This window comes from Pogona vitticeps, chromosome 5, assembly GCF_051106095.1.
Source record: "Pogona vitticeps strain Pit_001003342236 chromosome 5, PviZW2.1, whole genome shotgun sequence".
Classification (NCBI taxonomy): domain Eukaryota; kingdom Metazoa; phylum Chordata; class Lepidosauria; order Squamata; family Agamidae; genus Pogona; species Pogona vitticeps.
In genome coordinates this window covers 102,612,852-102,901,209 of record NC_135787.1, presented here as the reverse complement: position 1 = coordinate 102,901,209, position 288,358 = coordinate 102,612,852, and the positions used below count along the sequence as shown (strand labels likewise).

Sequence of the window (288,358 nt, the reverse complement as noted above, 5' to 3'; positions counted from 1 at the left end):
GAAGAGCCAGCCTTTGGCAAGCTGCATAGTCCCAGGGCGCGCCCAGTAGAAGGGAATGGTAAAATCGCTTCTGAGAATTCTCTACCTGGAAAACCCTGAAAATGGTTGCCATATCAGAATTGACTTGACTGCACGTGATTATGATTATTTCATGAGATGCATCATCAGGCACAAGCAGGCTTTAGCCCACAAAAGCTTACACTGTCAAAAAAAATTAAACCCTGTTAGTCTCTAAGGTGCTGCAAAACATGTGGCTATTTTCCCCACAGCAGACTAATATGGCTATCTTTTTTTGCAATTCAAGCTGGTTATCCTTGATCCTTGCACCTTTTGTATTTTGCTGTGTGAACGTTAGTTTAAATAAAAATAAAGACGGGGAAGTCCTTGACTGAGACCTGGCCACTCAATGAGCAGTTTATCAGAAATGTCACATGTGCTAAATCAAAAGCTGAATGCAGCGCCCTGTTGTTTTCATGAAACAACACAAAGCACAAAATAAAGCAAGTTCAGTTGTTGCAAAAATGTCACTGACGATAGAGGGAAGGCAAGCACGGAAAAACTGGGTGTCAGATTTATCACCCCATTCACTCCTATAGGCCATATTCCCCCCCCCCAAATAGCTGTTTTCAGCCTTTTTCTTTTCTTTCTTTTCTTTTTTTGCGGGGGGGGGGGGGAGAAACAGGAACTGCCCAGCCTGACACTTTCAATTTGATTTGGTCTGAGGATCCACCCTAGGGAAGGGGGCCTTGGTGAACTCCCAGGTTTCCACTGCAAACTCCTCCAGAAATAGAGCTTTTAAAAGGCATTTTAAATCTTCTTTTAATGGATGGATCTCCAGTGACTTGGTAGGGTACAGAACTGCCCCTTGATTGGGGCACATGTTGCCCCACCTTGGCATTGAACAAAAAACAAGCATGCTATTTCAAGCTTGGAGGGATGTGCTCCGTATTTAATTACTGCTATCTAATATTTCTTGGTTTTATTTTGTTGTAGTAAGTATATTTATTTTACTACACTACATTACATTTCGCTGCTAAAGATTTTAGTTAAGATTTTAGAGATAGAGGAGTTAGTGCCTGAAAGATAGGGGTTACGGGAAAGCTACTGAGGCAGGCAGAAAGGCATGGATAGCAAGTTCTAGGGGCATTGATCCATTCCATTCCTGCCTCTGGAATGGAGCATAATCCAAACGTATACAATTTAACTTTCAAGAGGACAGTGTCTAGAAAGCCAGCAGCCATGCTGAATGAGGGCTTGTGGAAGTTATAGTCCAAAAAAATAACTTTTCCAGGGTCTGAGCCTGACAAACATGGAGTGCACTTAAAAAGAGTTTGGGGAATACTCTTTTAATATAGTCCCATGAAATTTGCTTTGGTTTTAGCGATGGGACTTTACCCTGTCTTCTGGAGATTCTCCAAAAGAGGCTGACTTTTGGAGGTTTCTGTTCAGACCAGGAAATCTGGCAGCCCTAGGGAGAGCCCTTGGAGTCAGCCAGAAGCATATTTTTAATTTTATCAATTATTTGGTACATTTATATCCCATCTTTCATTGAAAGAACTCAAGGCTACACATTCCTCCTACTTTTACTCTGTGAGGTGGGTCTGGCTTACAGTGTAATTGACCTAAGACACTACAGGTTTTGCTTGGTTTATAAAGCAGGAGAATTCGAAATACAGTGGTGCCTCACTTAACGAGTGCACCGTTTAACGATGAATCCGCATAGCAACGCGATGTTTTAATAGGCAAAACATTGCATTGCGATGATCGGTAAGCGTTTCGCTTACCAATCTTCGCATTGCGATGTTTTGGGAACAGCTGATCGGCGGTTCCAAAATGGCCATCGGGTGCAGAAAATGGCCGCCTGCAGCGTTTTCGCGCCCTGCCCTCGCTTACCGGTCGGCGAAAATAGCGGCCGGTTGGAGGATTCCCTGCATAGCGGTGAGTTTTTCCCCAAGAGGAATGCATTAAATGTGTTCCTGTGGGTTCCCCCCCCACATAGCGACGAATCCAGATAGCGACGTTAATCCTGGAACGGATTAACGTCACTATGCAGAGCACCACTGTACACTGTATATTTTTACTGACCACATGATGCAAAGGTGGAGTCAAATTGGTCTAGCTCAGGGGTCTCAAACTTGCGGCCTGCGGGCTGATTGCGGCCCTCAGGATTATAGTTTATTGTTTATAGTTTATATTAGTGCAGCCCGCGAGTTTGATATGTATGGCACTTTACAGTGTTGTGTGCGGAGCTGAATGAACCTACCAATCATGGTGAGGTATATGGCTCTAGGGGGTGGGACATCAGCCAGGCTTGATGCAAGCAGGGATACATTCCTCAATGAGTGGAAGTTATAGCAGCATTGTCATGGAGTGTTTTCTTCCTTGCCTGGTTGGCTGCCTCGTTTCTTTTGGGCACACGCAGACATTCGTCCCAGTGTGCTGCGTTCACAAAACTTCAAAAAAAAGTTTTTAAAGTTCTGCCCAGCGGGACATTATACGTATTGCGCTGTTTGCATTGCCTCACACAATAACCATTACATATATTTCTATATGATGTAAAAGTCATCAAAACAAATGACATCAACAATAGCACGGTGTCATTTCCGCTTCTTTTTCCTGTAACAGCATGGTGGATAACAGTCCATGAGCAGTTTCCTTTTTTGCGCTCGCTATCCTGATACTTTCTACCATCCACAAATGCCATGGTGTTCATGAAAGACATGAAAGACATGAACATTGAGCGTGAAAACAAAGGAGACTGCTACTGGACTTTTATCCACTGACCGTCGTGCTGCAGTTACAAGAAAAAGAAGCGGAAATGACGTTCTCCATGTGTTGAGATGTTTGCCATGCGTTGGCTAAACGCTTGATTGAAACTTCGATGCGACAGTGACACCAAGTGGAATTATATACATTACACAGCCCCAAACATGTCTTTTTCAAAGCCTGCAGTGAAGAGAAAGGTTGGTGATGAGCACAGATAATTTCAGGAAAAGTGGGAAATGCAATATTTCTTTGTTGAGCACAGGGGCACCCCGACGTGTCTTATTTGCACAGAGAAAGTTGCGGTGTACAAGGAATACAATTTGAAATGTCTTTACACAACTAGACCTGCTGAAGAGTATGCAAAATACCAGGGAGATGAGAGAGCCAATCAGGTTGCCAATCTTAAAACATGTCTACTGAGGCAACAAGATTTCTTCAAGAAAGCAACCAAAGAGAATAATGCAGCAGTCAAAGCTAGCTACGTGGTTAGTGAGATGATTGCTAAAGCAGGAAAGCCATTCACAGAAGGTGAATTTGTCAAAAAGTACATATTACACGCTGCAAGTATGCTTGGTCCAGAAAAGAAAGGTCAGTTTAGCAACATCAGCCTTTCTGCCAACACCATGGCAGAGCGCATTTCTGACCTGTCAAGTGACATTTATGACCAACTGTGTGAGAAAGCCAAATGTTTCAGTGTATACTCAGTCACACTTGATGAGACCACAGACATCACCGACACTGCCCAGCTTGAACTATATGTCCGTGGTGTTGATGACAATTTTGAAGTGATGGAGGAGTTACTCACAGTAATTCCAATGCATGGCCAGACCACCTCTCAAGAGATATTTCACCAGCTGTGTGATACCATTGAGAATGCTGGTTTACCATGGAAGAGGTTTGTTGGAATAACAATCAATGGAGCACCATCAATGACAGGGAGGAAAAATGGACTGGTGGCACTTGTTCAAAAAAAAAAAAAACTGGAAGACGAGGGTGTGGAGGAAGCCATTGCTCTGCACTGCATTATCCATCAGCAGGCCCTTTGCAGCAAATGCCTGAAGTTTGACAATGTGATGTCTGTCGTTGTGAAATGCCTCAACCAAATCAGATCCAGGGGGTTAAAGCACCAAAGGTTCCGTGCTTTTTAAGAGGAAATGGAGCCAGAATTAAGACTGCCGGAAGAAATATCAACAACCTCCGATATGCAGATGATACCACTCTGATGGCAGAAAGTGAGGAGGAATTAAAGAACCTTGTAATGAGGGTGAAAGAGGAGAGTGCAAAAAATGGTCTGAAACTCAACATCAAAAAACTAAGATCATGGCCACTGGTCCCATCACGTCCTGGCAAATAGAAGGGGAAGATATGGAGGCAGTGACAGATTTTACTTTCTTGGGCTCCATGATCACTTCAGACGGAGATAGCAGCCACGAAATTAAAAGATGCCTGCTTCTTGGGTGGAAAGCAATGACAAACCTAGACAGCATCTTAAAAAGCAGAGACATCAATTTCCCAACAAAAGTCCGAATAGTCAAAGCTATGGTTTTTTCTGTCGTGATGTATGGAAGTGAGAGCTGGACCATAAAGAAAGCTGACCACCAAAGAATTAATGCCTTTGAATTGTGGTGCTGGTGGAGGCTCTTGAGAGTCCCCTGGACTGCAAGGAGAACAAACCTATCTGTTCTGAAGGAAATCAATCCTGAGTGCTCACTGGAAGGACAGATCCTGAAGCTGAGGCTCCAGTACTTTGGCCATCTCATGAGAAGAGAAGACTCCCTGGAAAAGAGCCTGATGTTTGGAAAGTGTGAAGGCAAGAGGAGAAGGGGACGACAGAGGATGAGATGGTTGGACAGTGTCATTGAAGCAACCAACATGAATTTGACCCAGCTCTGGAAGGCAGTGGAAGATAGGAGGGTCTGGCGTTCTCTGGTCCATGGGGTCACAAAGAGTCGGACACGACTAAACGACTAAATGACAACGGAATCAGACTATGGCGATGTGCTCTACTTCAACAAGGTATGTTGGCTCAGCAGGGGAAACGTACTGAAGAGATTTTTTTTGAGTTGAGAGAAGTGAAAGCCTTCACGAAGGATGGAGTGGCTGTTCCTGTACTAAGTGATCTCAAATGGCTCATGGACTTAGCTTTTCTTGTTGATATCACACATGAGCTTAATGTACTGAACAAGAAGTTACAAGGCCAGGGGCAACTTGTCAGTACTGCCTATGACAACGTGAGAGCATTCTCCACAAAACTTGTGTTATGGAAAGCCCAGCTCTCTCAGACAAACCTTTGCCATTTCCAAGCATGCAAGGCACTAATGGATGTAGGCACACCATTCAATGGTGAGAAGTATGTTGGTGTCATTTTGAAGCTACAGGAGGAATTTGATGCACAGAGCCACATTTCAAATTTTTGCGGACCACTTCTGCTTTGATGTGCAAGTAGTGGGGTGTCTGTATGTGGTGTTTCAGGGATATAGGCAGTTGGAGCATGATGTTCAGGACTGGGGGAACACATCCTCACATTCTTTCCTCTCCCACAATCGCTCTCTAAATTTTATTTTATTTTTGTAGTAAGACACCCCATTCACCCCATATTTACAAGAGTGTAACCATAAGGAGAAAAGACAGTTTGAATCCTTCCTCCCTGAAAAAGTAGAAGCCCCCTCCCAGTGGCAGAAGGAAAAAAGCCACTTTGCGAGCAAAAAGAGCTAGACCAGGGGTCTCAAACTCAATTTACCTGGGTGAGCTAAGCGCTGGATATGAGTTAAGCACTGGATCACCTTATCACTGGGTCACTGATATTATTATTTCCCATATTTACACCCTATAAAAGGATCAGCAGAGGTGAGACCAGAGGAAGGAAGGAAGGAAGGAAGGAAGGAAGGAAGGAAGGAAGGAAGGAAGGAAGGAAGTGCCATGGGCTGCAATGTGCACCACATCACATCCAGTATGAAGGGTGAACTCCCAAATCAATCTATCCAATGTAGTCACACTTTAAGTGAGTTTTGTAGCTCAGAGGGGATGTGACGTTGGTTTCACAAAACACAATCCAACACTGGCTTTTCTGAGGTTCTCCTGAGAAAATCATTCAGGTGATATGAAATGCATTTTATAGAGGTGCAACCTAGATTTTCCAAATAATACTCTGGAGAAGGTGGTATCAGACAGGTGGCAGTTTATCTAAGAATGAGGAGAACTGCCTTTATTCTCTTCTCTTGGAAAGATGAAATATCCTTGCCTTCTGATCCTGTTGAATTCAACAGCAACGTAATAGCAAATTCTGTTGATGAGTAAGGGGCTCTTAAATAAAAAATGCACCCTGCTAGGCAAGAATGAGATATACTCTAGCTTCGGAGGAAGACTGTATTATGCAAGCTACAAGGCATGATCCAGGAGGAAAATCAGAAACAAACAAAAAAAAAAAACCCTATATAAATGCTGGAAACAAAAGTAAAATTATTCTTGGGAACTTGCAAATAATTCAAAGCTGTGGCTTTAAATCAAAACACCCTCACTACCATGCTTGCTCTAAACTCCGTTTTAAAAGAAAGTTGAGTAGTTTCTTCTCTGCGATCTCTTTTGTATGGGGAAAAAAATATTCCGACGTTAGATTCTTTAATACCGGTGTACCTTCCATACATTCCTCTTCACAATCTAAAATACATCTGCGTTATGCCCCCCCCCTATTTTCATGCCCAACGCGTTCTCTTTCTTCGCCCCGCCCCCTGCAGCTCGCTGGTAAATATAGTCCACGCACAAACGGTCTCGGAACAAAAGGCAGACGTCTCTTTGAGGTTTCGTCGCGTACGACCCCTTCGAGAATCGGAGGTCTACGCCATTTCTGTGCCCAAGCAAACTTTAAAATAGGATCTTTTTAATTTGGAGGGGGAAAAAAGAGGCAAGAATAATAAAGCGATTTTCTGGCAACTGTGCTACTGATGATAATAAAGCATCGTTTCTAGTCGTTTGGCCCAGGTTTCTTGGGGGAAGGACTGCTAGAAAGGCATCACTCTCCTAAAATGACACACATCCAGAATAGTAGCAACTTAATGTCAGTATACGCTGGTGAACCGGTTTTTTTACACCAATTACTCGGCAAAATATCGTGTATGGGGGGGGGTGAGGGGTAAAGGCATTTGAAAAAAGGGAAATGGTTCTTTGCCATAGTAACTCCAAGCCGCTGCTAAAGTTGCCTTTCCTCGCAACGGATGAATTCAAGAGGATGATTATTATTAGCAGCCTTGGTGATCAATTTGCTATTTTGCCTTTCCTTGGTGGTATCATAAAACGGGGGACACATCCCCTCCTCCTCTCCCCCCCCCTTCCTTTTTCTTTTCCCTCCCCCGCTTTGCTGGCGATCCTGGGCGTTTCTAGAACGCGGACTCCTCCTTGCTTCGAAACCTCCAGGCGATCCACTGTGCGGGCATTAAAAAAAATGCAAATTTCTGAAGCCCTTCTGGGGATTGTAAACCATCCGCTGACGGACGCAGGCAGAGCCGTTTTGAAAGGGGGACGGGGTCGATTGTAAGGACTTTTATTCAGGCTTTTTCATTGAAGAACAGCCACATCGATGGGAAGGAAGCAAGTTTTCTTTCTTTCTGGCAAGATCTCCAGAGTTTCCAGTCAATAATCATCCAGGCTCTCTAACTGTCTTCTCTCTCTGTGTGTGTGCGTTTACAGTACATGATTTTCGTTTCTCCATGCTGCCCACCCACTCCCCTTCCGCCCCGCGCGTTAACCTTGAATCCCTACTTTCTGCAGCCGCCTCTGCTCTTTCGCTTTGGCATCAGCCGCTCGCTACTTTCCCTTGCTCGCAAGGGCTGTGGTGATGAAACTCTTGAACTCTCGTTCCCTGCCCAAGCTGGTTTCTCCCCCCCTCCTCCGCTGCGGCTACCATAACAACCACCACATTCATAATCTGGGGCGTCGTAAAAATAATTCGGGGGGAGGGGGGGCAACCGGACAAGCTTGTGCTCCTGCATGAGGTACTCCACTCCCCGCCCCTTCCCCCTCGGATTTCAGATGCCTTAGGGCTGGCCGATCGCTGGAAAGGCAAGGAAGAAGACCCCCAAAGTCTGTGCTTCCCCATCTTAGTCGCTAAAAACGGGGGGGGGGGGCGAAGGGTTCTTCTTAAAAGCAGAGCGTTGGTCGTAATACCGACAAGTGTACGCTGGAACTTAATCGCCCTTTTTAAACACACGATCGTCGTAGCTAAACGCACAGCGGGTCAATCGAGAGTCAATTGTAATCCAAGGAGTAAATTCAGAGAGGGGTCTTCTTGCGCCGCCCCCACCGGCCCCTGGAAGCGACCCCCCCCCCACCTCACCCCCTTTAACTCAGGTCCTGCTTTTCTCAGCCGGATTTGATTGGCTTTCTGGGCGGCACGGTCAATCCGAGAGAGAGAGAGACAGAGCGAGCGAGCGATCTCTTGAATTTTACAGGAGGGGAAGCAAATACTGTATAACTCGAGATTGTTCCTTTTGTTGTCGATGCTGGAAAAAAAGGAGTGTAAAATCGGAGTAAAGGCAGAATGGGAAAAAATAACCCAGGGTTACAGAGAGGCAGGGACGGTGGGCACGAAAGGCTTTCGTGCAGAGGGTGGTTGAAGAAGGGTGGGTGCGGGGACATCAAAACCCAGGAAGAAGTATGGAGGACGAGGGCTTTTCTTTAAACAGGAGGCAACGTAAAGGTGGAGGGTAGAGTTTAGCTGCTCAACGAGAGGTGCCTTAAAAAGGGATAGTAGGACTTCCCCGCTTTACATAGCAAAGGCCAGCCTGAATGCTGAATCTTCACACACAAAAACAAACAAACCAAAAAAACCCTCAAGGCCTTTTGAGATCAGAGACAGGAAAAGTTGTTTTGTCAGACTCCCCTGGCCAAAATGGCTCAAGGATTCTTGGTTTCGTCTAACTTTTCCCACCTCAAGTGTCTGGGTCAGGAGGTCTCTTCCAGAAATCTCCACTAGAAGGTCCCATCCATGCAGGCAGTCAAGCTTTCCGTAGCTCTGTGCCAGCTCTTTTGTTGCAAATGGTGGAGCTGGGCGCTGCTCTTCAAAGGATAGAGTTTGGCCTGCAGGGCCACCAATTCCCGATGAACCCTACTCTGCACCAGCAGGTCCCCTAAAAAGGCCATTGAACTGGCTCTGATCCCCACCTTCTTTGGAACTTCTGCTCTTCCCCTCTTTCCGCATGGTGCTCATGATAAATGGAGAAAGGACAAGAGAAAAGGTAATGTATAACAAAAAATAAACCAGAAATAAATACAGGAACAAGTGTTGTGACAACATAAAGGCTAAGGGTGTAACTACACAGGCTCTTTTGGAGAGGGCTGGTGCAGGCTAAATAGGGTCACTTGGGATTGGGTGGTATGGTCCTTGCATCCTATTGGCATATCAAGCTCAGTCAACCCTATTTGGTCTGGCTACTTCAATTTCCACTATCCTGAAGTGGCCTAATAAACAAGGTACTGCAGGGTATCAGCAAACTGAACACTTCCTCTGCTTGGCAAAAGGACAGGTGAGGGAGGGGAGGAATTAAGAGTGTAATAGACCATCACTAATGCGCTGCATCAGTAATAAAATTCAAAATTAGAAAAATATTTTCTTTGGCTCATCTTAAAGGGCCAGTCAAGAAACTGCAGACAGCTCAATCCACAGTAGTAGATTAAACTGTGGACAATTTCTCACATTTACAAAGTGACAGCAACCAAGGGAAAATCCCAGAAGCAGATTCCTTTTTTCATCACTTAACCACTTCTCACATAAACAAAGCAATTGTCAAGGCTGTTTTTCTACAAGTATGAATGGTTCTGAGCACAAGAATGTATTCTGTAGACCAGTGGTCCCCAACCTTGGGCCTCCAGATGTTCTTGGACTTCAACTCCCAGAATTCTTGGCCAGCAGAGGTGGTGGTGAAGGCTTCTGGGAGCTGTAGTCCAAGAACATCTGGAGACCCAAGGTTAGGAACCACTGCCATAGACCATCTTGACTGCTGCCATTGATGTTGTCAGTATTCATACTGCCCCAGTGCTACGTAAAATGTACTACTTTTTTTTTTGCTGGCAATGCAGGCACAATATTGTACAGTGATATTGGGCCATTCCCTACAATCTGAACTGTGGATACAGATGCACAATGTCCCACATTCGTAAACTGGAGGGTTTTTTTAAGAACTTAATTTCCTGCCTTTTTAAAATAAAAATTTAAGTATGCATACATTGCACACAAATTCCAAGAAAAACATCCCCACTGAAATTTTAAAAAGAGACAAGACACAGTGTTAGCAAAGATTGTCACTAGAAGTCAAGGTCAAAATCAGCCATGCTATATAAAAGGAAGACAGGGAAGAAAGACTGGCAAAAAAAAATCAACTAATTTAAAATGTGGTATTGAACGAATGACTCCACAGATGAGAAAGGCAGAAAAGAAGGGCCCTCAATTAAGTTAAACCTGAATCCTCACAAGAGCAAAAATGAGCAAATTGAAGATATTTTACCATGCATGTATAATGAAAATACAGAATTGACCAGAAAAAAAATGTTGCTGAGAAAAGTGGGGAGGGGGTGCAGGCAGAAGGAAGGAAGACCTAACATGAGACAGGCTGTTTCAATAAAGGAAGCCACTGCTGCTAGTTTGCAAGACTTGAGCAGAACTTAGTGGAAAAGACAATATTGCTAGGAAGGGAGCGGGATCAGTAGAAAGAGAGAGAACCTAATATGGGATGTCATTGGTTTGCAAGATCTGAGCAGAATTGTTAATGATATGACATTTTGGAGGTCATTAACTCATAGTCATCACACATCAGAGATGACCTTGTGGCACATAACATATTTCAATTTTCCCCTTAATTACCAAACAATTGTATAGTGACAAGGTAGGAGGAATGGTTGAAACTGTCACAGAATATAGGCACCAAAGTTCTGCTTACACTAAGACCACTGCCGGCCACAAAGCAAAAAACAGTAACTTCGCAGTTTAAATGAGTGAGATTCTGAATATGCGTTCTATATTCTTTTAAAAATATCTTTTAAAATATTTTTGACAATCAGACACAGATTCCCTTTGTAAGCACCGTTTCCTGTTTGGCCAGGGAATGAGCTAAAAGGGAGTGAGCAAACTCTCATATTGAAAAGTAAGCTAGTTGGACATTTTAAAAAAAATTGCCTACTCTCTTGAATATTCCCCTGTCCCCACTCTGTATACACAGGCACACAAGCACACATACCAATTTTCATAAATATAGTGTTTTGTTATTTTTTTAAAAAAAAAATGAAATGAAATAATATGTGGTTAAAGCATTTGGTTGGGATGGGAAGACTCAGGCAAATTGAAGTCATCCCTGAAACACTCTTCAGTATGAAAGTGAGAGCTGGACCATAAAGAAGGCTGATTGCCAAAGAACTGATGCTTTTGAATTATGGTGCTGGAGGGATTATAGACTGCAAGGATAACAAACCTATCTGTTCTGAAGGAAATTAATCCTGAGTGCTCACTGGAAGGACAGATTCTGAAGCTGAGGCTCCAATACTTTGGCCATCTCATGAGAAGGGAAGACTCCCTGGAAAAGACACTGATGTTGGAAAAGTGTGACAGCAAGAGGAGAAGGGGACGACAGAGGATGAGATGGTTGGACAGTGTCATTGAAGCGACCAACATGAATGTGACCCAACTCTGGGAGGCAGTGGAAAACAGAAGGGCCTGACATGCTCTGGTCCATGGGGCCACGAAGAGTCAGATACAACATTTTTAAATAATTTGTTTATTTTTATAACTCTAACATAAACATAAAATACAGAAAAAAAAACATACAATTTAACTGTGCTCTCCACCACCATAGAGAGGACGTCTTATCTATCTATCTATCTATCTATCTATCTATCTATCTATCTATCTATCTATCTATCTATCTATCTATCTATCTATCTATCTATCTATCTATCTATCTATCTATCTATCTATCTATCTATCTATCTATCTATCTATCTATCTGTCTATCTATCTATCTATCTTCTGAACTGCATTGATTCTTGATTTGGAGCTTTCCCTTTTCCTCTTTTTGACAAAAAGTCCAAAAATCTGCCCCATATTTCATAAATATTATTCTTTTTCAACTCTCCTTTCTTAACCTTAAATTACGTTAGTTCATCATTTATAGCTATAGTCCATATTTCATTATACCATTCATCAATTTGAAATTCAGATTTTGATTTCCATTGCCTGACTATTATCAGTCTAGCTAGCTGCTGTTAATAAATTGGTTATTAATTCTTTAGTCATCTTATAATATTCCAGATTCTCAAATATTGATAACAAAGCAATCTCTTTAAAAATTTGTTTCCAAAATCTTTGTACTTTTTTGCATTCCCACCACATATGAAAGTATGTACCAATTTCTTTCTCACATTTCCAACAGACATTCGGATAACTAGCATTAATTTTATTTAATTTTATTGGTGTTAAATACCATCTTAGACTCAGTTTTAAAAAGTTTTCTTTTATTCTCACTGACATAAATCTTAAAATCCTCATTTCCATGTCTTCCTCCATTCTTCCTCATTTATTATTTTTCTAATATCTTGGTCCCACACTGTCTTCAATCCTTCTTTCTCACTTTTTTCTTCCTCTAAATCAAGAAGTCCATAAATTTTACTCACTGTACCCTTTACTGAATCAGTCTTCTGAATGTCTTCATATGATAATAAAAACTGATCATACTTTGTGCATTCTCTGTTATATTTCTTTACCCATTCATTAGTCCATCTTTCTAACTGTATATAATTCAACCATGAAATATTCTTTCTGAAGGATTTGTTTCATTTGATCTATCAATCTCATTTTATACAACCAATCTTTCAATCTAATCACTTTTTTAAAATAATTCCACATACACTTTCATATTAACAGGAAAATTCTCTATTTTTGTCACTGATCCAAGTGGAGAGTTAAATGGACATAAATTCTTCTATATTTATACCATATGTTTAATATTGTCTTTAAAATGGGTTATTAATTTCACTTATTTTATATTTCTTAACCATAGCAAATAAATATTTTTCAATATCTACCTGTAATTCTGATGATTACATTTTCCACCAAATCAACCTTTCTGGATTGTATATAATTTCTCCAATAAACCTCAACTGATTAGCCAAATAAAGATTTTTTTTATATTTGGTAAACCTATACCACCTTTTTTGCTGTTTTATACCAATACTTTTTATTTATTCTAGGTCTCTTCCCTTCATTACAATACTTGTTAATAATTCCTTGCCAAAATTTCAAATCCTTCTCTGTTAACTGTGTATTGGTAACATTCTAAATAAAAAATTAATTTTTGGTAAAAAAATTATTTTTATCAATGCAATCCTTCCAAACCAAGAAAGTTTACCATTACTATATTCCTATAATTTCTTTTTAATTACTTCCTTTAATTTATTATAATTATATTCCTTCATTTTTAACATTTTACTATACCTAAATATTTAACTGATTTACATATCTTAAAATCATGTTTCTCAACAAACCTTTCTTGTTCTGATTTATTATGATTAAACAACATTATTTCAGATTTTTGCCAGTTTACACGTAGTCGTTATTTTTCCAAATTTTTCCAAATTAATTTTAATTCTATCTGTACTTTCTAATGGGTTTTTCACTGTCAATAAGGAATCATCAGCAAATAAATTAATCTCTATTTTATTATTTTCCCCATACCTTCAATTAAATCATCATTCCTTATTACATTTGGTAACATTTAAATAATCAAACGTCACATCTGCCGGGAGGGGATGCACAGCTAAGTTTTTGTCTCTTCATCCTGGGATGTAGATAGGATGATAAATGCCTTTTTCCCTCTCTGAAATGTGAGTAAAACTTGCTTAAACTCTTTATGAAAACTTCAAGCATTAAAAGTTTCATTGTTTATCTGTGGATGTGCTTTCACTTTTGCCCAGAAAGACTGTCAGAGAAGCTGCCAATTAATGAACTGTTAAAGATGGCTTGGCTTTTTGGCTTATAAATCTTTGCTTTGCATATGAGGAAAAGTAGAGATAAGACAGTTAAGAGCTGGGCACGTGAACAATCACACAAACTATCAGATTGTAGTCTTGAACGTATTGTCCGTTTAAAAAGAGTGGAGGAGGGACAGCCGCTCCCTAATGAAGCTCCTAGAGAGAGGACTCGGGAAGCTGCTGGAATAGAAGAGGGAGGGACTACCTCCCTGAGCAGCTCTATCGAAGTTAACATGGAAATAAATTCTCTGAATTAGCTGCTTCTGTAAAAGGACTGGAGGGTCAAATGGACAAAAAACTGGAACAGGTTCTCTCTAAAATGGACATTTTAATAAAGGGGAACCAACAGATGGGAAAGGACATACAAAAACTCCAAGAAGAAATGGTAGATGTATTCGCGAAGGCTTTCACGGTTGGGATCTAATAGTTGTGGGCTTTTCGGGCTCTTTGGCCATATTTATGGCCATGAGATAGGACAAAAGCCTATCTCACAGCCATAAATACTCAACTCCCAAGCAAACTACACCAGAGCACAGAATGCTGTCCTCTGAAGATGTCCTCTGGCGAAACGTTAGGAAAAACAACCTTCAGAACATGGCCAAAGAGCCCGAAAAGCCCACAACAACCATTAGAAATTCTAGACATTAAGGCAAGCCTAGGGAAAACAGAGGACAGGATACAGCAACTGGAAGACTTCCAAGGTGAAGGAAAAAAGCAACGTCGGAAGGTAGATGAGTTGCAAAAAAAATCATCTATCTGGAAGATAATTCAAGACACAATAATATCAAAATTATGAATTTTGAACACAACAAAGAAATTGATCTGAAATGGGAAGTGGTGGACTGCATTAACTCTATTATGAATTCCCAACATTTGGCTGAGGAAGATATTGAGAGAACACATTTTGTTGGGAACCCCAGAAGCAAGAGATCAAGACCCATAATATTAAAAATTTTCGACTATGTCAAGAAAGATCAGTTTCTTAAGGTCATTAAAGAAAAGCCAGAACTGCTACTCTATAGACAGGATCCAGTTCAGACCTACCAGGATTTAAGCAATGAATCCATACAGTGGTGGAGAACGATGAAACCCATCACTTCAATCTTAAGTAAGAATGGCAGGAGATACAACTGGGGTCAATTTGTCTTTTTAAAAATATGGAAGGATGGAGTCCTTCATAAAATCGACTCCTTTGAAGAAGGCAAAGACTCCTTTGAAGAAGGCCTGCAAAGACTGGTAGTTTGAAAGAGAAGATACCATGACTGGAAGAGACTATTGGACGTTATCAGATGTTTGAAGACTCCCTCCTCTCCCTACCCCCTTTTTGTTGTTTCTGGTTTTTTCCCCTTAGTGTGTTCTATTTTTTTTAAAAAAAGTTTTTTCCCTTTTAAAAATTCTTTTTGTTTTGTTTTTTTTTCTTCCCCCTTTTTTCAACATGGGGGTTTCTTTTATCTCCTTTTTAATTGCTTCTTGTTTTTTGTTTTTCGTTTTGTTTGGTTTTTTTGTGTTATTGTTTCATATTGTTTGTCTGGGCTGGGGTTGTAGAAAGGAGAAGAGAAGTTAATAGTTAAGGGTATAAATATAAAAAATGTTAAATGAAAGAAGGGAAGGCATTTATACACACACACACACACAGAGAGAGAGAGAGAGAGAGAGAGAGAGAGTGGTGCCCCGCATGACGATGCTAATCCATTCCGTTAAAATCGCTGTGCATCGAAATCGTCATCATGTGAAAACAGTTTCCCCATTGGAATGTATTGAAAATCGGTTAATGTGTTCCAGTGGGGAAATTACCTCGTCGTCCAGCGAAGATCCTCCATAGGGCAGCCATTTTGCGAGCGCCAATCAGCTGTTTTTAATCACTGTCTTCTGAAGCAGGGGTCCGGAAAACAGCGGGAGACCATTTTGTGAAGCCGACAATCAGCTGTAAAGATCATTGTTTTGCAGTTAAACGGCCCGTGAAGCACAGACCAAGTTGTCGTCAAGCGGAATTCCCCCATTGAAATGCCTGTTTTGTGAATCGCTATAGCGATCACAAAAAGACATCGTCGTGCGGTTTCATCATTCTGCGGGGTCGTCGTCATGCGGGGCACCACTGTATAGATAAATATATGAGGTGGGGTGAAACAGGGATGAAGATTTGGCTGGGGAAATTAGCTTAAGCAGGCAAAAACTACATAAGACAATTGCAAAATATAGGACCTTAGCAAATGAGAAGAAGTAACTAACAAGTGCCAATGTAGGGTTGTTCCCAAATATGGCAGGGACTGTAGCACAGTGGTACAGCACCTGCTTTCCATGCAAAATAAGCAGGTGATTCAGACCCTGGAATCACACAGTCATAAGGTCCCATCTGAAGGGTGTCTATCAATAATAGAGATTTCCATGAGAAAATTTGTCAGCATAGCATCACAGGTGCCACACATAAACTTTTCTCTCACACACAGAGGCCAGTTGGCCACCAGGGTTCTTTTTCTCCAATTCATACAGGAGCCTGGACTGCCTCTCCCCGCCACCTCCAGCAGCCAACCACTCTGATGAGGAGGCAGGACAGGGATTCTCCAGTGCAGCCAATAAGTGGTTGGCTGCCAGGGGAGGTGGGGACAGGTATCTCGAGCTCCAGTCTGGATTGGAGCACTGCCAGATATGAAGGACCCTGGCAACACATGATGAAAGGTAAGTGGCACAGCTGCCCAGGAGGTGAGAAAAAGGTATGTGTGGTACATGTGATGTTTTTGTTTCTTTGGATTTTACATGATATGCTTGCAAACTAACACAGCTACCTCTTCTAAAACTACTGATATAGAGCCAGAATGGCTTCCTTGGATTTGAATGGGAAGGAGAGTTGGGTATCATTAGTATACAGGGGCAACATGCAAGGTTCATTAGCGATGTAGCCATGGAGAATGCACACTCACCAAAGAAAATTAGGAAAATAACAATTTGGCCCCTGATGAAATTTCCTCCACATATCAAACACTGATGTTGGTCATGGATTGGGTGGGAGTGAACAAACTGAAACTTAATTCAAGTTAGAGAGGATTCTGGCAAGGTAAATGGTAGATTGGGGAATCCAACACATTACTTTTAGATGGGGGTACAGTGGAACTCTTGCATTCTATTCAAAGACAACTTTGGTGTACTTCTAGATTAACTCTGAACATGGATGCCTAGGAATTTTGTGCTGACTAGAAGTGCATTTCAACAGTTAAAGTTGTATGCCTGTGATCTTATTCCAGTCAGATCCATCCATGGGAACATGCGAATTATCAAATAGCTGCAACCTTTTTAGGTGTATTCTACGTGAAGCAAACTTTGGAATCTTTGGAAGCTGAGCAAACAGGTGAAGTTGAGAAATGGATGAAGCATTGCAGTGTTCTGATTCTTGGGAGACATCCAGTGGCTAGTTGCAAGAAAGTAGCAGGGCTGTGCTATTTTTTTCTATAAAACTCAGCCTTCAGTCTGTAACTCAGTTCTCAAAGGGCACTGTTTCTTCTTGAGTTAGAATAATTAGCCATGTGGAATGTTTGCTTCTGAAGAAACCATTTGTAGAATTTGCCAAGTAGGAGAGAGTGAGTCTGTGAGTAGATGTTTGAGTAATTGTCCTCCCCCCATGTATTTATCACTTTTCTATAGGTACATCGCTTGAAACCAATAGCCAAAGCATGTGTGTATGTGTTTCCTGGAATGTGTACACAATAAGAAACTGTTAGTGTTAAGACTAAGCAGAGTGGAATGCTAAAAGGATCAAAAAGTAGCAGCATAATGAAGTTCAGTAAATAACAGCTAGTCAATACTTGGGAGGGCTACTGATACAAAATATAGTCATTAGTCAATGTAATTATTAGATCTTCCTGGGCAAGGAATTCTAGAGAGCAGGGACCACCACATAGATTACCCATCTTTATGATCTTTTTGAATTTACCATGGCAAATTCAGCAACATGAATTCAGCCTATATTTGCTTTCCTAAGAATGGAAGAGCTACATAGGGCCCAGTGGCTCACACTTTTTTAGGGCTTGAAAGATAATAAGTCATGGACCAGGACACGAGGAATGAAGGAATGGCTTTCTTTAAAGTGGATTTCCTCATGAAATAAAAGTTCTTGAATTTTCTCATTGTTCTCCAGATTTTCAAGTGTGAAGTGGTAGGTTAAGGTGAAGGCTGCAGCTCTAATCACTTGCATTGTGTAGAGTGGGGCCAAGATATTCACAGTACAATAACCATATACGAAACAGTCATCTAGTTTTGTAAGAGCTATTTGTAGGATGCATATTGTAAGCATCGCCATATTAAATTCTGTAATATATTTAAAAATGGGAGGTTACAAGTTCACTGCACGCTTATACCATATTTTAGCACAATGGTGTGTGTGTGTGACTCAGGAATGAAAGAAGGCTCAGGGAGGGAGGGAGGGAGGGAGGGAGAAGAAGGCAGAACAAATACTCCCAAATATGCTACAAATGCAGGAGGTGATACCTTTATTAGAGCGCCAAAAATCGATCAATTTGCAAGATTTTGTGGTTCCTATCCACTTCAAGCCACACACTGATATTTCAGAAAAAATATTATAGATGTTTTTGTTATATGCCATCATGTCACTTTCAACTAATGGCAACCTTGTGGATGAGCAATCTCCAAAATATCCTGTCCTCAACAGCTCTGCTTATTGATTGAATCTTGCAAACTCCTTTAGGGAGTCAGCCTATCTCGTATTCAGTCTTCCTCTTTTCCTCCTGCCTTCCACCTTTCCCAGAATTATTGTCTTCCCCAGAGAATCCTGCCTTCCCATGATGTGCTCAAAAGACAGCCATCATCATTTTTGCCTTCAGAGGTAGTTCAGGTTTGATTTGATCTAGGACCCACTTGTTCATCTTTCTGGCAGTCCAGGGTATCTGCAAAGCTCTCCTCTAGCACCACATTTCAAACTAATCTATTATTTTCATGTCCGTTTTCTTAAGTATCCAGCTTCCACGTCCATATATGGTGACTGGAAATACACAAGTGCGGTCTCCGGTGATACATCCTTACACATGATGATCTTATAGATAAGAGACCCCAAAATTCATGGCAAAAATCTGCCAGGTATACATACTTCTTAAGATGAGTTCAACTGCTGGCTGCAAACCATCTATGGGGGTGAGGGTGTTTGAAGCGGAATATATAAGTGCAATCCATCATGTGTGTATACGTATGTTCATATAAGAATGACTGAGTTGTGTAATTTAGATATTCTAACTTCTGTAACCAATCAAATTCTGTCTGGTGTTAACCAATGGCTGTTATGAGAGTTAACTGTCAGATTAAAAAAAGAGAGCTATATTATTCAATTAGCTGACTGTTAGAGAGGCAGTCTGGTAATTGTATGTTACAGCTATCTGTTACAAGTAGTCTGTGTAGTCTGTTATGAATCTGCTTATCTGTTACTATGTCTGATTAAGAAGATAATATTAAACTATAATAAGTGTGTCAAGAACAAATCTGTACCAAGCCAAATGTTTCAAGTAGATTTAATTTATTCTACATATATATTATACGGTAAATGCTCTTAAAGTTTTTACCATGACCAAGTGAATATTATTTAAATTTAAATAAGGGAGAGTATCATTCATGATCTATTGTGTTTTTTAAAAAAATACTACGCTTGAACTGCTGTGTGTACAAGCTCTCATACATTTCACTCCTGGTAATAATGGGCTGGAATTTTCCACTCAGGGTCTTCAGACAAAGAGCCACTAAAACAATTTGCATCTATCCTCCCCACAGCCCACCCTGTTGCTTCCCATGTGAAATGTGATGTTCCTGCTTGGCTGGGGGGAGGTAGGGAAAAGACAATGCAGAAATGTGGCAGTGTCCATAGGAGCACAGAGGCTGGAATTTGTGTACCCACCAGCCAAAGGAAGCCAACTGAAGCCAAATTAATAATGTTGCCTAGTGGGAAGAAGCAGATGTCTTCAGTTTATAGTCCTGCTTGGCCGATGTCAAGAGTCTATGCTGTCCTTGGGGCAGCTTTTTCTGGCATTGTCCAAAGTTCCTTAAAAAAAAACCTCAGAAAGCTGTGTGGCCCTTCCACAATACAAATGCAGGAGAGGTGATACCTTTATTAGACCATTAAAAAAACCCAAGCAGTTTGCAAGCTTTCATAGTATTTCCCTCCCTAAATATTCTGTTCAGCGATTTAATAAAAGCATTTAAGAATGGGCCTTTAAAGCTTTAATGATATTATATATGTTCTGTAATTTTAATAAAGGCATTCAAGAATGGGCCTTTAAACAATTTTTCTAAAATTACTGTCCTTGCTCACAGCAGAGTTTGGAAAACCTACCTTTCTGCCTTACATCTCCTAAAAATCCAGATTCTGGAGTTTTAATTCCATTAAGTAACTTTTGAAACTTTAGTTTAATGAACCTGGCTCACAGGTCTTACACTGTTTCTCATGTCTTGTGGAGATAGAGTTAGCTACAAATGGAGGCTTTGCCATAGCAGCAGGAGAGAAATTCTTCACTCTTCTACATGGATACAGATGTAGTGAAGAGATTTGGGGTGATTTCCCACTGCCCTCAAAGGTGGGAGTGCTATGATAGTTAAAAGATGTTACAAGTCAGGGGAGAGAAATGAGGAAGTGGGGATGTGTTTGTCCCCATTATGGAAACAAGCATTGGCTGAAATTCAGTGGTGAGTCATAACCAGAGTTGGCCCATTGAATCAGCAGAGATCTGGTAAGTCTACTCGCTATAATGCAGTGAGGTTACTTCTTGCAGCAACTTTTACTGGATTTTAGTCACTGAATTCTCTTTGAGTATTTATACAAATACTGTATCACAGAACATTCAGTTCCTAGCTTCTCTTTTGGTAGGTTTCCACTCTTTTTCAGTCATAAGAGCCTTTTTACATTGTGCTCTTTTTTCTAAGTTCCTTTGTTATCTCACTGCAGTTCCCTCAGACAAATATTATGGTCATCAATATTGTACAATTGAGTTACAGTCATTCTTTTGCTTCTCTTTTCCATGTCAGCCAACGTTTAATTCTTCTCATGCCAAAAATAAAAAGTCTTGTTTTGTTCAAAATAATGAGCCCTTCAAAAGAAAGCTAAACCAAATTACAAATTAATTAACAATGCCTGATTGTCATATGATATTTATATTGGGTTCCATGATTGGTAGCTGGGAAAAGAGTCCAGATTGTTTTCTATGTGGTGAGGTGCTCCTCCCGCTCAACATGTGGGGAAAATATCACCTGCTGGTACGTGACCTCTTTTTCTGCAGACAAATCCTCTGTAGAAACAGAGACAAAATTCTTGGCATAGCAGATTTCCTCATAACAAGAAATGGGTAAGAAGTGTGCCTCAAAAGCTAATTTTTTTCCCAGAGGGTCTGGGACAGCAGTAGTACAGTGAGCCAACTGCAAAGGTCTGTCCATTTTGAGGGATGGGAGCAAAAGTTGTGATTTTTTTAAAAAGTATTTGTTATATTTGTTTGATATCAGTTTCGTCCTTTGCAGTAATTATCACTGGAAGCATCTCTGGAACGAGTAGTTCAAAAGTTGGTCTTAGTTTTTAGATTTTGGTGGGTCCTGAAAAAAGTGTGTCGGAGTTACATTGTAACTAATGTAGGGGAGACTCCCATGCATTTTTTTTTTTTTTTGGCTCTCTTAAAATGGTGGCTGCTGCTCTTAGGTGTTTCCACACTTAGCTCTGTCTGGGTATTTGCATGTTTTCCCATATATTATTTCTCTATTTGATATGAACAGGTATTACAAAAGGGCTCTAGCAACTAAATATCAGTATGTACACCTGTAGTCTAACTATAGCTTGGAGATGTCCATCTGTCCATCCGTCTGTCTGTCTGTGTTTGTTTTGGCTGTAATTTCCAGAATTCTTTTCCAGCATCACTGGTGGGCTCTGGGCATTGTGGTCCAAAATGTTCCTTCACACAGCCCTGCCTCTTACTAAACAAGACACCAGTAAGCACCACAGTGAATGTGGAGGGGGCTGTAATTTTGGAAACTTTAGACCTCCTTTATATCTGCTCTGTAGTGTCAGTGACTGTTGTCATCCCTATAAGCCTGATATTTGACCTTAAATAAACTAATAATATGAAGCCTTATGTCATTAACTTCATAGCTAGGTCTGCGACATAAGATGCTGCATTCAATAGAATTTATGTTCAAGTACATTTGGAAAAGATTTCATGGTATGTCTGTACCAATTGATCCTGTGAAAAAGCATTTCAGATAATCCATCATTAGAAGACGGAATTCCTTACCTGCAGAAAACCACAGCAGGACCCTTTCTTGCAAATCATCCTGCTTTGTTTTGTGATCCATATGCAGGAGATAAGCTGAGTCTGATTTCTCAGATTTCCAACTAATATTCTGAGACCCTTTCAATGTAATTGTGAGCACTTTGTTTTGAATATAATTAATGATAAGGATCAGCAGTAATTTTTGATTTTTCCTTGGTTTGCTCTGGGATCTGCACATCCCTATTTATTTGGTTCTAATGTGCCATTTTTAGGTGGATGTACAGTATGTATTAGGGTTTATTTTAAAAACTAGGTTCCTCCCCTTTTTGTATTTTTTCCCCACACATGCAAATTAATTGTAATTAATGAGGATCTGCTGATTTGGGATGATGAAAAATCAGAAGGTGGTTGGTTTCACCTTTGGTAAGCTTTAAGTGAGTCTAGTAATTGTTTCTGAAATTGCATATACTGATTTGAATTAACTTATATAACTTTTAAGTAAAATTTTGCTTTATGGGTGTTGGCCCCAAATACTTTTCACTGCCAAAAAAAATCTCCTCTCCAAATCAAATGGGAGACACATTATCAAGGGTGAGTTGACATCACAGTTCTTTATTAAGGCAATAGATATAAGTCTAATAATACTTGATTTCAAAGTAGCGATTGCATAAAAGAAGAATTTCAAAGGGAGATGGAGGCATCTGAAGCAGGATATATCACTAAATACTCATGTGCAGTTAAAGGCTTAGACAGACTCAGAGGGTTCTTCGCACAATACACATATTTATTTTATTTGTGGGTTTTTATTAATGGTGTAACAGTTTTATTAATGGCTATTTTGTTAACAGTAAAATGTTATTAATGGTTTTCACTATTTTTGGTATTATAGCCAAGAGGCTGTGGGGTTTTATTGGGTAAAAGTCTGGACTTGGCACATAACATTTTCCTGTGAACACATTCCATTGCATAAACATTTCTGTGACAAAAGCCTAAATATTGAGCAAAATCCTGTTATGTAGTCGTCCCTGCAGGAAGAAAACTGTAACATCCAGCAGCTTCTTCCAGGCACTTAATGAATGTCCACTTGGATTTTCAAGTGTGCAGTTGCCCACTGGCTTGTAAGGTACTCCACAATCCAAGTGTAGACTTATTTGCCAACCAGAAGCACTGCAAGTTCCACATGTGTTACTAAGCAAAACAATTTTGACTATTGTGTATTGACCTACAGATGCTCTGCATTAGCTATTACTCTACCTATTCCCAGGGTGTATATGTAATTAGTATGTTGACAGTATCTGTATCACATTTAATTTGGTTCCTGTCCCCACAACCTTGCTTATTGTGGCCTACCACTATATTCTGTGGCTGAAACCTAATTGAAAATTTGTGCTGGTGTAACTCAGTCCATGTAAATTTCAGCTTCAAATTGCCACACATTAAGAACTGAGTGTAAGCATTTGTTATTGCTTTCCAGGTTGAGCGACTGGAGTATTAAAGCAATTGCCTACCTTAACTTTTTAACTTGTGGCAATTCACAGCTGAGATTTATGCTGATGAAGTTATGCCATGAGGCATAACTAATAGGATTCCAGACCATGTGTCTGAAGATGTAGATTTTCATCCACAAATGCTCACACTGAAATAAATCTGTTAATCTTAAAGGTGCCATAAGACGTTGTTTGTTATACCGACAAACCCAGAGCCCTTCAGGGCAGGGAAGATTATATGTTAGGAAATCCTAAATAATGCTTTCCTCTAATTATTAATTACAGCTTATTCATGTAGGAAACTTTTTTTAAGGTATACTTTTTCTAACAGTCATTAGGAGTGTATCAAAGAAAGGAGAGCACAGTGAGGCCCTGAGAATTGATTCAAGGACAAAAAATAGCAGAAATAGCTAGGTAAGAGCTGAAAACATTGCCGATTTTACAGAACTACAAAACTAATACACAATGCACGTTTCCTGTAAGATATGACATTTATGTTATCTCACTTCTCTTTGCCCACAGAGATAGCCTTGAATCTGCCTAAGCAGTGAAGAGATGCGTGGCATGCTGCCAAGTAAAAGGGAGCACACATCTGATTTATCTGCGGTGTTGCTTCCTAAAAAGAAAACCCAGCATCTTTATATTTATTTGCAAATAAAATCTATGCGCACACACCAAATCCACCATTTTAGGCTATATTCCTATTCATATTTAACTGAGAGCATACCCCACTAAATTCAGGGCAAGATACTTCAGACTAGACACGCATAGGGCTGTATTGTCAAACAAGACCAAGGCAAACCAAGAATGATCAAATTATTATACAAAGATGGGTTGAAGGAAATGTAACATACATTTTGAAGGATCCACACACCTGTGGCAAAGTGTAATAGCTCACTGCTACAATGGGTGGCTTATTTGAAAATGTGAGTGTAATGGAACCATCATTCACAACAGCTTAGAAAAGGCTTTGGACAAAGTCCAGCTCGCTGGGTACCATTTGCACAGTAATCTACTGTGTGAACAGCTGGGCTTTTGGAGCTCTGCTGCAAGGCGGCATTGAGTTTTGGAAATGGGTGGGCACAACGTAGCTTACACTCAAGAAGATACTTGATAAAGAGTGCCGAAAGGACCTCCTCAGGTTTCCTAGGCCAGTGGTTCTCAAACTGGGGTCCCCAGGTATCCTTGAACTAAAACTCCCAGGAATCTTCACCACTTGCTGTGCTGGCCGGGATTTCTGGGAGCTGCAGTCCAAGGACGTCCAGGGAATCAGTCCTAGACTGCCCTTTGCATGCTCTGACCAACGCTGAGCTTCCTTCAAACTTAGATTGAACCTGCCCTTCAATTGCTGGCGTCACGTCTTTCCCTCTAACACCCATCTTTCGTCTCTCCAAGGAGATAGCTTGTTTTTATTCTCTAGAACAGGGTTCCCCAACCTTGGGCTGCCAGATGTTCTCAGACCTCAGCTCCCAGAAATCATGGCCAGCAGAGGTGGTGGTGAATAATTCTGGGAATTGTAGTTCAAGAACACCTGGAGGCCCAAGGTTGGAGACCACTGCTCTAGAAAGTCTTCTTCATTTGCGTCAGAAGCAATCCAGTGATGCTTCTTGAGTGTAAAGATCATCTGACGAGGTGTTGTTGTTGCCCAGGGGACACCTGAATATATTTACAGTCCTCACAGAGGATTGGTCAGAGCAACATGGGTGGAATGGAATGCGCAATCCATGCTGCTATGAGATAGTTCCAGTATACAAAAGAATTCACATGAAATAGAGAAATAAGTAAAATATCAAACATATAAAACATATAGGAAAAGTCACACTTAGGTCTGTTATATTGCTATGTCCCATCAAATCATTTATTACTTACATTGACCCTAGTAAGATTTTTGAAGCATGTGAGATGTTCAAGGTGCTTTTTGAAGTATATGAGATGTTTTATTATGGTTTACCGTTGCTATTTCCCCCAGTGAATGTTCAGGTTTCAACTCAAGTCTCCTAAGTCCTAGCAAGACATTCTATCCACTGCATCACACTGACCCTTATAGGTCTAGCAGATTAAGAACTAGCAGATTAATAAGGACAAAGATCGTATATTAAGTCCTTTAGGAGAAAAAGCTTTACAGATTTCACAGATTTCCTGAACAATAGAAGCTTGCCACACCCTCCTTTAATGGGCTAAAACCAGCCTAGGCTAGAGCTCAGTTCATCATGGGAATGAGATATTAATCCACAATGTTTTATACGTCACAGCAGTTTAAAGTTTAGATGTGGGGGGAGACTAAAATTGGCCCATCTGAAATGCTGCTTTAGTTTCTCTATGTATTATTTCTCTAGGTTTACAAATAAAATAAGTTCATCAAAAATAGATGTTCGGGAGCAGAATGGAAACAATGTAGCTTCTTTTGGAAGACTCTGACTAGTTCACTAGACATTGGCAATGTAATGGGAATAATCTATGACATGGTTGTGCCTTGTGCTGGCTTTCATTTTGCCAGAAGTTATGATTTATAATAATTTTGTTTTTTAAAAAATCTTTGGCACTCACAGTTGTTCATGCACTGTTAAATTACATTCCTTTTATGTGGAGTCTAACTGAAGGACAATATAAATGGACTCCACTGGGCAGTGGAGTTGTAAAAATACTTTTTCCTCAGGTCTGCAAAGACATACTCATCATAAATCACACAATAGTTTGAAGATTTTTCTTTTATTTCTGTATTTGAAAATGTATGTTATAGTTGTCATTTCCAGTTTCATTTCTTTCTCCTTTATTCATATGTGGGCCTACATAAATATTCATAGATGCTTTAATCGACTATTGTGCGAACCTCATTAATAGTACTCCAACCTGGTCTTCGTTTTGGTTTATTTTACTCCTTGTTTGTTTGTTTTTTACTCCGCCTCCCCTTTTCCCACCTTTGTGGAAAATAATAAAAACTCAGGTTAAAAGGAATCTACAAAAACATTCTTTGCCAAATTTGTCATTCTTTATAAAGAATTTCCCGTTCTCTGCCAATATTTATACCTGAGTGCGAATAAAGGCAGATCATAGATTGATATTCCAACTCTCCAATGACTTAAGAATCATTAGAACAAGAGCCCACAAACACTAGTTTACAGACAGAAAAATGGTGCCTACACACACACCACACACAGACAGACACAAAATGTCAGTGTTCTTCTGTTTTCTCATTCAGCTCAGTGCTTCTTCCCACTTGCTTACTCTCAGGAATGTGTTCTGTGGAATTTAAGAGATAATCAAAAAGTCTGGTATCAAAGTGATATGTGATCTCTCAAGATAATAAATTGAAAAGATGAAATGGAAAATAAAATAGATTTTTGATTCCTCTTTTTATCCCGCTCTGAGATACTGCAGCATTTCCTGGCATTCATTGGCTACAGATCTGATTACTTTGATGGAACTAGGGATGCGATTACTCCACCAGTGTAAATAAGATCAGAGTTTGTCCTGTTATATATTAATCCAATAAAACCTACTAAAATACACAAAAATTAACTTCATGTTCAGCACCCACTAGATTCACAGGCTGTGGAAAATACAGATGAAGCCCTGCCTGACAAAAACTAGTACTAAAGGAATTTTTAAATAACTCCTTCTATCTTTCCAATTTATTTTTCCAGTTCAGTCGCATATCATACTGATAAAAAGGTCCTTTCACTATCTATTCCTTATACAGAGCCTTGATTTTAAACATTCTCACTCTCTCTATTGTTACATGCCTTACCCCTTCCCTCAACCTTTCCACAAACATCAAAGAAAGAAAATGCTTTCATAGTAAACCCTCAGCTCCAAACACAACTTTGTTTAAAGGCATAACCTGGTATTTTTCTTTAGATGTGCAGAAGGCCCTTGATAGCAGTGTGAGGCTAAATTAATTCTCTTGTGGACAAAATGTGTCCTGAGTTACTAGTTCTTCCTCCCCTTGAAAGAATCCCATTTTTTAATCAGAACTGAGCTGAGTTTGCCTTCTACAGACATCAGACCCTGTAGAAGTTTCATTCTCAGGCTACAGCTTTCAGAATCTGCCAGACAATATTAGTTGTAGCCAAACTGGCTGAGGCATTCTGGGTTTTGTAGTATAATTTTTTAAAAAACCTTTTCTGACTTGGGTAGAATTTTATTACTCTAGATGTTTAAAGAGCTGCCTTAACATATTAAATCTCCCCTTAACATTTCCTCTTTCTGGGCAAATTAGTGCCGTTTCCTGCTTGACATTCAAAAGCTGACTAGATTGATAGATGGAGCTTAAGCAGTACTAATGGGAGAATGCCTTTTATTGCACAGGATCAGCTGCTCCCAACATACACACAACACAAAGGTACACCAACAGTTACCACCAGAAGCAACCACCTTGGTCCATCTAGTAGTAGGATTGACCTCTTATAGCGCGGGATATAGCAGCTTCCCTCAGGCAGCTTCACGAAGAATCTGGGAGGTGGGGGGGTCAGTGAAGCCAGAATGGACATTTCAGAGGTACAACAAGACTTCTTAAAGTGCTGGCTTTTGCGGTTGTTGGTACTTTGCCATTTGGACTCTGCACCAGGTAGACATCATTAAAGGTTTTGTATGCCATAGCTCAATCATCAATCCAAAAGGAAATATCACTCAAGAAATCAGAAGAAGATTGAGCCTCGGAAGACTTGAAAGGACAACAATGAAAGAATGAGAAAAGATCATCAAGTGTAAGGATGTGTCATTGAAGACCAAGACCAAGATCATCCACACTCTTGTATTCCCAATCACCATGCACGGGAGTGAAAGCTGGACAGTGAGCAAAGCTGACAGGAAAAAATATTGATTTCTTTGAAATAGGGCCCTGGAGGAGATAATCAATGATGTATACCCTGGGCCACCAGAAAAATGAACAAGTGGAAAAGGAACCCACCTCACCATTACAGAAGAGAGACTAGATCAAATCAAGGCTGAACCATCTCTGGATGCAAAAATGATGAAACTGTGACTGTTGCACTTTGGGAACATAATGAGAAGAGAAGACTTGCCTGAAAAGCCAACAATGCCAGATTAGTTGAAGGCAGTGGGAAAAGAGGAAAACCACACACTATATATATGTCATATGTACATGACTTCCTTTATTGCGTCAATCCATCTTGTGCATTGTTTTCCTCCTTTCCCACTGCCTTCAACTATATATATGGTGTTAAATGCTGTCAAGTTGCTTCTGACCTATGATGACCCTATGAATGTGTGATCTCCAAAATGTCCTTAACAGCCCAGTTCAGCTCTTGTAAATGCAAGGTCATGTGTTCCTTTCTTTTGACTTTGTTGAACTAGACAGACTTCTGATGTACAACCTGCCAGACTTATTTTAAACACAGTGGCCAGAATGCTGTTGTTTAGTTACATTGGTCTAAAGACAAGTAAACTGCAAGATGCTATTAGTTAGCCATTTTTTTCTGAACTATGTAAACAATTGTAACATACTTCTGAACTCCAAATTATATATGAGAAGAGAAGCTTTGTTTGTTTTGAATGAATAACCGATATTCTTTAAGTTATTTAGATCCAGCACTTTACCTTCTTATGCCTCTGGCTACCTAATTTTCACCTAATGTAAGATTTGACAGAATAGCATTGTTGTTGTTGTTTAGTCATTAAGCTGTGTCTGAATCTTCGTGACCCCATGGACCAGAGCACGCCAAGCCCTCCTGTCTTCCACTGCCTCCCAGAATTTGCTCAAATTCATGTTGGTAGCTTTGATGACACTGTCCAACAATCTCGTCCTCTGTCGTCCCCTTCTCCTCTTGCCTTCACACTTTCCCAACATCAGGGTCTTTTCCAAGGAGTCTTCTCTTCTCATGAGATGGCCAAAGTATTGGAGCCTCAGCTTCAGGATCTGTCCTTCCAGTGAGCACTCAGGGTTGATTTCCTTCAAAATGGATAGGTTTGTTCTCCTTGCAGTCCAGGGCATCTCAAGAGTCTCCTCCAGCACCACAATTCAAAAGCATCAATTCTTTGGTGGTCAGCCTTCTTTATGGTCTAGCTCTCACTTCCATACATTGCTACTGGAAAAACCATAGCTTTGACTATGTGAACCTTTGTCGGCAAGGTGATGTCTCTGCTTTTTAAAATGCTGTCTAGGTTTGTCATCACTTTCCTCCCAAGGAGCAGGCGTCTTTTAATTTCGTGGCTGCTGTCACCATCTGCAGTGATCATGGAGCCCAAGAAAGTAAAATCTGTCACTGCCTCCATATCTTCCCCTTCTATTTGCCAGGAAGTGATGGGATCAGTGGCCATGATCTTAGTTTTTTGGATGTTGAGCTTCAGACCATTTTTTGCACTCTCCTCTTTCACCCTCATTAACAGCTTCTTTAATTCCTCCTCACTTTCTGCCATCAGAGTGGTATCATCTGCATATCTGAGGCTGGTGATATTTCTTCTGGCAATCTTAATTCCAGTTTGGGATTCATCCGGTCCAGCCTTTCGCATGATGTATTCTGCATAGAATAATCAGGGGGACAGTATACAGCCTTGTCGTACTCCTTTCCCAATTTTGAACCAATCAGTTGTTCCATATCCAGTTCTAACTGTTGCTTCCTGTCCCACATATAGATTTCCCAGGAGACAGATGAGGTGGTCAGGCACTCCCATTTCTTTAAGAACTTGCCATAGTTTGCTGTGATCCACACAGTTAAAGGCTTTTGCATAGTCAATGAAGGAGAAGTAGATGTTTTTCTGCAACTCTCTGGCTTTCTCCATAATCCAGCACATGTTAGCAATTTGGTCTCTAGTTCCTCTGCCCCTTTGAAATCCAGCTTGCACTTCTGGGAATTCTTGGTCCACATACTGCTGAAGCCTGCTTGGAGGATTTTGTGCATAACCTTCCTAGCATGTGAAATGAGTGCAATTGTATGGGAGTTGGAGCATTCTATGGGATTGGGATGTAGACTGATCTTTTCCAATCCTCTGGCCACTGCTGAGTTTTCCAAACTTGCTGGCACATTAAGTTTAGCACTTTATCAGTGTCATCTTTTAAGATTTTAAATAGTTCAACTGGAATACTATCACCTCCACTGGTCTTGTTGTTAGCCATGCTTTCTAAGGCCCATTTGACTTCACTCTCCAAGATGTCTGGCTCAAGGTCAGCAACCACACTATCTAGTTGTTGACCTTCCAGATCTTTCTGGTATAATTCTTCTGTGTATTCTCCCCACCTCTTCTTGATGTCTTCTGCTTCTGTGAGGTCCCTACCATTTTTGTCTTTTATCATGTCCATCTTTTCGCAAAATGTTCCTTTAACATCTCCAATTTTCTTGAACAGATCTCTGGTTTTTCTCTTTCTATTATTTTCCTCTATTTCTTTGCACTGTTTATTTAAGAAGGACCTCTTGTCTCTCCTTGCTATTCTTTGGAAGTCTGTGTTACATACAGCACTGATGTTACCTGTCTGTCATGGGTTTGGAGGGAAAGTTCCATCCTATGGGGAGTGGAAGGCGGGACATCAGGAGGAGGGGCTGTACTGTATATATATGTGGAGCGTGTGTGGAGAGTTTAGAAGACGCTGGGATGTGACGAAGCAGCAGCTGGGAAGAAGAAGCTGGTGTGGGAGTCTGTGTGTCAGACAGGGTACTACTGTGTGTCAGAGTACCAACCTGATAGGTTCAGGTGTCTGTTGGTTAGCCAGAACTGATAGGTTCAGGGTCTGTGCTTCAAGTTAAGGGTTCTGTGTGAACCAAACTGTGTGTATGTATGAGTGAAACTAAGCCACGTTACTTTATCTTATTCACCTGATCATTTTATTTTCCCTGTGTGTTGTATTTAAATAAACCTTATTCTTTTATTTGTTAAAAATCCATTCCTGGTCTGTGTGACTTCTTATAGGGAATGGTTGGTGGCAGCTTAGTTAACGTGTGGCAGATCCCAGTAGGTCTGGGTTTGTCACATTGATTGGTGGCAGCGTGTGGGATACGACTGGTCCAGTTGTCCAGCGGTCCAGCAAAGCCTTGGCAAGTGTGCCCAGAGCAAGGGGGGTCTAGTCAGGGACAATCTGAGGCGCGTAGGTAATCTTCTAGGTGTACCTCACGGGGAGGTGCGCTAGTGGAAGAACGTGCCAACTGGGGAGACTAGATTAGGGTGCTCTGAGGCAGCCTGTTTTGGCGGGAAAAAGCTGAGGCAAAACTGTAAAGTAGAAGTGATTTAGCCGGCCTGCTGAGAGGCCCAGCAGAGGGGGGTAGGCTCTAACTCGCTACAGTTGCAAGTAGTGCTGAAGGACAGCAGCAATCTATAGGGAGAGCTGGTTCTGAGGCAAAAGAGAGAAAAAAAAGTGGTCGTTTTATTTTGAGGCTTGACTTTTTAAAGCAGCTTGTTCTGGGGGGGGGATTATGCCCTTGACTCGAAGCCAAGTGGCAGAAATGGGTGAAGTGAAAGACCCCCAGGTTGACCAAGGTTCTGAGGATGAATTTGGCTCAGTGCAGGGTGACAGCACGGGAGAGCAGAACCCAGAACTCAGGAAAATGCTCATAGCCCAACAGCATGAAGTTCAAATGAGGCAGTTAGAAATAGAAATGGAGAACTCAAAGGGGGAGGACTCTATTGAGTTTAGCAAATGGGATCAACAACTAGATCCAACCTTGCAGCAGTGCTTTAAGATGGTTAGCAATTGTCCAGTAACCCCTGAGAACCGTGAGAGATATTATTGTGAAGAAGAAGGCCTTTTATGTAGGGAGATCTTAATAAACTCCAAGAAGGAAAAATTGCTTGTAGTTCCTTCTAAATATAGAAAGAAAGTAATGGAAAAATGTCACACAGACACCCTATCGGGACATTTAGGGATGGCAAAGACTAAGCAGAAAATATCCCAGAAGTACTACTGGCCAAAAATGGGAAAAGAAATAAAAGAATTTTGTCAAAGCTGCACCACTTGCCAAATGAAAATAAATAGTGAGGAAAAATCCAAGAGGGATGATGACTGGGATAGGTATATGGAAGAGATGAAAAATATTGAAAATATATTTAAGCAAATGGAAAATAGATATATTGAACAACTGAAAGAGAAACAGAGGTCTGGGTTTACTCTATTAAGGCAAGTTTTTAAGGATGCATACGGCATAGATGAGTGTTCTGAGGGAAAAGATTTACAATCCAAAGTGGCAGTGGATATGGTTTATGAGTGTGAAAGAAAGATAAAGCCACAAACTATTCTGAAACCAAAAGAAGGCACACAGGTTAAGGCACAACTACAAAACCTGAATTATTCTGAGGAGAAATCTGTGGGGAAACCTAAAGAAACCTACAGCAAGTACTCTCAGGGACCAGGGAAAAGCCAGCAAGGGGGAGGGGCCCATGGTGAAGGGAAGCCCTCAGACATGAAACCAAGACCTCAGATTTTGGAGGGAAAATCAAAACAAGATGAGAGAGAATCAAAATACACCAGAAAATGTTATTTCTGTCAGGGAAAGGGCCATCTGATCTCAGAGTGTGAGAAATTAAGGCAGCTAAAAGGAATGGTGCCTCAGGATTCAAGTGGAACCAAGCCAAAAGCTGTGTTCTGTGTCCAGAAAGAGCAAGGCTCATTGTCACTGAGGGAGCCTGTTGCCATGACTACTCAATCTGGAACAGCTACATCTGCTGATCAGGCTGAGGAAAATGGTCCTCTTGTGGAGGTCAAGCGATGCTTGCTCGTGAGAACAGATTCTCAGTTATTTGAGACAGCAGGGGTGGACGTAGGAATACTTGACCGTCAGTATCGGGGGCTGCGGGACACTTGTTCTCAGGTGACCCTGTGCCATCCAGATATTATTCCTAGGGAATATGTGATCCCAAATGAGAGCATGAAGGTGGCAGGGATTGAGGGGCAGGTGATTTCACTGCCAGTCGCGGAGGTACCTGTGAACTTTCAAGGCTGGAGGGGAGTTTGGCGGCTAGCGATTTCATCGACTCTGCCAGCAGCCGTGCTCGTGGGAAATGACCTGGCTGAACATGTGAAAAGGGTGCTAGTGATTACACGTTCACAAGCCACCACGGGGACAGTTCAGGGGGGTAATGATGAGCCAGAGACGGAAGCAGAGGGGAGTTCAGAAGCTGTGGTGGAAACCTTAACCACAGACAGCCGATTTGGACAAGAGCAAAAGGCAGACGCCACTCTCCAAAAGTGTTTTGAACAGGTGACTGACGCCCAGCTAACACCTGAAACCCCAGTGAGATTTCTGGAGAAAAAGGGGATTTTATATAGAGAGACCCTGAGGAATATCTCAAAAGGGGGAGATGGGATCAGAAGTCAGCTGGTGGTACCTGAAAAGTATCGCCCCATGATCTTACAAAGGGGGCACTCTGACATGTTTGCTGCGCACTTAGGGGTGAACAAAACACAGCAGAGAATCACACAGAATTTCTACTGGCCTGACATAGGGAAGCAGATCAGGGAGTTCTGTAAACAATGTGATGTGTGTCAAAGGCAGGGGAATAGCCGCGACAGGACCAAAGCAAAGTTGTGCCCTTTGCCTGTGATTGACACTCCGTTCAAATGCATAGGGGTGGATATTGTGGGACCTTTGCCCAAGGCCACAAAGAGGGGGAACAGGTTCATTCTCACCATTGTGGACCATGCCACAAGGTACCCTGAAGCCATACCCTTGACTAACATTGAAACTAACACAGTGGCAGATGCCTTGGTGGGGTATATGTCCAGGATGGGATTTGCCTCAGAAATAATCACAGATTTGGGCGCATCGTTCACATCAAAGCTCATGAAACGCTTATGGCAAATCTGTGGAATTAAGCACAAGGAAACTACTGCCTATCATCCTGAAAGTAATGGGTTAACTGAGAAGTTCAATGGGACTCTAATGCGCATGATTAGGGCTTACTTGGCAGAGAATCCAAACAATTGGGACCAGAAGCTGCAATCCCCTTTGTTTGCTTATCGATCAGTGCCACAAGCCAGTACCGGGTTCAGTCCATTTGAACTTTTATTTGGGAGAAGGGTGAAAGGGCCCCTTGATTTGATCAAACAAAATTGGGAGCAGATCACCCAGGATGACCCACAAGACGTTGTAACATATATAGACTCTTTAAGGAAAAACCTAAAGAGAAACCTAGAGCTAGCAGCAGAGACCCTGCAAGCTCAAAAGGTCAGAAAGAAAGCTTGGGATGACCAGAGAGCCAGTGAGAGGCACTTTGACCCAGGGGAGGAAGTGCTTTGGTCTAGGCCTTGCAGAGGGAACAAACTGCAGCTGGGTAGCCCAGAAGTAAAGTGCTTGGGTCACATGGTAGGGGGAGGAGTGATAAAACCCCTGGAGGCCAAAATAAAAGCTGTTCGTGATTGGCCCAGACCCAACACCAAGAAAAAAGTCAAATCATTTCTTGGGTTGGTGGGCTACTACAGAAAGTTCATCCCGAGGTTTAGCGAGATTGCGGCTCCGCTGACCGATCTGACGAGGAAGAAGGCTGATGACCGCATCCCGTGGGCAAGCGACTGTGAGGAGGCGTTCCAGAGGTTGAAGCAGGCGCTCATCAACTATCCAGTGCTGCGGGCTCCAGACTTCGACCGGGAGTTCATCATCTACACCGATGCGTCTAACAGCGGGGTAGGAGCAGTTCTTTGTCAGGAGGACGAGAATGGTGACCAGCATCCAGTGTCCTACCTGAGTAGGAAACTCCAGAAAGGTGAGAGACATTTGGCAACTGTGGAGAAGGAGTGTCTGGCCATAGTCTACGCGATCCAGAAGGCCAAGCCTTACATCTGGGGGAGACATTTTGTTCTGTGCACTGACCATTCACCACTGCAATGGTTAAAGACGATGAAAACCCACAATAGCAAACTTATGAGGTGGGCTTTAAACCTGCAAGACTATGACTTTGAAGTGAAGGTGGTCAGAGGGTCAGTGAACTGTGTTGCTGACGCCTTGTCAAGAAGACCTGAAGAATGAAGACGGCGAAAGAAACATGGACTATGTATATATATTGATGACAAAAAGTTAAATGTACCTGTTTTTTGAATTTGGTTTGTATGAATAAAGGTAAATTGATGTAATGTATATGGTAAATGTTTAAATGCCTAATTGCTATGGTTAACTTAGAATGTAAGTATAAGTAAGTATGATATGGTATGTATAACTGTTGTTGTGTGTTTTATCCAGGTTGTTTTTTGGGAAAAAGCACCTTAGCTTTCCCCCTACAAAACAACTTATAAAGAGGGGAGGTGTTACATACAGCACTGATGTTACCTGTCTGTCATGGGTTTGGAGGGAAAGTTCCATCCTATGGGGAGTGGAAGGCGGGACATCAGGAGGAGGGGCTGTACTGTATATATATGTGGAGCGTGTGTGGAGAGTTTAGAAGACGCTGGGATGTGACGAAGCAGCAGCTGGGAAGAAGAAGCTGGTGTGGGAGTCTGTGTGTCAGACAGGGTACTACTGTGTGTCAGAGTACCAACCTGATAGGTTCAGGTGTCTGTTGGTTAGCCAGAACTGATAGGTTCAGGGTCTGTGCTTCAAGTTAAGGGTTCTGTGTGAACCAAACTGTGTGTATGTATGAGTGAAACTAAGCCACGTTACTTTATCTTATTCACCTGATCATTTTATTTTCCCTGTGTGTTGTATTTAAATAAACCTTATTCTTTTATTTGTTAAAAATCCATTCCTGGTCTGTGTGACTTCTTATAGGGAATGGTTGGTGGCAGCTTAGTTAACGTGTGGCAGATCCCAGTAGGTCTGGGTTTGTCACAGTCTGCATTCAATTTTCTGTAACTTTCCCTATCTGCCTTGCATTTTGTTTCCCTTCTCTTCTCTACTATTTGTAAGGCCTCGTTGGACAGCCACTTTGCTTTCTTGCATTTCCTTTTCTTTGGGATAGTTTTTGTTGCTGCCTCCTGTACAATGTTACGAGCCTCCATCCATAGTTCTTCAGGCACTCCGTCCACCAAATCTAGTTCCTTAAATCTGTTCTTCACCTTCACTGTGTATTCATAAGGGATTTGGTTTAGATTATACCTGACTAACCCAGTGGTTTTTCCTACTCTCTTCAGTTTAAGCTTGAGTTTTGCTATAAGAAGCTGATGATCAGCAGAATAGCATATATGCATATTAATGATATGACAAGACATGGGGCGGGGACACCACCCGACCTTGTGTACCCACATTGTGTGCCAGTCTTGTCGGTTTGTGCACGATGAGGGATACGAGCATCAGCTTCTTAACTGGTAGCATTTCATCACTCCAAGTGATGCTATTGCACTTAATGCTGGTATAACTAGCCAATAGGATTCTGTCCAAAAGTGAGATATCAGTCGGGCTCATGGGCAGTATTAACTGAAGTATAGTGGTTAGATTTCACTTGGGGTCCTCTATCCAGTTCTCAACAGTACTGTTTAAGAAGGATATTGACCAAGTGGAACATCTCCAAAGCAGAATGACTAAAAAGTTGAAATATCTGGAAACCAACCAGAGACCTTCGGGTAGTGTGGGCGGCATGTAAGTTGAATAAATAAATAAATAAACCAACCTCTGTGAGGAAGATATTGAGTATGTTTAGAAGAAAAGACCTGAGAATGATGTCATAGCCCTCTTCAAAAATCTAATTGACTATGACATGGGAGATGGAGGAAGCTCCACAGTATAGGACACTGATAGGTGGCGATGACTACAGTTCCAGGGAGGGGCTGTGAACCCACTCTGGGTTTTAATCTACAGTTTCTATGAACTGTTTTCAAAATAGGTTAGCATGTTCTGTAATTCTTATAAACTGTGGACTAAAACCTCATTTGGATTCATAGAAGTCCTGGAACTGGAATCATCAGCTGCCACTGAAGTAATTAGCAGAAGAGAGATTTCAGTTAAATATATGAAGAATGTCCTGTCAGTTAGATACACTGCTTGGCATTGAAAAAGGATGACCTTAGAAGGTGGTGGTCCCACCTTCACTGGATGCTTTGGAACAGAGGCCGGATGGCCCCTAGTCATCCAACCTTAGGCTGTGGACTTCTTACATTGACAGGGCCTTGGATATTAGGCCTCTTCCAGTTCTACAAGTCTATGATAGAATTGCTGAATAATAAGAAATAGCAAAGCAAGGTTTTGGAAGCTCTCTAGGGAGCTTATAGATTGGGGAGAGTAGGCAGGAGAGAATACATTCAAGCTTGTAAGGATTCCCAACATACTGGAGTGCAATATGGCCTCTTTCTCTTGGGTGTCCAAGAAATGAAGGAAGGTGTCTTTACTCTGAACATGGGTCAGACTTGACTTTGAAGTACTGTAGCTTTATCCAGATTCCAGTGGACCTGACATACTGGAATCCAAATATGGGGGAAAGTTTGACTACAGTAAACAAAAACAGTTTTCTCAAGCTGAAAGAGGTTGACTAGGTATGCCTCTACTCCGGGAGGCAGTAGAAGACAGGAGGGCCTGGCGTGCTCTGGTCCATGGGGTCACGAAGAGTCGGACACGACTAAACGACTAAACACACACACAGGTATGTGCACTATTTTTGGACAAATGTGCAAAATCCAATCAAATGAGGGGTATTTGTGTGGTAATTAAAGACACCCAGCAATTTAAACAGAAAACTCTACGTTGCCAGGGCTAAGGGACAAAGTGAGTGACAGCTGAACACTTCAGTAAAATCCAAGATCTCTCCTGGACACTCCAAACACTGAGGTACTAGGGAAGGGTCAGACTGAGGTCACTGGGCACTGTACATCCCTTTGCAGCTTCTCTACCAGTCTTTTTGCTTGGGTATGGGTTAAAGTAAAGGGCTTGTGTTGGTATTGCCATGTAAGATTTGTATTTGCATTCTAGAATTATCTTTTTTCTTTCTTAGCCACTTATTTTACTAAACATTTTCCTGCTAGGAGTAGTGTTTGTGTGATTCTGGATGAATACTGTACCTGTATTCCTTTTGTGTGGACATTGATTGGCTAGGTTACAATTAGTGTACTAATGTCAGTTTGTCCTTCCACACAGCTTTTCTTTTTTCTTCTTAAGGAAGATACTAATTCCACTGCCTGCTGGCCTTCATGCACCCATTCTGGCAATTATATAATATGGAGAAATGGAATATGTCCCTACTAGAGATATATAGTATGTCCCCCCGGTTCAGTCCATCCATGAATAAAGGTAGCCAGGCAGATGCCCAACTCACCCTTGGTGACACTCTGAAACAGTCATTGTCCAGTTCTCTGACAGTATTTATATGTTTCTGGATGTCTGTGGAAAAAAACCATTTCTACCCCTGGGGAAAACACAGATGGCTGTGATCCTCCTGTCTACTATTGCCCCTGAAACTGATGAATCAGTTTAAATGTAAAATGTTTCTGATTTCACTTCTAGAATGTAGATTAGAATGTCTCTCCCCATCTGGTTAAGCAAGATGACAGCAGAAATCTAATGGTAAGTCACAACTAGAACAGGCCAACTGAATCAATGGAACTTACTGAGATGTTACCTCAACCGAATCTCCACTGATCCAGTGCGACTATTCTAGTTGCAACTTACTGCTGGGTTTCGGTTGAGATGTCCAACAAGATGCAACAGAAAGATGGAATAACAGCCCTACAACAGATGTATTAGTGAGAATGAAAGGGAAAGTGATGTCCAGAGAGAGGCTGGGAGTTCTTTCTCCGGGGGGGAGACTTCTTCCCTTAACTTCAGTTCCCTTGATCATATCACCAGTGGAATAGTGAGAAATGTTCCCAGCAGGTAGATTAGTTGCTGTCTCTGGAGAACAATGTGACTTCTAGGAATATGGAAGTTAGCCACTCTTGCTGTAAACACAGAAATGACAGCTGGGTTGGACTGAAATAAATACTTTAAGTACTTTATTTTATGTATTTATTTAAAATATTTTACCCTGCTTTTCTCCTTTAAAAGGATCCAAGGCGGCTTACATTATTAAAATACAATACTTAAAGCTAAAAACAGGAAGTACACAAATACTAAAAAGGATCAAGCAAATACCATACTTAAAAACGGCAAACAAAAACAAAAACGGCAAACACCCAAACCACTTTCAAAGCAGTAGGGCACAGCAATCCATTTAAAAACTTGACTCAGGCAGCCAATCACTGAGGGAAAACATGCTCGAAGAAAAGGGTTTTTGCCTGCTTGTGGAAGGACAGCAAAGATGGTGACAGCCTGGCCTCCTGTGGGAGGGAGTTCCAAAGTCTAAGAGCAGCAGCAGAGAAGGCCCTCTCCTGTGGCCCCTCCAAACTCATCTGTGAAGATGGAGAGACCAAGAGAATGACCTCCCTTGATGATCTGGACATATGAGCTGGCTCATAAAGGGAGACAAAGTCTTTGAGATAGCTTCTGATTTTGATTTTGATGAGGGTATAGGACAATGTTTGTACGGTCCAACTCACTTTCCAGGAAAACAAATCACATGAAATAGTAAAGGCATTTCTTTTGAAGTTCTATTATTCCTTACCATTCCTCCAAATAATAAGAAGGAGTAGAGAGTAACTTTGAACCCACACACTCCTATCTTCACCTGACACTTTATATTTGAAGGGCCTACGCTGTGGGCAGTTACTCTGGAGTTCTCTTGATGGTTTCCATAGTTCCTCTCCCTCAGTCAAACTTCCAGGTTAAAATGTACAAAGAGCCCATCCCTAATTAAATCCTTCATCACATATGTGCTCAGAATCAAACTTGAAAGGAAAGCCTTTGTTACCAGAATGATAAAATCTTCCTTCCTGGCCTTTCTAATATTCTCACAAATGGCTCTCTTTAGATGTGATTGACAGGTCAAACCATTGCTGTTTTGACTATGAATTAGGCTAAAGTGTCTTGATAGAAAATGGACATTTTGCTGAAAACCTCTTGGTGAGCACTCCTGGACGCTGCTCCAACACGCATGGGAAATCAGCTATAAAAGCAGCAAAGAACCAAGCATCTCAAGGAGCAAATATGGAGCCAGAAGTAGAGGAATTCATAATTGATCCACAAGTACTTGTTATACTGGAAATGCTGCTGTCTTTCTTGATAACATTTGCTCCCTGAGCAGATGAGTTTTAATTTGCACAAAGCTGAACTAGGCAATTCTGATTTAATAACTCTGAAACAAACTAGTGATATTTGACCTTCACGGCAAACTTGAATTTCTTTGGAATTCCATTAGCACAATTAAATAACATCACAAAAATGGTATTCCCCCTCCCACCAAAGGACTCTGATAGTACCAGAAGGGTTGCTAAGACAGGGACTAAGAGATTTTAAAGCCAGACTTTCCCCTATCTGATACCCTCCAGATGTGCTGAACCACAATCCAGTAAACCCACTTCAAGTTAATGGCCATGTGTGACGGGTGTAGTGGGAGTTGTAGTTCAGCAAATATGGGGAGTGCTAGATTGGGGAAGGTTATTCTAAACTATAGTACATCTTAAACTCCCTGAACAGATCAGCCACAAAACCAGGTAAGCTTAATCTAGTTTCTCTCTCTCTGTCTCGGCCTCATTGCTTCCTCTGTATAATATGGATATAATACTAATATACGGTGGTGCCTTGACTTACAGGAGTCCCTACTTACGAAAATTTCAAGTTACGGAAAGCTCCGGCCGCAAAATTTTAGTTCGACTTGCGGCTGGAGCTTCCATTTAAGAAAGGAAAAAAGCAGGGGGGAAGGGCAGAAAATTTAAATTTACTACTGTAACTGTTGCTGGTGAAGAGGCTGCTTCTTTGTAGCTCTTTCGTCCCAGCAGTTAGGGAAAGGGATGCGGTGGGGGTGACCCAGAGCCAGGAGGCTTGAGCTGGCCGGGGTGCTTCCGCTGATTGCTTCTCGGCTTGCCTCCCACTCGCTCCTCGCCGCCCTCCGCCATCTGAATTTCCCGCCATGGGCCTATGGAGGGTGGCATGGAGCAAACGGGAGGCAAGCCAGGAGGCAAGCGGCTGAAGCACCCCAGCAGCTCAAGCCTCCCGGCGCTGGGTGACCACTGCCTCCGCCACGGCCGGGGGTGAGCAGCCAAAGCACCCCGGCCAGGCTCAAACCTCCAGGCGGTGGCGGTCGCAGTGGCGGTGGATCCAGGGCCAGGAAGAAGCAGTAGAGGCAAGGTGCTGGTTTTAACTTTTTACTGTTTTGGGTGGCTTTTGCAGGGTGGGATTGGGCTGGTGGGGTTATGCATAGGTTTATTTTTAGATTTGTTTTTTTATTATTATTGCAGGCCCAGGGGCCTGCAGTGTTTGTTTGTTTTTTAATTTTCAGGGAGGGGTATTTTTTTTTCTCTGGCTGGAATGGATTAATCCGGTTTCAATGCATTCCTATGGGAAATGGTGCTTCGACCTACAGAAATTTTGACCTATGGCTGCCATTCCAATACGGATTAATTCCGTAAATCAAGGCACCACTGTATATCTGATTCTTCTTCCTCTTTTTTGTTCATGTCATAAGCAATCAAGTGTTGCTTCTGGGATGGAAAGATCAGACAACATGGTGCATAGATATATACACACAAAGTAAAAAAAGGAAAACAATTAATGAATAACACAAACAGGGATGCCTCTATCATACTTCATTTAATGCCCTGAAACATCATTGTCTGAATCCGTAAGAAAATATGTACTAAGTTGCATACAGGAACATTCAGGATTAAAACCTTGATCATGAAAAGGTTTATTCTACTTCTGTTGACAAAAGAATGCCATTCTTTTCTGCTGAATATTTCAGGGAAATGATTCATAAAGAAAGCAATCTCTCAAAACTATGGATTTGAATTGCTCCTCCAAGGGTTTTCCCCACACCAAGTATTTGCACTTATTTGTCAAGTCTAAGCTCCACATGAACAAAAGTTCCACTAATCCATGTGTTGGATCAAAATTAACACTATTCAGATACCTCTGCAGGGAAAACAGAAGAACTGAATAAGTGATGGATTGCAGAGCTTTTCATTGACCAAATCAGTGTGCTTAATGAGCTATAATTTGAAAGCTGGTCTCACCCAAATTGTATGGAAAAAGAAGCCCAAAGCAGCTCACATCTCAAAGAGGCATAGACTATTCAGAACCAAAATATATATGACATGTAATATGAACTTCAGTTTATTATTAGGGTGATCATGTGCGCTACTTTACAAGAACTATTCCCTATTTGAAGGGTTGCATCCTCTTTTTGTGTGATGGAAACCTCTTTTTGAAGGGCTATGAGTCTGGTCTCAAGATAAAGATCCCTAAGACACCAGAGCCCTATTCAGTCATTACCTATCCAATTGTAATCAACATGTGTAGAGAGAAGTGACTAGCTCCATGTGTAGAGTGTTTTGTCAGAAACAGAGAAATTCCTATTTGCATGCTTGCTCTACATGTGAACAAGAATCCTGGTTTTCCTGGGTTCTTGCTCATGTAAGGAGCAATTTTGCTGTCCTTATGCAGAAATTGGTGATGGAGAGTGGAGACGGTAGTTACGCATCTCTGAGCATGTTGATCACATCTGGAAGGTTATGGCTGAATCAGGTTCAGGAGAGTAAGGGACCTTGAAGTTGCTCATTAAGAGTCAGCACCAAACTGAATAGTCATCCGAACAGGCACATAACCCACATGGTCAGAGCCTTCCTTCCCATGGTAAAACTGTCCTGTGTTTCTTTATTAAGTTACAGTAATTATTTTGCAAATTGTATCTAATTTGTGGGGGGGGGGTTGTCTTCTCCTTCAGTGATGCATTTCCATATTATTGGCAAAGTGTAAGTGATCTCTTTACTTGCACAATTTTTAAACATATAAAAGATAAATAAAGGGAGGCATCAGGATTTGGACTACAATGAAGCCAAGTATTTAGCCCAATTCATTTTAAAACTAAGCATTATGTTTTCATATGTGTATTTTAACTAATTTTTTTCCTGGATTGCCTCAGTGAGTTTCAGAACCACTCAGAAATATTTTAAAGCTACAATCTTGTTATCCCAGGACCTCATCCCTGTGGCCAGAAGATGAATCACCAATCATTTCAATAGGTTTATCCTATAATTGTGATCCAAAACTCAGTGTTAGCCATGTTTTCTCCTTCTCTCATTCCTGACCCCTTATTTTTCACTTTAACAAAAGCTTACAAGAAAGAATAAAGAAAATGGCAATTCTCCTCCTCACCCCACCCCTCATCATGGAGATTCTGGGTTAGGATGCAGTGCTTAAAGTCCAACAACATGGATCCGAAGCAAGTCAGTTTCTAAATCTAATTTAAGTCCATGAAGTAACTGGTTGCAACTAAACTGTTGATTCAGTGAACGAAAATGCAGCTCACTTTTTCTACCTTAGGCATTAGTTTTGCACAGCAGGAGGGGAGGGGAGAGGTACTTTTCCTTTCACATGATATTGGGTTGGTATATTTGCTCCAACATGTTTACATTTTACCCCTGCTATGGTGCAGCCCTATGCATATCTACAGAATTAGGTCCTGCAGAATTCCATTGGGCTTACTGTATCTGTCCACGAGACTGTAACCTAATATTGTTATTTGTTTAATTTTTGTTTTAAATAATGCAAAGAGATCCATGCAGTCCTAATTCTTGATGGCTTTGATTAGAAATGGGTGACTCTCCTTTTTTAAAAAAAGCATATTCATCCTGCAAGAAAAAGAATTTTAATTAAAACACGAAGCAGGGTTTGTTTTGTTTTTTAAATTATCTATACGCCTTTATAAGTCTGTCGATAAAAATAACTGCAGCCACATCAAATAAACATCAAATATGGCTGGCTTGGAAAGCTCATTAATATATATTAGAACAGTTCTATAAAAAATTAACCTCTTTAGATTTGCTGAATCCAAAATTAACCTCTTTAGATTTGCTGAATTTTAAAAGATTGTTCTGTGCCTTGTTTTTAAATGGGCTATTGTCCACTGTCTAAACTGCTGACCTATAATCAGGTCTTTATAGAAGCAAGATCATTTAGGCCAAGCCCTCTTTAAAGCATCCTTTACTGCATAATCCCATTAGTTAAAGACTTGACATCTCATTACTTTAAGTGTCTTCCTGGTTTAACTCCTTTTACGCATTAAGCAAAATCCCTCTGCTTGTTAAAGCAAGAACTGAAAAGGAGAGGTTCAACTTAAAAGGAGAAGAAATGTGGATTGCTGACTTTGGTTTACATGGGAATATCGCTTCAGTCCAGGCACATTGCATTCTGCTTAACCAGGGAAAGATATTTCACCCCAAGTGAACTCTCAGAAGTAACTCCAGTAAAGGAATATGGAAAGTATGGTGTTTCTCTTTTTTAAACAAGACAACTTTACACTCTCTGCCCTATTAATTTTTCATAGCTTCATGGGCTTTTGACCACGAGCCTCAGGATCACACAGCAGACAAGAATTTAGTGGGCTTGGGTGTTGTTTTTTTTGCACAGAATTAGTCTTTGCAATATTTAGTAAACCAGGGATAAGTCATTTCTATGGTGGATCTCTCTCCTGAGTCAGTCTCAGTTGGCTGTGTCCATTTACAGTAGAGTTTGCTGGAGGAGGAAGAACCCTCCCTCCAAACACTGAGGGGAAAGTAGTCTGAGAACCTTTCTCCCAGCATTTGGCAAATAAGTGAGGTAAGGATGGTATGGGGTTCTTTTGTTTTGGAATTTGAGGGAATGTTTAAAGAGTTTTACTGCTCTACTATGGAATTGCTTTTTAATAACTTTAGCTTCCTTGACTCTAAGGGCATAGATGTTTAGCATGTAAATAAATAATGGGCATTTTGGGAAAACAAGATTCCCCTTCCAAAGCCCTTTTGCACCACCTTCAGGTGGCAATAAGCCCCATCAAACACGTCTCACATACCAAAACGCCTGCTGTCTTTTCCCTTCTTTTAAGAAAGGAAGTTCACAGTTTTGAATCCCTGATTATGTTAAGACCCAGACAGGCTCATAAAGAAAGTCATGATCCTTCAGAAAGCTTGGGCCCAAGCTATTTTTAGGGCTTTATAGGTTAAAACCAGCACTTTGAATTGTGCCAGTAACAGGGAGGTGATGTGATTCCTATAACCAGCCCCAGCTAAAACTCTTATTTTGGACTCACTGAAGTTGTTGAACACTTTCCAGATAAATGCTAATTATGACATTATCTTTGCTCTGCATAGTATTGCTACAGTTAAATATTGGGCTTCTCCGATGGCATAAACCTCATGTAGGAATCGCGGAAGGGAATCCTTTTTCATTAAGATTGCCACATGCTAACAATCAAATCAACAGCTAACCATGTGATCAACAGCTGTGATCAACAATAAGCCTTGGGTATGGTGTGAAATACATGAAAGATTCTGAAGTGGATTTCTATATGAAACCATGGACTTTTGGTAGCGTATCAGGTTCAAGCAATCCACTTATTAGATGGTATGCAATTTATGGAGCAAGTCTTCGTTTCTCTCTGCATATCTGTTTTGTGACTAAATTTTGTTTGTTTGTACTTTGTTGTAAGGTTGGAATGCCTTACTGCAGAGTTGGGAGTTTGGCTGAGAGAGCCTTGTGGCGCAGTGGTTAAACTGCAGTAATGAGGTCAAAAACTCTGTTCATGACCTGCATTTGATCCCATCATATTCAGGTACGTGGCTCAAAGCTGACTACGCCTTCCATCCTTCAGAGTTTGATAAACTGAGTATCTAGCTTGCTGGGGTGGGGGGCAATGTATACCCTGCAAAATTAAATTGTAAACTGCCCAGAGAATGCTTTATGTGCTGTGGGGTGGTATCTAAGCAGCATACTTTGCTTTGCTTTTGCTTTTGCTTTTCCACTGTGCCTCTGAGGAAAGCAGCCTGCTGTTCCACATGTGTAACCTTTGGCAAGCTACATGGCTCCATAGCACTACCAGAAAGAGGCATGGTAAGCTACTTTTGAAGACTTCAGACTTAGAAAACCCTGAGAGATGTGCGGTAAGATGAAATTGATTTGATGACACAGAATTAATCCATTTTTGGTATACAGTTATGAGGACATCAAGCTGACCACTGAGATCAATATAACTCTACACTAAAATTCAGCTGTCCTTATGCAAAATCCAAACAGTTTAGTGAAGCCTGCTCATAGCTAACATGTAGATGGGCACAAATAAAGAAACAATCACGAAATTCATTCAAAAATTGCTATTTCATTGGTTTGTACTCATATGAATCCATGCCTCAACAACTATGAATGAATGTTTAGTAATTTTTGACGTATCGATTTGTTTGGCTATAAAAAGGCTCCTCAGGCACCTAGAGAAACCAAAATTCCAGGAAAGCTTCCTTTGACTCCCCTCTACAATCCCTCCATACTTGATGAAGACTGGGTTTTTAAAAATCTGAGTTACACACAAAGAGCCCCCCCACCGGAAAATTTCCCCTAGGCACCCAGAGACACCATCATCACTGAAAAACTTCCCATTACTCTCTTCTACATTCCCTCCAAGTTTGGTGAAGACTGAGTTTCCCCAAGCCAGCTGCTAAAGGGCACATTCGGGGGGGGGACCCATTCTCTGGGTGTATAACTTGGATGTCTGGAAACCAAACTTCATCAAACATGTAGGGCTTGAGTCAGGGGAAGCTTCCCTCTGAATTCGCTGTCTCTGAATTTGCTTGGGGGCCATTTTATTGCATTTTAAAATCACAAACAGATTGACAATTTGATCCATCAATTCATCAGGAAAAAATACATAATTTTATATTTCGTCAACCTTGAAGAATCATAAATCAAATGAATCACCATTTTTCTGATTTATGCCTGTGACCAGACGAATCCAGCTAATCACCTTTAAACTGCCCTTTTTACTTGGGCTAGCCTTTAACCTGAATCACGAACTGTTTGAATTTTGAAACAAATAATGAAGTAGTTTGTATTCGCGAAGGCTTTCACGGCTTGGATCTAATGGTTGTAGTAGGTTTTTCGGGCTCTTTGGCCATGTTCTGAAGGTTGTTCTTCCTAACCTTTCATCAGTCTCTGTGGCCAGCATCTTCAGAGGACAGCACTCTGTGCTCTAGTGTAGTTTGCTTGGGAGTGGAGTATTTATGGCTGTGAGATAGGCTTTTGTCCTATTCAGGGGATGGGTGATTAGTGTGTCTTGTTGTGGGTGTATTGTTGTGCTAAGCAGGAGAGATTATCTGTCACTGTGATTGATAGGTGTCATTAGCTGGTCTTTTGTGTGTAGTGATCCCCAGTCCTTTTGGCTGGGTAGGGCTTGTTGACCTTTTGCACGCTGTATTTTTCAGAGCTGGAAGCCAAGTTTTGTTGAGTTTCAAACTTTCCACAAGCACCAGTAGAACTTCAACGAAAAAGAGGAAAGCTCTATATTCTATTAATGCAATAAGATATTTTGTAGCTTCAGCTCAATGCAAACACTTCATGTCTGCTTCTGGAAACAAAGTTGTTCTTCCACTTTTTTGCAGTAATTTTGAGTTATTTTGAGTAAGGATACTTTCTAAGATGGTGAAAGAAGTCAAATAAACAAATTTTCTCTTCTCACAAACAACTTTATATTGTGCTTTGACTTCATTAATGATGACACTAAAAGTGACATTCCAATGGCCAGTCAACATATGTATTTCCTATACTGTATAAGTTGACCAATCTCAGTCAAACAGATTGAATTGGCTCAAAAAAACTTCACAGGTTTCGTTTCCAAGTGAAAATTTTAATAAAATAATAAAAGATCAAGCTTTTGACAGAAGAACATGTCCTGTCATCTTCAGGATTACAAACGGCATACTAACTATATTGCACACGGCAATATACACTCGATGTGATTACAACACAAACATTTCAGGTGTACTAATTGCTTAATCAACATTCTGCTGTCCTGATGAGATCAATTATAGGAAGCCACCAGTCACTAAGACTTTGCCCTTCCTCCTGGTTTACCATATTACTTCTCATGCATATCTCTAGAGACTCTCTTATCAGTCTCATATTCCAAGAGTGTGACTGAAACCGCTTTTTTGTTACATTAGAGCAGATACTATGCCCAGTTTCCCATCCGTGTTTTGTTAACTTTGCTAATATTTCCTGTAGCATACCAGTTGTGTGACTTAGTGGACAACAATAAATGCAAACAGTGGTTTCCAAACTAGAAGCAATTTGTTGCTAAAATTTATGTTGAGGTGCACACTGATATAATTGTTCAGTTGGATTCTGGCTATTACGTTGATTATAAAGCATCTGATGAAGGATGTTGATTGTTTTCTTTCATAACTGGACATTTCTTGTGGTTGTTTTGAAGAATAAAAATAAAAGATGCTGCATCATACCATCAGGCGGCTAGTCGATCTAGCCCGGGGTGCTTCCAGATGACCTTTGAGAAGGCTTTTATTATTGCCAATCACTGTAGTGCATTCACAGAATTCTAGACCATGAAATCTTCCATTTGTAACCCTCCCGTGTTGCACTTTTTCCATCTTTTTCCCTACCACAGAACATCAATTAAGGGGAGAAGGACAGGAATGGCTGCACAGGGTCTTTGGACTGATAATACTAGCAGCCCTTATTTTGGAATGCCTTTAATATTATGTACTTTGAACAGCAACAGTCCTCTTGGGGCAAATTATACATAACTTCTCTATAGAGGTGAAGACACGTTACTGCTCCAGACATTTAATTCAGGCACACTTTTGTGTTTTAGAAAACAGACATATAAACAAAGCTGTGCTTTGATCCCAAAGACCACCCATAAAGCAAATCAAGCTAATTTGAAAAGCAAGGAAGGTGAGAAAAGCTCCTGCTGTGACAATCATTGGCTTTCTGAAGATAAGGAATTCTCCTTTTATAATAGTAGGTTATCCAGAAAGTATAGTTTGGCCTTCAAACCAGCCTTGATATCTGTGACACATTTAACTTCTATGGGTTGCAGATAGGACCTTATTCAGAGAAGTGTGCACACTGTTGTCAAGCTCTGACCATCCCTTTACCTCATCTGTGGTTTACAAATATGGTGCACCAGTGCCCTGACCTACAGATCCTGGCTTGTTGTGATGACAGTGGTACAGGGCTGATCATGCCATGCATTCTCCCAAAGAGCTGGTCATCCCCCTTCCCCCAAAGAAGACCACAAAGGTGCTCTGCTCCCTCAAGTAACTCTGATCTTTTTCCTGTGCTGCCTCTCCCCCATGTCTGGATCAGCCCCTTGGGACTCTTCCATGATGCCAACTCTCTTGTTCCTTAAAACTTAGCTTCAGAAGTCACCTATTCTATGACATGTTTGGCACAACTCATGAGTCATCATCCTCTGCTGTAATGAAGATGAACAATGGATGAAAACTATGTGCTAAATTAATGCATGGGAAGCTGATCTCGACTGACATTCCCCAGGTGTTATGCTGGATCCACACTGTATGGAGTCCTAATTCATGTTAAGAGTGTTTTGTATTTGTTTTAGAATAGGGTTGATTTGTGGGTCAGGACAGGGTGGGCACCTCACCTCCATTTTTTGGTGGAGGGCAGTCTCTATGTCAAATTGTAGGATAAAAGCTCCTGCAAGTCAGGAGCCATCCTATATATGTAGGTGTTCTATAACAACCACGACAGATGCAATCTATTTTGCTTTGTTCGGACCTTACTTGGAGTACTAGGTCCTGTTCTGGGCACCACAGTTTGAGAAGGAGAAGCTGGACCACGTTGAGACATGGACGACCAAGATGGTAAAGGGCCTAGAAATCCCAAGTTCAGTACAGTTGGCCTGGACAAGAGAAAGTTGAGAGGTGATGTGACAGGATGGCTATCCTCAACTCTTTGAAGGCCTGTCATGTTTAATACGGAGCAAGCTTATTTTCTGCTGCCACAGCAGCAAAAGACAGAAAGCAAACCAATGGACTCAAATTATAAGGTGGGATACTTTGACAAAACCTCATGATGACAAGAGTTGTTCAACAGTGGGACAGACTACCTCAGAAAGTGATGGGCTCTCTTTCAATTGTGTCTTTTTCTACGAGTATGATGGCCATCTCTCAAAGATGCTTTAGCTATGGATTTCCTGTATTGACAGGGAGTTGGAATATATTATCTGGTTGGAGTTTTTACAACCTCACATCCTGCTTGCAGTTTGTTTGACAAGGAGAGACCTTTCTAGGCTGATCAATCTATCTGGCACCAACCAATCATTCCTTTCCTACCTCTGAATTCAAAGAGCCCCCCACCTCTCTGCTCTTTCTCTCTTCCCCCTCTTGAATCTGCTGAAGTCTGTTACTGAAAGGGGTCATTTGTCAGTTTGCTGTTTGATCTGTTGAACTGCAAGCAATGAAACTTTTTATTCTTTTTCCTACTAATGCCTCAGTTATTGAGACTGTAAGTGCCAGTTAATGAGAAAAGAGGTGGACTACTCTGGGGAACTTGAAAATATTCTATTCTGTGAATCCCTGCACTTCTGCTATGCACCTAGATGAATTTAACCAAAAATTCAAAACCCTGTGGCAGATCCTTGGGGTCCTTTCAGTTTTGTAGGCCTATACAACTTAAGTGTCTGAAATCACAAGCTTATGTTTTCTTGGGCTGTCTTTGAAGACTACCTGCAAACATCAGAGACAAAAAATTAGGCAATCTAATAAGATTGCAGCTGAGCAGAAACATCTCACATCTTGAAGCCTTGTGGCACAGTGGTTAAACTGTTGTACTACAGCCAAAACTATGCTCATGACCTGGGGTTCAATCCCAGGTAGCCGGCTCAGGGTTGACTTCCATCCTTCCAAGGTCAGTAAAATGAGTACCCAGCTCACGGGGGGAGGGGGCAATGTGTAGCCTGCATAATTAACTTGTACATCGCCGAGAAAGTGCTTTAGGCACTTTGGAGCAGTATATAAGCAGTACACTTTGCTCTTTTTTTTGGCTCGGAATCCATTCACTAGAAATGCTATTAAAAATGAAATCAATGGGGTATCACAAAGAGGGGTTTAGGTAATGGGCTATCTAGTTATGAAATTCCTTCCCTAGACAGATTTGCTTAGGATTTTTTTTCTTTTGAAATATTTTTTTCCTTCTTTCTTTTTTGTGCATACGTCTTTTGGAATTTTCAGTTTTTAACAAAAAGAAAACTTTTTGTTTAAAAAATGCATTTTTGGTACTACTTCTATTAATTTTACCACTGCTGCTCCTTTTGTTTGTTACTACTGTTATTTTGTTGTTGTTACTGGTTAGAGCGTTGAAAAGTAGTCTAACACTCTCAAGACCTCTGGACAAGAGAGATGTCTTGAGGGTGGGCGCCTCTCCTATCAGTGGTTTGGGAAGCTCCCCTTTTTGGGGGGGGGAGTGACTATCACCACAAAGAGTGTGGTCCTCAGCTTGGGGGTCCATCTTGACCCAGCACTTACCATGGAGTACAAGGTAGCAGCTGTGGTCTGTACTGCCCATCTACATCTTCGGCGGATTGCCCAGTTGTGCTCCTATCTTGATGTTGGGGCACTCACCACTCTGGTCCATGCGCTTGTAGTCTCGAGATTAGACTACTGTCATGCACTCTACGTGGGGCTACCCTTGAGATTGATGCGGAAACTACAAATGGTCCAAAATACGGCTGTCAGACTATTAACTGAGCTGAAAAAATATAATCACATTTTCCTCACTCTGGTGGCCTTACACTGGTTGCCCATTCATTTCTGCATTGACTTCAAGGTATTAATGCTTACAGATAAAGCCCTAAACAGTTTAGGACCTTGATACCTGGCAGAGCACCTACTCCCACCTAGCTCTACTTGTGTCATTCAATCTAGCCAGGCTGGGCGGCTAAGGGGCTTGACCCCAAGAGAGGCCTGGATGGAGAAAACTAGAAACCACGCTTTCTCAGTGGTGGCCCCTCGCCTCAGGAATGTATTGCCCCCTGAGATTCGCCTGGCACCCTCACTGGGAGTTTTTAAGCTAAGACTTGGTTCTCCAGGCAGGCCTTCCCCGCTACCATCACTTAGTTCCCTGTGTTTTCCCATCTTCGACTTTGCTTACTGCTCTTTTTTGTTTGGATATTGTCTTTTTTAATTCTTGTTTTATATTGTTCAGACTGTAAGCTGCCTAGAGTAGATTCGTTTGAATCTAGATGGGGGGAGGGGAAGGCAAATGAATGAATGAATGAATGAATGAATGAATGAATGAATGAATGAATGAATGAATGAATGAAATTACCCTACTTTTTATCCTGCTCTATTTTATTTCCTAGGCTCAACATCAAAAAAACTAAGATCATGGCCACTGGTCCCATCACCTCCTGGCAAATAGAAGGGGAAGATATGGAGGCAGTGGCAGATTTTACTTTCTTGGGCTCCATGATCACTGCAGATGGTGACAGCAGCCATGAAATTAAAAGACACCTGCTTCTTGGGAGGAAAGTGATGACAAAACTAGACAGCACCTTAAAAAGCAGAGACATCACCTTGCCGACAAAGATCCGCATAGTCAAAACAATGGTTTTTCTAGTAGCAATGTATGGAAGTGAGAGCTGGACCATAAAGAAGGCTGACCGCTGAAGAATTGATGGTTTTGAATTGTGGTGCTGGAGGAGACTCTTGAGAGTCCGCTGAGGCTCCAATACTTTGGGCATCTCATGAGAAGAGAAGACTCCCTGGAAAAGACCCTGATGTTCAGAAAGTGTGATGGCAAGGGGAGAAGGGGTTGACAGAGGATGAGATGATTGGACAATGTCATTGAAGCTACCAACATGAATTTGACCATGGTGTGCTCTGGTCCATGATGTCATGAAGAGTCGGACATGACTTAAAAACTAAACAACAAAAAAATTATTTTCTATACCACCTTTTTAACTTAAAAATATATTTGACTGATGTTATTGACTATGCCCTTTGGGACTTCTTTTTAAATTGAAAATTGGGGTATACACTTATGCCCGCACGCACACACAGAGAAACAAATAATGTTTTGGTTGTTGTGTGTTTTCGGGCTCTTTGGCCGTGTTCTGAAGGTTGTTCTTCCTAACGTTTCGCCAGTCTCTGTGGCCTGCATCTTCAGAGGACAGCACTGTGCTGTCCTCTGAAGATGCCGGCCACAGAGACTGGTGAAACATTAGGAAGAACAACCTTCAGAACACGGCCAAAGAGCCCAAAAAACACACAACAACCATTAGATCCTGGCTGAGAAAGCCTTTGTGAAAAAAATAATGTTTTAATTGCTACTAAATTGAACCTCTTTTTAAGAAAAAAAAAGGGGTGGGATGAGTCTAGCATGTTGCCAAAGCTAACTAATTCCATTTGGTAGGAAAATCAAACAATTCAGTTAAATTGCTGAAATGAAAAATAAAATTGGCATAGTCACTATATCCTTCTTCTTAATCAGTGCTAAAATGAATAATATTGAAGGAATAAGAGCTTTTCAGCTGTCTGAAAAGACCATTTCCATAACTTCTTTTCATTACTTTTGTTGCTCCTCACTGTAACTGCTCCAAAGACCTCAAATATAATCATCTATATAAAAGAGTAGCTTTTCTTTACCCTGAACAACTGAAGGCAGCTTCCGGTGAAAGACAGAAATAGCTCTGAAGTACTCCTCAGGTACCTGATGTGTAGGTTGCAGAGGGGGAAGGAGAAAAAGCAAACAAGCTCTAAGTCGGCAACAAGGTTAACCTTTCTGAGCTGTGACAAGCAAATCAAGATGTGTCTATTTTGACTTGCATTCTGCAATGACAATCACACGGAATATGGAAGTGTAGATATACAAAGAAGTCTCTGAATAGTAGATTTTTCTCTTTTTTTCCCAGTAGAATGTTTGAATATATGGAAAAGAGAGCCATTAAGCCTCACTGGATATTTAAAGAGTGGCACTTTTAGCTCTCTTCTGCGTGCATCAGTGTAACTGCAACTGAATCTCTTTCAAAAAAGCTATTAAATTCTGATCTGTCAACTAGGAAAGGAGTTCAAAATCCAGATCTCTTTTGTCTCCAACGGTTTAACTTAATTCCACTGATGCATGCAGTTTATCTGCACCTGGATGAGTGATCAGAGTCAGAGACTTCTTGCTTGTGCAATGAGCAGACACAAAAATCAACTCCAAGCTGCTTTCAAATGCAGCCTCCAAACAGTTCACAGATCTAAGAAGGCCTTAGGCAACACTAGGTTATGCTGGTTCAAACTTTCAGTTCAAATTTAGTCAGCTTTGGGTCCCCCCCCCCCCCGGGTATTTGTTTCCTTTAACACTTTCCCAAATTATGAGAGTGGCATTGGTTTTGTCTTTGCTATCATACACTTTGGCGAGTTTCTAGATCTGAACACACAACCCAGAGAGAGCAAGACAAGTTCATTTGCATAATGGAGACAGCTACACGTGCCCTCTTAAACATGCACAAATCAATGTGGCTGCTTTTTCTAACTGCTTTCTGAATATATAGAAGGAGTGTACTGTATATGTGAGGTAGTATTTTTTGCATAAATCCAGATAAACAGATCATTGTAGGCCTGCAAACTAATATGCTGGAGGGCTAAGCCATTCCTGAAATCTACATTTAAGGAAGGCAAAACTGTAACTGGTTGATTTTGTGATCAAGGCATATCTAGACACTTGTGCCCCCCTATATTTTCAGATCAGGGTGTGGTGCTTTTGCTTTAGAATCTGGCTAGCAGGTGCATATGTTGTATACTTTTAAATGTGCCTCTTAGCTTTGTTTCCCCAAAGGCAGACGCCACACATGCTTCATCTTTATCATGGCTCTGAGGAAAAGTCCTGCACATTTTCACATACTGAAATACAGTTCCAAACTTCCAATGCTCACTTCAGTTTTTGGGGACATTGGACAGGGATTTGATGCCAGTAAAAGTTCAAACCAAACCACAACTTTCCTCACCCAGTTTCACTTGTGCAATCACCTTGTACTAAACAAATATATTGTAAATACAGACGGATCTGTCAAATAATTACAATTACAGTAGTAATTGTACAGCAACTAAGGCTCAGCATCAATCATATGGTATGTCATTACTGAACTCTCTTAAGAGATTTTTTTTTAAAAAAAACAGTTTATTCTAACACAAGCTTGCCTCAACCAAACACTGGGCATTGCTATATTTTTGTTTTGTGATTTGCCACATAGGTGTCATGCAAATAGGATTGCTCGGGCATGGAGCTCTGGAGGACTTGTGTGCCTGTAGTGTTATAACAGCAGAAAATACACATTTTCCTTAATATAATATGTGTTCTGAATCTTATGTTTGAGACATTTTTTTAAAAAAAAAAGAGGAATAAACAATCATCCTGTGTGAATATAACAGAAGACTAAAGGAACATAAGTATCAGATTGGGGGCAGGGCCAACTGTGACCCGCAGATATTATTCAGCTCCCATCAACCTAAGCTGGCAATAGCCAATGGTGAGGAGTTTTGGGAGTTATAGTCCCCAAATGTCTCAAGAAAACAATTCCCTACCTAGATTGGGGGGGGGGGGGATTTTGATAGTCACTATTAGTCACTCAGAATGTCAGGGCAATGCATGTGTTTCCACTGCCTGAAACAGGGAGGAAGGTCTGCTTCCCTATTGTACAGGGGTTGTCTGCCCCTGGCAAATTGTCCCATTGAACACCCACCCAGAGAGGAAAAGGAGAAAAGTGGGTGGAAAGAAGTAGGACTGACACCTGCCTTAGGAGGGTCCTTGTCCGTCTATGACTTTTCACCTTTTGGCCAACTATTTCAAAAAATGCCTGGCTCCAAGGGCATCCATGGGACTAAGAAATGGGGTAGGTGTGTGATAAAGAGGACTTTTGGAACACATCTCCAACAATGCCTTGGTCCCAGGCCCTGGCAGTTTTAAAATGTCCAGCTGAAACTGGCTAAGTATCACAAACACACAATGGCTTTTCTGAGACACCTGTTTTGTCTCCCCTTTATGGGCACGTAGCAAGTGGTTCTGCACTTTTAAAGCCACTGTCCACATTCTCTTCCTTCTCTTGGCTAAAAGGTGGCCTTCAACGTCTGGTGGTGGGTGGCTGTGGTGGTAGCTCTGCCCCTGCCCCTGATGCACCACTGCCTGAAGCGATCACCTCACTGTGGCTTATGGCAGAGCCAGCCCTGAAGAATGTTCCCAATACAAGTGCTTTTGGAGTGAATGGACATCTTGCTCTAATACTAGGCTTGAACATCATGTCCTCTTCAGTGAATCCCTCCAAATAAGTGATGGTTGCATTGAAGAAAGGAAGATCCATCAAACCAACGGTCCTTTTTGATGTTGAAATTGTCAGATTCTCATGATCAAGACAGAAGGGAAACTATAAAATGACAGGGTGAGATGCCCCCCAATCCTGTGCTAATTGAAACCTTGAACGCTGCTCCAAAAGTGAAAAAGAGCATTTTCCAACACAAGTGCGCCAAGATGGGGTATTTTCAGAATTTTGAAAATAATTCATTGTTATTGATGTTAGTGTGTGAAAAGCAAAGGAACCTGTTATTGTTACTGGTTAGGTGTTGAAAAATAATCTTATCCTACTATTTATGCTGCTCATTACTTTTCTGGGTCTTTCTGTTACTTTGTAAAGAAACGTTACAATTGATTAGAGAATTCAGAAAATGTCCAATCAAAATAACTAACCCCCCCCACCTTAAAATGCGCTTTAGAAGTAACTTCTAAAAAGTAATTCAAAAACACGTGACAGGATCTACTGACATCCTGCTCATTATGTTGCCCTTGGAACATGACTTTATTACCTCCTTCTTGCCCCCCCCAAAAATCAACTGCTTGCAGGACACTATGTAACATATTATTTACATGTTGTGGAGAGAAAGTAGGGATGCATGAGGTGGAGGGGCAGGAATAGTCCTCCCATGTGGGAGATTTATGTGCATTTCAAATCTGCCTCAGTTTGCCCTTGGAGCTGCCTTTTGGGTGGACTTTCATTTGGAACAAAGACACTACTTTTCTGTGCCTCTCTTGCCCAGTCCTTCCTTTTCTGACATGTTCACATGTTCCCCCACTCTAATCGCCATAGAGATCTGCTGTTTTGTTCAACCTTATTTTAAGATGCATACTTTTGGAGGTCGTTTGACTCATTTGTACATCCACAGGGAAGGTCTGATTTGTTCAGCTCGGCAACTTAACAGCGAAGCCTCTGCGTAATGGGCTTTGATGAGCTCTTGGAAAGAGACAAAACAAGAATGTACAGAGCATCCTAGTTATACATATACATAGCAAGAGAAACAGCAAGAACTTTCCACTGGAATGAATCAGAAATAAATTATGGCTGTCTGCTGTTTCTGCACCAGAATCATTATGATTTAATGTCCTAAAGACATCTTATTTTGATCATTTCTGCTCACGGGCACTGCCACCTTATGGCCACAGGAAGGTTTTTCATTAAAAGAACATGTGTTGCCTTTAGTGCTTTAATGATCTGTCTGTGTTCAAGTGAGAAATCCTATTTTCTGGAGGAGCAATCCTCAACCTTTCTAGATCCACCCTTGCTTCTGAGTCGTACTCCTAGACTCACAGGGGGATCTTTAAAAGCCAGCTCTCTGAATATGGACTGGAGCTGAGAAAATGGAGCAGATAATCAGGACTGGAATCTCCTTCCTCTTCAGCCAGTGATAAGTAAAGTGACTTTTTGGAGTGACAAGTTCTAAATAAATAAATACAAAAGCCATGCTGATAGGAAGTAGACTGATCCACCCATTCTTCATCTAATATTCTTGAGACATCAGCATTAGTAATTCAAATTGTAACCCTAGATATACAGTAATTGCAAGTGAAAATCCCATTATCAGAGCTAAATCAGCTTCTGAAGATTCCAGGAACAAGGAATACCCAAGAGCGCTGATTTAACTAGGTTTATATTAGAATTGAAATCACGTAGCCCCACAGGCTGTTTTTTGCATCCACAGACCCATCTTCCCCTCTATTCTTCCACCAAATAAGGGGGAATCACTGCTCAGGAAACAACTAGGGTAGTAATCTGTCTCCACTCCAAGGCATGTACAGCACGTTTCTGACACCTGTTTCAAAACCAGTAGTGATGTTCTAGTTATTTCAACATTTAATAGATAGTATTATTTAAATAACAGAATTTCAAAGGGCATGCAGCCCACAGAGAGTTTGGGCTGGACAAAACTGGCATTCAGACCCCTGGGCATTGCCTATGCTTGGTTTACACAATGTACGTATGTGGGATGGCGTACCAATTGTGGTAGTGTTACTGTATTGCATTGTATTGATACCCTGCCTTTCTCCCAGCTATAGAGAATCAAAGCAGCTTACAAACTGCTAATAAACAAAGAAGCAAAAACCACAGTATATTATAATACTGAAACTCAGTTAAGCATATTATCATATTAAAACAACCACTGAATTAAAACATTTTATAACAACTTAAAAGCACATCAGGAGAAAAAGTAATTTCTCCCTTTAAAGTCCCCTTCTTAACTGGCCTGTTCAGTTGTCATTTTAATTGAGTTAATTTATGAACTTGATATCCCATTCTCCATGTTATTTTGTAAGCCGCCCCGAGTAGACATGGTCTAGAGGGGCGGGGTAAAAATCAAATAAATAAATAAATAAATAAATGTTATCGTCACAAGGACTCTGGGAGGTCGGTCAAGATGAGAGCTTATGATTGGCTCAAAGTCACCCAACAGGTTTCATGTGAAAAGGGAGACTCTAAACTAGATTTCCCAAGTCCTGGTCCCTTGTTTAACCACATTGGCTCTTTATGATGGGTCCAGTCACCCAAGTTCTCCTCTCAGGCCCTTTGCATGTGTAGGCTTTTCTGTGGCTCAGAAGAATTCTTTAGGAAGCAGCTTCGGTTACTGAACTGTCCCTTTTGGCCGGTGGTGTCTCCTGGCATACTTTCCCATGCATTTTATGCTAACGTTACTACTATGGATGAAACATTTAAAGCATCTCTAATGCTTCCACATCATGCCAGAGAACCCATTTAGTGGCAACGCTGAAGCTTTGATGTTGAACTGTGCCATAAAAGTAATCTTCTGGGTGGGAATAGCATATCAGAGTTGTTCCAAAATTGTTCCACTGTGTCATGTCAAATGTTTTCACGGTGCTAATTTGACAGTGAGTCATTATCAAGACAATAAATGGAGACAGATATTGGAGTGCTCCCCTGTTCCCCTCCCCCTTGTTCCCTTCCTCTCTTTCTTTGCTCAAATAATCATAGTATGGAAGGAAAATAAAACTGAATGAGTGGGAACAAAAGTGCAAAGTACAGGACTGAAATAGCTAGCCTATCATTAACACATCTAAAAGGAGTCACAGGCACACAGACAGAAGTATTGACTGCCATCAGAAGCAAAAACATTTCAAGCACAGACTTATTTGTCTCTTATGGTTTTGCAGCACTCTGCGGGGTAATTGTCTCCCCCTTTTTTTCTTTTTTGACACAGGGTAAATGAAATGAATTTAAAACTCGTTGAACACTGTAAGTCTCTTCCTGGTATCTCAGTCTTTGAAGGATAACGTCATCTCAGTGGATATTCGAGATTCGGATGGGGTGTGTGTGCAAATCCTATATCCTCCAAAACAGTTTCAACACCTTGGCTCTAAGTCCTTTACACTTTGAATTAAATCCCAGGATGGATTCATCATCTCCATGACACTAGAGCTGCTAGTCTCCAGTACTTTGGTTGCTCAAAAAGCTAGATAAATACCCCTTCAATTCTATCTCTATATGCAGAAAGACAGAGAGTGTAAAAGTCACTTCTTTGGATTACAGCTCCCAAAATCCTCCAGTAAGACAACAGAGCATACTGGTTGGGGGATACTGGGGGTTGTACATGTATTACAGTGGTGCCTCGCTTAACGGGTGCCCCGTTTAATGATGAATCTGCATAGCGATGAGGATTTTGTGATCGCATTGCGATATTCCCTATGGGGAAAAATCACTTTGCGATGATCGCGGGAAGCGATCATCGCAAACGTCCCATTTTCGTCCAGCTGGTCAGCGGGGCTTCGGGATGATCGGGGGGAAGCACTTCCCCCCATCATCCCGAAGCCCCGCCGATCAGCTGGGCAAAAATGCCAGCTTTGGGATGATGGGGGGGAAGGGCTTCCCCCCCATCATCCCGAAGCCCTGCCGACCAGCTAGGCGAAAATGCCATCTTCGGGATGATGGGGGGAAGCCATCCCCCGTGCTCCTCCCAAAGGCCCCATTTTTCCCCAGCTGATCGGCAGGGACTTTGGGAGGACCACGGGGGAGCGCTCTCCCGTGGTCCTCCCAAAGGCCCCATTTTCGCACAGCTGATCGGCGGTTCCAAAATGGCCACCCGCTGTGTTGCCTCACTTTAGAGGCACCGAAAATGGCCACCCCTATGGAGGATTTTCACATGAGGTGAGTTTTTAAGCCCATAGGAATGCATTAAACGTGTTTTAATGTGTTTCTATGGGCTTTTTAAACTCGCTTAGTGATGAAATCATTTAGCGACCTTTTTTCCTGCATGGATTAGCGTCGCTAAGCGAGGCACCACTGTATTCATTTTTGGGATAGCTGAAAATCCCAAAATTCTGCAAGAAATCTCTAGGCAGAATGCTGGGACTTCAAGTCGACAAACATACAGTATGCCCGCAGACACCTTCATTTCACTCACCTGAAGACAGGCCAATGCCTCTTCTAAGCCTTACGTCCTGCCCCAATGCTTCCTGAGATGAAGCTGCTGCTATACAGTGGACCCTAGACTTACAGATGGCTCGACTTACAGACTTTTCGAGTTACAGACTTCTCTGGCTGCAAAATTTAGGTTCGACTTGCAGCCAGAGAATTGACCTACAGACCAGAAAAAAACAAAAATGGAACAAAAATGGAACAAAAACGGCCGGTTACTGGATTAATTGGTTTCAATGCATTGTAGGTCAATGGAGACTCGACCTACAGACTTTTCGACCTGCAGCCACAGTTCCAATATGGATTAATTCCGTAAGTAGAGGGGCCACTGTACTTCCAGGGGAGAGGGGTGATCTTGTTGCTCTTGAAGGTCTTTCACCTCATGAAGAACCACCATCCCCAGGAGGCATTGCAGCAGCTTCCTCCCAAGAAGCATTGGGGCAGGAAATAAGGCCTATAAAGGAGCTCTCAGCTCCCCCCCCCCCCGATGAGTGAAATGAAGATGCTGGTGTGTGCTTGTGAGCTAGAATTCCCAAAATTCTGCCAGGGAATTCTTAGAGAATTCTAGGGTTTGTGGTCCAAAAACCCCCACGAATGGCACATTCCCTAGTTTTGTTCCAAACAGTATCTTATCTATGCTCTGGTGCCTTATCCTACAAAAATGTAGAACGCAAATGTTTCCCCACAGGTTTGCAAAAGGATGTGACTCTTTCACATACATTCATTGTCCCTCAGTAGGAAGGACAGCAACAACAGAATGGAAAGACCCTTTTCATAGTTCTCAACTGTTTCCATGTCTAGGGCTGAGACTTTAAGCTTTCTAAAACTCCCACAATTTGCCTAGAATCCCCCAGGAAGAATTCTGGAATACTGTAGGACAGCAAAGGCTAAAAGAAGAAAGTATTCCTTCTCTGCTTCATTCCGCAAGACACAGGAGATGCCTGCATGCTTGCTGGCGTCCCAGAGCTTCCTAGGAGTCACCCCAGTGCTGTAAGGGAAGTGTATAGTGGGAGCCTCTTATGAAACTACACTTCCCATGGAAGCATTGGGACTCCAGGAAACACAGAGGCTTTCTTTTCTACTTAAATGCAGAAACACATGGAGTAGAGCAGAAAATGGAGGTTGGGATTCACCTTTTTTCCCTTCTGTTTTTTGTTCTCCCATCCTTATAATTCTGTCTGGGACATTCTGACCAAATGGTGGGATTCCTAGAAATCTAAAAGTCCCTTCCCTACCATGGTCTATGTTTTATTTTATCCTCCAGCATAATTTCTCAATTACCCCTCATGAAACAATGGGCTAAGCAGTGTACAAGGGTAGAACAGAAATAGAATTAAAACATATACAACCTATCCCCAAAGGAAGAACAATAAGGAAAAACGCAAACAAGCATGAACTAGTTTGAAGGCTCTGAACACACATCGTTTCTGCTTTCTCCTGTTAAACCACTTCCTTAAGTACAGGTGCTGAGATAAATAGGTCACCATTAGATAACAGGCAAGTCAAGTGGCTGCTGGTGCATCACAAGCAAGATCTCCCCAGATACCTGGAACACAAATTTTCTACAGTAGTCATTCACAGTCAGATTACCAAAGCAAATGCACATTTCTTCCTCTTACTATTACCCCTCAGAGGAACACAAATCTTTCAGAGCTACGAGCCTGAGAATCCAGACTTGGGGGAAAAAAGCCAAGTTCATCTCCCACTGATAAATCACAGAACAAAAGCAAAAAGCTAATTTACAAATGCAGATCAAGGCAGGGCAAGGTGATGTTAGAATGAACCAATAGACTTTCCATCTTAAGGCAGCTCAGTTTCTAATGATGTGATAACTGTGTTGCCTAGTTCAGCGCCGAGTTCAAGGAAGGAAAACTAGAAAACACTGAACTGTTATTGAGACAGTGAACCAAAAGCAGCTCATGACTGGAGCAGGGTGGCACCTCCCCCTGTAGTTTTGAGTATGACCTTTTCTCCTAGTCCACAGCGTGTTTCTGTATTGAACTCACAAACTTTTACTGACCCCTGTTAACTCTTTTCAATTAACTTTCCCAACTTGACTCTGTCTGTAAAACTACTGAGCTGGTCAGAGAGATAGGTGCTTCTCTGAAACAGCAAGTGTTCTATAACCTTCCTAAGCACTTCACCCTAGTGATACAACTAATGAAAACATACTTGTAAAGGCATAATGGATAAATAGTTCTACCTTTCTGATTAAAACTGGGTAAAAGAGTTAGAATATTTCACTTGACAAAATGCTTCAGCTATCAACCTGCATATAACAGAGGTCAGTCCTAGAAAGTGAGCTGTCTGGAGATGATGTTCTTTTCTGTGTAATCAAATCTCATTTTTGCCTTCCATTCTGCGCAAGATATCTTTGCACCCTTGGATAGAAGCATGGCCCTTTTGTCGACTAACAGTTTTGGCTCCAGATGTGTTCGCCGAGCTTATAATATATGCAACATTACATGTTAGCTGAGTAGTTATTATTGTTGCTGCAGCTCAAAGTGGTTCATTTGAAATTCCTTTTAACCCACAGGTTCAGAACTTTAAAGGAATGACTAAATACAATTTCCATCTAAATACATGCTACAAAATTTCTACATAACTTAGGCCAGCATAAGAACATTTTTTAAAACTATTGTTGGGAGCAAAGGATCAAACAGTTTCCAGTGGGCCAAGGCTGAACAATGCAGGGATATGCCTCCTCTGATTTGCCTCTTAAAGGTAGCTGCCCTTGTCTTTAAAATCTCTCCTAGCATCATTTTTGCAATTATACTATTCAATAATAGAAATCACATGGAAGATCTGGACCTGGCCAAAAGGCAGCATATAAATTACTGGTTGAAGATTAACTATTTCCCTACATTTTCCTATGAATTTATTTCTATCAGAAGACATCTGGCCCCAGGACGAACATGACTGAGATAGAACCCTCTATCTAAGTTAATATCATTGTAACTGTAGCTGTCTTTTTGTGTGCTGGAATCCATATATAATCTGGATTTAAGATGTAAATCTTTTCTTGAAAGCACTCTCCCCCCCCTTATCACTTGCAGATGGCAAGTTATTTGCAGTTGTTTTTAACTGAAGGTTTTGCAACTATTTTTAACTAAATAGCATAAACTGCACACAATTATAATAGCTACTGTTTTGTCGCTTGGGCTTTTAAAATACTAGATGTTTTGGATGAATTGCATCTATTTTCACAAATAGCCTGTCCTTCTGTACTTGCTCTGTGTGCATATGTCCTAAGCTTCTCAAAGGGACAAGACATTAGTCTTATGCAGATAATTTTTCCGAACATTGCAGAAATCTTGAGAAAGTAAGTGACAATTCAGGCTTTATTTTATAGAACCTGCTATTTTCAAAAGTGAAGTAAAAGCCACTCCCAAAGCACTTTGAAGAAATAAATCTGCAGGAGTCAACGGGACACCTATAGAACTACTCCAAGCTACAGATACTTGAAACAACTGCTGATGAAGGTAAAAGAAGAAGATCATGTCAGCAAGAGAATTGCATAACTTTAATGTTGACAGTGAAGAAATGTAGATAGTTGAATATTTTGTATACTTCAGTTCAATCATCAATCAAAATGGGGACCACTGCCAATGAATGAAAGAAGACTGATATTCATAAGGAGCTACAAGGGAACTAGGAAAGATAGCAAAGTGCAAGAATGCATCAGCAGAGACCAGAGCGAAGGTCATCTGTACAGTGACATTCCTACTATATATGAATATGAAAGTGAAGTGAAAAAATTTGCACAGAAAAAAACTGATTTACATAAAATGTGCTGGAGGGTAGCTTTATGGACCACCAATATGACAAATACAGTATGGGAATGCTAAATCAAATAAATATTGAACTCTCACGAAAAGCAAAAATGACCAAACTGAGGCCCATTTACTTTCAATATATCATGGGAAGACAAGACTCGCAGGAAAAGACTATAATGCTAAGAAAAGGTGAAAACAATAGGGAAAAAAGGGAGACTACTTATGGACATGACTAGACCTCAAAATACTCTTGTTTTGTATTGGGTTTCACATGACTGAAATTGGATTAAAAATCTTCAACTACACAACACTTTTTTTTTAAACTGGGGAAGCAGATTTTTTTAAAATGCCTATTTGAGGGTTGTTCGTTTTGAATCAATTCTGGTTGGTCTTTATTTTACTCTATGGGATTTGTGGGGTTTGCTGAGAACAATCAGTTTAGGATTGCAGGATACCTTCAGTCTGATCTTCTCATTCTTCCTCATATCTTTTTTTATATTAGCACTGCATCTAGTACTATAGAAGTCCATAATTTAATATTAAAAAAGAGAAAGAAACACAGAGTTTATCATACATGACAATTCTTAAAGGACACGGAAATGGCTGTTAGAGCTGTTGTGAGTTGGGTTTAGGCTGCTGATGCTAGCTTTGCTGAATAAAAGCTGCTGATCTTTGCAGGCTTGAGACAGTTGATGCCAAAATTCATCTCAAGAGCAGTGTGAAGAATAAAGTTCCCAATATTGAAGAAAAACCAAGAAAAAGGGGACTTGGAACACAAAGTGCCAATGTACTACATAGTTTAACACCAAACTAAAAGTCTGTGGACACACACTTCAACATAAAAATCACATGACATTAAATCGATTTCTAAAAGCCCAAACCAACTTCTGATTTAATTCAATTCAACAATGTAGTCACAGATGGATTGACTCAATAATGGAAGCCTTTAGTTTGCAAGAGCTGACAAAGGTCTGTTAATGGCAAGGCATTTATGTAGTCACTGATTCAAGCTGAAAGGGACCCTATGGATCATTGAGACCAGCCTCTGTCAAAGAGGCACTGTAGGGAATAGAGCTATGTTTGCCATGTGTTGGAAGCATCTTCACTGTACAACAAAAGTTCTCCCAGCTCTGGTCTGAGTTGGTCTAGATCAGGGGTCTCAAACATGCGGCCCAGGGGCAATTTGTGGCCCTCCGGATGATAGTTTGTGGCCCCCGCCTTGCCTGCCCCTCGAAGCACCCATGCGTCTTCTGCTGTCAAGAGTCAAAAAAAGCCTCACCTCCTCTCGCTTGCTGGCTCTCTCCCAAGACAGTGCCTCTTGCACCCCCCATCCGGAACTGCAGCCTGCCAGCCAGCCCACCTGTCTGCCAGCTGGCAGGCTGCAGTTCTGGATGGAGGGTGCAAGAGGTGCTGTCTTAGGGGAGAGCTGGCGAGTGAGGCGCATTGCTGGCCTTTTTCCCGAGCGCCCGAGCCACCGCCAAGTGATGCCTGAGAGCGGAGCTCGCTCCCATCCTCGAAGAAGAGCGCTTCCAAACCACCAACGGCAGCTGCCACCGCTGCCACCTCTTCCAGGGAAGCGGATCTCTGGCTCTCTTTCTCTCCCGGCACCCCCAGCACCAGCCCAGCCAATGGCTGCCTCAGTGCCCGGCAGTGCTTCCTCCTCCTCCTCCTCCTCCTCCTCCTCCTCCTGCCACCTCAGCTCTTGTGGCTGCCTGGGCTCGCCTCACAAAGTCTGCTCCTCAGTCATGGTGGGGTAGCTGCTGCTGCTGAGTATGCCTTTTTTTGAGGGGGCCCCTCAGAGTAAGGTTGCCGGACCTGTGTGTGTGTGTGTGTGTGTGTGTGTGTGTGCGTGCGTGCGTGCGTGTGTGCGTGCGTGCGTGCGTGCGCGTGTGCGTGCGCGCACCTGTGGGGAGGCCCACCCTGTTCTGTTTAATTTCGCGAGTACCGGTGGGGGCTTTTCTCCTTTGGCAAGGCGATTCTGTGATGGTTTTTAAAAACATTTTATGTTGTGTCCTCCTCCCCCCCCCTCAGCTAGGCGGTCACTGGCACTCTCTCCCTTCTCCCCTTCTTCGTCCTGCTGCTGGTGGTGGTGGTGGTAGTGAAGGAGGAGCCAGAGGGGATCATGGCTGGCGACGACGGCTCGTGCGCCCCTCCTCCTCCTCCTCGGAGCCCCAGCTGGGCTAAAGAAACTCCTGGGTGGCTTCCTTGGGCTCCTGCTCCCCTTGGCAGAAAATCTGATGGGGCCCAGCCTCACCCAGACTCTACCTACAGCGGCCCCCAGGTAAATTGAGTTTGAGACCCCTGGTATAGCGTGACCCAAAAGCCTGCTTCCAGGAGAGAAGCAAAGACACAGATCCCAAACCCTGGGGATCACTCGTTACCTGATGTGTGACATACTAAATCACAGGACATATTTTCCCTATCAATAGCTTAATTGAAAATCAGGAATTAATATTTTCAGGAGCATCTTTAAACAAAATCAGTAGTTATCTATTAGTACAAAGGGGTCTTGAAGCTTTTCAGAACAAAGTTATTTTTAAGGTCCTCCACACTCCTCTAGGTTCCTCTCTCAGGGCCTCCTGAATTCCTGCCTGACGCTCTATCCACTAAGACAGCATAGCTGTAAACAGGTCATAAAGCCCACCTTCAACCCTCAACTTGACGTAACAGGAAGATCCATCCTGACCTGATGAAGGCTCAGCCTGACTGTTAACTGCCTATGCAGAGATACAGACCAGATTGTGACCTCATTCTGACATTGGAGGATTCTAACCTATGGCTAGGCTGGTTAGGAAAATGTGGGAACTACAGTCAAAGAAAGCAACTTTATCAAGCCCTGATTGGCATGTGATGAGCTTGTCCAAAGGGACACAAGCCAGCTTTTTCTCCCTAAAGGTACAGTGGGAAATCCAACTCCCAACCTTTGGCTACACAACCACTCTTCGCAACAATACCCAAATAAACCTATAGCACAGGGGTTTCAAACATGTGGCCTGGGGGCCATTTGCGTCCTGCTGGATGATAGTTTGTGGCCCCTGCCTTGCCTGCCCCCCCAAAGCGTCCATGCATCCTCTGCTGTCAAGAGTTAAAAAAAAAGCCTCGTCTTGCTCGCTGGCTCTCCCCCAAGACATCGCCTCTTGCACTCTCCATCCAGGCTGCAGTTCCAGATGGAGGGTGCAAGAGGTGCTGTCTTGGGGGTGAGCCAGCGAGCGAGGCATGCTGCCGGCCCTTTTCCCCGAGCGCCCGAGTTGCTGCCGCACAATACCAGTGGGGGCTTTTCTCCTTTGGCAAGGTGAATTCTGTGAGGGTTTTTAAAAAATTTATGTCGTTCCCTCCTCCCCGCCCCGCTAGGTGGCCGCCTGGACTCACTCACTTCTCCACTTCTTCATCCTGCTGGCTGTGGTAGTGAAGGAGGACCAGGAGGGGGTCGTGGCTGGCAAAGAGGGTTCGCATGCCCCTCCTCCTCCTCAGAGCCCCAGCCGGGCTAAGGAAACACCTGGGCAGCTTCCTTGGGCTCTTGCTCCATTTGGCAGAAAATCTGATGTGGCCCAGCCTCACCCAGACTCTGCCTCCAGCGGCCCCCAAGTAAATTGAGTTTGCGACCCCTGGTCTAGATGTTATATTTACAAAAATCAATAATTCCATATGAATGTATATCCCACTTCAGTTATATTGCATGGGTTAGTGCTCTTATACAGTATGTCTCTCTGTGCCACTTATATCAATGATGGCTGCTTATCAGGAAGTGTATGAAAACTCATCCTGAGATGTTCCCAGTGTAGTTTAAGCATCTTGGGACTAGTTCAAGAATAGAGATATAATTTTAAAGTTGAATTTGTTTTGACTTTTTCATTACGGCACTGGTCGCACTGTTGGATGACCTGTTGAGGGAGGCTGACAGGGGCAAAATGTCCTTGTTGGTCCTCCTCGATATCTCAGCCACCTTCGATACCGTCCACCACAGTATCCTCCTGAAGAGGCTCTCCGAGTTGGGAATTGGTGGCCTGGTGCTTGCCTGGCTCCGATCCTACTTGGAGGACCATCCTCAGAGAGTTCAGCTTGGGGACAGTGTTTCGGCCCCGTGCAGTCTCAATTGAGGGGTTCCGCAGGGCTCAGTCATATCCCCAATGCTGTTTAATATCTATATGAGGCCGCTGGGTGGGGTCATCAGGGGTGTCGGGCTTCATGCCATTGGTATGCTGATGACACACTGCACTACATCTCCTTTTCACCTACTTCAGTGGATGCTGTTCTGTCCCTTCAGTGTTGCCTGGAGGCCGTACTGCAATGGATACAGGGGAATGGGCTGAGGTGAACCTGGACAAGATGGAGGTCCTGAGGGTGTGTGGCCCCTCCATTGGCGGCTTGGGAAACTCCCTCACTTTTGGGGGGGTGACTCTCACAGCGAAGAGAGAGGTTCACAACTTGGGAGTACATCTGGACCTGGCGCTCACCATGGAAACCCAGGTGGCGTCAGTGGTCCGCTCCGCCAATTACCATCTGTGGCAGATTGCCCAGCTGCGTCCGTATCTTGATGGTGGGGCCCTCAACACTCTGGTCCACATACTTGAAATCTCGAGATTTGTGTAATGCACTCTACGTGGGGCTACCTTTGAGATTAATGCGGAAGCTTCAAATGGTGCAGAATGCGGCAGCCACATTACTTAGTGGAGCGAGAAAATTCCAGCATATCTCTCCCATTCTGGCTGCTTTGCATTGGTTGCCCATTCGTTTCCACATTGACTTCATAGTGTTAATGATGACTTATAATCAATCAATCGATTGCTAAAGGTCTGATTGATTGATTGACTTATAAAGCTCTAAATGGTTTAGGACCTTGATACCTGACAGAACGCCTTCTCCCTCCTAGATCTACTCGAGTCACTCACCAGAGACAGGAAAGCCGGCTGAAGGGCCTGACGGTGAGAGAGGCCCAAAAGGAAAGAACAAGAAACCGGGCCTTCTCGGGGTGGCCCCTCGACTTTGGAACAGCTTGCCATCAGAGATCTGCCTGGCACCCTCACTGGGTGTTTTTAAGAGTCAATTAAAAAATTGGCTCTTTAGGCAGGCCTTCCCTCCCGCCAATTCTTGATTGTACTTTCTTGGCTTTTGTTGTTTATTCTCCCATCTTGATCATATTATTATTGTAAATTTAAATTGTTGTTTTGTTTGTGCACAATATGCTGTGAGCCACCTTGCGTAGACTCCTGTCTAGAAGGTTGGGATATAAATCCAATAATAAAATAAAATACAAAATGTGGAGAAATGGCAAAATTAAAAACAACATTTTGCAAAAATCCAAATATGGTTTATCTAGAAAAAAATCCAAGTTCACAAGCTTTTTTTCATTTTTATTAATATAAGAAACTATAACAAAAACATAGTTGATAAATAAAATAATAACTCAAATATACAGTGTAACCCACCACTGTCGGAAATATATATTTATATATAATCTTAATTTATATCATGTGCCCTGTCTCTTTCCAAAAATATAATGATTCTTGTGTTGGGGTATAACCTTTATGATTTGTAAATACATATTCTATATAAGGGTTCCAAATCCCATTAAAACAATTTTCCTTCAATTGTCATTTTCTAACTTTCAATTCACTAGTTAATTTATTGTTAATAGCTAGAGTCCACATTTCACCATATCATTCTTCCAACATCAATTGATTATTATTTTTCCAATTCCTTGCAAATATCAGTTTGGGCTGTTAATATAGTAACAATTAGTCCCATTTTCCCCTTATCCAATTGACAGTTTCCAAATATATTTAACAATGCTAACATTGGCCATCTTTGTATATCTGTGCCTAGAATTTCTTTAATCTCATTAAATATAATCATCCATGCCTTATTTCTTTTTTTACATGCCCACCACATATGATAGTATGTTCCCCTTTCTTTTTTACACGTCCAACACATAGATGATATTTTTTTATTCAATGTATTCAATTTCATTGGGGTTAAATATCTCCATATTACTTTATAACAGTTTTCCTTTACCCTAACTGATATATATTTTATTTTTATTTTTCTATCTCTTTTATTCTCTCTATATGATACATCTTTTTATTCCAATCTTTAATTTTTATAACTTTCTGTTCTAACAAAGCCTTTCATCATTCCATCTTTAGGTTATCTGGAAATCTGCGTAATTCCACCATGTATGTCAATGGGGAACTCTTTGGACTCAATCTTATACATCTTCCAACATTGCAACATATTATTTTAAAATGGGTTATCTATGTTTTTAATAATATCCTTTAAATTTTTCTTTTAAAAACAAATTCTCCATATTTTCCTTAATTATGCAAAACTCAAGATCACTCCATATTATTCCCTTACTTTTTAGTATGATTTCTGGTATATATCTCAATTGATGAGCTAATATAATTTAATATCAGGTATACCCAAACTTCTATTCTTTTGAAGAAAATACCATAATTCTTTACTTATCCTCGTACTTATATTTTTCATTACAATATGAATAAATGAATTGTTTATTTACGGTCAAAGATCAGCAACATATTACAATTAAAATATAATTTCCATAACCTTGAAAAACAGGTGAACAATTCTAAAACATTTACTTCCCTGTTAACATCTTCTTTTAAGACATCTAATAACATAGTAAACAAGCACAGATTAAACATCGGCCAAAAGCCATTATTGCATCATTGATGGTTCTTTGTCATAATGTTAGGCCAGGGCAACCATAGCCTCACAAGGCTAGGAGGCTACGGTATGATATTACAGCAGCACAATATTTAGCCACTTTGAGAATAATGTCAGGGACTTTGTCTGAAAGCAGCAAAGTTATATAGAAATTTCTATTTTTCCCAGGAATTTTCTGTAGAATGGACAATAGAAAAGACCTTCACAGATCTTGACGTATTAATCATATTCTGCTATTATTTTAATTCCTTATCAGCTATTTTTATAGGTAACATCCAAAATACAAAATTTAATTTAGGGATTATTTTCATTTTTACTACTGCAGTTCTTCCAAATCAGGATAACTTCAACTTTTGATATTCTTTAATTTGTTCTTTGATTTGTTTTTTTAGTTTTTTTAGCCGCCCAGAGTGGTCGACCAGACCAGATGGGCGGGATATAAATCAAATAAATAAAATAAATAAATAAATAAATATAAAATATAGTTTTTCCAAATTCATTTTAACAATACTGTATCTTGCAAGTTCTAAGTAATACTTATCCCTAAATATCTAATACTATTTTTAGCTTACCCTCAAATTTCTCTTCCAATTTACTCCTTTCTTCATTATCATAATTTGCTAACATAAATTCTGATTTACTCCAGTTTGCCCTTAGTCCTGCTACTTCTTCAAAGACTTTTAAATGCCATTTAATCTTTTCAATAGAATTCATTGGATCGTCAACTGTTAATAATGTGTAATCTGCAAATACGTTTTTCTTGATTATATCTTTATTACCTAATATATTTAATTTTTTATCTTCTAACTGTATTTGCTAATAATTCTATTATCAAGGTAAATAATACTGGAGATAAGGGGCATCCTTGTCCCCCAGGCTAATGTAATTGTTTCTGTCATACCATCATTTACTAAAATTGTGGCAGTATTCTCTGATCATAACTGCTGAATAATATTTCTAAAACAGGCGCCAAAACCGAGTTCTTTTATTAATAGTTCATAGGCATTTTGTGCCAATGGGTAGGGCGATAAAGAAAATGTCTCAAGAGTGCAACTCTATGTGTGTCTAAGGGTGAGCTTACACATAGGGAAAAAATTGGTATTTTCTTCCAACGAACCAGAGAGATTATTGTCTTTCAGTAAAATTTTAAAGTGACAACAGCCTCCTCGCCTGAAAACGTCTGAGTGAGGATATCCATGGAGACACACACAGACAAACACACAGGGGAGCAAGGGAACCAGCAGTCAGTGCTTGCAAGAGGAACAGCAAGAGAAACTGACCAGAGACATTGACAAAGCCCAGCAGCTTCTAGGTATTTTCTCTCTGCCACTGGCTACCAGAGTATGAGATTTATACGATCTGAAGAGAAACCAGAGTATAGCCACTGGCTACCTTTTTAAATATTATTCCATCTGTATTATGACATAGCGATATGCCAGTTTGAAAGAAATAATTTAAAAAATATATTTAAAAAACAACAACACAGCAACCATGGCAAGTGGCCATCACAAGAGCAGGCAAATGGGTACAAGACAAAGCCTTAACTGAAATGATTTTAAGAGCCTGTGTAGCCCTCTCAACCAATATACAAACAGCTTAAACATGGATTAAACGTTTTCCCAAGAAAAAACAAACTCAAACCCCCTCTGACTACCACATGGCTTTAATCTGATTTCAAAACCCTTGATCCACCTATCAATTCATTTTCATCCTGTGACCATGCCCTAACCCAAACTAATGCCCACTGAATTCAGTGAGGCTCACACACAAGTAAATGTGCTGCAAAATAAGCAAAATATATCAGTAAAACGAAGAGTTTCAAGATTGTGATCCATTTCAAGGAAACTGTTCCTTCTCAAATTACTGGAGAAGTTTTACACATTTTTGACTAAGCAACTGCTTCTGAGCAGCTTCAGTGCTCATTTATCTGTTTGAGAGTGAAAGCAAAAATTTTCCTTAACAATGCTGATCCCTGTGGTGAATGTAACATCTAAACCATCTTTCTGAGCTGCTTCCACATGACGTGCCTGTCTCGTAGCTGAGAGCTGTAGCAAGCTTTACATAAACAAGTCCTCAATACAAGAGGATTCATGTATGAATAATTGGTTTGGCTGTTACAGTAACATGAGAACAAGTGGACCAAAGAAAAGTGGTGACTTACCCTCTTTCCTACCCCATGGGTTCAGCCATAAGGTAGCTTAGATGTACAACATGAAGGAGATGTCCTCACCACATGTGCTGCTTCCCTTCTGAAATTAAACACCCAGAGCTTGTCAGGCTGCTCCTTTTCATGATAATTAGATGCACATACAAAAAAAAAATTATCAACAGCAGAGAAGCCAGCTTGTCTCAGTTGGAGAGAACTTATTTCCATATTTAAAAAATCAAGAGACCCACATAAAATGAAAGCAGGGCTGCGCTTATGAATGCTGATAGATTTTTATGCATTTTTTTTCTGGGCAACACCAGGTCTTGTCTTCCCTGTTTTGGTAATTTAGCAAAGCTGTTCATACTTTCATTTCTTCATACTACCATTTATGGGGTGGATGATGGGTGGGGCTTCTACATCCACACTTTCGACCCACAATCCCATGCACTATTTCCTGAGCTCAACGGGACGGTTCCTCGTGGACTGCACTGTATGGGTATAATGGGTAGCCTATGGTCCTTTGCACTACTTTCTATCTCTCCCCCCCCCCAAACATACACATATATTTGCCTTGGTGGTGGGCAACTGTGGCCTTCCCGATGTTTCTGGACATCAGTTCTCATATTGTTGCTGCTATGTGCCATCAAGTCACCTCCAGCTTATGGTGACTCTATGAATCAGCAGTCTGCAAAATGTCCTATCCTCAACAGCCTTGATCAGCTCTTGTAAACTCAAACCTGTGGTTCCTTTAGGAAGTCAATCCATCTCATATTTGGTCTTCCTCTTTTCCTGTTGCCTTCAACCTTTCTCGGCATTATTGTCTTTTCCAAAGAATCCTGCCTTCTCATGATGTGCCCAAAGTAGGACACCCTCAGTTTCATCATTTTTGCCTCCAGAGATAGTCCAGGCTTTATTTGCTCTAGGATCCACTTATTTGTCTTTCTAACTGTCCATGGTATTCAGAGAGCTCCCCTTGAGCATCACATTTCAAAACTCTATTTCAGTTGTGTACAAGAATCTATAGAACACATTAAAGTTGTGTACTTCTTCTCTAGTCATGATTTCTGTCTTCCTAATATTGAACTGCAGTCCTACTTTGGTACTTTCTTCTTTTACTTTCACCAGATGTTGTTTCAGATCATTCCTGCTTTATGCAAGTAAGGGGGTGTCATCTATATCTCAAATTATTGATATTTTCCCCTAATTTTCATTTCTCCTTCATCTGAATGTAGTGCAGCTTTTGTATGATATGACCTACATGGAGACTGAACAGATAAAGGGATAAAATTCACCTTTGTTTGACACCTTTGCCTATAAGAAACCATTCTGTCTCTTCATATTGTGTCCCAACTGTAGATTCTTGTACACAATACAAGTTATGTATCAAGACAATAAACTGCTGAGGCACACTGTGCACTCCACCAGGTCCCTTTCACATGGCGCTGGCAGGGAAATATCTCCTAACAGTAACTCCATGGGCTCCAGCTCAACATCTTGGCTCAGAATGACTTTTATTAGTGGCACAGCTTCACTTCCCCCTGCCCTTCCCCCCACAGTCTTGTAGGGCTGAGTTATAGTCTCTAGTCCCTTCGGTCCCGCTTGCCAACTTGGGGGCCCAGTTAACTTCACTGGAGTTCACCAAAGTCCAGGTTCTGAAAAGCAGGAGGGAGAGAGAAGCTGTGCTCCTGGCCACACCCCTTTTTGGGAAGGTTTGTAGATACAAGTGAAGGAAGTCAGGCTCTGTGACTCATCTCTTCCTGTCTCCCCCAACACACTTGTGTTTACTTGCCTCTACAGGTCCAGGGTGGTGTCCCAGCAAGCACTGCTGCATCCCAACAGGTGGCTGAAGTCTCCAGCAACTGACTCCTGTCCTGAGCAAACAAACAGGGTAAGATACTGCTTGCATTCTTTTCTCTGGCCTCTGGCATCTTCCCACACATCTTCTTCTTCTTCATAAGCAAACAACTACTCTGTGCCTTCCCACTCTTGCCCTTTTATTCTCCTTGACCCCTCCCCATCCAGCTGTTCCTCATCAGGGAACTGTCTCTCCTTCAGCTACATGGACTCTTTCCTGCTGGTCTGATATTGGGGGAACATACCCTCCTCCTGGCTGCCTGATACTTACATCCTGGGGCCAGATGGTTTGTTAGGGGTGTACAGCTGCACCCCCTCACACACAACCATTTTTATGAGGAGACCACCAGTTCTCATAACTCTTGGCTGTGCCAGCTGCGTCTGATGGAGCTGTAACTCAAAAATATTTCAAGAATCATTGTTGAATACTCCAAGTTATTTGGGCCATCTTTATGGCTGTGTGCATAGATGGCAATAAGGGATCAATCAGTTCTTGAGCCCCAGACTAATCACCAGCTCTGAACTTCAGAGATCCCTTGGGTTGTGTGCAATAACTGCTGAAATATCAAAATGCATAATGGGCTAGAAGAAAGTTAACAGAGAATCAAGGAAGGAACTTATGTTGGGATAATAACAATCTTGCATGCGGTTAACTCTGAGTATTAGTGGAAGGGAGCTTTCACAAGCTAAGATGACTGCCTCTTTTTGACACTAGCTACTTAGCAGAGCTCTTTTTCTGACCTCTGGCATTTGAAACAAGACCCACGGTTCCTCTCCTCATCTTCCTGATTGTCCTACCTGCTTTGTTTGCTCTCTCTTTGCTTCTGACCTCTCAACTGTGTGGTCATGGAGGCAGTTTCTCCCATGTTTGGAGACTACAACTTTCCTTTTATTCTTCTTTTTTGTAACAACTGATTACAACAATAAAATATTTTCTTTTTCTACTTAAAAGGTTTCCAGGGTGCTTTTCAACATATAAAGTGCTAGTTACTGTAAAGGGGAGTGGCTTTGAGAGTTAAGCTATTCTCTTATTCTTTCTCTCTACAGTTGTTGGTACTTTAAACTTTGCTAACCAAAAGGGATGTGATGGTGTTGTGGGTTAAACTGCAGAAGCCTCTGTGCTGCAAGGTCAGACAACCAGCATCCACGCAATGGAGTGAGCTCCCATCGCTTGTCCCAGCTCCTGCCAACCTAGCTGTTTGAAAGTATGTAAAAATGCAAGTAGATAAATAGGTACCACCTTGGTGGGAAAGTAACGGTGTTCCATGTCTAGTCGCGTTGGCCACGTGATCACGGAAACTGTCTATGGACAAACGCTGCCTCTACGGCTTGGAGACAGGGATGAGCACCACCCCCTAGAGTTGGACACAACTGGACTAAATGTCAAGAGGAACCTTTACCTTTACTAACCAAAAGGGAATTACCAGTTTTCCACAACAGCTTCATGAACCTACCCAAGTTCCCCATTTTGTTTCAAGCTTATTTGCTAGTCTTTGTTGACCACTGACTTTCAGTCTTCTTTTATAGGTCAAGGTTCCCTGGTCTTTAGAGACACAGAACTTGCTATCAGTGGGTGGGATCCAGGAACTCAAGGATGGCAAGTTATACAGCAGAGGAGAAATCCAGAACTAGGTAATATTTAAATGAGATCTCGGGCCTTTCCAGACATATGCAGCATTAGGCGCACAGGATTTTTTCCTTCACTTCTGCCATATGTGTTTCAGCATATTTCTCATAGCAGCTCCGTATTGGTTTCAGGCAGTGATACTTTAAATGCAGTGAAACGGAAGTCCTTATCTAAATACACACTTGCCCATGATGGTCCCTCCAGCCATCAGCGTGGGCTCCCTGCCTTGGCAGGACCACTGTTTCCAGTGGACTGGGCCAGCAAAGAGGTGGAGGTGGGAGATGCCCTCGAAACCACAGGTGTAGCTATGTCAGAGCTCCAATTTAAGGAAGAGAGGGAATGGGTGGAGGAGGAACCCTGAGCTGACACCATTGACCAGGAAGTGTGTGAGGCTCAAGAGGTGTTACCAGCTGAACCCTGCTCAGAGGAGGGCTGGGAAGTGATTTGTCAGTGTAACCCAAAGACAGGTAATTGGATAGACCTCTTGGTACCACACGAGGAGGCTTCATGAGTACACTGGGATGAAGCCCACTGTCGAGAAGAACCAATGCTTCACCCATCAGTTGACAGAAGAAGCACCAGGCGCAGCCTGCTCAGGTGGAGTCTCCTCATGGCATTCCCCATCCTGCTCCAAGAGAAGGCTCTTGCACCATGCTGTCCCACCCTCCACCTCGCCAGTCCAACAAAGGTAGTCAGGGTTGAGTGGACTCCACAGAGAGCTACCTAACCTATGGGTCAGCTGAAACTCAGGAAGGACAAGGAGGTCTGGCTGGGGAGGGTGCCTTCCCCACCTGTCTATAGAGACAACTGATGGCATGCATTCAGCATCCCTCCTGTGGGACCCCTTGCCTGGCCCACCTGTGTGGAGTTCTGGATTTGGTGAAGGAGAAGGGGCTCCTCCATAAGGGACTGGAGAAAGAGGACTGGAATAGACTGAACAATATAAATAATTTTTAGCCACCTGTGGGTGTTAGATATTATTGGGCACTGTTGACCCTTTATGAGTCTGTTGTTTTCTTAATATTATGCTGGGTTCAATAAAGAGACAGGTTCTGCAGCAACTTAAGGTGTTGTTATGGAGGGGGCCATGGAGCCACTCACACCTAGTTACAAAGTCAGCATCAAACTAAACACTAAGAAGAATAGATGTTCCATAGGATTAATCAGTTTGTCCTGCAAAAAGTGGGTTTCTGCCTCAGCAGTCAGTCCTACAAATTAAGCCCACATTTAAAATTCCAGTGACCAGCCACAGAACAAAGCAATCCAAATGCAAGATTTGTAGGTGAAAAAAATCATGTTGTCAGATGTTTTTCATCTCTCAAAGATGCACCCTTGCCAAATAAATAAATAAATAAATAAATAAATAAATAAATAAATAAATAAATAAATAAATAAATAAAATGACCTTCAGTAAACTAGTTTGACCTTCAGTGAAACATATTTAATTTGAAAGCAGAATAAACTTCATGAGGCAGAGATATAAAATGACTAATTTGTAAATCTGCATATCTGAATCATTTGCAAATTTGATTGGTTAATGAATTCTGACTGAAAAAGATGGGTTTGCTAAGTTTAAATATATTTACATGTGCATTTGTATGTCTTGTATGTCCACGAACACTGTCAAGATGAGATGGTGAGTATAATTTCACTGGAAACCTGACAGAATTCATTTTAAAGAAATTAATTAGAAGATACAATCAAGGAGACTGGATCCTGAACCATATTTTTAGCATGGACTGTAGAGGTTCAGATTTTCAGTTTGTGATATCAGTTAACAATCAGTTGGCATAACTACAAAAGCTTATCATACTCCAGGCTTCAATGAACTGGGTCACAATGATTCAGCAAAATTGGTTGTCAACAGACAGTTCTGTGTTTTTTGGAGAGGGAACTTTTCAGTTAACAGTGGGTCATGATGGAACAGTGCCAAAAATCAGTTAATCACGAGCTTCAAAAACAACTCTTTGTGGTATGGACTTCCTGAATGAGTAACAGACACCATTTTCCTAAGCAGAAGGCACATTTATCTGTTTAAACAGAAAGGTTGCCTAGAAAGCAATACCTCTTTCTGACATGCACAACTTGGATCAAAGTTGCTGTAATATCGACTGAGTAATGACTCTGCAAGATATAAATATGGATGGTTTGGAACTGCCTCTTATATCTCAGCTCACAAGAATGTTCAACTGCAGTCCTGAACTCTGATCCTGCTTACTAGAGAGCACTACATCTTTTTTAGGAAGAAATTGGCCATTTCAGCTAAATGTTGGCAATATAATGTAGAAAACACATCCTTGGCTCATATGATGGCTCCTTTTTTGCCTGGATGTGACTTCTGGTTTGTCAATCAACCAAAGAAGATCTGCTTTTGGTACCCAAAAGTAGTCTGGCTCATAGGGTAACCACATGCCAAGACTTTCTCAATGGTGGCACCATGGTCGTAGGACTTATTTCCATCAGAGATCCACCTATTTCCTCACATTTTTATCTTTCAGATACCAGTTAATACCATCTATTGTACAAGCTGTCAGGGAATAAACATGTGTTTGCATTTGACTGCTCTCTGCTCCTATTGCTCTGGTTGTATTTCAGCAGACATTTATAATGTGCAGTTTTAATATTTGTAATGTGTTTTTAGATATTTTCAATTCGGGAGTTTAACTATTTTATGTGAATTGATAGCTTCCTGGAGCTCTCACAAGGAACGGAAAGATAATGATGATAATAAAAAAATATTTTGTATTTCTGGATGTTTATGACTAGGAACTTAAGTGATAGTCAATTTGGCTGGATCCAGTATGTCCTCACTGCAGCTTAAGAGTCATAACCCAAGACTGGGCAAAGAGTCATCATCTGTCCAGTGGGTACGAGGTCTTATAGCTGTGCATAAATATTTATTCGACAGATGCCAACTCTAAGTAGATTTTAAAAAAAACACTTTTGGTCTGTTTATCTGAATGTATATGCCTAACTTATTGTTTCTCTTCATGTCCATTTTCATGAAGGTTGAACCTTCAGAGGCATGGATCATGAGCTGGCCCCAAAGGAAATCCAGCCACCAAAATATCTGGAATACTATGGGACATTTGTCAAATCCGATCATTGAAACCAGCCTCTAAATTCAAAGACAGCCTCACATCTCTGCTCAGCGCTTTTTCACTATCTAGAGCCTGTTGAAGTCTGTTGTTGAAAGCAGTCATGTTTATCAGTTTGCTGTTGATCTGTAAGTAAAAGAAATGTTTTAATTTTTTCTCTTACTAAAATCTCAGAGTGAGTTATTGAGACTGTAAGTACCAGCTGATAAGAAAAAATGGGTGGATTCATCTGGGGAGCTTGAAGTTATTCTGCTATGTGAATCGCTGTAGTTCTGCTATGCAGCTAGAGGAATTTAATTAAAAATTCAGAAATTCTGCAACAAAAAATCTTCTAATTCAGGGGTAGCATCATGTGGCCTATGGGCTACATGCAGCTTCTGCAACAATCTGGCCCACAAACCTCCACACTTTCAATACTTTTCTGAAAGAAAGTATTTCTTTGGTGAAAAGGCCCGTGTGGGGGCGATGAGCAGGCAATTTTGACATGTTTTGAAAGTCCCCAGCACCACAGCAGCCTCACATTCCAAAAAAAGTGGTTTTCAATTAAAAAACAAAGCAAAAAACAAATCCCAAGCTCTGGCCACTGGAGGGCGCAAGGTGGCTTTTCCAGTTTGTCTCTAAAAGTTACACCATTTGTGTTAACACCAGAATAACCAGGCAAGAGAATTGAGCCAATGAATAAATCTACTTTAATTTCAGCCCACTTCAGCTGATATCTTCAGATGAAGCTTGGTTTTCCCAGTTATTATACCACCAATCTTCTTTATTTTAAATTAACAGTAATTAGAGATGAGCATAGAGACCAAATTGCTAACATGCGCTAGAAGCCTAATAAAATGTAACCTCTCAATGGCTCTCCCTCCTCGCAGGGAGCCTGGATCTATTTCTATGGTTCGCCGTTGAAGGCTACTGGATCCTGTAGGATTCCAGGATGCCATGAGAGGTGTTTCGGCTGATCTGGCTGGTGCTCCTGTCGAGGCTCCGGTTGATGGCTGGTTTACCGCTGCCACTGGAGCTGTAGACACGATTGCTCCTAAATGGCCTCTCCAACACAGAGCTTGGCCTGTGCCCTAGTTTAATCAGGACCTATGAGCGATGAAGCAATTTAGGAGACAGCTAGAGCGCAAGTGGAGAAAGAACCCGACAGATTCTAATTGGATAGCTGTCAGGGTCGCAACTAACCTTTACCTCACCAAGGTAAAGGCTGCTACCCGAGTACATCTCGCTAACCAGATAAGTGAAACTTCAAACCAGCAAGCGGAGCTTTTCCACATAGTGTGCAACTGTAGTGAACAGCCCTGCCCTCACCTGTCTGTCACAGCTGAACAGTGAAGAAGTAGCCTATGAGTGGACAGAAGGCGGAGCCAAGGGGGGAGGGGGCTGGATATAAAGGCTGGTGTATGGAGTATGAAGAGAGATTCTTTTAGAGAGGGACTGTGTGAAACTTAAAAGTGAACTAAGGGTGAGTTAGAGATCTGTAAGGACGCTGAATGGAACAGAGAGTTAATAGAGTTTTAAAGTTAAAGTAGAATTGATTCAAATACAAGTGATTAGCAACCTGTGATTTACCTATCGAATATTAATCCTATATCAACTTCCCTGATCTAATAAATGACTTAAGTTTTAAAAGCACACATGTCTCCTTGATTAAATGGTATTAAAGCAGTAATACCTGGTGGCAGCGAAGAAAGAAGAGCGAGAACCTTGCAAAAGTCTGGGGGGAATAGAGGCTTCAGAGGAAATCGCCACAGCGACCTATCCGAAATTGGTCAAAGTGATGGGCCTCCCTCTAGTATTTCACCAGACCAATTTGCAGCATTTTTAAAATCTAAAGTGGAGGCCATCCACCGAGAGCTCTCTCCTTTTTTTGGACACAGTGGATCAAGCAGAGATGTCCAGCGCTCTGCCTTGCCCAGTGATCATTGATCTTTTTCAGCCTGTGACACCAGATATTGTGAACAAAGCACTTGATCGCTGTCAGGCCACCTCCTCATCCCTTGACCCTTGACTGGCCTGGCTAATCAAAGCAGCAATGCCTATAACAATTGAATGGGTACCTCTTGCCCTTAAGGAGACACTCATTAGGCCCATAAGGAAAAACCTAGTTTGGTGGCAGATGAAATTGGCAATTAGAGGCCCATCGCCAATGTTTCTTTCATTAGCAAAGTGGTGGAGAGGGTGGTGGCCGATCAGCTTCAGGCTCATTTGGATGAAACAAATGCCCTGGATTCGTTCTAGTCGGGTTTCAGGCCGTGCCATGGTACAGAAACGGCATTGGTCACCCTGTATGATGACCTATTGAGGGAGGCTGACAGGGGTAAAATGTCCTTGTTGGTCCTCCTCAATATCTCAGCCGCCTTTGATACTGTCGACCACAGTATCCTCCTGAGGAGGCTCTCTGACTTGGGAATTGGTGGCCTGGCACTTGCCTGGCTCCGATCCTTCTTGGAGGACCACCCTCAGAGAGTACAGCTTGGGGAGAGGGTCTCGCCCCCATGGAGCCTCAATTGTGGGGTGCCACAGGGCTCCATTATCTCCCCAATCCTGTTTAATATCTACATGAGGCCACTGGATGGGGTCATCAGGGGGTGTGGGGTATCGTGCCATCAGTATGCTGATGACACCCCCCTCTACATCTCCTTTTCACCAACTGCAGAGGATGCCGTTCTGTCCCTTCAACGCTGCTTGGAGGCTGTACTGCAATGGATGCAGGAAAATGGGCTGAGGTTGAACCCGGACAAGACGGAGGTTATGAGGGTGGGTAGCCCCACCATCAGCAGGTTGGGAAACTCCCTCTGATTTGGGGGGGTGACTCTAACCATGAAGAGTGAGGTTCGTAGCTTGGGGATCCATCTGGACCTGGTGCTCATCATGGAAATGCAGGTGACGTCAGTGGTCCGTTCTGCCTATTTTCACCTTTGGCAGATTGCCCAGCTGCGTCCCTATCCTGATGTTGGGGCACTCATCACTTTGGTACATGCACTTGTAATCTCGAGATTAGACTACTGTAATGCACTCTATGTGGGGCTACCTCTGAGGTTGATGTGGAAGCTTCAAATGGTGCAAAATGCGGCGGCCAGACTCCTTAGTAGGGTGAGAAAATACCATCATATCTCTCCCATCATATCTCTCTCTGGCCGCTATGCATTGACTGCCCGTTCAGTTCCGTGTTGATTTCAAAGTTTTAATGCTTACGTACAAAGCTCTAAACAGTTTAGGGCCTCGATATTTGGCGGAACACCTACTGCCACCAAAATTTACCCTGATCTAGTCAGGAGGTATGGTTGAGGAGCCTAACGCCGAGGGAGGCCCGGAAGGAAAAAACAAGAAACCGGGCCTTCTCGGCAGTGGCTCCTCGCCTTTGGAATAAACTCCCCCCTGAGATCTGTATGGCCCCTTCGCTAGACATTTTCAAAACCCAACTGAAACCCTGGCTGTTTAAGCAGGCCTTCCCTCCAGCCACTATTTATCTTTTCTCTTTTCTTTTCCATCTTGAGCAATTGATCACCGATGCTGTATATTATTGTTATGTTTTAAATTGTTTTATTTTTAGCTGTTGTTAGCCTCCCAGAGTGGTCGATTGACCAGATGGGTGGGATATATATGTACAATAAAATAAATAAATAAATAAATAAATAAATAAATAAATAAATAAATAAATAAATAAATAAATAAATAAATAAATAAATAAATAAATAAATAGTAATGACATTCCATGTCTAGTCGTGCTGGCCATGTGACCACTGAAACTGTCTACGGACAAACGCTAACTCTACGGCTTGGAGACGGGAATGAGCACCGCTCCCTATAGTCGGACACGACTGGACTAAATGTCAAGGGGAACCTTTACCTTTACCTATGGCTATTTGTGGTGGTGATGGGGGAGGTAAAGGAGATAATTGCCCACCACCACTCCCAGGATCCTAGATTTATTTATTATTTAAATACGCAGATAGAAAAAGCAGTGTGCACTATATAAGTTATGATAACACATCAAAATGCAGATTTGTCCACACTCTCAGAAGAATACCAGGAATTGCTTTTGCATATGAGAAGGCTGAAGTGTGAAGTTATCCTTAAAGGCTGCCTTCGGTGAAGGGAATTGTTTATTCAAGTTTTGTTCTGTACTTGGTAGAGAGAGAGAAAGATGGAGTCAGCCACCTCTAGCTACATGACTAAGCAAAAAGAAAGAAGAGTGTGGGAGGAAGTGTTGTCCAGCTGAAGAAAATTAGTCCGTGAGGCAAGGAAGCAAAACAGCGGATAGTAGAAAAAAGGGTAACCCTACAGGTAACCATGAATAGCTACAGTATCTTAAAACTCTATTGCCCCCTTGTGGCACATGGTCACTTTGCATGCGTGGTTGCACCTCCGAAAAATTTCGGAATCGGAATGCTAGAAAAAGAGAGCCATCTTCATACATGCAGGAAGCTTCAATATGTTGCCCTCAAAATATAAAGCTTGACAAAAACAGGAGTGGGTGAGTGACAGAACTAGCAGACTAATTTCTACCCCCCTTCCTCATATGTTTAATATTTCCTCTCTATTCAGTTTCTGTTTATAATGGTTTGCAGGTTTGGAAAAAAAAAAAAACACAACCCTGTGTTATCAACAGTCACTTCCAAATGTAAGTGATCAGGCCTGAGCAGGCACCAGCCTGTGTGCCCTTATCCAGACACAGGCCAGGTTGGAGATACTGGTGACCATTCTTAGGAGGGATTCTTAGAGTTGCCAGTCAGAATCAGTGTGTATAAGAAAAAGAGAAAGATTTTGTCTCCTGTGGCTTAATGAACTGTGAATAGTAGACTTCTAGCTCTTTAAAGCTGGTCTGGGGGAAAGGCATAATCCTACAATATTACTACATCTATGTGTCTCATAATATTTTTTTTCCTTCCAACATTTCAATCAGGAGCAACCTTTAATGGATGAACCCATTTAATTTACAAACCACCCTTAAATTCTGAATTGATTTTAATTGCTGAGTTGTGTGTCAATTCCTATATAATTTAGCATTGCCCTTAACATTCCAAAGGCTGAAGCATGCCTTTGGAACTGCAACCGAGGGCGTCTATCTCCGGACTAGATCAGACGGAAAGCTCTTTAATCTCTCTAGATTGAGTGCAAAGACCAAAGTCCAACTGAAATGCATGCGAGACTTCCTCTTCGCAGATGATGCAGCCATTGTTGCCCATTCTGCCGAAGACCTCCAACAACTCATGAATCGTTTCAGCAAGGCCTGCCAAGACTTTGGACTAACTATCAGCCTGAAGAAAACACAAGTCATGGGCCAGGGCGTGGACTCACCTCCTTCTATTACCATCTCCACAAAGAATTGGAGGTTGTTCATGACTTTGTGTACCTCGGCTCAACCATCTCTGACACCCTCTCTCTAGATGTCGAGTTGGATAAACGCATTGGCAAAGCAGCCACCATGTTCTCTAGACTCACAAAGAGAGTATGGCTCAATAAGAAGCTGACGACACATACGAAGATCCAGGTCTATAGAGCATGTGTCCTAAGCACACTCCTGTACTGCAGTGAGTCCTGGACCCTTTGTGCACGGCAGGAGAGGACGCTGAACACCTTCCATATGCGTTGCCTCCGACGGATTTTTGGCATCACCTGGCAGGACAAAGTTCCAAACAGAGCAGTCCTAGAACGAGCTGGAATTTTCAGCATGAATACATTACTGAAGCAGCGACGTCTACGTTGGCTCGGGCATGTCGTGAGAATGGCTGATGGTCGGATTCCAAAGGATCTCCTGTATGGAGAATTAGTGCAGGGAAAGCGCCCCAGAGGGAGACCACAACTGCGATACAAGGACATCTGCAAGCGAGATCTGAAGGCCTTAGGAATAGACCTCAACAGATGGGAAAACCTGACATCTGAGCATTCAGCCTGGAGGCAGGTACTGCATCACGGCCTCTCACAATTTGAAGAGACCCTTGCCCAGCAGGCTGAGGCAAAGAGGAAGTCACAAAAGTAGCAAAAGCAGGGAGCTGGACAGGGGACAGATTGGATTTGTCTTCAGTGTGGAAGGGACTGTCACTCTTGAATTGGCCTTCTCAGCCACACTAGACGCTGTTCCAAGTTCTCCATACAGAGCACATTACCATAGTCTTTCGAGACTGAAGGATGCCTATACTAACATTCCACAGGACTATTGGAAAACCGTACACATTTTAAATTATTTTTTTCCTAAACTACATTGGTATGTACTTTACTTCTATATCAGGCTGCAGGACTAAAGCTCTTGTTATCTTTTATAGAAGGGCCTTTGCTAAATGGATGAGGGGAAAAATATGTTTTAGGAAGGCAAGCAAGAACTTTGGCCTTGAAGCTTTTGACAAAACAGCTTCAGAAGTTAGATGTGTTGTTCTGATTAGAGCTTTCTTGAGTTTGCTAGACTACAACTTCCATCACCCCTGAGTATGGCCATGTTGGCTGCAGCTGACGGGAAACGAATCCAACAGCATCTGAAGGGTTACAGATGTTTTGGTATTGCCTTCGTTTACCATTTTTATCTGTGTGACCCTTTTTACTGTTTTTTGCTTTGAATGTTGTACTTTAATGATGTAAACCGTTTTGGTTCCTTTCTGGGGAGAAAGGTGGGGTCAAAATAAAATAAAATAAAATAAAGATTTCCACCCCTGGATTACAAAAGTATGCAAGTATGTATGTTTACCATACAGAATGTGGGCAAGGTTATAAAGTATAGCATATGCATAGAGTACTGAAAATGTAGCTGAAAGTGGTTGGCAAATTGTCCATGACTTTCCTATACACTTTTATTTAAAGAGGAATTTGGCTGCCATCTAGATGTCATTTGTCCCTCAGTAATCCTTAATGTTCACCCAAAGAGCTTCAGAATAAGTGAGCTGTGAACTGTAACATAGGTTGCAGTTCTTTGCTCACTTATTTGGGAATAAGTCATATTGAATTCATGGTTCTGTAATCTGATATTTTGTTTCTTAAAAAGAACTGATATTAATGGTAAATGACCAAAGCTAAGAAATTATTTAAATGTTATTCTGTTGTCCTTTTAAAAACTGTATATGCCTTTAGATAGTGTTGGAGTTCAAATGAGTTTGAGCCTAGACCTTTTTGGACTGATCTGGAACAAGAGACCAAAAATACATCTGTTTGCTACCCAAGTGAGAAAAATAGCAACTATGCATGCTAAATATCACTTATGAGGGGAAACATCTCACTTTTTATAGAAACACATGTTTTTCTTTCTAAGTGTGCTATTTCAGGAAGATGAAAGCAAAGAAAAGTTGCGCATATATATATACTGGCTCATTTTAGCATGTTTGCAACCAGTAAACCAAGCCTTTTCAAAATTTGAACTGACCTTAATTCTAACAACAAGAAGCATCAAAAGTGGTGTCCTGCTTGGGTGATAAGCATCGAAACTGAATTTCAGAAAGGTAGCTGTGTTAAAGGAAAAGGTAAAGGTTCCCCTTGACATTTAGCTGAGTCATGTCCAACTCTAAGAGGCAGTGCTCATTCCCATTTCCAAGCTGTAGAGCCAGCGTTTGTCCGAAGACAGTTTCCGTGGTCACGTGGCTGGCGCAACTAGACATGGAATGCTGTTACCTTCCCACCATGGCGGTACCTATTTATCTACTTACATTTGCATGCTTCTGAACTGCTAGTTTGGCAGGAGCTGGGAAAAGCGATGGGAGCTCACTCCGTTGCGTGGATTCGATCTTACAACTGCTGGTCTTCTGACCTTGCAGCACAGAGGCTTCTGCGGTTTAACCTGCAGCGCCATCACGTCTCACAGCTGTGTTAGGATGTGGTTAACTAATGAAACAAATTGGGTGAAGGATCAGGGTTTTTGAATGCAGATAAAAGTCACATGGTAGTCATGTGTTTTTTGGGTCAGCATGCATGTCATCTTGAGAAAACTTCTAATTTGTTTTTAAGTTGTGTTGTTTATCTGGCAAGAAGGCTACACAGACTTTTCAAATCATTGCATTTAAGGCTTTGTCCTGAACTCACCCACCTTGCATTTGCTGCCTCTCATAGCCAGGAGCTGTTGCTACTGCTGTTATTTTTCCTTATTTTTATTTTTTATTTCTGGCAATCTGCCATAGCACTAGGGCTAGAGCAGAATGACAGATAGAAAAAAAATTAAACAGAGGTTTCCCTTCAGCCTGACACATGCACAGGGAGATACACAGTAACACACACACATACAAAGAGGAAGCATGGAACCACCAGTCAGGGGTGAAACTGACCAGAGACATTTTGACTAGATTGACACTTCTAGGTTTACCAAGGAGGGAGACATGGAGCCAAGGCTGAAACTGAGCAGGGATGTGACGAAGCTTGGGAAGGAAGGGGATGTGCACACTCATGCATGCACGCACGCACGCACGCTCACGCACACGCACACAGAGAGAGGGGGGCTGGATAAGGAGAGCAGCATGGAAGACACAGATGTCAAATGAAGAGTGTTTCAATCCTGGTTTTCTACAGTTGAAAGTAGATTGTTGTCTTTCCTCAGCATTGATTGCTGAGGAATATACATGAGATTTCCATGAGAGACAAACTATAAACATACGTAGCTATGTACATTGGATAAATTCTTGTGGTTGGTGATTAATTCAGTTCTCGTTCAGTTAGGTAAAGGTTAGTTTGCAGCACAGAGTTCTGAAACGCAGATGCTTCTTTTCCTGAAGTGTAGTGCTAGCAGATAATAACAGTGGTGGCCAAGGTTACAGGTTAGAGCTAAATAAAATAGTCATAAGAGACATGCACTGTTCTCCTTGCCTGGGGTTCTTTCGAGCATTGCCAGTCAAGGTATAGGATGAGTGAAAACAAAACAAAATGAAACATGTTGGTCCAATCTCTCTGTGCGTTCAAATAGCTGCCACTCACTTCTGCTCACCAGTGCTTAGCAACCTAGTGAACTGCCTACGTGAATCACCAAAGATTCACTGGGATGTGCTTGTGGTTTTAAATCCATCTTAATCAAACTGAAGTGTGCCGGCACATACCTGTAGGTCAAAGGACCATAAAACAGTAAAGGGATTGTGTCACTAATTGGACTTAATTGAACTGGGCCTAATTTTCTTTAGACAACAAAAAATGAGTTTAACTGCATAAATTGTTATGTGGCTAGAGTTACTTCTATGTAATTTACATACACAGAGGATGATGATGATTTCAACATCTATGCCACCTCATTAGCATGAACTCTGAGTAGTTCACAACACATCAGGTCATCATTACTATATTGCAAGTCCCTGGGGTAGAGTATTAGAAAGGTTTTCAATTAGCAATATTAATATTTCAGATTAAACTCATTGGTTACAATACTAACCCTGTGCAAAGATTAGACTTAAGCCTTGGAGATCCAGTGAAACCTGCTATTGGGTAGGCATGTATAAGATTACACTGTGAAACCTCTAGACCCATTCTCAATCTTTTTTTTATTTTTTGCCACAGCCATAAATATAATATGAAAGAAAGCTAAGCCAAATCAGGATTGTATAAACTGCATAACAAACCTCAGGAGGTGGTGTTTCCAGTTTGTGGCTCCCTTCAAACACAACAGGGCCTCCCAGGGCACCATGTGGCCCCTGTTGAGAATGACTGCCCTAGACCAGGAATAGGCAACTTGGTATTCTCCAGATGTTTTATGCTATTCATCCCCTGATTTCTGACTACTCGTTGGGCTGGCAAGGGCAGGTGCGAGATACAGTCCAAGGGCTGCAATTTTCCTATGCTCTGCTCTGGAAAACTGGTAGACCATCCAGCCTCCTCAAGGTGATTTGGACTACTGCTCTAAATTGACTCAAGCCAGCAAAGCCAGTGGTCATAGATTATGGCAGTAGTTGTCCAAAATATATGGTGGATGCTGTGTCACTAACTCTTTAAGGCGTAGGGAGAAGGCCATGTGCCTTGAATATATTATACAGTCAAAACTCCCTCTGTATATGTTTTCTTGAAACAAGCAGGTACACGAAAGATTTATATTCAAATATGCATTGTATTCAATCACTGCATGGGTTTCAAGCATATATAAAGTTTTCTGCTGAGAATGGCAGGTACTGGATCCAAAGCTCCCTAAATAAAGCTAACAACAAATGTAAACCCCATCATCATCATGGTAGAACTGAAACTTATTATCTGTTACATTACTCTGAATGAGAATGTTTGTACTCAGTTTTTCAGGAGCATATGGGTAGTTGCATTGTTTGCAGAGTTTGTTATTAGTTGTAAATACTGTTTCCACCAGGAATATGCATAGGTACTAATTATTGTTGTTTGCTTCCTCCATCTCACCTATGACTTCTTGAATAAACTTTTTAAAAAAAACATCACTAAAGATGTACAGATAACACCCAAGATTTGGTAGCCAAAAGACAGCGAATGAAAAGTTTAATGAACAGATGCTCCCTCAAATCCAATAGCATTTGCCATAGGGCAAAGATCAACACGATAGCCTGACCTTCTATGGAACGGAAGACATTGGACTAAGGGGTCTGCAACCATACCAGCAGGGTTGCCTGTTTCCTTGTACAGTTCGTGGCTTGAGAGCCACGTTAACAATGAAAATATAAATGCCTCTTGTATTATAAATGAACAGTGCTTACAAAATGTTTAGCATTAGCTTTCCTAAATGTATTATGGAAGAATGAGAAAGTGCCATCAAATTAAGCCTACCATATAAGAATGATCAAGTTAATCACAAGTGAACAGGCACTCAATATTTTGCATGGAAAATCAATCCTCTCTCCCTCCCTCTCATTCTCTGAAACGCTGTAGGAGATACAAGGACTAGTTTGCTGCCCCTCCAGCTTTAAGAAGTTGGTAATGAAGTATGTACACTATGCATCCCAACATGATGGGTGACTTTGGTAGGACACACCCTGCTAGTTTGGGTGGGATTAACGGTCTGTGTATGCAAATTCAGCAGCAGAACTCTTTCCTCTGGGAGATGATTTCCCTCTTTTGGACTCAGAGGTGTCAGTTATCTATCCTACTGCTTCTGGCTTCAGATGCTGAATTATTCTAATTGTTTAATTAGTGGCTGGAATCCTTTTGTATTTCATATAAGGTTTGCCATAGCTGGTTGTGGCTAATTGACTAAGTTCCAGGGCATATCTTGGTTCCACAGCTTGACCCATGATCAGGCATGTAAATGAGATGTGCCTAGCATGTTGTCAGCTAGCCATGGTGAGTTACTCAGACCTCACGTGAACATCGACAGGATTCTGCCTACTATGCTGCAGTTCAGAGGGCAAAAACATTTTACTTTCCCTATGTGATTTCGTCCCCTACCTGCTGCCTAGCAGAATTGTTTCAAGTGGTTAACAGCTTGCTGAGATTGGGCTCAAAAAGGCAAGGAATGGAACCCTCAGTCACCTGCTGTGAGAGGTTTGTTAGGCAATTTGAGGGGAAAGTGACTTGTATCCACTTGGAGCCCCGTGGTTCAGTGGTTAAACTGCAGTACAGCACCCAAGCCTCTGCTCGTCACCTGAGTTAAACCCTGATGGATTCAGGTATCCAACTCAAGATCAGCTCAGCTTTTTAATCCTTCCAAGGTTGATAAAATTAGTATCCAGTTCTGGGTGTGTGTGTAGTTTTTGTTTGCGTAATTTCATTGTAAACCTCTAGTGCTCTAGCACTATGGGGTGGTATATAAGTTGAAACAACAACTTATTATCACAAATGCTATAGTATACATTCCAACAGTCGGCACCTTGACTTCTTGGCTCCTTGTCTGATGTTATGTGAGGGGGAGTATATTGGTTATAAAATACTGCTCAACTCTCAGACACTGGGTGTCTGCAGCACAAACTCCTCTTCTCTTCTCTAAGCTTATTATCAGCAAAGTGGCTCTCTTATAAGTAAAAAATTCTCAGAGGATGTACCTTGCATCACCAGCTATAGCTCAAAATTTCTCGGAGCTCTGTCTCAACACTGCCAAACACTGACACCACCCAACCGAATTGTTAGTCACCTTTAGTGCTGTTCTGGTGAGTGGAAAGCTGAGATCATAATAATTCTGTATAGGCTGAACATGTATTTCACACGTTACATTATTTTTAATTCCAAAACATTGGGATTTCTCTTTCTCTAGCATTAAAGGAAAGCTCACCTGATTTCCCATAGTCCAGCAATGGAAATTTCCTCCAGAAATGCCACATGCCTATGTTTTGGCTATTTAATTTACAACAACAAAAGAGAGATTGAAAGATTGTGTGTGGGGGGGGAGAGATTGAGAGATTTCTTTGCAATTTCTTTTGCAAAATGTAAATTAGGCTCCTCCAGAAGATCTTGACCAAATGTGTTCCACTTCCTTTCCCAGAGTCACTCATTTCTATATATACCTCCATAGTTAATTATTATTTATTGCAGGGCCAGCCTTCTCATTCATAGAATCATAGAATCGTGAAGTTGGAAGGCGCCTATAAGGCCATCGAGTCCATTCTCCCCGCTCAATGCAGGAACACAAATCAAAAGATATCTCCCAGATGGTAGTCTAAATTTCTCTTGAATGCCTCCAGCATTGGAGTGCTCACTACCTCCCAAGGTAATTGGTTCCATTGCTGTACTGCTCTAACAGTTAAGAAGTTTTTCCTGATACTCAATTGAAATCTGGCTTCCTATAACTTGAGCTCATTGTTGTATGTCCTGCCCCTGGGTTGACCAAGAACAGATCCTCCCCCTCCTCTGTAGGATAGCTTTTCAAGTATTTGAAGTGCTATCATATCTCCCCTCAGTCTTCTTTTCTGAAGGCTAATCATGCCAAATTATCTCAGGCTTGGTTTCCTGTCCCCTGGTCATCCTTCTTGCCCTCCTCTGAACTTGTTCCAATTTGTCAGCATTCTTCTTGAAGTACAGTGTCTAGAACTGAACACATTACTCGAAATAAGGCCTAACCAGTGCTGAATAGAGGGGAACAAGTACCTTGTGAGATTTGGAGACTATAATCTTACTAATGCAGCCTAAAATAGCATTTGCCTTTTTTGTAGCCATATCACACTGTTGACTCAGCTTGTGACCCATGATGATTACAATATCCTTCTCCCTTGTAGTATTGCCTTGCCAGGTATCCCTCATATTGTAACTGTGTGTTTGATTTCTTTTTCCTAGGTGCAGTACTTTGCATTCATCCCAGTTGAATTTCATTCTGTTATTTTCAGCTCAAGCCTATCTAGGTTATTAGGCAAAGGGAGACAGCTGGGTATGATGAAAGGACAGCCAAATGGCCAGTTATTTAATTTATTATTATTGCAGATTTTTGGATGTGACAGAGAAACAGGAATGAGGTTAACCAATGAATTTAAAGTCCAGCATGTGACTTATAATCCCAGCAATAGCTCTGGAGTGTACAAGATGATAAAAAAGACTACAGTGCTTCTGAGCAAATCTAAACATAAACCTGAAAACATGATAATGAATCCTCATAATTGGTGTTCCCTCACTGGCAACATCCTGTCCTCTAAGTTTTCAAGTCTACAAAAAAGAGACCCAGAGAATGGACTCCAAAATCTAACACCTGGCAACTTTGTAAATCCTGTATAGTAGGCCAGGAGTCATTTTAACAAAGGCCAGAAACAGACATTAGAGTAAGCTCATGACTGAGATAAAGAAATTCTTGACTAATGTGAGCATTTGAGTGTCCGCAGCATAAGGTTCTCTCTCCTCAGGTGACTGGCTTTAAGTACTTTGTCTTGCTTTGTTTGGTAATTCATCTACAGGACCAAGGCACAAGATTCCTTTAAAGCAGGCTTGTCCAACCCGCGGCCCAAGGGCCACATGCGGCCCAGGTCAGCTCGTAATGCGGCCCAGTGCAATTTTTTATTTTTAAAGAAATTCCAAAGTTTCAAGTTACACTGCCAGTGCTTGCGGCCGGAATGTGGCCGGGGCATGTCACAACAGTAGAGGGGGAGAGAGGGAAGGAAGGAAGGAGGGGGAGGTGAGGGGACAGGGGGAGCTGCGTGACTGCATTGCGCCATCCCCGTCAATAGGTGGACCCCCTCCCGGCCTCATAAAGCCGCTGGAGTCGAAGCTGGCAGCCTCTGCTGTCTGAGATCGCAGCTGCCAGTAAGCGCGCTTGGAGCGGGGCTGCGGAGGACGGCTAGGGCTCCCCCATGCGGCCCAAACCAAATGTATGTGTGGCCCAAACCAAATTTTCATCTTCTAATGTGGCCCAGGGAAGGTGAAAGGTTGGACACCCCTGCTTTAAAGTATGATTTTACATAGAAAGACTGTTTCAGTCGCTTCCCCACAAAACTTAATGTGGTTTCAGCTCTTATTGTGGGCTGGCTGTAGATTTCTTTCCTTTGGGTATTGGAGAACTTTGCACACTTTGCACATGGCACATTACAGCTACGTTGAGTGGGCTGTGACGTGAGCATTCAAATATCCACAGAGGTGGGAAATGTCAAAATAAATTGGAAATATGAATGTAAATAGTGTTTTTTCCTATGTCCAGATACTACACATAACTAGTTCTCTATGTGGTTATAAAAATAACAAAACATTTTGAGACACCTTTAAGTTTTAACAAATTTGGCATAGGATGCATTTTGGTATATAAGCTTGTGGTGTAATAAATCTGTTAATTTTAAAGGTGCCACACGCAAAAGACAAATACCTCTCTCTCCTGTGGATATTGCAATGTGCATTTACATTGTGGTGAGCTTTGAAATTCATCACTCGGTTGTCCTTTTTTATTCCTATCAGAAGCTCCACGATACAATTACTAGAGTGCAATATAAAATTAGGAAATAATCTGTATGGAAACACACATAAAATATGAACTGGCTTAAAAAAACAAAAATAGTAAAGCTTAGGCAAGTATATCACTCGATGAACAATTAGGTGGAGGATTGTTTATGGTTTGCTTCAGAGCTTCAAAGAGTTAATTTTTTTACTTACAACTCCCAGTGGCCATGCTGATATTAGCAGTTCTGGGAGCTGTAGTCTACAACACAGTCAGCTTTCTAAGGCTTTTCCTCATAATATAAACCATGGTTACAGTTCTATATCTTTAGTGAACGGCTGCAGAAATCATTGTCTATCACCTATGTCACTGCCAATACTAAAGATAATGGACTTTCCCTGACAGCAGTTTTTTTCATATGCATGTTATTGCTGAGGTATCTTGAGTATCTTCTTTCATAAATTCTCCAAAATCTGATGGTTGTTGTAGGTTTTTTGGGACTGTTTGGCCACGTTCTGGAGGTTTTTCTTCCTAATGTTTCACCAGTCTTTGGCTGGCATCTTCAGAGGACAGGAGTTAGAACTCAACAAAGCCTGGCTCCCAGCACGGAAAAATATAGCCTGCAAAAAGGTCAACAAACTCTACCCAGCCGCAAGAACCGGTGATCACTGCACACAAAAGACTAGCTAACAACACCCATCAATCGCAGTGACAGATCATCTCCCCCTTTATCACAACAATACACCCATACCAAAAACCAATCACCAAAATCGTCCAATTTCTTGAAAAAGACAAAAAGCTGATCTAACAGCTACTAATAATCAACTATCCCACACTCTACACCAGAACACAGACAGAGTTCTAACTCCTGTCCTCTGAAGATGCCGGCCACAGAGACTGGCAAAATGATAGGAAGGAAAACTTCCAAAACACGGCCAAAGAGCCCGAAAAAACTTACAACAACCCTCGGATCCCGGCCGTGAAAACCTTCGAGAATACATCTCCATAATCTCCCCACCAGTATAGTTTTGCCCTGCTCAGTATTAAGGGGTAGAGTATTCCATCTAATTAAAAGGTAGGTTGTCAAATCCTGATTTGGATTACTAACTCCCCTAGGAGTCCTATAAGACTTACAGACCTCCCAGGTAAAGAAAACAGATTCTATGACTTCTCATAGCTGACATATCCCAGTAAAGGGTTAATACCCGAATGAAACCAAATAATCAGTCACAAACTGTTTGTAAACTCATCTGAGTGTCTCATTATAAGTGTCTTCATTGTTGCAATAATTTCAGGCCATTCCAGAATTTGTTAATTCTATGTAAGTTCTATTTATTTACATCATTTCTAGATTCCATATGAAAAACATGAAGTCCAAAAATATTACAAAAATGTAACTTTTGCAAAGTCACAGGCATGTTGCCTTATTTTGCAAAATCATCCTTACAACTATGAACAAAGCTTTAGGCAAAAAATACTTAAATGCTTAAAAGGTGAACTTAAGTTGTAGTTTAATGCAAATATAGGAGTGTTGAAATACAGGAAATAACATAGTCAAAAATATAAGAGCATAATTATAATAAAATATATTTTAAAAGAATGTTTTAAGTTACATTCTGAAATGCAAGAGCATCTTCATTAAGAGTACAGACTCTTTCAAGAAGTAAAAATGAACAATAAGCTCTTCTAGCCTAATAACAGAAAGAATACATCTTTATACCGTGTTTCCCCGAAAGTAAGACAGGGTCTTATATTAATTTTTGCTCCAAAAAAAAAAAAAAAAAGCATTAGGGCTTGTTTTCAGTGGATGTTTTATTTTACAGTGATGTCATCTTTTGGTTGCTGCACAATGCTGGAGAGTAGGGTTTAACTTAACAGGGACTTATTTTAGGAGTAGGGCTTATATTAGGAGCATCCTGAAAAATCATACTAGGGCTTATTTTCAGGTTAGGTCTTATTTGGGGGGAAACAGGGTAATATTTCATTTAAAAGTAAAAAAGCAATGTAACTCCAAAGGCTTTAAAAGATTTCTTGAAAATACATTAAAGAACATCAGCGTTCTTGTAAGAAGAACATACAAAATGAAAAGCATTATTTAGCTCTAAGCATATTGTTGACATACAGAAAAAAATATTTTCTCTAAAGGAGAGAAGCTCACCCATCTTTCTCAGCCTTTATCTGTGTTATTCCCATGGCTATCTCCTGGTTGCTCTCAGTCTGTCTGCATCTTCCCACTTGTTTGCCGAAAGCAGGTGGCTGTGGTTCTTGGGGGATGCCCTCTTCCTTTTGGAGATGTTCCTGGGAGATGTTCTGTAAATGTGACGGAAATCTCTGTTTTTATACTTTGGAGTTAGTCAAAATATCATGATATAGAACTTCAGCTTTCTACAGAACATGAACCTTCAAAGAGCTGGGTTTCCTTGGGTATGAGATATCTGGGGGTAGGAGCCAGCTACCAGCTGAGATAGCTTGTAGTCAGGAAAATGCCCCCTACTTGGAGTAACGTCCTCAAAATCATATTTAGGCAGTGCATCCTGAATTACTGTTACATGCTTTTACATTTAAAATACTACAAAATATTTTAAGAGGTCATACTCCTCATTGTTACCACAAAGAAACAAAATAATTAAGGAATTATTTCTTACTTACCATATTTTTCTGTGTATAAGATGATACTTTTCTCTAAAATATTTAAATTAAAAATTTATACACAGAAGTAAGGAGGGGAAGGGATCAAAACACTTTGATCCTTGCTTTCCCCCTCCACTTTCTTCACAAAAAGTGGAGGGGGAAAGCAGGAATCATCAAAACATGTTGATACCTGTTTCCCCCTCCAGTTTCTTGCAAAAAAAGAAATTCTGGATTAGAAAAGTGGGAGGGGGATGTCTTATATGTATGGGTGTATTATACATGGAAAAATATGGTATTTTGAGGCTAAAGCCTTATAAATTGAATAGCACTTTCATTTTTTGTTTCTACTTTCTTATTAAGAAACCAATTACTTAAAATATCAGTCATCTTTTTCTCCTCTTACACTGTTTTGTAGAAGCTTCTTTGGTACAAAATACGCTTATTCTCATTTGTTTAACACAGATTTCTGCATATATTTTTGTGGCATTTATTAATTCACATTATAAGCAAATGTAACTCAAGCGGCAAAATAAACTGTCCTCTTTTTTCCCTTTGTTCTTGTCCACATAATGTAAGCATCATTGTTTACTTTTTTCATCACAAACACTAGCGTGCAACTCAACAAATGAGCTACTTATCAGTTCTTTGTTTCATAACAACTGGCATTATTTGCAAACATTTTTCCCAGGTGTGGGTTTTAAAAAACTACATTCACTCTTTAGGCACCTCTCTGAGGCACCTTTTATAAAGACTTTTAAACTTTTAGGGCAACATTTTTGCACTGCATTCAAATTATATATATTTTTCCTGCCACATATTTCTATTAAAAATCCATATTTGACTAGGTGGAAGGTGGTTGCTTTTTGAGTGTATGATTTATCAGTGTTTCCATCAGAGAGAGGAAAGGGGGGAGGAAACAAATTGAGGAAACAAATTGAGAACTACTTCCAGTTACCAGTTATTTTTGTGTGATTTTTCAAGAATCCATTAAGGAATTAATGACAAACCCAATAATCCATAACAAGAAGACAGCAGTGTATCCCCTCCTGACCAGCACAGACAATCCGTAAGGTTGACTTGTACAAAAAGGATGTATTCAAATAATGATATCATTTCAGTATTCCGGCAGATTACACCATACCTTATTTAAAAGACTTCAGGGACAGAGCTACAGCTTAGGGTTTATTTTATTTTATTTGCTTGCTGATATCCACCTTGGAACCAACAGATATATGTTTGAAACAGCTAATAGGACATCCCTAAAAGTTGTATCCTTTTAAATCTCCAAGTCAAATGCTTCCTGTGTGTTCTCTTGCAATGTTAGCTGACTGAAGATGCGGGTGGAGAATATGTAGAGTGGAAGTCTTCCAAATGGAGGAATTTTGAGAGCACTGTGGTTTCACATCTTAAAATGTTAATATAAAATTAAAGAGAGAGAAATTCTTTAAAAGAGAGAAATGTTACAAGTATGAACTGATACCCCTATCTTAAAGTGACTCATGAGCACCTGTGGGGAAAAAGGGGGCCACTATAAGGATAGAAAAAACAGCCTATGAACAAATGTAAGCTACTTTTAACATAGACCTTTGTGCTCTATACTTAGCAAAAGAAATTCTGTGAAAAGATTAGATTCTGCAAAAATCCTGTAGTCTCTGATTTGTGCAGTGTTATTTGTCATTTTGTAGGGATTGGGGGAGGGAACTCACCATTGTCTTTATTTTGGTGGAGAGAGGCTATCTGTCTCTTATGGGTTCTCCCGCCCTGTGAATGCCCTCCCCTCCAGAACAAGCCAGGAAGAATTTTGTTGTGTTTTCTGCACTTTGTACAAAATGCTTCTGGGTAAAATATATTTTTTTCCTTTTGTGAAATTAAGTACACGCAGAGAGATAGAGTGGGGACAGACCACACCACACATGCCATTTCCAAAAGGACAGGCTGATAGACACAAGAAAAACACAAACGGTGCATCCAGTGTTCCTAGATTTCCTACTTCATACAAGGAGACAGTAGTTGCTGCATTTTACAGCCATTTTTACATTAAAGTACAAGAAACAGTGTTAAAATGCACAAAAGCTCTCCAAGACTGACAAAAATAAATGTATGCCATCCCACAACAAGGGGAACTTTTTTGTATGCATTTTGTTGTTTCCAGCAAGAAAACAAATCAGGATTTACAGCCCTGCTTGTAATTTATTCTAGTTACAGCTACCAGTAGTTATAGAAGTGTGTGGGCTTCCTGTAAACTCCACATAAGGCTGGTCAGAATCTGATCTACAGTAGAGTCTTATAGTGTCTATTCAGAAGAAAATTTCAGGAACACCCATTTTATAAATGGTACAGGATTGCAACTGTAGATGATTCTCTGATTCTGGAGCTTCCAGCACTTGTTTACACTAAACCAAACAACAAAAAAAGTCTTAAAAGTTGCTTTTAGGTTTTTTGTTAAATGCTGTAGGTTTTAAAGCTCTTGCAGTGAAATGAATTGGACGTATTACTCACAAGTAACATAGATTACATTGATTCAATTGACCTATAATAATTGGCACTGACATTGGAATTAGCCTGTCATTCTGTATTAAAGGCTGGCCAAATTGTTTATTCTGATTACAAATTCTAAAATGTTCTTGGAAAAATGGCAAGCATGGATGGAGGGATTCTGAGAGCTGCCATCCAAAAAACTAATATTCCCAAATCTGTTTTGTGCACAATACTACATTCTTCATTTCCCCCAGAGCTTCTGTGACATAATGCTATGCCATCTTAATTATAAGCTTTGCCAGACAGCATCATTATACATGTGACAAGAATACTTGGAGGCAACATGTCACATCCAAGAGGACTGGCCCTATCATTAGACAAAGTGAAATGGTTACAACGGACAGCTGATTTGGAATGCCTCTGAAGAGCAGCAAATTATTAGCTATTTTATTACAATATTATTTTTCTTCCCTGGTGAGACCTCTGTGGGATTTTCTACCTCCAGTGCCAATATAACCTGGCTGTCTTGGGCATCAAACATCTTGATATGAGATGGGGCCAGTTGTGGCTCCACCTCAGGTAAGAAAATGTCTTGGGCCAATCCTGATGAGAATGTCTTCAGCCAATCCAGTTATTCTGCAAATAACTGGTTCTGTGGCAATACCTGTGTAATAGTTATACCTGCCAGTCAAAAGAAGCAAGACAAAATTCTCATTAGACTGGAGCACAGCTGGATTCTTGGTTGCTGTGCCTCCATTCTTACTTTTAGATGCTTGCTTTAATATAATGAGGAGGAAGCTGGGAGCAATAATGTCAAAATGCTGGGCTCTGTTGTGTGCCTAGATTCCCAGCAGGGTCATCCAAGGAAGAATGGTCAAAACTGAGACACCGTACTAAGATGTAGCTACACTTTTTACAAATGAATGGTTGCATCAGCAAAAGAGACCTGATAATTCCAATGGTGACGGGAATGGAGAAATTCTGGAAGGTCAGCTAGCAGGCAATAGTTGTAGTGGAAGGTGACACAGGTGGAAGATCTTTCATAAAAAATAGCAGTGGCACTCATGTATACTTTTGTTAGTACTATGGAGAAGAAAGCAATAGTAAACCATTTCTGAATATCTTACCCTATGAAGACATAGCTGAAAATGGTTTTAGAAGATGAGACTCAGAGGTCTGAAGGTCCTCAATCAGTTACTAGGGAAAAGCAATGGATACATACAAATAGTGGTGTTGTCAATGAAGCAACATAGTTTATGTTAAAAGGACACCTAGTTGCTGTATGAGCTATATAATTGATCAGTAGCGTGAGCTATATAATTATATAGCGTAAGCTATATAATTGGTCAGAAGCGTGAACCAAACTAAGCCTGAGATGGTATAACAAACAAACAAAAAGCAACGTTTAAACATTGCAGTGCTTAGTAGGAGTGACATAAAATAGGATGGAATAGGACATTTTCAGTTAAATAATTACGAAGTGTTTTACTCTGGGAATGATAAACTCAGAAGAAGTGGTTTGCACCAAATATTACAGTAAAGGGGAAGATCAGTAAAACAATTTCAGGGGCAAATATCAATTAAATTAGTATTTCTGAGGAATTTAAAGTCCTGTAAATAATAAAATTCTATTAATAAACTTAACTGATTATGAATTAGAAGAAATTTAGGATGAAACCATTAATTGCCAAGAAAGGATGCAAAAGGTCTATTTCTTTGATGAACTACAGCTCCCATAATCCCCAGCCAGCATGACCTAGAGCGATGATAGTTGGGGGATGTTAACAGCTATAGTTTAAAAAACAAATATTTCTAAAGTTCTGCGGTAAGTTAACTACTTGACTCTAAGGCTTACAAAAAAAAAAACATTTAAGAAGGAGGAGTTTACCTAAGGTAGTTACCATTATAGTTGTACTTTTAAAAAACAACTTTATTTTTTGTTTCTGAGAAGTAACTGAAATGATACTTCAGTTACTTTAGAACCATTTGAATGCTACAAACCCCTGGCCTTTTGCATAAAACATACTCTCCTCCCATCTGTCATTGCCTCATCACCCACAAGAGAGCACAATGCAACAGCACAAACCAGCAATTGAACTAGGTGATATTCCACACCCACCATTTGTTGAGGCTACATCCCCATAACTATAAAAAATAGTTAAAAGTTACAGTAACAAAACAAAAGAAGCAAAGTATCCTGTTTAAAGTTACAACTGCAACACTATGTAGAACTTTATTATTGAGATATCAGTATTATTTGTGGGGGTACCATTCCCGAGGTGGCTAAGCCACATGGGTGTTCTTGTTTTGACAGAAAAGACTCACCCCTGTGATCCCTTAGGATGATTTAGACATCTTAGACCTGGCCGGTCGATGGGGTGAGCTGTGGGATCGCGCGCTGGCGATGTTCCTTTCCTTGGAAGCTGCTTGGAAGCTTCTGTCCTTGGAAGCTTCTGTTGTCAGAAAGCTAGAGACAGTTCCTCAAGCCTTCCTCGGGAGCCTGTTTTACGTGCCTGAATTAAACTTGCAATGTCTCTTTCCTTGCCCCGCGTTTGGGCGCCAGTTGTTGGGGTTCAAGCAATGAGCAGGCTGATGGGCTTTGTGATGATAGGATAGCAAAGAGTCTCTTAGCAATAGATAGAAGAAGTCAGCCACACACACAGATGGATATCTGCTAGCAGTACTCCTGGTGGGCGACTCAGCAAGGAAGCAGAATGAGAAGTCATCTGTCCCTCTGTGATGTTCTCCCCCTCTGCCACCAGGAGACTGTCCTTTTATTAACATTGCAAGGTCACAGGTAGTGACAGCATTACAGATAGTAGACAGGGTCCAGATAGGACAATGGTTACATTAGGTTTGGTCTGGGGAAAGGCAATTAATCCAGCCCTCTGATTGGCCTAAGGAAAGGCGCGATCCCACAGCTCACCCCATCGACCGGCCAGCTCTCTATGATAATGAGAAGGAGGGAGAATGATGGCAGCTCCTTCCCTCAGAAGCAGCCACAGGATGCTAGGAGAGTTTTCCCTCACTAGAACACCCATGCGGCTTAGCAACCTTGGGAATGGTACCCCCACAATTATTATTTTTGGTATTATTGTTATTGATCACTGTCACTGCTGTGGTTATTATTGTTACTGGTACAACAATAAATTTGTCAGGAAATGGGCAGTAAGTTTCCAACTGTGACAAAAATTTTATCAAGTACACAGTGCTGTACATGTAAAAATGAATTGCATGGGTATGTTCCCCACAATTTTTAAAAAACCCACAAAAATAAATTGATACAACATCTTATGTAGGAACTGTATTGTATATGGCAGAAATGACAGAAAATGACGGGAAACATGTATGAGGTGATACATAGTACACAAAAATTGTTTCACACAATGTGTAAAGATTCTTACATGCCAAAGAGTGCTACACATACATTATTATAATCCTTCCTCTGAAAAATCATGTTCCAGGTTTTTTGCGGGAAGCTATTGGCCTTGATTTTCCTCAACTGTAGCTCCCCTTCCCCCATGCCACATTGTCAAAAGTGTTTTTGAAACTGAGAAGAATTTTGGCAGACTCTCATATTGGAAGGGGAAATGCTTTTGAAACCACTCAGGTTCACGAGTTGTTTTCTATGCAACACTTGAGTAGGGTGGGGAGATATTATTTAATAATCATGAAAATAAAATGCTCTTGGTACCTTGATCTGGCCATATATATTCCTGAGATCCTAGTAAATATATTATTTCTATGAATGATGTGCAGTATATTTTGGGCTAGAGACATCATAAGAATACCTTTTTAAAAAAATGCTAAATGGCTTATGCCAGTCAGACAACAAGTCAGATGATATTTCTTGTCAAAAGTTGCTGATTCTGTGTCTGTAATCAGCTGCTTTGCTATCTGGTTGATTTTGAGAAGCATGTTGGCTTTCTTTGCCATGGAAATTGGAACAAAAGGTTCTCAAAACTGCTAATCATTTTTATTCCACTTATGACCTTCTCTTTTGGCTCATCCCTCATGAAACAGGGGTCATATTATGAATGACATTAATTACATTATCTATCAAACTCATTGGTTGAAAGTGCGTCTTCCTAACTAGTTTCTTTGTTGAGACTTGAGTGCCTCATCAATCTTGAACATATCAATCTACATATGCAATTAAAAACAGAGAGAATAATGACTGATACCAAAGGGTTTGCAGTATAACACAGAGAAAGCAGATCTAGCCATTACTCATTGTTTAAATCCCACAGCTCTTAAGTTCTCCTGTGAAACCTGTGGAAAGGACACACCTAGGTTCTTTGCCTGCATGGCAGCAATGTCTTTGGAGAATTTCTGTGCCATTCTGTCTAGTCATGTGCAAAATGGGGAGAATGAAGAGACTGTGAAAACAAAGCTGAAGGTGAGGTGACATACAATTAGGATAGATGTACAGGAAAAGGAATTTGCACCATTTCTGAGGGTGCAGAAAAAGCCTCCAAAGTGCTCTAAAGCCAGCGCGGGTGGTTTCGGGGCACCCCCGCCAGGGTTCTGATGGCTTCTCCTGCACCATCAGAGCCCTGGCGGGGTTGCCCTGAAACCACCGGTGTCTGCTTTAGAGCACTTCAGAGGCTTTTCCTGCACCATCAGAGAACATTTGGCTATGAATTGGTTGTTGTGGCTGAAGAAAAACTCAAGCTCAAATTTGTTCCCAGTCTAGTGTTCCTATGTAATTAAAAGTTATCATTTTCACTCTTTAGCTACTGGGTCTGGTGTGGTTGATGGCTGGGGTCAGACATGCTACTGAAAATATATTTTTCTTCTATATGCCATCTGTATTCTTGTGGCACAGTATTATAGAATTTCTCCATTCCAATTACATTTACTATATCTTTTTTGGGTTTTGACACCCGGCCCTTCAATCAAACCAGTAAGTAAATAATCTAGTCAACAGCCTAACAGAGTGTAAGTTTCATCATTTTTCTTCTTTAAGTTTCTCAGTTCTCTCCTATGATGTTCAGCAGTTAATTTAAACCTTTATTTTACCCAGTTCTCATACAACTCATAATCATGGGCCTTGTCCAATCTCATTTCTCCATACATTTCTGATAAGCCCCCACAAATCTGAGATCTAAGACAGTCCATTCTTTCCTCAGGTTTAACTCCTAATTCCACAGATGCTCATTCAAAAGCTGTGAGGAAAGAATCCACATTATCCCCTTTGTAGTATCTGGGAAATCTTTTTGTGTCTGTTTGAGAATATCTATTTGTTTCATTTTCATTTTTTGGGGAGACGGCTGCTAGTTCTACTTCCCTCATTCTTAAATGAAAGTCCATTTCTTTCTCTCTTAATCTTATCTGTTTCTTTTCATATTTATTTTCTTGTTCTAATTCTAGCTTTCTTAATCTGTTCCCTTTCAGTTTCCCTTTTTATTTTTCAGATTTCCAAACTCTCTGGAACATCAAAAGGATATGTGGGCATGACTTCCATAGTTTTCTCCATACCCTCTAATTCTGTTTCAGGAATATGGGTTTCCATTCCTGATTTAATCTTTTTAGGAAACACTTATTTGTATTTTCTTACAGTTACCCCAAAACTATTACCTCAGAATTACAGTTAAAATCTTCCTGACGCTTGTCTCTGTGTCCAAGTGAAGTTTTATCTGTAACTCCTTACCAAGACTTGTACCTCAGGAGGTCACTGCACCAATATATTAGTCTTCCTCATCTTACCAGCGATCCTCTTACTATTTACCTCAAACTTTTACCGCAGAGAATTGCTCTAACTGACAGGTTGACAAATTTCTCTCAAATTCTAAACTCTGTCACTGAGTTAGAATTACAGCTACTAGGTCTCTAAATCCCCCCACTCTGGATCTTCCAAGACCTCTTCTGGATCTTCCAAAAACCCACTGGATTTTCAGGTCCCACCACTATCACCAATTTTGTCTGGCCTTTTGGGAGCACTGCTCTTTGCTGCACACATATCCCTTACCCATGTTAAGATGTGTATCCAAGAATTACTCCACTAAGGCTTCCATGATACAGATGTAGGCAGTCACAACAAAGTTAGCAGTTCTCTCTGAAAATTGGAACTGCACTGGTGATAAGCTTCACCTCCCAGGGAGTAAATCCCACTAAACTTCATTGGACTAACTTCAGAGATGGCACATGTAGAAGAACACAAGTCTCTGTTATGCCTGTGGTCTACTGCTTCTGGGGCTAACTGGCTTTGACTGTATGATTTATCAGTTTGCAGTTACCACTGCCATGGACACACGCAGAAAAATAACTTATGTTCTGAATTTATTCCTGCCTTTTTTTCCTTCATAGCTCTTATTTTTCATCTATGTCTCATCTTATAGTGCTTAAACCTTAGGACAGCAATGATCATATTACTTACACTGTAATTTACTCCAGGAGACTTTTTTTTTGGCTAAAGGTGTGTGTGTATACTACAGATGCAACTGGTACATTTAAAAATAAATAATACATAGTGTCAGGAAGCAAGTCTCCCTAAGGAGCACGGATCCTTCAGTCAGAGAATTCCTCAGCCACAAATCTACCACATTTACGCTGGGGCAAGTTCTCAACCTCCAGCAGTGCGTAGCCTTTGTGCCTGGAATAAGCCTAACCTTAAAAGAACACTTTACTTTTACTCAGTATTTTGCAAGCACAGACACATGGGCTTTGTAGTTCCTCAGAACTCACAACAGCTCAGTTAATTAGGACTTCTCTGGTAGCTAATGAATAGCCGTTACGACTCCTCTGGATTTAGCCAAACCCTGCTGATCCAAGAGACCATCCTTGTTGAAGACTTTTATGATTAATTTTTTTATTAAGAAAATACATAGTTTCACAGAAATAGTTTGTTTTTGCTCAAGCATAGCATAAAGAACATGTTCAAAAGAATACACAGTTAAATGCAATAACTAATTCCCATTAAAAATAACAAGCACCAAACTGGGCTAAGGTGGGCTAGCCCCACCTCCTTCTTTCCCTTACATTCTCTTTCTCCTCCAGGCCACATACTCAAACCATCAATCCATCATCATGGATCTTGAACAGAACAAGAACTTCACAAGAAGTTCACAAGACTCTCTCCCATATAACCCATCGTCCATTTTCTACATTGCTCAGACCTCCTTCTTCTTGACCATAAACCAATCAACTCAAAGAGGTGTAACTGTCCATTCCACCCATAATTCTCATGAAGATGGAGGTGGTTTATCTCTATTCCAATTAGGAAAGAATTTGTTGGGTCTCTCTGGACCTTCCGTCCTTGTACACTTATCAGGATTCATGCTGTACCAGGCTGGCTGTAAATTAAGAAAAACAACCTCTCTGCCTTTCTCACATTCCCATGTCTTCCTTTCACTTTAAAAACCTAGCAAACTCCATTTTCTCTTTCTCGTTGACTACAATTCCCATTTTCCTTTAATCTCTGACTACAAGTCCCATTCTCCTTCAATCTCATGACACATAGGATGGGGCCACATAAAAATAAAGAATGGATAAGTATATTGTGCGCGTACCTCACACGCATCATTTATGACTTCGTGTATTACACCATTTATTTATTTATTTATTTATTTATTTATTTATTTATTTATGTATTTATGTATTTATTTATTTATTTATTTATTAGATTTTTTACCCTGCCCCTCTAGACAATGTCTACTTGGGGTGGTTTACATAGAGTGGTATTAATGCATGTGTGGTATTAATACTTCTGAATCCTATGGCACACAATCAGAATAACCATACTCTCCTAAAGTAAAGGCTTCTGTGTTTCTTACATTTTTATATGTAACATAATTAGTTAGATTCACACCTAGCTCATGTAATATTATAATTAGTTAGATTCACACCTAGCAAATCAACGAATTGAATTTGTATTTACCATGAGATTAAGGATGTACCTTGCATTCCAATTTATGCAGGTTGCTTACACATGAAAGAGTCCTCTCTAATGACAAGTGTCAGATTCTTATCTATAAGTAATACATACTTTTCCATTGATTTTCTGTGTTATATTTTTATTTTTATACTGGCAGAGTGGTGATGGTGTAATATGGATTTTACCTCATGAAAGTTAAAGCACTTTGTAAATCATGTACATTTCTGATGGTCTTGTTTCCTTTAGAGGAAAGAATAATGAGAATTATTGGACTAAACATTGAAGGGTGTGTGTGCTTCCATCTCTTCCGCTGAAAACAGTAAGATGCAAAAATGCTCAGTCCCAGGGGGTGCCTCATAAAGCTGCTATTTAGTAATCAGTCTTTTTCTAGAGGCTGCATATGATACTGATGGCAGCATATTACAGAATACAAAAGTTCATTCTTGATTCAGCCTTCCATTGTTCCACTAAATGGAAGAGTGTATTTACACTTCAGTTATAGCACTTAAATATCATTTTAGCTGGAATGGCTCCATCCAGAAGAATCGTGGGATCTGCCGTTTGGTGAGGGACTCAGAATTTTCAGACAAAGGTGCTGAAGAGCAGTGGTTCCCAACCTTGGGTAACCTAGATGTTCTTGGACTGCAATTCCCAGAAGCCTTCATCAAAAATGGTGCTACCCGGGGTTTCTGGGAGTTGCAGTGGAGGAACACACCTGAGTTACCCAATGTTGGGAACCACTGCTTTAGAGCCTCCCTTGAATTACAGCAGAAAATTCCAAGCATCTCTCCAAACTACAGATACTAGGATGGAGCCGTGACACTTAAAGTGGAATCAAACTGCTATACTTCTACAATTAAGAACTTAGGTTTGTCTGCAATGACAGCTCAGGTCACCTTGCACCACCTGATGCAGACAGTTCGGGACTGGATCTAGCACCCTCTTTTTTTTTCTTTTTGCCACAGTGGCTATAGTGTTCCTAGTTTACACTGAGGCTGTGGAGGGGCATAGGAGGTGTAACTCTTCCCTCCCCAGCAACCCCCTGCTGCAAAAAACTCCCTCTCCTCAAGCTGTTATTACCATGGAGAGGAAAATCACACAGCCATTATCATATGTTGTGCTCGTGCGGGGGTGGGCAATTCATTTCTATAGGGGGCCACATGAAAAATCTGAACTGTGTTCGGGTGGCGAACCAACTTTACTTAAAAATAAAATGAAACAGTGATGTTATGTTTGTTTTTATTTTAAACTTGTTAATCTTCACAAATACTAAAGAGGTTTTTTGCGGTATGTTAAAGATAAGCAGCTGGTCAACTTTAGATAAAAAGCTAAAAATGGTTTTAATGTCCAGCAGGCCGGACAGGAGCAGCTCGTGGGCCGTATGTGGCCCTCAGGCTGCACTTTGCCCAGGTCTGTCCTAATGGAAAGCAGAGATTTACATATAAAGAATTGAAATGGGGAGGGGAACAATATTAATCAACTCATTGCTTCTTTCAAAAAAGGAAGGAAGGAAGGAAGGAGGCTATGTTAGAAATAGCTTTGGCCTGAAGGGCCATGTGGGTCCATGGCTCCATTAAATGCAGAAGGCCTCAAATTCCAACCTTGACACCTTCAGCTAAAAGGGCCTCATGTGGGCTAGATAAGATTGATGATTTCACTCATTAGCTTCACATGTCACTTAGAAACCTCCATTCTGAAGCCCTTTGGTGGAGAGAGAGAATTCCTCTTATACGAAAAGGTGACAAGGCCTTCTCAGTGGCTGCTCCCGGGCAGTACGATTACCTTGCAAGGGCAGTTGGTTGGTTCCTTTCCCGTGGTGTGCCTGTGGGCAGGCAAAGATCTTTTTATTCAGGCAGACTTTGAGCAACCAACAGGCTTGTCATCACAGAGCTTTAAATAAGTGGATTCAGTAGTTTATTATTTTGATCAATGTGCTTTGAAAACTGTTTTTAATTTTGCTTATTATTCAGCTTACTGTACTGTGACTTCTATCTGTCCCTGCTTTTAAATTAATTCTGGAAGAAAGGGATGGTATAAATCAAATAAATAAATGTGTACATAGATATAGCTTGTTGAAGTATGTGTGCTATCCCCCCTCTCCCTCTGAGACACCCCCTGGAACCGAGGGTCTTTCAGTATTTCTACTACAGTGTCATAGTTGAATTGTCTGTGTGTCATTTTTCCCTTCAAAAGTAGAGTCCCCTCAGAAATTTTTTTTATCTCACCAATGTCTCCCGGCTGTGTTAGACAATGTTCCAATAAGAATGCCTCCTCCCGCCCCAAGTCAGGAATCACTTTATCAGAATATCCTAGAATCTGGCTCTTTGGATTTTAATTAAGGCAATACTAAGAGCAACACAATGCCAAGGTCCCCTCTCATTTCAATGCAATTCATTGTTCAGCTAATAAAAAATGAGCATACTCAGAGGTGAAATCTCATCTATGTCACTTGTACTGGAGAAAGATGCAGAGTGTGGTTTGTGTAATAAAAAGAGAATGATATATTCAATTCCAGCTCATTATGCACTTCAGGTTATCTGAGGTTGCCCTAATTAGTTGAAATGAACAGGTGGCAGTAACAGCTCAGCTTAGAAAGCAAGCAGTTGTACAGTATGAATAAACACTGGCTGCTTCTAGCAAGGGAAGAAAAAAAACTGACCTCAATGAGGACATCTAGTGGCAGATTTTGGAATAGCTTCTGAAGTATGCAACTAGCCCAGTACAATGGAGAAGGAATCATAAAAATTTAAAATGTGGAGAGTGTCACATAATTAAAGAACACACAGTAGATAACCCCGTTTGTGTTTTACTCAGTGTGCTTAACTCCACTGAATTCACTTGGGCCTTTTTCCAACAAGTGCATTTAGAATAGATCAATATGTTTGTGGAAATTTGCATACAACTTTTTAAAAATCTGAAGAAAAAGCACACTATGTATCAAGTGATGCTCACATTTACAATCTCTGCCTTAATCTCCAGAGCATTTTTACAGAAGTGAGAGAAAGGGAGAAAGCCTCTTTTCAACTACTACTCTATGGCTGCAGAAGCTATCACATTTTATTTTGATTAAAAAGAAAAAGAAAAAAGCCACAAGGTCCTTGTACACAATCTGAAAACAAGGGTGGGTGGTACCTTTTTTTAAACCACTAAAGTCTCACAAACAGCTCTTAAGAAGGCATCACCTATTTTTGTTTTTCAGTCTTGTTTTGAAGTGATAATCCTACAGTCAAAAGCAATTTGTTCATCCAAGCACATTCAGATAGTGCACACAAAGGCTGAAGAAGATTTGGGAATTTCTGTACTTAAAACACTATGCTGGAATTACCTGCTTTCAGAAAATGAAAACTGAGACCAGTTTGACTAGGACCAGATGATCAAATAGGCTAATGAGGAAAGGCCTAGAGCTGAGAAAAGTTACATTATTTTGGACTACAGCTCTCACAATGTCCTAGGCACTGGCATTAGTCCAAACTTTGTCCAGGTCTGAGCCCATTAGTTATTTTCATTATATTATTATTGCGACTTAGGAGGCATACAGATACCTGAATGTGGGCTCAAAAGATGAAGAGCCAGTGGTGTCAACAGTTGAGACACCAGTGTCACTGGGCCTCCAGAGAGCCCTGCATTTGAAATGCACAAGACCGCCAAGTCGGAAACCCCCACGCCCAAGACCCATGGTAAACTCTCACCTTAGCCCAGCAATAAGGGCAGCTTGCCTCCCTCCAAAATCTCCACAGTCCCTAGAGCTGATGTGCTGACCCCAGCAGTGTGCTCAATGTGAAGGCACAGGTGGGCTCCGGGACAAATTCTTGCCCCTTTAAGGCAGTGGTTCCCAACCTTCTTGGACAACAGCTCCTAGAAATCCTGACTGGAACAGCTAGTGGTGAAGGCTTCATTGGGAGTGTAGCGAGCGCACTAAAGCCTCTATTATCTCAGGCCTCCAGGAGGTGCTCACTCTTCTACTCAGTTGCTGCCACCAATATTTCAGTTTCAATACTAATTATTCAGTGAGACATGTGTCGCTTTAACACTTAAACTTGTTTATTTGATCAATAATATATAATAGGTAAATCACAAGATGCTAATCAATCTCTCTCACTCACTGAACTCACTGACACACAGAACCCTACTCTCACTGACTTTCTGGCTCACAGGCCCACAGACTCACGAATCTCCTCACATACTCCATACACACCCCTTTATATCCCAGCCCCGCCCCCTTTAGCATCATCTTCCATTCCCTCATTGGCTCTTTTCCCACTGCTCAGCTGTGATGGACAGGTGAGGGCAGGGCTGAACGCTACAGGGAGTTCTAGTCCAAGACATTTGGAAACTCAAGGATGGAAACCACTGGTTTATGGCACCCAAGTTGTAGAGTGTACACGTGGAGTTGGGCATGAGGAAATTCCAAAAAGGGGGCACGAAACTAAGATTTTCATAAAGAAAACTAAATCAGCTCAAACAAATTTCTGTGTTAGATGCCATTACTAGAATTTCTCTCTCAAAAAAAAAAACAATAACATCTATTCATGCTTACTTTAATGTATTTTTTATTAAATGATGCTTACTTGTAATTTTAAGTTAATAATTTTGGGAGCTAACTTTTGTTAAAAGGGTGTTGGATGATGATAAAGGAGAGGTGGAGAAATATGATGGTTTTTCAGATATCAGAAATGGTGTGTGATGCTAAAATGTTAGGGAGTCACAGGTTTAATGCTTCTCACTCTGTGGGAAGGCATGAACTCTTGGAAGATGAGTCTCGGTTAAGCTTCAGCGCCTGTTGGAGCAAGATATCTTCCTGGACTGCATCTAGATGGTGCAATGTCTGGCCTGCTTTGTCACTGTGCACCCCATGGAATCCTGCATCAGGTACAATCTACTGGTTTTTACTCCCTTTGCAATTTGCCAATTAAAGGACCCTTCTCAGCAGCCTGAATAGTGTGATGTTCATAATAACAGTGCTGGTTTTGACAAGGATGCCAACATTAAAGGGGGAGAATGTTATTAAGCTATAATTTTTGTGTGTACTTTCATTTGTAGAACAAAAAAAGTTTATTAAGTGGTTCAGCAACTTTCAACTGATTCACATTAAAAATTGGTTTGAGAAATTTATTTTAAAGTAAATATTGAAGTCATATTCTACTGACAATAAGCTATATTAAACACAGCAGTCTTATATTTTTCTGACAATGAACTAATCACTCAAAAGTGCTTTATATACATAATTGCTACTTCAAGAATTCACTCATTATTATGTTCTTTAAAATGGAATGTCATAAAGTAATAACAATGTACTATCTTTGAACAGTGTCAATTCTACACAAGTTTTATCAGAATAAAATTGGGGGCAATATTAAACACACACCACATTAATTTACAATGTGATGAATTTAGTATATACTTATTGACTGCCTAGTAAGGTCAAGGGGACTTTGAGGCAATTTCTTTGGCTGGATCAAATACACTTTCCCTTTCCACACCTCTAAAAACGAAACTAAAATATTGTACCATTTTTAATATACTTACAAAGCAAAAGCAAAGCAAAATGTACTGCTTATATACTGCCCCATAGCACTTAAAGCACTCTCTGGGCAGTTTACAAGTTAATTATGCAGATTACACATTGCCCCCCCCCCGCAAGATGGGTACTCATTTTACCAGCCTTGGAAGGATAGAAGGCTGAGTCAACCCTGAGCCAGCAGTGGGGTCTTGACTTGAGAACTTAATCCGTATTGGAAGGCGGTTCTCAAGTCAAAATTTTGCAGGTCAAATCTGCATTTCCCATAGGAATGCATTGAAAACCATTTGATCCGTATCTGCTCTTTTCCGTCCATAGAAACTAATGGGAAGCTGCTATTCTGCCTTCGACCACCAGATGGGGATATTTTGTTTCTTTTTTTCTTAGGTCAAGAAAGGTTCAGGGAAGGCAGGGAAAATACAGTCCAGGCAGTACAGTACCAGGCAGTCTGAAGACTGTCTCCCAATTCACTCTCTAAATGCTGGGAGGAGTGGGGAAGCAGACAGGCACCCTTTTCACTGGCCAACAGTTAACTGAAAGTTCAAATTTTGCACTTTCCCTGCCTCCCACGTGTTTTTTTTTTCAGTTTGTAACTCAAATCTAAGTATGTAAGTCAAGTCAATATTTTCCTATGAGAGTGGTTCTTAAGTCAAAATGTTCTTAACTCGAGCCGTTCTTAAGTCAAGACCCCACTGTACCTGGGATTGAACCCCAGATCGTGAGCACTGGTTTGGCTGCAGTACAGCAGTTTAACCATTGCACCAAAGCATTTATATCTGCTTTTCATTAAAATAACTTACAATAAACAATAAACAAAGTTCTGCCGATTTATCCAAACAGTAAAGTTGTAAAGTTGGTTAGGCTGGCTCATGAGTGAGCAGGAATTAAAATTGTCTCACTTTTTAAGACTGCAATATTCCCAAGTTTGCAGATCTTGAAGATATAACACAACATAACAAGTTCATAAATCACTGGCCAGAATCCTAATGGGATTTTATTCAAGAGCAGGGCTCTCCAAAGTTTTATTCTAGACCAAAGGTCCCCAAACATTTATTCTAGAGCAGGGGTCTCCAAACTTTTCACGGAGGGTCACATAATATATTTTTGATGGCTGAAGGAACATGTGTGTATGCATGCATAATGCACATGCACTGCCGCCAACTGCATGCATACACACACTCCTGCCCACCCACACTCCCACCCACCCACCTGCATGCACTCCTGCCCACCTGCATGCACACACACACTCCCGCCCACCTACTGGCATGCACCCCCGCCCACCTGCACGCACTCCCTCCTACACACCTGCTCTCTCTCTCACACACACACATTCCCACCCACACGCACACACTCCCGCCACACCCATGCACACCCACCCACACGCACACACTCCTGCCCACACCCATGCACACCCACCCACACCCACTCCTGCCCACCAGCATGAACTCCCGCCCACCCATCTGCACAGCTGTGTGCACACACTCACACACAGAGGGGCTGGATAAAAAGGCCAGGCGGGCCGGATGTGGCCCACGGACTGTACTTTGTAGACCCCTGTTTAGAGTAAGTGAACTTCCATATGTGAATTACAGTGGAAGCCAGTTACAGATGTAGATATTTAGTCACCATATTAGATACAGGCCGACCGCAGAAGAATCAGGTCCCCTCCATTCACCTATTATCAATCTCTTAAACATGAAGGGCTAAATTAAGGAAGACAGAGGGACTGGGAGAGGGGTTATTTAAATAAATTACCACTTTTATTTGACATCTCTAACTTCCTATGCCAGGTTTTCAGTAATAATTAGAGCAAAATTAGAGGCATAGCTTTGCTTTGCACAAACAATGTCTTCTAGAATAGACTACTTTTAAGGGATCTGTTGTTTCTTACCTACCAAAAAAACTGTTTAACTACCTCCCATGAAAGACTCAATTTTAAACCAAATTCCATATACAACAACTGTGTTACTGGCCCAAGATTATCGAGGGAGTTTCATGACAAATGAGGATTTGAGTCCAGATTGCCTGTGTCCCAGTTTAAAGGTCTAACCACTATCTCACACTAGCACTGTTTGTCTTCTGACTGCAATTAGCTGTTTTGGTCTCTAGATCCTAGATAATTGTACACCTGCATACATTACTGGGATTAAATATGCACACGTGCTTATAGGGTCTGGGTCAGTTGCAATCCTTTCTGGTCTACAATGGAAAAGCCACTGACATTCAAAGGAACAAATTCACACGAACATCACAGGTATATTTCCCCAGGGCTAAGAAAACAGACCATGGCTGCTATACTTCATTTTTCAGAGATTTCTAGATTAGACCAGGCTGTTTAGCTATAATCTGAAGACAGTTCAAAAGTTTCAGGCTATGAAAAGTGAACTAGTCAGTGTATTAACACATGCGAGCCAATACTGTGTTGTGTTTGCTAATCAACAATGATTAAAAAAAAATACAGTGGTGTCTCGCAAGCCGAAAGTAATTCATTCTGCGAGTAGCGCCATCTTGCGAAATTTTCATCTTTCCTATGGGAAACCTTGCAAGATGAATGATTTTCGTCTTGTGAGGCATCAGTCTTGCGAAGCACGACCAGAGAAGAAGCCATCTTGCAAGTCACCAACACGATCGCAAAAAACATTCATCTTGCAGGTTTTTCGTCTGGCAAGGCACCACTGTAACTAGAAGCTTTGAATATTGATCAATATCCAACACTCCCACTGTTACCATGGAAGCAGCTTTCATGGGCACAAGTAAGGGGCATGCAAAATCCCTTCCTTTGTCAGCTTTCCATGACCCTTACACATCCTCCAAACAGTTGGGAAACTCTCTGGGGCACATTTTCCATGCGAGAGATGTCTCAGGGCAAAGGAGCCAGAAATCCTGATGCTGCAGCCAATATTTAGTTGGATACAGGCCCCTAGTTCTTGCCTTTCAATTTTTTTGTGGTCCTGATTACCTCAAAGACTGTGCTGTTCAGTGGGTGCTTGAATCCCACAGCAATGATGAGATTTGGCTTTACATTCTTACTTAGGTGGCGGTGAGGCCTCCTAACAAAAGAGAAATGAAGACTTTAGACTGTAAATGCAATGCTCTGGATCTCCATCTATGGTCTCTTCCCTACCATCTTTCTAAAGCTTTTTATATTCATAGTGCTGAAATATTTTTATGTTTTAAATTATTCAAATAGAATGCCTGGCTGGCTAGCTGAGTAAGGCAGCTGGCTGCAGAGTCAGATGTTCTAGGTTTGGCTCTCCACTGTGCTTCTCAGGGGAAAGGCCAGCCTGTGTAGCCTTGGGCTCCCACATAGTCTCAGTGAACCCCCATAAGAAGGGAATGCTGAGCCATTTCTGGGTGCTCTAAATTTGGAAAGCTCGGAGAGGGTTATCATAAGTCAAACGGATTTGACAGCATGTAATTATTATTGTTTCTGAAATATATTTCCAATGTTCTATTTTCACATTTCAGAAAGTCTTTGTATTTTCTGACTAAAAAATTGTTTAGTTATAACTTTATTAAAATGGGCTGCTGCTGCCATTTCACGTTTCAAGCTTTTGGTTTTACTTTTTTATTGCTTTGTGTTACTTTATTGATGTTGATAGCTGCTTGTTTTAATATGTGAACTGTTGTGGGAATATACGTACAGTGGTGCCCTGCTAGATGCTTATCCCGCATGACGTCGAAATCGCTTGACAATGACATTTTTGCGATCGCTATTGTGATCGCAAAATGATGGTTCCTATGGGGGAAATCCACTTTATGTTGATTAGGAGCCTTCTTCGCGAACCGTTTGTTCACAAAACGATGTTTTTTCCGGCTCCACAAAATGGCTTCCCTCCGCAAAATGGCTTCCCTCCCTTCTCAAAATGGCTGCTTACCGGATGGAAGCTTTGCATTACAGCGAATTTGAACAGCTGATTGACGGTTCTCTATGGGCAATCTTCACTGGATGATGAGGTATTTCCCCCATTGGAACGCAATGGCCAGTTTTCAATGCATTCCAATGGGGATTTTTCCCCCCTGCTTGATGACGATTTCGCTTAACAGCGGTTTTCCTGGAACACAGTATCGTCATCAAGCGGGGCACCACTGTATTTCAAACTAAAACAAAAATGCTTTGGGGGAGTTTCTCACAATTAAAAAAAACCCTTCACACTAATACTCTCATAGTACCACTGCAGAGATACACAGTATGACTAACAGGAATAGTCTAAACTGATGAGCTGTCCATGGTACCTCAAAGCTTGACTCTGAGGCATTATACTTGTCTCTATTTATTGTATTGCATTTATATCAACAAGGCCAAATGTCTATTGATCTATGAACCACAATAGAGCCCAAAACAAAGCAAGCAAGCAAAAAAACAAAATTTTAAAACAGTAATTACATAACCCAACGCTCTATAAACTTTACCACTTTGAATATTTTGAGACTAGTTATCAATCACAATGTTTGCAACATTTATAACAAAAAGGGCTACTCCACTTCAAATGTACAGTACTTTCAAATCTGCATTGCCAAAAAAAAAAACATACTGAGATCAGGCCCAATGTTTTGTCCTGGGCACCTATATGAAAACTAAAGTCAAGAAGCAGGCATGCTTTGGATTCATCATCTCATACGAAGTGCATCCTGAAATAATCTTTCAATCATCACTGAGAACATTTGCTAGGAAGAAAGCCCTCCGATGCTGAGGCAGTGTCAGTTTTCTTAAATGAGGAGCTCATTCATTACTGAGGAAAATGCTTAATCCTAATGCTACAGGACAGCACAATCTGTTGGACAGTATTTTTACCCTTTCTTCTCTCCACAAAGCTCAAAGCAGCTTGGTTCCTTTTTTTCCTGCCCACTTTATCCTCATACATCAAATTAAGAAAGTATCTGTCTCACAGCCCTCCTGTGACTTTTGTGGTTGAGTGGCAATTTGAACCCAGATCTCCTATATCTTAATTTAACACTCTAACCACTATGCCACCACTACAGTCTCAGCTTGTTAATGGAAGTGAAAGCAAGTATACAAAAAAAAGCCACTGCCTAGTTTTCATGACCATCTCATCTGCAGTAGGTGGAAATGATTTCCATTCTGCAAACTGGGAGTGCGGCATCAAAATGTTATAGTGTAACCTCTACTTATGAACGTCCCTACCTACAAACAATCCAACTTACAAACAGCTCCGCTCGCAAAATTTTGCTTCTACTTGCGAATGGTGCTTCAACATAAGAACAAAAAAAGTGGGGGAGGTGAGGAAAGCATGAAATTTTAACTTCCAGTTGACCATTGGCCGGCAAAGCGGCTGTTTGTCTGCTACCTCACTTGTCCCAGCGGTTAGAGAGTGGATAGGGAGAGAGTCTTCAGACTGCCTAGTACTGTACTGTGCGGACTGTATTTTGGGGGGCTTTTTTAATTTTTGATTTTTTTTTATTTTTGACTTTTTTTAAACAGAGAGACTGCCTGTTCTGGGCGAGTAATACACTGTACATTATTTACTGTACTCTACAGGTTTTTCACAGCTTGGTGGGGGAGTAGGGCTAGGTGGGGGGGTTGTGTTTCTGTGCCCTGAAGGGTCTTGCAGTGTGAATTTAAAATGTGAAAAGTAGACTGTAATATTAAATTAAAATTAAATGTGAAAATTAGACTGTAATTTTAAAATGTAAAATTTATTTATTTATTTTTGCATTCTGTGGCTTCTAGGGTTTGTGTGCTGTGACCTCTCTGTTGTTTTAATATGTGTAGGTTTAAAATGTGACTCCAAAGTCTTTTTTTTTCCTTTGGGGATCTGTTTGCTGTAATAATGGTTGCTGGTTGTTGATGCAGGCTGGCTGTACAATGCAGTTTAGACTCCACAGACTTTTTTTCTTAAAATCAGAAAATATTCTGTGAAGGGCTGTGCTGGCTGTTGATGCAGGCAGGCTGTACAATGCAGTTTAGACTCTTTTTTTGTGATGATGAGTTCTGTACTGGAATAATGCTTGCTGGATTCTGTGACTTCTAGGGTTTGTGTACTGTGATCTGTCTTTTGTTTTAAAATGTGTGTTTAAAATGTGGTTCCAAGATCTGTCTCTTTTAAAATCAGAAAACTGTGGTGTTTGTTGATGCAGACAGGCAGGCAGGCTTTAAAATTGAGTTTAAAATTGAGTTTTAAAATGGAGTCTACTGTAGACTCAAGGCTCTGTCCCCCACCCCATCTTCTCTCTCTCTTCTCTCTTTTTGTGCTTAACAGCACAAACCTTTGTCTGAGGGGTCTTTGTGCCCCAGTGATGATCTTCTTTCTTTCTTTCCTCTTTTCCCCATTGTTCCTTCCCTCCCTCCCCCCCTCTCCTTTCCTGCCCCCTTTTTTAAGTTAAAAGGTGCTTGGTTGTCTTTAAAAGGTGCTTGTTTTTAAAGGTGTTCTGTTTAGAAGGTGTTCCCTCCCCCCCCTCGTTTCCTGACCTTTTTTTGACCTAAGTTCATCTTAGGTCAAAAGAAGAAAAATTATCCCCCTAGTGGTAGAGTACGGATTAACCGGCTTTGCATTAGTTCCTCCCACAATTATGTATTAGTTCCTATGGGAACTAATGCTTCAATTTAAGAACAGCGCCTCTAGATAAGAACCAAAAACAGCCAGAACAGATTAAATGGTTTTCAGTGCATTCCTATGGGAAATTTTGCTTCTATGTACGAATGTTTCAACTAACGAACATCTTCTGGGACGGATTAAGTTTGTAAGTAGAGGTTCCACTGTATATATAAGCAAACAAATTGGGAAGCAGAACTGGCATAGCACTTGGTATTTCCACCTGGGTCCACCACAGTTAGTCTAATTGGGCCTCCTTTAGAGCTTTGAAGTGCCATTTTTGTCTAGCCACCATTTTAAATTCCCACCATGAGCCAGACTAGTGCAAGGTTAGAGACATGTGGGAAAGCTGAATGACAACTAGACCCAACTGTTAAGTCTTGCTCCTGACACCACCTAGAACAGTGTTGTCAGCCTCTACTACCACATTATGAAGTTGCCGGGGCGCAGCTGAAGTTGGGCCCATCAACACTGGAGCCAAGCCTCTCTAGTAGGTAAAAGGCAGCACTTTGTTTCTCTTTTTGGAAATGATTGGTGCTTTGGATACCACAACTAAGATTAGCAGCATGATTTTCCTAGGAGATGTTGCTCTATCCAGCTGTTGTTGTTGTTGTTGTTTAGCCATGTCCGACTCTTTGTGACCCCATGGACCAGAGCATGCCAGGCCCTCCTGTCTTGCACTGCCTCCCGGAGTATTGATACCCAGTCTCTTCCATACACGAGCATGTGAATTTTGAAGGTAAGTACATTTTGTATTCAAGAGATCAGCCCATGTACTTTACTCTCTGCTACAGTGGTTGCCATGTGAATTACTATTTGTGAGAGATTATTATAGCAAATTGTCCCACACAAATGCTCAGAATACAAAATCAAACTGCTCTAAAGCAACTTACTCACTTCAGTGGGGGGAAATGGCAAATTCTCAAATAACATTTTCTCCTGAGAGCTGTCAGCTTTACATATCCTGATGGATTTTTATTTTAAAGATAAAAATTTTATATAACAAAATTATGCTATGTAGAATTTAAAAGATTGCACCATAGCCATGCTTTGTTTAAATCATGATTACGTGTGTCCTCCTCAGAGTAATTGCAGGAGATATTACCACACCAGGGATAAGGGACAACTCTCATAACCTTTTTGTCAGCATGGTCTCACAGCTCTATAGCATCCTGGTTCTGGGATTCTGAGAGGTGAGTTAAAAAAATTACTTCTCAAATCCTTCCCGGGGGTTACAGAAGATGACATTTCTCTCCAGTTATTTTAGTATTCTATTTTATATTTTTGTCTTTGTTAAATGAATTAAAGGTCACTATCCATAGAGTTATCCCACTAGCTCTAGCACACAATTTTCAAACCTGGGGGTCTCCAAGTGTTTTCTGGGGGTTGACATGGTTATTTTTAGTTGCAATTATTTTTATATTTATTATATTAAATATGGTACACACAATATTGTTTTATTTTATCCTCTTAATTCACAGGTGCAACATAGAGTTCTTAGTTATTTCTGTACTCCTTGGGTGGATTCTCCTTTTATGCATCTGCATAATTTCTACCCCCTCTGAAAGAGCCACTCTTGCTCTCTTCTCTCTGTTCCTCTGCTTCTACCTTTGGAGGAGTGATATAATCCCTTCAGATTGCAGCATTACCCTGGATCCAATATGCCTGGATGAGGAGCGTGTGCAGTGAACACCAGGAACACTGACACCCAAGATGGTGTCAGGATTGAAAAGTTACTGCAGCGGTAGCAGTGCTTTTCACTCTGCCTGAGTCCCTGCACTTCTTGGTGTGGCAATGGAGGCAAAGTGCAGAGAAAGGGGATCTGGGTGGGGAGATGTCTCTGAGTCTTGGAGGAGGAAGGCAAGAGGGGCAAAAAGGTAGTGGAAGAGAACCAGGGAAGGAGGTGGGGCATGAGGTGGTGCCCATGGAGGGAGATGTTTATTTGGGCCCAAGGGGGAAGATCTCTTCACTGAGGGGGCATTTTTGGAGGGAGGGAAGGAGACATGAAGGGAGGGTCATTTTCATCTCCAAAAAAGTAAATTAAACTCAAAGTTTACTGACATTTTTTCCTTCTCAAATTTTATCTGGTAGAGACAGATTTAAAGCCCTCCCACAATTAATTAATTGTTTGTTTGTTTGTTTGTTTAATTAATTAATTAATTAGTTAGTTAGTTAGTTAATATGCCACCCACACTACCCAAAGGTCTCTGGGTGGCTTACAACATTTAAAATACAATAAAAATTCATTTAAAATGCAATAAAAATAACCTTATATAAGGTTAGAATTATATTCTGAAAAAATCTATTTTAATGTGTTTTCTCTCCCCATTAAAATGTCTTTTTATGCAACTGTGGTGGTGTGGGCTCACAGGTTGGTTATTATAAAAGGACTTGGAAAAGATTGGGAAGCACTGCACTAGCACATGTACATACTGTAGCAATAGTAGAAGGCTATTTCTAAACAGCAAGGTGGAAACGAGAAATCCAACACAGTTTTTCCTTGTACAACCTTAAGGCAGTGTCACTGGGCTAAATCTAGGGTTGCACAGGCAGTGAGGACCTAGTGCCATGGTGCCATTGCCCTCCTTGTCTCTTAGTTGTCGTCCAATCCACCCCAAAGTGGCTTGGAGGGTTTCACAGGCCTCCTGGCAATTTTTGCATGCACACAGGGGAATTCAGTGAGAAATGGGATTGCACCCCTTCATATTCACCACTAGAAATCCAGCAACAGATTCTGCTCTTTGTCTTTTTGTTTCTAACAAATATATATCGATAAACATGCAAACAAGCATGCAATGGAATGCCCTCATTTGTAAGAACAATGAGAGTAACTCAATCAATGGATGGGGCCTATTTTGGCCTGTAGCAGAATGTGGTCCCTTAATGCATCCAGCTGCTATCACTTGCAGAACTAGAAAAATCCAGCATAACTCTGCTAATGCACTGGGTTTCTCCACTGGTGGTACCTAGGAGTCAAATCTTACACTAAGGCAAAATGTGTATTTCACGTTACTACTACATTTCCCCACAACTCCCTCAAAGATCCATGCCTAAGTACTCAGATTTACCAGTGAAACATGTATTCAGTTCCTGATTACCAATAAGGCAAAAACAATTAGATTTCCAACATGCGGAGTGAGGCAACTTCAAGCTAGACTAAACAGATCTAGTTTATATTTTAACAGTGCTCTGCTTCCAATGACATTCACTAGTTTGAATCTTGGATTTAGGCTAAAATACAAATCAAATTCTGAAATCCACCCACCCACCCTTCCCCAGAGGACCTCAGTGAGCAACTTAGGATCCAAGGTGTTAAGAATAAGACTTCAGAAAATATCTGGTGCATTATATTATATTATATTATATTATATTATATTATATTATATTATATTATATTATATTATATTATATTATATTATATTATATTATATTATATTCAAGCATGCTGAGGCTTCCCAACTCACTCTACAATATTTTCTGGCATGGCCTGCTAACATTGGTAGGAAACTTACCAAAAATAAACCTTTCCTGACATCATTCCACTTTTCCAAGACGATGATAGCTCTATTCTAGCAAATACATTGTTTTCATGGCCACACTGCTTCAGCTATTAAAAAAAGGCCATGATCTGTGCCTTGCTGAACTAGAAGTCCTGGAAGAGGGGTACGTAAATCCTTCTCTTGGACATGGGGGGGGAAATGTCTTTTGAGAAGATGTTATTCACAACTCTTCCTCTGCTTTTTTTATGCTAGTATACATTTGCATGAGCTTCACTAAGAATCAAACCAAGAAGCAGGCTTTGGGAATCTGGAAGATTCTTTCCCATGCCAGAGATGTTAATTAAGGAAGGAAAAAGGTAGTATCAGTGTATCGGTCCCTATAGAGCAGGGGTCTCAAACTCAATTTACCTGGGGGCCACTGGAGGCCGAGTCTGGGTGAGGCTGGGCCACATCAGATTTTCTGCCAAGTGGAGCAAGAGCCTGAGGAAGCAGCCCAGCTGGGAGACAGGCGGGCTGGCTGGCAGGCTGCAGTTCAAGATGGAGGGTGCAAGAGGCGCTGCCTTGGGAGAGAGCCAGTGAGCGAGGCGAGGCTTTTTTTTTACTCTTGATAGCAGAGGACACGTGGGCGCTTCGGGGGCAGACAAGACGGGGGCCACAAACTATCGTCCGGCGGGCCGCAAATGGCCCCCGGGCCACATGTTTGAGACCCCTGCTATAGAGGGACACTACAGGGCAGATGTAGGCACAGCAATGAAGGGCAGTTTAGTAAAGGAATAACTTTATATCAAAGCTATTATTTTACTTAGTGAACAATAATAGCTTAAGAAGAGCTCCTTCTGCTTCACTCTGAAGTGCATATTATGTCAAGTATTTCTAGATGTAAAATGAGGATGGCATGCTCCTTGATTTTCAAAAAGGAAAAGAAAATCTTTATGCTTTCTGAATTTTTGTGCACTTGAATCATAAGGATTTCTTTCTCTCTCTCTCTTTCTTTAAGTAATTCAATAGCTTTGAACTTTATTGAATACCTGTTTCTATCCAGAGAAAAGTGTGGGTTCAGATAACCCACAAATAAAACAGAGTCAACTTCCTAATGACTTGTCACATTAACCTTCTTTGCTCATTTCAAAACCAAATCTACAGCAGTAGTCTTCTTACATAGACCTTTGAAGAGACGGTGAACTGCTGTGTTGCTTCCTTTAAATTACATCACAGGAATGGGCACATCCAAAGCATTTCTGTGTTCCTTTACAGGTGATAACATGGGGAACATTTCCTGACAATGCATTAGAAGCCCCTTCTTCAGCAACCAGTCAATTGCCAGAGGCCCCGCTGAACAAAAAGACCTTTGCTCCAGGTAGGAATCAAAAAATGAACCCTCCCACAACAGCATTTCTCCAAAGTGCTACCCCCTCAACATATCTCTAATGAGAAGGAAATGGAGGATGAAGGAGATGGATTTCCTTACCCAAAGGAAGACAATTTAGAGCATGTTACCATAGTCTCTCAAGACTGAAGGATGCCTACGAAGCCTACGAATTGTATTTATTGTACTGTAAATTTATCCTCACTGCACTTTATGATTTCTGCCCTTATGTATTGATGTTGTTATTTGCTATTTTGTTACTTTGTTGTTTTATGTTATTTGTTGTAAACCGCCCAGAGTGGCCTTGGCTGCCAGATGGGTGGTATATAAATCAAATAAATAAATAAATAAATAAATAAATAAATAAATAAATAAATAAATAAATAAATAAATAAATTTTGCCAGGACTTCTCCCCCACAAGAAGAAAGAAGGTGATTATATTAGAGGATATAAATATAATAGTATTTAAGGTGCCACATGTTTTTGTCTTTTTTATTTTGTTTTGTTTGTTTGGATTTTGCCTGATACAGTCGTGCCCCGCTTTACGATTACCCCGCATTACGACAAATCTGCTTCACGATGATGTTTTTGCGATCGCTTTTGCAATCGCAAAACGATGGTCTAAATAGGGTTTTTTTCACTTTGCGATCATCAGTTCCCTGCTCCAGGAACTGATTCTTTGCAAAACGATTTTTTTAAACAGCTGATCGGCGGTTTCAAAATGGCTGCCGGGTAATCAAAATGGCTCCCCGCTGTGTTTAGGGACGGATTCCTCGCTATACAGGCACCGAAAATGGCCACCGTATGGAGGACCTGTGCTGGACGGTGAGTTTTTAGCCCATTGGAACGCATTGAACGGTTTTCAATGCGTTTCAATGGGCTTTTATTTTCGCTTTATGACGTTTTCACTTAACAGCGATTTTCCTGGAACGGATTATCGCCGTTAAGCGAGGCACCACTGTATACGGTATTAGAGGACTAGCTTTAAGAGAGGAGGAGGGAAAGTGAGGAAGAAGAGGCGGGGTCATGCCAACAGCCTTCAGTAGCTATCTCAGAAACACAGGCCATTTTCCAGGACCCTCCAAGCCAGGCATTGAGGAACCAGTCCCTCAGGACAGCTTCACCAAGCAGCATCTCTCCTGAGTAGCTGGGGCCTGCCAGGGGAGAGAACGTGTGTGTGGCAAATTTGCTACTTTCCACCACCTGAGGCCACTGAGAACCAGCCCTAGCAGAAGGACGACAGAGAGGGTGCTACCATTTCCCTTGTCAGAAGGAAGGTCTACAGTCTGGGAGCAGCTGCCAAGAAAACCCTTTCTCATATCTCCTCCTCTGAAGGTGGCGGATCATAATTTATGAAATATACAAAGAGTATTGAAGTGACTGAGGAAGTGGACTTGTTCATGAAAGCTCACATTAAAATATAGCAGTTAGTATCTGAGGTGCCTGAATGTTTTAGTCATCTTTGTTTTTTAATTTTTTTAACTTTTTGCTTAATATCCAAAGAGATCTGTCTCATCATGTTGACCAAAATGTTGGTGCATGACAGATATTAACAACACAGCTTTCTGTAATATCTTATGGGTATAAAATAGCTATCTCCCTTCACAGACACTGTATCCTAAACAACTCTTAACGTTCCTGTAATAGCCAAATCTACCTAGCATATAGCTCATCACCCTGGCTAAGACCTTGTAATTTACTGACTAATAGCCGCACTCCTATATTAATGAATGAACCACTGTCACATTGTCTGTTCCTGTATCCTCACCTGGACAGAACTGTTACCACCACAGGGGAAAATATAAGGGACATGTATTTGCACCCCTTGGGTCTGAACAAGTGGATTTTGATTCACAAAAGCTCACAGTAAATAAACATGTTAGTCTTTAAAGCGCCACAGTATGTTGCCTTTTCTTCTCTCTCCCACTTTATTTTTGGCATTATGTACAATATTCTGTGTAAGCTCGTCATTGCATATTAAAACACACTCTTCATCCAAGGTTTCCAGCTGGCAAGAAATAAGGTTTTATTTCAATTACCGTACTTCTGTGAGGCTCACAGCCAGTGATGGGCAGGAGGCTCAAAATTTAGGCTTAAGTACCATTAACGGTACTTTTTTCCCTGCCAATGTCCATGCCAAAATACATTGCAACAGATTCCAGTTTTCTTTGTCCATGTGTGTGGACACACAATGACAAACAGCAAGGAATTGTGAAGATTGTGAGCATGGACAGAGTTCCTACTCCAGTCCTCTGAAGATGCCGGCCACAGAGACTGGCGAAACATCAGGAAGAACAACCTTCAAAACACGGCCAAAGAGCCCGAAAAAGCCACAACAACCATCAGGTCCCGGCCCTGAAAGCCTTCTAGAATTCATTGTGAAGATGAATCGAGTGCTTGAGAAAGAGAGAAGGCATGTGAAAGTAGGAGAAGATTCCAAGTTCTTCCAATATGCCAAGAAAAAAGAGCAGCAGCTTAAATCTAGCAGGCAGTTTCTGGTTCCTGCCTCTTTTTTTGCTGCTTCTCCTGTGACTGGATGCCAAGCCTGGGCTGCTATAGTTAGTTCTTTTCCTTCCAACAGTCCTCAAGAATTACTGCCAGGAAAAAAATGATCCCTCTATCACTACTTCAGGTTCCCATATCTTTCCCATGTAAAGTGAGAGTCAAATCAGAATATATTGATAGGCTGTCAGTACACACTAACAGCAATTCTTATTCCACAAAGAATCATGTCTAAGCTATCAGACTTACAAATGAAGCCCATGTTTACCTCCCAATAACCAATTATGAAACAAACCAAGCTAACATGCAAGACACTTTCAGTATGCAAGAAGCTTCTGCTTCTAACAAACCTACATTGCATAATTTAAGTTAAACCTACTCAACCCCTGAATTTTTGCACTCAAAATTCAGTACAGAGAACTGGAAGAGCTGGTTTCATGTCCTGCTCCCAACTCAGAGATTCTTTCTTCCTTCAGTTTCTCTGTGTTAAGCAGAGAGTTATAACAGCGCTAGGCAGAAACATTTGCAGAAGAACAGGGTATGAATGAACCCAGGTAATCTGGTCAGAGGATCTGTAGTCCTCTGACAGAAAACAAGATGTAAACAAATTCATAATATTTAGTCATCCTTGAAATTAAGGAATTTACATGTCCAGAAAAACAATAAGGTTTAACAATTAACAGGAAGTATGTGTTCAGTATTTCAGATTATACGTTAGCCATAACATCTTCCTGTGCATAGAAGAGCATTTGTTAAAAGACTTCAGAAAACTGCAGAAAGAAATTTATTTTCTCTTGCTAATATCATTATTTTTTCAACATATGTCTCTTTACTATTCTTTTTCATTTACAAATTGACCTTTTAGAGGCATTACCAAATGAATTCCTTCTAATTTTAGATCAGATTAGTTCTTTTCCTTCCATCTCTCAAGACTGCTAGATCACCTGTAACATGGAGGAATTGTTATCTTACAAACTGAATAGCGACCCTGTTTTATGACTCTTCCCCTAAGCTATGGGTTGCAATTCTCCAGTACAGTTGCCGTAAGTGTTATGGGCATCAGCCACCTTTGAACTTCCCTATGGCACCCTGTAACTTTCCAAACATGCCTGCTCCTGGGAACAGCAAACTGTCAAGAGGCTGGCAGTCACCACAGATTAGGAGAGTCTCCCAAATTGCCTGTGAATCATACATACCTCATGAGGCACAAATTGGACTTTCCTAAACTTCTCACCAAAGATGCCAACATGAATTTGACCAAACTCCAGGAGGCAGTGGAAGACAGGAAGGCCTGGCGTGCTCTGGTCCATGGGGTCACAAAGAGTCGGACACGACTTAATGACTAAACAACAAACTTCTCAAGTAACAATAAATAGGGAAGGAATCAGTCTATCCTCTCGGGGAAAAATGTGATCCTTGTTTATGACATCTTGTTCAGCAATAATAATCATATTTAGCATTTATATATCACATTACAAGTACTCAAAGGGCTTCACATGCATTAGGACATTAAACCTTGCAGGAGCCCTATTATAAGCATGGAAGAGGTGCTGAAAACAAAAGAAGAGAGACTTTCCTAAAGCACCTGTGTAAATTGATGGTTAAACCTAAATTTTATCTGCAGAACTACTCGGTTCATATGTGTAGACTTACTTGGGAAAATCCACCACTGAACTCTATAGAAAATAAGCCCCACTGGACTCAATGGGGCTTTCTTTCAGATATGCACACACAGAATTGCACAGTTAAGTGGCTAACAGTTCATTGTTTGGTTTGGTTTGATGTTTGTTTTTAGAATGTACATGCCATTTTTATAGCATACAAATAAAAAAGAAGAAGAAAAAAACTGGCTGCCTAAAACTGTATAGTGATACTACCTGCCATGGCCTGAGAATGAAAGAAATCCCAGTGCACTGGTGACACCAATGAGAAAGCTGAGCCTTAGCTCATCAAACAGATTTCCATGGACAAGACACCCACAGCATGACTTTAGGTGATGATCTAGGGGCTTTTTTCTGTGGCTGCTCCCACAATATGGAACTTTCTCCCTCAGGAACTACGATTGGCCCTTTCCCCCCTTTCCTTCTACCAGCAGGGGGAAATATGCCCTTTTAGAGAGGCTTTTAGGGAGCCAAGAAGCAATTAAAATGGGGATGTCTTCAAAAATTTAGTTTTTAACTGATGTTTTAAATATGTATATATTATAGTTTTTAAAATCTAAATTAATATATTTTAAGTTCAGTAGTTGGTTTTAAATGTTTTTGCTTTGATTTGCTTGAATCCTCCATCCAGCATGATAAGTGGCTGGATTATTTATTTATTTATTTATTTATTTATTTATTTATTTATTTATTTATTTATTTAATCTAACTTATATGCCGCCCACACTACCCGAAGGTCTCTGGGTGGCTTACAACATTTAAAATACAATTAAAAGGCAAAATAATAGTAAATAAAAATAAAAAAATTAAAAATAAAATTATGGAGCAATAATCCAAAAAAGACACCTATCCAAATTCTTTAGCAGCAGCAGTAGCTATAAAGCAGCAGTAGCAGCCAAAGTAATAGTAAAAAGAACAATAATATAATGCTTCTACTAAGACTGGTCCTCTAATATATTCATGGAATGTATCACAGGAGAAGATAATCAATGTCATAACTCTGAGTGCTGCAAGAAAGGTTTGTAAGATCCACTCTATAGTGTTCATATTTAATTGTGCAACCTACAGACTGCTGTGGAAAACAGCATGACACAGTGAGGGAGAGGGTGCAATGAGAAACACATGGGCACTAGAACCTCATGAATGCAGCTATTAAAAAGTTGATGTTAGAAGTATCAGTGGAACGTGAAACATTAAATGCATTCAACACTCCAGCAGAGATGCCCATTCTTCTCATGCATGCTTCTTGCCTTTTTGCTGTACAGAGTATGCATGTTTCATGTAGACAAGGCCTAAGGGAAAGAGGGAATTCAAATAAGATGTGCCATAGCTCAGCTGTCTGTGTCAACCTGATTATCCTTTCATATATTCAAGATTTACAAATGGATCACGTGTGCCTTCATTCTGAAAATGCCCTTGTCTACATGACAGTCAGCAAATCCCAAGCTATAGGCCTCTCAAGGACGCTTCTTTGTGCAAAAAGGTGGCCTGATCTTGATAAGGGAATCCCTCCAGTTTCTGAAAATGTAGTGACAAGGATAGCCAATTGATCATTGTGTCTGTGCATGTGCAGTAAGTCTTGTTTTGAAAATTAGTTTTGACCTTTTAATTCAGTTGCACATACATGCACAAGTATGAATTCAGCTATTCTGTGGTGTCCCTGATGTCTTTTCTCCTTAATAAAAACACAAAATGTTAATCTCTTTCCCTTTCGTGGAACAGTATCTCCATGGCCCCCTTCTGGCCTATATTGGGATTTTCTTACGCTTTTTATTATGCAAATATTACCTGCAATGCCTTGAGCTTTTCATTTTTACATGCCAGTTTTGCTAGTGGCTGTAGTCATGTTTAATATACACAGATGTTTATATCCCGACAGGAAAATTCCTGGATCTTGTTTTCCCTCAAAATCATGAGTTTATATTTTCCTTCTCGATGATGGGGAGAAGCCAAAATTTCAACTCAAGGTATGTGAAAATTGGGGTCCAAAGGTAACTAAATTTTCCATTTTGTTCAAAAACTTTAGGGAGGCTTTCAGCAAGCCAGTCTGTAGTTTGAACTCAATTCCAGTTAAATATACGTAGGATCAAACTGCCCAGTGACTTTATAATGTCAGGTCCAGCGTAAGGTAATCTAATGTGTGGATACTCCAGATGATTAATTCCCAATAAGAACTGCATTTTAGTGGGTGTCAGTACTTCATTCCAATTCCCTTTCCCTTCTCATTTTTTACATCCTATATATTTTGTTTTTGGGAGGGAAGGAGGGAAAGACGGGCTCTTTTAACATAATTTCATCCACTTCTCCAGTCTTGTCCGGCTGGTGACCTCCAGTTCTAAAAACAAAAAACAAACAAACAAAAAAAAAAACCCACACCTTTTTAAGGCTTCAAGTGAGTTCAGGACAAACTAGTGATGGAGGTCAAGATTGCAGAGGAAGGACATGTAGAAGCCTATGGGTGTATCTACACTGTACAGTTGTAGCAGTTTGATTCCACTGCTGTGGCTTCATTCCGGGATTGCCAGTTAGGGTCTTAGCATTAGAACCTACAGCACAGAATTCTAAGTAGTTCAACAAACTTTTGCCCCCCTGGATTCCATAGGAAGAAGCCATGGCAGTTAAGTGGAATCAGACTGCTGTAACTGGGTATATATTATCTCAAAATGAAGAAAGAGTAGTGTCCAGTGACTGTTTGCTAGGCCACAGAGAAGAACTCTGGAGGATAGATCCACCCTGTAAAGTTCTAGGCACCTTAGCGGCCAAGCCAGTACTGGTGAATTAGTCAGGATGGGATCTGGCAGTGAAACTGTCAGTCTCAACAATGAGCACATGTTTAGCCCATCCTCATGCAAAATGACCATTTAAAACACTATAATCATTATCAGTATGTTTAGTATATTTTTAAAAAGGTAACAAAATAGAAACTTTAAAGTTGTACATTAATACTTACTTCTAGGTGCAGATTCCCCTTCCCTAACAATGGGTGGGATCTGTGTGCTTAGACGCAAGCACCTGCACCTACTATAAAGTGATTAAGGGTGGTCCTGCAGTGGGGGAAAATCCATAATAAAATGTTATTCTCCAACTGTGGTAGTAGCAGTAAGACATTGAAAGGTGTTCTATCACATCTCATAGCAGCTGAACAGCTTGGGTCCAAGCAATCTAAAAGACCGTACAGTGGTGCCCCGCATGACAACGATAATCCGTCCCACTGAAATAGCTGTTTAGCGAAATCATCCTCATGTGAAATCATCCGTTTCCCCACTGGAATGCATTGAAACCCAATGGGGAAAATACCTCGTTGTCCAGCGAAGATCGCCCATAGGGAAGCCATTTTGTGAGCGCCGATCAGCTGTAAAAATGGCTGTCCTGCGAAGAATGGATCTGGAAAACACAGGGCAGCCATTTTGCGAAGCCAACGATCAGCTGTAAAAATCGTCATCTTGCGAACAAACGGTCCGCGAAGCACAAACCAAATCAACGCCCAGCGAAATTCCCCCATTGGACTGACTGTTTTGCGAATCGCTATAGCAATCGCAAAAAGTCATTGTTATGTGGATTCGTCATTTTGCAAGGTACGACTGTATTCCCTTTATGAGCCTACTTAGGTATTAAGATCATCAGGAAAGGCCTTTCTCTCAGTTCTAACCCCTATACAGGTGTTTTTGGTAGGGACACGGGAGACGGTCTTCTGTGTCGCTGCTCCCAAACTCTGGAACTCCCACCTACAGGAGGCCAGGCTGGCCCCGTCTTTCCTATCCTTCTGCAAGCAGGCAAAGATCTTTCTCTTCAGGTAGGTTCTCCTTTAAATGATGGGTTGACCAAGGGGATTTTTAAAAGGGATTATTTTATTCTTGTTATTTTACTTGTGTTTTTAATATTGTTCTTATTATAAGTGTTAATATATCTGTTCAATGCTTTCAAATATTGCAATAATCTATTATTTAACTTTTAATTTTGTTTCTTTTAATACTGTAAGCTGTCTTAGATCCTTTAGGACAGGGGTCTCAAACATGCGGCCTGGGGGCCATTTCCGGCCCCCCAGATGATAGTTTGTGGCCCTCACCTTGCCTGCCCCGCCCAAAGCGCCCACACATCCTCTGCTGTCAAGAGTAAAAAAAAAGCCTTGCCTCGCTCGCTGGCTCTCTCCCAAGACAGCACCTCTTGAACCCTCCATCCAGAACTGCAGCCTGCCAGCCAGCCCACCTGTCTGTCAGCTAAGGAAACTCCTGGGCGGCTTCCTCAGGCTCTTGCTCCGCTTGGCGGAAAATCTGATGCGGCCCAGCCTCACCCAGACTCTGCCTCTAGCGGCCCCCAGGTAAATTGAGTTTAAAACCCCTGCTTTAGGAGAAAGGCAGCATACAAATAAAGAAATGGTATCTGGGAAAAACTATTCTATCAGGGTAGACAACTGACTCAAAAAACTACCAGTGAATCATTATGGGACAACACCACAGATTTTGCACGATAAACTGAACACATCTAAGAAGAAAAGCACTGTCTACAATGTATTATCTCCCCTAAATATGAAGGTATTCAATGTGGTGTAGTGGACAGAGTGATAGACTAGGAGTCAGGAAGCCTGGGTTCAAATCACTGCTTAGCCATGGAAACTCACTTTGTTTGCGGAAATGGTAAAGCCACTCCTTAAATATATCACTTAGCTTGAAAAAGTATTAAGGTTGCTATAAGTCAATTTTGACTTCATAGCACATAAAATATACAAATAAAAAGTGTAATTTAATTTTGAAAAATCATTCAGAAAAATGCATTATTGTAACATAAGCATGAGACTGGGGAAAAGCACATGCACTTCCTCAAAGACCTTTACTATGCTTCCCATGAGCGTGTAGAATAATCTCCATTAATTGACATCCTTTCCCCTTTTATTATCCATGCAAGCAACAAGAAAGGAGGAATCTGTGTCAGGATTGTGGGGGGGGGGGGCATAAAGAGAAGTTTGTTTGTGTTTATGGCCACCAAACCCCAAGTCAGCATCACATGCAACTCTTAAAGCTAAAAATGCTGTGCATGTCTGTTATAACACAACACCTTTAACTCTAATCTATAAATATCATATAATAGAAAGTTGTACACCAACACATTTCCTATGGAGGAAACATCAAATACTAAATTCCATGAGACCAACAGATAACAATAGAAACACATTTTTATTCTAATCCATGAGTTTCAGCCTCCAACTCACAACTCTGGTCTGCTTACAAAAGTCAAATACAAACTCACAGCATAAACCCAGAACTATACATATAATTATACAATAACAGAAGCAGACATAAGCATAACATAACAAACATATTATGGACAGTGACTGCTAAATAAAAAAACAACAAGGTAGATTAGGAAATCTCTCAGATGGGGAGGACGTTCCTGAATGCCTCTTTGAATAGCACCATTTCAGCCTGCTTCCTGAAGGACAGAGGGGAGGAAGCTTGGTGTACATCAACAAGCAGTGAGTTCCACAGTGTTGTGGCCGCCACTGAGATTGTCCGGTCTGTGGTAATTGTTTTCCACGCTTCCCTCAGGAGAGCCACTCGCAACAATAAAACCTGGTATGTTTGGGTGGGTCTGGATACAAGATCTTAGGGAGAGGTGCTCCAAGAGGTCCCAAGGTCCCAAACCATTTAGGGCCTTATAAAATTAGCACTTTGAATTTGGCATAGAAGCAGACACAGAACCTGCATTTTGCACCTACTGCAACTCCTGTATCACTGTCAAAGACAGCCCCATATAGAGAGCATTGCATAGATTTTTCATAGCAGCAAGCAGCAGATACTCAGGAAAAAATATTAACTGAGCCTATCACATAGCTAAATATTAATCTGAATTCTTGCCATTATTTCAGCCCCTTGGGGGAATCTCACCATTTCAACACTACTATGCAATCTTGGGTGGAAAAGTGTTTAAGATCAAAAGCACTTTCCCCCTCCATTTCCCCACCCCATATACACAGAATATCTAAACAGTGAAGTTAAGAACAGCTCAAGTTCTCAGTATACCGTATTTTTTGCTCTATAAGACGCACTTCCCCCCAAAAAAAGTGGGGGGGAGTCTGTGCGTCTTATGGAGCGAAGCTGGTGATTTTGCCCCCACTGGCCCTGTGGGGGGTTGGGGGGGAGCCTCCCAAGGGTCCGAGTCTGCCTTCCAGGACCTCAGAAAAGGTCCTGGAAGCTGGCGATTTTGCCCCCACTGACCCCGTGAGGGGTGGGGTGGGGTGGGGGAGCCTCCCAAGGGTCCTGGAACACACCCTAGGACCCTTAAGAGGCTCACCCTGCCCCCCCACAGGGCCAGAGGGGGCAAAACCGCCACCTTCTGGGACTCTTTTGAGGCTCAGGAAGCTTCAAAAGAGTCCCTGAAGGTGGCAGTTTTGCCCCCTCTGGCCCCCTGGGGGGGGCTGGTTGAGCCTCCAAAGGGTCCTAGGGTAAATTCCATAATACGGACCTCTCCATAAGGCTCACCAAATTTTTAGGAGAAGAAAGCAGATTATTTTTTTCCTGTTTTCTTCTCATAAAAATTTGATGGATCTTATGGAGAGGTGTGTCTTATGGAGTGAAAAATACAGTATCTCCACACGAGATCAACTCAGTATTGGGAGGAGTGATTACATATATGGATTGATTCCCATAATGACGTACCAGCTTGTTTTAGGTGGAAAGCCAAATATAAACCTTAGAGAAAATGTACTAGAATGTTTCTCTTGTTTGGGAATAACCTTCAAAGAGGACATGGGGAAATATACAAGCCTCCCCATAACTGTGTGTATTATTATGGTTTGGTCATCTGGATTACTGGGCCTTTTATCAAGTATTTTAGTGACACAAAAATAATGCTGATTTAATGACTGAAAATGGTTTATTTAACGTTCTAGACTCTCTCTCCAGCCTTTGGGAGGCAGCATCCTCCACAGAGGGAGAAACGCAGAGAAATGGCTTGAATGAATTTGCATGTGGGGAGAGAAAGGTGGGTTGGGGGAGAGGGGTACAATGTTTTAAGATGGCATTGAGTCAAACTGATGAATTTTCGAGATCCAGATTCTTGCCTGGAGAATCTGAGGAAGGATTAGCAGTTGTGGTGCTTGCTGAAAACTTGCTTCTGCTCTGCTGTGCTTGGATATCTGAAATAAAATAAATGGTACACCCTACATGTCAAGTAGTCTGCATCCCTGGATTTCTCATTGTAAACATTTCCATAGTCAGTGACAGTTCTTCCAGAGAAATCCAAAAGATGAACAAATATTTATTTCATGGATGAGCTAAGGCACATCATGACAAAGCTGCTGTCCCTCAGATGACTGCAAACACCAAAGTTCTGACCTTTGGTGTTCCTTGAAGATCCCACAGTATTTTTGCAAGACTACAGGTATTAAATATAGTTTGTGGCCAAATTCCAGCTGGGGTAATTATAGTCTGTCTTAAATCTATTGTGTGGTTCCAACTTCTAAATAGTATTCTGCACTTCCTGATACTTTAAAACTGTGCTGATTATACAGAGAATGCAATTGGACTTGAAAACATAGCCATTATATTTAAGGAAAATATATACTAAATGTATATGGCAAGTGAAGTGTGCTGGAGTGGTTATTGGAAACAAGGATAGGCTAGATTTGAAGACCAAGTTGTAGCCCTGCAAGATGCTCTGGGCTAAATTATCTAGAATGGCCATCCTGTGTTTTAAAATATCTGTGTTATTTTTCACAGAAAGAATGGCCATTCAGGTGCATGTTCACCATTAATGCCACACAAGCGTTTTCAAGCTTGATCTGTAACTCTAATATTCTTCTAGTGTTTGACCTGAGAGAGGGATTGTGTGTATACATTCAACATCTCCCCCTCACTCCGTATAACAGTCATGAGCCTCTCATATTTGGACAAAATAAATACATAATCAAATAAACCATTCTACATATATTATTCAGGTGTGCAGAGTGGTTCAGTATTTCAGATAGGGACTGAGACAGAGCAAGGTAGAAGTTTGCTGGCAAATTCACAGCTGAGACAACATTCAAATCAGATGCTTCTTGACTTCTGGCAAACATGTAAGCCACTATATGATGTCTGCTTGCTACAATGGCTTGTAGAAAAAGCAAACTTAGTCTTAAATTACGTATACTTCTGAACTTAAGGTCAAACTATACTTAAAACATTTCAAAAAAGTTGTACCTTGAATGGGGAAAGTCATCAGGAGTTTTTGCCAATGATTAGTTTCACCTTTGCATCTTGTATTTAGTGTGCCTTGCTTTGTGACTGGTCGTTTGGAAGATAAGCAGGCTTAATTTGCATGCCTGATAGCTAAGTCATGGATGTGAGGGAGTTCATTTTGTTGGAGGAAAAACAGGTTAATCACCCGAAACAAAAGTCAAATTTGACCCCAGTACACTGGAAATGATCTGTGTTTGCAGATACCAGTAAATGTTGTGGAATGCAAAAGTCACCTTAAACGGGCTAAACATATCCCTATTTATATGGTATCATATGAAACAAACAATATTTCTTAATAGGGTACAATGAACTTCATCAAGTGACAGAGGAGGACGATATGGAAAGAGTTAACATTAGCTTTTTCTAAATCAATTCCTGATAACAAGTGCTAGGTTTCAGTAACATCTGCCAGGATCCCAAGCTTATGGAGTCATTTGTACCTCAGGTGCCATCATTACAGTTTGGAAATGTTAACTTTTGGAAGCACAACTTTCAGAATTCCTTAGCCTGCATGACCAATAAGAATTCCAGGAGTTGTAGTCCAAAAAACCTTCATTTCTTTCAAACTCTAGAAAACACTGATGTAAGAACCCACAGAGATGGGCTTCTACACTTGACTTGCTATAACCACTAAACCATCTCAGCACTGAATGAAATTACCCCTGCTAGCCATGACTTTGTCAGTCTGCTTTATCCTTTCCTTCAATCAGTCCTAACCCCAGGAATTCCACGGTAATGAAGCCTCTCCAAATCAGCTTTGTTTTGTTTTCAAAGCATCAAGACAGTATTTGTTGGGAGAGAAGAAAATTTAAATGCCTTTCAAATTGAGCCAAAGTTTCCTTACCATATATAACTCACATAGATAGAACAGAAAAATAAAGACAAAACAAAAAAAAGAGACCTCATGGACACTACATCCCCCCTAATTTCAATAAATATAGCAGCTTCTTTCTTTTTTCTTTCTTTCTAAAAAAAACTATTTCAGAAACTATTCTACTCCTAATACTGAAGAAAAAAATTAGTTATTTATAAATCCTCACCAAAACAACTGTAATGGAGGAAATGGAGGCAAAGGAGATAGAGGGGGCTGACTTTTTTTCAGCCCCACCCCAGACCTTCATGTTTATAATAAGGATTCTTTGAATTCAACCTCCTCCCTCACCACACAGTGTGAATAGTGTGCACAGATGTATAACCAATTAACCAACTCAATTTGCAAAAGTTATTTGAATTCATTTATTTCTGATTGTTTTAGGGATTTGTGGATGAGGAGAAATGTGGCAAGATTTACATGAGTTATCTTGCAATTTCCAAAGAAGTAACTGTTAGTTTGTCTCAGCATATTGGCTAAACAAAGAAAAGGCAAAATATTGTACCACTAACAGATTTATCTAAGAGTTTGAATGCTCCCATTTCTACCTCCTGCCATTTAGAATTTTCCAGATGCTGTAGGCTGAAAAGCCAAGGATGTCAGAAGTTTCATTCATGTTTCTACTTCAGACTATTTATGCATGCTTTATTTTGACAAATGTGGACTGCAACACTTGGTTTGTGGCTGGCAACAGATGTTATTTATGAAACAGTTTCTTTTTTTAGGTTTCCTAATGCCTTTCTTCATTAAGAAATAGGTTGAATTTGATTTTTAGAATTTATTCAGTACTTGGCACAAATCTCACTTCCATCCAGTGACAAAAAGACACATAATAGGAAACCACTTGGTCATCCGGATTCTGAGATATAAAAATACCCCTTTTGCATAGCCTGTTTCAGTATGATCACAGAACAGACAGAATGTCAGTATACCAGCATAAAGTACTGTATATGCAAGAATATAGACTAATTTAGCATGATTGCATGATGAACTCAGAAATTTCAGCTATTCATGTGCCATTCAAGTTTGAACCAATTTACAGCAACCCTAATAGAGCTTTCAAAGTAAGTGAGCTGTTTAATGAGTTTACCAGTTCCACCACCACCCCTTCAGTGAATTTCTGTGGCCAGATGGGGATTTGAATCCAAGTCTCTATCATTCTATCCAATATACCACATTGGATATCTCCCAGGTTTATTTCCCAACATTTCTCTCAAAATCAATTTGTGTTAAGGTATTTCTCATAATTGCACCTTCATCTGCATTTTAGTAGCATGGATCTCAGAACTATGGAGTTTCTGTGAAGATGCTTTGAGAAAGAGAGGCAAACAGGGATGACAAAGAGTAACAGAGGACATCAACCACCACCACCCCACCATACGAGTGGCATGGCTGGAGATGTTTATAGCCTTCAAATGACAATGCCAGAGGCTTCTTTAGTAAAAATGGGATGGAGCGGGGCATCCTAAAGAAGGAGAAACTAAATTTTTTGGAAATTACCACCTAACCCCTGGCTGTTATCCTGTGATGCAGGCAAAACTGTTGATGAAAAAGCTGAGAAAACTATATTGGGCAACAGCTTCACTTTCGTTGTGTGATACATCCTTTGTGATGCAAAAGAAACAGTGTCCTTCTGTCATCTTGAAAGGGATAAAGGGTGCTTTCAGCTGAATGCTTCCTAGCAGGGACGCTGTCTTTGCCTCCTTAATAAATTTTCCTTGGCAAGTAAAAAGATGGCAGAAGCAGTGAAAAAGTAATGAGAGTTACCAAATGGAACAAAGTGATCTCTGAATCCTCATAAAATTACATTAATGAAGCTGCATTGTTTCACAGGAAAGGCCTCAGTTTGATAGTAGAAGAATCAAGCACAGATCTTCATCCATCCTGAAGTATAAAACTGTATTACCAAACAGACCTGCCACTATTATGGTTCAAACTAGAGTTTCTGCTAATTAGTTGGTTTATTATATCAATTTCTGCAGCCCACAACACTCAGCTGTTTTATTTATTGCCATTTTCCCAGTCAGAATACACAAGATTATGCCAATGTCAGGCTGGCCAGGCTACCTTGTAAGTGTATGGATGATGTTCTTTCATGTTAGCTCTGTACTTTTCAGTGAAAGTGAAAACAATGCACTAATATAATTAGTATTGTATAATAATTATATTTAATATAATAATATAATATAAATCGAATAAATAAATAAATAAATAAATAAATAAATAAATAAATAAATAAATAAATAAATAAATAAATAAATAAATAAATAATATGAAAGAATGGCCACTGAAAGTCCTATGTGATCATGAAACTTTTAATCACTGTGAGAGAACATAATCTCAAACACCAGCTACTTTCCAAGTGCATCTGCAGAAGCTCTTTAACGTTAAGTCCTTACAATTGATGACACTTTCAGTTTCTGGTGTGAGATCTTGGAAAGCGTGTTTTGGGCCCAAGTAGCAGCTTGTTCACCAGAAAAGTTGGTGGAAAAATGACCAACTTCATTCGTTATAGCTGCAATAAACTTGCATGAGCTTAAGGCACTGGATAACAGACATCAGCTGATTTACAGCTAATGCATCCTGCCTGTACAGGATGGGAATGGCAGGACCCTATGTGGGCCCAGTCATTGGGAGGTGCTACCCATTATCAGTGATGAAGGAGAACCACAGCCTGCCCTAAAGCTAAGTAAGACCCTGGTTGCCTTCATCACAAGATCTCCATTAGGAAATTCCCACAACTTGGATATTGACCTGACAACCCTATTCCCACTGAACTGGATCTGGCTTGATGCTCACAAGCACCAGTCCCCTTCAAAAATAGTACATTATGTTACTACAATTCACAGCAAGCATCAGAACAAAAGCACCTATGAACACTCCCCCTCCCATCCATTATGACACTATTGCTTGCAAATAGAGAGATACTGTATATAGGTGGATGGAGGAAGTGTCAGTGCAGATTGAGGCCGAGCAGAGCCAGACCTACCTTAAATGTTCTGGAGGAAGTCCAGAGTGAGGACTGCAGCACCCTGGTCTTCCCCAAGCACCTCTACTCACTGGTCAGTCCACCACTTTCCTGTTTGGTCAGATAATGTGCTCTGCATTGCTGGAAGCTACAGGGGAGCCCAGGGATGGCAGCAGCCATCCCATGTCTACCGCAATGACTCCTTGGGCACTGGTCCTTTTTCGAAATTGCAAATGGAATTCCAGAGTAAATCTGGGGACCCAAGCCTTTAAGGAAGGGTGTGACGTCCACCCTCGTGCTCCTTGCTTGACTGTCAAGCCTCAGAGCACACGAAGGCAAACACTCTCTTCTTTTACACTTGCTGCCACCAGGTCATCTCTAAATCACCATTACTTCAGAAAGACTCAGATCCACACTTCAAGTTCTTTTAACTAAAACTTTGGTTTATAGATTACAGAGATTCATAAATATCTTCAGTAGCTAATCACCTTAAATTTCCCAAACTACACACTCTATTACACTGTCCGGCTTTTCTCTCCTGCCTGACTCTCTTACATTTCTCTTACTCCATCTGACTTAATCTCCACACACTGACTGAAATATTGACTCAGGCTCCGCCTCTTATAGCATCTGTCTTGGCTCCACCTCTCTGCAACATTAATATTTGTAACAGCCTCCTTATACCTCACAAAGGGGCTATTACGTCACACTCAATCACTCTTCTGTACCACTGCCACCAACCATTCCCTCAAATGAAGCTTCAGGCCAAAGTATGATTTAAAAATAAAAATAAGGTTTATTGTATACAAACAAAAGGAATGGTAAATCACTTGTATGTAAATAATAAATTAATCACTATAATAATATAACAATCACACACACTCTCTCACAAACTTTCACTATATAGCACAGATCTTATCTCACGGTATCTCCAAACCCTAACCATCCCTAACTCTAAAGCCCTATCCTCTTAACCGTCCCTATCTCTAAGCCCTATCTGCCCTATCTAATCTCCTCACACCATTCACTCCCCTTATATCCAACAGCAATACCCCTTAAGTCCCACCCTCCGTCACGCCATTGGTAGATGACACACAGCCTCAGTAGTGATGGGCAGGTGATGTCATAGCTGTATGTAACAATACCTCCCCCCTTTAAAAGTTGTTTTGTGGGGGAAAGCTAAGGTGCTTTTCACCCAAAACAACTGGAAACAACATTAAAACAATACATTTTCCCCACATATCAACACTTACCATTATCATATTAAGCACACTCTTAGATAACCATATTACTCAAAATATACTTACACATACTAAATCAATTGCATATATATATACATAACAATACAGTGGTGCCTCGCACAACGATGTTAATTGGTTCAAAAAAAACCCGTTCTGTGAAACATCGTTCTGTGAAACACCATTTCCCATAGGAATGCATTGAAAACCGGTTAATCCGTTCCAATTGGAACAGATTGCCGTCCTTAAGCGAAAATCCCCATAGGAAACATCGTTGAGGGAAACGCGGTTCCCCAATTGAAATGCATTGAAGCCAACTCAATGCATTTGAATGGGCTTGCAAAGTCCCTTTTCGCTCCTGTAAAAGTGCCTTAAACTGTTTGAAACCTGTTTTAAATGCTTGCAATCGTTAGCCCACCTCCTGAAACCTATGCAAACTTAATTTGGTGTTGTTCTGAGTCTTCATTAATTTTTGGTGATTTTTTGTTTTCTCCATTGAAAGCCATTGGACGGACCGTTCAATGGCTTTCAATGGAGAATAAAACAATTCACCAAAAATTAACGACGCCTCAGAACAACACCAACTTAAGTTTGCATACATTTCACAAGCTGGACTATCAATGCCAAGCATTTAAAACAGGTTTCAAACAGTTTAAGGCACTTTTACAGGAGCGAAAAGGGACATCGGAAAGAGCTTCAAAAGCAGGGAAACGGAGATCAAAGAGCCCTTTCCGATGTCCCTTTTCTCACAGTATCTCCAATCCCTAACCGTCCCTACCTCAAAGCCCTATCTGGCCTATCTTCAGACACTATTTGACCCTATCTCACACCAATCACTCCCCTTATATACAACAGCTCCACCCCTTAAGTCCCACCCTCCGTCACGCCATTGGTAGATGACACACAGCTTCAGCAGTGACTGGCAGGTGATGTCATAGCTGTATGTAACAATGATGACCAGACATACAATCACTGAAGGAAGGAGACTGGGTCTGACATCCATGCTGTGGGACAATATGTGTGGTGAGGAGTGCCCCACTGAGGAATCCTACAGACCGGGAGAGATTTGGTCCAGCCTCCCAGTGAGTTTTCCACATCTACAAACCAAATTCACGCCATCAGGTTATGGGCATTTGCCCAATTTGAGTTGTTTCAATCCGATTGAAGTGATTGTGGAATTGCCAAATGTTGACGTAAAGTTGTTGATGTTTCAGAAATGCCTCAGTCATCATTTCCCACCAAAAAGGAGGAGCTGCCCCAAGTTTTAAACAAACCTAATCACGCTCCCATATGTTAAAATAATTAAGTGCACTTTAAAGTTTTATATTTAAAACATCACAATTTGTGACATTTTTCTTGAGCTGAATGCTGTTTCTTTGCTATGCCAACTAAAGAATGGTCATTTCTCTCTCTCTCTCTCTCTCTCTAGTCAATAGTAGTGCTAGAAGTAGTAACAACAGCAATGTACACACATGGGATCTACATGATCTAAGTAAATTATGCCATAAATTTCTAGATCTAAATTCAGTTTGTGTGTATGTTCTCATTATATGTTACTTTTTAGAAAGAACACTAGAAACAAAGCCTGTCAAGAGATTCTTACCTAACAGTGCAGTCCTATTTCAGGATACGGCTGACACAAATTATTATTTTATCTTCGTAGCACATCTTTCTCTCAAACAACACCATTATATGGAACAGAGTGCTTCATGCTGAAGGCAAACACCTCTTGTTCTGAAGTGTCTTCGTAGGTTAGGTTTGTATTTTCATCTGTCAAAGTGGTGATTTTGCTATATCTGGAGACCTAGAGCTGCCTCCAACACCACCTTCAGCCTAAATGCTGAATGTAAAGATTATAGCTTTGTCTCTGCAGGGAGTCAAGGAGACATAAAGAGGAATGGAAAAGGTAATCCAGAGCTGCCACTGGAAGGCACATTCTATTTACATTGAAAAGGTTACTATCCACACTATTCTCATCAGCCTTCACACCAGGGCACCTCAAAATCGTAGGTTTCAATAGGTGGTCTCTGACTCAGGTCAAGTTATTTCAGGGGCATATTTTCTTTGCTCTAAGTCAGAAAAAGAACTTCATTCCAAACAGTCATGCTGAGATCTAATAAATAATACAGAAGAAACGTTTTGATGCATTTTGTAGGGAGTAAAGGGGCAGTATCTTCCATGTCTGCAGGGTTTTTGGGGGTTTTGTTTTCAGTGGAAGAGCTTTAGAGCTTTCCTTGTCAACTCCCTATATTGCCAAAACTGCCTGCAAGCAACTTCACTATGGCATTGAATCCTTACATGATGTCTTGAAGATCACTGTATTTCTCCAACCAAACTAGATCTGTTTCTCTGTATTCATGGAAGAAACAATATTATTTTGACACATAATCTAGCCTCTCTGCACATGACCAAATTCTGCACAGCAGAGGTGGGCAAACTGGAAGTTTGCATAACCAATTAGGTGTTTTTTTAAAATTCTTTCCATAGCACTGAGATCCACCAGCCAGAGCCTTTTGCAAAAGCTATTTACTTAAAATTAAAGAATTCTGAGCTCAGGGGCTTGTTTTTGCATGTTAGTGCTCAGTAGAACCAGAGAAGGCACTTGCCATGGCTGAGAATATCTTAGAAACTCAGCTACTACAAACAAAACAAACACTATGGGGAACAAGATATGGTTTAGATCTGAATGGAGTGGTCAACAGTCATAGAAAACAAAATTTATCTAGACTGGAGAGGTAGTAGAAAGTGGTCTAGATACTGAGATTATTTGCACACACAAAAAGGTCATTTGAGTGGTCTAATATAACATAGTTCACAGCAGAGCTTGCTAACTTATTTTAAAAATAAATATAATGCCTTAATAAAACTATCCATTGGTATGCTGTGGGTGACTTCAGCATGTTATTATATAGCCCTTTGTAGCGTTCTCTATTTATTTGATCTATGGTCTATGTTATGTAATATAATGGTTTATGAATATTGTTACATACAGCTATGACATCACCTGCCCGTCACTGCTGAGGCTGTGTGTCATCTACCAATGGCGTGACGGAGGGTGGGACTTAAGGGGTGGAGCTGTTGAATATAAGGGGAGTGAATGGTGTGAGGAGATTAGATAGGGCACATAGGGCTTAGAGATAGGGATGGTTAGGGAGATAGAGCTTTAGAGTTAGGGATGGTTAGGAATTGGAGATACTGTGAGATAAGATCTGTGCTATATAGTGAGAGTCTGTGACAGTGTTTGTGTGATTGTTATATTATTATAGTGATTGAAATATTATTTATATTCAAGTGATTTACCATTCCTTTTGTTGCACACAATAAATCTTTATTTTTATTTTGAAATCATACTTTGACCTGAAGCTTCATTTGAGGGAATGGTTGGTGGCAGTGGTACAGAAGAGTGATTAGAAGAGTGATTGAGTGTGACGTAATAGCCCCTTTGTGAGGTATAAGGAGGCTGCTACAATAAAATTGGTGTCCAGCGGCAGGATGCGAGTAGTCTAGTAAAGCCTTGGCAGGATCGTGCCCAGAGCAAAGGGTCTTCAGTTAGGGTCATCTGAAGTGGAGAGTGTGGGTCACCTTCTAGGGCTTTGGTTCAAGGGGAGCAAAGTCTAGTAGAGGGGCGCTAAAACTTCAGAGTGAAAACTGAGACAGGGAAACTCTGTGGAGTCCATTTTGTGTGTGTGGAGAGTGGCCCAAAGCAGAGGCTGTGGTGGTTTGGCCAGCGTGTCCTGAGTTTAGGGAAACTCTGAGGGGACAGTGTGAAGGCCAAGGGCAGCAAAGTTGAGGGATCTCCATTTAAACAGCAAAACCTAGGTCAAGGTAGAGCTGTGGTACCAGAGGCAGAATAATAAAGTGAACTTTGTTTGGCAAGAGGCCCAGCTTAAGGGGCAGAAGCCTAGCCTAGTTACAGTTGCTAGCTAACAGTGCTGGAGAAGGCTGCAACTTTATATCACAGACCAATAACACAGGAAAAAAGTGACTTTTAAACCAAGGCTTGAAAGTTGAAACAGGAGCCTTTGGTGAAATAAAATGCCCTTAACCCGAAGTAGAAAAGCTGAACCAAGTCCATCTGAAATGGCAGCTAGTTCAGACGAAGAGATTAGTGGGGGAGAGGAAAGATTTTCCTCAGCTCAAGAGGAAAGGTCCTCTAGAGAAGATTTATCAGACCTCAGAAAATTTGAGTTAGCGCAAGCACATGAATACCAAATGAAACAGCTAGAGATGGAGGAAAGAATGAAACAGCTGGAATTAGAAAAGATGGAAAAGGAGGAAAGAAGGAGACAGAGAAATTGATATACAATTAGAGAAAGAGAGAATAGACAGAGAGGCTGAGATGGAGAGAGAGAAGATTGCTCTAGAGAAAGAACGTATGTCTTTTGAACTTAGGAGGCTGGAATTGTTAAATCAAAATAATATAATAGAAGTTCCAACTCTAAAGAGGGGCAGTTGTCAAAAGCAGATCTAAAGAAATTCCCTACTTTTAAACAGGGAGACTGTCCAGAAGCATTTTTAACTCTTTTTGAAAGAGCGTGTGCTGATTTTTCAGTCAGAGAGTCAGAAAAAATGATTATTTTTTCAGGCTGTATTTCCTGAGAATGCTCAGCAAGTTAAATTTATCTCAGCATTTACTTCTGTCCTACTACCGTAGCACCATTGAGAGTGTCCTAACTTATGGCATTCTGGCATGGTTTGGGAGTAGCTCTGTAGCGGACAAAAAAGCTCTACAGAGAACCATTAAAATTGCCCAGAATATCATCGGGCTCCAGCTACCAACCCTGGATGACCTCTTCACATCCCGCTGTCTGAGGAAGTCACACAGCATCCTGAGAGACTCTTCCCATCCTGCTTATAACTTTTTTGAACTGTTACTGTCTGGCAGAAGATATAGAACAATTAAGACTCGGACCACACGTTTTCTAAATAGTTTTTATCCTAGAGCTATAATTGCAATTAATAATGAGCTTAAAGACCACCAGTAGTGAATAATTAGTTGGACTGTGTTACTTGGCCTGAGGTGTAGATGTTTGTATTTTTAGTGGGGGACTTCTAGTGGGTGGGGAGTGTTTGGGGAATGTTATGTGTGTGCATGTGTCTGGTCTCTGGGTGTCTGTGAATTTCGTTGTATGGTATACTGTGTATATACTTACAATGACAATAAATTTTTTTTATTATTATTATTATTATTATTATTATTATTATTATTATTATTATTATTATTATTATTATTATTATTATTATTATTATTATTATTATTATTATTATTATTATTCTGAGATCTCAAATAAGTGGAAGCCTCGCTGAGGTTTATGCTGAAATGCCTATTGAAATGATTAAAGATTATTCTGAATTTAAAAAGTTGGTGTTTGCCAGGTATGGCATCAATGCTGAACATCTGAGGCAAAAATTCAGAACACTAACCAAGAAGCCTGATGAGTCTTACACACAGCTAGGTGCCAATTTGGCAAGATATTTGGATAAATGGTTAGCGCAGGAAAAAGTTACAGACAATTCAGCAATTTAAAAATATTATAGGATTGGAACACTTTTATTCACCTTCTACATGGTGAAATTAAATATTTGGTCAAGGACAAGAAACCTCTAGATTTGAAACAGGCAGCAGAAATTGCAGATTTCATCTCACAAATCAGAAAACCTATGAATTCTGAGGGAAAGAGTATGAGAAAAACATGGGAGGACTACAACAGTAATACCAAGGGACAAGTTAAAAGCCAGCAGAAAGTGGGTGGCCATTTTGTGGGAAAGACTTCAGAACAGGGCCAAGCCAAAAGCCAGATTTTGGAGGGAAAAGGAAAAGGGGCTGAAAAGGGTCCATGGAGTGATAGAATTTGCTTCATTTGCCATGAAAAAGGCCATATTGCATCCCAATGTTACAAAGCTAAAGAAAATAAAGAAATTTTACCTTAGAAAATGAATTTAAACAAGACTAAATCTGTTTACTGTATTCAGAAGGGACAGATAACTCCCCCTATGGAGGAGTCGGTTGCCATAGCAACACCAGCAGAGCTCTCAACAGAAGCAGATAATAGTGAAGATAATATTCCTGTGGCTGAGATCAGACAATGTCTACTTATAAGAACTGATCCCCAATTATTTGAAGCAGCTGGTGATAATATAGGAATTTTAGACCACAACTATTTAGCATTAAGAGACACGTGCTCTCAGGTTACACTATGTCACCCTGATATCATACCACAAAATCACATTATACCAAATGAAAATTTGACTATTAAAGGAATAGGGGAAGAATTACTTGTTTTGCCTGTAGCCGAAGTGTTAGTTTGTTATAAGGGCTGGCAAGGAAATTGGCGCGTTGGAATTTCCTTGCAGCTGCCTTCAGCTGTACTTATTGGGACAGACCTCTCTGAGCATGTTAAGAAAGTGTTAGTTCTTACACGTTCACAACCAGATCAAACAGAGGCAGCTGAAAAAGATACTGACATTCATGAGGGAGAAAATGAAAATATGCAACTAGCTGAGGCATTCTCACTTGAAATACCCCAAAGCAGTATATTTTCACAGGATCAGCAAGCAGATCCCACTTTAAAATGTTGTTTTGAGAAAGTGTCAAGCATGGAATTATCCCCTGAATCCCCTGAAAGGTTCCTTATTAAACAGGGTTTACTGTATAGAGAAATACTGATGAACATTTCAAAAGGGGGACATGAGATGTGAAGCCAGTTGGTAGTGCCCGCTAAATGTCGCCAAATGATTTTAGAAAGGGGACATTCTGATATATTTGCTGCACATTTAGGGATAAATAAGACCAAGCAGAGAATATCTCAAAACCTCTATTGGCCAGAAATAGGAAAACAAATTAAAAATTTCTGTCAGAGATGTGATGTGTGCCAGAGACAGGGTAATAACCGTGATAGGACTAAGGCTAAACTGTGTCCATTACCCGTAATCTCGTCACCTTTTAAATGCATTGGCATGGACATTATAGGACCGTTGCCTAAGGTCACAAAAAGGGGAAACAGATTTATTCTCACTATTGTTGACCATGCCACAAGATATCCTGAGGCGATTAATTAAAATAACATTGAGACCCATACAGTGGCTGATGCACTGTTAAGCTATATGAGTAGAATGGGTTTTGCCTCAGAGATTATAACTGACTTAGGACCATCATTTACTTCTAAACTTATGAAGAGACTATGGCAGATCTGTGGTATTAAACATTTAGAAACTTCTCCATATCATCCGCAGAGTAATGGGTTAACGGAGAAATTTAATGGAACCCTGATGAGGATGATTAGAGCCTATTTAGCAGAAAACCCTAATAACTGGGACCAGAAATTGCAATTATTGCTATATGCCTACAGATCAGTCCCACAAGAAAGTACTGGGTTCAGTCCTTTTGAACTGCTATTTGGGAGAAAAGTGAAAGGACCACTTGATCTGATTAAGCAAAATTGGGAACAGATTGTAGAAGATCCACAAAATGTAGTCTCATATATAGACACATTAATGAACAACCTCAAAAGAAATTTAGAGTTGGCTCCTGAAAACCTGCAAGCCCAGAAAGTCAAACAGAAAGTTTGGTATGACAAAAAGGCTAGGGAACGACAGTTTAACCCTGGAGATGAGGTGCTGATGTTGAGGCCCATCAAGGGGAACAAACTACAATTGAACTGGGCAGGACCTTATAGGATCATTTCAAAAATGAGTGATCTTAATTATATTATTGAAGGAGATGAACACCTAGGCAGGAGGGTAGTTCATGTAAATGCCATTAAGCCATACTATAGAGAGGAAAAGAAAGTGCTTTTTGCAATGAAAGCAGATGATAAAGAAGAACATGATTTGCCATACTGGGAAGGAAGGGGTGAAATAAAGTTCAACCCAGGGGAGGTGAAGATTAGCCCTGCACTCACCCTGGAACAGCAGAGGGAAATAAAGATGTTGGTTACTAAGTATCAACAGGTCTTCTCAAACAAGCCTAGTTTAGCCAAGGGAGTTATGCATAAAATAGATACTGGAAATGCACCCCTACAGGCTGTAACCCCATACAGAGTAACCGGACCTTATGTGGACAAGGTGCGCAAGGAGCTGGATGAGATGCTAAAAGAAAATATTATTGTGCCATCGTCTAGCCCTTGGTCTGCTCCAATAGTTCTGGTGGACAAACCAGATGGAAGCATTAGATTCTGTGTGGATTACAGAAAATTAAACCTAGTAACCAAACCAGATGCTTACCCCATGCCCAGACTTGACAACCTGATTGAGACCATTGGAGGTTGTCAATACATTTCTGTTTCGACTTGACTAAAGGGTTTTGGCAAGTGCGGATAGACCCTAGAGATCAAGAAAAGACTGCTTTTTGTAGCCCTTTCGGCTTATTTGAGTTTCATGTCCTCAGTTTTGGCCTTAGGAATTCCCCAGCTACATTCCAAAGGCTGATGGACAAAACTCTGCAAGGTCTCAGTGCATTTACAGTAGCCTACATTGACGACATAGGGATCTTTAGCAACACCTGGCAGGATCACCTTTGTCACCTAGATTTAGTACTGCAACAGTTAAAAGCAGTGGGGTTGACAGTAAAAGCAAGTAAATGTCAACTGGGTAGCCCCGAGATGAAATATTTGGGTCATATGGTGGGGGAGGTGTGATCAAACCCCTAGAAGCCAAGGTAGAGGCAATACGTAATTGGCCTAGACCCAATACCAAGAAAAAGATTAGATCCTTTCTTGATTTAGTGGGATACTATAGAAAATTTATCCCCAGGTTCAGCGAGATTGCAGCACCATTGACTGAGCTGACGAGGAAAAGGAGTGATGATTGCATCCCATGGTCCAGTGACTGCGAAGAGGCGTTCGGGAAGTTGAAGGAGGTGTTAACCAACCACCCTGTGTTGCGTGCTCCAGACTTTGATCGAGAGTTCATCATTTACACCGATGCATTCAACGCCGGGATAGGAGCCGTACTGTGCCAGTGTGATGACAACGGAGACCAGCATCCTGTGTCCTACCTAAGCAAGAAACTTCAGAAAGGCGAAAAACACCTGTCGACCATAGAAAAAAGAATGTTGGGCCATCGTGTACGCGATCAAGAAATTAAAACCTTACATGTGGGGAACAAACTTCATTCTGTGTACAGACCACTCACCTCTGATGTGGTTAAAGACTGTGAAGGCCCAAAACAGCAAGCTAATGAGGTGGGCTTTAATTTTATAGGACTATGACTTCGAGGTTAAGGTGGTCAAAGGGACTATGAACTGTGTTGCTGACGCCTTATCCTGAAGACCTGACGACGACAGATGAAAAAGTTTGGACTCTTGAAGTTAATAACTGTGTTTAATATGTTATGAAAATAGGTGGTTATTGGAATATTGTTATGTATATATATATGCAATTGATTTAGTATGTGTAAGTATATTTTGAGTAATATGGTTATGTAAGAGTGTGCTTAATATGATAATGGTAAGTGTTGATATGTGGGGAAAATGCATTGTTTTAATGTTGTTTCCAGTTGTTTTGGGTGAAAAGCACCTTAGCTTTCCCCCACAAAACAACTTTTAAAGGGGGGAGGTATTTTTACATACAGCTATGACATCACCTGCCCGTCACTACTGAAGCTGTGTCATCTACCAATGGCGTGACGGAGGGTGGGACAAGGGGTGGAGCTGTTGTATATAAGGGGAGTGAATGGTGTGAGATAGGGTCAGATAGGGTCTGAAGATAGGGCAGATAGGGCTTTGGGATAGGGACGGTTAGAGATTGGAGATACTGTGAGATAAGATCTGTGCTATATAGTGAGAGTCTGTGAGAGAGTGTGTGTGATTGTTATATTATTATAGTGATTGAAGTATTATTTATATTCAAGTGATTTACCATTCCTTTTGTTGTACACAATAAACCTTTATTTTTATTTTGAAATCATCCTTTGGCCTGAAGCTTCACTTGAGGGAATGGTTGGTGGCAGTGGTACTGAAGAGTGATTTAGTGTGATGTAATGGCCCCTTTGTGAGGTATAAGGAGGCTATTACAATCATCTTTCCACGTCCTTGTCCTTGGGGAGAAACTACTACTATCAATTCTAAGACTTCAATCACAGATTCTCCCTCTTTCCTCAATTCTGGATAGGCAATAGTTCACCCACTTTCAAGTTCAGGAAGTCTTTCAATAACCCACGGGTTTTCTCATAGGTAGACTCATCTTGTCTTTGCTCCCTATCCCTCCTCCTTCACTCCTATTATCTCCCCTTCTGGTATACTAAAAACCTTCTTTCCTTCTTGGTCTCTTATATCTTGTTCCCACACTGGTACACTTAACTCCTCCCCTTCCTCCTTCTCCCTCCTTTAATAAACAGACTTCAAACTTTCCTCCTCCTCCTCTCGATTCTATCCCTCCCTTTTCTTCTACCATCACTTTTTCTGTTCACTTATTTCTCTCTCTCTTATCTCTCACGCTCCAGAGTTTCTATTCGTGGGGACAGCTCACTCTGTTCTCTCTCTCCTTTTTCTGTCTCTCCTTCACACAGCCCTGCCAGCAAATGAGCTGTCCTCTCCTCCTAATCAGTCCCCCAAGCTCCCTGTCGGGGAAAATAATCAGCATTAGCATGAGAACTACATTTCTTATATTGAACTTTAAAGTCAAATGGCTGTAAGCATAAATACTATCTAGTCAATCTTGGATTAATATCTTTCTTTCAATTTAGCCATTGTAGAGGGGCATGATCTGTGACTAGAGTGAAGGGAGCTCCCAATAAGTAATACCTCAATGACTGTCTAGCCATTTGGCTGCCAATGTTTCTTTTTCGATGGTAGCATATTTTTGTTCTTATGGTGACAATTTTTTACTCAAATACATGACAGAGTATTCCATACTTCCCCTCATCTGAGTTAATACAGCACCTATTCCTTTGTCTGATGATCAATTTGTACTATAAAAGGGAGATTGAAATTTGGAACATATCTACTATGTAAACTATTTAATACTTACTTGAAGCAGTCAAACGCTTCCTGTTCAGTAAGTCCCCATCTTATCTTATTGGCTATTCTTTTCTTAGTCAAGTCTGTAAGTGATGCTGCAATCCCTGCAAAGAGGAACAAACTGACAATAATAGTCTGCTAGCCCTAAGAATTGTTGAACTTCTTTCTTGTTGCTAGGTGGTGGCCAATCTGATATCTTTTCTACCTTATCTTGTACTGGTTGTATCCTTCCTTGTTCTACCTGAAAGCCTAGGAACTTCACTCCCCTTTGAGCTATCTTACATTTAGAAGGGTTCACCTTGAGCGCTGCTTTCCTCAACTCAATCAACACTTTCTCTAAATGTTCTACATGTTCTTTCCAATTATTACAATCAGTCAAACTATTGTCGATATAAGGCCCTGCAAATGTTTGTACTGGTTCAAAAATTTATCCATTAATCTCTGAATCTTTAGAACCTCTGAATCTTTTGAACCTCTGAAAGGTAGCAGCTGCCTCATACAACCCGAATGGCATATGGATAAATTGGAACAATCCTCTTGGGGTGACGAAAGCATTTTTCCTTTATCGTTAGATCTTAATGGAATCTGCCAATAACCCTTTGTGAGAGCTAAAGAATATAAGAATCCCCTCCCCCCAATCTAACAGATGTTCTACTTTGGGCATTGGGTAGGCATCAAACTTGGATATCTCATTCAATTTCCCAAAGTCAATACACAACCTCACACTTCCATCTGGCTTGGGGACCATTACTGGATAACTTCTCCATGGACTGTAAGATGGTTCTATCACCCCCAATGTTAACATCTCTTCCACTTCTTTATTTAGTTTCTCTTAGATGATGCGGCCAATTCCTTCCCCCTGATTTGACCACCATCTGAGGCGAGGTATTAATTTGCTGTTTAACCATTTTGGCATATCCAGGTCTGTTGGAAAAGGCATCTTTAAAATTCTCTTCTATTTTTCTAACTTGATGAATTTGGTCACCAGAGCACAGAGTGCTGTCCTCTGAAGATGCTGGCCACAGAGACTGGCAAAACTTTAGGAAGAACAACCTTCAGAACATGGCCAAAGAGCCCGAAAAACCTACAACAACCATTGGTCAATTAGATCTGTTTCTAATCCTTCTCCTAAAGAGAGTTAATTTATTTATTTGTTTATTTATTTATTGTATTTATACCCCACCTATCTAGTCATTTCGACCACTCTAGGCAGCTTACAACATAAAGGATAACATGTTCAAGAAAAATTTATAACAATTAATTAATTGAGTTCTTGAGTGACTTGTAATCAGACCATAGCCTTGCAACATAAATCCTCCTCGTCTATTTCTCCCCATAATACTTCTCATTCTCTCCACTCTTTCAATAAATTCACATGAAAAAGGCCTGTCTTTTTCTTTTTGTCCAGCATACTTATCTCATAGTCCATGGTTCCAACCTGTCTGAGTATTTCATAAAGTCCTTGCAATCTTGTGAATAATTTAGCACTCTCTGCCAATAACAGAAGTAACACTTTTTGTCCTACCTTAAATTGTCTATAATTAACCTTCATATCATAACTGTCTCTTCTGACCGTGTTGTACTTTTTGCAATTGGATTCTAGCCATTTCTGCCACTCTGTTCAAGTGATCCCGCATTTCAATCACTTGTAGTACTAGAATTCGAGCTTCATCTTTCCCACTTCTCTTTTACTAAATCTAATATCCCTCTAGGGTTCCACCCATACATCATTTCAAAAGAGGAGAAACCTGTAGATGCTTGTGGTGCTTCCCTAATGGCAAACATCAAAGGAGCTATCAGCAAATGCCACCTGTTTTTTTTTTCTAATACTAACTTCCTCAGCTTTCCCTTCAAAGTCTTATTGAACCTCTCTACCAATCCATTGGTTTGAGGATGGTATACCGCAGTGTGAACAGGCTTTACGTCCAACGAATACCATAATTCTTTTAGGGTCTGACTCATAAAATTAGTGCCTTGGTCGGTTAAGACTTCCTTTGGAAAACCCAATCTACAAAACACCTGCATCAGCTTTCTAGCTAAAACCTTAGCAGTGGTGGATCTTAAAGGAATAGCTTTAGGATATCTAGTAGCATAAGTATTATGACCAATATATGTGTGTGTCCTCCTGCCAATCTAATCAAACGGCCTAAAATGTCTATACCAATTCTCTCAAAGGGGTGATCTACTAGTGGCATTGGTATCAAAGGGGCTCCTGGTCATGGCTTCATCTGGGTCACTTGACACTCTTTACAAGTCTTACAATCTACTTCTTTAAACACATTAGGCCACCAAACCTGCTGTGTTAGTCATGGCATCATGTTGTGAGTTGATAACTGTCTTGCCATGAGTACATGACCAGCTAGCTGCAATATTGTCTTTCTCCATTTCTGAGGGACCATCAACTGCCTGTTCCCTTCTTTGTCCACATGATATAACAATCCTTCTTGCATTTTGAACCTCCACTCACCTTTTACAATTTTTCCTGCTTCTTCAGCCTCTCTCAGAACTCCCTGTAACATAGGATCATCTTGTCGCCATAGCCTGGTTTGCTCTCACGAAGTGTCTTTCAAAAAATCACTTTCATTTCCTTGTTCCTTGCATTCCCCTTGCAAACCCTCTTCTATTTGTAGTAACGTGTGGGCCCCTACCCAATCTCGCCCTAGGAACATATCTTTTAACAATCCTGGTATCACTCCTAATTTTAATCTCCTACGTTCTCCTTTTATCTCTATGTCTGCCCATGCCATTCTATATGACTGAATCTCCATGGATACATTTCACATACACACTCTCTTCCAATATCTTACCCTTTAGACTATGTACGAGAGTCTTACCACATCCCGTATCTACTAAAGCCGTTTTTCTTTTCCCATTGATCCATGCTAACACCTCCCAACCATTATGATTACAGCCTTGGACCTGCATCATCTTCTGGGTCTGTCCTACCCAGAAATAATCCATTCCAAGGCACTCGCAGTGCACATGGCCTTCCACACCACACTCAAAACAAACTGGCCATCTATCTTTTCTTCCTCTCCAGCCACCACCGTTTTCAAACAGTCTGTGGTCAAAGGTAATGGGCCTCACAAGTTCGGTCTCATAAGTTTGAATCTGTGTCCTCTCCCCTTTGTCATGTTGTTGGGACTGAAGGCTCCTCACAGCGTCACACCCTTTGTGTGGCTTTTCGCCATTTTCTCTCATCCTCTATTTATCTCTGCAAAGGGGGTGGAGTTGCATTGCAGAAATCTTCCACTAGGCGGATCGCCTGTTCTAACTTCTTTTGCACCCAGCTTCGCCGACTGCCTCCCAGAGTCATTATTGGTTGTTCCATTACCAGCATTTCTAGTATTTGTTCTTTTGACTTCTGGTCTTAACCAGCGTATCAATTTAGCCTTCATTCTTTGCATCAACAGACACGGATGTGTCCTTCTTCTCATCCTCAGTTCTCTAAACTTTTTTCTGTAAGCTTCTTCAGTTAAGTTGAGGGTATGTAATACGGCTGTCTTCCCTATTTCATATTGAATGGTTTTCTCTGGAGACAAGGTGTCTACCACCTCTTGTAATATCCCAGCGAGACAAGGAATCAAGATCAAAGTCCATTGCTCCTTTGGCCAGCCGGCCGCAACGGCTACCCATTCAAAAGTATGTAGATATGCTTCGGGATCGTCTGTCAGATCCATCTTTTACACTCTGATAGGTACGGGACCTGCCACCTATGTGTTCCGTGGTAGGCCTGTGCATTTATGACTTTTCTCTTCTTTGGTTCCTTCTTTTAATGTGTCTAGTCAGTAACATTTGTTGTTCGGCCAGGTTTTCTATCAATCTCTCCCGCTAGAAGCCAATCTCTCTCTCTTCTCTATTCTCCTTCACTCCTATTATCTCCCCTTCCAGTATACTAAATATCTTCTCTCCTTGATCTTTTATATCTTCCTACCACATTGGTACACTTAACCCCTCCCCCTTTCCTCCTTCTCCTTTACTAAACAGACTTCAAACTTTCCTCCTCCTCCTCTCGATTCTATCCCTCCCTTTTCTTCTACCATCACTTCTTTCCGTTCACTTATTTCTCCTTCTCTTATCTCTTTCTCACGAGGACAGCTCACTCTGTTCTCTCTCTCCTTTTTCTGTTTCTCCTTCATAGGGAGGATGAGTGTAGGAATATCAAGTATGCTACAGTACTCATTATTCTGTTCATGGGAATGGAAGGGCTTTGACATTAGTGGAAATTGGTTGTCCAGCTGGGTCACCTAATGCAATTAGGAGGAGATCAAGCATACACAAGAGCATTGTTCGACTTTATATGATTTTTAATAGCACAATAAATTAACGTTTATGGAATCAGAAGCAAGAAGATACCCTGAAAAGGGACATAAGAAAATTCAGAGAATACATTTGTCATGATAGCTACAGTATATAAAATTTCTTGTTCAGAGTCAGCACATCACTTATTCAGGGGTTTATTACACGGATAAAATATGGACCTCCAGATCTTAGTGGATTGGAACTACCAGCATTTGTCACGACTATGCTGCCTAGGACTGATGAGTATTGTGGTCCAATAATATCCAGAAGATTGCATGCTCTTTATTCTTTTGCATCACTTTGCTTCTCAAGCCAAAAATGGTAGTCACCATCCACAGTCTCCCCCTTTCCAGGTAAGTACTCTCTCCCTCAATTGACTTCCCAGAATGCTGGGACAATGAGAGCCACTGTTTGAAGACATCCTCCGTGCTTCAAACACTGTGAGGTAGACACTTGTGCTGTTCCTGAAGTGCACCATAAAATTAAGACACCCAATGTACCTTAAGGCAGTAGCATCTGATTCTCCTGCCTGCCTTTTCTGTTGCAGAAAGCATCTTCCATGTCCCTGCTGCAGAATAAGAGCAAGGCATTTGTTAAAATAGTTTGTCATTCATTTCTGAAGACCATCTTCATCAGAGCCACCATTTAGGAAAAAGGAAGTGACTAAGTTTGAGTATTAGCTCATTAATGGGCATGCAGTTGACTAACAAGCCCAATATAAGCCTGGAAGCCACAAGCACAATGGGGGAAGGTTAGCTGATCCTGAGCTTGTTGGACTGTTACATCCTTGCTTTATAGTGAAATGAAATGGAGATTACTTGCATGTGAGTTTGTTTAAAGTGAGGAATACTTGTGCATCATCATCTTACACTTGCCTCCTAATGCCCATCGTAATCCATTGGCAAGACTAAGGGTGCAATCACACAGCAAGAAAGAATTGCATTTGATTACACCAGAAATGGCTGCTTTGCCAGAGCAATCTCCCTTAAAGTGATCCTTCTGTCTGTGAACCGTTTGTTCACAAAACAATGTTTTTTCCGGCTCCACAAAATGGCTTCCCTCCTTCGCAAAAAGGCTGTTTTCCAGACCCCTGCTTCGGAAGACAGCGATTTTAAACAGCAGATCGGCAGTTCTTTATGGGCAATCTTTGCTGGACGATGAGTTATTTCCCCATTGGAACTCATTAACTGGTTTTCAATGCATTCCAATGGTTCCCCCGGCTTGACGATGATTTCACTTAACAGCGATTTTCCTGGAACGGATTATCGTCGTCAAGCTGGGCACCACTCTATCTCTGCTGCTGGATCAAAAAGATCCAGCTTGAGCAATGATAGGGGTTGGGATGGAGCATTATTGCCTGTGCATTGTGTGACTGCTTGGAAATAGCCATGCCACAGGTAATAAAAAATGTGAGCTACTGTATTTTCACGTCTGATGGTGCCCTAAGTCATGGCAACTGAAGATGGGGTTTGGCACAGTGTTTGACCATGATTTCATAAATGCCTCATCCTGCTCTACAAATAACATGACCGCATCACTGGCCTGGTGACTCTCCACTGGATCCATAACTGACTCTTCGACTTTATCATCTGTGTCAGTTTTCACATACAGGGATAGACATATCCCATAAAATAACTGACAGTCAAGCTCACCAGCTTACTCTCATCTGGTTTAGCTCACTTGTTGAGTGGTTTACCATGGCATGTCTGCTATGCTAGCTAGTTACTTGGAGCCACAGATGAGAGCTGAGTACCAGGTGGATAGGGCAAGTAACGAAAGGTCATAAAGTGTCCAACAGTCCAGTTATTTGAGTTACTTTCCCCATAAAGGCACTCCATAGATCCCAAGACATTTGTTACTGTCCACCAGAGATAGTACAGGCTAGATTGGTGAGTAGATGAAACAGACTTCTCTGTAGCTTAAACTTCATTACAGATTTCCCTTCCAAGATAGACCAAGCTAGTTCTATTCGTTGTCTTCTGAGGACAGCCAATGCTGTAGTGTTCCAAATGATCTTCAGGGTTTTACAATGATTTTAAATTTAGATTTTAGTGAGGTTTAAATGCATTTTCAAAATAAGATTTTCAATGTGTTGTTTTAATTGTGCTTAATTTCAGTGCCTATTATACATCCATTTGGCCACTGTGGTGCACACAGAAGCAACAAATATTTTATGTATTTATTGATATGATTTATATACACTGCCCTGTTAGTGCAATGCACCCTTCTGGATAGTTTACAAAAATAAATAAAAATACATAGCGGCAAACTATAAATAGACAATAAAATAAAAAACATTTAGCAAGATAAAAGCAAGTAGCATCAAAGGCAAATTATTTTTATTATTTATTTATTTATTTGATTTATACCCCATCCATCTGGTCTAAAAGACCACTATGTGTGAAAGCAGAAAAGGAGAGGTAGAATCAAGCACGGTCAGTGTGGAAAGCCTCCCTGAAAAGCGGCATTTTAAGTTGCCTGTTAATGTTAACAGGGAAGGAGCTGGGAATAGCTTCACTGGGAGCTGGTTCCACAGTTGGTGCCATGAAAAAGGACAGATCTCTCATGGGTGACTTCTAGGCCTCCTTCAGAGTGGATATCTGGAGGCTACTTCCCTTTCCCCCCCCCCCCTTACTTGTTCACATCTTTCAAATCTGAGCGTGGGACTTAGAAACAAGGCACATTAGAGATGGACCACCGAATCACAACGGTCAGGACTGGAGAGAGAGACAGGTTTGTCTTTGAATTCCAACGGCCAGAGTTCCTCAACAAGCCTGCCGTACTTACCGGAGGAATTCTGGGAACTGAAGTCCCGAACCAAAAACCGACACACCTCCGATTAGATTACGTTTGACTGGTGCCTAACATAAGTTTTCGAAACCTGCCACTCCCAGCACGCCTCGCCAGCGTTTGTACTTAGTGAAGAGAGGTCGCCGTCCTACATCACCCGCATCGCGAGACCCATATTCCCCCTGACGAGCCCTAAGCGGTTCACCCCCATCGCGAGACAACCGCGCCTTCGAAAACCGTTGCCTCACGCGGCTGCGTTGGCGGGCGAAGCGCCCCATAACGTCCCGCCGAAAAAACCCCGCCGTCCTCCCGGCCCTCGCGTTGGGCGGGGAGGCCGTTTCTCCTCTCCCCGCGCCCCGTTTCCCTTTTCTACACCTCCCCCTGGCACGGCGGCTATTGTCCCGCTTTCCCCACAGAAACCGGGGAGGCCATTTCTTTTAATTGTAACCGTTTGGGAATGGTTTCCTTAAACGTCGCATAAATGAAGAAAAAAATGAGGGTATTTTAAAAAGAAACCCAAGATTTAAATTGAAGGGGAAACAAGGGAGACCTCCCTTCCTTTTTCCTTGAGGTAAGAAATCAGAGAAGCGCCCCGTAAAGAGAGGACCCCCCCCCCCCCCAGCACCAAGAAGCGGCCAAGTCCTTAGGGGGAACTTAACGTTCTGAATGAAGGCCGGCGGCGGAAGTTCCGCCTCCCGGCTCAGGAAAGGTAAGGAGCGGGAAGCGGAAGTGCCTTGGCTTCGCGAACTCACACTCGGAGAGCGGAGGAGAGGGGGCGGCGAGCGTCTTTCTCTACGAGCCGGGGAGGGCAGCCCGTGGGCACGAAAGCAGCGGTGCTTCGGCGGTCCCCTGCGGCAAGTGTCTGTCTGTCGGGCGGCGGCGAGAGGCGGGATGCTTCTGGGGACCCTTGGCGGGGAAAGCGGGGCGGCCCTTCCCTCCCTTCTCCGGGAAATGCCGGCACCAAGCAGGAACTCGGCAGCTCTGGCGCCGCCTTCCGGGCTCGGCCTTGGCGGGGGAAGGGAGGTCGGCCCGTCTCGGCAACCGCTTGCCTGACGGGCCGGCGGTGGTGTGTGACGAGACAGCCGGTTCGAGTGGTTAGGTCAGCCGCCATTCTAAAAAGACTGAATCCAGGCTCTGCCTGGGTTCCTAGATTCCTTCCGGTCTTAAGCAGACGGAGAAAACGGTTTAGGGGGGCGGGGAACTAATGGAGGTGTTGGGGGGGGAGTGGGAGCAGAGTATCCCCCACTCGGGCCAAGGATCGGCACGTGGAGTGAAAAATTGGGAGGAGGCAGGAAAGGAAAGGGATGAAAGGGGCCATCCTGAAGCATCAGCAACAAGAGACGGAGACGAACTACGGAGAGAAGGAGTTAAACAGAAAATGTGGATGGGATGGTTATTAGGATTATCATGTTCTGCTTTTCTGATGTCGTTCCTGTATCACTAGCACAGAGTTGAGTGTCTGTGGTCTTCCAGATGTTGTTGGACATCACTGTTGGCTCTGCTGGCTTAAGAGAGCTGCCTTCCAGTATCATCTACGCAGGACCACATTTTGCCCATCGGTCTGTTAGAAGCAGCAAAAAAGATAAATCAAAATAAGGTTCTTGATGTGTAGAAAAGGCAGAAAGGAAATTTAAGCCTCTTGAAAAGCTAAGTACTGTGACCTGTTAGCCATATAGGACTAGTGTCAAATAAGGCCACCACAGCATGATATAATGGGTACCTTATAGCTCTCAGCATTTGTTCTGATACTCATGTCTTTATTTACTCTCTGCAGCATGTTCCCATGTGAAGATTTGTGCCGGTGCTGCATGAACAGTGCTTAATCTCTCCTTTAAGTGTGATGCCTGAAGTCAAAGGTATGTGTACTTGGAAGGCTTTCTCTACGAACCGGGGTTGGATAAACAGGTGGATAAACAGGACCTGGGGTGTGTGTGGCTTCCATAAGGAGTATCTAAAAGTGTTGTATGTATATACTTCTGTTTGGTTCAATTTCAGTGTGTTACTTCACCTCTAGATACACCAAGGTCATAATAAAAAATGTAGTTGTTATAGTTGGATTGCAGTTAGGCTCTTAGTCACAATCTCAGACTCCAAAGCTATTCTGCCTTATCCTATATGTGTGGCCAGTTATACTGTCCATGTTTAGAGACATTGTTTTTCTCATTACTCTCAAGACCTTGTCTTGGGAAATAAGTAGATTACTGGTAAATTGTGATGTCTGCAAAGTTATAGCATTTTGTTTTCATCTCAGAGAAGTAATTTTAAATCCAGTTTCAGATATGACTATGAAGAATACCTTTGTAAAGTTGCCCCACCTCACCAGTTTTTTCTGTTTATGCTGCCCTATCTTAAAAGTTTGCTGGGGAACAGATTATAGTAATGGCAACTTCTGCTGACTTAGAACCCTCAACAAAGGTGAGGAATCTTTGACCCTCTAGATGTTTTGGGAGTTTCATTCCAGAAATGTCAGCTAGCATAGCTAATGGTATAGAACTGTGGAAACATCTGGAGAACTAGAGGCTTCCTTTACCTAAAGGATGCTCTCCTGTTTGCAGGCCACTGTTAGGCCATCACCCATGTATAAGGGCTGCAACTACCATATTTGAAATGTACCAGGTATCCCAAAATAAATAACAAGATCAGAAAGTGCTTGTTTATGGTTCTGTACTTCATGCCCCTTCTGCTGTGTGTTCCCTGCCGACACCCCCACTCACCAGCATTGCTCCTTCCCTCCCCATCACTTGATCTTCCAGTCTGGGCAGGAGCTCTGACTTCCCTTCTCTGCCTCTTCCGGTAGCTGGCCACTCAAAGGCAGCACTGCAGGAATCCCTGCCCCACCTCCTAGTCTAAGTGACCAGCTGCCGGAGGAGGAAGATCTTGCAACAGGGAGGGAAGAAGCAGTGTGTGCCAGCTGGGGTGGGGGTCAGGGAACATGTGGCAACTGTATTGCCACACAGATGACTTATGACAAAGAGACACAAAGTACTTCATGCTCATCTCTAGTTCTGTAGTTCAGCAGATAGTTGGTAGTTATTGTAATAAGTAAGTCCAAGAGTGATGCTTAATCATCTAATGTTTGAACAAGTGGCTGGTACAATTTTATTTGATTTGTCAAGGTATGTATCCCTGCTTCTTTTGTAACCATTTTCCTGTGGAATGGAAACAAGAGTTTCAGAGTTTTATTATTTGTTTTTCAATTCCTATTCCATCTTTTCTGTATGTAGCACCCAGTGCAGCTGACTGCGATAAATGGTAAACACATGAAACAAATTTGAAATCAATAAAATTTCCCCTTTCAGTGTATGGTTAATACATTTTAGCAAATATAATCTATTGGTACCTTAGAAATGAACATATTTATGGTGGCATTGGGCGTTATCCTCCATTACCTGAGCTCCTGGGTGTTGTGATACACATGTACCTTGCAGCTCATGAGGTGCTGCCTATGATGTATGCAAGTTAAGCACAGTGGCTGATCACAATGGTCAGTATCCTCTTGTATATCTCTCCTAGCATAGCAGCAGTGTCATTATCCACAGTGGCAGATGGACACTAAAGTACTCCGTTTTTTATTTTGGGGTGTATGTGACTTGTGCACAATGAGATGAAGTTGCATGAACACTGAAATAAAAAAAAAAAACTTAGCAGCAGATTTGCTAATGACATCATTCCCTCTGCATTGGCAGAACTCAGCAAAAAGTTAGTGGCCAATAACAGCTGAAGACATTATTACTTACTTTAGAATAATAATTTAAGAGCCATGATGAGAGAGAATTCTAGTACTAATTTTACAGCTAAATTGACAAATAAATTCTCAGTACATTGAGAGGAAAGGCAGTCTGCTGGAAATTGGGAAAAAATATCACAGTCTCTGGGTTTCCAGCTGGCCACCTTTCCCAGTTGGCTGAGCGTTGTGTAAATGGAGACTGGAAGTTTAAACGTCTCCTCACAGTTGGTATCGCTGTCCAGTTGATTGCTGTGGAGATGTAAAGGTGTGTATATGTGACATGGTGATAGCTTTCCACCATGGATCAAACAGTGTTTGTCACCTCTGCCTTAGGACTTTATCATAAACTGGGAGTTATCTCCCAGTAAAAAGAGTTAAGTTAGTTTATCAAAGTAAGGAGACTTTGTTGTTGTTTAGTCGTTAAGTCATGTCCGACTCTTTGTGACCTCATGGACCAGAGCACGCCAGGCCTTCCTATCTTCAAGGAGACTTACAGTCTTATTATAAGCTATCAGAGGATATATTTTTAGGTAGGTTATGAAGTGGGCATTAAGTCTCTGAAAAATTGTGCCACAATAAAATGCTTTAATACTTAATTTTGGAGTGGAGAAGAAAGTTTAATTGTGGATGGAAGAACTGATATATACAGTGGTGCCCCGTATAGCGAGGTTAATCCGTTCCGGATTAACCTTCGCTATACGAAAACATCGCTGTGCGGGTAAGTAAAACCTATTGGAACGCATTAAACTTAGTTTAATGCGTTCCAATAAGTGTGCAAACTTACCCCTCCAGCGATGTTTTCGCGTCCGGCGGCCATTTTGGAGCCGCCGATCAGCTGTTCGGCAGCTCCAAAATGGCCGCCGGAGCCCCAATCGTCGCAAAGCGAGTGTGGCGATTGGGGCTGATCTGTATAGCGATCCCCAAAAAGGGATCGCTATACGGATTTTTCGTTAAACAGTGCACTCGTTAAGCGAGGCACCACTGTAATCTGTTTCTAGTAGACAGTAGGCTGGTGTTTCATAATGTGGCATTGAATTTTTATTTGATACCTGGTAACACTTTTCTGATTTTTACAAACTATTTAAAGAACATTAATCTGAATTGCAGTTGATTACTGTTTTTGTTCCAGTACAGTAGTGTTGAAAAATGGCTAAAAGAGTGGCAGAAAAGGAATTGACTGACAGGAATTGGGATCAAGAAGAAGAAACTGAGGAGGTAAATAATGCTATGTGCTGCTTTTAGTAATGAATGGAGTAGTTGGTAACAAAATGAATAGAAAGATTTTGCAAGTATAAACTATCATATTTATTAGTATGGCAGTTCTGTACAGCTAGTAAACTATAAATCTCTTAGATCAAATTGCAGCCAGACAGCCAGTTCTTCCTTTCTTGTATTTACAAAGAATCTGGAGCAGGACTGCTGTTGAAAAAAACATGTTCAAATATATGGGATCTTTAATTTACTCTAAGAGATAACATGTTACTTGTACAGTATGTAGCAATTTTACTGTTCAAATTTTATATAAAGAAAGATTATTGGTGTCTTATGAAGGGAGTTGAATAGAAAAGTCTTGAAATTCCCTGGGTATTGCTACATTTTTCAGTGATGGCCTCTTTCACAGCTGTAGTATAAGGTTGAGTTTTTGGCTAGTCAAAACATTTTGTCATGGAATTGAACATCTTTAAGCAATATAACTTTAATCTTTGATATAAAATACATTCTTCAGAACTCTTTAAAATGTGAATAGGCAGGATTATTTCTACCCTGTTTCCCCAAAAATAAGACCTAACCTGAAAATAAGCCCTAGTATGATTTTTTCAGGATGCTCGTAATATAAGTTCTACCCCCAAAATAAGCCCCAGTTAAGTGAAAACCTGCCCTCCACCATTATGCAGCAACCAGAAAATGACATGACTGTATTTGAATAAATGTAGAATGTTGTACATGAAAATAATAAATCATCCTCTGAAAATAAGCCCTAATGCTTTTTTGGAGCAAAAATCAATATACAGTGGTGCCTCGCATAGCGAGGTTAATCCGTTCCGGATTAACCTTCGCTATAGCGAAACATCGCTAAACGGAAATAAAAAAGCAATAGAAACGCATTGAACTTTGTTCAATGCGTTCCTATGGCTTTAAAACTCACCGTTAAGCGATCTTCCTCCATAGCGCCGCCATTTTCGCGCCCTCGGTAAGCGAGGGCAGGGCGCGAAAATGCGGCGTGGACCTTCCAGCGGCCATTTTGGAACCGCCGATCAGCTGTTCTCCCCCGCTTCGTTATGAGATATTCACTAAGCGAATCGCTTAGCGAATATCGCAAAGCGAAAAAACGCCATAGGGGCCATCGCTGAGCGAATGCTCCAGCGATGGCCCAGAGCCCCTCGTTAAGCGATTTAATTGCTCAACGGGGCGCTCGTTAAGCGAGGCACCACTGTAAGACCCTGTCTTATTTTCAGGGAAACACGGTAATCCTGTTCATCAAATTCTACTTGAACTTAAGTATAGCCATTCCTAATAGAGTTGGAAAATACAGTGGTGCCCCGCTTGACGACAATAATCCGTTCCAGCAAAATCGCTGTGGAACGAAATTGTCATCAAGTGGGGGGAAAACCCCATTGAAACGCATTAAAAACCAGTTAATGCTTTCCAATGGGCGAAATACCTCATCGTCCAGTGAAGATCCTCCATAGGGCGGCCTGTTAAGTGAAAAATCAGCCCTGAAAACAGCAGGGAGCCATTTTTGCACAGCGGGTGGCCATTTTGAAACCTGACGATCAGCTGTTTTTAGATCGTCATAAAGCAAAAAAAATCTGTTCCCAAAGCAGGGAACGATCATCGTCAAGCGTTTTTTCCTATTTAAACATTTTGCGGTCGCAAAAGCAATCGCAAAAACATTGTTGTAAAGCGGATTTGTCATGGAGTGGGGTAATCGTTAAGCGGGGCACCACTGTATATAGTTTGTGAAATTTCAGATACAAATACGATAGATGAAATTGAGTAATAATATCTAGGGATATGCATGGGAGAATTTTTGATTCGCTTTTGTTCTTGGGCTGGGCTCCTCTTTTGGTCTGAGTTTTTTTAAGTACATGTCCTTTTGGTAGACCTGGAACTAGTAGAATCTTTTGGGTTTTTCAGTTCAGTTTTTCCATTCTGGTTTCTGGTGATAGAGTCAATTAAGTCCCACAGAACCCTCAAACCTAGTCTGAAAAAAGCGGGGACAAGGCAACAAATCGTCTACTTCAAAAGTGGGCAACAATGCAATACAGTACAGGAGAGGAAAAAAATCATCTACAGACATGGGCAGGCACTAACAATAAATTAAAGTTCATATTCATCATCATGTCATCATCCTTATAAATTTACCAGCAAGAAACAGTACAAATAAGAAAGAGAAATCATCATCTTATCAGAAAAACACACTCAGTAATGGTGCTGTAATCAAACCCCCAAAAATGTGGGTGACTAGGGAGACAGCTCTACCACTTTGATGACTTCAGCCAAGCAGTGGAGGCTGCAGTCCACCAGGTCAAGAGCAGGCTGGCATTCTAGGCAACAATAAAGGAAACCGGAATAAACTCCAAAAAATCAATAAAATAAAAAGACGATCCTTGGAGGGAATCCAAGCAATATAGAAAGTAATTCAAAAGTAAAGGAACAGCAGCAATTTTTTTAAAAGTGTAGTACCAGTTCCAATAACAGGCCAGTGGGGAATAAATATAAATTAAAATGGACTCAGAGAAGCTTTCTCAGCAGCAACAGCTAAGAAGTCACCAAGCGACTAAAGATTCATACTTCCCACCCATCTCTTTTCATATCTTAATTTACAGCTGAGAGTCCTCCGCATGAGACTTGCAATACAGTGGTGCCTTGATTTAAGAACTTAATCTGTATTGTAACGGTGGCTGTAAGTCAAAACGTTCTTAAGTCTAAGCAGCATTTCCCATAGGAATCATTGAAAACTGATTAATCCGTTCCGGCCGAAGAAAAAAATATACACACAAAAAAAATTAAAAATAAAACACTGCAAGTCCCACGCTGGGCCTGCAAAAAAAAAATCACCAAAAAACAAACAACAAAGCACAGAAACATACCCCCACAGCCCAAACCTACCCTCCAAAACCCACCCAGAACAACTTTTTTTAAAGAAGAAAAGCAGCACCTTACCAGTCTGAAGCCTCCCAGGGGTCCCCCGTCGCCGCCTTTGGAGGTCTTCTAGGGCTTCCCCTCCACCATGGGAGACCTCCGGGGGGGCACCGCCGATCGCCACCTTCAAGCTTTCCCAGGGGGTAGATCAGGCCTACCAGGGGAGGGCTTCCCCTTGTAGGCCCTGTCTACCCCCAGGAGAGCACATTCATACTACAGTCTCATACTTACCTGATGCAAGTAAACCTAAGTTTACTGAGAAAATTAAGTAAACCTGCTATGAATTTATACAGTGGTTGTTGTTATTGCACTTTTAAGTGGCATATTTGAAGATTTACTATTTTGGGAGTTTGTGGGATGGATAGGTGATCAGAAATGGAGAGGAGTCCTGAAAAGTCTGGGTGGTGTGCACGATCCTTCTGACATCTATTTAGTATCTTCTCCAAATAGTTTGCCCTTTCTAAGAATATGATATCATTTGCAGGTGGGAACTTTTTCAGTTGCCAGTGAAGATGTGTTGAAGAACAGAGCTATTAAAAAGGCAAAGCGCAGAAATGTGGTTCTTGAGGTACAGAAATACAAGTAACGTTAAAATAAACATCCTAATTCATAGCCTTCTAGGCTATTTATATTGTTTAAAACTAAAATGATATCTGGTGCCTACATAATAGGTACACAAGTACTGAGCAATGCTATATAGCAGTGGTTCTCCACCTTGAGTCCCCAGATCTTGGACTGCAAATCCCAGTAGCCTTCACTGAGCCAGGATTTCTGGGAGCTCTAATACAAGAACATCTGGGGATCCAAGGTTGGGAATCTGCTATATAAATTCAATTGATTATGTAACTGAAATGGCTGGACAATGCTTGATAGAAGTTTAAACGTTTCTGTTTGAAGTGACTTGTATCTCAGAAGTTTGTATTATATTGGAATAGCCCCAAAGGGGAGCATAGTTTGATGGATGGGGGGGGGGAATCACCAATATTACAAATAATTATTCTCTTAATTTTGGGGGGGGGGGTTAGATACCAGGAGAGAGTGTCTTTTATAGCAACTCATTTGCTAAGCCCAAATATTAAGTTTCAGTGCGTATTGCATATCTGAATTTGTGAATATCTGAATTGCTAACCTGGTGCTTCCTGTGCTGGCTGGAAGGCTGAGAATTAAATGCTCATTATCTGGGGGACACCAAGTTGGAGAAGACTGCCCCAGAAAATTCACACAGGGGAAGTGAGGCAGAATTATTTGTGTGTGATGATTTTTTGTGTGTGTGATGAGTTTTTTGAGGCACATGAACAGAAATAATAAGTTGATTTTTTTAATTGATAAAGGCAATTTTGTGCCTGTACTATAGAGAAAGAGGGATGGATTTTAATTGTAACTTCAGTTTAAAAGTTGCCCTTGTATTTTGTCATTTGTAATTGACTTTTTGTAATTGGCCAAAGCCTATCTTTGGTTCAGATTGTTCTGTAGGTCCTCAAGAATATTTATAGTACAGTGGCTAAGTTCAGAGTAACACAAGAGCAGAGATTCAAATAATTCATGAGCAGAATACCCATGGACATTCCCAGTTGTTCTTGCTTGTGCCAGTGAAAGTAGCCAAATTAAACAGAAAGCAACAATTTATTTCTGCATCCAGACGAGGATTCCTCATTTCTGACTCTATAATGTGAAGACAGAGTTGGTCACTGGCTTCTACTTCCTAGCTCTCTGCTGAGTGGCAAGTTACGAGTCCCAGTTTGGATGGAGTGTTCATAGTGCGTTGTCTAGCTCATGCTTACAGGAGGAACCAGGTAGATGCAGTTCCTATCCAGCTTGCATGGTCTTAGGAGTTCTGTGTAAATATGTCTGATGTGAATAAATAAGATAACTGTGTTGTGCTTATTTGGGAAGAGTTTAGTAAGGTTTGGGAAGACTGAGTAAACATGCATAAGACTGACTTTCAGGTCACTGCGTTGCCAGGTGATAGTAACTTACCTATATTTTCTTTCAGTCCGAGAGTGGTGGAGCTTTTAAAGGGTTTAAAGGTTTCGTTTTACCCTCTGGAGGTGGTGGATTTTCTGGCTTTGGCAATGGTACCGGAACTAAGCCTTTAGGAGGACTATCCAATGGCAGCAGCAGCATTACATATAATTCTTCATTCACCAACTTAAGAACAGGTGCTGAAACCCAGACTACATTCAGTAAGTTCACCCCAATTGTGTATGCTACAGAAATAGCCTTAATATTTCTTTGAACAATAACTTTAGAAGTGTGCCAAGTGGTTAAAATGGGAGTTGAAAGATTTGGTTGAATGTGGGCCACATGGAGAAGAAAGCTGTTAGTAGCTTGCTGGCAGAGTGTAAGCTTTGCAATTCCAGTTTCTTCTGTGATAACTTCAGCTGAAAGCTTTTGCATAAAAGGACAGGGGAATGGCAAGACTGAGATGGAGAAAGGCTGCAGCTCTTGTCTCATTTATTTATTTTTCATTTTATTTTGAGTGTGCAGGACAACTAAAATGATAACATAGTACATGAGAGTTTACGTTCTTATAAAGGTTATGCGATGCAAATACTGGGTCAGTGCTATAGAGGTTCTTCAGTTTCATTGGTTGAAGAACACAGTGTAAACTTCCATAGTTTGGCAAGAGGCACATAGTTGTTTCCACTCCTGCATTTATAGCTGCCCGGAATTAGGATGCCAAGAATGTAGTGGTTTTTATTCTTCCTTTCATGGCACTTCTTTGTTGCGGTGGACGATTAAAATTAGGAAAATCAATTTATTTTGAATTTAATAATTTCTTAAACAAGTTTACATAATGATTTGTTACATGCTAAAAGTTATTCGGCTTTCAACTGCATAGAGCCTTCTTGTTACTATAAGATCATAGTCTAAACATTCTGGCCATTTTGCCCCAATTCCTTTTGCACTGCTGAATTATGTCTACTTATGCAAGAGAGATTTGCAAAGATATTGAACATAATCAGCAGTTTGAAAGCCAGGGTTGCAATTCTGTTGTTATTCCACTTATTTGGAATCAAGTCGTTTTAAACAAAGTAGGTTTTATTTCCAAATAAGCTCAGGATCAACTGCAACAAGTTTCTGGAAACAAAAGATAGTGATTGCTAAACAAGATAGTGACTGAAGGCTTGTTCCATTTTTTCAATTTCTTTCCTGAAAGTTGCCAGCTCCTATGGAAACCCTTTTGTCACCAGGAAGTCATTGGGGGCTGCAAGACAGGTGTATGTGTCTTAAATTTCTGAAAAATAGCAGTGACTGATAATGTCATCAACCTTATGTGGCATAACACACGAAACAGTGTTTCAACTAGTATTCTTGCATGAAATCAGTGATTAATGTCCATGGTTTTTGTTTGAAGAAAAGCTAAAAATATTGTAGTCTTGAATAGCTGAAGGATATAAAGTAGAGATGAAAGATTAGTCACATAGGCTAAGTAGATCATCCTAGGATGGTAAATAATGGTGTAGAAGTAAATCCAAGCTGTTATACTCTGCAAGTTTTTTGTTTATATTTGAAAATATTTCTGGTAGTAGGATTGATATAATGTCTGCAGGAAGAATTTGATTTTGGACATGTCATTCCATTGTTGTAGGATCCATACTTTTGCCGCTCTTAATCAAGCTCAAAAGCTACATTTCTTTCTAATAGGCTCTGTGATGTCTGGTGTTTCAATGAATAGTACTGTGGCTGAGAAGAAGCCTGCAAGTATGGAAGCAAATGGTGAGAGCCAACAGCCATTGTCATCCAGTTTCACTCAAAATAAAACGTACAGCTCTGATGTTTACCATAAACAGTTAGCGGCTCTGAACTGTTCCGTGCGTGACTGGATAGTAAAACATGTAAATGCCAATCCGCTTTGTGACCTGACACCGATCTTCCGAGACTATGAGAAGTATTTGGCTGAAATAGAACAACGTGGAATCAGTAGTGACAATAGCTCCGAATATGACAATAACAAGGCAACTGGAGCTCAGCCTGCCTCTGTGTTTGGGAGTGCAAATCTTCAGCAAGGTTCAACATTTTTCTTTAACAACAAATCTGAAGATACATTGGGGAAGAAAACTGAATCAGAAAAGAAAGCAGAACCAAAACTAGAGTCTACATCAACTGTCTCATTCACTTTTAGCAAGAGTCTTGACAACTCTGGTGTGAATTCTGGTCCATTGCCCAGTTTCTCATTCTCTGGAAGTGCAGGATTATTTGGAAAAGATGTAAACCAAGGCAAGATTATTCCTTCATTTTCCAGCAGTGCAATAGATACCCAGGCAGAAAGCGGTGGCACTGAGGATAAAGGTAAATAAATATACTTTAGAAATTGAAAAGAGGATGCAAATCACCTTCCACTGAAATTTCTGATGAGACTTCTACAACATACTGGATTATACCCATCAGCAGTTAAACATTTGCAGTTTTGAAATTTGTAGGGACTACAAGGGGGATTACAATATGGATAGTGGCAATCATATATCCCTCAGGTGAATGCATGTGTCTGATTGGCTAGGATAAAGAGAGGTCCCTTCTGCGAAATCTGACAGTTTGAAGACAAAATGGCCACTATGGCAGTCCTCTTCCCCTCTACTGAATTCTGCAGTGTATGTCAAGAGTTTGGATTAGGGATCCCTTTTGCCTCTCAGTGTAGAGAGACAGAGAAACTTCCAGAATCTGTTGTTTCATCTTTGTCCCCAAAGCCTGATATAAAGTGAAAAACTGAAAATGTGGCCTTTTTCCAGAATTTTCTTCAGATTCCAGGGATGCTACTGGTGACTATAAGTAAAGGCTGGTTTCCAGGGTCAACAAAATCCTGTGAATGTTTTTGTATTTTACACATTTTGCAATGTATTCTATGCCAGTTAGGAAGAGAGGGGTAAATGCATGGTTGTATGTTATACTCTTTTCAGTGTAAGAGATAGGGCAGCTGTGCAATTATAATTATTTTGCTTTTTGTATTATGGGAAAAATCTGTAAAATTAAATACATGTAAGCCCCATAGAAAACCATCAAGTTTGCGGGCAGTTAATTTAATAGGAAATGTGATTTAGAAAGGTTATAAGCTATTGTTTTCAAAATATTGAAGGTGTAAAATGAAGAATCTCTTCGCTATTTGCATAAGATTTGTATCACTTGCCACAACTTATTTGTGGCTAATTGTTGAGATGCTAGGGTGTGTCTAACTTGTCTGTCTTGTCACACACCCAGTAGTGCAGCAAGTATGTACCATGGCACGTTGTCAGTTAGCTGTATCAAGTTCCACATGAAAACCATTAGGATTCTAGCCATTGAACTATTATTAGTGTGGGAAATGCACTGTTTAATTAGTGTGAGTTGAAAAGATTATCTGTTATCTAATATTTCTAATTTTGCTTTATCATCAACATGGCTTTGCTTGAAGAATACCTATTTATGAAGAAACTACCAAGACAAAAGTGAAGTTTAATAATCATCTAATCTTTCATGAGCTACTAGTGTATCCTGGTAGATAGAGTGATGGGTTATGACTCAGGAGACCTGGGTTCAAATCCCTGCTTGGCTATAGAAAGTCACCGGAGTAATTGTGCTGTTAAAACCACTTATCACGTACTTTGAAAATCTACCCTGTTGGGGTTACCATAAGTCAAATTCAACTGAAAGTACATAACAAATAAAATATTTTGTTCCTCACAGGGGGTGATGATGAAGAAGAGGAGCCACCAAAAGTAGTCATTAACGAAGTAAAGGAGGAAGATGCCTACTACTCAAAGAAGTGAGCTATGTCCTTTGAAATTGTTATTGTGTTTATGTACTTACTGTACAATAAGTAATTAGGAATGGATTTCTGCATATTTGTGTGTGTGTGTGTGTGTGTGTGTGTAAGTGAGAATCTTCAGCAGTTTGCTTCAGAAAAAGAGTAGCTTTAACTGCCTTAAGATACTGTTTATCTTTTTTTTCCATACTTAAGCATGTATCTTGACTGATAGATTCCACTGCATGTGCTGGTCTTTAGTTTAGGAAAAAGTGTTATGTTGAGCTCCAGATATCTGTTTAGACTTATCCAAGTGCCTATGGTCCTTTTTCTTTTTGTGATAAAACAACGAATGTTGAAAATTCCTTAAATTTCATAGTCTACATATTGCATTGGGCTTCAGAACAACTCTGAAGTCTCTTTATGTTTTTATGCTAGTTGTATTGACGGTTATTTAACTTAAGTGGTAAAGCATCTCAACATGCTATTGGACCATGTTCAAAAGATCACCGGCAATTAACTCTTCATCTGGACAGTTCAGCATATGTTTAAACAATTTGTTTGCATGCTGGTGCAGCAAGTAGGTGAGCCATTTGAGGGATAACCTGTCCCTGTGAAATGTATTTCTGCCTATCTGAACATGTTCTAAACTGCATTTTTTCAGATGCAAAATCTTCTACAAGAAAGATAATGAGTTTAAAGAAAAAGGAGTGGGAACACTACACTTAAAAAATGCTGGCAATGAGAAGACTCAGCTTTTAGTACGAGCAGATACTAATTTGGGTATGTCATATGTCACATTTCTTAGAACTAGCTCTGTAAACTTGCTGTAAACCGCCTCTTCAAAGCCAAAGACTTTTTCCCTTCTAACACTCCAGATGTTTGGCATTTTTTTACAGTTATATCTGCATTTGTAGCCCCAAAATTGTTCCCTCAAGTAAGCAGTGTGCAGCTGTGTTCTGATATACCTCCCAAGTAGGATTAGCTGCATTTACTGGTAGAGTACTTTGCAGAGGGTTAATAAGTCTGGAATCTTGATGCAAAACAGCATTGGCATGCACTCTTTTCTTCTGTGGAATATTAGGCCACAGGATTTCAAGAACTTGTGTCTCACTGGTTTTTACATACCTCAATGGAAACAATATAGCTGGAATGTTTTCAGTCGCAGTCTAGCCCGTTTTGGGAAATAGTAGCCGATGTTATTAGAGAATTAGTGAAGGAATTGGCAGATTTTCCATCTTAAAGAATCTCTGGTAGTAAGACAGGGAATGACCTACGCCCTACGGACTGAAAACATTTTTCAAATGCTTGCAAGTATCTCTGTCATACAGAGAAGGGGTGTGATCTGTTCTCAGTCATTCCAGAGTGCAGTACACATAGTAATAGGCTGAAATTACGGGAAGTCAGATTTCAGTTGAATATTAGGAAAACGTCCTAATTGTTAGAGCAGTATGACAATGGAGCCAATTACCTTGGAAGGTGGTGAGCACGCCAATGCTGAAAGCATTCAAGAGAAATTAGACAACTATCTATCAGATACACTTTGATTTGGATTACTGCATTAAGCCAGGGGTTGGACACAGTGACCTTACTGTCTGCCCGCCTTTCAAATATCATAAATCAGAATGAGAGACTTGATCTCAGAATGTGAAAAATAGTAACAGTCCTTATTCCAGTTTTAAAATGAGAATTTTAAAACTAGAATAAAGACTCTTACTATTTTTATACACCCTGAGACCTAGTCTCTCATTCTGATTTCTGACATCACTGGATGTACCAGTTCCTTCAGATGTGTCAGGGGCCCCCATTGAGAATGGCTGCTTTAGGGAGCCACGGTTCCTAATCTTAATCAAAAGTTTATTTCTCCTTTCAGCGAAATCTTACATCTAAGTGGATTACATCCACTACCCACAAATAATTATTGAAAGGAGTGCTGCTGTTTTATAAAGTGGCTTGCCAAAAAAAAAAAAGCGAGATTTCACAGACCTGTAATTTCAAATGTGTTTTCCTGGTTCAGTTGTTAGAAGGACATCTAATGGCGTATGTCACAGCCTAATTATTGCTGAAGGTTAAATGCCTTAGAGCAGTGGTCTCCAACCTTGGACCTCCAGATGTTCTTGGACTTCAACTCCCAGAAATCCTGGACAGCAAAGGTGGTGGTGAAGGTTTCTGGGAGTTGTAGTCCAAGAACATCTGGAGGCCCAAGGTTGGGGACCACTGCCTTAGAGTGTATCTTTCCAAGAAGCTTGGTCATGCATTGTTTAGGAATATTGATAAGTGCAGTGGTCATAGTAAAAAGATGCTTCTGTTAGATAATTGTGTAGTATTTTATGTTCTCTAAAGTAAATGTGAAAATTGGTTGTTGTGGGTTTTTCGGGCTCTTTGGCTGTGTTCTGAAGGTTGTTCTTCCTAATGTTTCACCAGACTCTGTGGCCGGCATCTGAAGAGGACAGCACTCTGTGCTCTGGATGTGTCCAGAGCACAGAGTGCTGTCCTCTGAAGATGCCGGCCACAGAGACTGGTGAAATGTTAGGAAGAACAACCTTCAGAACACGGCGAAAGAGCCCAAAAAACCCACAACAACCATTAGATCCCGGCCATGAAAGCCTTTGTGAAAAACTCTGAAAGCATACTCCCAATATTTTTCCTATTTTGGGGGGGGGGGTAATATGGGTGATTCATAAAGGCAGTAACATTTTACTAGCAAGAGAAATGAACTGGATGGTAAGGCTGCATATCCTAGCGTTCTGTGATATAAATCAAAAATAGTTTTTCCTGCTTCTCAAGAACCCTCATTATTTGCATACAGTCATGGCCAAAAATCTTGGCACCCTTGCAATTCTGATTTGAGAGAAAAAATTGTGGAAAAACATTGACAGTCTCAAGGCTACAAGTCCATCACCAGAGATCTTAATGTTCCTGTGTCCACTGTGCACAATATCATCAAGAGGTTTACGGCCCATGTCACTGTAGCTAACCTCCCTGGAAGTGAATGGAAGAACAGAATTACTGAAAAATTACAATGAAGGATTGGTTGAATGGTTGATACAGAACCCAGATTAACTTCCAAACAAATTCAAGCTGATCTGCAGATGCAGGGTATAACAGTGTCAGCTCGCACTATCCATCACCATCTGAATGAAAAGGGACACTATGGTAGGAGACCCAGGAAGACAACACTTCTGACATAAAGGCATAAAAAAGCAAGACTGGCGTGTGACAAAACCACAATCCTTCTGGGAGAATATACTGTGGACAGATAAGACAAAAGTAGAGCTTTTGGGTCAAGGACATCATGGCACTGTTTACACAAAAAAGAATGAGGCATTCAAAGAAAAGAACACAGTCCCTACAGTCAAACATGGTGGAGGTTCAAGTATGTTTTGGGGTTGCTTTGCTGCTTCTGGCACTGGATGCCTTGACTGTGTGAACGGTATCATGAAATTTGATGATTACCCAAGAATTTTGGGGTGCAACATAGTGACTAGTGTCAGAAAGCTGCATCTTCACCAGAGGTCATGAGTCTTCCAGCAGGATAATGACCTGAAACACACTTCAAAAAGCACTCAGAAGTGTGGTTACAAAAAAATCACTGGAGAGTTCTGAAATGGCCAGCAATGAGTCCAGATCTGAATCCCATAGAACAGAGGTCCCTAACTGCCAGACTGGGCTGCGGAGACAATCTCCCCCCACTCCCGCATGCACCCACCCACACACAGCCTGTTTGCCCCTGCACGCACCTGCACCCACATGAGTGCTCCCCCACCCCTTCGCACATGCGCATGAGTGCCACCTGAGCACTGCGCTGCCCTTTGCTGGCACGAGTGCCCCTGCTCCTTTGAGCATGAGCGCCTGCACAAGAATACGCCTGCGCAGGGGGGTGCCCCACCTTCCCCAGCCGGTCTACGGGGCTAAAAAGGTTGGGGACCGCTGCCATAGAACACCTGTGGAGAGATCTCAAAACAGTACTTGGGAGAAAGCATCCTTCAAATCTGAAGGCTCTGGAGCAGTTTGCAAAAGAAGAGTGGTCCAAAATTCCAATAAGAAGTGTAAGAATTTCATTCACGGTTACAGGAAGCGATTGAGTTCAGTTATTTTTTCCAAACCGGGTGCTACCAAATATCAATTTTATTTATTTATGTATTTATTTATTTATTTATATCATGCCCATTTGGTATATTCTACCACTCTGGGCGGCTTAATCAAGTTAAGGGTGCCAATAATTTGGCCAGTGCATTTTTGGGTTTCTGTGTGGGATTGTATCAGACTTCTGGTTTGTGTGTTGTGTGTGTATGTGTTCCAACACAAGCCAAAGAAATGAACATGTGAGTACCAATACATTTGCAACTGCCAGCTGACATATGCCATCTAGAGTGAAACTGAGAAGCAGATTATGTGAGATTTCTGTAGTTGTTACTTTGCTAGTTTCTGCAAGATACCTTGATAATGTCTGCTATTAAAAGATAATGCATCAAGGTAACATGGCTATAATTGTGTTGTCTTTCATAGTTCCTGAAGAAGGGCACTAAACAAATTGCCAAAATTAATAAAAAGCATTTATTTTATTATTTTATTTGTGCATATTGAGTTCCATCTCTCCCTGCTCATTGTATGTATCTCACACAACCTACTTCTGTCACAGTGGTTTTCAAACTGGGGTCCCCAGATGTTCTTGGACTGCAGTTCCCAGAAGCCTTCACCACTTGATGTGCTGATCAGGATTTCTGGGAGTGCCAGCCCCAAGAACATCTGGTGACCTCAGTTTGAGAACTACTGCTCTATCGTGCTTCATAAATAGTTGTGTTTTGTAAGTGCATTTATCTTGCTATACAATGCATTGTAACTTGCTGTTTTTCTAACTCCATTCTCCTGCAGGCAACATATTGCTGAACATTTTGGTGCCACCTAAGATGCCATGCTCAAGAACAGGAAAGAACAACGTTCTTATTGTCTGTGTTCCAAATCCACCCATTGATGAGAAGAATGCCACTGACCCTGTTCCTATCTTGATAAGAGTAAAAACAAGTGAGGATGCAGATGAGTTGCACAAAATTTTGCTGGAGAAAAAGGAGGTCTAACATTAGTCTGTTGAATGTTATGAGGGAAATTTGCCAAACTGCTGCTGCTCATTTTCCCCCCTCTCCTCTTGACTGTACTAGTAACTTTTTAACTCACTTCTCTGACATTCTAAGGACTATCTTAGGAATTTTGAAGGGTTTGCCTGAGGAGGGAAAGAAACTAAGAAGGTCAATAAAAGCTTTAACCTAAACAGAAGTGTCAGTCTTTCCTCCCTTCCAGTTAGAAATGCCTGATGTGTAAACCGTATTTCAGTAAAACTTGCATATCAGAAATTTGGTAGGAAGCAAACGATACAGGTAGGAAGAAGGAATGGACATAAACACCTGGGATTTATTCCAAAGTTTGAAGAAAGATCACTTTCCTCAAGGGGAAATTGCTGTTCAGATTCTGTTGAAAGAAAAATTTACAGCTGAACAGTTACAAGAGAACACTCTAGTCTGCAGGGTTTTTTTTCCTAAAAATAATTGTCACATCATTGTGCTTCAAGGCCAGTTACATAGCTATCTCTCCTATGGGAACAACCAAGATTCCATTATTTTTTCTCTCTCTCATTCCATTGAGAAACAGTTGATGGAGAAGCTTATGGGTCTGTACCCTTTTCTTGGACATGATATAGCTTGTCTCCTGAATTTTTGTCAGAAGATGAGTCTCATGGCACTTCAGTGGTTCTGATCCACCGTGGTTTTCTGCCAAATCCCGTTACAGGGTTTAAGGTTTGAAAATCATGTAAAGTGCCCATTAGTGTTTGGGGGCTTGTGCCAGAGAAATGTGAACTGTTCTATATTCACATGCGCACATGCTTAAAAAAATCAGCATTCAGACATTGGGTATCATGCTATGTAAGGCGTCTTACTAGTGTAGTAACTAGCAAAACCACAAGTAGTCCAAAGGGTATGATTGTGCGAAATTTTGAAATATCTGAATCTTTAATATACATTAGTACTTTAAACTGGAAAAGAGGTGAAATGCTATAGAACCAGAGTCCATTTTAAATATGAATTGGTGCCTTCCTGTATCAGGTTTAAGGGCTGGACCTCTAGAACAGAAACATACAGTGAAATATCTTGAATTATGTTCCAGCAAGGAATTGTACCGCACAAGCTGTACGGAAATGCAAGCAGTTCCCTGCCAGTGAAGTTGCTACTGGGTTAAACTTCTAGCCTTCAAGTGGGACAGAAACCAGAAATTGTAACTTACACGATATTGTAATACTGTGTTTCCCCGAAAATAGGACAGGGTCTTATATTAATTTTTGCTCCAAAAATGTCTTAGGGCTTATTTTCAGGGGATTTTTTTAAATGTACAACAATTATATTTATGCAAATACAGACATGTCATCTTCTGGTTGCTGTACAATGGTGAAGGGTGGGGTTTCACTTAACTAGGGCTTATTTTTGGGGTAGGGCTTACATTATGAGCATCCTGAAAAATCATACTAGGGCTTATTTTCAGGTTAGGTCTTATTTTCGGGGAAGCAGGGTAAATGGAACATACATGCTGAATTCAGTTGTGCAATTAGAGGCTTGTGTTGAACGGTTAAGAGCTTCGTTAAAGCTGCTCGCTTTTGAAGAAAAAGTGTCTTAAAAATCTTGGCAGGTCTATGTACTGTGTCTAAACAGATTCTTTGAAGGCAAATAGCCTGCTTTTTCTTGTAAGCCCATAACTGGTTCTATCCCCACACACATCTCACAGTTTTTACATTAAGACTGTTAACATTACCAATATATTGTGTACATTGCACTTGTTTGATTTCAAAAGTGCAGCTGCGTATGTTTAAAAATTCTCTAATTACAGGGTAAAGAAGTCACATAGCAGTTTATTAAGATATGCTGTGTGTTCTTATATCCTTAGCTGTGTCTTAAATGTGATGCTGTTTCTTTAAGAAATCCAGTGTGTGCACATTGAAACTTCAGAAAGAGAAACGAAACAAACAGAATGGGTGAGTCCTCCCAACATCCATTAAATGTTTGCAAGAGGTGCTCCAAAATCAAAAGTTTGTTGTCCTAGAAGTCAGTTGATCATGACACATAACAGGATTCTCTAGTCCATAATGCATAATAAGGCAAATCGAGCTAATACACTGGTGGCATTTGGGGAAATTAAACATACATTCAAGGTATCAGATATGCCAAAGTAGAGATTTTACTACAGAAATGGTTGGTGGAAGCAAAAGATGCATTAGATGCAATCTAGAGTCTAGACTAGCAGATTTTTTACAGGAATCACATTTTGGCAAGCGGATAAAAACAGATTTCCTAAGAAAGAAGGCCACCTGCTTAGGCTTCATTTATAAGCTGGAAACATGAATCACATGCTTCCCCTGAAATAGGTTAAAAGGTCTGTGTAAAACTGGATTATTGTTAAAATATGCACAAATTATAGCTTTAAATAATTGTATTTAAAAAATTTAATTGCAACAAGCCATTTGGTAAGTGTTGTATAATGAAGGGATGTCACAATATACAAGTCTAATCACTTGTCACCTTCTGGATATGGTGTTTGTAGTCTTAATAGGATTAAGCTGTTCTGTTGTGTGTTCATAAGATTCCCAACTTAATGTACAAAATCATTTTTGCTTTGTAACAGCAGTAGAGAGCTTTAGGTTCATCTGATGACTTGCTAGGTACTGCCTATTTGCACACGCAGTGTCTTCTCTCATTAAGCCTTGGTTTTCTCTGAGATGGTAAGTGTATTTTTCCCATAATACCATCATGTGGGCTTTTTTTAAGGTTTTGAACATTGTTCTCCCCATTCTAAAATATTAAAAAGCTTCATAAGGCATAATTAGTACCAGTAGTAACTTTTAAGGTAAAATATGCTAGCATTTATGGTCCTGGACTTTTGATCCACCAGCCATAGGAGTGAATCCCTCAAGACTTCCTTAAAATTAATTTGAATTTGCCCACTCTTGCTTTAGACCAGTGGTTCCCAACCTTGGGTCTCTAGATGTTCTTGGACTATGTTGGCCAGGATTTCTGGGAGCTGTAATCCAACATCATCTTGGAACCCAAAGTTAGGAACCACTAATGTAGACCGACATGCTCCAGCTTGCTGCTTCCCAGATGTGTTATATTAGATGGCCACGGTGGCTGCAGATGATAGGAGTTGGAAACAGAATATTGAATGTGTCAGTTTGAAGAGGTTCCTGTAGACTACAGGCTGTGGCTCAAGACAGTTTAGTATGATATATGTTGAGTCAGAATGGTTGTACAGTGGTGCCTCGCTTAACGGCGATAATTCGACTAGATAGGCGGGATATAAATTAAATAAATAAATAAAATAAATAAATAAGCGAAAACGTAAAGCGAAAATAAAAAGCCCATTGAAACGCATTGAAAACCATTCAGTGCATTCCAATGGGCTAAAAACTCAGTCCAGCAAAGATCCTCCATACGGCAGCCTGTATAGCGAGGAATCTGTCCCTAAACACAGCGGGGAGCCATTTTAATTACCCGGCGGCCATTTTGAAGCTGCCGATCAGCTGTTAAAAAACATTATTTTGCGAAGAATCGGTCCCGAAGCAAGGAACCGATCATCGCAAAGCAAAAAAACCCTACTTAGACCATTGTTTTGCGATCGCAAAAACGTCGTGAAGTGGATTTGTCGTAATGTGGGGTAATCGTAAAGCGGGGCACGACTAATCTTTGGTTATAATCTTCTGTCTAGACAAGAATGATGAAGGGCAGAGAATCTTTATTAATAAAAGGAAAACTAGAGCAGAACTGGTGGGGTATATATAGTTGGGGGAGAGTACTATCTTTTTAAAAAATAATTTGAAAGATTTGTTGTCCTACAACTTTTGTGCAGACATTTCATGAAGTAAATGATTTGGGTGCCAGGATATCTGGCTACATTTGCTGTATTTTCAATCTGAATCAAAATATAATCTGGACACCAGTAGCTACGCAAGAAAAATTGAGTTCAGATCATACTTTAGCTTCCTTTTGCAACATCATGTAACCTTTAAAAAACACAAACTCTGAAGACTGTTCTGTTCAAATGCCTTAAATTATTTTTAGCAGAAGTTGCATACCTTAGATGTAATATTTGATATATTTCATAGTGCATGGAAATAATGTACAAAGTTTTAATGAATAGCTGCCTGAACAATCTGTATGAATCTTTCCACTTACTATAACAATAAGATTTGTTTGTTTTCCAGCTGCCCAGAACACCATCTTAACAGAAAGCTGCCTTGTAACTTTTTCTCATGCCATTTGCTAATTGTGCTTTCTGAGGAAATGTACAAATGTCCATGAAAATGTGAATAAACCATTGGGAGATGTTAACTCATTTGTGCATGTTGGCATTCCACCTGCCTTGGTTTGGTTGGACAGACGGTGACATCAGGACATCTGATGTTATGTCAGATTTAGGAAGAGCTACTGTGAAGAATTGCCAGTTCCATGTATGTCTGGCCACTGTGTGCAATACTGAAGAGGAGAATAGCCAATGTGATATTGCTAAAATAGGCAAGGATTTACCTGCTCCTTAAAACCTATGCATTTGTGCTAGGGATGTGAAGAAACCTCACCCATGTCTCATTTCTGGTGGATACAGACTGTCAATGATTCTCCAACAATTCTTGCCTCCAGTGCAAGACAGAGATGTGAGCTACCTTTTTTCACCATAGTGGATTTGTACAATTTCTGCAAAACCCAATGTCTTTTTCTTTTTTAAAATTAAGCATGAAAGAGCAGGCTCATTGTTTCTACATTTTAAAAGTACATGCAACAACAAAGTAGCATTTATTTTCAATTTGGTGAAGTTTCTTAGCGGTTTGTATCTAGAATGAACTTCCATTTCCATTCCTTTGCCTATATCCTATTTTCCCCCTTTACTAGTTCTGTTAACTTGAGATGATAAATTAAAAATGTAAATTAAAAACTGTAAGAGACTGACTCAGGCTTGCAAGTCTGCCACAGCAAATGGAGGATAATGCCTCTGTAAGTTAGCACTCTGGGTTACATGACAACTGAACATAGTAACTTTTGTTTTGCCTTTAAGTACAGAAATCTTAGGTAGCATAAAGTAGCATTTATTTTAAATTTGGTGAAGTTGCACAAAAAAGAGTCTCTTGCAAATACTCAAATTTTCTCTAACTTCCAAGGAAGTTGGGGGAGGGGGGCTGTCCCCAACATAGTTTTTGTATACCTGAATGAGAGCTGGCGTGTATTCTGTAATTAATAATCCAGTGGATGGAAAACATCACGTCCTTTTCCTATTCAAATATGCAACCTTTTGGCAACATTGTAATATTTGAACTGTTTACAAAGGTTTGTATGCCTGTTTTTTTAAAACACCACTCTGTTTCTTAGCAGTTTGTATCTAGAATGAACTTCAATTTACATTCCTTTGCCCATTTTCCCCCTTTACTAGTTCTGTTAATTTGAGATGATAAAAATAATGTCATAACTGTAAAAGACTGACTCAGGCTTACAAGTCTGCCACAGCAAATGGAGGATAATGCCCCTGTAAGTTAGCACTCTGGGTCACATGACAACTGAACATAACTTAGTGGACTTTTGTTTTAAGTACAGAAATCATAAGAAGTAGACCATTTTGCTCTGGGGGCAAGACAGGATTAGGGTAAATGAAACAGGGTGTTAAAATTGCATAGAAGTGCAGGTATTAGGTAGAATATCAGGCGGAGATTGGTGAAGTTTCTGCATCTGTTCTAAAACTGCTGTACGGAGGAGGAGGAGGAGGAGGAGGAGGAGGAGTGGTTCTCAGGGTCTGGGAAACCAGCAGGAGGCTGCAGGCTTAATCACTTGTTCCAATGTTGTCTTCAGGAAATGGTTATCTTATGGGGCAGGGAGAGAATGTATTTGGGAAGCAATTGCAATTAATGGTGGGGTTCGCCTGCCAAAATCTAGCAGCAAGTAGGTCTGTCCACCACATGGACAGACATTTCCCTGGCAGGTGTGACATCAGACAGTGAGCATTTTAATGGTCAGCTCTCAGACTGATAGACATAATGTGAAGAGAACACAGTGGCAAACCTAGATGACAAATAAATGCACTGAAAAGGCACAGAGCTAAGTGCAGACAAAAGCATGACCAGGGGTCCTGAGCCAGCTTTAATATTGTGAAGTAATGGATGGGAGGGAGTCAGGTTAGTAGAAAAATAACTACAATTACCTGAGTCCATGATATTAGATGATGACTTTTATTTATCTACAAAATTCAGAAAATGTAAACTGCTGCCTCTCAGGGTGACACGTCTTCTTTTTCCAATCTTTCAGTCATTTGAACTTGCTTGTCACAAGAAAAAACTAGGTGCATCTTGCAGAAAAAAATGATACAAACATGGCCAGCCTTTAAAAGGAACATAGATTAATTCTAGTTCTCATCAGTTTAATAAGGAACACAAATACAATGAATATTAACACTTCATAGAAAACATTTCATCAAGGGTGTTGAGGAGATGAGTTCCTCTTGAATTTATTTGGTGGCACATGCGTTCAAGTCACCAGGCTGCCTCCAAAATTGATGCTTTAAGGCTACAATCCTATTCACACTTACCTTTGGAAACAGGATTGCACTGAAAGAATAAGAATGAGTGTGTTCTTACTGTTTTACCCTTGGTTTACTGGCATGGATATAAACTTAACGAATGTCCAAAAAACACTGTTTCCCCATGCCATATTCTCTCCTCTCCCCTAACGCACTTAATTGATTCAGGGTAGGCAAATAAGCTGCATGACAGTGTGAACAGCTCAGGGAAATGAAATGAAACATTTCAGAAAGAACAGGACAGAAAGAAATATTTGGCATCAGCCCCTTGCTTGATGTTAGATATAGGTTTGCCCTTTGAAAGTAAAGTACACTTTCTCCCACCATAGGTATATAAAAAAAACAGCAAGCTGAAGATTACTTAGTTTCACAGCAAGGCTTACTGTTTGCCTGCCATTTCTTATTTGCAACTACCATTCTAGAAAAGCACCACTTTTAAGAGCCAGGCTACAAGATCAGCAGCATGTAATTTATTTCTGGCATACAGCATGTCAGATAGCAAGTGCAGAATTCACTTATCAAAATACTTCCCCAGTGCTGGAAGCCGTTTCCCCTGCGCACGAGCAGGCCAGAAAGGAAGATCTAGCCAAGCCTTTTGTCCAGGGCATTGGCTTTGTAAATGCACGAAAAGTTTTGGTCTCTTTTCAAGACATGACAAAGAATTCATACATTTCAACTCCACTTCCACTAATCTAGTCCAGGAACAACTACATTAGGCTCTAAATCCTATACATGTTGGACCTATACAAATTAGACACATTAAAATCAGTGGGACTGGTCCAGTTAGGACTCCTGTTAGGTTTAATGCAAAAAAAGTAATCAGATCAAGGTTGTAGAGCCAGGGATCAAAAGGAAAACAGAGTTGCTGCCTGACAAGGACCTCCCTTTTACCACTCCTGATTATGCCCTACATGAGACTGATATGAAAAAAACACAATCCTAACAAAAAAAAATACAATGTAAGAATCGGAAAAACAGCAGCCCCATCATTTTCAAAAGAAGGCTTCGTTCCAACCCTTGGCAACAATCCCGTAACAGATAACAAGTTATGCCTTTGGGGTAGAGAAAAATAAAGCCTGCATGACAGACTGAACGACGTCATGACATTAGTTCAACAAACAAAAATGTCAGGAAAGGATGGAAAAAATATTCCATTACTTAATTACGTGCCATGCTGGTAATCTCACAACAGACAGCAAGTTCCAACGAATCCAAGAAGCACTGGCTTATTTATGTCCCTGATCTCTGCACTGTTTCTCTGATAATGGGTAGCATTTTGTCCCTTGGCTGCACTGGCTCGCACAGAGCACACCCACACCCACACCTACACACTACAGAAACGTTCCATTTCTACACTTTCTAGCTGCCAATCAGATTTGTTCAAGCAGATTCTTGCCATGATGTGTGACTTTAAAAAAAGAGAAAATACAGCTTTATCATTCAAGAGGTGGCATTTCAACAAGCAGCTTTCCAGGATGAAGCCAGCGCAGAAAGAGCCTTTACGTGGAGGGTTCTTCACCTGCAGTGAAGGCATGGCTGGCCACGAGTGCCACAACTTGGTGCAACAACCATGCAGAGCAGGACACAGAATGCTGCAGCAGCCCCTGCTCTCATCTTCCCTATTGTGAACCAAGTTAGGGCTATCTGCTTTTTCTTCTCTTGTTCAAGGAGCACACACATACCCATATCTGCAGACTTTGGTGTGGTTCCTCATTTAGACAACTCCACAATATGGGAGGATTCTTGGAGCTGTGAGTCCAAACTCAGAAACCATGCCAAGCTCAACTATTGTGTGTGCAAGCTGTGTTGGCATTTGTTGGGTAACAAAGGTTGCAGAGGGAGCACATATATGTAAAACAGAGCTGCCAAGCTGCTGTGAGGAACAGAGAGGGAATCTGTAACATTCCAAGCACCAATCTAGCACAGGCAAGTCTGAAGTTCAAACAAACCTGAACAAACTTTTGGTTTTGCTTTGAAAGAGCTCATCTGCAAACAGCATGCATGTTCATCAAGCAGTGAAACAACCTCCTAGTCTCAGAACTGTTTTTTTTTTAAAGAACTTGATCTACAATCAAACAGTCCACAAACAAGTAACAGCTTTCCTCCAAGTCACAAAATTAATACAACCAAGATCTAGAGGAAGTGACTGCAGTGGCGTTTATAGAATACTGATGAAAAGTACCGATTGCAGCAGCTCACTTCACTTTAAGTTCCTGTTCTGTGTAAATGAAGACACTGCAATTGTATCTGAGATCTACCAGATTTTTTGGTACTAGGCCTTGCTTTAAAGTCTTCCTGCTTGTCAGGTGCAGACATATACACTATAGATCTACTGACCATACCAAATTTAGATCAATCACACACTTAGCAAGTAAATTTATTCTAACACCGATCTCACTCTTTCAGACATTTTTGGCTGGGCTTTTTACAGATCTTTGGTAGGCAAAGGCAATTTCACTGTAGAATCAAGTTTGCGCTGCAAGCTTTCCAACTATGCCACAGAGAGAAGTGGGGAAAAGAACATGCCACCTCGTTCCATTTGGACTCTGACATGAAGCCAGGCAGCATTTAGTCTAAATCCTTGACTTTCCTGTGTTGTTATGCTATTCTGCCATCCTGAAACACACAACACAAATTTGTTTTATTATGCAACAAGGAGAGTTTCTCAAGAGTCTATGAAACAAAGTTCATTGGTATATCAGTATGAAATCCTATGGATGTTTCTCTCAAAGTATATAAAGATTAATACATTCTGTACATATTGGTTGGTTTCCAATTATGAAGTAAACACTGTTACAAATTGTCCATAGAGCATTGTCTTTAAACACAGCCCCTACTTTTGTGATGGTGCTTGATTTTTTTGTTTATTGGAAATGTTATGCCAGTCATACCTATAAAGAGGTGTAGTTTTTCTTTTTCTTTTAAGTGAGCATACAGTATTCTAGCAGAGGAACGAAGGAAGAGGCACTTCTTGATTGGCTGGCTGGTAATTCCTAGACATCCCTTTTTTCCATGTAATGTTAAGTTCCTGACACTAGATGGCGATGCTATGACAGAAGACCACTGAACTTAGGTGCTGGGGAGGGTTTTTAGGCACTTGGCAGCAAGTTTTCCAAGGCAGTGCCCAGTTCTCTGCTATGTCATCAGAATCGGTTTCTGCCGCACCTCTAGAATATCTAAACAAACGACAACAAAGATGACAGAATTAAGGATTAGGGTTCCGAGTCATGACTTCATGCGCTAGCTTAATATTGTAAACAAAACCTCAAACTCTTATTAACAAGACTGATGCAGTTGAACTCCAGATCCTCTCCACCTTCCTCACAGTCTGTGGTGCACCAAGATGCCTTGATTGCTAAAAGCCTAAATTACGTTAGTATAGGTACTACACACATACACATGCATTAGCACAAACTTCAAATTTGAAGTACATCAAATGCACCCCTGGAACGGTTAAAGTACTTCCACATTGCCATAGAACTTAAAATGTGGTGCCCGGCTTTCCCAATATACTTTGGTTACCAAGGGAAAACTGAATGGGAAGAACAGATCTACCTCTTCCAAGGGTGTTGCCTGTTTTACAGGTAAAAGCCCAGTGTTTCCATTTGTCATGAGGCTGGTGAGTCAGGGAAGAAAATGGAATCTGCCTGATACGCCCAGAGAGGAGGAGTCCAACACTCAGGTGAAAATCACTTTATTCTTCTTCATCTCCAGAACACTGGTCATCACTGCTGCCATGAGGAATCTGACCCAACTCCAAAATGTAGGTTGCAAATACATGGAATCGCCTATCTCCAGGTCATGGCCACTTAGTGAGCGGCCTGCCTTGTCCTGCCATGGGCAGAGAGAAATTTCAACCCCCATGATGTCTGATCAGATATCTTATATGTTGTGCTGGTGGCCTGGGGAGCTGTGACAGCACCACTTCTCTCTCTCTCTCTCTCTCTCACTGGGACCATGTAGGACGCCTTGGGCCATGAAAGAGATGTCACTCTTTCAGAAATCAAGATGAGAATGGTGTGAGAGAAGCCACCTCACAGGGCTTTCCCTTCCACAGTCCTGGGACTGGTGAAGTTACCCTGAAGGGGAGGGAAGGAGCTGCAGCTATCATGAAGAATGTGCTCTTACAGAGAATGGCTAACCACTTCAAAGTACGGTTCTACAAGAACTAAGCGTTGCAGTGTCTTCACAATGTTACTGCCGATGTACCAAACTGCATTTCCTTTTTTTTACATATGCACAAATAAATTGGAAGACTTAAGGGAACCAATTTTCTGATAACTCTCAACTGAGACGCAACGTGAGCTGTTGCCACTGGAAACGTCTCCTCCACAACCCCTTGCCTACGACATGGGAGGTCTTCTTCCATAGCTGCCACCATTCATTTTGCAGTGAGATATGTGTAGAGCAAACTCGGGGAGAACTTTAGAATTCCCCGATCCCCAAATGCAGACTGCTTCACCTGTTAAGATCCGATGCAATGGCAATGTGACGTAGGTTAAGTGTGCATAGAGTAAGAAGTTTTCATCTGTCCTGTTCAGCTTCAGCCAAGAGCCCACAAGAGATCTTCCTGTTCCAGATAAAGACCGAGACCGGAGGTTGCTCGCATTGTGCAGGTCTGTTAGATGAGAACAAGATTGTAGGGAGAGGGACACGTTATCACTACCCACACAATGAACATACCAGCTGCCTTCCTGGATCAAACCAGTAAGTTGATTTCGTCCAGCACTGAATTTCCCAACAGCCACCCAGATGTTCCTATAAACAAACAGGCAAATTATGGACATCTTACCTGGACTTCTTTTGTCACCAGCTCTCTTGGCTCCGTCACTATCCTGAACTTTGAACATGGAGGTTCCTACTAGTTACTAGTGCTTTTATTTATTTATTTATTTATTTATTTATTTATTTATTTATTTATTTATTTATTTATTTATTTATTTATTTACTTATTTATTTAGCTTATATGCCGCCCACTCTACCCAAAGGTCTCTGGGCAGCTTACAACAATTAAAATACAATTAAAATAGTATTTTATGAAAGTACCTGCTTTCCACCTAAGCCTAGAATAATTATTTTCATGGACCACAAGTCCCAGACCTCTTAGTCAGCCTAGCCATGCTGGCTAGGGGATTCTGGGAGTTGCAGTACAAAAAATAATTCTTCTAATCTCTGCCTTACACAAGATCAGGCCAGTAATCCATTTAGCCCCTAATAATTACATGCTTTCAGGCTGATTCCAAATGATGATGACCCATTCCAAGTTTTTCTAGGTATAAAATACTTTGACATTTTTTATTGTTCCCTTCTTCTGGGCCCATGTGGTTTGCCCAAGATCACATGGGCTGATGTTTCTCCAACTTACTGAGACAGGTAGGGGAAAATAAAAGCTTCCAGATGTTGCTGGATTACCACTGCCACATTTCCCAACAGTGGCTTTGCTGGCCAGGCCTGAGAGAAGCTGCAGTCCTACAGCATCTGGAGCTGGACCTTGCTCACCAGTGGTTTAGCCCAATACTGTCTCCTCAGCAGTTCTCCAAGATTTCAGGCAAAGGTCTCATCCAGCTCTGCGTCCCATGATTCTGGAGACAGTAAGGCTCAACACAGAGCTTGCTGCACTAAATGAGTGCTCAAGCCCCGGGTCTGACCTAAAGAAGACTCTATGGAAAAGGAAGTGGTGGCTCTCCACAGCCATGAAGTTTATCATACCAGTTCAGACTCAAATGGCTTTAGTAACATGTCCAAAAGCTTTCCTACTAAAAGCTCTTGGCAAGTAGGAAACGGGAAGGGTGGAAAGAAAAGACGCTTATCCTACCTCCTCCTATTCACTTTGGCTTGTTCTATATTCACAAAGGGACATGAGGAAGTATTCAAAGATGTGACATTTTGTGCAATCTTAAATAATAACCTTATTCTGTATTCCATGTAGCTCCAGTCTATTTATCTACTGTCTAGATCAGTTACTCCCTTACAGTAACGTGCCAATTTTACAAGATGGCCCATCATCATAGCTGTAGTATCTTCCACAGACTTCATACTTATAGGTACCACTGTCTGGCAATCAACTACAAGTCCCCAGACACATGGGCCAAACTGGTGGTTTGAAATAAGCAAGTATATCTAACTTTAGCCAGCAAAATCCTGCAAAGGACCTGAATGCTTGTCCCCAATGTGACTGCTATCCTACTCCCGCTTCTTTCTGCTTTTTTCCAGGGGTTGGAGACTGTTAGAATCCAAGCATTATTTAGCCACTTCTCCATACCCTAGCAGCCATTTTTCAGTCCAAGTTACCCCCGTCCCCAAATTATCCCATATCACCTTGACTGAATATGAAGGTGTCTAGATTACTTCCTTTGTATGCTTACTGTTTTCAACTTTTAAATATTTTCTTTAAATGATGAAAGCCATCTTGGGTCTTTCTTAAGGAAAAAGGTGTGGTAAAAATTTTGTTGGTTTGTTTAAATTTGCTTGCTGGCTGAGCAGTTCCAGTATCTTTTTTTCCCGATTTTATTGTCATTTAAAAATTTTTTAGTATCATTAATTGTAATTACTATTTTTAACTGAAATGTTCTGAACTTATTTTACTGAATTCTGTGATATCATTAAGATGATGATGAATGTAATTATGTTTTAATAATCAGATTTACAATGTATTTTGTTTAATTGTATTTGTTTTCCTTAATTATACTGTAAATTCTCTCAGGGAGAAAGACAAGATATGAATCAAATCAAGTCAACCAGTCAATCATACTGGTTCACCTTTGGGGTGAAAGATAATTCATACATTTCAAAAATGAAATAAATAACTCATCACCCACCTCCATCATCATCATCCCTAAAGAACTCCTCACTGTCATTGGCAGAATGAGATTTCTTCATTTCCGCAATTCGATTCCGGGGCACTTTCCTCTTGAGAGAAGGGGAGAAAAAGGACGGGCGGTTGTTGCGTTCTGGAGTTGGGGGAGTACTGAAAGAAGTGACCTGTGAAGGGTAGAAGGAGCAAAGTAGAAGGGCTTTAGGAAGGAAGAATTTAAACCGTTGTATGGCTTGTTCTCCTTGGCGACTGCAGATCTTGGACTATCATGGCCATGTGGGAAATCTATGAAACTGTTGCCCAAAATGAATGAACTCTTATTAATTGATGACTGACACTACAATTCATTTTGTATATCATTAAATTATCACCTGGCATCAATGAGAGTCCAAATGATGTTTATACAAAGGCTTCCTGCGCAGAGGACATGGAAATATATTTTAAAAACCAATTTTTGTGCATCTGGGATCCAAACGGTGACACACAAACTTGCATTTATGAATACTGACAATTTTTTTCAGCATGCTTAATCAGTACAGAATATTTTAGCCCAGAGATATCTATGAATCAAGTCACCCATCCCCAAAAGATATTTTATGTTGCTCTTGACACTCCTGCCCCATTTGAAGAGTTGTGAAGGTCTGGTTAGAGGCTTCCTACTAGTTTTGCTGCAAAGATTTTCGCTACAATTGTATGGAGACTAGATTGTGCCATCATACAAAATGGAGGCTCCCATAATGCCACACTCTAATTTTGAGGGTCACTTGGGAGAAAACAGAGCTTTAACAATCTTGTTTGATTAACTTACTCTCTCATGCAGAGGCGAGTTTGGGTTAGAATCCTCTTCAGTACCATAGGGAGAAGTGTCACCTGTCGAAACACGACTCACTGCCATTTCTGCATGGCCTTTCCCCTGCGGCCCCTTCATACGCACAAATTCCATATTGTTGTACTTATAAAACCCAAAGGACATCCTTTGTGCCATTTTTGCTGCAACGCTTACCTGTGACGGACAGTAAAAACATTAGACATTTAGGTAAAAGTGACTTCAACTATTTGGACTTCTTTCTAGCCAGTTTGCCTTGGTTGCCCATTGTGTACCAAGTCAATATTCTTCAAATATTCTCATACTGACAAACTATCCACTTGCAACGTTTTAATCACAGCTTGCTGCACCTAATCTTGGAGATCACTGACCTAGCCATGGTGACGTATGCCTTAGTTAAATTTACTGGGATTACTGTAAAGCGCCATACGTGGGATTTCCTTAGTAAAGTTTACAGACACTTTACAATGTTCAAGATGCCACTGCTGCCAGATTGTTAGCTGGAGCTGGTTATAGGTAACACACAGCTCCCCTCTTGAAACCTCTCCACTGGGTGCCATTCTATTTCTAGGCACAATTCAAAATGTTGGATTTGATTTATAAAGCACTAAATGACTTGGGTTCAAGCTACCTGAAAGGCTACATTTCCTTTTATGAGTCTGTCTGGGTTCTGAAATCATCAGTTGCTTTCTTTGACTCCAGCTCCCACAATTCTCCTAACCAGCCCAGCCATAGGTCAGAATCCTCCGATGTCAGAATGAGGTCACAATCTGGTCTGTATCTCTGCAAACTGAGAGGCAGTTAACAGTCAGGCTGAGCCTTCATCTGGTCAGGATGGATCTTCCTGTTAGGTCAAGTTGAGAGTTGAAGGTGGGCTTTATGACCTGTTTACAGCTATGGTGTCTTAGTGGATAGAGCAGGAATTCGGGAGGCCTTCAGCGAGGAACCTAGAGGAGTGAGGAGGACCTTAAAAATATCTTTATTCTGAAAAGCTTCAAGGCCCCCTTGTACTAATAGTCAACTACCCATTTTCTTTAAAGATGCTCCTGAAATTATTCATTACTGAGTATCAATTCAGCTATTGATAGGGAAAATATGTCCTGTGACTAAGGGTGTCACACTTCAGGTAATGAGTGATCCCCAGGGTTTGGGATCTGTGTCTTTGCTTTTCTACTGGACGCAGGCTTTCGGGTCACGCTAAAGGTTTCTTTGGGTATTGTTGCGAAGGCTGGTTGTGGAGCCAGAGGTTAGGAGATGGATTTTCCTTCAGGGAGGAAGAGCCCGCCTGAATCGCATTGGGCAAGCTCATCACATGCCAAGCAGGGCTTGATAAAGTTGCTTTATTTGACTGCAGCTCCCACAATTCTAACCAGCCTAGCCATAGGTCAGAATCTTCTGATGTCAGAATGAGGTCACAATCTGTATCTCTGCAAACTGAGAGGCAGTTAACAGTCAGGCTGAGCCTTCATCTGGTCAGGATGGATCTTCCTGTTAGGTCAAGTTGTGGGTTCAAGGTGGGTTATATGACCTGTTTACAGCTATGGTGTCATAGTGGATAGAGTGTCAGGCAGGAATTCAGGAGGCCTTCAGTGAGGAACCTAGAGAAGTGGATAGGAGCTTAAAATATAACTTTATACTGAAAGGATTCAAGGCCCCCATGTACTAATAGTCAGCTACCCATTTTCTTTAAAGATTCGCCTGAAATTATTAAAAGCTGAGTGTCAATTAAGCTTTTGATAGGGAAAATATGTCCTGTGACTGAGGATGTCACACTTCAGGTAACGAGTGATCCCCAGGGTTTGGGATCTGTGTCTCTGCTTTTCTACCGGAAGCAGGCTTTCAGGTGACGCTAAAGGTTTCTTTGGGTATTGTTGCGAAGGCTGATTGTGGAGCCAGAGGTTGGGAGTTGGATTTCCCAGTGTGCCTTCAGGGAAGAAGTGGCCTGTGTCGCCTTTGGCAAGCTCATCACATGCCAAACAGAGCTTGATAAATTTGTTTTCTTTGACTGCAGCTCCCACAATTCTAACCAGCTTAGCCATAGGTCAGAATCCTCCGATGTCAGAATGAGGTCACAATCTGTATCTCTGCAAACTGAGAGGCAGCTAACAGTCAGGCTGAGCCTTCATGTGGTCAGGATGGCTCTTCCTGTTAGGTCAAGTTGTGGGTTGAAGGTGGGCTTTATGACCTGTTTACAGCTATGGTGTCATAGTGGATAGATTGTCAGGCAGCAACTCAGGAGGCCTTCAGCGAGGATCCTAGAGGAGTGGGCAGGAGCTTAAAAATACAGTGGTGCCTCACTTAGCGACGTTAATCTGTTCCAGGAAAAACGTTGCTAAGCGATTTAATCGCTAAGCGATTTTAAAAAGCCCATAGAAACGCATTAAAACATGTTTAATGCGTTCCTATGGGCTTAAAAACTGACCTTATGCGAAGATACTCCATAGGGGCAGCCATTTTTGGTGCCTCTAAAGTGAGGCAAAACAGCAGGTGGCCATTTTGTTTTTCCAGCTGCCATTTTGGAACCGCCGATCAGCTGTTTAAAAAGGGTCATTGCTAAGCGATTTCATCGCTCAACGGAGCAATCGCTAAGCGAGGCACCACTGTAACTTTAATCTAAAAAGCTTCAAGGCCCCCTTGTACTAATAGTCAACTACCCATTTTCTTTAAAGATGCTCCTGAAATTCTCAATTCCTTATTTTCAATTAAGCTATTGATAGGGAGCCAGGTAGGTGGGACTCATCAGCCTGAGAAGGCAGCCCATCTAGGAGAAGGAAAACTCTGATCCCAAATCCCCATGCCGTGAGGAGGAGGTGGAGGAGGCGCTGCCATCACCTATGCAGCGAGGGAGCAGGCTGGGCAGGTGGGATTTGTCAGCCTTGGAAGGCAGCCCATCTAGGAGAAGGAAAACTCCAGTTCCAAACCTCCACTACCTTTTGGCTATATCCACTTATGGAAAAGGCTTCAGGTGTTAACCCTGAGGCAAAATCCGGAGCCGGAGTCCCGGAGGCAGTTTGTGTTATTCTGGCCGGTCCTGCGACATCGCTGGAACCAATTGTATTGGCTCTTGCCTTTCCATTGGACTATTTCGGCGATGTGGAGAGGGGGGATTTGAGAGGGGGAATTTGCTGCGTGGGTGGCAGCCTATCCTCCATGTTATTTTACCCAGGCTTTGTGGAGAGGACACTCCAGCTTCGCATACAGCATCAAAGTCCTCCATACAGAGCATATTACCATAGTCTCTCGAGACTGAAGGATGCTGTGATAGACAGGCCATAAACCACACCTGTCCATCACAATGGAACACTGATTTAGTAACCAATGGTTGAGCAGGAGGGCTAACCAAGGAAATATAAGAAGAGAATGGAGGACAGTTAGAGTTTCAGTTAGAGTTAGGGATTTCAGTTAGGGGTGAGTTAGAGTTAGGACCAGGGTTGTGTTAGAGTTAGGACTTCAGTTAGTCAGGAGTTAGAGAAAGAGCTAGATAGTCAAAGTTAGAAGTGAGAATAGTAACAAGTAAATACACAAGTTGGTTAAATGGCAAATAAGTAAACAAAAGAAGACATTTCAATGATTGTGATTCTGAGTAAATAAACAAAGAACATCTGTAGCTTTAATAAAAACTTTCAATGATTGGCAGCCAGTGTTTGAGTGAAATAATTTACATTGTGGATAAAAGAAATCTACTGGTGGCAGCGAAAAACAATGAAAATTAAATGTCATGCCTGAAAGGGAACCTGGGTGTGTAGAAGAACAAACAGGGGAACTGGGGTGTGTGTGTTACATAAATTGGTGGCAGCGGTGGGATACGAATGAAAATCCAGTGAGCCAAAATAAAGTAAAATTTATTAGGCTGGATACGAATGAAAAAAATCCAGTGAGCCAAAAATAAAGAGAAGTTTTCTGAGTCTGGGATTCAAAGGGAAGGAATACCAGAAAGCCTAAAGAAAAGGAAAATCTCTTAGTCTAGGAGACTTGTTTGGATAGTAAATAGTCAAGGTGAAGGAGTAGGAAACCCTAAAGCTCGGTGTGACTAGCTTGGTAGGGACTCCTGAGTGTGGAAAGACAAAGGCAGGAAAAGGACTCTGAGGAGATTTCTGTAATTAAAACTTTACCTCAAGCTGAGAGTGTAAGGACCAAGAGGGCTAGCTTTAGATTGGTAGCCAGTGTTTGAGTGAAACAATTTACACTGTGGATAAAGGAAATCCACTCGTGGCAGTGAAAAAGAGTGAAAATTAAATATCATGCCCGAAAGGGAACCTGGGTGTGTAGAAGAACAAAAAGGAGAACTGTGTGTGTGACAGATGCCTATGAATCCCCCAGCATAATCAATTTCATTGAACTTCTGCTGACAATAAGACAGGAATGTGAAATGAAATGTTTTGCTACATCCTTATTTTAAGAAAGGGGCTAACAAGAGAGGATTATCCCAAATGTTCTTGATGCGCCTAGAGCACAGATTTTTACACACAGACCCTACACATCAATCTGCATTCCAAATGGGGTTCCCATACTGTAACTGCTTCCAAACCTGTCAGACAGAGAATGGAGAAACTGTTTTTCCTCTCTGGCAATAGCCCAGGACCTTCTGTAAATTCCCTTCTAACAACCACCATCTTAGGAAGTGGGGAGAGGGTCAAAATCCTTCTCTCCAGTATTTGAATCCCAGTTTAGCTCTTGCATTGCAAGTCAGCTAAACTAGGGAGAAACACACCTGCCAGTGGAAAGGCAAAGCATACAGAAGCTCCTCCATTTTTATGTAAAATTAGATACCCTGCCCGGCCTTCTGCTTTATATATGAAACTATTGGAACTCTTGCATCTAATGTGGCCCGGATGCCGACAAGGGATGGAGAACACAGCCAGCACTTACCCTATTGTCATAGACCTTCTTGAGGGCTTCATAGCGGATGGACCCCTGGAAGATGACTCCTTGAAAGGTGTTACTTTTGTCACTGGCCACTAGCTCCACACAAACCATCTCACCTTCCCCTACAGTCATGTCACTGAATACCTAATGTAAAATACAAAGAAATCAAATGCTTTGAAGAAAGAAAACCATACCAAACAAAAAAAAAATACTTGTAGAACTAACGCTCATTTGCCACTGGCTATAGTGAGACACCAATTTTCAGATACAAATTGGGTTTTCAAGGAATGTGATACAGAAAGTTGTCTTTTAAAAGCTAGTTTGCAACACTGGCCTTGGAACACTGGATCCTACAGCAGCTAAAAATATATATTAACAGAAAAGAATGTAACACGTAACATTATTGAGCGACAACCTTGATTTTTGATACCATGCAGAATAATTTATATATACAGTTTACTTAATTTGGTAATAGTGGTTTATTTAAAACTTCACACTTGCTTTCCAGCACTCTGTACATGCCAATCTGCAAGCAACTAGCAAATGCAGCAAAAGTTCCTGTATCTTTACAGGTGCTGGTCTTAGAAGATCAATGAAACTAAGGAGATGTGGGCTGATGGAGACGTGGATGGCAGAGCACAAGAAGGCCTGCATCATCTACTCTGAGGTGTGTTTTTTAGGACAAGTTTATGTAAGTATAACAAACAAATAAACATTTTGCCTGAAGTATGGAAGTTCTGAGGCCATATAATTTAAAGAAAACTGGACTGTGAACTGAAACCAAAACACTCGGAGAAGCACTACAAGAACTGGAGCTGAAGAGAGGCTAAAGAAATGGCATCTGCAGCAATGAAGGACCTACCTCTTCAAAGTTGTCAATCATGAAAAATATGTTTGGATAGCTGATTTTTGATTCCTCCCCTTTGCTGTCCATAGGATGCTTACTTGGAGATGCAAAGACTTGCTGGAAGAAAACATTTAAAAGCCATTATATAGCTTGCTGCTTGGACAGGGACATGGATGCTGAGAAGGAATCAGAAGGAAAAAGGAGATATGAAGATGACTGGCAAGCCTTAGGCAAAGGGAAGGGGACGCATTCCCCCTCTTTCCTCCAAAGGAAAGGAACTGAATGCATGGGAGGCGAGGTAGAAGCTTTACTTTCTTCTCTGACTCCAATTTTAAACCAAGCTGAACTTTTAGGGATGTAACATTTGCTTTGTTGTGAAGTAGCCACCGCAACCTCTCCTCAATTCATTCATCTTTCAAGCACTGCCTGAATGAAATTTGGAACCACCGCTAGTTAGAACTGACTTAAGACCTACATTTCCCAGCTGAAACTAAAACAATAAAGAGGACACAAAGATGAACTTTTCAGGATGAAATGGAAACAACAAAGGGGAGCACTCTTTGTTCTGGTACTGTGAGTGAAAAGAGAATGAAAAAGAGCGGAAGTAGAAGAAGCTGCCCTTCGACCTCCACAGTGAGGGGCACTTCTCACCTGAGATTTCTTCTTATGAATGTGGATATCCCCTCCATCTGAACGAGTGCACACAGCACATGTCACTACGTAATCCAGCTGAAACAAAACCAGCATAGCAGAAAGGAATCATTAATCATCACCACGCATAAACAAAGCAAAATTTAAAAGCTTTTTCAAGCAAGCTTTTACTCTTCTGCCCACCAGGGGAAAAGGTGATCAACAAGATTTGTAAAGACCTTGAAGCTATTTTTAAAGGCAAGTCATGCTATAATTATTCCCTTCACTTTCCAACTAAGTGGCTAAGTAGTTATCCTTAAAGCAGTGTGCAGTTGGTATTCAAAGTCATTCTATTCTATCTTCAAACCATTAACATTCTGACAAATTTTAAAAAATGTATTATGTTAATGATTAAATGACCATGATATTAACTTTTCTCAATAAAAATTAACATTTCACATTAATTTAATTTATTACTTTTGAGAGAGATGCCCATTTTTTATTGTTTTAACTGGTTCTTTAATTTTAATCATACTGTGTTAACTATAATTCATGGCACAAATGAATTCCATACATTTTTCTTGGCATCTGAACATTAACAATTTATTTCTCTTCAAGGACTTAATGCCCATATATTAAGACTAGTCCTAATGTTTGCAGCTGTGCCCACTTAGCCCTTTCCACTACCCCAAGACTTTTACCAAGATGGGTTTGACCCAACTCCGGGAGGCAGTGGAAGACAGGAGTGCCTGGCGTGCTCTCGTCCATGGGGTCACAAAGAGTCGGACACGACTGAATGACTAAACAACAACAACAAGACTTTAATGTCATAGGCCACATCATATACAAAATTTGTGACCATGTGCTTTTACTTCTCTACCACTGTTCTTCCCCTTTTGAAGCTGCTGGCCTTTTCTCTCTCTCTATTCCTCTTCACACTCCTTTAAACTCTGCCTACAGGATGCATTCTCCTGCCTCCACCTCTTCCTGTTAATCCTCTGTTTCTCCTACCTCTCCTTTTTAGGTGTTTTCTCTCCCTTGCCCCTCTATCCATGCAGAACTGCTTGGCCAGAGAAAAGTGGCCCACCCTCCCACTCAACCCATTGCTTTGGCATTGCCACAACCACAACGCCCATGTATTACAACATAGGCAGCCAAACATGCTTCCTCTTAAAGGATGCAAAAACAAAGGAAACAGGAAGGTACATCCACAACTCTGAAAAGAAAAAAAGTAATTAAAAAAGACAAATTGAATACTTAGGTTGCCTTAATTAAGTCACCTGTTTTTCAACAGATAAACGGGCATTCTACGAAACTCAACACACATGCTTTTATAAGACAGTGATACAAGGATGAGGCAGTTTCTTTTAACTAAATCCTAAATTACCTTTTATTATTTCATGGAAATGTCAGCTTTAAATATTTTCTGCCTAGTATTCTGTTACAGGATAATAACTTCCTGCAACAAAGAAGCAGCACTGTACTGTTGAAATAACATTCATATCTGCATGCGCACACGCAGGCACACACAACACAACACCGAGGAATATCTCCTGTCAGGCCTCTGGAGTGTAATGGGCAGGGTGTCATAAAAACACAGTGATGTCTGGCACCTTAAATGAGTCAGACTGCAGATAAGTCTAGGGGTGGGGAAGGAGGGAAAGGACAATCTCATTGTACTCTAGCCTAACTTGCACCAATTTAAGGAACATTTCTACAGGCAGGGGCAGCTAGACTGACATACCAGGGAGCCCATAAACATCCAGCAAATGTCTTCTAGGGGTGGCAGCACAATTTGGGAATATGAATATTCTGACCCAGCCATGTTTCCAACGGTTGTGTCAACTGCAATGTATGTCAGACAGCACGAGTACCTCCATACATAATGTCAATGTATGAGTTAAGTAACCTACACAGATACCTTGTGTTTGCATATGCAGGGAATTGAACTTGAGGACATGTGTGCATACTTTGTGGATAAGCTCACAAAGGAAGAGAACAACTAAATGCGGTTCTGTGTTCTTCCTTCAATGCAGGTTACATGTGACTCGCCACACTGTGTGCCAGTTGTGTGCAACTTGAAAACAAAGTAGGAGCTCTTTCATTAGTTGACAGTCATATGCTGCACAGCCATCCTGGGTCTATGTTTCCTGTTGGCAATATATAAAAGGAAGCCTCGCTTACTGGAGCAGAAGTCCTTATTACTCATGTATCAATGCTAGTGCTGTGAAGAAATCAAGAAAGTGAGGAAACAGATTATGAAACTCCCTAGATTCTGCCTGAGGAATTCTGGGAAAATTCTGGGAACTGGAGTCCCTGCCCGCAAATGGCACCTCCCTTCCCGCTGGGCAAGCGGAGCTACACAACAGAACACTGGCCATTGCGACACAGTCCATTTCGTGTTGAATCTGCATAGACCTAGACGCTATTGTCCATGTTCTCTGATCTATTTCTGAAAAGAAGAAGAAGAGTTCTGTTGCACAGAAGCTAGTTTGAAGCAAGAAGATCTCAAGTGGGTGTGGGCTGTGTCTCAGTGACAAAACTGCATCACTGTGATTGCTACCACAACTCAGGAGGAAGCATACCAATCCTGTGGAAAAACGTAATGTGATCATTCCACAGCTGCATGAATTGGGATTCCAAATTCAGAATACTCATGATGAAGTCCAGTCTCCTGTGAATGTTGAACTTGTGAGCTTTTGTGCTGCTATATCCTATAACCCACAGAAAATAACCTTCCATAAGCCAATGTATTATTGAAGGGAATACTTGAACATCTTTCTAGGAGGGAGGGGAGGATGGGCACCAGTCTCTAACATCATTTGGTGAAGCTCAGAGCCTGTTACTTTTTTTTTTGAAAGCTCCCAGGTAACACAGTCAGCTTGAAATACAATACCATACCTTAAACAAAGGGGAGGGTAATTCTCAAAACTTATTCCTTATACCTTAGTGCATACCAACAGTCATACCTAAGATCTCTACCAGTTTGCTTAAAATTCATTCCAGTGCAACAACTATCAAAAATCTGCATAAGGTTGAAGCAGACAAGACAGCCACTCCGCATGTTACTGGCTAAGACACAGTAAGATGAGACCTGAGGTGCTGAAGAGCAACTGCCACTGGTACCAGTGTTTGAACATTTTATTTTCTGAACTACAAGTCCCAGAATCTCCAGCAAGCACTAACTACTACTGCCTGTGCTGTCTAGAGAATTGTGGAGCTTGAAGTCCCAAAATTAACATTTCTTGTCTTCGGCTGGTGCTAATGCAAGGCATTTAGGGCATACAGAACATTACCGAAATATGAAGAGAGGGGCATAAGACTCTTTTTAACATCATACATTGGCTAGTCATCTTCCCTTTCCTGAACAAAGGCCAACTCAACCCCCTGTACTAATACTAATACAGCATCAGAAGAACAGAAAGCCTTGTGTTACCTTTTGCAGAATTAGGTTCAAGCAGACACTCTCCTCCCAGTCAATATCTGGATCACCCAGGCCAGGCAGCTTCTTAGAATCCCTGCGGTACACTTCAACATCAACCTGCTGAGATAAAACCCAAGGCCTTCAGAATAATTGCCAAACAGTAACAGATTTTCGTCCCTTCTTCTTCTACTATGAGTTATGTTGCTTGTTCTCCATCTTGTGGAAGTTTTTCTAATTTTCTAATTATGAGAATTTTAGGTGTGTGTGTGTGTGTGTGTGTGTGTGTGTGTGTGTGTGTCTGTGTCTGTGTCTGTGTCTGTGTCTGTGTCTGTGTCTGTGTGTTGTAAGCTGCCTAGAGTGGTCGCAATGACCAGATAGGCGGGGTATAAATTGAATGAATGAATGAATGAATGAATGAACGAACGAACGAACGAACGAACGAACAAACGAACAAACAAACAAACAAACAAACAAACAAACAAACAAACAAATAAAAAAGTATTATTTGGAGGCCTCCATGTTGCCTAACGTGAGAGGAGACACAGCCCTGACCAACACAATCACAGTCCTATTATGGGCAGAAAACAAGTTGAGGAGAGAGAGGAAAAAGGTGACTCAGAGAAACAAGCATTCCATGCTTCCAAAAAATTAAGTTAAGCCCCAGGAAAAAGAACTGACCTTTTACAGACACTCATTTTGACTGAGAGGATATGTAGCCAGGAGTAGTGATATCACTAAATACAGTGGTGCCTTGGAAGACGAATGCCTCGGGGGACGAAAAACTTGCAGGACGATTGGTTTTTGTGATCGCTATGTTGCCTCGCAAGACGGTTTCTTCTATGGCCATGCTTCGCAATTCTTTTTTCCCCCAAGACCAATGCCTCGCAAGACAAATAAATTTCATTCGTCTTGCGAGGCTTCCCATTTGTAGTTCATAAAATTTTCCTCATACAGTGGTACCTCGCAAGATGAATGTAATTCATCCGCGAGAAGCACTGTCTTGCAAGTTTCCCATAAGGAAACTCGCAAGATGATTTTTTCTCAAGACAGCGCTTCTTGAGGAATGAATTACATTCGTCTTGCGAGGCATCACTGTATGAGGAAAATTTTATGAACTACAAATTCTTCGTCCCTTAGGTTTTAATCCAATCAACTCTCAGGCCTTCTCGTAAGCCCTACTTACTTTTAGTACTTCAAAAGAGGGAAGGGGAGGTTTATTTTCCTATCAAGACACTGGCCTAGTAGTTCCTGGGTTTCCCCCACAAAGCTATTTGAAAATGTTTATTGTGCTTATTGATTAGATTTACTTTACTACCCTGTTTCCCCGAAAATAAGATCTAACCTGAAAATAAGCCCTAGAATGATTTTAATTTCAGCGCTGAAATTAAAAGACGCCTGCTTCTTGGGAGGAAAGCAATGACAAACATAGACAGCATCTAAAAAAGCAAAGGTTCACATAGTCAAAGCTATGGTATTTCTAATAGCGATGTAAGGAAGTGACCATAAAGAAGGTTGACTGCCGAAGAATTGATGCTTTAGAATTGTGGTGCTGGAGGAGCTCTTGAGAGTCCCCTGAACTGCATGGAGAACAAACCTATCCATTTTGAAGGAAATCAACCTTTGATGCTCACTGGAACGACAGATCCTGAAGCTGAGGCTCCAATACTTTGGCCAACTCATGAGAAGAGAAGACTCCCTGGAAAAGACCCTGATGTTGGGAAAGTGTGAGGGCAAAAGGAGAAGGGGACGACAGAGGACGAGATGCTTGGACAGTGTTACCGAAGCTACCAATATGTATTTGACCAAACTCTGGGAGACAGTGGAAGACTGGAGGGCCTGGCATGCTCTGGTCCATGGGCTCACAAAGAGTCGGACACAACTTAACGACTAAACAACAACAACAATAATTTTTCAGGATGCTCGTAATACAAGCCCTACCCCAAAAATAAGCCCTAGTTAAGTGAAACCCCGCCCTCCACCATTGTGCATCATTATGCAGCAACCAGAATATGACATGACTGTGAAATAAAATATCCCCTGAAAATAAGCCCTAATGCATTTTTGGGAGCAAAAATTAATATAAGACCCCGTCTTATTTTCAGGGAAACACGGTATATTTCCTTTATTATTGTTACATTATATTACTTACATTGTTAACTGGCCAAAGTAGTGCTTTGCACTACTCAAGCACTATAAAACTTCAATAAATAAATAAATAAATATGATACTTCCTGGACGTCCTCAGCCTGTCTTAGGGTGCTGTCATACAACACCTTAAAGGACCATACTCTATGTTACAGACAGTACATCATTAGTAGTTGAATTCACATCAATTTTCTAGAGACATAATTCCAGCAGATCTTGTATTTGCACGATCATATTTGCAAATGAAGCCCGTGTTTACCTCCTAGTGCCCAATCACAAAACAAGCTCATATGCAAACAATGGGAGTCATACAAAGCTCCTGCTGTACTAGTCAGACATCATTCACCACTTAAGCTGCTCCTTTTTCTAATGGTATGCTATCTTATATTATATAATTTGACAGAGAGGGAGGGAGGGAGGGAGGGAGGGAAGGAAGGAAAGGAAGAAAGAAAGAAAGAAAGAAAGAAAGAAAGAAAGAAAGAAAGAAAGAAAGAAAGAAAGAAAGAAAGAAAGAAAGAAAGAAAGAAAGAAAGAAAGAAAGAAAGAAAGAAAGAAAGAAAGAAAGAAAGAAAGAAAACTAGTGTTCAACTACTGTTAAAACACACTGGTGATCTTAAGTGAAGGGGGAAAAGACAGAAACGAAAAGTTGAACAATTAGCATCTGAAGAAATAGGTTGCAAATTTTCAATCCACAAAGACTCATGCTAAAATAAATCTGTTGGTCTTTAAAATGTCACAAGATTCTTTCTTTTGAGCTACACTGAAACAGACTAACAGTTATGTCTTTGAAAATCAGATCAGAACACATGTTCCCACTTCTCAAAATCTTCCCTCCCTTCTTACTCAGCACACCCATCCAAGCTGCTATTTATGAATTTAAAGATGTCTGTCCTTCTCCCGGTCAAGTTGAATTGAGATCAAATCGTTAGGGCATACTTTCAAGACAAATCAAAGACTCAACAGATGGAGTGGTCATATGCAAGCTGCATGGCTCAATGCAGAGCTCAAGGTTAAATAGTAATGGCTTATCATATGAAAGGTGCTGGGATTCTCGTATGTCCAGCACCCCCTCATACCTCTAGGAGTTCTTCTCCTATGCTAGATGAAAAAAGACTTGATGTATAGTATTTCAAAATTAACACAAGATGTCTTTCCAAAGGTTCTTGCTTTAATATTATGGCTTGCTCTTTAGCTTTCTTTCCAAATGCCAAGAAGGTCAGCTCAAGAGATTTTGCTGTCTAAGGCACATCCCAACATTAAGTCAAGGCACACAGTGGTACCAGAGGGAGAAGATCCCACAAATTCAGTGTTAGAGGTTGTTTAGTTAGAAAACAAGCTAATTAATGGTGGACATGGCAGAGATGTATAAAATGATAAATGGTGTGGAAAACATGCTAACAGCTGGGGCCATCCTATAAAATTAATTGGTGCAGGCAAAAGGAAGGACCTATTCATATTGCACAGATTTATACTGTCGAATCTGCTAACAATATATGTCATGATGGCCACTAATCTGAATAGTATTTTTATAGACGATTTTGGTAATTCATGTGGCTATTAGGCATGACAGCTCTGTAGGGTCAAATACCAGCAGCAACACACCTCTCAGTGCCTAGGATACAGTGAGCAAGACAGCATTGCTGTGTTCATCCCAAGACTTCTGATTTGGCCACTATGGAATGAGATTTATGGGCCAAATAGGCCTTTCATCTGACCAGCACGGCTCTTCTTGAGATCTGTATACGCCTTCCTGAAACCCAATGCCCAACAGATGTAGACTGAACTGAAATCATTCTTGGAAAATGACCATGTAGTGGATTGGACTGAAACAAGTTGTAGTGCAAAACATCTGGGGCCATCTATATTGTAACCTCAAGATGCAACCTAATGGTTTCATTATCCTCTTGCAATTTCAGTGCAAAGCACCAGAGGGAGCCAGCCACTCATCCGTTCTTGTACATGTCTTAGGTCCACAGGGAACGAAATACTTGATTCTGGTCATTCTTGTAGCACCACCACAGGACTCAGCTAGAGTGGGTTTAGACAGCAGTTGGAGCAGAAAGATAGTTAAGAGTATGTTCATGATTATCTTTCTCATAGTTATACCAACATGCAAGGTACTAACAAGACAATAGGTTGCTGCCCCAAAGACCTGACAAACTGGAATGAGGTTGGGAAGTAATGTGCCCGCTAGCTGGTGATAGCCCGCAGATCTCATCACCCTCGCTACTGCCATTGCTGGCAGGGGTTGATGGGACTTGGAGTCTACCAACATCCAGAGAGCCACATATTCCCACTCTTAGATGATACAATTTAAAAACAAAGTGGCACATAGATTTTTCAAATATAGAAAGAGGGAAGCATGGCTGTCTGGATTTTTCCAGAAGGGAAAGACAAAGTTAAATTTATTCTGGACTGCCATAATTTGGACACATCCTATTATGGCAGAGGAGATATTTCTCTGTAGCTTAAAATAATAAAAACACATCTAGGATTTAAGGGGCAAGAGCTCCTCCCCCCTCACCCTAGCCTTCCTGCAGACATCCATGGGTAGAAAGAAGGCTACGGCTTCAGGCACACTATTCTCGTTTGATATAAAAAGCTGGCATAGCACCAGTGGGTCTGGGTGTTCAACACAGAGAGCTTCAAAACTTCCATTGAATCAAACAGGCCTTCTCTAGTACAATACACTATCCTAAGCAACAAAATTTTGTCCATTACTTGGTAGATTGGTAAGAGAGTATTAACCAAATAATAACCAAGTGTTTATGGCACTATAACAAAGACAGAACATTAACAGTAATAATAAATAAGGTCATAAATAGAGATGGAGATGAAGCCAAAAACGAACCAGGAAATTCATGAACCATCACCAGTCTCTTGCTTCAGATCAGTCTTTGCAAACAGCGGCAGCAACTTCCCTTCTAGGCAGTCTGTCTTTTTAAAAAAGGCCCAATAAACAAATTCGTGGTTCATCCATTAACTGCAGGTAAATTCATGGTCCATCAAGGTGAGTAGTTTAAGCCCATCTCTAGTCACAAGCAAAGAGGGAGGGAGTGAGCATGGGTGAGATATAGGAGGAGGGAATAAATAGCCAATGTGGAACATGCGCTGCTTCAGCTGTTGTTGCTGTTATTTAGTCATTAAGTCATGTCCGACTCTTCGTGACCCCATGGACCAGAGCACCGCAGGACTCCTGTCTTCCACTGCCTCCCGGAGTTGGGTCAAATTCATGTTGGTCGCTTCGATGACACTGTCCAACCATCTCCTCCTCTGTCACCCACTTCTCCTCTTTCCTTCACTCTTTCCCAACATCAGGGTCTTTTCCAGGGAGATTTCTCTTCTCATGAGATGGCCAAAGTACTGAAGCCTCAGCTTCAGGATCTGTCCTTCCAGGGAGCACCCAGGGTTGATTTCCTTCAAAATGGATAGGTTTGTTCTCCTTGCAGTCCAGGGGACTCTCAAGAGTCTCCTCCAGCAACACAATTAAAAAGCATCAATTATTCAGCGGTCAGCCTTCTTCATGGTCCAGCTCTCACTTCCATACATCACTATTGGAAAAACCATAGCTTTCACTATGCGCACCTTTGTCAGCAAGGTGATGTCTCTGCTTTTTAAGATGCTGTCTAGGTTTGTCATCGCCTTCCTCCCAAGAAGCAGGTGTCTTTAAATTTCGTGGCTGCTGTCACCATCTGCAGTGATCATGGAGCCCAAGAAAGTAAAATCTGTCACTGCCTCCATATCTTCCCCTTCCATTTGCCAGAAAGTGATGGGACCAGTGGCCATGATCTTAGTTTTTTTTTTTTATGTCGAGCTTCAGACCGTTTTTTGCACTCTCCTCTTTCAATCTCATTAAGAGGTTCTTCAATTCCTAGTCACATTCTGCCATCAGAGTGGTATCATCTGCATGTCTGAGGTTCTTGATATTTCTTCTGGCAATCTTAATTCCAGCTTCGGATTCATCCAGTCCTGCCTTTCGTATGATGTATTCTGCATAGAAGTTGAATAAGCAGAGAGATAATATACAGCCTTGTCGTACTCCTTTCCCAATTTTGAACCAATCAGTTGTTCCATATCCAGTTCTAGCTGTTGCTTCCTGTCCCACATATAGATTTCTCAGGAGATAGATAAGGTGGGCAGGCACTCCAATTTCTTTAAGAACTTGTCATAGTTTGCTGTGGTCCACTAAGGCTTTTGCATAGTCAATGAAGCAGAAGTAGATGTTTTTCTGCAACTCTCTGGCTTTCTCCATAATCCAGTGCATGTTAGCAATTTAATCTTGAGTTCCTCTGCCCCTTCGAAATCCAGCTTGTACTTCTGGGAGTTCTCGGTCCACATACTGCTGAAGCCTGCCTTGTCGGATTTTGAGCATAACCTTGCTAGCGTGTGAAATGAGTGCAATTGTACAGGAGTTGGAGCATTCTTTGGCACTGCCCTTCTTTGGGATTCAGATGTAGACTGATCTTTTCCAATCCTCTGGCCACTGCTGAGTTTTCCATACTTGCTGGCATATTGAGTGTAGCACCTTAGCACCATAATCTTTTAAGATTTTAAACAGTTCAACTAGAATGCCATCATCTCCACTGGCCTTGTTGTTAGCCATGCTTTCTAAGGCCCACTTGACTTCGCTCTTAAGGATGTCTGGCTCAACTACACTATCTGGGTTGTACGGGACCTCCAGATCTTTCTGGTATAATTCCTCTGTGTAATCTTGCCACCTCTTCTTGATGTCTTCTGCTTCTGTGAGGTCCCTACCATTTTTGTCCTTTATCATGTCCATCTTTGCACAAAATGATCCTTTAATATCTCCAGTTTTCTTGAACAGATCTCTGGTTTTTCCCTTTCTATTATTTTCCTCTATAATGTTCATGCTAGTCATAAAGGTGCCACAAGCTCTCTTCCCCCCCCTTATTTTAATATGCAGAAATATACAAATGCAAACATATCTCTAAAAACCACTTCAGAGAATGCTGGAGGAGCAGAAGAGGCAAGAGAGGGTGACACCTCTTAGAAGGCCACTGCATTAAGGTTCATATTAAAGAATGGGTAAAAATAAATGGTAAATGTAGAGATCTGACACAATTTGAAGTACAGTAATGATAGTGTAAGAGGAAAAAAATAACAAAAATAAGACACTGAGAGGGATAGCAAGTAGAGTTTATATGATATTGATAGTATAGGATCAAGATGATGCTCTTAAAGCATTATGGGAATCAGATTTGGGAGGGCAAGTAAGAACTGAGGTGTAGAAGAACACATGGCATAAAAGAATATTAAAGTGTATGTCTAAGGATAAAGGAAAAAGTTCTATAAATTAATTTGAAGATGGTTAAAACTGGTGAAATTGAACTGTATGGATAATAAATATTCTAATTTATGTTGGACATATATGGTCAAGATGTAGGTACTTATTTTCATATGCTATGGGAATTTGATAATATATTGAAATATCAGTTTTTAATGAAATGAATTAAATATTGACGTTAAATGTATAAGTGTGCCCTAGAATAGCAATTTTATCAATATTCGATAGGGAACAATGGGATTGGACAGTGAAAGAACTAATTACAAATTTATTAACAGTGGCAAGATTAATGAAAGCAAAGAATTGGAAAGTAAAGCATGATTTTTCAAATAAATGAATAGTATAATAAAGTCAGGAATATTGTTATTAATTACAAGCTAACATGTAACATTAGATTACAAAAGGGCTTGATAAATAAGAGTATCTTTACTGATATCTGGGGAGCTTTTATTGACATTGTATTAATAAAAGGGAAGGGTTGTGCACCTTCACAAAACTCAATGCAGTTTTGGAAGGGAAATGGGGATCCAGAAACAGAGGAAAACTGATTATATCTCCAATGGTCCCTAGCCAAATATAACTGGCTAGCTCATGTTATTTCTGATTTTGTGCTTATTAAGGCTTCTTTTTAGATTTTTATTTCTTTTCTTCTTGCTTTAAATAATTTTTTTTAAATCAGGAAAAAAATAAGAGATAATAACTTATTTAATAACTAATGAGCCACGGTCTATTTGGAGCACATGTTCAGAAGCAATTCTTCTTCTGCGATGACTCTTCTCCTTCTCCCTTTCTTGCCACTTCCATAGGCTTCAATTTTCTTGTTTGGTCCACCTTCAAAAGCATCAACTGACACAACATTATTCTGCCACTTTTCTCTTGCTCTTTGCAAATGGTTATATAGACCAAAATAAGCAAATGGCCACAGATCCACCTTTCACCACAACTGAAGGCAATTCATTTAGAAGGAAATACCAGCGTTTGACCCAGCCGTCACACACAGCCACCTCTGCATAGGAGAGAAAATCCAATCCACAATGTGCTTTTAGCTTGAGGGTCACATTCAGGTTAAATCAATAAACATCTGGGTGCACTTGCCTTCTCTGAGACTCATAAAACAGAAGAGACATTTCATCAAACTGCAATCCATCACCAAGTCAAGCTTTTAGATGAGAAGGGAAAGACTATGCTATGAGACTTAGCAGCAGTGGTACATAAACAAGAAGAGGGAGTGATTCTTGCGTATTACCTCATCCCGTTTCTTTCCCACATTTTACCTTCTCAGGCTTGCTACAGCTCTGTGCCCCATCCCAACCTCTTGTTATCTTTTTTCACCAATTGTCATCCTATTATGCCTGCAATATAGAGAACTGCCACAGTTAGAGATGGGCATGAAGTACTTCATGCTCCTTCATAATAAGCTGTCTGCCTCTGGCCACTCAAAGGCAGTGCTGCAGGGATCCCTGCTCTACCTCCTCATCTGAGTGGCCAGCTGCTGGAGGAGGCAGAAAAGGGAAGTACAGCTTCCTGAAAGATCGTGGGATGGGGAGGGAAGGAGCAGTAAGTGCCTGCAGGTCAGTGGGTGAGGCGGGTGTGTGTGTGAGGAGAAAGGAAATGCACGGCCGCTGGGCTGCTGTGCAGAAAATTTATGGCAATCTCTAGCCATCTCTAGTCATGGTACCTACCACCTACCCTCTCTTTCACCTAGACTAGAGCCTGAAAAGTTTACTTTTCTGGATTAAAACTTCCAAAATCCTTCTGGTAACAGCCATTGGCTGGGGAATTCTAATTGGTGTACTTCAGAAGTGCAACTTTGCTAAACTCAGACTTGCAGAAGATACGGTGACAGCCCTGAATACCCAGGATGGTCACTTTCTTTCCTCTAGCTCTAGAAGAAAGAAAGAAATCCAGTGCAGACATTCCAGGATAACAGTGAGAAACAACTGGGGCCTAAAATGTTTTACCCTGTCCTATATAGCAATTTTCTTGACTTTATCCTTCAGAAAATTCTTTTCACACAGAAGTGTCTACTGAGGGACACCTCTCCATGTACATGAAAGATTCTGGTGCACACAGGGTTTTTTTTTTTACATAAAAAGCCTCACCTTAGCTCCCATAAATGTGAAGTATGCCTTAATGCTACAAACGCTCTCTACTGGTTGGACACTGTGAAGGAGGATGAACATGGGAACTCTGTTGTCCCTATGGTAGCCCATCCAAAACTTTCCAAAGAACCAGAAATGTTCTCCAGAGTACAGCTTGGAAATCTCTGTTGCACAGTGTTGAATTTATGTCCACCAAAACAAGAGAAAACACAGTGCTCACCAAGTAACCAAACAAACAAACCGTGTATAAATTCTTAACAGTACCTATATATTCTTAAAACACTGTATCACTTTAAATATTCAATCATTACAGAGTCCATTCAGGTCCAATAGTTAAATCCACCGGGAAACCAAGAGATCTTGCTAAAGTATGTGTAGTTCATGCTCTAGAAGACTCAGATCAGGATTTTTAGTCCTATATGTTTCTTTATGGCACTATTTCCTTAGGAAATAGCTTCAGTTCCTTTGTTGATACCACAACAGGTCCCAGCTAACAGGGCTGCTAGCATGAAAACCTGGTTTCACTTTCTTTTTCAAAGCTGGGGCTGTGAGTCTTAATGGTAAAAGATATGAAACTTACAAATATAAACTTATTTCCAGAGAACCCCCAAAGAGTATCCCTTCATTACAACCTTGTCTTCACATACTTCCTATTCAGACACAGACTTCCCAGGAGAAAAGCTTCTCACCCACAGCAGTCCACACCCATTCTCAAATTCCCCAAAAGCACAAACAAACTTGGGGGGATCTTTATTTATGTGCCCTGGTATAATTTGGCTGATTTATAATCCCGTTTGCAGTTATACTCCTAAAAAGGCCCCAGCCTGCTGCTGTCATTAGCCTCAGTATTGGAAGAACTTTACAAAATGACAGTCATAATTTCAGATTAAATGGTGAAGGATGTGGGGAGGAAAAGCAAAATGTTTTAAAAAGTAAAACATTTACAGAATGGAAGGAGCTAAGAGCTGCCTTGTTTTTAAAAATTAGCATGTTGGTATTTTGTTGTCTAACCGAGAAAATAATTAGTCAGATCTTGGAATAGGGAAGTATCAGGAGAGGACTCCCAAATTATCTGTTACTCAAAATCTAAAATATTATCTTCCTCTTTTTATGGAACCACTGTTTATTAGGTAAGAATTCTGGGTGGGTGTAGCAGGTAGGCCAGAAAGTCGTTTGATTTTCTGCATGCCACTATTCCTTCAGGGTGATGACAAATATAAAAGATAATTCAACACAGGACCTTCAGGTACGGTGAAAGACTGGCTTCATAACTGAAATGAGACACACAGGCAACATCTGGCTCAGCTGTCAGGCTTGTTAAGGTGAGCTGCACTGCACATCTTTGAAAGCATCACAGGAATGTTCGGGACCTTTTCTGTTCACTCTACCCATGCTATTAAGCATCACAAAACAAAAAGACAAGGAAGTGTTTTAACTGCTCCAGGAATTTGGAAAGGGGGAAGAGTGTGGAAGCTAGTTTGTCTGCTCTATGTACTGTGCTTCAAACTCACAAAACCTATGTTTAAAAAAAAACAGTCCAAGCGAAAACATATGTTTCGATTAACAGTTGTATGTACTTTTAAAGGACACATTTTTGCACAGAAATCTAGTCCAGCCTTTCTACACAAAAAAGTCGCTTTTTAAAAATGCATAGAAACGCTCATCATCTAATCCGGGGGGGGGGGGGAATAATTATTTGCCCTCTCTTGAAAGTACAAAGTAAGTGAGGATTTACATTTCTAGCCCTTGCCTATGGCTGGTGTCATTTCTATTTAATACAATGACTAGTATCTTATTGGGCTTCACCGCAGAAGTGCACTACTGGCACAAGCATTAGCGTTGCTCAAGCAGTGATTTCTATACAGAAAACTTGTCATGTCTTTGTGTGTAGTGGCAATGCTTGACTGATGAAAACACCTCTGCAAGCAGCACAATGACATTACTATGTTGATGGGATTTTCCATTGAGCTTATGCTCAGTAGAATACTGGATAAATTCAACTAAGATCCCTTACTCAAATCTATTTACTATATTGTTTATTTATTTAAGTATTTTGACCCCATTTTTCTACTTAATATATGCTATTTTGTTCAGTTTCTCCTCCCATTCAAACATACATTTGCTTAAGAATAATGTTTGATTTAATCCCTTCATGACCCCTTCATGACCCCTTCACGGATTGCTGCCTTGTCCTGGCAAAGGGGCTTGAGTAATTCAGAGAAGCTATGGGCTATGCCATGCAGGGACACCCAAGACGGACAGGTCATAGTGGAGAGTTCTGACTAAATGCAATCCACCTTGGAGCAATAACCGGCAAGCCTCTCCAGTATCTTTGCCAAGAAAACCCCATGAACAGAAACAAAAGGCTAAAAGATATGATGCTGGAATATGAGCCCCTCAGGTCAGAAGGCGTCCAATATGCTACTGAGGAAGAGCGGAGGACAAGTACAAGTAGCTCCAGAGCTAATGAAACGGTTGGGCCAAAGCTTAAGGACGCTAAGCTGCGGACACGCCTGGAAGTGAAAGGAAAATCCGATGCTGCAAAGAAAAATAATGCATAGGAACCTGGAATATAAGATATATGAACCTTGGTAAGCTGGATGTGGTCAAACAGGAGATGGCAAGAATAAACATTCACATCCTGGGCATCAGTGAACTAAAATGGACGGGAATGGGCGAATTCAATTTGGACTATTATCATATCTACTACTGTGGGCAAGAATCCCGTAGAAGAAAAGGAGTAGCCCTCATAGTCAACAAAAGAATGGGAAAAGCTGTACTGGGATACAATCTCAAAAATGATAGAAGGATTTCAATACAAATCCAAGGCAGACCTTTCAACATCACAGTAATCCAGGTTTATGTAACAACCACCAATGCTGAAGAGGCTGAAATTGACCAATTCTATGAAGACTTACAACACCTCCTAGAACTGACACCAAAGAAAGATGTTTTTATCGTTCTAGGGGACTGGAATGCTAAAGTAGGGAGTCAAGAGATAAAAGGAACAACAGGGAAGTTTGGCCTTGGAGTTCAAAACAAAGCAGGGCAAAGGCTAATAGAGTTTTGTCAAGAGAACAAGCTGGTCATCACAAACACTCTTTTCGAACAACACAAGAGGTGACTCTACACATGAACATCACCAAAATGGGCAATACTGAAATACAGATTCATTATGTTCTCTGAAGCCAAAGATGGAGAAGCTCTATACAGTCAGCAAAAACAAGACCGGAGCCAATTGAGACTCTGATCATTAGCTTCTTATAGCAAAATTCAAGCTTAAACTGAAGAAAGTAGGAAAAACCACTGGGCTAGTCAGGTACAGTGGTGCCTCGCATTATGACGTTAATTCGTTCCAGTGAAATTGTTGTAGAACGAAAACGTCGTAATGCAAAATTAAAAAGCCCATAGAAACGCATTAAAACGCAAAGGGATAATAGAGTCCAGTGTGAGCATGCGGAATTTACGGGGAGATATGAAACGGTTGAGATGAGTGAGATCGAGGATGGGGTGAAGACCTCCATCTTTCTTAGGAACGGTAAAGTATTTTGAGTAGAAACTGTTGAGAGAGTCCGAAGTAAGGACTGGCAAAGTGGCGTGGTTTTGGAGAAGTTTAGTAACCTCATCCTTCAGGACAGAGGAGTAGGGGGTGTACCGAATGAACCCCAAAGGAGGCAAGTCGGAGAATTCTATAAGATAGCCAGATGCTATGATAGATAAAACCCATTTGTCTGATGTAATGGCTTGCCAACGATGGAAAAATGGGGCCAGTCTGGTAGAGTTCAGTGGACAAAGAGAAATGTCAGGAAAGGGAGGCAAAAGTAGTTGTCAATATTGCTTACCCTTTCACTGTCCTTTACGAAAGGATGGACGTTGACAAGGTAGGTTTTGAGGCCGGTACGATGCCATCAAAGGTTGAGGGGCAGGTAGGGACCTGTCGGTTTGATGGGAGCGATATTGCCTGTAAGGCTGGAACCTTTGATTTTGATACTGCTTGGGGTGATACTGGCCCAAGCGGTAAAAGGGTCATTGGTAGGAGATAGAAGGCTGATTAGAATAAGAGTGTGCAGTCTTGCACTTCTTATGGAAGTCCTCCATGGTGTCATCGGTTGTTGAACTGAACAGGCCGGCACCGTCAAAGGGCAAGTCCTCGATTCTTGACTTGGTGTCATCAGAAATCATGGAGGACTTGAGCCAGGCATGGCGTCAAATGGAAATGAAGGTAACCAAAGTCTTAGAGGCAGCCTCTGCGGAATGTCGCGCTGCAATCCTCTGGTACTTGGCCAAAGAAATGGCTTGAGAATGGATGTTGATGAGATCAGATCTCATGGGCTCAGGGGGTGCATCAATTAGAGGAAGGACTTGGTTCTAGAGATGATGCTGAAAGGCGCCAATGGTTGCCTGGTAGCTAATACTTCTGAGCAAAAAGGATTGCGAAGAGTAAACTCATTTCGCCAATGTGTCAACTTTTCTGCCATCTTTATTGGCAAGGGTAGGTTTAGACCTGGCATGGGTTCGAGCTTGACTGGACTCAACGATGATGGAGTTAGGCACTGGATGCTTACTGAGGAATTCGGCATCGACACCATGGGTCCTATAGAGGCCATCGGTACGGCGAAAGATTTGCATAGTGGAAGGGGGTTTTCCCCAAGTGTCCTTAATAAGTTGAAGGATAGATTTATTGAAAGGAAGACTCAAAGGAGTGGGATGCTCCTGGTTGATGTCGTTGAACACCGGGTCGGCATCAGCAGACGGGGGCTGTTCGGTATCAAGGTGCAGGGCTTGTGCCATTTGGAAGATAAGGGTAGAGTAAGAGAAGTCGTCCGAAGAAGACGAACCATGGCTATCCTTTGTATCTGGAAGCGGGGGAGGTAGCTCGGGTTCATGGGAGGACTCAGAGTGTTGTGCCTCCGAAGATGCACGGGAGCCTGGAGATGAAGGGTAGTCTGACTGACCGAAACCCTCTGTCAAGGGGGCTTGGTGTCATTGAGTCGGCATGACCTCGAAAGGGTCTTGAGGTGGCATCGGGTCCGGCATCGGAGGTGCGGGACGTGGAAGTACAGATTTGCGAGCTTTGTCTCGCTTCTGAGGTAGTGAGGTCGACTTAGATGGGGCAGAAAGGTATGCAGATGGAGCCGAGACTGCCGGGGCAGAAGTGGACGTGCGGAGGTGATTTGAGTCCATAAAAGGGGTGGCCTGGGAAAGTTCTGGCATCGTTCGAAGCCGTTTAGCCTGTTCAGACTGGTACCTTTCATACAGGGTTTGCCAGATGTAGGGGTCAAAACACTGATACGGTACCATGGGGAAGGGGCAGAAGTCACCTTGCGATGCCACAGACCTCGGTGGAAAGAGGTGCTTTCGTTTTTCCGTTCTCTTCCATGGAGGAGAAGGGGGAACCTCCGGATCAGATGCCGAGCTTTCAGCTGCCTGCCCTGAGTCAGGGTTGGAATGGGCTGAGGCTGGGCTGGACTGTGGCGCAGCCCCAATGAGGCCAATGCTTGGAGTTTGAAGTGGCATCGTGGGGGGGGTGCGACATCATGAGCGTCCTCTCCATCCAAGGCTAAATCAGGGGCCTCTGTGCATGATTCCTCGAGGATGGGGGAGGGTAGGGAAGGCTGAGGGGGCTCCACGCGGGGAAGTCTGTTCTTCCTGAGCTTCTTAGGAGCAGGCTTAGGTTTTTTCTTGGGGCCTGGGTCGTGCGCTCGAGATCTTTGTGAAGAGGGCAACTTGTGCTTACCAGATGACTTTGCTTTCTCAATAGTGTCCTTAGCTGGTAGCATAGACGTAGAGTCAGAGGTAGACTGGCCCGCTGGAAGCCTATCGGCTGAGAGAGCAGGAGATCTAGCAGCCTCCGAAGAAGTACGAGGAGGATTCATGGCCGTTTTCCAAAGGTAAGACCAAAGTCTTTGGAGCCTCTGCTTAAGTGCCGGCTTGGTTAGGTTTTTACAAGCGGGGCACGAATGGGTTGGATGTTCCTCACCCAGGCAAAAAAGGCACTGGCTATGATCGTCGGAAAATGCAATTTTATTCGCACAAGTAGTACAACGTTTGAAAGGAGATGGCGAGGCCATAAGCAAAAGACTAGTGGTGGGGAAAGGGGAGGGGGAAGGGGGAAAAGGAAGGGAATAAAAACGGCAGGAAGCTGATTAGGCAAACAAAAAGACACGGAGGATCACTAAATAGGCAATTAAAGTAAAGATAAGCAAACAAAAGCTCAAAAGAGCCTAGAAAAATAGCCAGAAGGCAAAAAGCGAAGCGCTCAATCTTTCCTGAGAAACGTTCAGCTCGGCGGAAAAAAGGAACTGGGGAAGATGGTGGGTGGGAGGAGCATATACCTCGTGGAGGATCACACCATAAAATTGTTACTTTTAGCTCTAGAATCTTCCAAGAGAGTCAGTGCAGGCGCAGACAATACCCATATGTGTCCATTCACAGAGGCCACGAAAAAGAACCACTCCTTAAATATCTCACTTACCTGGGAAGCCCTATTAGGGTCACTAAAGTTTGGTTCCAACTTGACAGCACAGAATACACACAAGTGTTCCACACATCAGAAACCTCTGCCTTTAGGGACAGGCAGCCGTGGTCTGACTCTTAAGTACACAAGCTATGTCTGGAGAAGTCACTATTTATCTAACTGATGTGCCACGTTAACTAGTCAAAATTGAAATAAATTTGTTCTTCCAATGTTCAACATGCTTTCCTGTCTACTGAGAGGCATTTCTCACTTGCCATAAGTAACGCTGGCAACTAGCCATTTACAATCCCGCACGTAAAATACAGCCACAAGTGCAATCAGCTAAAATCTAGAACAATTTTCCTTCCTTCCAACCCACTAAACCGGGAAACAGACTGACAGAAACTCTCCTATACAATACAGGCAGCTGTTCTCTGTAGCTACTCCCAGTATGACTCATAAATGCAGTGTTGAATTATTCATTAGAATTTATTCTGTTTTTTTATGGGGAGTCAAGTTGGTTTTATCTTCATAATTACAATGGTCTCTACTGTGAATAACCATATCCAAATGCTCGGACAGTCCCTATTTACTAGAGAAAGTTTCAATTTGCTCATACCTATCAGGAGGAGATTACTGCCACTGAGATCCTGACAGAATCATGTCTTTCCAATGTGCTTTCAGATCTAACCACAGGCTATCTAGAATGTCTGTTTCTGCCAGGGAGTCATCATTCTTTAAGATTCAGTTATCTCTCCTCTGTGTCCAGAATGGAATAGTATAGAGACAGGCTTTTCCCCAGGTGAGAAGGAGGAAGTGAGAGCTGTGACACAGTCTAATGTATATGCTTGTTAATGTGTAGACATGAACATTACTGCACAAGGCAGCGTGCAATCAGCTGTTTTATTCAGTCAATAGCTCATTATAAGACAGAGATGTATTTCAAGCACATATTTAATTAGAAAATAGCCACCTCCGTTTGCTTTTAAACGAATACAGATTAAGCTGTTGCAACTAAAAAATAAAGCAAAGCCTTTGGGGCATGTGTTTGCAGACAGCATTACTGAGACTACTGTGTTTTGCATAAACAACAACTACCAAATCGGAAATAAAATTGCACAACTGTGCTGCCTTTATACAAATCTAGGCAGCAACCATGCTTGGAATACTGTGCACAATTCTAGTCCTCATCCACAGGATATTGTTAAAAAGGAAAGGCACAGAAAAGAGCAAAATAAAATGAGCAATGTACTGGAACAACTCCATTACGAGGAAAAGTTACTCAGTTTGAGGCAGTTCAGCTTAGGGAAAAAAGGCAGGTTAACAGGAAGATATGCTCTGTGCCAGGATGCTAGCTGACATGTGAGGAAATCCCTACGCATTTTCAGGTCTCCAGGGAGGAAAACCTATCTCAGGGCAGGCAGCAAAAGAGAAGAAGAAAACTGCCTTTTTGTGTATTAGATGGCTTTTAAACTGGTGCCAGGATGTGCTGGCTTACTGTAAAGGGTCTGCCTGTGTGTTCCTCCAAATGGTATAATGGGCCCAAGTGTACTTCTCCAGCATCTCTCTCTCTCTCTCTCCCTTTGCTCCTGGCTTGTTGGCATGCTAATGGTACAGTCATCATGCCATCTGAGCAAGATGTGCAGGAGAACATAAGCACCACAATTCATAAGCCTTCTTGTTGCACAAAATCTATAAACAAAATGATTTTACTTAATTAATTAATTAATTAATTCACTCACTCATTCATTCCATTCCTATCCTGCTTTCTTGTTGAGGGATTCAAGGCAACACAGGACTCCAAATCTGCAAGTATTCATTACAAGCTTATATAAATCCCTCTTCTCCAGAAGAAGAGTGTGTGTGTGCGTGCGTGCATGCGTGCGCGCGCGCGCGTGTGCACATGTATGGAATGTTCTTTTGATGAACTAAATTTTTGTTTAGAGGAGCATCATGACAAAAGTTCTATATTTAGAAGTGGCAGGAAAAGTTCTGAAAACATTGGGCTGCCTTCATGTATGTGCATAATTTTGTTTAAAGGTAAAGGTTCCCCTTGACAATTTTTGTCCAGTTGTGCTCGACTCTGGGGGGGGGCGGTGCTCATCCCCATTTCCAAGCCATAGAGTCAGTGTTTTTTGTCCGAAGACAATCTTCCGTGGTTACATGGCCAGTGCGACTTAGACACGGAACGCTGTTACCTTCCCACTGAGGTGGTCCCTATTGATCTACTTGTATTTCCATGCTTTCGAACCGCTAGGTTGGCGGGAGCTGGGACAAGTGACGGGCGCTCACTCCGTCGCATGGATTCGATCTTACGACTGCTGGTCTTCTGACCCTGCAGCACAGAGGCTTCTGCGGTTTAGCCCACAGTGCCACCACGTCCCTATAATTTTGTTTACGTATGACTAAATCCATAGTCCTACTGACCCTTGTGAATAAGTATGAATGAGACTGAACTGCAAGGTTAATAAGAATTTTAATCCTTTTAACTGGGAAAACTACAAATGGTCTTAAAGCTTTTACTAGCTAGAAAATGAACTCCCATCTTTTTTTTTTCATCTTTCATCAATAAACCAGATATTGTTATTTCCATTAAGATGCCATGGCTCCTCCTTTCACATTTATTTTAAATAAATGTGACATGTTTTCTGTTCATTCTATGAAGTGCATGTAAGCCAAACCAAATCTAAAGTAAAGCATTGAAATCCACACTTCCTATCCTGTGAATCAAAATGAAAAGCTTGCTGAAATTTGGAGGCCCAGATTTTTTAATAAAAGCATACATAACCATCGATACAGCTGCGGATTTTATGTCTAAAACAAAGCATAAGTGTGGATGTCAAAGCTCACACTTTGGAAGGTAAACATTTGTACCGGAAGCATTTATCCCAATAACACTAGCTGAAGTGTAAAATTTAGTGCATATGTAAGCTTCTGGATTTTCTTGCTGGCTTTTCTTGAATTTTTTTTTTCTATGAAATGTTATTTAGCTTAAAGGCTGAATGGACTGATCAGATTCTAGCCTTAGCATGAAATTATCAGGAATGCTGGCAATTCTATTTCCAATAAAGAATTTATGGACCTGACAACTGATTTTTACCTTCCTTAGCTGCTGGAAAATATGCATTGAGGTCTCAGAGTCCACCACAGGCTCCAAACAAACAGGAATGTACAACACTGGGCACTGGAACTGGTGGAAAGCATGAAGCCCTTCACACAGACCTGGTATATGCATGTCTTTCTGTCTTGCCTAGTCCCAGTGATCCAAGAGGTAGTCAAAGAAAGATTACCTATGTCACACCACAACACTCACCATGAAGGGGAAGGGCCAAAAGAAAAAAGGGGTGCTGAGGCAATGCCAGCAGCTTTCTCCACGTCGCTGTTGCTCACCTACACAGGAGGTCCCCAGGTCTAAAACATTATTCACAGAGACAGCTAAGAAGTGGTCGGGGCATGAAGAAAGCCGGGAGCTGTGGTCAACAGAAGCAGCAAAGCCTTACCATTCCCAGCATTCTTTCACCTGAAGTGACAAACTCTGTCTGTCTAACAGACTAACTAGCCCCGCCAGTCTCCTTCCTGCTGTCCTGCTAACTCCAAGGTCATGGCATCCATCTCTAGTAGCAGACCTTAGGAATTCTAGTTCAGGCAGTTCAAATTTCAGGTCCATCTACCATCATATAATCATGTGCTTTCATGGCTGCTTTTTTCAAGGCACATCGGAATTTTATTGTGTGAGTCAGTCACAAGCGATCTGGCTGTTGTGGCCTGTGGCTGCAAAAAACAAACAAACAAACAAACAAAAAACAAGTGCCCTAAAAAATGATACCAGGCTTCCTAACACCATGTTGTGTGAAAGCACCCAAACACTGTGTTGCCTTTCTTTCCTTCCAAATTTTGAGAGAGTTGAAAACTTACTTGGAAAATATCTTTCACTTTTATAGGTTTGCAGCCAATGCCGCACAGAGTGATTTACAATCTCTCTTTTTGGCACACTGGCAGGGCCAAGACACACATTTCCCACCAATTTATGAAGGGAACAGCTGCCCACTGGGTGTAATACAATGACAGCCAACCTACCTTTTTCCCATCCATATTATCTCCACCAATGCAGGACAATTTTCTGCGGACATAGAACAGCATATCATCCTGTCGGGAGGCCAATTTCTCCATAAAGTAAGTGGAAAACATCCATGTCCAGAAGACAATACGGTCATCTTTGAAACATCCTAAAAGAAGAGAGAAGTAGACATTAAGATTAATTGAAATCATGCTGCATGATTTTAAAAAACGGTGAAATTTTTTAAAAAGTAGGTAAAACATGTTTATTTAAAGACAAACACCTTTGTTTAATGACCAACTGCAGCACTTGCACAATTCTTTTCTAACAAGATCATGTTAAGCCAAGGCGTATCTCACATTTTGGGACAGCCAGGTTTATACCAGCACTTTGCCAATGAATGGAGTAGGTGGTTGTAATGCCAAATATATTAACAAAGTAATACAGTGATAAACAATTTAAGAAAGAACTTAAAAAATAAAAGGAAAAATGGCAGTGCCCATCACTCAACATCCACATAGGCACAAAATAAAATAGGAGCAGCATTCAGATCCACAAAACCGTATTGAACTGAATTGATTTTAGAAGTGCGGTATTTTAAAAAGCCCCTGCCAGCCGATTGAAAGCAACTTGCTTTGTAGCCCATATATATCGATTTCACTTTTATGCTTTGTGAATGATGAAATCTAAATTGATTTAAATTACACTTAAATGTGGTTTATATTGCCAGTGTGACCACAGCCTTAAGCAGCCAGTCATGAAGATAAAGCTTGCCAGAAGGGAATGATATTTGCAGGACAGCAACAACGGGGGCTTGTCACTCACTTTCTGCAACGGGGATGGCACATGGAAATAGCCTTGCTTCCAGAACTACCTTTACACATAATCCATATCTGCCTACATATCTTCTGTGCTAATCCAAGAGCATTTACCAATAGGCTTTTGAAGAGGGAGAAAGAAACAGCAATGGCATTTAAGAACACATTTGAGACCAGTGTGGTTGATCGCCAAAATGAATATATATATGTGATCGATAGTTGTTCATTTTCAGCATCCCCCCTAAGGTAAACATCTAAACTGTGTATACCAATTTAGTACGCAGCTTCACTGTATGCCTGTCCTTTAACTGGATTTAAATGACATAGGCATGCTGATTTGAAGGGTTAGAGGAAGCAGAGAAGAATGTATAGTTGCTTCTTTACTGTACAGCAGAACAGAGGGTGAGGTATTCCCTAATCTAGGTCTTTGAAAAATTATGCAGGCTTAATTGGAGCAGCTGTTGTGTTCACAACAGAGGCCAGATCCCCTCTGCTGTAAAATTAATGAAGATTCTCCAGCACCACCAGATGGACAACTTTGCCTTTAAGTGTTATCTGTCTTTGCTCAGATGTTCTTGTCCTGTTGCCATATAAAAACGTAGGAGGGGAGAAGAAGGTGCCAAAAAAGCTAACTGTCATTAGAAGGGCACCTTATTAAGATCATTTGAAATGTAGCTTCTCCCACTGTTTACTACTGTGTGGGGCTTAGATTTGTCCCCCACAGGTGACAGATTTAGGGCTTGATGCCAAAGGAGTTTGGCAGGAGCTTTCACAAAACAAATCATTTAATCATTGCTCAGAGTGTTTGAAATACACATCTAAATTAAATAGCTCTTTCTTAACCACCCTACATGGATCCAAAAATTGTGCAACTGAAAGAAAGGTCTAAAATTCAACACTCCTTCTGCCATGTAAGCCGTTATAAAGGGGAAGTAAATCATTGGAAGATGATGATCTTAAGAGCAGTATAATGCCCCCAAATGTGAAGCAAAACCAGCACAACTGCCCCTGCTTTTTCTCCCTTGGCAAGAAAACCATAATCTACTGTACAGGATCAGGTAATAAAGTTTCTTTTTCTTCAAGGCCAGTGGTTGAAAAAATACAGCAGGATGGAGAACACATCCGAGTGCTCCTCCCTTGAGGCAGGAGACATTTCCTCCACGGCAAGCTTTCTATATCCAGGGTATTTTCCTTCCATTGCATACTATATGAACTAAATAATTGCAATACAAAAACAAAACTATGTAGAACTTCAGAGAGTTTGAACTACTTCATATATCCTGCCTCACCCCCCATCCTTTATATTGAAGATAGAGAGCCAGGGCTGAGACAAGAGTAGCTTCTCTCATTAACTTATGGCTCCACTGGAAGCCTCTTGATACACAGACTAGTCCCTCAGTGACCATATACAGTGGTGCCTCGCTTAACAATTGCCTCGTTTAGCGATGAATTCGCATAACGATGTGTTTTTTTAGAAAATAATATGCACCGTATAACTATGTTTCCTATGGGCGATTTTCGCTTAGCGAAGTTTGGGACCATGCTTCGCATAACGAATGCGATTTTAGGTCCCCTGCTTCACTTAACGATGGTTTTTTTTCAATTAAAAAAGTGTCTTAGAAGGGTCAAAAACGGTTCTAAATGCTTGGATTCGTTAGAGGACCCCCTAAGTCATGTGCAAACCTGATTTGGCTTTGATCTGACTTTTCGTTAACTTATGGTTAATTTTTTTTCCCGGCCCATAGGAACCAACGGACCTGTCAAAATCTGACAGCTCCATGCTTTCCTATGGGGGAGAAAACAATTCACCATAAATTAACGAAAGTTCAGATCAAAGCCAAATCAGGTTTGCACACGACTTAGGGGGCCCTCTAACGAACCCAAGAATTTAGAACAGTTGCTGAGGCTTCATTAATTTTTTGTGAATTTTTTCTTCCCCCATAGGAAATAATGGAGCTGTCAGATTTTGACAGCTGTCAAAAGTTGGGGGGAAAAAATTCACCATTAATTAACGAAAAGTCAGATCAAAGCCAAATTAACTTTTGCATCCGTTTTAGAGGGTGCAGAAGCTAATCCAAGCATTTAAAACCATTTTTGACCCTTTTATGACACACTTAATTTTGCAAAAATTGACTTCGCAAAGCCATTGAAATGTATTGAGTCAGCTACAATACATTCCAATGGAGGAAACATTGTATCGTTTAACGATGTTTCCTCTGGGTTTTTTCGCTTAAGGACGGCAATCCGTGCCTATTGGAAACGGATTAACTGGTTTCCAATGCATTCCTATGGAAAATGGTGTTTCGCATAACGATGTTTCACATAACGTGTTTTTTTTAACCAATTAAAATCGTTATGCGAGGCACCACTGTACTGTACTATACTAACTCAATAAAGAGCAAATGCCCAGGGAATCAGACCCAAGGACTGAAAATTAGATATTACGCCCCACAAAAAAACAGAGTAGCTTGATACAAAATGCAGCCCACACATAACCCTTCATTATTTATCTCTTGGTGCTTTGGACATACAAACATTGTTCTGACATTTGTCTGTAAGAAAATTATCCACTGCTACCAAGTCTGCATTGGGGAGTGGGGTGCTTACCCATGAGGAGAACCACATGGCACCCATCTTATGCAAGCCCTGCAATAACAGCTTGGAAATTTATTTTGGATACAGTTCCAAAAATCCCAAAACCAGTTTATCCATGGGGATTCTGGGAATTATACTTCCAAAAATATGTTTCCAAGCTTCCCATCACTGCTTCTGCCTCTTGAAGTGCTTTTCATCACTGCAATAATTTCAGGCAACATCCAATTGTTTATTGCTGCAAGCTTTATTCCTACATTGTTTCTATGTTTAAAAAACAGTTATAGAAAATATGTACTGTATCTTTCTCAGAAACCACTGCTACATTGCTTAAAAAAACAGCCTTACAGCTATGAACAAAGCTGCAGATAGACCTGGGCTATTTGTATTCATATCCCTGGGGATAAGAGTATGAATATCAGTACCACAGGTTCCGTGGAGATCCAGCCCTCTCCCCCAACCCTGCTGGTCCAACTCAGCGGCTGTTGCATCATCCAGCATAATCCATATTATTGCACCAATCGTGGAAGCAGCCCAGCCATCACTTCCCCGCCTCCCTGAGCAGCTAATTGCTCAACGACTGAGCGGGAAGACTCTTCATCCTGCCTCCTTGCCAGAGTACTGTAGTTGGCTGTTCAGGGAGGCAGGGAAGCACTGGACAGGTAGTTTCCGCAATTGATGTGACAACACAGTTGATGGCCACGCGTGGTGACTGGTGAGCGGAGTAGTCAGTTTGTGGGGAAGAAGGGCTGGATCTTTGTGGCACCTCTTGTGCTGATATTCGTATTTGTATCCCTGTGGATATGAATACAAATAGCACATGTCTAGGAGAAATGCTTAAACATATGAAAATTGAACTTTATTTGTATTTGAATATAAAATATAGGAGTATTAAAATACAGAAACTAAATACTGTATAATTAAATATAATAAGAGCATAAGTACAATAAAATATCAAAAATAATATTTTAGATTACATTCTTAAAGTACAAAACCTTATAGCCTATAAAGGCAACTTTAAAGAGCAAAAGACAGAGAATACATCTCTTAAAATGTTAAAGTTATTGAAAGTAAAATTAATTAATCACTGCTCTAGCATACTTGAGACCCTCTAGTTTGTTACACACCGCCTTCATCTCTACCTTGCTCAACTCTCCCCACACTTGGGAACACAGAGTCTGAGAAGTGGTTTTCTCCATCAACTGATTCGTAAGCCTTTTATTTCACCTTCTCCTTCATTAATTCCAAGCATAACCACTCATTGGTTCTGAGATGGTTCATTGCCATAACAGGGACGCGGTGGCGCTGCGGGCTAAACCGCAGGAAGCCTGTGCTGCAGGGTCAGAAGACCAAGCAGTCATAAGATCGAATCCACGCGACGGAGTGAGTGTCTGTCGCTTGTCCCAGCTCCCACCAACCTAGCGGTTCGAAAGCATGCAAATGCAAGTAGATAAATAGGGACCACCTCAGTGGGAAGGTAACAGCGTTCCGTGTCTAAGTCGCACTGGCCATGTAACCATGGAAAATTGTCTTCGGACAAAACGCTGGCTCTATGGCTTGGAAACGGGGATGAGCGCCGCCCCCTAGAGTCGATCACGACTGGACAAAAATTGTCAAGGGGAACCTTTACCTTTACCATTGCCATAACACTGCAATATTGCTATTAATATCACAACAAATGCACCCTCTCCATGGCAAAAAAAGCACACACAATTTGGAAAGGGCATCTTTTATGAAGCACAGAAAATGAGAACAAATACAGATATCACAAGTACCAGCATGCACTGCACTTTAACTCTCTCCTTTCCAGTGTATCACATGACATATAAACATTTTCTACCATCTTATTCTATCTCAGCAAAAATGCAAATTGATATTTTCACAATTTTAAAACTACGGGTGGCTCAGCAAATGAATTGTGAAAAGAACCCCACTGTCTTATGCTATTGGGTAGGGCTGGTCCAAGATATTTCGCTCCTTGTAACAGAATATCAAAGCCCACCCCAACCCCACCCCTGGGTCATTGTACACAGCACCCAAGACCAGAGGAGTAATTTTGACACTGAGGAAAAATTCCCCAAAGTTCACAAAACTGTGCCTTTCTTTATTTCTTGGGCACTAAAAATGCAATAATAACCATTTGCCACCTTTTCATGTCACTCATAATTTTCTGCCTGAAAAGCAGCCTTGCTCTGCCCAGTGGCGAGCCAATCATGTTACTAGGAACGAAAGTCGTGACCTGCTGTGGATGAAACCGAAGGCCATCCAAGGTCAACTTCCAAGAGCAGCCATGCAGATATTTTTGTAAATATTCTGAATAAGGAACAACACAACCACTTTGTGTTTTTTGTCCCTAGCACCTGCTACATCAAAATATGCACTGCTGAACATGGTGCATCTTTTAAAGTAATTGTAGACACATACTTCATGAAATTTCCCTAGTTGCTTTTCAAAACCATCTGAGCTAATGACACATCTTGAAGATAATTATGCATCGAGGTGTTTTTTTTTCTTGGCCTAATTCATTGCCATTCAGAGTCTTAAATGGAATGGCTGAGAGAACACCTTGATCAGAGAGATTAGAAGAATTTACCATGGTGAGCCCCTGGAAATGAGCACTAACAAACTAGAGGCCAAAACCATAGTTTAGCAGAATAGTTTCATCCATAACGGGCATATAATGGGGAGCTATAGTTTATTTAAAACCTTACATGGAAGCTTTTGGTCTCCTCCTTTCATATGTAGAAGTGGAGGACTGGTAGGTGAGCATGTGACCACAAAATCTGCCACGTAGCCACAGTACTTTACACAAAGTTGAACATGAACTGACCAATTGATTAAAAAATGTGGAAATTATATTTGAGCCCATCGTAGCTCAAAAAGTGAAGTCTCACCCCCATTAAATATTGATTTATTTGCTAAAAGCACTAGATAAGACCAGGACTGCAAAAACAGCTCAGTGTTTGCCTCTGTCTATTACCAACAGAAGAAAAACACTCAAAGGAGCGTGCTGCAAATGCCATCTTGGTGATTCTGATCTACAATTTCTGGCTGCTGTTTGTTTGTTGTATTCTATGTTTCACAAAGGTTGAATGGCTGCATGTAAATAAAAGAGATAGGAAACATTGTTTCCATAACCTTTTTGTACTGTTTCCAAGCTATCACACTTAAGACTGTAAACCCCATACACTTGCCTGGGAGTAAGCCCCCATTAAATTTGGGACTGACTTCTGAGCACAGATAGGGTTGAACTTGTAGTATTTTTGCTGATGTAAGAACTACTACATAGCACATTCCCCACACAAAGAGAGTGTACTTAACCTCCTTTTGTTTGAAAGAGAGTCTGAAAGTCCCCCAAAATCAACAGGGCTTCCTTCCTTATGAGTGGGATCAGGACTACAACCTTCTGCTTCATTCCTTTGCACTTCATAATCTAATAGTAGCTTTCTACCTTCTCTCATGTCTACTTTTCCCCCCTGGATTCATACTGACATCAGAACTTGTGTCATACTCATTTACTTCTGCATTCAGACATAACATTTCCTGGGGCACACCACCTGTCAGAATTGACCAGAAAGAAAGAAAGACAGTCATGTTACTTTATTGTCTGTGCTGCTATCTTTAGAATAATGCAGTTGTCAGAAACCTTATTGAAGTTACCATCTACAAAAATTTAAAATGCATTCCTCTGTAAACACCAGTGTGTTTATGTGTGTGCAAACATAATATTTAATTCTCTACAAGCCGTGTCTGGAACCAGGCCTTGGAAATACATTGTTTTCCCACATCTTCTCTCTCTAATCCCCTCTAAACATTTTATTTCCTTATTTTTTTTTATTTATGGTCTGCATAATATGTGCACTGGAACTAGCTAGTGTGAACTGAGATCACTCCTATCTCTGACCATGGATCTCTACATATTCCATTGTCTGGCCCTCAGACAAATGGGGAAAATAGTGCTTTTGATACTTAAGTATTAATACACCTGAAAACAGAGGAAAACTCCTAAAGTAAAAAGCAGCCATCAAAACTTCCATAGCTGCTGGCCATGACAACTCTGATTTCAGTTAAAGCAAACTGTTCCTGGCATAGGCACTAAGTTGTAACAGAACATTCAGAAATATTCCAACTCTTAGTAGACCATGAGCAGGGACCAATGACACTACACATAATACAGTAGATAGGAAGGTATCTGAGTAATGCTTGTGCCACTTTGTATTTAGGCAGTGTATAATTGTTGTGTTTCCAGAGGCACTACATGGATGTTTACATCAAGGTATTCTGTGTACTTTTTATCAGTTACTGAGACACTGTAAGAAAAATATTTTGAATACTTTTAATGAGTTACACAAATGCTAGGTGCTGTTTCCAAACATTATTCAAGAAAAGGCACTTCTTTTTCCATAGTACTCTGGAATACTGAGGTGTTCCACTGTCCAAGGCTACTATCCTGTTAACACCTACATGCTTGAAATGCCGTATTGAATCTGCATGGAGCAAGTGAAAAATATGTCGAACATTCCATATTATAATAGTTACCCAATATTGCCCAGTGTGATTTCCACCACTAGTTTTTATGCATGCTAGGAAACCCATCCATTTAGGACTGATATAGCATAATAAAGGAAAAGTATGCTCAATTTGTTACTCCTGCTCTAAATTTTAGCATTGTTCTCATCTACTATATGGCCTTTGAAATGCAACTGCACAGTGTCCTTTTTAAAAGAAAAAATTATTTGCTACAGATAACTGAATTGCCAAAGACTTGTTACCTCAAGTCTTTGGGGCACGGCTGGTGGTTATTATGTCAAGGTGCCGCCTCAGTGCAGCTTGTAAAAATGCCCCTGCTGTATAGTGCAGTACTATGGTATTTTTAATAGTAATATTTCAATAGAGTACTACTAGCTATAGAACTTTTTCTGGTAGTATATTACTACTATTACACCTTCTGTCCCTGGGGAGAGCTGGAATGGTGTTTAAATACCCTGGCCTGGCATAAAGAAGCATATACAGTTCTGTTCCCTTATTATAATAGCACAAAACTGGAACATTACTTTGGATCAAGCAGATGTCACCTGAACCTCCTCAGGCTCAAGGTGAATGATTTCCAGAGACTCACACAAGAGACTGGTCTTCTCCTAGAGGGCAGTAATTTTGTGATAGGGTTCTAGAGTAGTGGTTCCCAACCTTGGGTAATCGAGGTATTCTTGGATTGCCATTCCCAGAAACCCCAGCCAGCACATATTAGGGCAATTCCTGGAATCACAGTCCAACACCACCTTGGTTACTCAAGGCTAGGAACCACTGCAATCAAGAAGTAACTGGTTAAAGTTTCACTCCTGCCCTGAGCTCAAGGGATTGTGTGTGCGTGCACACTCCTCTGTAACATAGAGGATAACAATACTGAACTGTCTTCTTGGGTTGTTTTAAGAAATCCAAGATAATGTGAACAATGGGATCCAAACATTCCACAATGCTATGCAATATTGGCACCTACCAAGTAGGTGGGCTTCAGGAAGCACTTTGAAAAATAAAACTGTCCGAAAAATTTCACATGGCAGGAAGTTATATGAAATAAGCACTGTCTACATCCCAGAGATTCTGTGTGTGGCTAAATTTCAGAAGATATTTCTTCCACCAGAAGATACTTCCTTCTTCTGATGTCTTCTCGTATATACTAGTCATGTGGCACAAAGTTGAAACCACAGCCTTTTACTTCTTATTAAGAGAAGTCAGTGACGAGTCTGTCAGCATGCACTGATAACTTTCACAGGATAAAAGGAAACTGTGTCAGCAATGTCACATTTGCTTTTTTGAAAGCTCTGTTTGTCCTTGTAAACAGTTATTTTCTCTTCAAGAGCAGCTGCCTTTTGAATATCAATTGGGACTGCAGGGATATTTTAGCCTTTTGGCAAGAAGCGATTAAATACCTAAGTTAAAGTTCTGAATTCCACCATTCTTGGCACAGAATTCACCCTTATAGAGCAGAGACTGTTAAAGCATCCAATGCTCTTTAGTCTTGTTGCTGTTATGTGCCATCAAGTCGAAACTGACTTCTAGTGACCCTAACAGGGCTTTCCAGGTAAGTGAGATATTTAAGGAGTGGTTTTATCAGTTCCACACCTCCAGGGAGCTTCCATGCCTGACTGGAGATTCAAACTGAGGCCTCCTGAGTTCTTGTCTCTCACTCTGTCCACTATGCCACATATATATAAATAGGAAGAGATATGTCCAGAAGTAAGAGAATTGCTAAATAGGTTGGAAATCCAAAATCATACTCTCAGTGCAGACATTGTTGAACTAGGCAGACTGATTCCACATCTACAGAGGGGATTGTCTGTCAGATGAAGCAAACAAGGTGCAGATTTTAGTAGGTTTTGTACAATGTTTCTGAGATAAACATCAGGGTAATTTTCTCCCTCTATCCATCTTTTCCCGTCGTATACTCAATCTACAAACCCACATGCATTTTACATAACCGTAATGCTATTGCAAACCTTTTGAAAATGCCACTTATGTCTGTGATGACCTGTTTAATAAACCTATGACAGGAGTCTAGTTGAGATTAGGAAAATAAACCATGGTGATCTCTAAAAAGCAAGCATTAACAAATCACAATCTAAAACCACAGCTTGCAATAATAAACTCTAATTCCATCCGGTGAGGACATTATGGGCAACCACTGCTTATTTAAAACCACAGGTAAAAAGCTTGTGATCTCCTCCTCTCCTCTCATGGGTAAAAGGAGAGGTGAGTACATGGCCCCAAAGCTTGCCACATCTTGTTCCCACAAAGCTAAATAAAAACATTGGGTTAGCATTACTTTTCAACCAGGTCAGTTACATATGCAGATACAAATGCTTGGCAACTCCTCAACTGTCCTGCTTCATTTTCCTTCTTCCTCCCACCACTGTGCACTGCTGGATCATAGTCCATGCCTTTGGCATTGGATAGAAGCCAATGAAAAATAGCTTCAGTTGTGAGAGCCTATGTAATATAAATAACAGAGTACTGGATTTAGATCAGGACAGTTCTGGAAAAAAACCCTATTGCTCATCCAGGACACTTTCAGGTCACTTTGGGCTAATCTCTCTTTCTTCCAAAGGAAGATCCTGGATGTTTGATGTATATGTGTATTCTGGGGGGAGGGGTACACACAGAACACACACAATCACTCAGTCGTCTGACACGAAATTTCCCTTGTGTGTTTCTATTTGGAAAGAATAGCCGTTCTAAAGTCTTCCCCTGTTCAAGGAAATTAAACCTAGATATTTCTGAATAAAACTGTTTTCAGTCATAAGAAGAGTGTGCTTTTAGAAAAGCAGATGGTTTGTTTATCCAGCATCTCAGTCCAGTTTAAAAGGAAGAAGGAAAGATGCTGTTAGTGGGCAGATGCAGGCATTTAAAGAATTAACTGCAATTATAAGTTTGGTTTTAACATCTTAGCTGATTCCAGAAAGACATTTAACCCATAAAGACATTGCAGTTACATTTCACTAATGAGGGCAAGCAGTTATTCTGCTGACTCTATGCTGGCTTAAGAGCCAGCTAGGAAATGAATGAATGAATGAATGAATGAATGAGAGAGAGAGAGAGAGATTGTGCAGAATTATTCTGTATCTGTTCCCCTAGAGATTCTGAGGCATTGGCTAAATGTAATAACTTAATCCCCCTTCACAGATTGCTGCCTTGTTGTGGCGAAGGGGTTTGAGTAATTCAGAGAAGCTATGGGCTATGCCGTGCAGGGACACCCAAGACGGACAGGTCATAGTGGGGAGTTCCGGCTAAACGCGATCCACCTGGAGCAGGAACTGGCAAGCCACTCCAGTATCTTTGCCAAGAAAACCTCATGAACAGAAACAAAAGGCTAAAAGATATGATGCTGGAAGATGAGCCCCTCAGGTCAGAAGGCGTCCAATATGCTACTGAGGAAGAACGGAGGACAAGTACAAGTAGCTCCAGAACTAATGAAGCGGTTGGGCCAAAGCCGAAAGGATGCTCAGCTGTACCAAGTGATGTATTCCTTTACAGCATATAGTAAGAAAGGTTATAAACCTGGATTTTATATGAAGAGCACACAGCTTTTTCCTTTCTTCTCATTCAGCTAGACACTGAAGGCCCATTCCCTACTACAGTACCAGCTTTCGAGCTTTGGATGTGTCAAATGTTTTGGAAGGAAATATAGATCTCTAATTGCTACACTCTTTAGTGTTTATAAACAAGCTCAAATAAAAAAAACATTTAGAAGATTATTACAGCTATAATATTAGACCAGCAACTTCTGTACTGCTGAGTTCATTCTTGATCGTCTTATCAGCAACAATACTGAGCAAAAAGGAATCACAGATGTTTGAAAACAAAAGTCAACTCCACTTTTCCAACAATTTTTAACAAGGATTGCAAAAACTGAGCCAATTCATTTACACAGCAAATCAGACTGGGAATGTAATGTAATACCATCCCCTGACTGGCTGAGATCCATAAAAAAAGAAGAGAGAAAACAAACAAACTAGAAAAGGGAAATGGAGTAAAGTGTGATAGATCCAGCAAGGCAAAGTACTACAGCTAACTAGACCGAGAAAAGGTTACTACAGTATTCTCATAAGAAAATTGTTGAGACAAATGTTTCTTTATCCCCACTCCAAGCATGTTTTAAGCCTGAGAATATTCCATGGAGCTCCAACATACAGGATGTGATCTAAGCAACAGAGCCCTGCCAAAAGCAATATAAAAAAAAGTCCAGCACAGAAAAGCTGTAAATGACTGTAAAATTCAGCTAAAAATGCACAGCTGTCCTGCCACCTTTGCAAAAGGATAGTAATTTGAGAAATTATTATCTCATTAAGCAACTATAGCTAAGATCATCAGACTGTGTTCCAGATAGGGCTGTGTTTGCCACTGGATGCAGAAGAGACTCTCACATTCTGTTTCCACCAGGGTTGCCCAATTGACAACATGCCAACTCATTATTTCTATGCCCTTTAATTGACTGACCTGTTCTATTTCTCCACTGCTTAGCAATGCCAACCCAATTTGCACCCAGCTGTAGCATGTGAGTCACTGGCAAACACACTCCTACACCTCACTCCCAGCTTGTTATTCATCCACTAAGAAGCTGTCAGCCGGAAAGCAGGATGATTAAGTCAAAGATTATGATTCCAAATACCTTGGAGGTGGACTCAGAGACTAAATCTTTTGACAGCTACACTTTGGCTTAAAGTACCTATGGTCCTCTGAATGCCTTGCTTACAGATCTGCCCAGAATTGTACTGACACTATGCCAGCCAAAGCCGTATATATGTGTATGACATGCACATGTTTATATAGACAGAAACATAAATGAAGGATCCCTCTACCATGAAATCCAGCTAAAGCCAAAGCTTGGGAAAGTTAGTTGCTCTAACTATAATGGCCATGTAGATTCTGGGAGTTGTACTCCAATAAAGAAACGTTAAGATCTATAAAGTTTCTATCCTAAGTTGGACAACTTTAACTTTATTGTTATTGTGACCATAGCTCAACCATGTTAGAGATACAAAACTAAAATACAATAACAAATCATATAGTATTTACAAAAAATAGAAAGCAGGCTGAAATTCAAATTGCAGTTAAGTGTAGGTTTCTAATCTGATTACTGCAGTGATTTTATCATTTGTGTTCTTATATAAGTCACTGCATGGAATTTTGCAACTTTAGCTGTAATTTCACTTAACCAGAGAGGAGAAAATAGATGTAACGTTTATCAGGCCTGCCTGGATGACGCTTTATTTATTTAATTGATGTATTGAAAATATTTTTACCCCACCGTTCTCCTTAAAAGGACCCAAGGTGACTTTAAAATTGGTGAAATCTGCAGATTACATGAATCTTTACAAAATGTGCAATATGGAAGAACATGTTTCATGGTTTCCACCATACCACACTGGGAAGGGCAAAGATGATGATCGTAAGGGGGACATTAGTATCTTCTCTCTAGAATGGCTGAGGGCAGAGCATTGAAATAGGCCAGGATGAGAGGTCCCTGATGTCTCGCAAATTCTAAATTGTAAAAGTAATCTGCTGGGATGAAGTAATATGGGACATGCGCTTTGTAAAGTTGGAATGTGGGACAAGAATTCTTACTGGGTACAGGTCCTGGATACTCTTGGCAAGTTGGCTTCATTGCCACTTGGCCCTGAAACACACTTACGGCAGATAAAGATGGAGATGGACTTGATAATTCTGTACCTCTGCCCAGATCTCCTGACTTGAATGACATCTATACCAGCCTCCACATCTGACAACCTATGGGCCATTTTCTCTCAGCTACATCTTGATCACACGACATGTTCCAGTCATTCAAACCTGCCAGCCTCTCACCAAACATTGCACAGAACATCTAACTTCACATCTTCAAATAAAAACACATTTTGTGTGAGGATCTGTATTGCTTTTCTATCACATAATCTCCTTGTCCAGAGCCTACTGCCAAATGAGACCTTACTACCCTCAACACTAGTATTTCTTAAGGGAAAGGACACACATTTTCACCAATTACTTTCCACAGCATAAACTTCTGAACAGTCCATCCATCCTTCTAAATTAAACATTTCCAAATACTGCAACCTATCCTTCTAGAAAAGCCATTGCAAGCCCCTGATGACGTTATTTGTCCTTTTGTGCACTATTTCCAATTTCAAGATAACTGTACACTTCTTCAAAAGGGAGGATAAGATCTTTATTTTAATTTTAAATTCAAATGTAACATTTTGGGATTAGTGATCAAGGAAGCATGAAAGCACCTGCGTTGTATTTTAGCAAAAAGCCTTCAGACACAGGCTATAATTTCCTGAGATCCAAATGGAGGTAAAAACTACACACAAAATAGAACACAAGAACGATATTCTACCAAATGGGGTCCAAATTAAAATTAGTCCCTCTCCACAGACACAGTTATCAGTAGAGAAAAACACTAAGCTGCATCCATACATCAGCCAAGAAAGTGAAAAAATGCCCTGGATTCAGCCAAAACTGTGGAAAATATGGCATAAATTGATACAATGAGGGATCCTTGATAGTGCCCAAAGATGTTACTAGTAACCTGCCCGTCTCCAAAGTAGTTCCAAACCATTTACATAGGGCAAGAGTGGATAACGTCAGAGGTCCAGGCTACATTAGTCAGAGATCTAAAGGCACTGCCTGGAATCTGAGGGAGCTGCTGCCAGACAGGGAGACAAATCTCGTGTAAATGGTCCTAGAAAACTTCATATTTATGTGAGGAGTGGTTTTCAAATCTAGGCACCCATTTCCATCCATTCTCATTTAGCACCAGGGTTCTCTGGTTTAGCACAAAGGTGTTTTGTGTATGTCATGGTTCTGCAACATCAGTGGGCGGAAAAGCCAAGAACAAGGGGAGGAGGAAAAGAGCTGGTAGGTCATGTTATTTGAAGAAAGGGAGGGTATTTAACAGTCATGACAGCCTTTCCGTTTCACACCATGTAGCACCACAAAGGACACATCTTGATGGCATCACATCAAGGACCCACCCTGTGGCATAACAAAAACCCCTCTCCAGCATTCTGTTTTGGCTCTAAAATCTAAGAACAGAAAGTTAATGACCTGGTCATTTTTTTTCTAGCATCCATTATCTTAGATGGCCACACCATCTTCTGAAACTTCCTCCACACTGAGGGATTTCACCACCTTCCCTGCAAGCCTCTGAGGTTGACCAGGAAGGGAGGGAGGGAGGGAGGGAGGGGGAAACTGTCTCAAAACTTCACAGATGACCCATTTGTCTCCAGGCTTCCCTTGCCCAAGTCTATCCACTTCTAGCACCCAGCCTTTGCTTCCTCCTTTACAAAAAGAGACGCTGATGCAGCTGCAGTTTACAAAATCTCCTTCAGTGTCTGGTATACTAACTGACAAGGCTTAAAATAAAATCCAGGACAGCCATGGGGGATAGTAAGGGATGTGCAAGACTTCTCAAAACTATCTGAAGTTTACAGCAAAGAGTTTACATTTCAAGGACTGGCCAAGAAACGTCATCACCCAACTAAAGAACACAGACATTCCAGGAGCACACAGACAGTCGCCTCCATCTACAAGACAGCTTGATTCAGGGCCATCATTTTAAAACACTGACAGGAAAATAGCTTTCTGCTCTTCTGCTTTGAATATCTTCATCTAGGCACATACAGAAAAAAAAAGCAATGCTTGTTGTACACATTTTACTTTGCTTTCAGCTGCTGCAAGCTGCTGTGCACTACATAGTGATATCAGATTAAGATGCAAGCCATTGCTCCATCATACAGAAACTTGGGCTTTGTAGTTTGGTGAAGGGCTTAGAATTCTTTGTCGCAGGTTCAGAGGAGGGCACAAGACTTTTCCAGCAAATAATTCTACCTATAAATAATGATGAGTACCCGGATTCCACAGTACACAACCATGACGATGAAAGTGGTGTTGAATAGCTATTACTACATAGCATAAGCAAAGTCTGATAGTAAGACCCTAGGATTTCCTTCGGAGTAGTGGTTTGCAGACTAGGAAATCACAGGCTCTGTGTTAGCTTTGTTGGGGGTGTCTTCACCTGAAGGTCTATAAAGACACTAGCGAACTGTCTCAGCAGACCACAGTTGCAAAGTAGTATTCAAAGTTCACTAGCAGTTCGTGCAGAACTCTGCACGAACTGAGTCTATATACTGTACTCTATAACAGTGGTCTCCAACCTTGGGCCTCCAGATGTTCTTGGACTACAACTCCCAGAAGCCTTCACCACCACCTCTGCTGGCCAGGATTTCTGGGAGCTGAAGTCCAAGAACATCTGGAGGCCCAAGGTTGGGGACCACTGCTCTATAACACTGCCCAGCATTCTTATCAACACTCAGGGGTCCTTCAGTCAATAAGCAAGTTTGAAGGGGTGGCTTGGCAAGAGACGTTTGAAGACCACAACATGAAAAGCAAGGGGAGTATGAGACTAATAAGTCTATGGACTTCAATAGTGAATTTACAACTAAGCCTTCCATGTTTTGAATTAGATAGGCATGCATCTGCATAACACTTAAAAATATCTGGTACTTATGTAGCACTTCAAAGTGGGCAAAATGCAGTTTGTGGGTCATATGTGGCCCTTTGGGGTTGTTTTCTTAACCCCACTCCACTTCCCAAAATCCTCCTGCTGAAAAAAAAATTATATCCCAAATACCATTTCCTGTTCGTCAAAACCTCCAGGAGTGGTGAGGTCTGGGTATAACCTGTTACTCTACAGACAAAAACTGGGAGCAGATGTCCAGCCACTTCCTCTTCCTTTTTTCTACATGCATGAGGAGGGTTCTTTGATATATATCTCAGATATATATATATATATATATGAAATCAGATATTTTGATATATATCTCACATATGCATAGTTCCAGTACATGTGTAGAGCATAGCAGAATAACTGGCAGGTATTACATCCTCTTAAGATCTCCAAAGTAACTTTTTAAATCTGCTGTCCCCTCCACATCATCCTTGGGCTTGGCTCACATGAGTTCTTGCAATTACGGTACATGGGAAGAGCTGGCGTGGGCCTTGAATTTCACAGGCAACATACCAACCTGATGTAGATACCCTTTCTTAATTAACAGGTAACTTCTCTCTCCTCCCTTCTTCCTAACTTAGGCACCAGACACACATTTTCACAAAGCAGTGGGGAAAAGATTAACCCTCTTTTTGCCATACTTTCCCAAATTCTTCACATCCAGTATTCATGCCATTCTCCAATGAGCACTTTTCACAGATTTCACAGTTGTCAAGAGATTAAACTGCCAAATGGAATCACCAGACTCTAATGACTAGAACAAGGCAAGATGTTTTGCTAATCTCAAATCATATACATAGATCTCCCACTGCAAACAATTAAAAGACACCTCCAACAGGCTTTACCTTCCACTCTTAAAGAACCAATAATAAAATCAAAGAACATTTAGAAGCTTCTGTCCAACCAGAACAAAAGCCAAATTGTTCATAATCCTCCCTTGTTGCTGTTTCTTCTCTCCTCACCTGTAAACCACAGTCAATCTAAAGTTTGAATTGTGACCATCTTGTGATTATTAGTTTTTGTTTGCTTGTGTGTTTATTTGCTTTGGTAAAGCACAATATTTATTGACCAATCACCAAACACCATCACCTTCATGTTTAAGTTCCACTAGGATGTTACCTCCACATGACAAATTATCCCATCTGCTGTTTTTGTCTTAATGCTAACATACAAAGCCCTTAATGGTTTGGGAACTCATTACTTGTCAGAGTGTCTCCCCCTGAGATCCAGATCCCAAGGGTGGCCAGAAAGTCTACAACTAGGAACCAGGCCTTCTCAGTGGTGGCCACTTCACTATGGAATGCATTGCCAGTGGAGGTGTGCCAGACCCTTTCCATCCTAACAGTCAGAAAGCATATTAAAACATTGCTTTCTAGGGTAAACATTTCACCATATCTTCCCCTTACAAAAGTGCAGCTATTTAAATTACAGTATATGTTGATTTTGTCTCTGGATCTGTCGCCATCTTGGTTTTTTGTGGAGGTTTGCAGGGTGGGTAGCTTCTTATCCTTGTGTATTATATTAAGTTGGAAACTGTCCAGAGTAGTGATGGTATACACATTTAATAAATGAATAAACAATAAATACCAGGCTACAGTATTTCTCTTTGCTGCTCTTTTACAGTCACAGAAGTAGTTTTATATAAACAACCTGCTCTAAAATTTTATCTGGAGATTTTTTTCCCCCCACACTATGCTATTCTGCTTTGGACATATTCCATGTGGAATATTGTGTTCAGTTCTGGGAAGCACACTTTAAAAAGCTGTAACATGTCCCAAGGAGGCCACCCAAAATGGCAAATGATTTGAAAGCCAAGCTCTCTGAGGAATGGTGGGCAGAGCTCAGTATGCTTAGAGTGAAGATGAGTGGAAGGGCTATCATTTTGAAGATGGAGGAAGCTTGTTTTCTCCTGCTTTGAATATGACACATAGATTCAAATTACAAGAAAGATGATTCTAACAAAACATGAGGAACACCTTGCTGATGGTAAGAGCCATGCAGCAGTGGAATAGGCTGCCTTGAAGGGCAGTGGTCTCTCCTTTTCTTATAAGTTTTAAAATACAATAGTTGGATGGACACTTTAGTTGTGAATGTTCTTTCTGCATTGGGAGGGGATTGGACTAAAAATCTCTTGGGTATTTTCCAGCTTTAAAATTCGATTACTGCAAGCAGTGCTTATATGAACTACCATCATCGCCTTAAAAGTCTCTAGGCAACCATTCCACTTCTCCCTTACCATCTCCACAAGAGAAGAATATCATGGCATGGCAATAATTTCCAATTGTTATGACAGGGATGCCACCTGTTTGAAGGACTGGAATGCATATTTTGGTTCTCAAAGCTAGCATTTCAACACCTAACCATGATGACAAACCCTTCTGAGCCTGGGAAATCCTTGGCATGATGGTTTTTCCATCTCCTTCTCTTTTCACATCCTTCACAAGCAGCAGTGTAACTATTTCCTCCTGATGGTACACCTCCCAGTGTCTGGACCAACAGAGCAAACCCCTCTCTGCTTGCTAGAGGCCACAAAGCTGTTTATTTCTTGCTGCCCTTGCTATGAACCCACAGAAGGTATATTAAGCCACTTCCTTCTAGCATACCTCTGCTGTGCATTATTTTCTGATGTCTGTTTCAATCATAGAAAGCCAGATTCTCTAGTGCCAATGGCTATTTTATTCTCCAGACGGTAGTCCAGAGGTTGAAAGCATATTTTGTGATGAGATGATATATGTGCTTAAAATCTTGTAAGGAACATGGGTTTTGTAATTAAGAAATGTGCAAGAGAGGTTACAGTACATCTTGTTTCTCTGTATAAAGGATCTTTGCTATGCTGACAGGGTGTTGCTACTGAGAGCTTAGGGAATGCTATTCTAAGAGCATGAGAAAGAACTTTGTGATAAGATAGATGGGTTTTGTTGTGACTCTTTGCAAAACCACAGAAACCCAAATAACATCTGTTACCCATGAGAGAGAAGGTCAGGTGGTATAACAGGACTGTTGGCCTAACGACGGACTGTGATTGGATGACATTGTGGGAAGGAGCAGATAAGGAGTTTCCAGTTACTCTTGAAAAAGGAACTTTTACCTATGGACAATGTCATTCGTGACTCACTTGTGGCCTACACACATGGATTGCTCATACACGCACTCAGGGAATTTTCTTGACTCTTTTCATGGACAATTCTTATGGATTAACCCTATGGACTATTCTCCTGAATTATTCTCAGGACAATGGGACATTTTCTTTTACAGGATTTTTCTTTTTGTACAGTATATTTCATTTGTAGGATTATTAAGGACTATGGACTTTTTCGTACATAATTGGACTATTTTGTTTTCCTAATGGATTACCTTATTGGAACTGTTTTTATGATTTTTCTTAGCTTTTTGGATTCTTGTAATGTTTTTGAACACTTGTCTATTTTTCATGTTTTCTTTGCCTCACTACAGCTTTGTAAATAACCAGCACAATGCTTATTTGCTTGTTATGGCTTAGATTGTTTTTGACATTTAGGAACCTACTTTTTCTTTAATAAAATAATGATTATAAAAATCAATTGGTTTCCTGAACAGTAAACTTGTCATAGGTCATCTGATGGTGCTTGCCTCGGCCTAGCATACTTAAGAGTCCTGCCTGTGGTGCATGATAAGTCTAAGGACTACAAAGCCCACAAGGTTTTCTAACAGTAATATCTGAAGGTACAAGGGTGTTCTTATTAGGGCAGACTTGTAAGATGGAGAGTTGTATACGTCTAGCTGAGTTCTGGGACTCACTCAGCACATTTTAGAGTGTCCAGTCTCCTGATTACTCTCTGTCCAAGCATTCAAGCATTCTCCAGGGAACCATGTTTGTCACATATTTTGCCACAGAAGCCAAATTTTTATGAACAGTCTGACTTTGAAAAAGACAATTAAGATCTCTCGAGTGATGACGCAAGTACACATTTATTCTCTTCCTTATGAGTAAAATATTAAAACACAAGACATTGGGAATCTCATATGGCCACCTAGGGCTAAAAACTTAATTGGGCAAGGAGTAGTAATTAGGAAAGTTACCTTCTGGGTTATAAATCTCAGAATCCCCCAGTCAACCTGGTCAATTGTTGGCTGGAAGTTTATGTGACTTGAAGTAAAAGGGGGGAGACAAAATTTCCAAGATCCTGATAGAAATTGGCTGTCCTTACCAATTCTACCTAGAAAAAAAATGCTAGAGGCAGTGCAGCAGGAATAAATACATCAAAAGTATCCCTATGGATATTCAAATACTGTAACTGGGTTTCTGCTATTAAACAAAAAGTGGGAAATTCAGTTTAGATTTTTTTTCCTCACACTTGAGCGCACAATCTAAAACACATTTCCTGCTTCAACAAATCATAAAATCATAGGCAGACTGAAGGAGGGAGGTGAGGGAAGTATAGTATCTCCTTCAGTGGGTCAGAATCCTCCAAGTAAAACACTTCCAAGAAAGAGAAACATATTTTAGATTCAGCCTATAAGCATAAGATTGCAGCAAAGAGAATTATGGGCTATCTACAAGGTTCACACAATCACTCACTCAGAATCACCTTCCTACATTTTAGACAGTTTGACGGCTTTGAGGAATAGCAACATTTTCTGTACCATAAAAACAAAAATATTATGCTGCAAAAGTTATGGGGCAACAGGACATAATGTAAAACAATTTGTACATTCTTGCTTAACTTTCCACACCAAATCTAAATGTTAGCTGGCCTTCTGCAATGCTCTGCCTCTTGAACAGAGTTTGCTAAGCAAACTGATAAATTAAATCTTACAGAAATAACCCCGCCGAGACAAAATGTCGCCACTGCCCCCCTACAACCCCACCCCACAGGAAAAACTGCCTATGAAAGCCAATTTTTGTGTACTTGTAATGGTTTTAATATTTACTATTGTGGATTGTAAGCCGCCTAGAGTGGTCGAATTTGGCCAGATAGGCGGGATAGAAATGAAATAAATAAATAAATGAACTCCTCACCAGTACGTACTAGCTTTACTGAAAGACCACTCTGAGGGAAAGACAGATGTTGGTAGGCCATGATCACTGCCACAAGAATACCACAAGCAGACTGCCAACTCCCACCCTCTGACAAGAAGAAACCTGCAGGTGTTGAATTTTGGTCACAATAATCCTCTTTGTGAATTTCTGTGTCTAGCAAGTGGTGGCGGCTTTTCCTCAGTGGTGTCTTAATGAGTTCAGTACTATGGGATTACTCTCTGTTCTAATAGCATGGAGGACATCCATTTTAAAGTAACAGACAAAATCAAGTAAAAAATGAAAGTGCTACCACAAACAAAAACAAAATCTGTCTTAAAAGAATAAAACAGTTTCAATAAAAGGTAACACAAGTAAAAGTAATTCACGTAAATGAAACCTTCACAAACAAAACAACCAACTCAAAAAGTTTTGCATGAATTTTGATTTCCCATACAACTTAAATCAAGAAACCATGGTTAACCACTTCAGACCAAGCTAGAAAAAGAAAGCACAGTTTGAACTTGACTTTGTATCCTGGCTTATTCCAGATCCATAAACTGTAGCTCCCTGAGGCTGAGCACACTCCCATAAGGCTTAAGGGTAACTTGACTTAATCCAAGGTAAAATCATCCAAACTGGCCCATTCTTCCCTCCCCACTCCCCTCCCCACTTTTGTTAACTGCATGCTCGATTATCTGTTCAACAACCTGCACACCACCTTGTGCCTTTTTTCATTGGCCTAACAAAGATATTACCTGGTTAAAGCTTTCAGAAATTGTTTTTACAAACAACATGGCTACCTCTCCTGTTTTATGTCCTTCACACAAGCATTTGCTTCTTATAGCATGAGAAAAACAGACTACAAAAAAGTTTTATTGACAAAGTGGGGCCTGTTCAGTTGAACAAAGCATCTACTTTTGTGTCACAACATATACTACAAAGTATCTATAATAATATTGCTGTTTTTCTGCTAGTTGGTCCTGTGCATTTCAGTTTCTTTTTCCCTTACTGAGTTTACAGAGTTGCTGAACCTCCAAAACTGTCATTCACCTCAAAAGGACTTGCAAATGATCCGTATTGCCCCCTCTTCAATCAATCCCTTTAAAGCTGACCTGGCTATAAAAGCTGCTAGCTCAACAGATGCTTACTAACTGTATAACAAGGTACCTCTGGAAACCCCACTCAGCACTTTTCCATTACTAATAATAGAAATGAAATGTAAATAATCATCATTTTAATTCTGGAGTTATTCCAATTGCAACCAAGAGAATCCTGCCACACAACTGAATGGATAAAACAACAATGACAAGGCAGCCAAGCATTACATGGGATTCTTCTGGACCTACAGCATCTTGCATTAATGGAAGTGTAGATGCCATCTACTGCCAGGAAGAGACTTGACCTCTCTCACTTAATTAAAAAAAAATTACGCAGTCACAAAGGCTTTCAGAAACTGGAGCAGAATAGGAAAGCCCAGCACATCATCAGCCTGCAAAAGCCCAGAGGTTCCACTTCTGGCATCCCTCATTAAGGTACCCAGTATGGTGTAATGGATGGAGTGGCAGACTTGGGTTCGAATTTGACTCAATCATGCAAACTTAACTGGGGGAGTGGCATTGGTAAAAGCACTTTTTAAACATTTAACTTACATTGAAGTCCCTATTAGGTCCAACTCCTATTAGTCAGATGTGAATTGGCAGTATATAGCACACATTCAGCAGCATTGTTGTCGTTGTTGTTCTTTAGTCATTTAGTTGCGTCCGATTCTTTGTGACCCCATGGACCAGAGCACGCCAGGTCCTCCTGTCTTCCAGTGCCTCCCAGAGTTTGGTCAAATTCATGTTGGTAGCTTCAGTGACACTGTCCATCCATCTCATCCTCTGTTGTCCCCTTCTCCTCTTGCCCTCACACTTTCCCAACATCAGGGTATTTTCCAGGGAGTCTGCTCTTCTCATGAGATGGACAAAGTATTGGAGCTTCAGCTTCAGGATCTGTCCTTCCAGTGAGGACTCAGGGTTGATTTCCTTTAGAATGGATAGGCTTGTTCTCCTTGCAATCCAGAGGACTCTCAAGAGTCTCCTTCAGCACCACAATTCAAAATCATTAATTCTTTATTGATGCTTTATTGATGTCTTTTTAATGGTCCAGTTCTCACTTCCACACATCCCTACTGGAAAAACCATAGCTTTGACTATACGGACCTTTGTCGGCAAGGTGATATCTCTGCTTTTTAAGATCTTGTCTAGGTTTATCATTACTTTCCTCCCAAGAAGCAAGCATCTTTTAATTTAATGGATGTTGTCACCATCTGCAGTGATCATGGAGCCCAAGAAGGTAAACTCTGTCACAACCTCCATATCTTCTCCTTCTTTTGCCAGGAGGTGATGGGGCCAGTGGCCATGATCTTAGTTTTTTTGATGTTGAGCTTCAGACCATTTTTGTGCTCTCCTCTTTCACCCTCATTAAGAGGTTCTTTAATTCCTCCTCACTTTCCGCCATCAGAGTGGTATAATCTAAATATCTGAGGTTGTTGATATTTATTCTGGCAATCTTAATTCCAGTTTGGGATTCCTCCAGTCCTGCCTTTCACATGATGTATTCTGCATATAAGTTAAATAAGCAGGAAGACAATATACAGCCTTATCATACTCCTTTCCCAATTTTGAACAAATCAGTTGTTCCATATCCAGTTCTAACAGTTCCTTCCTATCCCACATATAGATTTTTCAGGAGATGGATAAGATGGTCAGGCACTCCCATTTATTTAAGAACTTGACATAGTTTGCTGCAGTCCACACAGTCAAAGACTTTTGTGTAGTCAATGAGGCAGAAGTAGATGTTTTTCTGGATCTCTCTAGCTTTTTTAATAATAATAATAAAATAATAATAATAACAACAACAACAACAACAACAACAACGATAATAATAATAATAATTTATTCTCATTGTAAGTATATACACATACAATGAAATTCACAGACACCCAGAGACCAGACCATAATAAGGGCCGATCTCTGGAATGCCTAGCCGCTGCAAGTGCTTGCGCCGCCATCTTGACCAACTTTTTCCATAATTCAGTGCATTTTAGCAATTTGGTCTCTAGTTCCTCTGCCCCTTCGAAATCCAGCTTGTACTTCTGGGAATTCTTGGTCCACATACTGCTGAAGCCTTGGAGGATTTTGAGCACAACCTTGCTAGCGTGTGAAATGAGTGCATTTGTACGGTAGTTGGAGCATTCTTTGGCACTGCCCTTCTTTGGGATTGGGATGTAGACTGATCTTTTCAAATCCTCTGGCCACTGCTAAATTTTCCAAATTTGCTGGCATATTTTATTCATTCATTCATTCATTCATTCATTTCATTCATTCAATTTATATGGTGCCCACACTACACAAGGGTCTCTGGGCGGCTGAGTGTAGCACCTTAACAGCCTCATCTTTTAAGATTTTAAATAGTTCAACTGGAATGCCATCACCTCTACTGGCCTTGTTGTTAGCCATGCTTTCTAAGGCCCACTTGACTTCACTCTCCAGGATGTCTGGCTCAAGGTCAGCAACCACACTATCTGGGTTATCCGGGACCTCCAGATCTTTCTGGTATAATTCCTCTGTGTATTCTTGCCACCACTTTTTGATGTCTTCTGCTTCTGTGAGGTCCCTACCATTTTTGTCCTTTATCATGTCCATCTTTTCACAAAATGTTCCTTTAATATCTCCAAGTTTCTTGAACAGATCTCTGGTTTTTCCCTTTCTACTATTTTCCTCGATTTCTTTGCACTGTTCATTTAAGAAGGCCCTCTGTGAAGGACAGGAGGCTAGTGTGCCATCCTCAAACCAAAATGTACAGGAGGAGACGTATGGATGTGCAGAGGGAGTGCTTATAGAGATAGAGGAGGAGGAAGCGAGAGAGAAGAAGGCATTAGAAATGTGTCTGGTGGAAGATAAGGGGGAGGATAAAGGAGAGGAGCAAGATTTGATACTGTTGGAGAAGGTTATAAAAGAGTGGGGTGAAGTGCGGGAGTTTAGAGTGGAAACAGACCAGATACAGAGACGTACTAGAGATTGTGTGGTTCAAACAGAAGGGAGCAAGGCTACTTCTAATAAGGTCTGTAATCTGTCAAAAGATTTTCCTAACCTGAAGACCGGTGGAGGATTGCTCCCAGATCCAGGCATACCGGGACAAGAGGGCAAGGGTGCTAGACAACTAGAATGGATGGTGGTGGTCTACCCCCGCAACCAAGGTGGAGGGAGGTGATTCGTCCCAGTCCCTCTTTCAACAATCCACCTCTCGAAGGGCACTGGGCGAGACACCCCTGTTGCGGGACAGTATGCGTGGTAAGGAGTACCCCCTTGAGGGTGATAACCGATTACGAGCATTTTGGTCCCGCCCCAATGTGAAAAGTGACTTGTTTACGTCAGAAGCTAAGGTCCTAAGTTACAAGACCCTACCCAAATTGAGCTGTTTTGATCCATTTAATCTAGTTGAATCTGAAGTTGATGTAAATAAAGTTGGACCTGTTGGGTTTTTAAAACTGCCTCTGTCTCTTCTTCCCGCCAAAATGAGGGAGCCGTCACCAGCTTTTGAAGAACATGATCACATTCTCCTTGCTATTCCTAAGTCTGTTTTCAATTTTCTGTAACTTCCCTTATCTCCCTTGCATTTTGTTTCCCTTCTTTTCTCTGCTATTTGTAAGGCCTCGTTGGACAGCCACTTTGCTTTCTTGCATTTCCTTTTCTTTGGGATGGTTTTTGTTGCTGCCTCCTGTACAATGTTACGAGCCTCCATTCATAGTTCTTCAGGCACTCTGGCCACCAAATCTAGTTCCTTAAATCTGTTATTCACTTCCACTGTGTATTCATAAGGGATTTGGTTTAGATTATACCTGACTAGAGGGACGTGGTGGCGCTGTGGGCTAAACCGCAGAAGCCTGTGCTGCAGGGTCAGAAGACCAAGCAGTCATAAGATTGAATCCACGCGACGGAGTGAGCGCCCGTCGCTTGTCCCAGCTCCCGCCAACCTAGCGGTTCGAAAGCATGCAAATGCAAGTAGATAAATAGGGACCACCTCGGTGGGAAGGTAACAGCGTTCCATGTCTAAGTCGCACTGGCCATGTGACCACGGAAGATTGTCTTCGGACAAAACGCTGGCTCTATGGCTTGGAAACGGGGATGAGCACCACCCCCTAAAGTCGAACACAACTGGACAAAAATTGTCAAGGGGAACCTTTACCTTTTTTATACCTGACTAGCCCGGTGGTTTTTCCTACTTTCTTCAGTTTGAGCTTGAATTTGCTATAAGAAGCTGATGATCAGAGCCACAATCAGCTCCAGGTCTTGTTTTTGCTGACTGTATAGAGCTTCTCCATCTTTGGCTGCAGAGAACATAATGAATCTGATTTCAGTATTGCCCATCTGGTGATGTCCATGTGTAGAGTCGCCTCTTGTGTTGTTGGAAAAAAGTGTTTGTGATGACCAGCTTGTTCTCTTGACAAAACTCTATTAGCCTTTGCCCTGCTTCATTTTGAACTCCAAGGCCAAACTTACCTGTTGTTTGTTTTGTCTCTTGACTCCCTACATTATCATTCCAGTCCCCTATAATGATAAGAACATCTTTCTTTGGTCTCAGTTCTAGAAGATGTTGTAAGTCTTCACAGAATTGGTAAATTTCAGCCTCTTCAGCATCGGTGGTTAGTTCATAAACTTGGATTACTGTGATGTTGAAAGGTCTGCCTTGGATTCGTATTGAAATCATTCTATCATTTTTGAGATTGTATCCCAGTACAGCTTTTCCCACTCTTTTGTTGACTATGAGGGCTACTCCATTTCTCCTATGGGATTCTTGGCCACAATAGTAGATATGGTAATCATCTGAATTGAAGTCGCCAATTCCCGTCCATTTTAGTTTACTGACACCGAGGATGTCAATGTTTATTCTTGCCATCTCCTGTTTGACCACATCCAGCTTACCAAGGTTCATAGATCTTATATTCCAGGTTCCTATGCAGTATTCTTCTTTGCAGCATTGGACTTCCCTTTCACTTCCACGCACGTCCACAGCTGACCGTCTTTTCGGCTTTGGCCCAACCGCTTCAGAACTAATGAAGCTGTTGGGCTTGTACTTGCCCTCTGCTCTTCCTCAGTAGCATATTGGACGCCTTCCGACCTGAGGGGCTCATCTTCCAGCGTCATATCTTTTAGCCTTTTGTTTCTGATCATGAGATTTTCTTGGCAGAGATACTGGAGTGGCTTGCCAGTTCCTGCTCCAGGTGGATCGCGTTTACTCATAACTCTCCACTATGACCTGTCTTGGACATCCCTGCACGGCATAGCCCATAGCTTCTCTGAATTACTCAAGCCCCTTCGCCACAACAAGGCAGCAATCCGTGAAGGAAGCATTACGAAGTACTTTTGCCTCAGACTTTAGATTGCCAGTGGGAATAGAGGGGGTTCTGAGCTAGACAGATCAAAGTTCTCACTGTTAAGACAGAGCTCTTTGTTTTAAAGCTGCTCTTTTTTAAAGTACTGTATTCTAAATGCTGGAGACCGCTTACACAGAGCCGTAGGATTAAGTCTCAATAGGAGCTTATCAGCATTTCAATAGACCCACCCTGATTTTCATTTTTGTTTTCAAACCTGGATTAATGCAAGCAGAAAAAGCAAACTACACATTTTCCTTATTAAAACAGCATTATTAAAGACTAAAACAAAAGATCAGTAAGTGTCCATAGAGTTTTGTGGAGAACTGACAATAACTTTTTAAACACACACATACATTCCTGAAACAAACTGCAAATCCAGAGATCCAGTGCTAATTTTATGAGATCTACACATTTAATGTACCATTTATGCTTCTTTTTTAAAAAACTAAAGCTTTAAAAATAAAAATGAAGAGGCTGGTAGTACCCTTTTACATCTGGCACATCTTCTGTTAATACTGTATAATGGGCAAAGGTAGCAGAGTATCTGCACAACACATGAGAACGGAGATCAGAATACCAATTGTCCAGCATTAATGATGCGTGATGGGACACTGCCAGCAACATTGTTGTGCATGTACACACTACCTGGATATTTTTCAACAATAGTGACAGCCATCCACCTATGAGAAATTTTTGAAACGTTGTAGCTCAAAGTACAGAGAGGTTTACACATAATCTTGTCTTTGGAGCCAAAATAAACATGAGCCCATGGTATCACTGACAGATGTAGGCCGAAATCAAGCAATGATAATATGTAGGCCATTAAGTGGCTTCTGATTTAAGAAGTAAGGCCCTAGCAAGGTTTAAGAATTATGAAATATTCCACAAGCAGTTTATCACTGCTACCTCCCAGGATGTTTCCATGGCTGAGCAAGGATTTGCACCCAGGTCTCCTGAGCCCCCGTCCAACACAATGTCCAAGACTTTACCATACTAGCTTTCACTTTAATCTTTAGGATCCTGAAATGAACACAGCCTGTGTGTCAGGACTTTCCTTTTCCTGCATTGGAATGTCAGCGCATGCACACACGCACGCACGCACGCACGCACGCATCTAACTACAATACACAAAAGTGAAGCAGTCTGGCTCACAAAAATATTAAGAAACTACCCATCTTTGCATGATACAGGGGTGCCTCGACTTACGAATTTAATCTGTCCCAGAAGATGTTTGTAAGTGGAAATGCTCATAAATTGAAGCACCATTTCCCACTGAAATGCGTGGGAATGGGATTAATCCGTTCCAGCATTTTTAAAAGAAAATACCAAAAAGAAAATAATAAAAATAAGCCACTGCAAGTCCCTGGGGCTGCAAAAATCCAAAAATAAACATAACCCCACTAGCCCAATCCCATCTTGCAAAAGCCACCCAAAACAGTAAAAAGCTAAAAGCAGCAGCTTACCTCCACCGCTGGAGTGGAAAAATATCCAGGTAGTGTGCACATCCTCTAGGGCGCTGGAGTATTTTGAACTGCTCTGCTGAGAGGCCCAGAGCTGTCCACAGATCCTCCTGAGTTTCCCACTCCCATCCTTTGGGAAAACTAGTCTCCTTCCCTTGTTCAGGTTATCCCAGACAGGACTCAATTTCCTGATAATCCACAGCGTTCTGCCAGATCTTTTCCTCTCCCATCTTTCGCTACCCCTTTTATATAATGTTTATTTGGTAGTTCCTTCTCCCAGAGCTGTTGTTTCTGAGCTTTCCATCATTCCCAGTCTTTCTGGCCTCACTGAGGAGCCATCTTCCTCCAGGGCAACCCCCTCCCTATGTTTATGGAGGAATCTGAGGCAGAGGACAACAATGCAGGGACTTCTGGTGGTGTGCCTTCCCCCTGGCTAGAGGGAGATGTCAAACAACAAATAGTTGACTTGGAGGGAAAGATGGTGGAACTGAGGCTGTAGAAGAAGGAACTGAAAAACCCAGGAAAATACCGGAAAACAGAGGGAGACATCTGGGTGGGAAAAGAGGAAGGTATAAAAGAAAGGGAGGAGGGAGAGAAGGAGCAGTCAGAACCAGTGGCTGAAGGAGAATATTGCTGGAGTGTTGAAGTATGTGTTGAAAATAAGAACGAGGAGGAAGGGTGGAGATCATTAAAGAAGATCCCTGGACAGGTGAATGGGCCCAGTTTAAGATATCAAAGGAGATTGCAGAGCAGGAGTGGAAGAGACAGGGGTATAGGAAACCCCCCTACTGGGGTGAGACCAAAGAGACAGAAAGGAGGAAGAAAGAGGTGAAGTGGGGAGTATGGGAAGCTAGAAACCAGGAGAATATACAGTGTCTCAGGTGCCCTGTGAGGCCTCACGGGATGAGTCCCATCAAACCAAGTTCACAACCAGTCTCGGGCCAGAAAGTGTTGGAACCATATGGGAGGTGGGTATACTACCCTCATAAACCATAGAAATCAAGAATGACATGGAGAAGCCAGGCAGCAACCCTCCATGGAAGTATAAAGACACCAGTTCTACCCCTCTGCCTGTTGTGAGGGATTCGTTGTTATTTAATGAAAATGAAATCACAAAGAAACCTCTGATGAAAGAGGCCTTGTTAAATGTTGAATTTGAACCTATGAGAATGTTGGAAGTAAAAGACTTACTGTTGTTACAAGAATGTGAGCCTTTGTCGTCTGTGGTGGGGAACACAAAGGAGGAGGCGGGAGGTTGCAAATGTGATCGCAGGAGACTAGAAGTGTATGTTATCTCTGTTTTCTGTGGGAAGAAGGGATGGCAGGCCGACAGGGGTGTTCGCTTCCTTGTCTCCTTCCTCATACAGAGCATGCCCATGCCTGCCTACACAAAGCAAGGTTATATACAATCATTGAGGACTCCCCTCCATCCCTAGGAGTCCACACCTGCATTCAGACCAACACCAGAGGCTCTGATTTGTTGACTCTGTAGCACCAGCACGGCTTGTTATTTTTGCTGTCTAGGCTGTAGAACACTCTCGTCTGCTGCTTGTTTGACAATGAAGGCCTCGCCTTTTCAAAAGACATTTAGGCTGGGGAATAATCACTGGTTATGGTTTTGCCTTTTTCCTCCTCATTACTTTCTGAATCCTTTCAGGGGCTGCACTAGCTAGTCCCCTTGGGAGTCTCTGGACCGAAAGGCTGGGTGCAAACAAGGGTTCTCAGAATGAACGTAGGTCCTACATGGGTGGTATATCAATCAAATAAATAAATAAATGTCTGGTATTCAGGGAAAAATGTGTTTTTCTTTCTGAACACAGAATTTCTCACTGATAGATCTCTCCTCTGTTAATCTGGTCCAACCCACTTTAAAGCTTTTAAAGCTACAGGTGATTCCATGGTAAATTCCATGTCTGTATTTTAGGATTAAGTGCTTGTTTGTTTGTTTATTTTTGGTCAGTTTGTCCTAAATCTATTGCCATTCAACAGAATTGGGTGAACCAAGTTCCAGTGATTAAAGGCTTGCAGTATGATGAGCCACAACTGTACCAGTAGGCAGCTGGAGCTGCAAACAGAAAGATCCAGGTTAGAATTTCTGCTCGCCTTTGGAACTCGCTAGGTGACTTTGAGCCATTTCTTTTATTCAATCTAGCAAAGGAGGATAAAATAAGAGTACCCCACTAGCACCATCCTGAACTTCTTAGTGAAAGGCAGGGGAGAAAAATAAAACATTGAAGTGCTTTTATTACACTTGTTTCAAATACCGCTGTCATTTAAAAAAAATTAACAAAGAAAGAGTGGACAATGTTCTGAATATTAATCACGCTAAGAGCAAAAAATGTACGTGGCAGGTTCCTTTTCCACAGGATAAAAACTCTGTGTTCATATTCCTAAGCTTTACTTTAAATCAAAGATGAAAATGGAGAAACTAATAGAAATGACCTTACCCAAGCAAACACATAAGGCAGCAGGGGAGTGTGCCTGATACTTGGGAATGTCTAATTATAATTTGTAGAAAAAGCAGAATGCACACTACAAAGCCCGCATCTGGATGTGCAGCCTAGACCTACAGTGACATCATCTTGCCTGCTGAGAGCAATGTGATTTCAAATCATGTCATTCAGTAAAGGCCGTGGAAGGAGACACGGCACGCTTTTGTGCCACAATTCTGTCACCAGGGTTTTCCCAGACAGGCCTCTATCACCATGCAAAGAGAAACCATGATTAATTTCCTGCTCACCTGCCTTTTCAAAGGAAAGCAGGCCAGAACCACTAGAGACAAAGCAGGCAAAGCTCTCTGTTTGTCCCTTTCCTAGGTTTTGTTTGTTTGTTCAGTCGTTTAGTCGTGTCCGACTCTTCGTGACCCCATGGACCAGAGCACGCCAGGCCCTCCTATCTTCCACCGCCTCCCGGAGTTGTGTCAAATTCATGTTGGTTGCTTCGATGACACTGTCCAACCATCTCATCCTCGGTCGTCCCCTTCTCCTCTTGCCTTCACACTTTCTAGGTTGCCTTCCATCAATTACTGTATACAGTGGTGCCTCGCTAGACAATAATAATCCCTTCCACTGAAATCGCTGTTTAGCAAAATCATTGTCTAGCAAAAAAGCATTTCCCCATTGGAATGCATTGAAACCTGTTTAATGCATTACAATGGGGAAGAATCATCGTTGTCTAGTGAAGATCAGCCATAGGAAAGCCGCTTTGCGAACTGCCGATCAGCTGTTTAAATTGCTGTCTTGCGAAGCTTAGGCCCTGAAAACACCTGTTTTGCGAGCGCAGAGGAAGCTGTCAAAATCGTCATCTAGCAAAAATCGGTTTGCGAAGCAGGGACCAAACATTGTCCAGCGAAATTCCCCAATAGGAATCACTGTTTTGCGTATCGCTATAGCGATTGCAAAAAGTCAATGTCTAGCGAAAAAACTGTCATGCAGGGTAACTGTCTAGCGAGGCACCACTGTACAAGCTTTTGATCCATTCTCACCTTTCACGTAGGATGGAAAGTACCTTTGCATTGCTAGGAAGGTCAGAGAACTTCACATGCTGCTCCAAGTAAATAAACCTGCAGGGTTTTTTTGCAGGGCACTGTATAAATTAAGTTGGTGTGTAAATTAATAGGCACATATAATTGCATTCCTTTTTTCTTTAATCCGCCAAATCCTATCCCATACTAATGCCTTGAAATAGGTGAGCCCTACCAAGGCTAAGAATAGGGCTAAGATGCAAAATTGTCCCCTCACAAAACAATGATTATTATTTCACACTTTCATGTAAAGATTCAGAATTAAACCACCATCATCCACAAGTCCCATGTGGTTCCTGGCTACAGTAGGACACAGTGTAAAGAGCAGCTCTGGACGGCTTTGGAGATTCGCTTGAGGAACCGTCTGCCAAGAGGGAGGCTCTGTCCACTGTAACAGGAAGAGGAGACAAAAACTCAAACCTCACAGTAGTTGTCACTGTGGGAACAAGATTTCTGGAGTAGAGATGTTCAGATAGGAACCTGCTGGTCCACAGAAAGACCTGGGCCAGGGTCACTTTTTTTTTTTTTGTCCTTCCAGTGATCTTGTTAGGAGAGAGTAAGGGCGCCAGGTCTGAGGGGACCAGGTGAAATCCCAGGCAACTACAATTCTTCCCCAGATCTCCAAGCAGTGAGACAAACGAGCAATGGAATCTGAACAGCATCCAATTTTATTGTCTGTTGGGGCTTCAATGCCCAGGTATCCTCTCCCCCAGTCTCTGTCCAATTTTTTAAAATGTATTTTAAATTTCATATAAATATTTATATGAGACTGGCACTAGATCACCCTATCTTATTGCTAGGTCCTTGTTATGGCACAGATGGTATAATACAGGGGTCTCAAACTCAATTTACCTGGGGGCCGCTGGAGGCAGAGTCTGAATGAGGCTGAGCCGCATCAGATTTTCTGCCAAATGGAGCAAGAGCCCGAGGAAGCTACCCAGGAGTTTCCTTAGCCCATCTGGGGCTCTGAGGAGGAGGAGGGGCATGCGAACCCTCATCACCGGCCACGACCCCTTCCAGCTGCTTCTTCACTACCACCACCACCAGCAGCAGCAGGACGAAGAAGTGGAGAAGGGAGGGAGTGCTGGCAGCCGCCTAGCCGGGGGGGGGGGGGAGAGAGAGGAGGGAACGACATAAATTTAAAAAAAAAAAGTCACAGAATTCACCTTGCCAAAGGAGAAAAGCCCCCAACGGTATCACGCGGCAGCAGCTCGGGGAAAAGGGCCGGCAGCATGCCTCGCTCACCGGCTCTCCCCCAAGACAGCACCTCTTGCACCCTCCATCTGGAACTGCAGCCTGCCAGCTGGCAGACAGGCAGGCTGGCTGGCAGGCTACAGTTCTGGATGGAGTGTGCAAGAGGCGCTGCCTTGGGAGAGAGCCAGCGAGCGAGGTGAAGTTTTTTTTTGACTCTTGACAGCAGAGGACACGTGGGCACTTTGGGGGGGCAGACAAGGCGGGGGCCACAAACTATCATCCAGCAGGATGCAAATGGCCCCTAGGCCTCATGTTTGAAACCCCTGCACTATAGGTTTCTTTGGGTATTGTTGCAAAGAATGTTTGTGGAGCCAGAGGTTGGGAATGGGATTTCCCACTGTACCATCAGGGAGGAAGATCTGGCCTGTGTCGCCTTGGGCAAGCTCATCACATGCCGAGCAGGGCTTGATAAAGTTGCTTTCTTTGACTGTAGTTCCCACAATTCTCCTAACCAGCCCAGCCATAGGTCAGAATCCTCCGATGTCAGAATGAGGTCACAATCTGGTCTGTATCTCTGCAAACTGAGAGGCAGTTAAGAGTCAGGCTGAGTCTTCATCTGGTCAGGATGGATCTTCCTGTTAGGTCAAGTTGAGGGTTGAAGGTGGGCTTTATGACCCGTTTACAGCTATGGTATCATAGTGGATAGAGCATCGGGTAGGAATTCAGGAGGCCCTGAGTGAGGAACCTAGAGGAGTGAGGAGGACGTTAAAAATAACTTTATTCTTAAAAGCTTCAAGGCCCCCTTGTACTAATAGATAACTACCCATTTTCTTTGAAGATGCTCCTGAAATTATTGATTCCTGATTTTCAATTAGGCTATTGATAGGGAAAATAAGACCTGTGATTTAGGATGTCACACTTCAGGTAATGAGTGATCCTCAGGGTTTGGGATCTGTTTTTTTTTTTTTTTTTTTTTTTTTTCCTCCTGGAAGAAGGCTTTTGGGTCACGCTATACCAGGGGTCTTAAACTCAATTTACTTGGGGGCACTGGAGGCAGAGTCTGGGTGAGGCTGGGCTGCATCGGATTTTCTGCCAAGCGGAGCAGGAGCCCAAGGAAGCCACCCAAGAGTTTCCTTAGCCCAGCTGGGGCTCCGAGGAGGAGGAGGAGGGGCGCACGAGCCTTCGTCGCCAGCCACGATCCCCTCTGGCTCGTTGTTCACTACCACCAGCAGCAGCAGCAGCAGGACGAAGAAGGGGAGAAGGGAGAGAGTGCCGGTGACCGCCTAGCCGGGGGGGGGGAGGAGGACACAACATAAAAAATTTTAAAAACAGTCACAGAATCGCCTTTGCAAAGGAGAAAAGCCCCCACCAGTACCCACGAAATTAAACAGAACGGGGTGGGCCTCCCCACAGGTGCGCGCATGCGCACATGCATGGGCGCATACACACACAGAGAGAGGTCCGGCAACCTTATTCTGAGGGGCCCCCTCAAAAAAAGGCACACTCAGCAGCAACCCCACCATGACTGAGGAGCAGACTTTGTGAGGCGAGCCCAGGCAGCCACAAGAGCTGAGGCGGCTGAAGGAGGAGGAGGAGAAGGAGGAGGAGGAAGCACTGTCAGGCACTGAGGCAGCCATTGGCCAGGTTGGTGCTGGGGGTGCTGAGAGAGAAAGAGAGCCAGAGATCCGCTTCCCTGGAAGAGGTGGCAGCGGTGGCAGCTGCCGTTGGTGGTTTGGAAGCGCTCTTCTTCGAGGATGGGAGTGAGCTCCGCTCTCAGGCATCACTTGGCGGTGGCTCGGGGGCTCGGGGGGAAAGGCCAGCCGTGCGCCTCGCTCGCCGGCTCTCCCCTAAGACAGCACCTCTTGCACCCTCCATCCAGAACTGCAGCCTGCCAGCTGGCAGACAGGTGGGCTGGCTGGCAGGCTGCAGTTCCGGATGGGGGGGTGCAAGAGGCACTGTCTTGGGGGAGAGCCAGCAAACGAGACGAGGTGAGGCTTTTTTGACTCTTGACAGCAGAGGACGCGTGGGCGCTTCGAGGGGCAGGCAATGCAGAGGCCACAAACTATCATCCGGCAGGCTGCAAATGGCCCCCGGGCCACATGTTTGAGACCCCTGCTATAATATGATCCAAAAATCCCATTTTATTAGAGACAGACCTTATTTTTTGTCATATATCCTTTGCAAAACGCTATATTTTATTCATCATTTTATAGGTGCTGGAATGCTTTTTAAACATTTTGTCAGGTCAGTCTATATATTGAGGGTGGACAAAGTGTGCTCTTCTTATTGCTGGACTGCAGATCCCACAATTTCCCACCTCTGCTGGCCAAGGCTGATGGGATTTGTAGTTCAACAACATATGGAGGAGCCAGCTGCCTGTTGTCTATGCCTGGTCTGGAGAGATCTCCAAGACTACATCTATTCCTCCTAAGCCTCTAAAAGTAAATATTCCTAGGAAGGGGCTGCTGCCTCTTGATCCTAATGTTCATGAACAGAAAATGCCAGTTCACTACTTCTTCCCCTTGCCGCACCTCCATTCCTTGACAGGAGTCCTCAGATTCAGTCATCACCACATAACAGGAGCAGCCAGACCTTTTTCTTGTGGCACAATGTCTTCCCCTCCCCAGAGATGTTCACAAATCGCAGAGATCTAGAAAGAACAAGGAAATCATCTATTTTCTCCCTTCTCCTTACTCCTTTAATATAGAGTCTTGAACAAAACAGTCAATTTAGAACAGTCAGCTAGTTAACATAAGAATACTGTATAACTCACTTGTAGAATTCACAGACAAGATACAGTGGTGGCCACAAGTCTAAATCATTAAAAATAGGATTCAACCTTTTTTCAGTAGGTAGAAGCCAGCCTACTTACAGCTATGATTAACAGTCATCATTAAGTAGCAAATCTTTATACAGAGGCAGCAGGAGTCCTCTAAGCACCAAGTATTGGGAGTCAACTGAATGTTTTCTAAAAATCCAAGAAACATCTAGTGTGTCATTGTAGGAAACAGGAATCTGGACAAAGTGTCCCGTCACCCCGGCTGTGTGATTCAGCTCAGTTCATCTGATATCCCTAACAGGACATCTGGGCAGCACATGGCTGCACGACCTACATACTAGAGCGGCACTAACCAACACTGTGGGTTTTACCCTAGGGCAGTGGTTCCCAGTCTTGGGAATGAGAATCCTCAAAATCTCCCAGTCAGTGTGGCTGTTTTTACAAACTCTTGAGATTAAATCATAGAGAAACAGAACAGAATTTTAAAAATGAAGCTATACATATTCCTGTGCAGGATTTAAATCATTTATTCTAAAAGTGGAAGTACCTCCCTATTAGAGATGTTTTGCCCTTAACAGATCTGCGACAGAGCTCAGACTGTTCAGGGTACAGGGACACTGTTTATAAATAACTCTCTTTTTTTGCCCAAAGTTTATCGAAACACCTCCTAATCTGCCTCCTTTTATCTCCATATTCTAATCCTATATAATGCTAATCTAAAGAACTGAAGATTCTGCTCGGTAGGATGAGAAGAGCTTTGCCAGGCTGCATGACTTTAAAACACAGCTACTAAAAACTAAGAGCCATTGCACTATTAAAAACTGAGGGCCTACTTCTCAATATGTTTTTGGATTATCTCCTTAAAACATAAACCTTTACATTTTCTTTATATACATCAGAACAAATGTTACTGCTTCTATGTGGACCAATCTACAGGAACAGTGGGGAACACAACGTCCACTGGTCTCTTCTGATACTATGCAAACTGAGTAGCTCCTTCCCTTTGTGTCCACTAATACAGTGCGAAGGTTCAACTTTTGGCTCCGTCCTTGTTTCAAAGAAATCAGGAGATTTTTGTTGTTTAGAAACAGGTGAGATATCTATTGGTGTATTTAACAAATAACCAGTGTCTGTAATATGATTCCAACGTCTTTCTCCTTCAGACAACGGGTCTTGAAGGGGCTTCCGATCATTGTCCAGGAACGGTTTCCTCTCACCAGAGTTCCATGGACCAGGCCAATCTGTAAAGATGTTGGGGTTTACAGTCTATCCTGCTTCACCTTCCAGCAAGGGCACAGTCTCGTCATCTCGGTCGTCACCCTACACGAGACATCCTTTGCGTACGGGAGTCTTCCAGGGCCCTCCCTGAATCCCTTCCTCCTCATTTCGTTCACTCTCCATTCCAGTCTCTCTTCCCTTTCTCTCGCTCTACTCTTTCCTTCTCTTCTGTAAGCTTCCTTCTCCACTCTCTGGCCTCTGCCTCTCCCCAATAAGATAGTCAGGGTGGGATCTCCCTTCTCCTCCTATAATGCACCTCTTCCTTGGGCACTCTCAGTCTTTCCCACGCACCTGTCCATGGGTCCTCCATCCGAACCCACCCCAACTTGGAGGTAGCTGTTCTCCCCTCCTCTTTATATCTGCTGTCCCCGCCTCTATCTCCACCCCCTTCTTCCATTCCATTCCAGCTGTTTTTCCCTGAACCCTTTCAATGTTAATTTTTGTATTCCTCCTTCTATCTCCTCTGTCTCTGCCCCTCGCTGCTCTGTCTTTTTGAGGGATGAGACAGGCTGGGTCTGCACTCCCTTCTCTTCTGTACGGAGGAGGGACAGCATTCCAGTGAGTGGGATACCCTTCTCGCCTTGTGTCTCATATACAGCAGGAATGTCTAAAAGTGGGTGGGACTACTTGGTGCAGGCTTTTAGGCTGCATGGGAGCCTTCGTGCATACAACTTTGCCTACCTAGCTGCATGTGCCAAAGGCCCTTCATTACTGTACTTTTTAAAAGTAAACATACAGCCGCCAAGGGAAGAGGCCACTTGGCCATATGACACTGTGGCGAGGCTATTCAGTGGACTCACCTGGCTCTCCTACTGTACTATACAGGAGCAGCAGCAACACCTATGTAATGGGGCTGGGGCACCTCCCTTATGAGGAAAGGCTATAACATTTGGGGCTCTTTAGTCTAGAGAAAAGGTGCCCGAGAGGGCATATGACTGAGACGTCTAAAATCACGCAGGGGATGTATTAAGTGGATAGAGGGAAGCTCTTTTCCCTCCCACGCAATACTAGAACCAGGGGACATCCACTCAAACTGAGTATTGAGAGAGGGATAAGAGACAAAAAATTTCTTTTCCCAGTGTGTTATTACTCTGTGGAATCCCTTGCCACAAAATGTGGTGATGGCATCTGGCCTAGATGCCTTTAAAAGGGGATTGGACAGATTACTGGAGGAAAAGTCCATCGTAGAATTACAAGCCATGATGGGGATGTAGTTGTCTCGTGTGCTCCCAGAGGCATCTGGTGGGGCCACTGTGAGATACAGGAAGCTGGACTAAATGGGCTATTGGCCTGATCCAGCAATGCTCTTCTTATGTTCTTATGTATAGGATCAGAAATGCCAATCTTTCCCACAATATCTATAGTGGTAGTTAATTAGAACTGATACTCCTTCTGGCAGTTAAAAGGACATTTAGAAATGATCCCCTACAGCAAAGGTCCCCAACCTCTGGTCCGCGGCCTGGTGCCAGTCTGTGGCCTGAGCCGGACCGGGCCGCCGAGACAGGTCTCCCGCCCTCCCTGTCCACCCACACTCACCCCCGCACAGCCTGTTTGCACCTATGTGCGCGCTCCAGCATGCCCATGCAAGTGCTGCACTGCCATTTGCACATGCACACAATCAAGCGCACGCCCAGACAAGTGCTGTGCCACCGTTTGCACATGAGCGTGTGCACGCCCGCGCCTGTGTGACAGAGCATGTGTGCTTATTTGCGCATGCACACGAGCGCGGGGGTTGCCCCACCTTCCCCAGCCGGTCCACGGACCGAAAAACGTTGGGGACCGCTGTGAGCCTACAGCACTGATTTGAAGACCAGCATAAGCTAAGCAGTTTTCATATAGGATGCAGCTAGCCCTCCCTTTAGGCACAGTGAAGCAACAGATGGTGTAGCTGGCCAAGAAGTAGTGGCAGGACATTTGGAAGACAAAAATGTAATACATGTAACCAAGAGTAAGAAGTGTGGCATTGCCACTACGCTTGCCCTGCACCTTTCAGACTGCTGATTTCAGGTACAGTGAAGGAAGTCATCCTATTGTTGACATGACAGCAAATTTCAGTTGTTATTTCCAGTGAGCATCTACAGATGGGATGATGATGAGAGGGTGGAAAGACACCATCTTGTTCTTCAAAACAGGAAGCAAAGTATTTGGGGCTGATCCTGCTAACCAATAAGTTTTTACAAAAAGATGATGGATTTGGGGATAATGAAAGCTAAAATGAGAAGGGGGAAAATCTAAACATTTCTACTAAAGAACTGCATTATTGTAAGAAAGCAGGATGTTATGTTTTAATTTGTGTCAATTTAAGAGACTGCTTTAAAATCCCTTGTACGCTAAGTAAAATCTAATAACCCTCCTAATAGGACACTCAACTGGTGCCAAAACTGGCAACATTTTGGCACCAAATCAAGGATGCTTATTTATTAGAACCTTTGGGGACTGAGGATCATGGCCTGCACAGGCTTTACAATGGTTTTAATATTTTCATTTTTTTTTAATTTAATGCTTTAAACTACTGCACTTTACTTTGTTTTAAACATCTTACATTTTTAAATAATTTTATACTGCTCTGTAATCCACCCTGTATATCCAGCCTGTGATATAGGGTGGGCTATAAATGCTTTAAGTGTGGATACCCAGTGTGGTGTGGTAAACAGAGCGACAGACTAGGACTCTGGAGACTAGAGTTTGAAATCTCCAATTGGCCACAGAAGCTCGCTGGGGGTGTGGAACTGATAAAACCTCTCCTTAAATATCTCACTTACCTTGAAAACCCTGTTAGGGTCACTATAAGTCAGTTCTGACTTAAGAACACATTCCAACAACATAAATGCTTTAAATAAACAGATTACATCTGCTGGAGTGACAATGTTGGCATTATTAATCTTTCGCATGTTTGGTGCCATTTTATAAAAATTCAAAGGTGTTAGTAAACCCAAGCTGATTACTGAATATAAGCTTCTCCTGTTGCCAGCAGTAATTATTCTAGATATTTTAAATATTTATGTGAATTAAGATCATCATATTTTTGCATGGAACCAACTGGGATAATATTGGCATATAAATGAAAGTTGAAATTATCCAAATCTATTGGAATAGGTTGGCTGAAGTTTGGGGCACTAGCGGTATTAATAAATTGAATCATGATATCCCTCAGCAATGTGGAAGATTGGAATTACAAACACAGACAGTGATCTGGCATTCCTTTTGCCTCTTTTAAAAATAACTGGATATGTAATCGAAATACACAAACAATGTTTTATTTTTGTAGGTTTCTGACAACATGTGTAAATATACTGACTGCTTTAAACAAGAAAGCTACGGGACCGGTAGGGGAAGATCAAAGAACTCTACCTCAATACCACTTAAGTGTCATGCAAAAACCAGGGCTCGCCATCCACAGGGTGCCCGTGAAAATACAGGATATGTGTGTATATAGGAAGCTGTGTTGCATATGTGTATAAGATTAGCCCAGGGAGCTGTTCAACCTTTCACCATCATAGCCCTTATGTATGAACATACTGTGAATCTTTCTACATAACTGATTTTTCCCCCTCACCTTCTCCTATATCTTTCACAGCAGTTTGACACACAAAACGAGATACAGTAGAAGTTTTTCTTGGCAGAGAGATAAACAGGTGATTACAGCCCTTCTGGCAAGTTCCCAAATGTCAGGTTTAAAAGCTGAATGAGAAAATAAATAATGGCTTGCCTGTTTCGACAGGGAGATAACTGCAGAGCTAGGACTGACCTAGTAATATCATCTGAGCTTTAGAGTAACCTTGCCCAACACTGGACCCCCAGAGGCTGTGTTGTTGCATTTCAGTCCACATCATCCCTGACCACTGAGCATGCTGGTATAGGATGTTGGGAGCTGCAGCCCACCATTCTCTAGAAGGCACCAGGGGGTGGGGAAGCTGTTCTGGAGCAACTTGTGGGCCTTCTAAGTATACAAAAGTGTTACACAGTTAACTTTGCCATGACGTGACCTGCCTCTACAGCAGGGGTGGGCAATTAATTCCTTTAGGGGGGCCACATGAAAAATTTGAACTGTGTTCAAGGGCCGAACCAACTTTACTTAAAAATAAAATGAAAAAGTGATGTTATAATTGTTTTTAATTTTAAACCTGTTAATATTCACAAACACTAAAGAGGTTTTTTACGGTATGTTAAAGATAAGCAACTGATTAACTTTGGACAAAAAGCTATAAATGGTTTTGATGTTCAAAACTGTCCGCGGGCCGGACAGGAGTGGCTCGCGAGCTGTATGTGGCCCTCAGGCCACACTTTACCGAGGTCTGTTCTACAGCATCAAGAAGCAAGGGATCAGTGAGGGTAGAAATTGGTGCCTGTAAGGTGAATCAAGAATGCATTTGTTTTAAATGTTGGACCTAGCTTAGGGGAAAGGCTGCAGACATGGCCAAGGATCCCTGGAGAGTTTCACATACAGCATGCAATCTTTTGCTAGTAGCTGTGGGTCACTGCATTTGCACAGAACTTGAAGGTGTTTTGCACTTCTGTAAATCCATCCAAGATAAAGCATAAGGCCATTGCAGGGTGGGCAACATAGCGCACCACAGATGTTTTGGACTATAACCCCCTATAAGCCCCAGCCAGCATGGCCGTCTGGAGGCTAGCAGCCCATATGGGTCCCATGTTTTACCGATTTTTGATCATGCACCTCATCCCTCTCCACAGCCCTTATTTCAGTTCCCTTCTGCTGCCGATAAATGGAAATAATCACTGTTGGACTGAACAGAACTTTCAATAAAATAAGGAATTGTCTTAAAAATGACAAACAAAAAGTCTTTAGAAGACGTGAGAGGTCAAGGTGCTTGGAGCTTTTGGGAAGGGAGTAGAGGACTTTGTATAAGCACAAAGAATGGTCTGAAGGTACATGTTGCTCAGCTTAAATCTGTACTTGAATGGAACACTCCCTTAGAAACCAATAGTGCCATCTGGATAGCACTTTGCAATACAAGTCTCAAGCCCCATTCAGCAGAAAAAGTAATAGGCATCAGAATATAAAGTTGGCTTACCACACGTGGAAATGGTACACATTATTCCAAGGTTAAGGGAGTCCCTGACAAAGTCAGACTACAGAGTCTAATGTGGTGTTCCCATCAGTGCATCACTGATTGGAGTCCCACATAAGTGTATTCAACATTGTAACATAAGAGTGGAATATTATTTCAGGCAAGCACAATTCCAGAACAAGCTTAGTCTTGCCATGGGTTTACAGGCTCCCCTTACTAGCACTGCAAGTTCAGAATTTTTTCCCCTCTGAATTATAACTTGCTGTTTTGTACATCACAGTCGATGAAGCATCATTGACCAATAATTAAGATTAGCCACAGTTTAGGATGCAGACAGAATGTTATGTGTTTTAATACGCTTAATGTTATTTTTATCCTCCTTTTTTCTCAAATTCTGGCACCTAAGGTGGTTCACGATATAAGTGAAAAACAGTTATTAAAACATAAATGAATTATTTTAAAATACTTAATAAAAACTATTTAAAAGCAGGTAAGGGAAAGAAAAAACCCCACAGCACTCCCCCAAAAGCCCCTTCCTCATATTTATTTACTTATTTATTTTGAATGAAAATAAATGTCCCCAACAAAAGGACAACAAGAAAATAATAGTCTTAGCCTCCTTCGGAAGGGAGCACTACAGTCTAGGAGCAACCACCAAGAAGGCCCTTTCTCAATTAAGGGAGAAGTTTGTAAATTGTTGGACAGCTGTTAATTTAAGACAGAAGCAGACATTTCTAGTATCTTCCTCACAGCTACACTAGAGGTGGTGGTGTGGGAAGCACACATGACCTGGAGGAAGCTGGCTCAGCACTAAGCAAATGTTTAGCATTAGACATACCAACTGCTTTTAATTAAAACCTTTCTGGCTCAGACACAGGCACCTGACACATGCATCATACCAGATTCTATTACTTTATGTCAACAGGCCAGTGCACATGCCGATGAATCAAAGGAGCACCAGTCAGTGTCTAAGCAAGAAATATAGCTAGTTCAGGATAGCCATAATCAAAGTCATGACTATCCAAATAAGGCTGTTGTTGCAGTACAAATCTTGCTGCAGGCTTATAATGAGACATCACATTTAGTTTCTAACATACTTGATGGGATGTATCCTTCCCAATAGGCTTTTTCTCAGGCTGAAAATGGAGGAAGTTGGGTATTTGGGTTTCAGCTTTGCTAACCATTTGAACAATAAGCAAGCAACATTTGCTCCAACAGCTCAAAGCCAAATTAAATGCATGAATAGACTCACTCACTTCACAGTGTTGTTGTAAGGAACAGTGGGGAGAGGGGGAGTCATGTCTACCATTTTGAGCTTATTGGAAGAACGGTGGGATATAAATGGCAACTAATAAATAAATACAAGGAATTCCCATGCTCATGCCATGGAACCTCTCTTGCCAGAAAGGATTCTGGGAAATATTCTAGGGTTTCTAAATACGTATATGTTAAGTGTAACTCAGATAACATGCTGACTACATATACTCACTGCGCAGCTCAACTTAAACTGCTGCTTTCGAGGAGGCAGATGTGGTGCCAACTTTGCAGTCTTTTTGTTACCATTTTAAACTTCTTAAAATTACCCAGACATTTTCAGACATAGCTATCTTAAATCAAAGAGTTTAATGGCATTTCTGTCTGTTGCTTCTTTATATGTTCTGAAACCACTGATAAAAGGCAGCAATTTTCATAAACACCAATTTATCTTAAAATTAGACGTATTCACCCCTGCATTACAGGAAGGTGCACAGTCATTGTCAAATTATTTCAGAGTCCCACCGGGAGCCAGGTTCACTGATATGGTCAAACTGGGAGATTTATGAGCCAAACCACATAGGACAGATAGCAGGAAGACCACCATTTTACAAAAGCACTTTATACAGCCGTAGTCATCTGGTTTAATATCTAAAGAATATCCCTCCCTTTCCTAACTCTGTTTTTGAAGAACAAATTTTAGTCCTTAAAGCTACACAAATAAGTAAAAGATTAACATATGGATTCCTTTTTAAAAACAATTTGAAGACTGGGCAGTTTAGCAGAAGCAAAGGAATGAGTAATTAAAGTGGTAGACTCAGATTTTGAGATGATAAAACGGACCTCTGCCATATACAAATGTGATGATGGGATGGGGGCAGGGCAGCCAGTCTCAGACTGAGTGAAGAAGGCTAATATGATTTATTTGAAATAATATCACACTCGTCTTTGCTCTTATTTCAAAAGGCAAAATCTTAAATATATTGGCTAAGTACCTGTTGCTTAGTGTAGTAAGTCACACTGGAGCAGGCCCACTGGGGATTTATAAGTTAAATCCAGGGTGAGTTCCATTGATTCTAATGGGCCTTCCATGCAACTTAGTATGCTGAAGTATTTAAAGTACTTAATTGTAATTGATCGTAACTGGCTTACTTAAAATTGATGTTTAAAGTTCTTTTAAAATTCCTGAATATTGAAGCAAACCGTGTTTATATTGTAAGCTGCCTTGGGAAGATTGGACATGAAAGGAGACAAAGAAATATGTTCTATATATTAAATAACTGTTTCTATGCACGTTACAGAAATGTTAACATTCATCCATTCTTATGCAGGAATATTACCACCCTTATGCCAGAGCAAAATTTAGTACATAAGATGAGTCATTTTATCAGAGACCACAACTGCATTCAGAATCCATGTTGCTCTTCTTTAATTCCTCAGCAGTTATTTCACAATATGTTTGCAAAGAATTGGGTTAGGCTAGATACATTATTTCAAGCTGACTTTTTAAAATTTCTTCTAAAGTAGCTTCTGGTATCAGTCACAGTTAGAGACAAGGCTAAAGAAACTTTAGTATTGATTTCCAAAAAGAGTTCCACAGGGCATTTGGTGACAAGATGAATGAAGTCTCCTATTAAGGGCTGGAAAGGTCTGAAAAGTCAGTTAGGAGGAAAAGCTGAACAAAGGAATAAAATGATGCAATCAACATGTGGTTTCAAGGCACAACTGGCAGTATAGCTAAGCAACCACACATTGCCTGCAACAGGCAAAAACAGTCTTAATCCTATAATAATTGCACCATCAAACCAAGGACCAAGATCAGGTATAAAGACCACTACTGAAATACGGTCCACTGCAATACCCTAGGAATCACAATGGGATTTCAGAGGCAATCTTACAGAAGGGTTGACGACTCGGTTCAAATAAAGGGCTGCTGGAATGATAGCAGGCAAATCTTGATTTAATTATTATTATTAATAATAATTGTATTTATAGCCTGCCCTTCCACTAAAAGAAAGCACTCAAGGCAGCTTATACACTTCTGTATACCTGTGGTTTTTAAACTCCCAGCTTTGAGGAAATACTATCCACTTGTCAAAAGAACCAGTTTGGGGTAGTGGATAGAGTGTTGGACTATGAGTCAGAAGACCTGGGTTCAAATATTTTCTTGGTCATGAAACTTAACTGGGTGGCCTTAGGCCAGTTACACTCAGACTCGCTCATCTCACAGGGCTGTTGTAAGGAACAGTGAGAAGAGGGGGAGTCATGTCTACAATTTTGAGCTCACTGGAAGAAGGGTGGGGTATAAATGTTAACTAATAAATAAATAAAAGGAATCCTTACGCTCATGCCATGGAATCTCTCCTGCCAGAAAGGATTCTGGGAAATACTCTAGGGTTTCCCAATCCTGTAAGTAGTTCATTACTCGTGGAACTCTTGGGCTTCAACACTGCCTTTAGAAATATAAAGAGTACCTAAAATCTACACTACTTTGCTAGCCATAGAGAAGCTGGCTTCCCAGGAAAACTTATTTGCCATTCTCAAGTTTTAGCTTTGGAAAACCCAAAATGTTCCTGAGGTACAGTTTAAAAAACAACACTGCTCCACAGAAATTTACTTACAAGATTTGGAAAAGCATGTCTGCATGAGTTTTTGACTAACTCCTTCAATGAACACTGGAAGGAATAGAAGACAGATCAAGATTTTAAGCTCTTAAACTAATTACATCAAGATTAGGCTAGATCCTATAATGATATAAATCTGCAGAATGTACAACAGGTGTTGGACAAACATAGGATAAAACAACAGACTCCAGTTTAGTGAACAAAGGCCTGATTCCTTTTCTGGGAATGGGAGAAAGTGGCAACTTGTTTACATTGCATTTTGTAAACCAAAACATAACAAGCCTTATTCTCTCTGCATAAAGATATGGCTTTGTTTGGATTTTCCCAGAGAAACTAAGTCAATGCTTCTTTATTAAATTCCTTCACAGATGGCAATGGATTACTCTCATGAGCCGTGAGAGATTCTGCTGTTAGGCAATCCACACATCTAAACATGCCTGCATTCTGGTGTTTCAAACAATGGGATCCATGCACCATTTATCACAGCCATCAGTCAGAGAAAAGACAAGTGGGCAATGAAAAATGTAATTTGAAAAGAGGAAAAGCTAGTTATTCAGGTTAGAGCAATCAAAGGTAGGGAATTAATACTGAAAACCAATGTGTGTGGATTTCAGGTTAAGAGACGCTGTAGCATTTTCCAGTGAGCCATCAGGAAGACCCTTTCTAGTCTTTTTTCCTCTTTTTAGTTACCAGCCTAACAAAACCTTCAGTAGCTCAAACACACCTATGCTAGTCATTCATGGCACAATGATAGTTTACAAGGAAAATAAAACTAGGACTCTTACAATTCACAGTGGCACCTTTGCCTTACAAGTCAACTCACTCTTTATTTCCAAGGAATAGACCACGGGTCAACACAACCACAGACACACAAAACAAACTTTGCTTCCTACTAGGGTTTCTCAACCAACCCCAAGATTAGGAGACATTCACAAATTAACTGTAATACACAAAATAATTAGAAACTGGAAAGCAATGGGGAAGGAAACTGTAAAAACCTCAGACTGATGAGCTCCTGGTCCTGGTGCCTTCAATTAAAAACAGCAAGAACATTGGGTTTCTAAGATCCACCTATTACATAGTAACCTGAGGTTACATATTCTAAGTGTTCTAAATGGGTTAGTTTGCTCTTTAGCATGTACTTCCCACTGGGATATTTATAAGCCCTTTTAATTATCAACAGAGTACTGATTCTCACAAAAAACAAATAACTCCAGGAACCAAACAAGCAATGGCAGTGTACTGTGAATTATCTGATCCAGAAAAAGACAATGAATATAAACCCCTTTGAATATGACAGCTTATCAATGGCAATGTATTACAACAGATCCAACTATGACATGGTGATGAAAACAGGGACTGTGCCTTGAACAGATAAGAACTGAATTAGAGGCACTTTGTCCTGCATCTACTAGAATTCCCATTCTTTCAAGTCAGTATTGTTGTTGCAGGACAAGAATTGTGGTGAGTCTTTCAAGGGCTTAACGTTACCTCCAGTAACTGGAGTCCAATCCCAGCACTAAAGCCCTGTAAGTAAGAAAAGATCATCGTGCCCTTGAGCAAGTGCAGAGTTCACCAGGGAGTTCCCCTCACATTAAGGTGAAGGGTTTCCAGTCGGAGAACAGCGTTCCCATTCTCGTTTTCTAGAAATTAAGCACAAATCCTTTCCATCAGTGCCCCCAAAAAGCGAAACAGCCAAACAAGCCAACACTCAGGTGGCCACTTCTGGAAAACACCGATCTTATTCCTCCTGTTCCTTTAACAATCGCCTCCACAGCTACAGAAATTTAAGCCACCAACTTCGGTCTCCCCGTTCCTTTATCACCCCACGACATGACAATTTATAGCTGCCAAGTTCTATGTAGACACCAAAGTACTTTGTTCAAAGACAAAAGGACGGAGCCAATATTAAAATGGGGAGACTCATAACAGCGAAGCACGACCAATCCAGCTCGCCACTGCAAACCGATAGGGAAGCGCATCGGAGCAGAGAGCGGTCTTTTGTACCAGAAGCTGCAGGGGTCTCCAGTCCACCCCATCATCCTCCCCAGCTCCAAAGCCACCGCCCACTCACTCACCAAGCCCGCTGATCTCGTGACGGATGTTAATACGGTTCCTCTCCTCCACTATCGCCCGAAGCATCTGCTGGAGAGATCGGTCCAAGTCGCCTCCATGCTCCTCGTCTTCTCTCTGCCCAGCCTGCCCGAAAGTCTTGAAGGATGCCATGCCAACGCCCCCGAAAATGATTTCATCTCAGGCTGCCTGGGAAAGCCGAGCCAGACAGCCCTGCCGCAGAACTTCCCCTTCCTTTCCCCTCCCCTCCCTCGAGGCTGGAAAACATTAACCTCTCCGCCTTGGCCAAGGTTTCCTCAAAAGAGGACACGGTGGGTGGGGGGTGGTGGTGGGAAGAAACGGCCCCGGTTCCCTTAAATAATTAGAGATTTTTTTTTGCCCTGGGCAAGTGAGATGGGCTACCTGGGAACCGGGTGGCAATGCGATTTTTTTCCCTTTGCCTGGCCAGCTGCCCCCCAGCTTAGCAAACGGAGGCAGAAAGCAAGGGGATCCTTTAAATATATATATATATATATATATTAAAAAAATTAAACAATCCACCCCCACTTTCCTCCCAGAAACCTGGAGCAGCAGCAGCTCAGGGACAACATTTGTGAGAGAGAGAGACAGAGCGGCAGATTTTTCCCCTAGAAAACTCCGGCGTCGTCCATAGCTAGGCGGCACTTCCGCCTCCCGTCATGGGCTTGATCAGCTGAGAAGCCGCCCGGTGCGACTCCCCAATTCCACCCCCCCCCTTCCTCCGCTCCCTCGTCCTTATGACACTTCCTGCAACACAATTAGGAGGCCGCGGCGGGAGGCTTTTTTTAAAGAGATACCGAGCTTCGGTTTCTCCCGTCCAATCGGGAAGCGCCGCTCGGCGGTGACAAAGAGAAAAGGCGTGGCCAGGTCTCCGGAGAGAGGAGGGGGGGTGGGCTTCAGCGGCCCTTCTGAAGTCATGGCGTCCCAGACAGGGCCTCCTCCTCCCCGCCCTCCAGGCGAGGCTGCCCCTGCGTCGGCGCCTCTTATCGTGCCGCTCTGAACAAAAGGTTTCAGTATCGGTCTCCAGGCTGGGAGGGGAGGGGAGGGGTGCGTCGACGCCGGCGTCGCTATGGCCGGCGGTGGCTGCAAAAGCAACGAGGAACGTGGTGGCATCTGCAAGACGAACACGTTTTTATTATGTCATAAGCTTTCCGTGGACTTTGCAGACCCTTTCAGCTGCAAGGAATCGCCTTATGATGGACTCATCTCGGGTTCTGCATTATTCACCCTCGGGCTTGGAACACAGCAAGGGAATATGTGGGTGAAAAGGACCCTTTGGGCAAATAGGGAAGGTCCTCGTCCTAACCAAAGAACGTATTTATCCCTGTAATCGACGTTATCACAGGCCATCTCATTCCCAGGATTCTAGATTCCAATAATCTGCCGCTGGAAAGCTCTTTAATCTCTCTAGATTGAGAGCAAAGACCAAAGTCCAGCTGAAATGCATGAGGGACTTCCTCTTTGCAGACGATGCAGCCATTGTTGCCCACTCTGCTGAAGACCTCCAACAACTCATGAACCGTTTCAGCAAGGCCTGCCAAGACTTTGGACTAACAATCAGCCTGAAGAAAACACAAGTCATGGGCCAGGGTGTGGACTCACCTCCCTCTATTACCATCTCCACACAAGAATTGGAGGTTGTTCATGACTTTGTGTACCTTGGCTCAACCATCTCTGACACCCTCTCTCTAGATGTCGAGCTGGATAAACGCATTGGGAAAGCAGCCACCATGTTCTCTAGACTCACAAAGAGAGTATGGCTCAATAAGAAACTGACAACACATACCAAGATCCAGGTGTATAGAGCCTGTGTCCTGAGCACACTCCTGTACTGCAGCGAGTCCTGGACCCTTTGTGCCCGGCAGGAGAGGAAGCTGAACACCTTCCATATGCGTTGCCTACGACGGATTTTTGGCATCACCTGGCAGGACAGAGTTCCAAATAGAGTAGTCCTAGAACAAGCTGGAATTTTCAGCATGCATACATTACTGAAACAGTGACGTCTACGCTGGCTTGGGCACGTTGTGAGAATGGCTGATGGTCGGATTCCAAAGGATCTCCTATATGGAGAATTAGTGCAGGGAAATCGCCCCAGAGGGAGACCACAGCTGCGATACAAGGATATCTGCAAGCGGGATCTGAAGGCCTTAGGAATAGACCTCAACAGATGGGAAACTCTGACATCTGATCGTTCAGCCTGGAGGCAGGCAGTGCATCACGGCCTCTCCCAATTTGAAGAGACCCTTGTCCAGCAGGCTGAGGCAAAGAGGAAGTCACAAAGGAAGCAAAACCAGGGAGCTGGACAGGGGACAGATTGGATTTGTCTCCAGTGTGGAAGGGATTGTCACTCTCGAATTGGCCTCCTCAGCCACACTAGACGCTGTTCCAAGTCCTCCATACAGAGCACGATACCATAGTCTTTCGAGACTGAAGGATGCCTACTATATGATGCTGATGATGACAATGGTAATTAGGGCAATGGTATAATGTACGGTTTTCTTGCTCTGTAAACATGTAGGGAGCTTAAGCCTTCTAAAAAAAAAAACCTTTGCCCAGAATTCGATTAGTATCCACACAAGGTTTGTGAAATTTGCTGCACCTATTTGATGGGGTGCAGGGTGCACCTCAGTGACATGCCCACGCTTGCACTCAGTTGCACAACTGAGATGTGTCCATCATGTCATCAGTTAGCAATCCTTACACAAACAACAGTAAGATTCTGACCTTCCTATTATACCTCAAGATGTTATGAGGTACCAGATGGCCTTACTAACTACTGTGTTTCCCTGAAAATAAGACAGGGTCTTATATTAATTTTTGCTCCAAAAAAACCATTAAGGCTTATTTTCAGGAGATGTTTTATTTTAGTCATGCTATCTTCTTCTGGTTGCTGCACAATGATGGAGGGTGGGGTTTCACTTAACTGGGCCTTATTTTTGGATTAGGTCTTACATTAAGATCATCCGGAAAAATCACACTAGGGCTTATTTTCAGGGAAACAGGGTACCTCAACTAGTATATGCTGAAGAAGTCTTCCTGAGTCTTCAGGTCATCAACTCAACTGAACGATGACAGATATGTTATGTGGCTTTAAATTCAAACTGCTGCCTTCAGTGGTCTTTAAAAGTAGTACCTTACTGTCACTGTTGAAGAAAGTTTCTATGCCAGTTTCCGTTGGGGGAGATGCTACTTTGTCTTTTGCCTCAGGCAGCAGTAGTTTAGTTATCTGGTTGTGGAACCAAAAGTTGGGAGTTCAATTCCCCACTGTGCCTCCTGGGAGAAAAGCCAGCCTGTGTAGCCTTGGGCAAGCTCCAGAGTCCCAGTGCGCCCCCAGAAGAAGGGAATGGTTAACCACATCTGTGTATTTTCTACCTAGAAAACCCTGGAAAGGGTCACCATGAATCAGAATCAACTTAATGGCACTCAATTATTGCATTATACATGTGGATAGGTGTACTGGAAATGCTGCAATACAAGGGAATGCTGTTGCTTTGTACAAAGATAATAGGGTTGTCAAGCAATCACCAGAAAAAGTGGGGAGGGAAAATTGCTGGGCTTCTCTCTCCCGCTCTCCTCCCCCTTTTATTTTTTCCTGTGGCCAGTCACCAAGCAATTAAGAGAACTCCCGCCTTTTAGGAAAAAAAGCCTTTATCTTTTGCACCGTACTACTAAACTATAAACTGGCAACTGTGGCCCTCTGTAGGTTTTCTAACTTCAATTCCCTAATTCCTCACCATCCCTTACACTGATTTTGGCTGATATAAACCAAACATATCTGAAGGTCTATATTCCTTGCTCAACACTCTGTGAAAAAAGCAGAGCTCCACACTTGATTCCATGGTCAGATTATCTCTTTGGTTTGCTTCTTGATTCTGCCGGAATCAGGAGGACAAAAAGAAAAATGAATGAATAGAAGTTAACAGCAAGAAAAACAATTGGTAGCTCCTTATACATTTCTGCTGTTTAGAAGCAAGATAAGAGGCCTTCAGTGACATTATGAGAGCCAACTGTTACTTCCTTTTGTGTATCTCAATAGTTACGAGCTATTTGGGCATCAGAGGATTGCAGCTCTCTGATTCTCTAATCCCTAGACAGTCCCTAACCTCAGAGTCATGTAATATGAAGCAACAGTCGTCAATTAACATGGATTGAATAGTTCTGATTGAAGACTTCCTTATTCAGTTGTGACAATTAAGGTACAGAACAAAAATGTAAAACAAAAAGATGGATAGGCCAATGGGCAGATTCATTATCGGGCAGCTTTTTCTTTGGTGGGGAATACTTTGTGGGAAATGTGAGGCACTGCAGTCTCTGTAATCCAATTAGCTTGTCTGGAAACAGACACCCAGCTCTACATCTCTTTTTTTCCAGCAACAGTGGATGCTGTTCCATCCCTTCGGTGCTGCCTGGAGGCTGTACTGCAATGGATGCAGGAGAATAGACTGAGGCCAAACCCAGACAAGACAGAGGTCCTGAGGGTGGGCGGCCCCTCCATTGGTGGTTTGGGAAACCCCCTCTTTTTTGGGGGAGTGACTCTCTCAGCGAAGAGTGAGGTTCGCAGCTTGGGGGTCCATATGGATCTGGCACTCACCATGGAAACCCAGGTAGCGTCAGTGGTCCGCTCCGCCTATTTCCACCTCTGGCAGATTGCCCAGCTGTCTCCCTTTCTTGATTTTGGGGCACTCACCCCTCTGTAGTCTCAAGATTAGACTACTGTAATGCGCTCTACATGGGGCTACCTTTGAGTTTGATGCGGAAGCTTCAAATGGTGCAGAATGCGGTGGCCAGACCCCACTGGGGTGAGAAAATACAGTGGTGCCTCAACTTACGAACTGAATTGGTTCCAGAACTCTGGTCGTAACTCGAAATGGTCATAAGTCGAAGCACCATTTCCCATAGGAATGCATTGAAATGCAATTAATCTGTTCCGGCTGAAGAAAAAATAACCTCTCCCCCCAAAAAACAACACTGCAAGACCCATTGGAAATGCGATTAATCCGTTTCGGCCAAAGGGAGAAAAAAAGAAAAGCAAACAAACCATGCAAGACCCATCAGAAATGCAAAAAAAAGCAAAGCAAAAAGCAAACAAACCATGCAAGACCCATCGGAAATGGGGGGGGACCAAAAAGCAAACAAACCCCACAAGACCCATTGGAAATGGGAAAAAACCCAAAAAGCAAACAAACCCCGCAAGACCCATCACAGCATAGAAACGTAATCCTACCACCCAGCCCAAAACCATGCTGCAAAACCCACACAGAACAGTTTTTAAAAAGCTGAAAGCAGCACCTTACCTTACCAGGCAGTCCAAAGCCTCCTCCAGTCACATTCACTCTAACCGTTGGGGTGAAAGAGCTACAAAGAAGCAGCCTCTTCGCCTACCAATGGTTAGCAATTCGAATTCCCTGCCTTTTTCTGTTTCTAACTCGAAGCTCCGGCCAAAAGTCGAAGCAAAATTTTGCGGTCGGAGCTGGTTGTAACTCGAAATGGTCGTATGTCAGGACGTTCGTAAGTCGAAGCACCACTGGATCAGCATATTTCCCCCACTCTGACTGCCCTACATCAGCTGCCTGTTCGTTTCCTCATTGATTTCAAAGTGATAATGATGACATATAAAGCTCTAAACAGTTTAGGACCTCGATATCTAGTGAAACACCTCATCCCACGTAGATCTACCTGAATCACTTGTTCTAGCCAAGATGGGGGGGCTGAGGGGCCTAATGCCGAGGGAGGCCCGGAGAGAAAGAACAAGAAACCAGGCCTTCTCGGCAGTGGCCCCTCGCCTCTGGAACACTCTGCCTGCAGATGTCTACTTGGCTCCCTTGCTGGGTGTTTTTAAGAGCAAACTTAAGACCTGGATCCTTAGGCAGGCTTTCCTTCCTGCCATCACCTAATTACTTTAGTCATCTTGGATTATATTATTACTGTTGTCTTTATTTCATTATATTGTTTTTACTTTGTGTATTATTGTTAGCCAAAATTAATATAAGTCCCTGTCTTATTTTTGGAGAAACACGGTATTTCCCTAAAATCTATATCATTAATTAGTTTATCTTCTTTACTAGCATTTGCTGACAATGCTATAACTGAAGCAAACAATATTGGTGAAAAGGGACATCCCTGTCTAGCACCTCAGCCTAGGAATATCTGTTCTGTTATACCATCATTTACTAACACAGATACAATGTTTCTGAGTATAATTGATTTATTGTATCTTTACACTGCTTCCCAAAAACTAATTTATTATCATTTTAAATGTTGTCCATTCCACCCAATCAAATGCCTTCAATTCTTGTTTTTGTATAATGTTTGTTGCATTTAATGCTCTCCTAGTCAAATTTGTTATTTGTCTTCCTATTATAAAACCACTTTGATCTACTTCAACGTACTTAGTAATTAAAATATTCATTCTCTTATCTAATATTGCATACATTTCTTAGCATTTTAATTTATTAAAGAGCTAGATCTATATGCTCCAAGATCTGTTGGATCTTTGTTTACTTTTGGAATTAATATATTAATGAATGTCCTCAAAATAATGAAGTGTTTTCCTCTTTAATTATTTTGTTAAAAATGGACTTTTAACTTAAGTATTAATATTTTTCTAAAACATGTATAGTACTCCAGTCCCAAACCATCTCTTCAGAGAGTCTTTCCTATCTTTGATTTATTAATAATATCCTCTATCTCTTTTTCCCTTAGTGGCTGTTCCATCAAATCCATATTCAAATCTTGAAGTCCTACAGAATAAAGCAAGATAAAACCTAAACTTGAGTAAAGAAGTTTAGAGCTATTTTCAATGTGTGCACGTGTACTAGAGACCAACATGGAATCACAATGGGGCAATCCATTCAGTGTCATCTAGTGCCGAGAAAATAAAACAATGATGTGCTTGAAGAAGAGGAAGTGACCTTAACAGCAAATGATTGGTTAATAGTTACACAAGCCCATCTGGCTATCACTCCTCCCTCCTTTAATTTAAAAGTAGTGTTAGTGCCGTTATTGTGCTACACAGCTCCAAGGCTACCTATTTGTGAGGTTTTAAGGCATTGCTCATGCTTGTTTTTGCTTTCTGTTTTTTTTTCTCCACCTGCACTTCATTTATCCGTCCGTCCACTCATCTTTCTGTCTAAAGTAAGGAAATTTACAACTGGGACTTTCAATGGGAAATGTCAGGGACTCTTTCTTTATATCAGGTGGACTGCAGATGGGCTTGTTGGGATGATGTTAGAGTGCAATTTCTGTCTGCTCCAGCTTAGCATACCAGTTATGGTAGTAATAGGCGTTGTAATCCAGCAATACCTGGATGGCCATCCATTGCTTATATCGGCTCCAATAAAAAACTAGATGACAAGGTTGGGGAATGTTTTTAAATGATGGAGAAGCTGATAATCCATACCCCCTCTCTGAACTCTGTGATGATACTGTCATGACACTGATTAGTCAGAAGTAGGACACACGGGATGACTACATAGGAGGTCGTTCCAGGCTTTCTGTGCCATGCCCTGACACTTTTTACTAGTTGAAATTGTTATAATTCATACAAAGATGGTAAGTTGTCCTGGCAGATGATTTGCAAGTATCCATACAGTAGAGCACCAAATTAGGTACATTTCTTCTCATAGTACAGTACATCACATCCTTCTCTGCCATTATCACTGTCCTTTTCCCTGCTAGTCCCCCACACACACACACCATTTTTTATTCAGTTTACTAAGTGATGTAGCACTGATTTGGCAGGACATGGACACTTTGAATTAGCATTGCATCCCTTATGTGACATAGCACTAAATCAGTAACACTTAGGAAAAAAAACACTATTTTTAGGACGTCTGAACCTTACAAGTATGACTTAATGGTGAGCCAACACACTGTCCCACTGAAGACATCACCCTCAATGTGATCAGAACACTCCACTGCCCTAAAGAACTGAAATAGGTACACAAGCAAGAAAGCAAGACAAAACAGTGTAAGTGGAAATGCTACCAGAAAAATTAAGTTCTGCTGAATGAACAGAACATGCTGAGTATTCGTGAAAAAAAGACCAGAGTCACTTACGGTTAGGTTTACATCTTGTATTTGGTGTGTGTGTGGGAACCCTATGAATTCACTGTGAGAACTCAAGCACAAACTGTGTGATAAATATTCATCTAGTCCAGTGGTTCCCAACCTTGGGTAACCCAGGTGTTCTTGGACTGCAACTCTCAGAAGCCTTCACAACTAACTGTGCTGGCCAGGATTTCTAGGAATTGTAGTCCCAAAATGTTTGGGTATCCAAGGCTGGGAACTACTGGTCTAGCCACTTCAAAGCCACTTTAGGGGAGGAGGCAGTATTCAGTTCATAATGTGAAAACAGCACTTAATCAAGGCAAATGCTGAAAAGCAAGCCTTTGAAAATGATATTGATACAATTCTTAGAGGTGTGCACGCTTTGCATCTGGAGAGGCAAGGAGACCTGAACTTGATACTAGTACTAAGGATGGTATAATGTATTCTGAACACCTGACAAGCAGACATCCTCTGGAAAAGACTCCTGGAGCAATGGGTTCTCACAAGACCCGTATGGATTTGTGTCCCATAGTTTATATACACTACCAGTGTCCATAGATCTTCAAAGCCAGAGCAGTAACAAAAATACAATTTTATACTTTTAATTTGACAGTATACATAGATGTCCATCCAATGTAAACACACAAACACTGAAGCAATCTCTCTATGCAAGAGAATAAACAGACACAAATCTTATATCACCACACACAAAGGCTAGTTTCAGCACGCTACATTCTCCCAGGATTCTGTTATTGATCTGAAGTGGATCATGTAGGGAAAAAAGAATTACACAGGGAGATTAGGGAGGAGACTACTGGAGTATATGTCAGGTTTATACAAATACTGTACTAAGGATTCTCGGTTCACTCTATATGTTAATAACAAGTTTTTCTTTACAGTTTGGTTTATAGACAAGGCCACAGAATCATAAGGTTAATTTAGAAAGGTATAAGCCTAGCTCTACATATTTGCACCTTAAAGGAAGCTGATGCCACATCACTAACTGCTCCTGCTATGTTAGGATATTTGTGTAATTTCCACTCTCAAAACTCATTACTGGTGTTCATAATGCTATTGTCACTCTGAAATATCATTTTCTATGCTTCTATCCATCTTCCCTGGATCTCTGTTCCCACAATGTATACTTGTACATCAATCTGTGGCTAAATATTTTACTTCAGATTACTCGGGAAATGGATTGTAATCCACAAAAACTCATACTAACATATGTTTCTTAATCTGTAAGAGCCTTTCATACCTTTGTTTTGTTTTGTTTTGTTTTCCTTAAAGAGGCAAGCAAGTATATCAGGGAAAGGAAAGGGAACAGTGCACTGCTAAATGTCATCTATTCTTTTCAAATTGGTCAGTTTGCGCTAGCAAATAGGGGTGTATTACTGAAAGTAATGTATTTGCTCAGCTCTTGTTGGGGTGTAAACTTAAGCATTTCCTCATGGATTGTGCTCCCTCAGTTTTCTTCCTCTTCTATTCTGCTGAACTGAACCATAACAGAAATCTGTAAGCCAGAGACGCTGATTCACATTCTATCCTGGTCGCCTAGAAACATAGGCAGTCTTGTGTGGGAACCCCACAAAGTGCTTTATCACCATCACCATCCTGGCATCAAGACCAGAATATGTATCCAGGACTGCCTTGTCACTTTCAGAGGTGACCTTGCTTTGTGTAAACACAGGATGAGCTCATCACTCTTCCTTAAAGACATACCACTCTGATTTACAGAAGACACATTTTCAAATCATAAGGCTGAACAATGACTACAAACCAAACACCTAGAAGCTTCTAGAATTAACTCTTTGCCTAGTACTTGCCTGTGCAGCAACTTGTGGCCATCTTCATGTTCAAGATGTCCCTTAAGTTGTTATTTTGCAAACTGCCCACCTCCAATAGCATCTTGCTGTTTAGTCGTTAAGTCGTGTCCAACTCTTCATGACCCCATGGATCAGAGCACGCCAGGCCTTCCTGTCTTCCACTGCCTCCTGGAGTTTGGTTAAATTCATGTTAGTAGCTTCAGTGATACTGTCCAACCATCTCGTCCTCTGTCGTCCCCTTCTCCTCTTGCCCTCACAGTTTCCCAACATCAGGGTCTTTTCCAGAGAGTTGTCTCTTCTCATGAGATGGCCAAAGTATTGGAACTTCAGCTTCAGGCTCTGTCCTTCCAGTGAGCACTCAGGGTTGATTTCCTTTAGAATGGATAGGCTTGTTCTCCTTGCAGTCCAGGGGACTCTCAAGAGTCTCCTCTAGCACCACAATTCAAAAGCATCACTTCTTCGGTAGTCAGCCTTCTTTATGGTTCAGCTCTCACTTCCATACATCACTACTGGAAAAACCATAGCTTTCACTATGCAGACCTTTGTCGGCAAGGTGATGTCTCTGCTTTTTAAGATGTTATCTAGGTTTGCCATCGCTTTCCTCCCAAGAAGCAGGAATCATTTAATTTTGTGGCTGCTGTCACCATCTACAGTGATCATGGAGCCCAAAAAAGTAAAATCTGTCACTACCTCCATATCTTCCCCATGTATTTGCCAGGGGGTGATGGGACCAGTGGCCATGATCTTGGGGTTTTTTTATGTTGAACTTCACACAATTTTTGGTGCTCTCCTCTTTCACCCTCATTATGAGGTTCTTTAATTGCACCTCACTTTTTGCCATTAGAGTGGTATCATCTTCATATCTGAGATTGTTGATATTTTCTGCATCAGTTTTAATTCCGGCTTGGGATAACTCCAGTCCAGCCTTTCGCTTGAGGTATTCTGTATATAAGTTAAATAAGCTGGGAGACAATATACAGCCTTGTCGTACTCCTTTCCCAGTTTTGAACCAATCAGTTGTTCCATATCCAGTTCTAACTGTTCTTCCTGTACCACATATAGATTTCTCAGGATATAGATAAGGTGGTCAGGCACTCCCATTTCTTTAAGAACTTGCCATAGTTTGTTGTGGTCCAGAGAATCAAAGGCTTTCGCCTAGTCAAATGAAATATATGCTATCTTACAAGTGTCAGCACCGGCTTTTGGTGCAATCTTGACTCAAAGATGAGCCAGCTCCACTGTTGGTTGCTAATAGCTAGCAGGGCTTACATCCAACCACAGCAGACACAAAATACAACGAATGAAACTAATAGGTAATATCTACTTGAATGACTGTTGCTTCCTGTCCTACATGTAGATTTCTCAGGAGATAGATAAGATGGATAGGCGTTCCCATTTCTTTAAGAACTTGCCATAGTTTGCTGTGGTGCACACAGTCAAAGGCTTCTGCATAGTCAATGAAGCAGAAGTAGATGTTTTTCTGGAACTTTCTGGCTTTCTCCATAATCCAGCACATGTAAGCAATTTGGTCTCTAGTTCTTCTGTCCGTTCAAAATCCAGCTTTTACTTCTGGGAGTTCTCGGTCCACATACTGCTGAATCCTACCTTGGCGGATTTGGAGCATAACCTTACTAGCGTGTGAAATGAGTACAATTGTACGGTAGTTGGAGCATTCTTTGGCATTGCCCTTCTTTGAGATTGGGATGTAGACAGATCTTTTCCAATCCTCCGGCCACTGTTGAGTTTTCCAAACTTGCTGACATATTGAGTGTAGCACCTTAACAGCATCATCTTTTAAGATTTTAAATAGTTGAACTGGAATGCCATCACCTCCACTGGCCTTGTTGTTAGACAACCTTTCTAAGGCCCACTTGACTTCACTCTCCAGGATGTCTGGCTCAAGGTCAGCAACCACAGTATCTGATTTGTCCAGGACCTCCAGATCCTTCTGGTATAATTCCTCTGTGTATTCTTGCCACCTCTTCTTGATGTTTTCTGCTTCTGTGAGTTCCCTACCATTTTTGTCCTTTATCATGTCCATCTTTTCACAAAACGTTCCTTTAACATCTCTAATTTTCCTGAACAGATCTCTGGTTTTTCCCTTTCTATTATTTTCCTCTATTTCTTTGCTCTATTCATTTAAGAAGGCCCTCTTGTCTCTCCTTGCTATTCTTTGGAAGTCTGCATTCAGTTTTCTGTAACTTTCCCTATCTCCCTTGCATTTTGTTACCCTTCTCTTCTCTGCTATCTGTAAGGCTTCGTTGGACAGCCACATTGCTTTCTTGCACTTCCTTTTCTTTGGGATGGTTTTCGTTGCTGCCTCCTGTACAATATTATGAGCCTCCATCCATAGTTCTTCAGTCACTCTGTCCACCAAATCTAATTTCTGAAATCTGTTCTTCACTTCCACAATGTATGCATAAGGGATTTGATTTAGATTATCTGTGACTATCCCAGTGGTTTTTCCTACTTTCTTCAGTTTAAGCTTGAGTTTTGGTATAAGATAGCATCTTATATGCCTGAATAACTGAAATAGATGGTTATAAATATATGGTAGGAATGATGTTTGGTACATTCTTCAGTAAGAAGCTATCATAGGCTTAACAAATGGCTTAACAAATAACCAGTCACTGTGACCTACTTCCAAAACAGCTGTTACCTTTTTGTCCCTTTCTCTCGATGTCAGTGGTTTGTTTCTTTAATTCTTTTCTCCTAATTCAGAAGCACAAAGCAGCTTACAAAATGGTTTTTTTAAAAAAAGCAGATTAAGCTAAAAACATAATGGCCATGACTAGAGATGGGCATGAAGCAAACCAGAAAGCAAAATAAAAAAGATACAAACCATGAACAGGAGCGTTTCATGGTTTGTTTTGGGGCACTTTGGGCAAATGTGTCTGCCAGAACAAATTGAAATGCCAAACACATTAGTGATTCATTTGCTTCATTTTGTGGGGTTGTTGTCCCTGGCCAGACAACCTAGTGGCACTCAAGCACTGCTGGGGTGGACCTAGAGAAATCATTGTGCAGCATTGATTAGACATTGGGGGTATTCATATTTGTAGAATATATACCCGCAGGTGGAAATAACGAGGGTGCAGCCTCATGGAGCCAGACCGTCTGCTCACCGTTCGGACGCTGCCACGGGCGCAGCAGCACCTTCCTGTCACGCTGTGCTCTGCAATGGATTTGCCATTGTGAGACCTGTCAGAAATTTGTCATCCTGCCTCCAGCCAGGAGTGGCTAATCCACTGCAGAACACAGTGCGATAGGAAGGTGCTGCTGCGCCTACGGCAGCGGCCAAACAGTGAGTAGACGGTCCAGCTCCATGGGGTCGGACCCTCATTATTTCCACCTGCGGGGAGATATTCGTATTCATCTACGAATACCCCCATTTCTAGTATTGATTGTCCAGTCCGGCAGCCAACCACAGAGTTCCAAGTCCACTCTCTGGGAGTAGCTGGTTATAGAAGCCACACCCTGAGCAGCTCTGCTCGTGGTTTCATTTTTGCAGCAGTTGGCATGAGAAGAAGATGCTTAGTTAACTAATCGTCACTTATGTCCTCTTCCCATGTCTACCCCTTTCTGTTTCTTTCCCCATCCACCTTTTGATGAGCAACATCCTGTCTCAAGTTCCCTTGCATGAAACCACTCATTTAATTTCCCCCAAGCCGGCTGCTAAAGAGCACTTTCCTGGGAGGACCTGCTGGGGGTGGGGTATAACTTGGATGTCCCAAATCCAATCTTTGCGAAAATTGGACGGGGTAGGGAGGAGAGTCAGCTGAAGACTCTCTGTGAGTTTGGCATCTCTGACTCATGGAGGGGCCATTCTACTGTTCCCAGTAGTCCCAAATTGCATGAAACACAAAACGCTTCATTTAATTGGAAAGTTCATGGTTTGTGGTTTGTGAATAGCCACAAACCATCATGAACCTCCATTTTCCTGGTTTGTATTCATCTCTAGTCATAATCATATTGGGCTTTTATGCAAAATTGAATAAAACATTGAAGCTGCAGCAGCTAATTGAAGCTAATTAATGAGGTACTTAGTTGTGTCCATGTATTAGATTCAGTTTGCTGCTGCAACTTCCATGTTTTTACTCATGCACATAAATAAAATTAACTGGATTTTGACCAATAAGTTATAATAATAAAACATTTAGTAAACATTTAGAATAGTAACTATATTAAACACTTATTGGTTCCACTGGCTGAAATCTTGTTGCATAGTTACACAAGCGGTTCAACTTTTACATGTGAATTGCTGTGATTTAAGAAATCTCCATAGATATTACCTGTTGCATGCAAGTTGCAAAACTTGGAGTGCAGCAGACAATGTCTATGGAGATTTCTTAACTTACTGCAGTTTGCATCTAAGGGTGTAACTACACTGTTGAGTTAAATATGGAACAGGTTTGTTCATGTAGTTTTTATGTTGGTGTATGCATTCTCATGGAACAACTTTTAGTCTGGTTGTAAGTAAAAGCAAAGCAAAGCTTGCTGCTTATACACCACCCCATAGGGCTTAAACCACTCTCTGGGCAGTTGTCAGGTTAATTATGTAGGCTACACATTGTTCCTCCAGTGAGCTGGGTACTAATTTTACTGAGTCAATGTTTAGCCAGCTACCTGGGATTGAACCCCAGGTTGTGAGCACAGTTTTGGCTGCAGTACAGCAGTTTAACCACTGTGCCACAAAGCTCTGATTACATGGTATATTGGCAGTTCTGCTGCTTTGGGCCCCAGTTTCCCCATGTTTTCCTCTGTACCAGGAACTTAATTCTTCATCTCAACCATGCCTTGTGCCTTTCTTGGGGTGGAGCTTTCCTGCCATGAGACTGCTGGTGACGGACTCAGTAGCTCTTATTCAGCAGAGCCAACAGCAGCTGCCTAAGCACAGCCTGTAAGACAATTCCTCTGCCCTTTAAGAATTGACATGTCTGGTCTTAACCACATTTTTAAATATTTAGTTTATAATTTATAAACTATAATTTATACCCTCTCCATCTGTTCCTATTTTAGCAAGATATCCTGTAGTCTAAAGCCCATTGTACTTAGCACTCAAAACTAGGTAAACCCCATAGATCACCCACACCAGACACTATTTATGCCATTACAGGTGCTCACACATGCCAAACAAGTTTTTTTTAAAAAAAGCAAGATCAGAATTGCTTTTTTAAAAAAAAGCCCACATGGGTGTTTAAAAAAACACACTTCCTGGCTAGAAATATGCGTGCTTAGCTGTATGTTGTGCAATTAGAGATTTTAAATTCAATTTCAACTGTATTCAACCCGATGTAAAAACACAGCAGGATTTCAGCCACTTTGTTTTCACAGGGAGAGCTTTACATTTCCTCATGGCCCATGGTATGCAGTTAATTTACTCACAGAGACAGTTGTTGCTGATTATTAAATATTTTTTATTTTTAAATCTGGCCAGAACTGAGCAAAGGAAAGAAGAAAACTCTCCAGATCTATCCAATTCTGTGAGTTGAAACAATCCCAACAGTAAATTATTTGGATTCTCAAAGTTTTCATGGCCGGGATCCGATTGTTGTTGTAGGTTTTTTGGGCCCTTTTCTACAAACTCTACCCAGCCACAAGGACCGGTGCACACAAAAGACTATCTAACAACGCCCATCAATCAGATCACCTCCCCCCCTTATCACAACAAAACACCCATAACAAAAAACATCCTGATCACCATAATCACCCAGTCTCTTGACAAGGACAAAAAGTTGATCCCACAGGAACCAAATACTCAACTATCCCACATACTACACCACAACACAGAGTTCTAACTCCTGTCCTCTGAAGATGCCAGCCACGGAGACTGGTGAAACGTTAGGAAGAAAAACCTTCAGAACACGGCAGAACAGCCTGAAAAACCTAAAACCATCAGTAAATTCTCTGGTTCATAGAGGGAAAACGTGATGTTGGAATCTCCTGCCTGCTCTGCTAAAACCAGTCTCAAGTCCTGTAATTCATACAAGAATTTCTAATTTAGGAGCATTCGCAATACTCCAATGCTCTGGCAGGCCAGATACAGTCACACCATAATATTTATGTGTTTATGGGAGGGGTTAGTGTACATTGAGCTTTTACGTGAAGATGCAAAGGAGTGAGAGAATGAATGTCTCCTTTGCTGTTTTGGAGAACACTTCCACTTAGCACTCCCCTTGCAAATGCCTTGGTTTTTAAACAAACACATCACACAGAAGCATTGTCAAGGACACCACAGTGCAAACATCTCGGTTCTGTGAACTTCAGCAATGAAAAGAGTGTGAACTAAGTAGCATACATTATGAATCATATTTCTGTAAAGTGTTCCTTATTCTGTGTTCCAAACAATCTCTTTCAACATTAATAGTGCTCTTGAAGATTCTCTAAAACAGGGGTCAGAGAACTTTTTTACCTTTTACCCCCCCCCCCAAAATTATATATGCCGACATTACCCCCTTGATTCAAAAGGAAG

At 41.4% G+C, this 288,358-nt stretch overlaps 3 protein-coding genes and 3 long non-coding RNA genes across 20 annotated transcripts; 3 read left to right on the top strand and 3 right to left on the bottom strand.

The window, feature by feature from the left end:
- Positions 1 to 71,873: 71,873 nt before the first annotated feature.
- LOC110084553 (uncharacterized) lies at positions 71,874 to 80,677 on the top strand. The gene is made up of 3 exons (XR_013545619.1): positions 71,874 to 75,419; positions 76,913 to 77,017; positions 80,021 to 80,677. It is a non-coding gene; the product is annotated as an uncharacterized LOC110084553 (long non-coding RNA).
- A 34,205-nt stretch (positions 80,678 to 114,882) lies between these two features.
- LOC144589481 (uncharacterized) lies at positions 114,883 to 125,119 on the top strand. The gene is made up of 2 exons (XR_013545622.1): positions 114,883 to 120,595; positions 124,611 to 125,119. It is a non-coding gene; the product is annotated as an uncharacterized LOC144589481 (long non-coding RNA).
- A 10,503-nt stretch (positions 125,120 to 135,622) lies between these two features.
- Positions 135,623 to 160,378, bottom strand: LOC110084566 (uncharacterized). Its single transcript, XR_013545618.1, has 3 exons — positions 160,226 to 160,378; positions 157,939 to 158,006; positions 135,623 to 136,018 (listed from the first exon to the last, which is right to left on the bottom strand). It is a non-coding gene; the product is annotated as an uncharacterized LOC110084566 (long non-coding RNA).
- Positions 160,379 to 160,503: 125 nt separating this feature from the next.
- NUP50 (nucleoporin 50) lies at positions 160,504 to 183,188 on the top strand. 14 transcript variants are annotated; one of them, XM_078394176.1, is made up of 9 exons: positions 160,504 to 160,937; positions 162,003 to 162,084; positions 165,090 to 165,170; positions 168,586 to 168,669; positions 170,095 to 170,284; positions 171,750 to 171,821; positions 173,763 to 173,841; positions 174,485 to 174,603; positions 178,696 to 183,188. In XM_078394176.1, the coding sequence occupies exons 3-9, from the start codon at positions 165,102 to 165,104 to the stop codon at positions 178,896 to 178,898; spliced, it is 816 nt and encodes a 271-aa protein (XP_078250302.1). In that variant the 5' UTR covers positions 160,504 to 160,937; positions 162,003 to 162,084; positions 165,090 to 165,101; the 3' UTR covers positions 178,899 to 183,188. The 14 variants fall into 14 exon arrangements, with proteins under 14 accessions (XP_078250302.1, XP_072856961.1, XP_078250299.1 ...); XM_073000860.2 differs by having other exon boundaries at positions 171,750 to 172,394; XM_078394173.1 differs by having other exon boundaries at positions 165,085 to 165,170.
- Positions 183,189 to 185,052: 1,864 nt separating this feature from the next.
- Positions 185,053 to 272,852, bottom strand: KIAA0930 (KIAA0930 ortholog). Of its 2 annotated transcripts, none has more exons than XM_020804002.3 (10): positions 271,999 to 272,852; positions 222,909 to 223,057; positions 202,835 to 202,942; positions 199,420 to 199,497; positions 198,784 to 198,885; positions 197,925 to 198,065; positions 193,038 to 193,232; positions 192,234 to 192,396; positions 189,878 to 190,033; positions 185,053 to 188,591 (listed from the first exon to the last, which is right to left on the bottom strand). In XM_020804002.3, exons 1-10 carry the CDS (start codon positions 272,144 to 272,146, stop codon positions 188,551 to 188,553), a joined length of 1,281 nt encoding a protein of 426 aa, XP_020659661.3. In that variant the 5' UTR covers positions 272,147 to 272,852; the 3' UTR covers positions 185,053 to 188,550. The 2 variants fall into 2 exon arrangements, with proteins under 2 accessions (XP_020659661.3, XP_020659662.3); XM_020804003.3 differs by having other exon boundaries at positions 202,835 to 202,939; positions 271,999 to 272,798.
- On the bottom strand, positions 204,675 to 222,645 carry LOC144589480 (uncharacterized). Its single transcript, XM_078394190.1, has 2 exons — positions 211,641 to 222,645; positions 204,675 to 211,584 (listed from the first exon to the last, which is right to left on the bottom strand). Exon 1 carries the CDS (start codon positions 218,443 to 218,445, stop codon positions 217,342 to 217,344), a length of 1,104 nt encoding a protein of 367 aa, XP_078250316.1. The 5' UTR covers positions 218,446 to 222,645; the 3' UTR covers positions 204,675 to 211,584; positions 211,641 to 217,341.
- Positions 272,853 to 288,358: the final 15,506 nt, after the last annotated feature.

What these genes read in the sequence shown, in the direction of transcription:
- NUP50 (XM_073000860.2), top strand. Translation starts at nt 165,102, where the DNA reads ATGGCTAAAAGAGTGGCAGAAAAGGAATTGACTGACAGGAATTGGGAT. An exon ending in CGGTGGCACTGAGGATAAAG is followed by an intron (nt 172,395 to 173,762) that starts GTAAATAAATAT and finishes TGTTCCTCACAG; the next exon opens with GGGGTGATGATGAAGAAGAG. An exon ending in GATGCCTACTACTCAAAGAA is followed by an intron (nt 173,842 to 174,484) that starts GTGAGCTATGTC and finishes GCATTTTTTCAG; the next exon opens with ATGCAAAATCTTCTACAAGA.
- LOC144589480 (XM_078394190.1), bottom strand. Translation starts at nt 218,445, where the DNA reads ATGGCCTCGCCATCTCCTTTCAAACGTTGTACTACTTGTGCGAATAAA.
- KIAA0930 (XM_020804002.3), bottom strand. Translation starts at nt 272,146, where the DNA reads ATGGCATCCTTCAAGACTTTCGGGCAGGCTGGGCAGAGAGAAGACGAG. An exon ending in TCACGAGATCAGCGGGCTTG is followed by an intron (nt 223,058 to 271,998) that starts GTGAGTGAGTGG and finishes CTCTTCTTTTAG; the next exon opens with GATGTTTCAAAGATGACCGT. An exon ending in AGAAGGTCTATGACAATAGG is followed by an intron (nt 193,233 to 197,924) that starts GTAAGTGCTGGC and finishes TGTCCGTCACAG; the next exon opens with GTAAGCGTTGCAGCAAAAAT.